The sequence below is a fragment of the Pelodiscus sinensis genome, chromosome 15 (assembly GCF_049634645.1).
Source record: "Pelodiscus sinensis isolate JC-2024 chromosome 15, ASM4963464v1, whole genome shotgun sequence".
Classification (NCBI taxonomy): domain Eukaryota; kingdom Metazoa; phylum Chordata; order Testudines; family Trionychidae; genus Pelodiscus; species Pelodiscus sinensis.
The window spans coordinates 33,082,763-33,305,110 of NC_134725.1; the positions used below are offsets into that span (position 1 = coordinate 33,082,763).

The 222,348-nt window shown below is 42.9% G+C and overlaps 4 protein-coding genes and 1 non-coding gene across 11 annotated transcripts; 2 read left to right on the plus strand and 3 right to left on the minus strand.

Moving 5' to 3' along the window:
• Nucleotides 1-237: 237 nt before the first annotated feature.
• Nucleotides 238-48,513, plus strand: TMEM120B (transmembrane protein 120B). Of its 2 annotated transcripts, XM_075898635.1 has the most exons (13): nucleotides 238-438; nucleotides 19,159-19,277; nucleotides 21,338-21,454; nucleotides 23,258-23,317; nucleotides 26,204-26,299; nucleotides 27,381-27,470; nucleotides 37,787-37,852; nucleotides 38,899-38,960; nucleotides 39,701-39,793; nucleotides 41,216-41,280; nucleotides 44,654-44,722; nucleotides 46,536-46,592; nucleotides 47,689-47,750. In XM_075898635.1, the coding sequence occupies exons 1-12, from the start codon at nucleotides 370-372 to the stop codon at nucleotides 46,545-46,547; spliced, it is 918 nt and encodes a 305-aa protein (XP_075754750.1). In that variant the 5' UTR covers nucleotides 238-369; the 3' UTR covers nucleotides 46,548-46,592; nucleotides 47,689-47,750. The 2 variants fall into 2 exon arrangements, with proteins under 2 accessions (XP_075754750.1, XP_075754749.1); XM_075898634.1 differs by lacking the exon at nucleotides 46,536-46,592 and having other exon boundaries at nucleotides 240-438; nucleotides 47,689-48,513.
• A 14,470-nt stretch (nucleotides 48,514-62,983) lies between these two features.
• On the minus strand, nucleotides 62,984-120,100 carry RHOF (ras homolog family member F, filopodia associated). Of its 3 annotated transcripts, XM_075898638.1 has the most exons (6): nucleotides 119,801-120,100; nucleotides 119,008-119,057; nucleotides 83,651-83,738; nucleotides 68,583-68,692; nucleotides 65,421-65,555; nucleotides 62,984-63,951 (listed from the first exon to the last, which is right to left on the minus strand). In XM_075898638.1, the coding sequence occupies exons 1-6, from the start codon at nucleotides 119,883-119,885 to the stop codon at nucleotides 63,787-63,789; spliced, it is 633 nt and encodes a 210-aa protein (XP_075754753.1). In that variant the 5' UTR covers nucleotides 119,886-120,100; the 3' UTR covers nucleotides 62,984-63,786. The 3 variants fall into 3 exon arrangements, with proteins under 3 accessions (XP_075754753.1, XP_075754752.1, XP_075754751.1); XM_075898637.1 differs by lacking the exons at nucleotides 119,008-119,057; nucleotides 119,801-120,100 and adding an exon at nucleotides 118,231-118,666; XM_075898636.1 differs by lacking the exons at nucleotides 119,008-119,057; nucleotides 119,801-120,100 and adding an exon at nucleotides 84,648-86,009.
• SETD1B (SET domain containing 1B, histone lysine methyltransferase) lies at nucleotides 70,564-188,101 on the plus strand. Of its 4 annotated transcripts, XM_075898630.1 has the most exons (20): nucleotides 70,564-70,728; nucleotides 88,653-88,770; nucleotides 103,087-103,147; nucleotides 121,273-121,427; nucleotides 121,832-121,930; nucleotides 122,329-122,599; nucleotides 126,244-126,356; nucleotides 129,547-130,722; nucleotides 159,536-160,303; nucleotides 162,679-162,852; nucleotides 164,578-164,665; nucleotides 170,140-170,357; nucleotides 170,791-170,899; nucleotides 171,834-172,277; nucleotides 177,303-178,856; nucleotides 182,165-182,331; nucleotides 183,722-183,853; nucleotides 185,126-185,245; nucleotides 186,926-187,063; nucleotides 187,820-188,101. In XM_075898630.1, exons 4-20 carry the CDS (start codon nucleotides 121,287-121,289, stop codon nucleotides 187,991-187,993), a joined length of 5,886 nt encoding a protein of 1,961 aa, XP_075754745.1. In that variant the 5' UTR covers nucleotides 70,564-70,728; nucleotides 88,653-88,770; nucleotides 103,087-103,147; nucleotides 121,273-121,286; the 3' UTR covers nucleotides 187,994-188,101. The 4 variants fall into 4 exon arrangements, with proteins under 4 accessions (XP_075754745.1, XP_075754746.1, XP_075754747.1 ...); XM_075898631.1 differs by lacking the exon at nucleotides 103,087-103,147; XM_075898632.1 differs by lacking the exons at nucleotides 70,564-70,728; nucleotides 88,653-88,770; nucleotides 103,087-103,147 and adding an exon at nucleotides 120,501-120,625.
• LOC112545834 (U2 spliceosomal RNA) lies at nucleotides 166,619-166,813 on the minus strand. Its single transcript, XR_003089384.2, has one exon. It is a non-coding gene; the product is annotated as a U2 spliceosomal RNA (small nuclear RNA).
• An 8,245-nt stretch (nucleotides 188,102-196,346) lies between the features above and the next one.
• Nucleotides 196,347-219,174, minus strand: HPD (4-hydroxyphenylpyruvate dioxygenase). The gene is made up of 14 exons (XM_006123311.4): nucleotides 219,097-219,174; nucleotides 218,832-218,858; nucleotides 217,126-217,188; nucleotides 214,463-214,567; nucleotides 213,589-213,631; nucleotides 212,344-212,426; nucleotides 211,648-211,737; nucleotides 210,806-210,909; nucleotides 209,323-209,400; nucleotides 204,498-204,660; nucleotides 203,905-203,976; nucleotides 201,676-201,798; nucleotides 200,771-200,887; nucleotides 196,347-199,533 (listed from the first exon to the last, which is right to left on the minus strand). The coding sequence occupies exons 1-14, from the start codon at nucleotides 219,097-219,099 to the stop codon at nucleotides 199,423-199,425; spliced, it is 1,182 nt and encodes a 393-aa protein (XP_006123373.1). The 5' UTR covers nucleotides 219,100-219,174; the 3' UTR covers nucleotides 196,347-199,422.
• Between the last annotated feature and the right edge of the window lie 3,174 nt (nucleotides 219,175-222,348).

The window sequence follows — 222,348 nt, forward strand, 5'->3', positions numbered from 1 at the left end:
GAGGCAGAGGTTCTGCATGAGGGGAGCCCTGGGTCTGCAGGTTGGGGGCTGAGTGCATTGGCCAGGGCAGCCGCAGGATGACAGTCCCTGCTGCCCCAGAGACTCACGCACAAGGCGGCAGCAGCACCACGCAGCTAGCTATTCCTTCGCATAGGGGGACGCTGGGAAGCAGAACCTGGGCTCGCGCGTGCTCAGTAGCACACACCCCCAGCCCCTGGATTCGCATGATGACGTCAGGCCCGGGTGTGCACGTGGCTCTGACCAGCTGGAAGCTCGCGCGGTGACTGCTGCAGCAGCTAGAAAATTGCTTTCGCTCTCGGGAGCCTCCTTGAGGGGCTGAGCGCGGCGGGGGCTGGCTGCGCTTGCACCATGTTACGGCCGTTGGAGAGGTGTCAGCGGGAGTGGCAAGAGCTGGAAGAGGAGTTTCAGCAGCTCCAGGTAACGGGGAGCGACCGGGTTTTGCAAAGAGGTCACTGCTTCGGTTTGGGATTGGGGTGGGAGGGTCTGTTTGCTGTGTTGTGTACCTCCAGCACTGTGTGTTTCTGCGCTGTGCTTTAAATGGGCTGGGACCGAGCCCCATCATAGAGAATCGGCTTCCGATCTGCAGGACTCTCTCAAGCTGGGTTATACTCATTGAGACGAGATTTGAAAAACCTCTCCTTTAAAAAAAACGCAGCCACTTCATCACCGAGAGAACGGTGTGTGTTTGGGTGGGGGCGTCCTTTTAAAAATGTCTAAAAAGGAATGATCTTCTCTCGGCCTTCCAGGAGAGACCTGCTCTGCAGCTGGAGGGAGACCTGGCAGTTTTGATTGTCTCTAGTATCAGATAAACCTACCCTTGCATTAGTGGAAGTCTGTGATTGGTAACTGAAGAGGGAAAGCCCTGGGATTTGCCATGCATGGAAGGATTTATGCTGTGTATCCGCTAGCTGTATAGCCCTCCTTTCGCTCCCTGTGCCTAATAACTTTCTGGAGAAAGTAAGGCGTAGATTCCGTAGACGGTTGCATTGGTTCATGGATGCAGTACTTGGCGACGAGAGAAACTACTTGCATAAGGATTATTCTTTTTTAGAGAAAGCTACTTTGTTTACAGTAAAGATGATTCTGAGCTTTCATTCAGCAGTTTCTGAGAAGCTCTTGGATTTATTCCTTTTGGCATATTTTCACTCTTCATTGGATGAAATAACTTGCAGCAATATTTTAAAAAGCCTACAAACACTTTAGTGATAGGTAATATCCTTACACTTTTTAAGCGTCCTTACTCAGCCTCTCTCTTTCTAATGATATCTGGTCCTATCGGAGTTTAGAGTATATAATTTTATTTGTGTATTGGAATGGTAGGTGAGAGAATAATTCATTTTATTATGAATAATGAAAATACAATGCAACAGCCAAATTAATGCTCCTTTTGGCACTTCCTGGATTCACCTATAAATCTCAATAGCAGTACTTTATATCTGTATTTGCTGGGGAAGGGGAATTTACATTGTAAGATATAAGAAAAGATGTTCACCTGATGATTACTTATTCAGATGCTTGTTTATATGCTGTCATATTAAGCTTTTAATTAATCTGATTCACTCCTATTAGTACATTTTGGTTCCCAGGGGATCAGACTCTATCAGCTTGTGGTTTCTGTTGCTGTTTAGGGGATCTACTATAGTTTTGAGTCTTGGCATTGAAGATTTTTATTGGGAGGTAAGGTGACTGAGGTCTTTTCTTGCACCTACTTCTGTTGCTGAGACAAGCTTTCAAGCTACACAGGAACATTCACTTTAGCATAGTGGTTCCCAACCTTTTTTTATACCATGGACTGGCAAATCCATTCACAAACTTTTGGCAGACAAGTAATATTTTATTTTTGTATGTTCATACTCATTATGCAAATATGTAAATAAAATGTTACCATAACCAGTTGAGTTTTACTAATATTGGTAGGTTGGTTTGTTTGCGTGTGTGTAGTTTTTTTTTTTTTTAAGTGGCCCATGAAAGGGGAAATTTGGAAATATTTGCAGATATGCGGTTTGTTGTTGGTTTTTTTTTTTTTTTAAATTATTTGGCTTTTCATAGATAAAGGATGTTCAGAAGTCTGTCTAAAAGGATTCAGAATGCCACCTTGTACCAACCCCCCCAAAAATACAACAACGAGGACAAGAATGTGCATAGCATCTTATTAGTGGTCTAAGATATTCCCCTTCCATGGTGGCTTGTGTGTCTCGGCCTTCAGGGTGCACTGTGAGGGCCTCCGCTGGGAGCATGATCTGCCTGGGACATGCTGTTGAAAGGGTCTGAGTCCTGGGGCGGAGGAGGAATGTGAGCTGTAGCTCTGGTGTCAGCAGGGGAAAGCCTCACTTACTCTTCAGCCCCCTGTGCAGTCCCCTTTGCAAACCTCAGTAAACAACACTGGTCCTGGGGCAGCAGCAGCCCTCTTGGTTTCCTTGCTATCCATGGACAAATGTCACTAGAGCTGGCATCGGGCAGGAGTTCCACTTCCGCTGTGCCTCCTGCTATCAGCCGGCGAGAGGGGAATAAGCAAATCTGCTTGTTTGGTTTACAGGTGTTTCCTCTGGCTCTGCTGTGATGTGCTGGATGCAGGGGCTCCCCCTGCTGACCTGAGCCACCTTGCCATGGCCTGGTACCTCATTCCCGCACTGACTCAGCTGGGAGCTCCAATGGCCTGCTTTGATAAAAGTTTAAAGCGCCTGAGAGCAGACTTGAACTGCTCAGTCCATGGGTGTTCTCAGTTCCTTTGGCATGGTGCTGTGCAAGGAACATCACCAGCTACTACTGCCTTATAACTGCATCATGAGCCAGTGCACTTCTAGTTCTCTATCTGCTTTCCTGTTAAGTGTGTTCCACATCACGGCTCACTGCTCTGAGAGCTTCATGTTTTACTGTGGCTGGTCCAAGAGAGTGGCTGTGTCCTTCTGCCTGGCACTGGCTGCATTTTGTGCGTGTCTCACGGTTCTCCCCCTGCATGCTCCCTCCTCCTTCACACCCCCTTCCTCCCCAAGTGCATCTCCTGCCCCCATGGGTAAAGGTGGGGTGAGGGGAAGTGCAGAGCTCTGGCTGGTTCACCATCTTACCTGGGTGGGAAGGAGTGAGGCGCCTCCTGCTCCGCCACCTCCTGCCGCTGCCTCAGCCCCAGCACCTCTGCTGGGGAAAATCAACCCTGCAGGCAGGGGGAGCAGCTGTTGGTGTGTGCACGCACTCCCTCCTCCTCTGCACTCTCTCGCTCCACAAGTGCATCTCTGCCCCTATGGGTAGAGGCCGAAGGGTGGGGGGAGGTGCAGAGCCCCAGCTGGGCTGCCGTCTTACCTAGGTAGGAGGAAAGGAGCCTGCTCCTGCCTCAGCCTCAGTGCTGCAACCGGGCAAAATCCGCCACCACAGCTGTTGAAACTGAGCCGCCATGAACAGCCAGCTTCAGCTCCAGCAGCCTGGCAGTCGGCAGTTCGTGGACTGGACCTGTAGTTGGGAACTGCTGCCTTAGCACATCCTTACCAGTGACTTTATGGTTGTGATATTATATCTTAAATTGCAGAAAACCTGTTCCTTCTGACTACTATTGCTGTATTCGTATGGAGAAAAGCTGAGAGCGCATTTCATGCAGATGTAAGAATGGAGCTGCTGTAGCACTTCAACACAAGTGATTAGTCTTGGGGGGATGTGTGTGAGTAATGCTGGAGAAGCACCATTACTAAACCCGTTACTGAACGCTTATTACAATGATGAAACATTAATGCACGATTGTGTGTGAAATGGGTGAAGGGAAGGCAATGAGGAAGGAATCTCAATACATTGCCTGGCGTTTAAGGGCAATTCAATAGCAAGTCTGGATAGGCAAATGTTATATGTAATATGCATGTTATGTTCATGTGATGCTGCTGTGCAGTGCGTAATACTAGGAAAGTAGTATGGAATATGTCAATTCTGTAGCACCTTTTGTGTGCAGGATGAATTACAAATTGTGTCCTATCTATGGTATGGATATCTGTATGTCTGTGTATAAATGCAGCTACATACATGGTGAAAATTAGGCTCATTATTTACCATTTCCAAAATACTACACAGTAGTGTAGAGAAGGAACTGAGGTCTGTGTCTGGTATGAAGAGGCATGGGAAGTATGTATGTAAAGGTGCTGTATTTATATCTGGTGAGGAGGCAGGTTGAATGTTCTCTCTTGTGTGTGTTTGGGTTTTTTTGGGGGGGGTTTCTGGGTTGGGGTGTTTTGTTTTTGCTTCAGATACAGAGGCAGCAAGGGGATGGGGGGGAAATGTGTGCAGTTGACAAGATTAACCAATAAGCCCAGTCTTATCAGTTAATTGTGTAGTCATCTACATGCTGACATCCCTACTCTAAACCAGCTATAATAGAATAATTATGTATTCAGTACTGTGAATTGTAAGAGATGATTTGACACATTTGAATTTTGGTGGAGCACTGGGGCTTATACACTCGTGCAAGTAGTGGTGCAGGGACCTTAATCATCTCAGTAGCTTAGGGCGTTACCTTGATATTGCAACTAAATACCTTTTCATTTAAAACAAAAAATCAGAGGCAGCAGTTCAGGTCGGCAGGCAGTTCTGCATGGGGAGCTGGTTTTTAAACTGGCTCCCCGGATAGACTGGCTTCCACCTGTTGCCCTGCTCTAATGTTTCTGATACAGAGGCAGCAGCACCAGCACCGGGTGGCAGGGGGCTCCCCAGAAGTGGGACCAGGAGTGCGTTGGCTGTCAGCCACCTCTAGGGACTATTGAATAGTCGTGTAACTGAGATTTCATGCAGTTAAACAACTATTCAGTTGCGCAAGCTTAGAATTGTTAGGAATATGGTTTGTTAGGAATATGGTTTATAGAGGCTTACTTGGGCTCAGTAATAACTAGAGCATACTCCCTTCAGACAGATTGGTGTGTCTTGTCAGGTTTGGTAGAGACAATTTGGGGAAACCCTCAGACATCTGTAGGAAACTGTCTTCAACCCCTTGGCCATATAGCAGGGTGCACCTTTGTGACCAGTCATGCTAGGCTATACCTCTGCTTCTTCAAAAGTTGGTTGAGAACTACCTATTCTCTGACTCCGGGAAACCTTGGACAGGCAGATTCTGGTCCCCTAAAAAGGTGAAAGGGCATCCCTTTTTGCTGCCCTACCCCATCAATGATGGCCACATGCCTGTTAGGGTGGAGAGTCTACCCTAACACCCTCATTTTTCAGGGCCAAAAGATAGTCCACGAAACCAGTCTCCACATCAGTCTAGTGGCACTCTAGGCTATCAGGAACACATACCTCAATGTCTTGCCCTTCATCGGGGCAAAGCAGTCATGGTCATGATGGATAACACATCTTGAATGTTTTAAATCAACCAGCAGGGAGAAGCAAGATTTTTTTTTTTCCCCTCCTTGAGCGCAGAAGCTATAAAGCTCTGGAAGTAGTGCATAATTAACCATATCCAGATTTCAGCAGCTTCCCTGCTTGGCATCCAGTACACAGAAACTTCTCCTAAATCTAAAAATGGGAACTGGACATTTAGGCCCTCCCCAATGTATTCCAGACATAGGGATGGTCAGACTTTGATCTTTTTGCCACCGCATATTCTCATAGACTTTAAGGTCAGAAGGGACCATTATGATCATCTAGTCTGACCCCCTGCACAGTGAAGGCCACAGAATCTCACCCACCCACTGCTAGAATAATCCTCTCACCTATGTCTCAGATATTGAAGCCTTCAAATACTTTGAAGACCCCAAGATGCAGAGAATCCTCCAGCTGTGATCTGTACCCCATGCTACAGAGGAAGGCGGAAAAACCTCCAGGGCCTCTGCCAATCTACCCTGGAGGAAAATTCCTTCCCGACCCCAAATACGGCGATCAGCTAAACCCTGAGCATGTGGGCAAGACTCACCAGCCAGACACCCAGAAAGTTCTCTATAGTAACTCCTATCATCCCTCCATTGACCTATTTCCCACTGATAGTGAATGGTCAGTTAGTTACCAAGATCATGTTATCTCATCAAACCATCCCCTTCCTAAACCCATCTAGTTTAATCTTGAAACCAGATAGATCTTTTGCCCCCACTACTTCCCTTGGAAGGCCGTTCCAGAACCTCACTCCTCTAATGGTTAGAAACCTTCGTTTAATCTCAAGTCTAAACTTCCTACTAGCCAGCTTATATCCATTTGTTCTTGTGTCCACATTGGTATTAAACTTAAATAATTCCTCTCCCTCCCTGGTATTTATCCCTCTAATATATTTAAAAAGTGCAATCATGTCTCCCCTCAGCCTTCTTTTGGTTAAAGTAAACAAGCCAAGCTCCTTGAGTCTCCTTTCATAAGACAGGTTTTCCATTCCTCGGATCATCCTAGTGGCCCTTCTTTGTACCTGTTCCAGTTTGAATTCATCCTTCTTATACACGGGAGACCAGAACTGCACACAGTATTCCAAATGGGGTCTCACCAATACCTTGTATAATGGCACTAACCTCCTTATCGCTACTGGAAATACCTCGCCTAATACATCCCAAGACGGTATTAGCCTTTTTCACAGCCATGTCACAATGGCGGCTCATAGTCATTCTATAATCAACCAGGACTCCGAGGTCCTTCTCCTCCTCCATTACTTCCAACTGATGTGTCCCCAGCTTATAACTAAAATTCTTGTTATTAATCCCTAAATGCATAACCTTACACTTCTCACTATTAAATTTCATCCTATTGCTATCACTCCAATTTACAAGATCATCCAGATCTTTCTGTATGATATCCTGATCCTTTTCTGAATTGGCAATAGCTCCCAACTTTGTGTCATCCGCAAATTTTATTAGAACACTTCCACTTTTGGTGCCAAGATCAGCAATAAAAAGATTAAATAAAATTGGCCCCAAAACTGATCCCTGAGGAACTCCGCTAGTAACCTTCCTCCAACCTGACAGTTCACCTTTCAATATGACCCGCTGTAGTCTCCCCTTTAACTAGTTGCTTATCCACCTCTAAACTTTCATATTAATCCCTATCTTTTCCAATTTAACCAATAATTCCCCATGTGGTACTGTATCAAATGCCTTACTAAAGTCGAGGTAAATTAGATCCACTGCACTTCCTTTATCTAAAAAATCTGTTACTTTCTCAAAAAAGGAGATCAGGTTGGTTTGGCATGATCTACCTTTTGTAAAACCATGTTGTAATTTGTCCCAATTGCCATTAGCCTCAATGTCTCTAACTACTTTTTCCTTCAAAATTTTTTCCAGGATCTTACATACTACAGATGTCAAACTAACAGGCCTATAGTTACCCGGGTTGCTTTTTTTCCCTTTCTTAAAAATCGGAACTATATTAGCAATTCTCCAGTCAAATGGTACAACCCCTCTGAGAACAAGAATTGTCCCCCTTTCAGTTAGAGGGTAGTTTGGTTCAACTCTGCCTGGGGGATGGCTTCCTTTTACTATAGAGGGAGAGTCTCCTAATTCTATGGGTGATGACCAAGATCAGGTGGGACAAGTCCAGAATTATTCTCCTAGTCCCTGTCTGTCCAATACAAACTTGATACCCTTGCCTTTTTCAGCTCCATGTCCAGCCCAGATGAAGCTCCCGTCCCAGATAACTCCTCCTCTCCTGTCCCAGATTATAGGTCATGTGCTTCACTTTGTTCTGATGGTTCTTTGTCTCTGAACCTGGCTCCTGGATGCCTTTTGGGCATAGATGTTTCCTGCACTAGGGAGGTTCAGCAGAGGCTACCATTAGGGAGGTTAAAATGTGTTGTGTCAGAGGCAGCAGCGTGGAGAGAGGGGCAGGCGAGTCCACAGGATCCAGTGACCTGGGGGACGTGGTTTTTAAGATGATTTCCCAGGAGTACATGGAGGCAGCGAGGGGAGGGGGAGCTGCTTCTAACCACGAGAGTTAACTGATGAGCCCAGGCTCGTCGGTTAATCATGTACACGTTCACGTACCTATCTGGGACTTCAGTCTTTCTCAACCACTTCACAAAACCTGCATTTGAACCAATTGCTGCCTGCTTCTTTGTCTGCGAAGATGGCCTTTCTAGTTGCCAAACCATGTTGACCCACAGTTTTGGCAAGATTAATGCTTTTGATGACACATCCCGCATTTCCCATGTTCTTTCATAATCTGGTCTCTCTACGTTCTCGCCCCAGGTTCATACTGATTTTAATCTTGAGCATCTTATCCATCTATCCATACTTTTTCCAAAATCTCATGGTCCTCAGCAGGAATCCTATTTCCATACCCTGGGTGTTAGAAGGGCCTTAGTCTTCTACTTGGATAGGATTAGCAGGTTAAGAGAGTGCCTAGACTCTTCATATCCTTCAAGGAGAGGTCAAAGGGGACTCCCATTTCTGCCCAGAGATTTAGAAATGGATAGTGGGTTGTCTACTGCATCTGTTATGAGTCTGCAGGTGTTCAGTCACTGTCATGTCATGTCAACCAGATTGCAAACAACATATACTGCACTTTTGAATACTATCCCAGTTTCTGAGGGATGTAGCCCTGCTGCCTGATCTTCAATCTATTGGTGCCATCAAATCTGCAATAATTAAATGTATTATTTTTCAAATCCTCTAACTATGAAATTGACCAAAATGGATTGTGAATTTGGTAAGGCTCTATGCATAATATTTCTAAGACATAGGCTTTGCTACCTATTAACATTCTCATTTAGGGTTTCATCTTGTGCCTCTCTAATGTTGACAGGTGCAAATGAACCTGAGAGCTCTGCAGCTTAGTGCGTGAGCCTCTATGACATGAACTAAAAGCCTGCTGGCCCTCAGGTAAGGCTGTAGAGCAGATTCATTCTCTCTAAAGTGCCAGCATATAGGATAGTACACCGCACCCATTATGTGTGGATTACATCTTGATTACTGCAACACACTTTTCTCTAGCCTTCACAAATTGTGTCTGGAGGGATAACTGTTGTAGCCTGGTTTTTGAACCTCTCCTCTCTCTCTTTGCATCCCTCTCCTGGCTCCCCCCTCTTTGTTCCAATAAACAAGCTACTTTGTCTTCGAGGTCTTTCATGGACATCTTTCCTTCGCTATTGAGAGGATGACTTCCACCTCTCAAGTAGTCCACAATGCCAGCTTCCATCATTCTTGAGTTAGACTTTCAAACAAGCACCTTTTTGTCTTTCAGACAACCTCCTGTTTGGGAAGAGTTCCCTGTAAAACTCTGCCTCTTATGATGATCAAGACCATTTCATTGCATTTCACTGTCTGCATATGTCTTTATATTCAGACTTTAAGCTCTCTGGGGCAGGCACTGACTTTGTTCTGTTTGTATAATGGCTGGTCCATGGTCCTGGGCCTCCTTCATGCTATGGGAATACTGTACAAATAATAAGACTCCTGGATTTGGTTTACTCTGTCTCTGACTTGATGGGGGAACCTTGAGCAAGTAACTTACATGTTAATTTTCAAAAGCGAGCGTGTTTGTTTTGTTTTGTTTGTTTGAATTCTTGACTTCAGGCATCTTAAAGAGACTCTTCCTTTTCCATCCTCCTGAAGCACTTTCTTTAAAAATTAGGCCTCTTTAAGCTGTCTGAAGCTGTTCATGCTAAATTACTAGTTACTGTGCCTCAGTTTCCCAATCTGTGCATGTAACAGATGTTGTGAGACTGTTTTATAAAATATTTTTTGAGTTAATGGACTGGAAGGGAGGAGCTAATGGATATATATAGTTTAGGACCCCAAGCCACATATCTGCACTGGAACCTTGAGGAGCACAGGTCTGGTGCACAAGGAGAGCTGAACCACCTAGTACTCCTTCTGGCAATCTGCCTTATCCTTCCAACCCTGCATGGCACAGTTACTCCAGGTCTGCTGCTTAGTTGGGCTACAAACTTCAGTGCATCTGTGGGACCAAGTAAAGTATCTGTAAGTTGCATGCACACTTACAATTTATTTCTCCATACTAGGTGTGTTAACATATTATAGGTCTTCATATGTATCCTCTATAACCTTACAACAGGTTTGTAAGGTAAGTAGGCATATGTATCTGTGTATGCATATCATGGACAAATTTAACTAACCAGAAATACAGTACGTTCAGTAGGGATGTTAAATTTAGTTTAATCAACTAGTTGATAAGTGGGGGAACTGCAACCGGGTCTCTGCCTTTCTTTTAAAAAAATGTATAAAGAGCCAGCAGATTCTTGATACATTTAAAAGGCTGAAGTGCAACGTGGGGGGATCTGGCTCATGCCAATGCCCCTGCTGTGCTTCTGCATTTTAAAGGTATTAAAAGCCTGCTGGTTCTTAATACAGTTAAAAAACAGAGGCTCAGCATTTGAGACTGGATGCAAGCTGGGAATCAGCTGCTTTATCTCTCACGGAGACAGTGCTGTGAGGAACCGGCTTTTATGTTGGCTCTCCTCCCCCCCCGCCCCCCCCCCCCCCACGAACTTGCTGCCTTTGGGACAGCAAAGAGGGGAGGAAGCAACAAGTTGAGGGACTAGTCAAATATCCAATAAGCTTATGCTTATTGGATAGTCAAGAATTTGCTTACATCCCTAATGTGCAGTAGAAGAACAAATGTCAGTGCACCTATTTAAAAAAAAAAAAAGTGCTGTCATATTATGGTCACAAGTTACACTCAGGTGGCAACTTTGATCATGATTATAAATGAAGTCATGTTTCCCCTATTTATTTGGGAAATCAATCCTTGAGGCCATGACGCTGCAGAGCTTATGAACTCAAGGAAAGTTGCAGTATTTACAACTTTGCAGATCTTATCAACTTCACACAGGTGCCTTTCTCCTAAGAAGCTGAAGTCCTTAAAAAACTAAGTTTGCAACACTTTCTATGGGGAAAACTCTGTGCTGAAGTTAAACGTGGAGGGAAGTATTTGACCTTTGGATTAGAATTACGCTAGTTAACATAATAGGAGTCATGCACCCATTGAACTGCAAAATGGCACCCTTTGTAAATTTTCCCCAGATATTTCTTAATAAATAACTTTGTTGTCAAAATTCATGGGGGGGAGGGGGGCGGGTTCTGGATACTTATGTGGATTTATAACAATTGTCTGTTTTCATGCAACTGGAACTCAGTCTTATAAATCCTTGTGTTTTTAATTAAAGCTTTTTGAGGAAAGTTTAAAGCAGAGCCAGAGTACAATGTATTTCAGAATATTTTAACTCCCTTTGGAAATCAGCTTTTTGGTGGTTGTTGTTTTTTATCAGACAATGTAAACAGTCAAGAATTGTTGCACAAGCTCAAGAGGAGCAGCATTAGTTAATATTTAAACTGCCTTCCATTAAAGAACTGATTCTTAAAAATTAATTTGAGGGCCTGTGTCCAGTCCTGGAAATAGTTATTTTGATTATGGTTTTGCTGCCATGCACAATCTAGTATACTTTGTGTTGCATTCTTCTCATGTACAGTCAATATGATTATTATATCCTAATGGGAAGACAAGCAAATGTGTTTTGTGCCTATTTTGACTACTGTAAGTATTGCCAATTGGTGGTACAAAAACTGAAGAATGTTTAATTGAACTCCTCCTTATTAGGGATGTTAAAATGTGGTGGTGTTGGTTTTTGTTATACTGTATGTGAAACCACTGCTGCCTCTGTATAAAAGCTGGCTCCCATGGAGCCACCTGTCCTGCTCCTATCATGCTGCTGCTAAAAGTAGGGGTGGGGATGGGGGGAGAAGAAGAGGTTGTCCCACAGGAGCCAGTACATGTGGGGGAGCGGCATAAAAGCTGGCTCCATATGTGTACTGACTCCCTCCTGCTCCTCCCCATTTCCCCCCCATCCCGATGCTGCTGCCTCTGATACAGAGACAGAGGCAGCAATGCAGGAGAAGGGGGTTTGTGTGTAATCGTGAAGGTTAACCAATTAGCCCAGGTTAATTGGTTAGCCATTTAAACATGTACACTATCACATCCCTACCTCTGGTCTTTACTTGAGATCTGATTAGTGGATAGACCTGGAATGCAAATATAGAATCATAGAAATGTAGTTCTGTGATGGATCTTAAGAAGTCATCTAGTCTCCTGGTGTGAGGCAGGATTAAATATACTTAGGACATCCCTGGCAGATTTTGTCTAACTTGTTCTTAAAACTAGGGCTGTTGATTAATCGTAGTTAACTCGTGGTTTAACTTAAAAATTGTGATTAATCACACTGTTAAACAATAGAATGCCAATTGAAATATTCTACATTTTAAATATTGATTTTAATTATACCATAGAACACAGTGTACATTGCTCATTTCATTATTTTTTTACAAATATATGCACTGTAAAAATAGTACTTTTTAATTCACCTCATACAAGTACTGAAGTGCAATTTTTTTACCATAAATCTTTTAACATCTTTTTACAAATGTAGATTTTTGGTTACATCGCTGCCCTCAAAAGCAAAACAGTGTATACCATCAGAGCCTACAAGTCCATTTGCTGCTACGTATTGTTCTGCAAGTCACTAAAACAAGTTTGTTTACATTGATGGGAGATACTGCTGTCTGCTTCTTCTTTACAATGTCACCAGAAAATGAGACCACGCATTCACATGGCACTTCTGTAGCTGGCATTGCAAGGTATTTACTGCTAGATATGCTAAACATTTGTACGCCCCTTCATGCTTTGGGCACATTCCAGAAGACATGCTTTTCTGCTGCTGATGCTCGTTTAGAACTGAAATTTGTGACTGAACTCTTGAGGGAGAATTGTATGTCTGCTGCTTTATTTTACCTGCATTCTGCCATATAGTTTGTGTTGTATCAGTCTTGGATGATGACATTGGATATCTTCATTTTAAGAATACTTTCAAAGCACATTTGACAAAAGGCAAAGAAGGTACCCATGTGAGCTTTCTAAACATAATAACAATACTTAATCCAACTTTTAAGAATCAGAAGTAGGGGTGTGATTACGTTGCCAGATGGTTTGAACAAAAATACCGGACACACTTGATATTTCATCACGATCTACATTACATCTTATTTAGAAAATACCGGACAGTTCTATTCCCCCCCCCCCGAACAGAAAGGTCAAATACTGGACTATCAGGTTCAAACTGGACACCTGGCAACCCTAGATGTGAAAGGTTAACTAGTAAGCATCACTTGCTTGCCAGTTCCAGTTAACCATTAACTGGTGGGGGCTGAAGCAACTCCCCACCTCCCGCAAGTGGGTGCCTGGTCTGGTTACCCTGAAGTCAGGGGCTGCTCAGGACCAATGGGACTATATAGTGATTCCTCCCCCCTCCCTTCCCCCTGCAAATGTCCCCTTGTAATCAGTTAAACAAAATGTTTAACTGGTTAACCAATTAATTGGGATTTTGTATCTCAACTATGAAGGGCCACCCACAATCTGAGACACGAGGTATGAAGCATGCTTTCAGAAGTCTCACGAGGAACGCTCCAATGGTGACACTAGGGGTGTGATAGTGTACACTTGTCAATGGATAACCAGTGAGCCTGGAATCATTGGTTCATGGTTACACACAGATCGCTCCCCTCCCTCCCTCCTATGCTGCTGTCTCTGTCCGAGGCAGCAGCATGGAGGGAGGGGGGAAGGGCTGGTGGGAGCCGTTGCTCACAGGGAACTAGCTTTTATCAATATTTATCATGTGAATATCTTGCAGCACTGGCTACAACAGTGCAGTGTAAATGGCTGTATCAGAGGCAGGGGAGGAGGCAGGTAGGGCTCCCCCACAAGCACTGGCTCCTGCAGAGCCGCCTGTTTCAGCAGCAGCGGGTGGGTGGTTCCACAGGAGCTGGTGAGCACTGGCGTCTGCCTGCCCTTCCCTTTCCCCCCACAGAGATGGCTTGGATACAACCTCAGGCAGCAGCGATGGTGAGGACAGGCGGGCTCTGCATGAACATTGGCTCCCACCTGCTCCCCTCTCCTTGGGCTGCATGTAACCGTGAAGGTTAACCGATAAGCCCAGGCTCATCTGTTAACAGTTTACACTTTCACATCCTTAAACTATAGGTGAGGAAGTTTAGGCAAACACAAACTTTTTAAAATCTTGCACAATGTATTTGCCGTAACAGTGGGTATAATGAAGGCTCTGTCTAATCTAGTGATCTCCAACCTTTTTAGGCACAAGATCACTTTTTTAAATTTAAGTGCAATCCAGGATCTACTTCCCACCCAAATACCCTTGCCTGGCTTCCTTTGTGCTCCTTCTCCAAGGCCTCACCCCTGCTCACTCCATCCTCCCTCACTCTCCCATCCTTCCTCCCTTTCATCAAGCAAGGGCAGAGGGTTGAGTGCAGACTCTGGTCTTGAGTTAAGGGATTTGGAGTTGCTCTGATCTGAGCCTGGGGCAGGGAGTTGGGGTGTAGGAGGGGGTTCAATGTATAGCTTCTGTAAGGAAATTTGGTCCGGGGGAGCCTCAGGGCTTGGGCAGGGGCTTGGGGTCCAGGAAGGGGTTTATGACTAGGGCAGGGGTTCAGGATACAGGCTCCAGCTGGACACTGCTTACCACAGGTGGTGCAGTGGGGCTAAGGCAGGCTCACCTCTGCCCTGGCCTTGCACAACTCTCAAAAGCAGCCAGCAAACTCCCTCCATCCCAAGACCTGTTGTGCCCCCCTCCATTCTGTGGAGATAGACTACAGGGTAGGAGAGAGGGCACCCTGCCATTAGCACCCTCTCCTCTTCCTGCCCTGCCCAGCAAGTGCAGGAAGGCAGGGGCAGCTCTAAGGCAAAGGGAATGTGCAGCAGTGGAGGGGAGGGGCAGCTGAAGTGCCAGCACTTGATAGCCTCTTGGCCACACCAGTCAAGATCACCTGTCAGAGCCTCCAGGATCTACCAGTAGATCCCGATCGACTGGTTGGTGACCACTTTTCTAATCTGTTAAATTGGCTTTTGTGGGGTTAATTATGAATGTAGGGGGAACACCCTTCATATTGAATCGCCTCTGCCAGCTACAACAGCTATACTGAATGGCAATACAGAAATTTGTATGCAACGATGACACTGTTCAGAAAGAAATAAGTGATTATCCTTCCCTAGTATTAGAACACTTTCTATGTCCAGTGTGAGCAGGGATTTGTATTGCTTACAATTCTTAGACTTTCCTCAGCTAATTCATAGCATGGCTGCTAAAACCAGATGCAACTCGGCTTGTAATTGCACAGTGTATTGATTGAAAATGGCATCTGGCTAGAACTGTGTTTTGAAAAGGACTTCTGACCTAGTTTGAACAAGGATTTGGTTGTTGATACCATGAAATGAGTTGTGCTTGTCCATGGTGTCATGTCTTCAAGCTATGATGAAAACAGTTATCTCCCTGGTAGGGCTGCAGTCAACAAAGTTGACTATCTAACGTAACAAAGCATGCTGTCTAGCATCTACCAACATGTATCATAGTTTGACACGATTGATGTTAAGCTTGGTTTTCTGCCTTGTGTCGCTGGGATCAACCACTTTCACTCCAGGTTAGGAGGACCTGGGAGATGCCTGTTGTCAAACTTAACTGTTCTATATAAGTTCTTATACTGCACTGATCACCATAGAACCTGAATAATAAGCAAGGTGACTACATCTGTCATGAGGAAGATCCCATTCTATCCCCAGGGGAGAAGTGTGTTGCTGTAATGTCGTCTTATACACAAATACATGTTGCCATATGTATGCTAGAAAAGGCAAAGTTTAAAGAAGTAGACCTTGTGCTTGGAGTGGAAGCTGGTGAAGTTTGTGATGAATTTTAGTTCCTTTTTAGGTTTTCACTTCTCAATCTGGGACTGCCCTGGAGAAAGTTCTGTCTTCTGCACCATGGAACTTCATCCTTAATCCAATTTTCTACAGTGTGCTAGAAGAGTTAAGCTTTCACTTGTGGTTTTCATCTCAGAGGTTTAATTGATCTTTTAGTTACTCAGTGACCTGGGCCCATGTGACTTGAAGATCAGGACAGAGACCTTGACTTTGATTCAGTGTTCTATGGGAAGCCAGCTGTGAAGGCTGTTCCCCATTCTGGCACTCTGAGTGCAGAAAGTGGAGGCCTGCAAGAGACTTTAAAATACCTTGCCACTAAGAGCTTGTGTTTAAAAACTCCCCAAGGGTACAGATTCCCTGGCTTTGGATTGGTATCGCTGCTACCACCCAAATGCAAAAATACCTTTGGAAAACCAGGAAGGTGCATTTGGGAATTCCTTCCTGTGAGGTACCCTCAACCTCTTTTAACCATTCTTTTTGGAGAGAGCTTAAACTTTAACTTCTTCTCTTAGTAACTTGTCTTTTCTGTCTTAGACACATGCACACAGAATCTCCCACCTTCTAGAACCCAGGAATCAGATCATGATCTTAAAAGGGTGGTTTTTATTTAAAAAAAAAAAAAAACTTGAGATAACATTGCATGGTTGCTAGGTGTTACAGAACAACTGAAAGGATTAAAATCAGAGAACTGATTTCCTGGGATTGAGTTTGAAAAGTTACACTTTAAGGGAGTAGTTGTTATAGATGCTCAATAGAGAGAAGTCCAACAAGCCCGAAACATAAAGGAAATAACCTAATTGCATCTGACTAACCAACCATCTCCTGTTTTACTCACATCTGCAACTTCATATCTATGCTTATCAGGTAGTTGAATAGGAATTCAACTAATTGTTTCCCAAGCCTTTGCTGCCTCTCTCTGATAGTCAGCAAAGGGAGAGGGGAGCAGGAGCTGGTGCTGAGGGGAGCCAACTTCAAAGCCAGTTTCCCCTGTCCTCCCCAGCACTGTCTCCACGTGGAACAGAGGAGGTAGAAGGCAGCAGGGAAACAGCACAAGCAGTGATTAAAACAATCCCTCTCACACCAGTCCCAACTGCTGTTCCTCTTCCTTTGAAATGTATACGAGCTGCCTGTGACTCTTGTACATTTCAAAGGAAGAGGCGTAGAGGGGAAACGGTGAGAGCAGGGACTGCTTTGGTTTCCCCTGGCGCAGGTTCCCGCTGCCCCTCTCACTTTTAAATATATAGGAGCTGTGGGTGACTCTTGTACATTTCAAAGAAATGTAGCAGGATAGCAAGGCCCCTCCCCCCCCCCCCGCCATTGATTGATCTGGTAGTCAATGGAAATTCCATCAACTGCTCGATTAGCTGACTAATCAAAATTTAACATCCCTATTCAATACTTAGTCCTTCCCTAGACATGGATGTTGCTGGGTTCTCTGTGCCTGGCTTCATGGCTTATTTCATGTCCTCCCAGGCTCTGCTTTGGCCACACAATAGGAACAGGAAGACCACTATTTCCAATTCAGAAACCCACACTCTGTGTTCATTGGCTCTCCTGACAACTCACTTCTTGCTTCCCTAGTATCCCTGGGGACTCTCTATAACCCACTGTCTATGATTTTAATTCTTATAGGCAAGGCAATTAGCCTTAGATTTAAAGAGTTAACCACAACAGTGAGAAGACTTTAGCAAACTGAATGACTGGAAAATCCAGAAAATGGTGTTACCCCCAATTCACCACTCTGTACTGAGGAGAGGACAGGTTTGATGTGTTTGCAGTAGCTAGTGTTGATAAGGAAGTACTGCAGCATTCCCAAGAGGCTTCATGCCCAGATATATGTCATTGTTTTAGTGGGAATGAAGATATGAATAAGTCCAGGTCATCCTTCATCAGGATTGGATGGTGTTTCCTAGCTATCTGAGCTGGTAGAAAGCGTTATTCATGGATGCTGCAATGTGAGAACTCGGTGCCAGTAGGAGTAGCTGCAGACTGAAGTGACCAATCATGGCTGTATACTATCAACCAAACAAAACTAGATTGTAGCTGCAAACTCTTCAGAATACTTGATTTTGCCCCACCAGCATAACTTTGGTCTTTCTTGGGTGTAGATCCAGCTAGCCATATGGTGTGGCCATAATGGGGTAAAAATGATAGTGCTGAAGCAGCATTAATGTGTACTTCTGTCCCCAATGCAATAAAACCAGCATAAAGAATGAAGAAATAACCAAGTTAGACAGCAAGCTAAAATGAGGGATGTGCATAGGTGTGAGGAACATGTAGCAGTGCTAACCACCAGTGGAAAAATCAGTCGTCACATGATTTATAGGTTAGAAAGTGAAAACATAAGTTGTGATGATGAGGCTCCTCTTTAAAGGGGCCCTGTGAGGTTGCCGGGAGTGGCAGACTGTTACTCAGAATATAGTACTAGTTATTCAGTTAACTTAATAAGCAAAAGTGCTAAAGAGGGTTTTACTTTTAAACTAGGGATGTTAAAAGTAGGTTAAATAGTAACCACATAACTGCTGAAAATCATAGCTTTTATACTGAATAAGCTTTATACTGCAGAGCCTGCAGTGAAGCCTCTTCAGGAACGGGGCTGCCAGCCCCTGTTGGCCCAGTTCCCTGCCTTGGAGAAGCCTCCTCCCCCAGCGTGGAGCGGGTAGTTCTTGCCCACTTGGCTCCCAGGGAGGAGGCTTCATTGAGTGTAACCAGCACCATTCACTGATAAGCATCTGCTTCTTGCTTAAACTGTTTGTTGTTTACACTCTAACATTCCTAGTTTAAACAAGATCAGTTTTCCTCTTTTCTTCCTAGTTCTTGATCTCCCATTTTATTGTACAGTGTAACTGAAGCTCTTGATCTGGGATTTAACCAGCCATTTCGTAGAAACAGATTCGGAGGGAATGTAGAATTTGGACTTTACGATAGGCTGAAACAGGAGCGGATTTCTTGAGTGGGAAAGCTCCTTATGAAGTATAAACAACATCCTCAGTAACAGCAAGGGAAATCAAGAGCCATTCATCATCCTCTTTAGACTTCTTAATTTTTTTAAGGGAAACTTTACAATCACTTGCCCTGGTCATTTGTGCCATGGGTATCCTGAGAACCTTGCACAGAATGAAAACAATTTATGACAAAGGGAGCAGCTGGCCCTATTCCAGCAGCAGATTTCTTCCCCCACCAGGAGTGGCATCAAAATGATGCAACTGACTTTTGTTTTTGTTTATAGTGTTGAGCATCCTTGACTCCAGTTGCAGTCAATGACAGATGCAGATGTTAATCATTTCAAAACTAGGTTGCATGGTGAAAATGGCACCCACAATTACAAGCAAACTTGTTCTGTAGGCAGGAGCAATCTAGGGAAGCAGCCTGAGCATCTATTCTCCCAGGAAAAACAGGCATGGTTTTGTTTTTATTTTTCTCCAAAGGTCTTTTTGGGCAGATTACATCGTCTTTCTACCTATTTTCTCTGCTCTCTTGCAGGAAACTCATAAGGTATATAGACAGAAACTTGAAGAACTCAATAACTTGCAGGATGCTTGCAGCAGCTCCATTCGAAAACAAAAAAGGAAGTTAAAAGACCTGAAATACAGCCTCCAACGGTAATGGGACAGTCGTGAGTGGGTGGGTTCCTCTTGAGTGACTGAAATATAGGCTATAAATACTATTTCGCTATCTGTCCAGTCTCCTAAAAAGGGAGCAACCTCACATTGACAGCAGTGTTAATTTTGATATAATAAACAGGATTTAATAGATCACCCAGTGTGTGCCTCATGAGCCAGTATGGAATTGCTCCCTACAATATATTTTGTTGTAGGAATTTTTTTATATAGCAAGACTACATTGCAAAATTAGCCTGTTATCTGTAGTTTTATTAAGATAAAACTCCGTTTCTTCTATTTATGGAAAAGCCACAAGAGTTTGCTGGTAGCCATCTGGTAGCATCTGAAGGTGGATTTTAATTTTCAGTAACATTCTCCTGTTGTGGTGCTTGAATATTCAACTCCCACCAACAAGAGGAGCTGTATGCTTAATTCTGTGGGCACTAGGCTAAAAATATTGCCTTTATGGTCTCCATGTTAATTGTAGCTTTTTCCCTAAGTCATAGATTGTGAGAAATCATATGTGACCTAGGAATATTTTAAGCCCCAAAACCTGCAACAACAAAGCTACATTCTTGTTCAATCTACAGAAAAAACTATAATGACTTTACATATAGAGATAGATGTATGGGGCATCTCTTCTGGTTTATATTTCCACAAGCAAAGTATTTTTGATAATTTGAGATTTAAAGATTACATTATAATGTTAACTTTTGCTTCTGAGCTCATCAAATTATTTATCTTTTAGCGTTTACGGTCAGTCTTAGATCATATGTAGCTGATTAACAGACAGACTAAGCTACACTTTTATAGTCGCTCCCACACACACACTTTGCTGCCTCTATCATATAGAGGCAGGTAGGGGGGGAAGGGACAGAAAAGAAGGGGGTACTTCAAAGCAGCAGCACCATGTGGAGCCTGGGGTGAGACCTCAGGCTCCATGTGACGCTGCTTTGAAACACTGTGTGCAGCCCCAGGGCCAGCTGGGGTGTCCCCGGGCTGCACACCGTATTTCAAAGCGGCAGCAGACGCTGCGCTCCACATGGTGCTTTTGACTTTGAAGTGAAGCAACAGCCCTAGGGGAGGTGCCCTATCGACTAATCGAATAGTCGATGCAAAAATACATCAGCTATTCAATTAGTCAGTTACTCGCAATTTAACATCCCTACTCCCTTCCCCTGGATTTTCTCTTTTGGTACAAAATGATGATCTTTATATGACTGATTAAAAAAGCAGTTCATCCGAAGCCCTCCTGTTGCTCTAATATTTGTCTGTTTTCAGCAATGCTTAAATTGACACCACCTACTGTCCCCAGAATGACTGATTTCATTAGAAGTGGTGCAGTAGAAAGAGCTGATCAGAAAGTTCTTTTTCCCCTGCCTTTGCCCATGTAACATACCATTAATTGTGTTAGAGACCTAATCGATCTCTTAGATTTAAATTAGTTTAATGTCCTTTCACTAGGAGCTTTGTAGGATGTCTGTTGTCACTCTGAAAGAGTCTATAGTATTGGGTTTGTTTTGTATTTGTCTTCAGATTACCCCTTATGAAGTTTATGGTCAGGATGGAGGTTTTTTTAATGATAAAACACAAATCAGTTTAGAATTTGTAAAAACCAAGCTTTTGTAATGCATCTGCTGAACTGTTTTAAAAAATTAAGGATAATGACAAGGTGTGCTGCTTTTTTTTTTTTTTTTTTTTTTTTTTAAGGGATTCTTAATGTTACTTAGGATCTCCCAAACTGCTAACATATAGTCTCCTGCTAATGAACTGAGAGACAAAGTGAAATTGATTTAAAATGTTCATTTTAGGTTATAGTCCTTGACTAGTCTTTCTGTAGCTCAAGTTGAACATACAGTGAAAATAGAGAAACAGCATAAACAGAAGAAAGTAAACTGGAACTGTTAAAACTGAAAAAAATCTTAGCTAGGTTTTTGCTGTTAGAAGTGCAGATAAGGAACCTTTCTATTTTTTTAAAAAACTTGCCAAGTTTAAACTGACTTTTATCCTCTCTTAAAATACGGTTGTAAAAAGGATCTGTGCTTTCACCATCCTCACAGGTGCAAATACACATCTAGTCCCGAAGAATGTGATCTCATACAGCAAATTAACATCCAGATCAAAGAAAGGCAAAATGTTTTCTTTGACATGGAAGCCTATTTACCAAAGCGAAATGGGTATGTATTTATGTATTACATTAATTTTGCCAAGATAAAGCTGTTACAAATACTTTATTTCGTTGAGTCTTTTCTGAAATAATTAAACAGTTGCCTTTTAAAATCTGCCATGAATGCCACATCACGTGTTAAGGATAGAATTCTCTGAAATACACAGATGCTCAGGGTCACCTCACTACTTGCAGAAAATAGTGAGGGAAAGGTGGACCGGAAGTAAATTTCACTTAAAAACAAAACTATATAGGCTGTGAGGCTTGGCTAACCAGGAACTTTATTGTTCAAAATATTCACGTAAACACTCTTGTATTGCAGCGTAATCTTATCTGCTTTTGCTCTTTGGTACCAAGGGAGCACTCATCTGTGGTACTGTCTTAACACTGAGATACCATTCATGGGCTGCTTCTTGCCGATGTTGCTATCTTACTGTAAAAACACTAATCCAGTTTCTCTGACCCTGATTCTTTTAATAGTCGAGTCCATAATTTCTCTTGATCCCTAACACTAATAAGCCAGGGGTCAGCAACCTTTCAGAAGTGGTGTGTGGAGATTTAACTTACTCACCTGTATGTTTGGGTCTGAGAGCCGGTGATACTTTTCAAGTCAATAATAGTCCTACATACAGCAGCTAATAAATGAATAAAGATGCAGATATTACCGGTTAGTGTGATCCTTGGCCTTGCTTTGCCTTGCTGAGTTCTCTGATCTCAGGCTCGTAGGTTGATACCTTAAGCAGCGCACAAGCCTGATTTTTTTTTCAGTTAGACACCCCAAATAAACCATCCCCTGCTTGCCTCTCACCACACAGATGCCAGCACATCCCCCTTTTATCCACCCCACCCCTAATAGAGCTCCCCCCAGCTCAGGTGGGGGCTGGGATAAAATCCTGCTTCTCAAAGTAGCAGGCACCAGCGGTCTGTCCTGCCCTAACTCCCAGCTAAAGCACAGACATGTTATCGTCCCCTCCCCCACCTTGCAGAACAACTACCTCCCTGCCTCCACCTTGCCCCAAAGCCAGCACCCACCCTCCCACACGTTCCCCCACCCACCCCCTGCAGTCACACACGTGCTGGCCCCATCCCCAGCTGGGCTGCCTCTGCCCCACTACTGCGGCTCCATTACTGAAGAAGCAGCCATGAGGCCCAAGCCCCTGTCCCAGCTGCCCAGGAGCAACTCCCCGCCCCAGTCTCAGTCCTGCTCCTGAAGGAGCAGCCCACATGGCCCAACCCCTGGCCCCTGGAGCTTGCCCAGCTGAGCCTCTCCTCCCAGCAGCTCAGCTGCTTCCACAGGATCATTTCTCTGCTGGAGAAGGGGGGAGAGCACCAGCCGCTAGCTGGCTGGCACACCGCCCAATCTGCAGCCGCCCCCCCAGAGCTGGTTCTGTGGCTGCGCACTCATCGCAAGGCTCAGGCTCTTGCTGTTTGGGGGTGGATGGGCGGGGCTGAGCTCTCGCCCTGCGAGCCAGTAAACATCGGCTTGTGTGCTGCCTGTGGCACGTGTGCTGGGGGTGGCCGACCCCTGCGATAAGCAGTAAAGATGCCTCTAACCAGAAACTTTTTCTGTCTGACTCATTAAAATGTTGATTTTAAAAAAGCTGACGGATCACCAGCTAATATAGAGGGCCCATTTGGAGGAGAGTACTGAGGTGTAGTTCTAGTGCACCTGCTACATTTCAAACTTTATTAAAAACCTAGACTAAAATACACAGTACTGCTTACTGCCCTTGGATCGTTTGTCTAGCTTATGGTGCAGTGAATCTTTGTAGTAAATGGACTGACTAGTCTTTGGATGGTTTTTGTCTTTCAGTTTATACTTAAATCTGGTGCTGGGAAATGTGAATGTAACTCTTCTGAGTAATCAGGCAAAGTAAGTGGGCTTTTCACTTCCTTTTTACTATTCCTTCTAGTTAGAAGACAGATGTTGAAGATTACAACATAGATAACTGTTTTCAGTAGCAGAGCAGGGTACTGGCTCAGCAAGATCACACAGTGGAACTATGTACTACAGGTTGGACCTCCCTGGGCTGGCATCCTTGGGACTTGAGCAGTCCTGACCCAGGGTGTTTGCTGGACCAGGGGTTTGCCATCCCTGCTGGGGCTCCCAGTCTGCTGCTGCTTGCTGATGCCAGAGTTCCCCAGGTTCTGGACAGGACCACCTGGCTGCTGTTGGTCCCGCTGTCACTGGGGTTCCTAGGGCTCCGTTCTGCAGCCACCCAACTGCTATCGGCCCCGTTCAGAAGCCCCACTGCTGCTGGGGATTCCCTGGCCAAGACTCCCCTGCTGCCATTTGGCTCCACTGCTGCCGGGGATTCTCTGGCTGGAGCTCCCCAGCCACCCCTGTGCCTACCATTGGGAATTCCCCGGGTTCTCCTGGTGGGGCTCCCTGGCCCCACTGATGCCAGGAGCTCCCTGGTCCCGCCTGGCCTAAATAACACTGGCGAGTTCCCTGGCCAGGGCTGCCATGCCAGCTACTGCTGAGAGTTTGTGGTTCCCCCAGCTAGGGCTGCCTGGCCACCACCATCCCCACTGACAGAGCACGTCTTGCTCCCACCGGGGCTTTCCCAGGGTTCCCTGGCTTGGAGCTGCCTGGTCCTGCTGCTGTTGGGGGTTCCACAGCTGGGGTTAGGAGCTCCGCATTCGTCTCCTGGCCCTGCTGATGCCTGTCTCTAGCCAAGGCAGGGCTCTTCACCTCCATCTGATGCCGGGAGTTCCTCAGCCAGACTGGGGTTCCCCAGCTCTGTGTTCTCCGGCTGACTCCCACCTCCAGGGATCTTTGGTCCAGCAACATCTGGGCCTTATCATACCACAGATGTTGCTGCACCAGAGAGTCCCAGATTTGGGAGGTTCAGCTAGCACTGTTTGTTCAAAATACTGAGCCAAATTTATCCATGGTATAAATCCACTGAATACAATCTGATCACTTGTTTTTAAACAACTTGTGTAATATTTGGGGCCACACACATGGACTTATTAGTGCAGAGGAACACAAATAGTTTTGAGTTTTTTTGTATCTGTAAAAGGATTCCAGCTGCATTGGGTGTCAATGGCTTCCAGAGAAAATTCGATCCACTTAAAAATAAAAAAGGAGAAATATCCTGCAACTAGCTCTTCTAATTTGAATTAAGATGGATTCTCTCTGGCTTGTAACTAATTGATGGTGGTAAAAGAATCTGCAGACGAGACTATGACCTCCAGTTAAACATCTGTAACACCATTGTCTTCAAGATACTCTCTGTGTGAATCCAGGTTGTATGACCATGTTAAGGTCCGGTGTTACTGAGGACAGACTATGTCTGGGCTTAGAATTAGAACTATAGGTTATAGTTTTGAGTAGAAATGTGGTGTCTTGGCAGTTGGGGAACCTAAGGTCTGGATCTTGCCTCACCAATATCTTTTTAAACCTAGATTAATCTCCAACGGTATATCCACTTCATTCCTCCCTCGAGAGAGGAATGCAAATGCAGACACCCGAAATTGCAAATGAAGCGAGGATTTAAATATCCCGTGCTTCATTTGCATAATTGCGTTATGGCGCTCTTTCGCCATATGTGGTCCTTTCCACAGAGGAATATTGTGCTCTAGCTTGGCACCGAAGCCCATGCACCATTTTAATGAACACTGCCGTTAATGCTTCCTTTTGCATAATCAGCAGCATCCTGGGGTCAATGGCTCTTCCATGCCATTGGCTAGCATTGTGCCAGCAAATATCGGGCGATGCTGTGATGGTGTACATAAAAATCATGGCAAATACGACACTACAGGAAACCCTTGCCACCACGAAGTCACCATTTGTGAATATTAAGAGCTGTGGCTCCTGGCCTCCGTGGTGAACTCCCTGCAGCTCCCAAACTCACTCTGGGGGGGCTAGGAGCCACAGGGCACACTCAGCAGCTACGGTGAGTTCCCTTTGACTCCCAGTTACTGCCACTTCCTCCCCAAGCCTGGGCAGAAGACCCAGAAATAGCGATTCCACGAATTGCAAAGGTCATGATAAGAGGAGACCTGTCTTGCCACCGACTAATATCAAGAAAGCTCTTCTCGTGCCACTGTCCCCCTCGCAGAAGATAAGGACGGTCACTGAACATGGTCTAAGGCTGGCGCAGCTGCCAACATAACAAACAAAAATCTAATCAATGACCCAACTGTGCCAAGGCAGGGCTCCTCCTCCCACTGGGTGCATATGGACCCAACATGGAAGATATGCATACTTACTCCATGGAAGGAAACTGAGAGAATTGCTGAACTAGGACTGTGGCATAGTGCAAACTATGAACCACATCCCAGATAATAGCTTATCCGGGAGGTGTCACAGCCATTCACATGGCAACCCTGTCTGCTCTGAATTAAATAAGAGATCTGATGATTCAGCTATAGTCACGCTGCTTTCACTTTTCTCCTATTGCCATGTGAAAGAAGTAGTCTAATATTTACTTAACTTGCAGGATGTTGAGACTAATAAAGCTCTTCACTGACATGGATTTAATTCTAAGTGAGGACTCTTGCAGTGGTGCTGTACAAGTACAAAGGTCTTACTTCTATTACACCATGCTTGCATTCTCTCAGTAGGGAGAAAATTGTGGTTTTGTGTTTGTGTTTTTTTGTCTTTGGATAAATAGGGTGTTCTACATATGTGTAGAATAAGAAATCTACTTTTTAGAATATAAATCAGCTTAGAAATCGCAAATCGTTTGGTGTGTGTTACATGTTTTAATGGTAGAAATATTAATCCTTTTTCTTTTTTCTGTCATCCCAGGTTTGCCTACAAAGATGAATATGAAAAATTCAAACTTTATTTGACAATAATCTTGTTACTTGGTGCAGTAGCATGCAGGTTTATTCTTCATTACAGGTAAGGCAGTACTTTTATTTCTGATTAAACAGTCTGACATCTAGTGGATTCTAACTAAACATTCAGCACTAACTTCTTTACATTTTAATATCAGAAGTTAATAAAACTGTTAACTCCATTATGATTAGTGCAGAATTTACTGTTAAGAGGTACTGTCCAGTTAGTGCTGTTCCTGAAAATACTTAGTTCCACTTTCTTCAGTGGAGGTAAGGATGTGCATAAAGTTATTCAAATATGGAAATATTTAAAGATCAGGCACCATATCTTTTAAAACTAATTTTCTTTCCTTTGCTGCTAGTGGCAGCACCATATATTATTACAGCTAAAAACTTTTTGGTTGTTCTACTTGTTTGTTTACATTATGTATATAGCTCAGCTTGGACAATCGTAGGCTATTTGATTTTTTTTTTCTTGTTAATATGTTCTTACCATTGTAGTGTTGGGTCTGCAAACATTTCAGGGGAATATGCAAATCAAAGCCAACACTGTCATCTATAAGCATAAATTTTAAAAAAAGACAATTTCTGTGCAATATACGTGCTCAGGGTCATCTAGACTTCATACTTTAGGATGTCAAAATAGAATACACTTTCAGGTCTTGAAAACAGAGTGCAGTGCTCTACTGTGTTATTAGTTGATTGGATTTATATAGATCTAATAGCATCTTCTCATTGAATTACCCTGAAAATGCCTGTGTAAATTGGATCATCTGCCGCTTCTTTGGGGCACTCCCTCCTTCAAATGGAATCAATGTCATCTCTAAGCACCTGCTCATTAGCCTAGGATCCCAAGTCATTTATCACATGGCACTTTTCTAGTCCAAAGAAGTCACTATCCCATCCCCAATTTGCATTGTTGTTGAAGAAACAACACAGTATGGGTTTATCGGGATTAGTCATGTATACCATTAGGTATGTACCAAAGGGCTTTCAAGATCAGGGAATTAATGTCTGTCGTTTCACACAAGCTATTTTCACATATACTTTTCTTGGGGTAGGGAGGAGAATAATCTTGAAATGGATATTTATTATAACAAAGGTGTGGGATTGGTGTTTTTTTTAATTCTTCTTCTTTTTAATAGGGTGACAGATGAAGTGTTTAACTTCCTACTGGTGTGGTATTACTGCACATTAACAATAAGGGAAAGCATTCTCATCAGCAATGGATCAAGGTACTGTATGCTGTTCAAAGCACAGAAGTCACTTAAAACAAAAAGGCAAAAATAGTATGTTGTTGAGTCCCAGGGAGGTTGGGGATAAAAATCCTGCTGGACAGTTTATTTTTCTTTGACTCTTTTGAACATCTGTTTCCAAACACATACCTCCACTTCAGTGAGAAAAACGATGGCAAGTTATGAGGACACTGTGCTTTGATCCCTTACACCAGGGTGCTGATTGTACTTTTATTAGTTTTAGTGAGTTAGAAATAGAATTATTTTATAGAAATTGAATTGTCAGTATTTCCTGCAAATGCAGAAAAGTGGCTGTCTAATTCTCCACTGTCTTTGACTACTTCCCCCCACCTTTAACTCAGTGTAAGGTTACACTATCGTAAACGTAAGAGATAGCTGGAGGTGGATGAGGGGGAGGGGAATCAGTTGTTAATGTGGACGTAATTTAATAGAGGTAAAAATAGTATACCCCATTAAAAATAAAAGATCCCAATCACCACTTCTTTAAATAATCTCATTATTTAAATTGTTTTTATCTAATGTTTCCCCTTTAAAACTTTTTGCTTGCAGTATAAATGTCCTAAATTATTTGCAGGTTTATTTATAGCTGGAGTTGCTCTTTAGAAGTTTCCAGTATTGTCAATTAAAGTTCTCTCATCAACATGAAAACTGATAGTGTTGCCAAACAATATACTTAGGAGTGACTAATTATAATGCTAGATGATATTAATAACCAGAGCATTACGATAACAGAAAGAAACTAGCATGAAAACTTTTTCTCTCTTTTTCCATTTGCTTCTTTTATGTATTTCACAGTACTCTGTGCATAGCCAATTTCACTGTTCCTTTCTCTCGTAGCCAGTCAGTTTCTCTTACCGAAGAGACTTTTTTTTCCTAAACATCCATGGAGCAAAAAAAATCTCTTGAATCTTGCTTCAAAGAAATTTTACAAAAATTAAAAAATTAATAAATAAATGGTGGTATTTAAAACAGTGAATTTAAAAAACAGAACCTAATTCCCTGCTCCCATGAAAACTCGCACAGAACAGGTGATGGTAAGTCAATTTAAGAGACAATAAAGTGACCCTGTCCTTGTATGTCTACTGACCTGAATTCATATCCTGAATACTCTGCCATGTCCCCCTTCCCCCCCAAATCTTCCTAGTCTAAAGTTTTGTCTACACTTTGCTCTGGTTGCGCTTTAAGCAGTTGTGCTTTACACTGAAAATGTGGCCACAGCATGAGTGCTGGGAGAGCTCTATGTAAAACATCTCTGCGACGGGAGTAGCTAACAGGACTGGGAGTGAGGCCCTTATCACTATAGCTTGGTTCACACTGGCATTTTACACTGTTACTTCTGCACTTGGGGCAAAGAAGAGGAGGGAGAGAATGATTTGTTTTGTTTGTTGTTGTTGTTTTGGTTTTTTTCACACCCCTGAGCCAGAAAGTTAGAGGGCTGTCAAGTGTCAGTATAGACTTGGGATGAGGAGTGGAAATTGTTGCATCCTCAGAGTCCTACAACATTCCAAAGAAGGACTACTAATAATGGATTTCACCAAAGGATATCCTGCATTCCCCTTCTTATGGAAGGAGATGCAGCAATTAAAAACCCCATGAGACATGCAACACTTTTTCAAAGTAACTTTTTGCCTGACATTTGTTGTTTTAAGCCCTGTGCAAATTCCACAACTCTGCTGTAATAAACCAGCGCAAATAGCGAGATATGCTCTGCAGTGGCCATGCTGAGTGCCATTTCAGGATCTTGTCCATGACCTCGTAGCCACCCAAGTCACATTCCTGGCCGGCTAGAAAGGACAAAATAATCGGGCCTTGTTCTTCTCACATCAGTGTCTGTCAGAAATAATGAAGTCAGCAGAGTGTAAAAGTGATGTGACAGACACACAAATTGGGCCTGTTTGTGAAGTGAGATCTTATGGCCCCCTTCTGAGTTGCTACTCATCCATTTTAGATTGGCCTTCATTAAGAAAAGGGAAAATAGCAATAATTAAACCCACACTACTGATCATGAATACACACGCACTCACAACACAAGCTCCTTGTGTATTAATTAATTCTCTAATTTGTTTGGTTGGCCACACTTTGAATAAGTAAACCCACTATACTTCAACTTTACTTGTGTATTATTGAATTTATGACATGCGTAAAATAACTAAAATGGTGGTGGTAGAAGACTTGTGCTGACAGCTGAGTATACATATAATTAAGCTGTAATGAATGGGGGTGCTGAATATTTACTAGGGTTTAATGACCATCTGGATGGAATTTATGGCCATATATCTCAATCAATCACTTAACCAAAGCTTTGTATTAAAATAATTTATCCTATGACATCCTAAAAAGGAAGAAGCTGGGAATTTCCATATATAGTGGTGGATAGCGTCTGTGTGCGCGCACGGGTACAAAATCTTTCTGGGGAAACTCATGCCTAATTTGCTAATACGATTGAACACCGCAAGCAGAGATGAAGTTAAACTATATTACAGGCGAAACTACAATATAATCATAAGATTGAGGCAACAATTACTTTAATGCCAGTAAGTAATTGTAGCCACAGAACTATATTTAAAAAATCCCCCTCATGTAAACTAGAAATATGCTTCTAGTTTGATTTCAAGACAGTATTGGTCTCTAATGGTCTCTAGACCACTAATGATATCAAATGGCTTGTGGCTGACATTGAACGCTTTAAGACGAGCTGTGCAGATGATGATTGAGGAAATGGGCCATGTCCTCTTTTGCTTTTTAATAATTTCACAAAGGTTTTCCATGGGTGGTATTTGTATTTCTGCTTGCATTTCGTCTTTAGAAACTTCAGGAATGTCCAGGTGGGTGTTTCCTGGTTGGGTAGGGAATCACACGAGATCTCAGATTTGGATTGTGACTTTTACCTGCCTTTTATGAAGCAGAGAGGTTTCTCATCTTGCCTTCCAAGACTGTTTTAAATGGAGCTAAACAATCTGAATAAACAGTGCTTAACTTCTCTAGCTGTCTGTAAAGTCTTCTAGGAAGAACAAGGTAGACCGGACCTGGATTTCTACTGTTTGAAACAAAAATCACCCACAATCATTTTATGCTGCTGTTATGCACTGTAAAGAAGCAGACAAGGACACAACCGGATTGCTTTGTGTCCTTACACACCTCCCATCTTCCCCTGCTTGTAGGCCATGTTTAAAACAGCAGTTGAATGTCTGGGAATGAATGTTGTGAGGACTGGCCTGTGTTTGAAGAAGTTGCCATCCTTACGTAAAGCCACTGTCAGTCTCCCTGTGAGGCTCCTGCATCTGTGCAATGTGCTTAGTTGAGAAGCTCCACCACAGCTCTCTTCCATTCTTGCCCCTTCCCTCCTCACCACTGAGCATGCTTGTCCTTAGGCCTTGTAACTGTTGTTACTTAAGGGCTGGCAAGCAGTTGAGAGAGGATCAGTCAGTACCTCCAGATTGCTATACTAATAGCTCTTAACCTATAATAATTAACGAGGCATCAAACACCTTTCCTAGGCAGGATAACTGTCTGAATGCACTACAGTATGTTGTTTCTGGAGCATGTCCAGGGCTGTTTTCACTCATAATACAACACTCAAACCTTCATAATTTGGCCCAGATGTCTTACATAGGAAGTGTGTTTTAAGGAAGCTGAGGGTACCGGCAACTTCCTCTGAAGCACCACTCTAAAACCGAGTGGTCAGGAGGTGGACATTGGGTCAAATCCTTGAATAAATTCCCGAGTCATCTGATTTACTTATTCTGGTTGTGGTATATTTTATTTTTTGCTGGAAGCTGGACTTTGACTCTATCTTCACCATGACATTTGGACATAGGCAAAACATTAGCTGCCCTTGCTCTAGAAAATGTAAACTGTCCATCTCCATGATCACAACCTGCACTTCACTCTGGAACAGACACTAGCGTGAGTTGTAATGCCTTGAAGAGGGGATATGTTGTTTGCTGTAGGTTTAATAACATCCACTGTCATCCTTCAGTCTCTCTTAGCATGAGGGATTTAATAGCAAACTCAGGTAACTGTGGATTTGGCTGTTGAATACTTTGCTACTCCACATCTCCATCTGAGACCTGGGCTACAATAAAATTAGATCGAGCCACCAGTCTCTCAGGGGTGTGAAAAAACCAACACCCCTGAGTGATGTAGGTAAGCTGGCTTATGCCCCCACATAGACATCACTAGGTTGGTGAAAGAATTCTTCCATCAGCCTAGCTATTGCCTCTTGGAGGTGGATTTCCTATGTGGATGAGAGAACCCTCCTGTCAGCTTATACAGTACCTGCACTGAAACACAGCAGCTATGGGGCTGCAGCTGAGTCATTGTAGTGTTTCAAGTGTAGACAAGCTATAACACACATGTGAATTAAGCTTTGCAAAGCCTCTTTGAAGTAAAGGAAGTAGCATGTGCCCATATTTTACAACTAGGGAAAGTGACGCACAGAGACATTAAGTAACCTGAAGCCACACTCAACCAGGACTTGTTCTAGTCTTGCATGTCAGCCACAACACCAACAATTGCATCATTGAGCTAATGCTTCTGAAACTAACTTATCCTGTTGCGATATTTGCATTTTTCTTGATTACGTCTCAGTAAAGTCTGGTGACATTCTTCTCTTTTTTTTAAATTTCGAAGCTTTCTCTGTTTTGATGTTGTAAAACTCATTAACATCTCGACTGAAGTTTCATTTATTTGTATAGCATTATAGGAAGCCACATAATTGGTAGCTTGCTGCTAATTCCTTCATTCCTAAAGATGGTCTGGTAATGAGCTGTTTTCTACAGTGTTCAAGTAGTCAGACTAACACACTATGTTGCTTCTTTTTGGCTTGGTTTACTCTATAAAGTTAGGTCAATGTAAATTCCCTTGCGTTGATCTAGGGGGTCTGTGTGTGTGTATCTTCACTTAAATTTGTCTTCCACTGATAGCCAACTCTCCATTATGTCCATTCAGTAACACTACCTCTCTGGTGTTGAGCTGTGTGGTCAGCATATTGAGATGGATGCAGTGCAAATGTATACCCAGTAATCCCTACTTTGACCCTAACAGTCCTCCAGCAGCTATCTCACAATGCCAGATACTGAGCTTTCCTGGTCACAGTTGTGATCTCTGCTGCACAGGGACTATGGAGACCAGAAGACCTCTCTGGCATTTTACAGCCCTGTGAAGCTTTGAAATTCCTTTGCGAGCATGTGAAGATGGAGGGCTGCAAGATGAGCAGCTGACCGTAACAGCTATATTCTCCCACATGGAATAGACAGGTGATATTGGATCTCCTGGGCCTCTGGGGAGAAGAGGCTGTGCATTCATGACTGAGTCAGCCATAGAAACATGGCTATCTATGAGCAGATTGAAGGGGGGAGGGTGTAGCAGAAGGGGTACGAGAGGGATCAGCAGCAGGGCTGTACGAAAGCAAAGGAGCAGCAGGCATGCCAGAAGGCCAAGGACGCCAACAGTCTCCCCAGCGCTGATCAACAGATTTGCCACGTTTACAACAAACCATGTGACTTACTTGGAAGAAACCACACCAGAGTCTTGCATGCTGCCAGAGAGCCTGAGTCCTTGGCCCCTGGGTTGAACAGTGAGGAGGAGGACAGAGAACATGCCATTGGTGGCAGGGAGACTGAGCCATGCTGTGAGCCAGGACCTTTTTGAGACTCCACACTCTAGACCATGATGGCAGTCAGGCACAGATGAATCTGATACTAGGAAAAGAACCTTGGGTAAGTGTGTAAGTGTATTTCTCATTTCAGAAATGGTGCCCCCAATTTATCTGGACATGACTATCAACTTTCCTTTAATTCATGGAGGGGGAACCTCAGCCCAGGGGCCAGATGTGGCCCCTGGCGTACCTGGATCTGGCCCTTGATTCAGCTCCCCCCCCCCAGCACTGGGGACCCCGCAAGGCTAGAGCACACAATCTATTAGCGTGGGCCCCACGATGCTGTGGTGTATGAGGGGAATGTGGGCAGTCTCTCTCTCCTTCTCAGTCAGAGGCAAGGCCAGTGTGGATTTGGGGGAGGGTGTTTTTTTTTTGGGGGGGGGTTGCTTCTTTCTTTTGTGTGTGGGCCTCAGACTGATTTTTTTTTTTTCTATGGGTCAGCCGCCCCCAACCCAAAAAAGGTTCCACACCCCTGAATTTATCTGTACTAGAAGAGCTGGTGATGTAACAGGTAACATCTACTTTTCATTCCCTTGTGGAGATAGGCAGGGGACTCCTTATGGAGCATTTTATGTACATAAGGTTGACCCCTTGAAGTCTTCCAAGAGATTCCTAGGGATGGCATCCTAATTTCTTCCTCTGAAGTAGGACTCTTTAAGATGCCAGTCAGCAATAACTTTGGCAGGGACCATTTCATTGAACATTTTGTTAGCAGTATATGGGGGACAGGAAGCTTTGGAAGGCGAGCAACAATTGTGAGATCAGCCAAAATCGTTTCCGCTTGTGGAAAGTGGAGACAGGCTTCAGTGCCACTGCCATATATTTTTATGCAAGTGAACAATTTGTACCTTGTCTCCCTCACCCCTGGCAGGCCAAATGCCCCATGTGTAACCTGCCAGCCAGTCTGGGGCACCACTGGGAGGGCTAAAAGAGAGCAAACTGCTCAGGACCAGGGCGACTTACTATCCAAGACTGGAGACCTCTTCCTATAAGGCACCAAACCAGTCACACACCACACTTCAGCTGCCACTCTGACCAGCAAGAAGTTGCAGAAGCAAATCCCCACAGACATTCCAGCTTTACCTGTGCCACAACCCGCACCACACCTTGCAAAGGTGGGAGGTTATAAAAACGAATCTCCTCAACACCAAACAGGCTCTTCGGGTGCCAAAGGACCAGCCACAGTCCCAGGTCAATGTATATGTCAGATCTGACCCAAAAGAGCACGCGGTGCCAGTGCTTTATAAAAATAAAATGGGTTATTTAATGAAAGAGAGAAAAGGTTGAAAGAAGCACTTATAAAGGAAGCACATGACATACATCAATCACAGAGTTCTTGAAGCAGGCTCTTAGCTGAGATGTAATAAACTGCTCGCTTAAAAGTCTCTGAGGTACATCCAATGTTAGAATGAGTCAACAAATCCTTCCGAGCCATCTGTCCATAGCAAGGATGCTTCTGAAGTCGAGAGCAGGATTGAAGACAAAGATGGAGGAACTCTCATGATCCTTTTATAACCTTGTCCATGCAGAGGGAATTCCATTCATCTCCTGAGTGATGGTATTTCCCAAAATGGAGACGATCACATAATCAACTAACCTGCCCATGTTCTTCCAGCAAGCAGCCAGTGGATCCCAGTGGAATTCCCCAGATGTTTATTGGAAACACTTAAGAGCCATTGTCCATGCAGCATTGAGTAACCAACCCCTCATAATAGGTGGTTGATGCCTACTTCTGTCTCCCAGACAGAAAACATTTAAAATACAAGTACAGAGACCATATTCATAACTTTACATACAAAAATCTTACATGCATACGACTAGCACAGATAGAATCAGCACAGCATAAGCTTTTATTAGATGCCACGTTGCACAGAATTTGGGGCAAACACACAACGGGGGGGGGGGCAACAATGATCTGCATTTTCCTAGTAAAACCCAATCAAATGACACCATGACTGGTGCTGTGAGTGGGGTTGTGCACAAGCACTCTGACATGCCAGTAAGCAAGCCTTGTTTTAAACTTTAGGAGAGCCGAGGAAGGGAGTACTGAGCATTAATTTTTAATTTCTTTTGCACTGTGGTCCATATAGTCACCTCCATCATTTTATCTGCAGCTGCTTGAGGGTCTCGTAGACCAGGAGGAGAAAGAAGAGAAACTTGGGATGACATGTTCGGTGAGATCTGGGAAGCCAGAGCTGCACAGACCATGAGCAGAGGCCCTGGAGGATGAATATTGCAGACTCTAGGGAGAGGAAAGGAGAGAACAGGAGACAGGTCCAGGAACTGGAGAAATTGGTGCACTAGGACATAATGGAGCTTCTCCAACTGCAGACATAGATGCTGCAGACACTTCGGTTCACAACCTGAACTCATCTCCCTTGGCAGTCCATGGCAGCAATTTTCTATATTCCCACTCAGCATTCCACGTGACATCAGGGATACATCCCTACCTCTCCACGCTGGGCAGCATCTCAGACAACTGCAACTTCAGCTACGGTTGCTGTATGTCTAGCTACTGTGGACATGAATGTGCCATCCTTTTCATGCTCTGTTCCACAAACTTATTTAGGTGTTAATGTATTTGCTTTTTACTTTCACAGATTTTTTTTCTGAAGTGTTCTTGTTACTCAATAAAACTATGATTTAGAAAATAATTTTTCTTTACCAATTCCAGGGAAAAATGGCTGACAACACTTAAAACACCCAATTACTCATGATTAGGGAAGATTAAAATGGTTAAAAGATAGTGCTTAAACAGTTAACTCTTTTAACATTGGTTCTTCTACATAGCCACACTATGGCCAGGACTGTTCCCACCCAGCACAGCTGCCCATGGAAGGAGTTAACAGCCCTTCTTGTAATTGTGCCACTACAGTTTGGGAACCTCATTGCTGAAAATCCATTTTGTCCAGATTTTCCAACTCTCATAAGATTTCTTATGTCAACAATCCAGCATTGCAAATTACCACAATGCAGTTGCCACTTAGTTCTCCATTATCAGTGCAGTTCTCATTTTGCACATCATCCCAATTCTTCATTATGATGCAATTCTATTGGGCAGGGCTCATTTGTCAGGCTCAGAAGTGGTGGTCTGTCATTTGCAGATGTTCCATAAATCTTGAATTAATTCTTGCTGTGTCCTACAGTGTTCCCTCTAATCTTTTCTATCCATGTGAAGGCTTTTTTATCCATGTGCGAAATAAATTTTATGTGCATCGAGACGTGTGAATGTGAACAACAAATCTATCTGTGGGTGCTCTGCTAATCAACTGGGTGACATTTGAATCTCTCCTGAGTAGCTGGACAAGTGCCTCGCTTACAGGGAACACTGGTCCTACAGCAATCTGACATACAGGAAATTGTGTTTTCTGCTGCTCTTCTTGCCGCTTTGAAGATATGTAGAGGATTGTGTATCTTGTGCTTGTATTGCTTGTTTATGGTAGTGCAGAACTGTGCAGGCATGGAACACATGGCAGACAATGTCCTGTCCTGTGGGTGTTCGTAGGATTTCCAAAAGAAGCATAAATAATATGATAGTGATGATGTTAAGGGGTGGAGAAAGTCAGATGCTTGGAAGTTGACCTCTTCCTCCTAGTCCCCTTTGCATCTCATTTCTGCCCTGCCATGCATTACCAAAACTTCTCAAAAGACAATACAGTGGATGTTGGTGAGTTGTACACTGGGATACTTACTCATGGTGTACTGAGCTATGCATCACTCCCCCACCTCATGCATTCCCTGATGCAGATTGTATAGTAATGGTTAGAAAAATAAGGCATGTGTAGGCTCTTCCTGTGTTTGTGTTCAGCGGAACATTACTCCATTTCCTGCTGCTCGGTTACTTCTGTCACATCTTCTAAAGGATAGTAGCTTGAAGGCCCAGGACTTCCTGGATGTTGCTGGTGAAGTGAGTGGTACACAAAAGGGGTCGTTCCTCCTCTAGGCTGGTAGAAGTTGGGCTCAGGTCCTGGAGCTTACTTGGACTTCAGATGACTTTCTCTCTGCTATTGTTACATAATTAAAATTTGACTAGTGGCGGGGTTTAATGAGCTCTCAGTGCATCATTGACAAAATATGCCTGTTAAGTATGCTGAAGAAAATGGAGAGGCCAGTGGTCTGAACCCAGAATTCAGAGCCATGAGAACCATATTCCTGATGGGATCTGGTTGTGGAGGATTAAGTCTGCTACTCACTGATGTTCTTTTTGTGACTGAGAATAGATGGGAACTGTGGGCTTTTGTGGTATTTCTTTCAGTGTGTGCTGCAATTGTGAACTATAGAAATAACACAGTGGCTACTTTTGCCCCTCAGTAGCATTGAATAGATGATGTATTTAATCTTGTAGTGATAGATTTTGACCAGCACTGTAGGATCCTGTTTTTCTGGGGGTTTTTAAACACCACTTATTTTATTCTGATTTTTTTCTTTTAGTCCTAGTCCAAAAATGACTGGTATTAACCTGACCAAACTAGGCTAGCACATTCTGCTCAGACTGACAACTTTCTCCAGTTTATGCTAATCACTTTCCATTTCAGAATTGAAAGACTGGATTTAAATTTCGATTGCATGTTTGTGACCTTCCTCCCCACTCTCCTTCTTAACTACCTGTTTTTGTTTTTGTTTTTTTTCCTTTAAGGATTAAGGGCTGGTGGGTATCACATCATTATGTCTCTACATTTCTATCTGGAGTAATGTTAACATGGTAAGTTAAGTTCTCTCTTTACTCTGCTGAGGAATTTTCTCATTAACTGTTTTTAAACCCTTGTGAGACCTCTAGAGTGAGCTGGTATAAATGTGTCTGCACAGGCACTTGCTGCAGCTTTATATCTTACATGTTTTCTCTGGAGTGACATTTGGAAAGATAAATATAGCACTACAATCCTGGAGAGTTCACAGTTACAGCTCCATTAAAACACCTCTGTTTCGGTAATGGGGACAGCAAAATATCTGAATCTCCCTGATTTGCTGCTCTAATATAAATACCCTCCCTCTCTACGTAAAGAACAGATAGGTCTCTCTATGGAGACAATAAATTATGTGAACTCGATTCAATAAATGTTTGGGGTATTTTACCTGTTTAAAATCTGGGTTCAGCAAAAGGAAAATAACATCCAAACTTGTGATTTTTTTTTTGTGTGTTTTTGGTTTAATTTTTATCCCTCAGATGATTTGCGCAAAACATTTAACCATTGTTTTATGTAATGAACAAAACCTTGATCTAAATTGTCTCACTTTTTAAAATATTTTCTTATATATGCTGGATATAAAAATCCTACTTTGGTCATCATTTAACTTCTTTATTAAAACCACAGGAACAGAAATAGTTATTATTGAAACAATTGAAAAATTACTTCCTACCAAAAGAGCGCACACTTGTTTTGTTTTGTCTTTTGTTTTTTGCAAATATTGTTGAATGATTTCATCGTTTGCTATAGAAGATTGCCATTTAATGAACAAGAAGAAAAGGCTACAATCTGTGTTAGAGAAAAGAACCCAGGGAAACCCCATGAAATAAGTTGACGACAACCTAGTGTTGTGATGTTTAGAGATTTACTGACATCATAAGCTTTCTAATATGCTTTGCAACAATCTGAGATCTGCAGCTTGGTAGATTGTCCCACTGGATAACAAAAACAATTGCTTATATTGTTCACTGATGGGATCAAACTTGACTGAAATAAGGAAAATGCTATTTTAATGTTAAACTAAAAGTGTGAATCTCTTCTTTTTTGCACCCCTCTGTATCAGGCCAGATGGACTCATGTATCAAATGTTTCGCAATCAATTTTTAGCGTTTTCAATTTTTCAGAGTAAGTATGTCTTACCTTGCTAATTCTTGTATAAAATATGAATCCTCTATGCTTCTGCTTCGTGAATACTGAAGTTCCTAGAAAATCATTCATATAACCTACAGGCTTGTCTGCAGTTGAAACATTTTTAGGGCAGGGGTAGACAATAAGTGGCCTGTGGGCCAGATGTGTTTGCCAGAGTTTGTGCTGGCGAGGCTCCAGATGCTTTGTTTACCTGCATGTACACATGTATGGCCACTTGCAGCTCCTAGTAGCCACTGTTCACCATTCCTGTCCAATGGGAGATGTAGGTGGCAGTAACTGAAGATGAGCGGGTAAACAAAGTACTGTATCTGGTGCCCCTCTTCTCCCCCACACCCCGTGGTTCACCATGTCCCATCCAGAAGCCACTTATATCCCACCTCTGCTTTAGGGACACTATTTTAGCTCTTTACTGTAGATGCTAGATGTGCCAGCAAGAGTTGGGAGCTAGGTGGTTGGAAGAATTCTTCTATTGACCTAGCACTGTGTAAATCAAGGGGTTGTATCAGCTTAGCTACATTGGACAGGAGTATGGATTTTTCTCCTCTTTTGAGTCAAGTGGCTGGGTCAACATGACTTTTTAGTTTGAAGCTGGCCTGAGTTAGCTGTTAGCAATTAATTAACTCTTCTTAATGTTTGTGCTAGAGTAGACAGTGCAACATGATTTTGTTTTCTCCTCCTCAGTCCCAGCTAAAATGAATAATTCCCTTGTATTCCAGGCTGTGTACAGTTCCTACAATATTATTATCAAAGTGGCTGCCTTTACAGACTCCGTGCATTAGGGAAAAGAAACCACTTGGATCTTACAGTAGGTACGTGTTTTTGTAAACCCTAATCTAGTTTTACAAAAACCATTTAAGTTGCATTCAGCAGCTAAATGACTTCAAATGTGATTTCTCAAAAACCCTTCCATCAAATATAGTTTCAGCCTTCCAGATTTGGGACACTCTGGTTTGGCCACATCCACGGACCAAAGAGTCCCAGGGATTGTGGCTGGGGATCCCTGGCAGGGTCAGCAGCAGTGGGCCTGGGGCGGCTGGGGATCCCTGCCCAGGCTGGCAGCAGGGAGGAGAAGCAAGCTGGGAAGCCAGTGGCAGAGGACCTCTCCTGGTCCAGCAAAATCCTTTGTTCAGAACTGGTCAGGTCCTGAGGGTGCTGCACCAGGGAGGTTCATCCTGTATCTCCCAGCCAGGGCAGCCAGCGCGTGGGCAGGCACTGGGCAGTGCAGGGCCCAAAGCAACCGCCTTGCTCTGTTTGTCCTAAGGGCAGGCCTGCCTATCCCGACCCCCACCTCCTTCCTCCATTCCTACACCCCCATCCTTCCCTAACCGCTACTCACTCACCCCCACACTGCCCACCCCTGCCTCCATTCCTATATCCCCCTCACCCCACCATCCCCCTTCACTGCACTACCCATCCCCACATGCACCCTGCCCCCTCCCACGAATTCGTTGAGCTGCACACCTCTCTCCCCCCCCCTCCCACCGGAGCTCTGAAGGGCCAGGCAGCACCGCTCCGGCCCAGCCTTTCCGCATGGGTCTGTTGGGGCAGCTTTGCTCCATGGGGAGCCCAGGTTGCCCAGAGTGCAGAGCGGCCACTCTGGAGAGCTGGGGAAGCAGCTGGGGTGCAAGAGCTGCCCAGCTCACAGTGGGCCCGGGAGAACTTGGCCCTCATGCTCTTTGGCTGGGCCACACAGAGCCAAGCCGCACAGCAGCTGCCGATAGTGGGGCCCAGAGGCAGGTGGATGCTGCTCCAGGGGGCACGCCTGAGCAAGGGGCCTGGCCCAGGTCACCAGCAAACAGTGGAGCCTCTTGCTCGGGGAGACCTGCAGTGCAGCCCCCAAGCGCTGTGGCAGGGGCCGAGCTGCGCAGCTTTGCTCTGTATGGCCAGGTGGGTGGGCCAGGCAGGTTGCGGGTGGAGCCCAAAGGCAGGTGGACACTGGTCCATGGGACCCATGGAGATGGAGTCACTTCCCCCCTCCTCTTCCTTTCAATGGAGTGGTTATGTGGTCATCCCGCAGGAAAAGTTATATATGGGGGGGAGAGAGGCCGTAAGATAGTTGGGGAGAGAGAGGCATCCAGAGTGTTTTACCCAAAATGCAGAGCTTCTTGTCTTGGACATCATATTTGAAGACCTAGAAATTAATAACAGATGGTGATGGTGCAGGAGAGTGGTGGGACTAAGTTGGTCTGTAGGTGCTAATTTACTTGTTTCCTCATGTTCTGGACTTGCAGAAGGATTTCAGTCTTGGATGTGGCGAGGGCTGACCTTCCTTCTTCCCTTCCTGTTCTTTGGGCATGTAAGTTGGAGAACCTAGCTTCTATACATTTCACTGATTTGTTTAGTTTGCCCACAAAAAGCAGGGACTGTTAGAGGAGTTAGTCCTGTAATTGTAGCAAGTTGTCATTTGGATCACAGTCTGCATATGGTGACTGTGTTCCAGAGGTGCAAATTGACAATTTTTTAGAGATGTGATTTAATAATCTTCAGCAGCACACCAATGAAATAGTTTTAAAGCTTATCTGCATAATTAAAGGGGCAGAGGAGCTGGTGCCAATTGTAACCTAAGATCCTGTAGACTAACACAGAAAATTCAGAAACTGAGGGGATGTACCTGGGGTTGGCAAACGCCCATTAAGTGGCTCCATTACCACTTGAATGGCACTTTCACAGGTTCCGTGTTCTGCTAATTGCCCTGGCAGGTTTTTTCGCTTTCAGGTTAAGTAGATCCTGAGGATGTGCCAACTCCTCTTTCCCTTTAATAGTGCCTGCAAACAGTGGTGATGGCAGAATGCCCCCGAAATGGATAGTTGCCTCCTCACAAGCAGCAACTATGGATCTACTACCATCAGTGATGAGATAAAGATCCTCTTCTGGCACTATCCTGTACAGAATGAATAAGTGACCATCCTGTTTACAGCTCAAGACTCTAAGGTTACAACTGCTCTGCAGGGTTTTGACGCAAAAAGTCTTTTGTGGAAGAGTTCTTGTGCAAAAACTTCTTGCACAAAAACGCATCCACACCTCAAAGCACATCACTTTTGCAATGATCTGTTGCGCAAGAAAGCTCTGATTTGCCATTCACAGAATGACCATCAGTGTACCTGTGCTTTTTCGGATAAGCTCTTTTTGCACAAGAAACCCCTGCGGAGCGTCCACATGTGCCTTTTTGCACAAGAGCTGTAGCGCAAAAACAAGTTATTCCTCGTAGGAGGAGGAGGCATATCTACACTGTAAAAAGTCCTCTGTTCTGCTGATTGACTGTAGATTTTCTTGCACTTGAGGTGTGGAAGCTCCACAGGTTTTTGCGCAAAAATGGCTGTTTTTGCACAAAAACCTTGAAGTGTAGACATAGCCTAAAAGGATCCTGCCTAAAGTATCTTGCCCAAAAGCTAGAAGGGCATTCAACCAGAGCATACTTGGATCCCGTGACGTTTGTGGTGTTTGTTATGAGCATCAATGCATGCACTAGATGCTATGTAATTATGGTGGCATCCAGGGAAGATATCAGTGTGGGGAAAAGCGATCTTCCAATCCCTTTACTGACGGGATTTCCAGCTTCACCTCCATTGATAACTGGGAAGTACATACAGTGTAATGGACACATGCACTTACAAGAAAATTAGGTATTGTTTTTCTTTTTTAACTCTTCTTCCAGATGTGTTACCTACATCCATTTTACAACCCACCCTTCTTCCCTTAATAATGCATGACTTTCACTGGAAGCCTAGTGAGGAGGAAGGTGAAACAGTTGTGCCCTTTATATTGTGAGATTAAATATAGCTTATACCAGGGCAAATACAGGGTTTGCCCCATGTGTACTACTAAGGAAAACTCTCTCACCTGTGCACAAGACCTGCACGCACCTAAAGTGTAAGGTGGGTTTTGCCCACAGAAGCTCGTATTATGTATATCTCCACCACACACACACACACACACACACACACACACACACACACACACACACACACACACACACACACACACACACACACACACAGTTGTAGACTAACAGAGCTACTCTCTAAGATTTATTTTTATCAAGCACTTTTAGCTCTCAAATTTACTCATTCTTCCAGTCTCCCTTAATCCACTTTATGACTTTCTGAGTATAAATTTCCATCTTCCCCACCCCGGCTTCATGTTAAGTTGGTGGTTAGGAGTATTTAGAGTACGTCTACACTACAGAACAAAGTCGGATTAAGATATGCAACTTCAGCTACATTCATTGTGTAGCTGAAGTCAAAGTACTTTAACTTGGCTTTTGGCACTGTCTGTACTGCAGGAAGTTGAAGGAGAACACTCTTCCTTTGACTTCCCTTAATCCTCGTGGAAGCAGGGCTACTGGCATCGACCAGAGTGCCCCTCTCAGTTCGAATTAGACTATCTTTACTAGTACTGCTAATTTGAACCCTGGAAGAATCGACAGTGGTAGCTTTGATCTTCCTCTGTGGTGTAGATGTACCCATAATGCCTGTGGGTCATAGAGACAAGAGGATATTTGATCTATGCCAGCTACTAGCAAACTTTAAAAACCTGTATAACATACATAACAATATAATAGTTCATGCACCTCATTTTCAAAGCCCTGTTTGACACCACACGTAGATTTCTGCCCATGTTCTTTCCTCCTCTCTCTACAACTGCTTGTGTTCCTCCTAAATGTGTTTTTTTGTAACCTCCTGCTCAGAGCTATATCCTCTTCTATGCTGCTCTTCATGCTTTGTTCCTTCCAGTTTTTGTACACCATGTGACCACACTGCTTTGCTGAAATTTCACCTTCTAAAGAGATTTTTCCATGGAGCATTTCAACAGTAATTCACTGACATAAGTGTGTAATTGAAAATAGTAGATACGAACTACACTTCCGTTTGTGACTGGACCTTCATGTAGTTATCCACTATATTACAGATTTGTCTTGTACTGTCTGTGTCCAATTAAAGCAGCAATCCTTCATCCTTTACTTGAGCAACCTCTGAAGTCCCCTAAAGAATTCAGACTCAGGCTCTTAGACTCTCTGGGACAGGATCATATCTTCCTTTGTACTGCAAAGTTCATTGTATGTGACATGAACACATACACAATGACCTGGTGTTACTGGGTGCAATATAATATTTTAAATTAATTTTAAAAAAGAGATTAATGTACAAGTATTCCTTCCCTCTTGCACACACAGCTATAACTGGAAAATCTTCCTAAGAAGAACTAATTATTCCTGATTTGTTTTAAAAGGGGTGTTCGGTGTTGCTCTGCCACTGTGATTTACTTAAGACTAATTTCTACAACAAAATCAAACACTTGAAAATATTTTAATTTTGCTGAAAAATTAAATCTTACTGATTTTATTTTTGATCAGCCCTGTCACCTACAAGGAATGCACCAGTAAACGAACATCATATAATAGAATGCATATGTGCATAAAAAGCCTGAGTCACATTAATGTGCTGATTTGTTGAAGATCCAGACTTAAATATAAATGTCTATGCAATGTTATACTCCTTTATGCTCAGTAACAGAAGTTTTACCTGCACCTCATACATAGTAGTGGCTTCCAAAATTTAATTGATTTTTTTTTTTCCTCTTGCCCAAGGACACAGTGCATCCCAAATTGGTTTAAACGCTGTTAAATTTCAAACACTGTTTTTATTATATTTATTTCTCTCTACTCTTAGTTTTGGCAGCTCTATAATGCAATCACACTTTTTGGACTGTCTAGGCATAAGGAATGTAAAGAATGGCAGGTAAGTAACATCAGAATTCTTGTTTTCTTGCAAATAAAGTTCAGATATTGATCCAAATGCCTTAGTCTGAAAACGGGCCTAGAATTTGTCAGAATAAAGTGAGTTGTATCTGTTGAATATAATACCAAACAGTTGGTAGGTATAAATAATATGACCGTGTACACTTTGTTAGCATATCTTTAAGGTTCTTAACACTTTTCTGCTTAGCATTCCTCATTGTCAACAACACGTACACATCTAGAATTCAATTGTTTTTGTATTGATCTTGATATAGAATGTGAATTGCTTAGTAAGCTGGACTCAGGCAAACAATATGCATTGTGCTATAGCTAAGTAGAAATGTATACATCCAGGAACAAAGCATGTAGGCCATGCTTAAGTACAGGGACACTTTATCCTGGGAAGCAGTGACTCTGGAAAAACATGAGGATAGTGGTGGACAGTCCTTTGAACATGAGCTTCCAATGTGACTCTGTGGCCGAAAAAAGCTAATGCAGTCCTGAGAGAATAAGTAGTGGAATCTTGAGTAGGTGTAGAGTAGGTTTTTTTCCTACCTCTGTTTTGACCCGGGTGTATCCGCTGCAGGAGCACTGTGCCTAGTTCTGGTGCCCATAGTTCAAGAAGGCCGTTGATAAATTGAAGCAGGTTCAGAGAAGAACCAAAAGAACAATTAAAGGGTTAGAAAACTTGCCTTATGGTGATAGACTGAAGGAGCTCAATCTGTAGTTTAATGAAGGGGACATGACTTGATTAGAGTCTAAAAGTACTTACATAGGGAACAAATATTTGATAATGGGCTCTTCAGACTAGCAGTGAAAGGTCTAATGTGAGCCACTGGCTAGAAGTTTGAAACTAAACAAATTCAGGCACGATTTTTTTTTAACAGTGATTAACAGCTGGAACAAATTTTCAAGATCATGGTGGATTCTCTACCATTAGCAATCTTTAAATCAAGATTGGGCATTTTTTCTAAGAGATATACTCTTGTTCAAAAGGAATTATATGTGGGGAGTTCTTTGGGCTGTGATACACAGAGAGGTTAGACCTTTTGATATATTCTGACCTTTGAATCCAAATTAAATCTGAAGGAGTGATAGATGAAACTCCATTACACACCCGAAAGGGCAGGAAATTTCATGTGTATGTATGTTTTTAATTCAGCAGACTTTATGCCTTAGCTCTCATCATACAATCGAGCAATCAGCTTTCCTTCTTCATACAAAAGCAGGGATGCACCCTCCAGTGTTAGCTTAATATCTCCTCGTTATGCATGTAGTTCCTCTCATATAAATGAATGTTCCTACATGCCGAAACTTGGGACCAAATATAGCCCTGGCATAAGCATGAGCAACCCCACTTAATTCAGCGTAGTTAAACTGGCCCATGACATCTCCAATACACTAAAATAATGTAAAATAATTTTTGTATGAATGTAATAAACTGCCTGATGTTAAAGGCAGTAAAATCCCATTTAAATGATCATGATAGAAGTATATACCTGTTATTGAACACCTTTTAACCCTGAAGCCACTTGTTATTGTTCTGTATATTGGCTAGGATCTTCTCCCTGAATGTGTCCATCGCCTCTACTACTGCTGACAGATTCTTTAAGATTTGCTATGGCGATGTGGCAGAGACGAGGACAGTCCTGCACAATCAGTGCACAATCTGACCCATGAGATTTGGTTGCCTCTTTAAATGTACTTACTGAAGGACAAATACTGTTGGATCTAAAATAGGACAATAGAAGTCAGCCAATATATCAATCAGACTTTGTCCTATTGCGTGGAAAGACTATAAACCTTTTTCATAGACTCCATGCTGAAGAGAAGACCTGTCATTTTGCATACAGCTTTCATATATAGCAAAGGTAGGGAACCTTTTTTGGGTTGGGGGCTGCTGAACCACAGAAAAATAAGTTGGGGGGAGCCACACACCAGTGAGAGGAGGGGGGGAAACTAATCCCAAACCCTCACTGATGTGGCCCCCTACTGAGAAGGATAAAGACACTCCCCACATTCCCCTCACACACCAGAACCTAGGGGGGCCCAGTCAGTACATTTTGTGTGGTCTAACCCCACAGGGGAGAGTGGCGAGGGGGCTGGAGCACCAGGACAGGCTCCCCAATCCTGTGAGGAGCCTTCAGCTGTGAGGGACCACACCCAGCCCCTGGCCTTAGATTCTTCCTCCCCCTTCCCCCCCACATATATTGTCATTTAAGTTTTAAGTAAAGAGTTTGCCTAGTGCAGGGATGGGCAAGACAGCCTCTGTGGACCGGATCCAATCTGCCAGGCTGGTGGTTTCAGCCTGTGACCTCAGCCCCTAGGCCATTAGAGACCTGGGGGGCTAGGGAGACCTCAAAGTCTCCCCACCACCACCACCACCAGGTGTGCAGGGCACCAGAGTGGATCCACTGGCTGCCTTTAAACAGCCAGAGATTCTCTGTAGGTGCTGCAAACCTTTGACAGGCTGGAGGCAGGGGGTGAGGGACTTCATATGCTCCCTCCCCCACCCCCAAGTCCTGATTAGCCTGGGGGCAGGGAGAGTGCATGAAATCTGTCTCCTGCTGCTGTGCCTAGAGGGAACTGCCAGCTGTTTTAAAAACAGCTAATGATTCTGTGGGTATGGAGGCAAAGACTTCACAAAGTTCCCTACCCCCAGGCCAATTGGGGTCTGTGGGCAGGAGAGCACGAGAAGTCTCCTGGTGCTGCCCCTTCCGCCCAAGGCCCAATCCCTTCTGGGATGGCCAGCCACTTCAGAAATGTATGAAGTGGCCCCCTTTTAAAAATGATTGCCCACCCCTGGCCTAATGGGATGTTTGTGCATGTATGTGTTGCGTATGGCTAGGAGCCCCTTATTTGAAAAAAAAAAAAAAAACAACCTCCAAATCTAACTGCTGTCATAAAAGGAATACTTCTATCAAATAAATCATCATTTTTCTATTTTGTTTTTCTTCCCCCTCCCAGGTTTTTGTACTGGCTCTCACATTTCTGCTGCTCTTCCTTGGAAATTTTCTTACTACTTTAAAAGTGGTGCACACTAAGCTACAGAAAAACAAAGATGAAATGAAGAAACTGTAAAACTGGATTACTGTGGTGGACACTAAAATGAGGGATCTGTCATCTTCTCACTCGTAGCAGATAATTTATCAAACTGAACCTGGTAAACAGCAGCTATATTGCAAACAAACCCTGGAAGAAATCCCTGTTCATGTTATGCTAAGAATGTGAACTCTCCTGGCACAGACTGCTGTACAGTATTATGCAAGCACTGCTCTTCAGCATGCAGCCCTATTATTTAAGTATATTTAATACAAAACACAGTTGGTGTTTTTCCTTTGTATAGACAGCAGTCATATGGCATGCACCTGCCGGAACAAACACTAGTCTTGGGAGAAAGTGGTATTTTATTTGTTGTTGGGCTGGGTTTTTTTGGTCCATCACTATTTTATTTCTGAAATTCCTGGTACTACATTAGTAAAACTCTAAAAATTCTTTAGGTCAACTGGTAATGAAGACCTAATGTCTATCTCTAAAACTGTTAATTAAAATACTATATTTTCAGTGGCCTATGCTAACCTGTGTGTACTGTGAAACTTGCCCATATTTGTACCATGCTGCTATGCACACTTTTTAAAAACCTATTTAAAGAACAAACTTTTTTAAGTTAATGGTTTAACTGGTTATGTTTTGTTATTGGCTTTGTTTGCGGGAAGCCTGGTAATACTCAGCTAGAGATCAGATAATCTGGTCAGCCCTGAAAAACGCACAAAATAAATAGTACAACACAAAGCAGTTTGAAGACCTTCTTTTAAATACTGTCTTTAAGATTGTTTTCCAAAACTGTTTTCTTTCTGAAAATAGCTCTGACTGACAGTTGTAATTGTGGTACTTGTGCATTTAGTTACTTTAATTTTCTCATTTCTAGTTTCCAATGCTATGTTTATGGAAACAGATCAATAGGCATGATTAATACTTTCTAATTAATAATACTGTACTAGTTTGGTTACCCGAATTATCAAGCTGCCTGCTAGATTTAAGTGAAACTGAAATTTTCCTCCAGCAAGCAGAACTGAGCCCAGATGTTGACTCTCCTTTCACTTACCATTCTTTTACTTCTTGTCATTCTGATTTTAAATTTGCTTATCCAATGTAGCTAATTCATTTGTCTTCCATTAATGCCCATATATCCTAACATGGTGTATAAACACTATAGGCAGAATTCTGCTGTCTTGCACACTGTTCAAACTCAATAACCTCACTTGTGTTGCATGAGACATGAATGGTGGCTGTGTTTGGCCTAGTGTGATTATTTTAAAATTGTACCCGGTCACAAATTTAATATGCTTACACACGCATTGCAGCTTCTGAAATAGTTCATTAAAGTGTATTTTGGTGCTTCTGCTTTTCAGGAGGAGTAACTGTACACTTGACCTTGCATGGTCGACTTTAGTGTAGTGCAGATGGAGTGCTAAGAGAGCCAATGTACTGGGACTGCAGGAAGTGTCCCACTGTGACCACTCTGGCTAGGACTTTCAACTCTGCTTCTCTCCAGGTGAACAGGAACAGCCCTGGGAAAATTTGAATTTCATTTTCTATGTGGCCAGCATGGCGTGCAAACCTGAGAGCAGGCAGGCAGCACAGGTGACCATGAATGCCCAGACTGAAAACAAGCACCAGCATGGAGTGTGCAGGAGATCCTGGACCTCATTGCTGTGTGGGGAGAGGAATCCATTCAGGCAGAACCATGAACCAACAAAAGAAATGCTGATATCTATGCTAGGATTGCAAAGGCCATGGTGGAGAAAGGATACACCAGAGATGCCCAGCAGTGTTGCATGAAAATAAAGGAGCTCAGGCAAGCATACCAGGAGATGAAGGAAGCAAATGGATGTTCTGGGTCATTGCTGCAAACATGCAGCTTCTTTGAGTAGCTGCGTGGGATTCTAGTTTCCCAAGCCAGTCTGTGGATTCCTCCCAAGACACTTCTCGGACAGGCTCAGGCAGCAGCATGGAGGACGAGGAGACCGGTCAGCAGGCAAGTGCAACATCAGATCTCACTAACAGCCAGAAACTTGAACTTTGGGGACAATCCCTTCCTCCCAAGATGTTTCTTGCTGGGCTCTGAGGGCAGGGAGGACACTTCTAGTGAGTTCACATTTTTAATCCATGCTACAATTGGGAGTGATCTGTGGTGGCCGTTCTGCCCACACTGCAGAGGCTCCACAGACCAGCTCCTTAACCTCCCTGCACAAAGCTCTCCTAGTGTAACTCTTTTATCCTTTTCACAAGATTTCTTCAGAGGCCTGTCTTATTCCATCCTCCCATGGTAGGCCACCTTTCCACTCCTAGATGTCAGTAAGTGCAGCATCAGGTTTGGGCTTCTGGCCACATTGACACAGCATCCACTCCTTATCAGTCTTCTCCAAATTAGACTGATATCACATGTGATGACCTGGATGGAGTAGGGGTGTTACCCGCACAAATTTCTCTATCCCTTCCGCACTGTAGGGACACCCACCTTTACGTAGTGCCTAGGGCTCAAGGTGCAACCCTATTAATTTATACACCCACCCTTACCCAATTCCTAGGGCTCAGGGTATAACAACACAGGTTGGCAGGATCTGTAGCCACTGAAAGAGATTCACACAGTAATATCCTTATCCCCTATTTATTGACAATTCCCAAACAAGCAGAATACACATGCTAAGCCCACAGTGTCATGCTCACCAATCCTGATAAAGGCAGGCAGACTTCCCCTGTTGGCCAGGCAAGGTCAGTCTCTCTGGTCTTAGGCTGTGTCCTTGAGGTCAGTTCTTCTTTTCCAGGTCTTCTCCCACCCCCACCTCCCTTAGGTATACCGTAGCTAATTATTTTAGTATAATTGTACTAACCAATACTAATAAAATTACCTAACCAATCATACCCCATCACCTTAACTGATTTTACACCTAGCAAAATTAATTATACAGCAGACAAACAGTTACAAACCTGACAGAGATCACACAGACAAACAATAGGGAAGTGTAGTGACAATGATCATAGGATGAGGATTCCACAACATCCTCTATTGATAAGCAGTTTCTTGCCAGACAGAAGGGTAAAGAAATCTTAAGTATCACCAACCTTGAGATCTATTTCTTTATCTGGTGACAGTGGGGGAGCTATCAAGGGCAAAGTCCACTCTTCACAGCCTTAATGTGATGCTTTGTAATACAATTTAGATGAAACTGTGAGTATGTGTCTCCAGGCCTTACAGTAATGGCTGTTACTCTTCAGTCTGGCTGCAGAAGATGGCTTTGGTTCAGGCCTAGCACAGGCCTTCCAATGTGGCTACAGAAAAGCCATATTGTTACAGGGGTAGCTGTTGTAAGTGACACCATGGCTGTATAGTTCTCCACTTATCCCCAATCCCACTTCTGCCTTGCCACCACACCCAGACCTCCTCAGATCCCCTGCCTGTAGGCTCCCATAGGAAGGAAAAGTTGTACTTTTCCAGCAACAGTCATTGTGTGAGTCCCTGCCCCTGCAGTAGTGTTTTCCTCTACTCACTTAATCCCTTGTCCAAGTGGGCAGATTGCACTTGGTCTTTGAACATGTCAGCCCTGGTAGGTTTCGTTTCCCAGTGCCACCTGGAGGCTTGAGTCCTGACCTGCCCCTTACTATGCCTGCCACCAGAATCCAGTTGCTCCCACAAGATCTGTGGTGTACTTGCTGCATAGTAGGTACTTACAAACCTTGGACAAGCCTTCCTTTATGCTAAGAGATGAGGTTTTATTTTCCACAGTTCATCTCTTGTGAAGTCTGCCCTTCACTTTTTGTTACAGGGGGCCTGCTGCACACTCCCCTAGGTCAAGCTCCTCCAGCTGTTTGGCTAGCACAGATGTGAAAATGAAAACCTATTAGGGCTGACTTTATTCAAGGACCAAGTGCAATCTGCCCACTTCGACAGGGAGGGATTAAGTGAGTAGAGGAAAATAGCTGCTGCAGGAGGTGAGAGTGGAGCCTGAGGACAGGAGCATGTGCAGGGAATGTGAAGTGAAAATGCAGGGGAAAGTCTTGGCAGTCATGACAGAGATGATGACAAACATGGTGGACTTCTAGGAGAGCCAAATGCACAGGCACCCCTTCCTACCTTTGTGAACCCACATTCCTTCCTCTCCAAGTTCCATAGTCAAGGAGCAGTGAGTCTCAGCCAGTAAGGGCCCTGTCCTCAGCAAGGAGCTGCTGCTGCAGCTGAGGAAGAAGTGCTTCTCTCCAGCCAGGCAGTGCTATGTGGGGAGCCTTGAGCCTCTGTCTGGGTGAGGCTCATTAAGCAGCTGCAGGGCCCTGCTGCCACACAGCTTAGAGGGAACTTTGCTCCCACCCTGAACTCCTGTCCATGTTTCTTTGTGCTCCCTAAGTAAAAATGGATGATTTCTCAACAACAGTTGCTTTATTGCTTGTGCTGCGTGAGGGGAGGCAGTTACAGACAAGTACACCTTGTTTAGAGCAACACACACGACTGGCCATTCACAACACTTTTTTTCAAAGCTTATCTGATTTGCAGTGCACTTCAGTAAACTCTCCTTACTGCCCTGGTGTCTGGCTCCTGATTATTAGTGGCTCCCTCAGCCCTCCATTCTAGCAACCAATTTCTCCCTTTCACAGATATTATGGAGCATACAACAAGCTGTCACAGCTTGGGAATGTTGCTTTTAAGCTCTAACCTCAATAAACTGCAAAACCTCCCCTTTGAATATCCAAGAGCAAATTCTACCACCATTCTATACTTGCTCAGCCTGTAGTTGAACTGCTCCTTATTACAGTCCAGGCTGTCTGTTGACGGCTTCATGAGGCATGGGAGCAAGAGGTAGGTTGGGTCTCCAAGGATCTTTATTGGCATTTCAACACCTACGATGTTAATTTTCCTGTCTGGGGAAAAATGTTCCATTTTGCAGCTTTCTGAAGAGGCAGGAGTTCTTAAAGATGGTCACATCATGCACCCTTTCCAACCTTCCTATGCTGATGTCTGTGAAATGCCCCTGTGATCTAAGGGCACCTAGAACACCATCAAAAAGTGCTCCTTGCTATTTGTTCTCTTTGGCCGTCCCTCTGTCGCACCACCACAGTTAAGAAACTCTATCGTGGCAAAGTTCTCCACTGTATCCTGCGCATCAGAGGTTGGCAACCAACAGCGCACAAGCCAATTTTCCGTGGCACATGGGGTTGGAGCTCAGTTCCCCCCCCCACCTCCACCCCACTCCCAGTGCAGCAGTGAGACCATGCTGTGGCTTTAGCCTCAGCCAGGTAGTTGCAGGCTGGTACTCCCTGCTGGGCGGGGAGGTAGGAGATGTGTGTGCACGTCCCTGGGGCTGCCCCTGCCTGGCCTGGGTGTGCATCTCCCAGGAGTTAAGTGGTTAACACATGTACACATGAGCTACAGGCTCTGCTCTTTGCTCTAGGAGGGGCCAGGGGCTGGGCCAGCTCCATAGATTGGGGCTGGGTGGCTGGTCACACATGGGCACTGAGGTGGGGGGGGAGCAGGGAGCCCCTTCGCCAGTGACCCACTACACACAGACTCACAGGCTGCAGGTGAGGTGTGAGCCCTGGGCAAAATGGCTAGGCTGGGCAGAGAAGTGAGTCTGCCTCTTTCCTCAATCTGCTTATTAAGTTTGCAGATGATACCAAACTGGGAGGGGTTGTGACTGCTGTGGAGGATAGGGTCAGAATTCAAAATGATCTGGACAAATTGGAGAAATGGTCTGAGGAAAACAGGATGAAGTTTAATAAAGACAAATGCAAAGTGCTCCACTTAGGAAGGAACAATCAGTTTCACATACAGAGTGGGAAGTGACTGTCTAGGAAGGAGTTTGGCAGAAAGGGATCTAGGGGTCATAGTGGACCACGAGCTGAATATGAGTCAGCAATGTGATGCTGTTGCAAAGAAAGCAAACATGATTCTGGGATGCATTAACAGGTGTGTTGTGAGCAAGACACAAGAAGCCATTCTTCCGCTTTTCTCTGCGCTGGTTAGGCCTCAATTGGAGTACGGTGTCCAGTTCTGGGCACCATATTTCAAGAAAGAGGTGGAGAAATTGGAGAGGGTCCAGAGAAGAGCAACAAGAATGATTAAAGGTCTAGAGAACATGACCTATGAGGGAAGGCTGAAATAATTGGGTTTGTTTAGTTCAGAAGAGAGAAGACTGAGGAGGGACATGATAGCCGTTTTCAGGTATCTAAAAGGGTGTCACAAGGAGGAGGGAGAAAACGTGTTCATCTTGGCCTCTGAGGCTAGAACAAGCAGCAATGGGCTTAAACTGCAACAAGGGAGGTTTAGGTTGGACATTAGGAAAACGGTCCTAACTTTCAGGGTAGTCAAACACTGGAATAAATGGCCCTGGGAGGTTGTGGAATCTCCATCTGTGGAGATATTTAAGAGTAGGTTAGATAAATGTCTATCAGGGATGATCTAGACAGTATTTGGTCCTGCCATGAGGGCAGGGGACTGGACTCGACCTCTCGAGGTCCCTTCCAGTCCTAGTATTCTATGATTCCTCCTGGCCCCAACTTGCCCCAGTGCTGCTTCCAGGGGATGCGAGTCCCAGCACTGCAGTGAGTATGCTGAGGGGAAGAGGGATGTGGGAGGAGAAGCAGTGTGAAGGAGGGGGCAAGGGCTGCACTGAGGGGGGAAATGTTTCCTTTGGAGAAGCTGCACTTTACTCCCTACTCTTTTGCCTCCCTTCCCCCCATCACAGCAGGATCTTCTTTTCACCTTGTCAATGTGTGAATGAGAATTTCAACCCATTTGCACAATAATCAACCAGCCACAAGGGTTGTGATGTGCAGCTCTTTGGCTGCACTCCCACCCTCTCACCTTTTCTGCAGTACTCCCCTCACATCCTCAAACTCCCTCTGGTATCCCCACCCTACACCCTCTCCTGCCACCAAACTTGCTTCCAGATCCTACTCTTCTCACCCCCTTGTGCATCCCATCTCCTGCCCAGATTCAGCATCCCTAGCCCATGTGCTGGCAGCCCTGTCCCCCACACTGAACCTAAGGAGGTCCCCAAAATCCACTAACCCTGGAATCCCAGAAGAGTAAATCTGGCCTATGGGAAGTCCTGAACCTCAGTCCTCCCAGTCCCTTTCCCTCACCCCATGGGGCCGGAATGCCAGAAGAGTGAAGTGTCTCAGTTGGGGGCCACATCAGTGAAGACTGGAGGTTTTTGGAGTTTTTTTGCTTTTTGCTTGTGTGTTCCTCAACTGATTTTTCTGTGGGTCAGTGGCCCTGTCCCAAAAAAGGGTTCCACCCCCCTGCTGTAAATAAAGGAAACACCAAAACCTTTTCTATCGGACATAAATTAATATTTTACTTTATTTAAAATGAGGTTTGATCAACTAACCCGAGAAAGATAAAATGCGTAGTCTGTTTCATAATTTAAATTAAACCATTCTCCCTTGCTGCAGTACTAGCAAAATGGCTCAGGTGTAATTATGTAATTAATGGTGAATTTCTATTCGCAACTGGTGGGCTGCAGAAAAGTTTAATTGAGTCAGGTGGTCCACTGGGTGTGCGGTGGAGAGAACCGTTCTCCCCCTCCTGGGAGAGCAGCATAACCCAGCGCAGGAGGGTTAAATGTTGGCACAACACTTCAGAAAGGTTGCTGCCCCCTGCTGCACATTTCTCAGAGTCACTATCTTTCCTAGCAAAAGGATATTCACTGGCTACTTGCATCACAACATCTCTTCCCCATAGATTGCTATACAATAATTCCTTATTTAACACTATAGGTGCGTTTCTGAAAACATTTGTGCTAAGCAAAAATGTGCGATGTGGGGGTCAATTTTCCCATTAAAAATAATGGAAAAGGTGGGGTAGCGTTTCAGGTAGTGGTGGCAAAGTCAATTTTTTGTTGTTGCTGAGTCATCAACAGCAACATTAGATATCTAGCAACACAAGGTATCTAGCAACGCAAGTCACCGCAGTTCGTTAAAACACAAAGGTAAACACGTGAGTGAGCGGAGGAGCGCTGTGACTACATGTATTCATCCACTCATGCATATTACCACTGTTTTTACCAACTTATACCGCTGCACAAAGTAGTCTGCCACTTGATAATTTTTGTGTTTTTTCAGGACGGTCATGTTATTCGAAAAACGTTCCCTAAAAGAAATCATGCTGTTGTGAAAACATGTTACACAGGCATGTGTTAAAATGAGTACTTACTGTGCTCCAAATAGATTCCCAACTGACTGGCAGCTGTCTGGCATTGCAAACTTCCACAGGGCTATTGCCACTTGCTTCTCAACTATAAGAGCAGGTCTCATTCTGGTATTCTTGTGCTTCAGGGTGGAGGAAAGCAATTTGCAAACTTCCATGAAAGTGGCCTTAGGCATGTGAAAGTTGTACAGCTGCTGCTGCTGATCATCCCATACCTGCATAACTATGTGGTCCCACCAGTCTGTGTTTGTCCTATGACACCAGAACTAGTGTTCTTGTGTCAGTAGGATAAAATTCTGCCATCATCTGCCATTGGTCATCTCAAATGCTTCACAAAAGAATCTGACTATGGCCTGCCAAAGTTCTTCCTCATTCCAGTGGGCCCTGAATATGCTCTGGATATATAATATACAGTATATGATGCAAGCTGGTCAGTATGATTGCCATAGTATTTTGCTGCTGAACAGGTTCCATGCCTATCCTGCTATGGCATCTACATGCATAACCAGGGAAAAAAGGGTGCAAAAATATTGTTTCCTTTTGCTTTCAAGCAGGGTGGGAGAGAGGAGTGAATTATGGGACACAAACATGCAGCCAGAACTACACACAGCACTGGGTGCATAACCCAGAATGCAATGGGGCGACAGGAACTGTTAGTATGTCCCCAATAGGATGGCTATGTTGAACGCTTGCCCACAATGGGGACATGCACCTTCAATTTTACAAAATTGGTGCTAGAAAATTGACCTTAATAAATTCAACCTTGTCTCTCAGTGTAGACTAAGCCTCGGACATTACTCATAGAAGAAAAATTAGATTTTCATTTAAGAGTGATGCTGAAACCTGTTGGATCTGACCAATAAATACATTGTCAGCTAAAGTAAAAACGAATGTTAGTTTTAATGTTTAGCTACATTTATCTTGATTTCCCCTATAATAGCAAAATGTCATTCCATAGAATGGTAAGATGGGTAATATATTTTATTGGAACAACTTCCTCGACCACGGAATGCTATTTCAGGAAGGACTGCTAGGCCGAGATAGCGTTCACCTTTTGAGGAGGGGGAAGACCCTATTTGGATACAGACTGGCTAACCTAGTGAGGAGGGCTTTAAACTAGGTTCGACAGGGACAGGTAAGCAAAGCCCACAGGTAAGTGGAGAACATGGAGACCTGGGAGATGGGTCAGAAATGGGAGGGAGCATGGGTTATAATGGCAGAGAGAAAGGAGAGTCAGGGCAAAACGGGAAGGCAAGGTCAAATCAGGATCTTAGATGCCTATATAAAAATGTGAGAATTATGGGTAATAAGCAGGAAGAACTGGAAGTGCTAATCAAGAAGTATAATAATGACATTGTTGGCATCACAGAAACTTGGTGGGATAATACACACGATTGGAATATTTGTATGGAAGGGTACAGCTTGCTCAGGAAGGATAGACAGGGGAAAAAGGGAGGAGGTGTTGCCTTATACATTAAAAATGAACACACTTGGAGTCAGGTGGAGATGGACATAGGAGACGGAAGTGTTGAGAGTCTCTGGGTTAGGCTAAAAGGGGTTAAAAACAAGGGTGATGTCATGCCAGGAGTCTACTACAGGCCACCTACCCAGGTGGAAGAAGTGGATGAGGCTTTTTTTAAACAACTAACAAAATCGTCCAAAGCCCAAGATTTGGTGGTGATGGGGGACTTCAACTATCCAGATATATATTGGGAAAATAACACAGAGAGGCACAGACTATCCAATAAGTTCTTGGACTGCATTGGAGACTTTATTTCAGAAGGTTGAAAAAGCTACTAAGGGGGAAGCTGTTCTAGATTTGATCCTAACAAATAGGGAGGAACTGGTTGAGAATTTGAAAGTGGAAGGCAGCTTGGGTGAAAGTGATCATGAAATCATCACGTTCACAATTCTAAGGAAGGGTAGAAGGGAGAACAGCAAAATAGAGACAATGGATTTCAGGAAGGTGGATTTTGGTAAGCTCAGAGAGGAATTCCATGGGAATCAAGACTGAGGGGAAAAACAACTGAGGACACTTGGCAATTTTTCAAAGGGACATTGTTAAGGACTCAAAAGCAAGCTATTCCGCTGCATCGGAAAGAGAGAAAATATGGCAAAAGACCGCCTTGGCTTAACAATGAGATCTTGCATCATCTAAAAATAAAAAAGGAGTCATATAAAAAATGGAAAGTAGGACAAATTACAAAGAATGAATATAGGCAAACAGCACAGGAATGCAGGGGCAAGATTAGAAAGGAAAAGGCACAAAATGAGCACAAACTAGCTATGGGAATAAAGGGAAACAAGAAGACATTTTATAAATACATTTGAAGTAAGAGGAAGACTAAGGAAAGGGTAGACCCACTGGTCAGTGAGGAGCAAGAAACAGTAACAGGAAACATGGAAATGGCAGAGATTCTTAATGGCTTCTTTGTTTCAGTCTTCATCGAGAAGTCTGAAGGAATGCCTAACATAGTGAATGCTAGTGGGAAGGGGGGAGGTTTGGAAGATAAAATAAAAAAAGAACAAGTTAAAAATCACCTAGAAAAGTTAGATGCCTGCAAGTCACCAGGGCCTGATGAAATGCATCCTAGAATACTCAAGGAGCTGATAGAGGAGGTATCTGAGCCTCTAGCTATCCTTCTTGGAAAACCATGGGAGACAGGAGAGATTCCAGAAGACTGGAAAAGGGCAAATATAGTGCCCATTTATAAAAAGGGAAATAAGAACAACCCAGGAAACTACAGACCAGTTAGTTTAACTTCTGTGCCAGGGAAGATAATGGAGCAAGTAATTAAGGCAATCATCTGTAAACACTTGGAATGTGGCAAGGTGATAGAGAACAACCAGCATGGATTTGTAAAGAATAAATCATGTCAAACCAATCTGATAGCTTTCTTTGATAGGATAATGAGTCTTGTGGATAAGGGAGAAGCGGTGGATGTGGTATACCTAGACTTTAGTAAGGCGTTTGATACGGTCTCGCATTATATTCTTATCAATAAACTAGGCAAATACAACTTAGATGGGGCTACTATAAGGTGGGTGCATAACTGGCTGGATAACCATACTCAGAGAGTAGTTATTAATGGTTCACAATCCTGCTGGAAAGGTATAACAAGTGGGGTTCCGCAGGGGTCTGTTTTGGGACCAGTTCTGTTCAATATCTTCATCAACGATTTAGATATTGGCATAGAAAGTATGCTTATTAAGTTTGCAGATGACACCAAACTGGGAGAGGTTGTGACTGCTCTGGAGGATAGGGTCATAATTCAAAATCAACTGGGCAAACTGGAGAAATGGTCTAAGGTAAACAGGATGAAGTTTAATAAAGACAAATGCAAAGTGCTCCACTTAGGAAGGAACAATCAGTTTCACACATACAGAATGGGAAGCAACTGTCTAGGAAGGAGTACGGCAGAAAGAGATCTAGGGGTTATAGTGGACACCAAACTGAATCAGAGTCAGCAGTGTGATGCTGTTGCAAAAAAAGCAAACATGATTCTGGAATGCATTAACAGGTATGTTGTGAGCAAGACGCGAGAAGTCATTCTTCCGCTTTAATCTGCACTGGTTAGGCCTCAGTTGGAGTATTGTGTTCAGTTCTGGGCACTGTATTTCAAGAAAGATGTGGAGAAATTGGAGAGGGTCCAGAGAAGAGCAACAAGAATGATTAAAGGTCTAGAGAACATGACCTATGAAAGAAGGCTGAAAGAACTGGATTTGTTTAGTTTAGAAAAGAGAAGACTGAGGAGGGACATGATAGCCGTTTTCAGGTATCTAAAAGGGTGTCATAGCGAGAATCACAGGTCCGATGATGCATACCCAAGGGGGGAAGGACAGAACCAGCTGGACAGTTTTAGCAAATAAAGGATATTTATTTATGACAGTGATGAATTTATAGTATTTATTATTTATTCTATGATTTCTAGTTAAACGTGTCAGAGGTATAAGGATGGGAATGGCAAGGGTAATAGTCTCTATTCTAACAATATCCAGCTACACTAATTAAGTAAGAGTGATAACTACAAACTCTATGTACTACCCAAAACAACTCGAACACTAAGCTTATACAACAAAGAAAATCAAATCATAAATACCAACTTACACAGCACACGGAACATTTCACAGATATCGGTTCTGTTGTGAAGGCCTTGGTTACGCCCAAGAGTCGGGGGAGGTGGCTGGTCGGTTGATCAGGCCAGCAGCGCTTTGAAGTATACGGGAAGGCATATGCACGGTGGTACGTGTGTTGCGAAGACCTCCTAGAGCGAACTGTGCGATGGGTATTTATCCCCAAATCTGCACATCGCTTTCCCGTGCTTGCATATTACCATATATGGCCCAATGGTCACCAAGTGGGGGGTCTGTGTCCCAGGGGTTGGGCCGAAACTGTGCAGGTTTCATGAGACCAGGTAAGCCCCGCAGTTCTCATGCCAAGGTGACGGGTGGGAGAGTCTGAGGCTATTTTCCCCTTTTCACATCTTCCCTTTTTCTAAAGGCAATGGTATGCAGGAAGGGTATGGCCGGTTTCTCCCAAGGAGTACTGCAGCCTACTATAGCAAGAGCAGCCTGGCCAAACTTTTTTACTGGGGGAGTAGGCTTTTTTCTAACAGTGTGTTGTGAGCAAGACACGAGAAGTCATTCTTCTGCTTTACTCTGCACTGGTTAGGCCTCAGTTGAAGTATTGTGTCCAGTTCTGGGCACCGTATTTCAAGAAAGATGTGGAGAAATCTGAGAGGGTTCAGAGAAGAGCAACAAAAATGATTAAAGGTCTAGAAAACATGATCTATGAAGGAAGGCTGAAAGAATTGGGTTTGTTTAGTTTAGAAAAGAGAAGACTGAGGAGGGACATGATAGCCGTTTTCAGGTATCTAAAAGGGTGTCATAAGGAGGAGGGAGAAAATGTGTTCGTCTTGGCCTCTGAGGCTCGAACAAGAAGCAATGGACTTAAACTGCAGCAAGGGAGGTTTAGGTTGGACATTAGGAAAAATTCCTAACTGTCAGGGTAGTCAAACACTGGAATAAGTTTCCCAGGGAGGTTGTAGAATCCCCATCTGTGGAGATATTTAAGAGTAGGTTAGATAAATGTCTATCAGGGATGGTCTAGACAGCATTTGGTCCTGCCATGGGGGCAGGGGACTGCACTCGATGACCTCTCCAAGTCCCTTCCAGTCCTAGTATTCTATGATTATACTATGATTATAACTTCTGTTGGTGTGAGAGAGAAGCATTTGGGCTCTGGTAAACATACCCATCAAAAGTTTCAGAAGGGTGCCTGTGTTAGTCTGTAACTGGAAAAACTTAAAAAACAACAAATAATCTTGCAGCATCTTAAAGACTAACAAATAAAATAAGTGGTGTCATGAGCTTTTGTGGGCACAGCCCACTTCTTCAGATGAATGAAGTTTAAGGGGTCTAGTTTTCAAATAAATAGCACAGAGAGGGAATGGGGAGGGAGAGAAGAGGGAAAAAAGGGGAAAGAAATTGTCAAAGTGTCCATGCTAAATGAAGCTGATAAGAATACTTAATACCCACTCTAAGAACCCTTTGTTTGTTTTTTAAGTCATTAAGGTGTGAAATGTAGCGGACCATGTAAGAGACTTTTGTAGTAGGAATCAAACTTGTAAATGAGATTAAGTTCTGTAGGTTCTGTGTGGATTTGGCTTCTGAACTGAGTTTGAAATAATACAATGACTTTGAGATCCATTAATAAGTGCCCAGGCAAGTTTGCTGAGGTCTGTGGGCAGGCCTAGCACCAGAGTGGCAGTGCTGAAGGCTGGCTGTCCCTGACCCCACCCTTTCTACTTTAGACCCTGCTCTTTTAGAGGCATAGAGCCAGCCTCCCCTTCACACACCTTGCTCAGGAGCCTGCAGAAGCTGCCCCCTCCCTGATAATAAACCATAAATTCAGTGTGTCTGTCTATTCCATGATTTTTACTGTCAAGCAAAGTTACAAATTTAAGCTACTAGGCTCATCTTTTGAAAATGTTGAGCAGGTTTGTTTTGAGGATGAGGACTGATAAGGCAGGAGAGTGATCACTTTGAAACGTGTTCACCCACAGGTGATAGCGGGTGCTTTTGATCTTACTATTTTCATATGACAGCATAGCAACTGTCTGGTTTCATCCCCATATTTGTTAGTGGGGGCCCTTTGTGCACTGTATGCAATAAACAGAATTAGTATTACCATATTAGGTATTGCTTTTTTTAGAGTATTACTGAATTTTTGCCTATATGCTACAGTTTAAACTGTATTAAAACTTGTTTTATCCCTCACTGCTAGGAAAACATCCCTTCACATCATACTGTTTTTCTACCTGATAAAGGCTGTGTAGCTCCTGATCAAAGTTGTGGCTTTTTTTATACAGCTATGAATGTTTTCCCTCCTTCCCTTCATGTTCAGACTGAGCATACTGCCTCTAGAGATGAATAGAATGTCCAAGGCTTGTTTTGCCTCCCATTAGCATCCAACACAAGGGTAACAGAAGAATCCATGTTGGAGCAATCCAGCATCTATCTGCTGTGTCCACAACCAAATTAAGCTTAAATTGGAAACGTAAATTCCAAAGGCCAGGTTATTTTCAGGCTAAGCTTTAATTTACAAGTGTTTAGCAGGAATCCTGACAAAAACTGCTCATGTAAGCCTGTCAAAGAGAAAGAACTTGCTGACATGCTATGAACACAACCTAATCTCCCCTAGAAAGTACATTACAGCCCAAACTATAGAATATTTTGGAAACACCACATCTACTGCAAAATATCTTTTTAAAACATGCTATTTCTGTAGTGCAATATGAGTGAGGAAAAGATCTTCAGCTGTAGCCATCTCCTGTATGTGAAATTTCTCACAGATTTTTTGAAGTCTTGGGGTATATAGATGCTAATTTGAGTGGACGATTCCTCTTGCTTAAATGGGAAGAAATTGAGATGCATGCATTTTTAACTAGATGTCCCTGAAGGTAAAACAGTCATTGTGAGGCAGCAGAGATGATTCATCACGTAATTCTCAACACGGATGAGCTACTTAGACTTGCCACATGTGACACAAACACTTGGTATTAAATAAATTGCACTTTTATTTTAAAATAAGTATTGCTTGTATTGCACATAAGAGGCTCCCATAGGGTTTCTAAAAAGTGGCTGCATTAACCTGCTAGAGAGAAACTGTTCAGCAAGATGCATCATATCTGCACTGAATACCTTGAGTAGACTATAATAAATGATGCAAAAAATTTTCCATGATCATAAATCCAATCGGGGGAGACCACACAATGGGTTTCCAAACAGCTGCTTTACACAGTGGTCATTCTAATAAAGGAGCAGCAGAATAATATATGTACATAGTTGCTTGAAGCTACTCAGAGAGGAATGGTTAATAGAGCTGTTGATTTGTAATTATAATTACAACTCATCAATATGGAACTTTGATTTTTATCCTGTGTGAATCTGCTAGTCTGTTCTGATTTAACTTCACTCTGCCTTTGAGAGAAGTAACCATTTCTATCTTTTCCATGTTAATTCAGTAGTGAACAAGGCCAATAAATCAGAGCCGACAGTACAGCATTTAGGTGCTAGAATAAAACTATGAGCAATAAAAACTGTCAGTGTATGGACAGGAATTTGGCTGAGATTTACGATCAGGAACAAAACTTACACAACCATCTACCACAAACTAATATTGATAAAGCACTTTGAAATCTTCATATGAAGGGCATCAAAAGCATACAAAGGCATTAAATCAATTATTAAGAATAAAATCAATGCAGGAATAAAAATGTACTATTTTTTTTTAAATAAACTATTGGTAATAAGTGTAAAGATTTTAATAAGCTCTTCTACAGTCTCAGTGGTCTAGATTGTCATAATATCACACAGCGTTTCCTCTTTTTTCGGCGCTTAGCTTTTTTCATGGCACTCAGTGCAATGTTTGTTGCTTCTTTAAAAACATCCTCTACGTTTTCTCGATATTTGGCTGAGCACTCCAGATAAGCTTCTCCCTTTATCTGCTGACAAGTTGCTTCACCCTAGAAGAAAGGAATGTAGTAAATGTAAGTATTATTGGAGTTTAAAATGGGAAAAAGGGAATAATTCTGAAGAGGCCTCATACAGTGGACTCAGCCAAAAGATGCCAGATGCTTTTGTTTGTAGAATTAAGGAATAGGTGGTATTACTCCAAAGCCTTACTGTAATACAAATATTTAATAAGGGTAAATAGAAGGGCTCCACTTAGAACTTTTCTGATTTTTAAAAATTAATCTAAGAGCTAGCTTGGATGCGCAATGCAGCGGAGACTCTTAGGTGTGTAGGTTTTACCCACCTTGTTGTGTTAAAGCCCACATTTTTTCAAGTTTAGCTTCTAAACAGAACTTCCAAAACCCATACTTGAACATTGACATTAGCAATAAGGTATGTATCCAGTCTGTCAGGACCCATATTTGAAAGTTGGGTCCATAGTATGATCTTCCTACAGTATAATCAAATTGACCTGACCACAATTATACATGTAATTTCTCTACTTTTCAGAAGCAAGCAGGCTCCCGTGGTGGAAGATCAGTGTTTGAATCTCAAATTCAGGTCTTGGCATTGGAAACTTCTTATGTAGCATGAGTGGCCTCTTCTGCATGAGCCAAGAATAGTGTGGGTGATTTCAGAAGATGACTCAACCAGACAGATGAGTCAGTTTAAGGTATGGCATTTAATAAAGAAGTGGAAATGGATCATAATACACAAGGCATCTTGAAGTGCACTGCTCTTAGGAGTGATTTTCTTAGGAGTTTTCATAAATGTCTACAATATCTTATGGGCATAACAGTTTCAAGGCTGTTGGCAGCACCTAAGCTGAACTTATTAATAAAATGTTACAGTCTTATGCCTGACATTGTCAAACAGAATCATTACATGCAATCTGAGACAATATGCAGAATTTCACAAAGTCACACAGATATTTTTGTTTCTGACTTACTGGAAATAACATCATAATTTCTGACACTGATGCAGCAATAGTACTCTTTCATAGTCTATAACATTCATTAGTTCTCCTTTTTTAATATTGCAAAATTTGGTACACATGAAGCTGTTGTTGCCTAAAGCTGTATACAGAATACTCAAATTTTGCTGCTGTGTCAATGACCTGTAATGGGAGGGATGACTACATGTTACAGGAAAGAACAAGGAGGCAGCAGAAGGCTCCAGCTTCATTTCTATAGAAGCTTCCTGTACAAAAAGGAACAAGTCACTCCATTTTTGACTAACTTTCCCCATCTGTAAAGTGTGAGCCTTGGTTAATTGCGTAAAGTATTGCCTGCTAGGTAAATTTTGCATCACTAAGCAACAGTAACGTTTGAGGTGAGATGTTCCTTTTTGAGTCAAAATTTCATATCCCCTTAGATTAGTCATGGCAGCGCTTACTAGTCATGAGTAATAATACCACATTACAGGAAATTTGCTTATCGTTCATGCAAAGGACAAAACTCTCAAATGCAATCCTCTGTACCTGGTTATATGTGATTGGTTCCTGCTGAGAAGACCTGAGCTTACGTAAATATTCTTTGTCTTTTCGAAGGTCTGTTTTGCAGCCAATAAGTATTAGAGGGACTCCCCGGCAAAAGTGACTTACTTCAGGGTACCACTGATGGTGGAAAACAAAACATTTAGGTAAACTTTTTTAAAAAATCAAAATGACAATGCCTAGGAAAAAATGATCATTCAATTTACAACAAAACTGTAGAAAGTATCCAATGACTGGATCAGAGTAGGATATTCTTTGAGTATTTCTAGATATGCCATAACCTAATCTGTAAATGCACGAGGCCCCTCTTTTTCTTAAAGTATTCAGAGGTAAACTGTTCTCTGCTCATGGAGGGCTAACTCTGCATGGATCTTCCTATATCTCCTTCACATACAGGCTACGTCTAGACTGGCATGATTTTCCGCAAATGCTTTTAATGCTTTTAATGCTTTTTAAAAGCATTTTCGGAAAAGAGCGTCTAGATTGGCACGGATGCTTTTCCGCAAAAGTCCTTTTTGCGAAAAAGCGTCTCTGGCCAATCTAGACGCACTTTTGCGCAAAAAAGCCCCAATTGCCATTTTCGTGATCGGGGCTTTTTTGCGGAAAACAAATCTCAGCTGTCTACACTGGCCCTTTTGCGCAAAAGTTTTGCGCAAAAGGGACTTTTGCCCGAATGGGAGCAGCATAGTATTTCCGCAAAAAGCACTGATTTCTTACAGTAGGAAGTCAGTGCTTTTGCGGAAATTCAAGCAGCCAGTGTAGACAGCTGGCAAGTTTTTCCGGAAAAGCAGCTGATTTTCCGGAAAAACTGGCCAGTCTAGACACAGCCACATTGTGTTTTAATACATGAATGCAGGTTTGAGACAGAGCAGTTTAGAAAAATGGCAGTTTCTTCAGGGGATGATCTTGCATTCCTTAATCACCCCCAGATTGTTCACTGACCCTAGTGTAATCCAGAATAAATCCTCTGAAGTCAGATTCAAGATCAGAATCCAGACTAGTCTTACTTAGGGCAGGTCTACTATACTAGGAGATTAGTTCAAATTTAGATTCGCAACTCCAGCTAGGTTAATTGCATAGCTGGAATCCATGTGTCTTGATTCAAACTTTGGCACTGCCCCCACAGTAAGAAGTGGATAGGAGAAATGCTCCCGCTGACTTCCCTTATTCCTTGTGATGACTAGAAGTACTGGCACCAATGGTGTGCCCTCAGCATTTGATTTAGTGGATCTTTACTAGATTCACTAAATTGAGCACCAGAAGATTGACCTCTGAAGCATCAATCTGTGGGTGAGTATAGATGTGGCCTTAGTTTATTTTTATCTGGTTTTAGTCTTAAACTTTTACTTTATAGTATCACAAAGACTGAGCAGAAATACTACATTCAAAGATGTAAAGAGGTGCCTACACTTACATGTCACTTATACCCAGGGCTCGACAAACCGCTGAATCTACTCGCCCGTGGCGAGCAGATTTCAGCAGGTTGCTCCGTGCGCCCCATTCGCTGGTGCTTTGCGCATGCACAGTGCCAATCTGGTGCATGCACGGTGCAGGACTGGCGAGTAGCTCTCGCCGGGGTTTGTCAAGCCCTGCTGATACCTAAAACCATACAACACTAATTTTAGAATCAAATTCACCTCCTTCATACACAAACCTGGTGTTATTTCACTATTTATTAATGATTTCAGAACTGCTTAGAAAACAAGTTGTAAAAAAATCAAACCCTTTAAAGGAGTGAAAGGGCTAGATCATCATATATTCTAAAACAGATGGGCTGTGTCTACACTGGCATGAATTTCCAGAAATGCTTAAAACGGAATACTATTCCATTTTCAGTTTTTCCGGAAAAGGAGCATCTACATTGGCAGGCTGCTTTTCCGGAAAAGCCCCTTTTCCGGAAAAGCATCTGTGGCCAATGTAGACGCGCTTTTCCGGAAAAGAGCCCCGATTGCCATTTTCACCATCAGGGCTTTTTTCCGGAAAAGACTACTGGGCTGTCTACACTGGCCCTTTTCCAGAACAGTGTTCTGGAATAAGGACTTATGCCCGAGCAGGAGCAGAATAGTTTTTCTGGAATAGCGGCTGATTTTATACAGTAGAGCATCGTTGCTTTTCCGGAAATTCAAGGGCCAGTGTAGACAGCTCGCAGCTTATTCCGGAAAAGCGGCTGATTTTCCGGAATAAATGGCCCAGTGTAGACACAGCCATGGAGTGGATTGCTGCTTAGAGAGATTAGACAGACACTGATAGTTATTTCACCAAGAGGGGGTTTTTTTTGTTTGTTTAATAATGTTTAATATCTTTTAAAAATAGGAATTTTGTTCTAGTTTATACATATTGTGGCAGCAGGAACAGCTGCATACATTAACAATGTTGCTGAAGTCAACAAAGTGAACAGGAAGAGTGTGGAACTCTTAGAGAAATAGAGAAAATTGGTTTTTACAGAATTTATAGAAGTCAGTGATGGAATTATGGATTTTAACTAACAAAGGAAGATTTATGATCAGGAGGAAATTCACTGTTGGAGTACAATCACTTTCAGGTGCTATAGGTCTCATTTTGAGCCTTAAGAACACAAAAGTGGTGTTTCTTTACTATCTTTAGGCCAACATGTCTATCAATCACAGAACTGAAACTAAATTATAGTAAAAAATTTCTTAGTAACTCGAGCAATGGAATTGAATTTAAAATTTCTGCTTTCCTGATTTGTGTCCTAGTCAGCCTTGCAGCAGGGAGTCATGAATAGGACTACTTGTTGTTAAAAGCCAAGTGTAGGAGTTCTTTGGGAAAACAACAGCAGAACAAATATATATGAATAAAAAGATGCAGAGAAGATAAGCTTTACATGAAGTACTCATGGAGAATTAGATTAAACTCTTCTGGTTTCTCAGTATTTTTTATACTGAAACAAAGAGGACCATAAACCCAGTCCCAAAATCTGAACACCCATAAATATTGGAGAAACTCTTATTCAGATCGCTGTCTGTCTTAGGCCCATTGCTAGATGAGTGATATATGAACAGTGCATATATTAATTATAATCTTGGGGAGTGGAGATGCTAAAAGCTTTGTTCCAAATCAGTCATGTCAGCCATATAGCCAAGTAATTTAACATGAATGAGTCACGTGATTTTGAAGGTCTCTTACCTTAATTAAAACATTGTCATAGCTAGTAGGGTTCATAACATCATAACAAATTAAGACCAAGTTTGTATTCTGGTATGAAAGTGGTCGTAGCCGATCATAATCTTCCTGCCCTGGAAAAGAAGATAAATGCTTTGAATAAAAGAAACCTCATTCTTTACAGTATTACAATATAGATATTTTAAAATGCATTCCCATTGACCATGGTATCAATTTTGTCTTAAAAACACTAATTATATAGCTTGCAAATGTTGTATATAAATCATTGGCCTTAATAAGATGAGCTCCTTGTTTGAAAACGGACAAGACGATATATTTAAGAGCAACAAGTTGATAATAAAAAGGTCTATAAAAATGGAATCCTTGTGAAATCTCAATATAGAAGAAAAAGATTTTTCCCAAAATGTTTAATATTTTGAAAATTGATATGAAGTGGGAAACAAATATGCTGCAGGATCTGAAACATGAAGACTGGATTGTCTTTATTAGTAGAAACACAAACACCATGAGTCTAGGCTGGTAACCAATTACTGATTAAAAAGTATCACAGAATCCTGGAACTGGAAGAGACCTTGAGAGTCCAGTCCCCTGGCCTCACAGCAGGACCAAGCACCGTCCAGATCATCCCTGTCAGGTGTCTGTTTAATCTACTCTTAAATATCTCCAGCGATGGAGATTCCACAACCCCTCTAGGCAATTTATTCCAGTGTTTTAACCACCCTGACAGGTAGGAAGTTTTTGCTGATGTCCAACCTAAACCTCCCTTGCTGCAGTTTAAGCCCATTGCTTCTTGTTCTGTCATCAGAGGCCAAGGAGAAAAATCCCTCTCCCCTCCATGACAGCCTGTTGGGCATTTCTCTCTCTCTCTCTCACCCCCCTTCCCTCCCCAGCCTGTGCCAAGCTGGGGCTTTCCAGGTCCCCACCATGGAGCTCCGGGGAGGGGGGGAAAGAGGGAGAGATGACAAAGGGGGAGACGAGCATGGTGGGCACAGAGCAGGGCTGGGCTGTGCTTGGGTTGGACCCCGGCCCCTCCCACAATGCACCAGGACAGCGGAACTGGCCTGTCTTGCTGACATACAAGGTTCAACAGAGGACAGATAACAGGCCCACTTTTTGCAAGATGTGAATACAGCATTATGAAAAGGCCTAAATAACAAACTAATTTCTTTCTGATAACAGTGAACAGAGGTCATGAGGATGACAATTGCCATCCCTCAGATGGATTGTGATTCATTAATAAGCAGATAGCCTCAAAAGCTACACAGTGCAGCATGCCCACTTCTAAACAGTATTATCATCAGCTGACAGCTGATTTTACAAGACACACAGCAACATGTGCCAGTCTTAACTGATCTCTGAAATGGGCCTTAACAGAGCTGTTGATGCCACCTGGAATATTTTTTAAAATGTCCTTTTAGGAATTCGACACGTAGGGTACGTCTACACTTTGTTCCTCTCTTTCTCTCTCTCTTGGAATGCAAACGCAGACACCTGAAATTGCAAATGAAGCTGGGATTTAAATATCCTGTGCTTCATTTGCATAATTGTGTTATGGTGCTATATCGAAATAGTGCTATTTTGAGAGAAAAAATGGGTTTATTTTGAGTTAATACCTTACCTCGAAATAACCCTTACTCTTCAAAAAATGAGGTTTAAGGGTTATTTTGAGGGAAGGGTTTTATCTTGAAATAATCCCGTTTTTCTCTCGAAATAGCATTATTTCGAAATAGTGCCATAATGGGATTATGCAAATGAAGTGCAGATATTTAAATGCCCGCTTCATTTGCAATTTCAGGTGTCTGCATTTGCATTCTTCTCTCTCTCTCTCTCGAGAGAGGAATGAAGTGTAAACATAGCTGTAGGGAATTCATTTTACTATTCACACACATTCACATGAGAAATCTGGTCTGCTTGTATTTATGATATATTCATCACCTTTAAATCAGAGCACTGTGATGTCACAACGAGCAAGTGGCTTGAGGTGGCCAATCAGCATCAGAGGCAGTTGCACCAAGAAATCAAAGATACTGTTTCATCAAAGGCCAGTGTTTCAATGGGATGTTTTTTAGTGTTTTCCAGAAGGCATCAGCAGATGTTTAAGCAGACAGCAAAGACTTGGGTGACTGCTTGAGTGCTGTCCATGTGTCAGGTATGTCAGCAGGAAGTTCTTACTTCCCAAATAGTGATCCAGGAATGTTAATTCTTTTTGGATTATCATTTTCATATATTTACTGAACACCATGGGTGTCTGATACCTCTATATTTTTGTATAATAATTCCTGCCCAAATAAGATCACAAATAAAATCTTTGCATCAGTATTATATATACAGTATTCCTTTGCTAACAGTTGCAATATAATAACTGTTGATTGTGAAGATGAAGCCATATATAATATACGGCTGTTGTATCACAATATTCCAAACAATGCTTTTGCACTATTGTACTCAAAATGCTTGACTTCAAAGTATGGTGCTATAACAAAGAGCATAGGTACAAAAAGAATAATATTGCTTTCAAATCTCTCTGAATATTTAACTCATGCTGGTAACAGGATTCCTTAGTAAATAACCTATTATTCAGGTTACCACAACTATTTGCATAAAGGATGATTGGTCAGGACCCAATTCTGTGTGGTGCCAAGAGCCTTTTATTTCAGTGGATGTAAGAGCAATTAGTGTTTCAAAAGAGACACTAAACACAGTACAGAATTGGGCCCTTAAATTATTAATCCCAAAATAAGATAATTAAGGAATTTTTTTGTGCTCATCAGTGTGTATACAACATTCAGTAACTATTTCTAATCCTTCTCATTTTCTGAAATCCACCTAGTTGTTTGCATCAGATTTTCCAGTTTTTTTGATAATGTAATACTTTACTTAAGTGATCATCTAAAATTGTATTAAACGTCAGGAGAGGGGCAAAAAGTAAAACAGTTCTAAAGCAATATGGCTAGGATGTGTTTGTACATGTGCTCATGTGCTTTTTTCACTCATATGTTATTGTTTTTAGAATCCACAAAGGCAACTGTATGCAATCAAGTAATCCTCTAGCATCCATTTACAAAATTATCAAGCCTAACCACTACAGCATCTCAATTAGTTTGCTGCTACTTTGCCATAATAGTGGTAATTTGTGAAATAGATTAATGGATGTTCCATTTTACTAAGTCATGATGACCTGGTCCAAGTTGGAACAGAGCAGAAATACTTAGTCTGATGACATGCTAGAGATCTCAAAAGAGCTTCTTTTGATGGGAGTAAGTCTACACTGGTTGAAATAAGCTTCGCAATTTGAGCAACATAAATTGCATATCTTATTTCAATGTTATTTTGAAATTTTGACGTTGTCTACACAGCACATATTTTGAAATAAATCACTATTCCAGAACATCCCTTACTCCTCATTGAATGAGGTTTACAGGGACGTCGGAATAGCAAGCCCAATATATTTCAAAATAATGGGTGAGCTCAAAAGACGTGGAATAGTTGCACTGCTGTGTAGACATAGCCATGATGTAAAAGAAACAGATGTGCCATAATGAGAAACAAAATGGATAGATGTGACATCACATGGTTTCATCTTCACAATCAAAGTTGTGGATGATGGGTTGGGGAGAACCGGGCATTTATTTTTAGAAATAAAAATAGAAAACAACATGGTTTATGGAAATGTAGCATGATCTGATTCTGGGGAGTGCATATTTGTTATTCATCTGTACAGAAATTAACAGCTACAGAGTTGGTTATTAAAAATCATTCTGGGTTATAATTTTAGCCAGCTCAAGTTGATCTTTTTAAACACTGGAGGATGGACACTTTCAAGCTCTCTCTGTTGCAAACAGACACTTGCTTTGTGGCAGATGTATAAATAGAATAGTGCAACAGGAAATGGTTGCCTGTATATGAAGTCCTATTGTCTGAGTTAATGTACATTATCTTTTCTTGTAAAAAACAAACAACAAAACCTGTGTGAAGGCAGGCATGCTGGAACAAAAGGTTTGTTTATTCTGCAATTGCAGGACCATATCTGAGCTAGCTTTAATTGAGCTGCTAGATAAAGACAAGTCCTGGAGTAGTGAAGATATAGCAGTACGTGCTTCAGCACACAGTAGCGCTACAAACAGTTGATCAGGATTCTCAGTAGGCTTGTACAGGTTTATCTTAGGTATGTCTACTTAATCTGAAATTACATGATATATCCCAAATGTTTTTGCAATTAATTGCCAGAAAGTAGTTGGGGGTAGAGGCCAGAGATGTGCATATTGTAACTACACTGCTGGATGATTTCCATCCCCTCCAGCCAGAATAAGAGTGAAGGAAAAGATTGGGCCATAGAGGACTCTGGGAAGAACAGCAACCCAAATCAATACCTAGCTAATAGAGAGCACTGATACACAGAGTGACCAATCAAAACAATCTACATTGGGGAAGTAGAGTGGATCAGGCTTAGGAAAGATCCAGCATGTACAGAAAGATAAAGCAAATCATGAAATTTTTTCTAGACAGGATTCATTTCAACCCTTCCCTGGCATCACCAGCTCCTTGGTTTAGTTGGTTACTATAGCATCAGACCGCCCAGGGCTGGACGGAGGCATGGGCAAGCTGGGCAGCTGCCCAGGGCACTAACTGATGGGGGGGGGTGCCTGATAGCAGCTGTAAGGGGTGCGTGGCTGCGGGGCCCTACGTGGCCTGGCGCATGTGCCAGCAGCAACAGCCAGGCCGGACTGAACCGCACTTGCACCGTGCGCCCTAGGGGCGGGCACGGGCTGCACGTCAGCAGCTGTAGCCAGGCCGCACATGCACCATGAGCACTGGGGGTGGGCCCTGGCTGCGTGCCAGCGGCTGTAGCTGGGCTGTGCATGCGCCGTGCGCAGACCTGCGCACCCTCGGGGGGTGGGCCTGCTCTCCATGGGCAGGCCCGCGCATGCGTCGTGCACCCAGGGGCGGTGCTGCACGCCTGTGCCACCAGAATACCTCGGGCTGGCCCTGAGATCGCCTGGTGTTGCAAAGCCCAGTAATTTCATAATTTAAATCTTGTCAGACAAAAATATGAGATTGCAACCTAACTAACATTTTAAAATATTATGGAAATGTTATTTAACAAAACTTTTAAAAACCTGACATTTGCGGAACAGGGAAAGAACTTCCAATGTGCTTCATCCAACTCTGGATGGCAGCTTCCACTTGCATAACCAATCCCCTTTCATTCCTGGGTCCCCCTAATGAGATGGTCAACAAAAGGGCTAATTACATGTCAGTTGCGGTGGCAGTCTATGTAACACGGACAACTGTCTACTAGGAAGTGATATAAAATCTCTTAATCAGGCTAATGAATACCTATCAGATGATTATGAATTTCAATTTGTTTGCTATGCCTCAGGTTTGACAGGAAGCTATTACAGTAAATAACATTTTGAGAGGCTGGACCATTGTACCTTTAATTAATCTGGGTCCAGTTAGATCCAAAAAGTAAGCCTTTTTTCTTTCTCTCAAACATAGTACTAAAATTGTCAAAATGGTAGAGGCATCAAGTTTTCATCATTCTGTCTCTCTCAAAAAAATCCAAAACCTTCTCAAAGATGTACCCTTTCATAGCTTTCACCCTGATGATGACATGCAAGATTAGATGTGTGAGAACACCCTAGTCTCAGTAAGGTTACCCAGGCTGTGGTCAGAATTTCCTCACTGTGGATTTAAAACTAAAATTGCACAAGATGAGATAGAACTGAAGGGGCCATTGAGCTCAGACACAAAACCTTTGATTTTCTGTTTTCAGTCTGTTTTGATTCTCCTCTCTCTATTATGTCAAAAGTGTTGTATGAACAGTTCATTAAGGTTCTTTTTAAATATTTAATTTTTTTCTTTCAAAATTTTCGAACTCTCTTCCCACAGTATGGTAAAATAACTGCTACTTAGCAGTATTTTCCTTCCGCTTTGTGCCCAGAACAAGTTGCCTGCACATTCCTTCATTCCTTGCCATGCTTGCCTCTGTCACAATCTGGCCTTAAGAAAAGGTGCAGCTTCCATCTGATGGGGAACAGGAAAAGAGGAAGGAGTTAGGCCATGAGTTGCCTAAGTCTCCCCCAGTCTCACTTCCAGAAGGAAAAACAGAGTGCGTCTCAGCCTTTATGAGGCCCTATGCAAGTTGGATTGCTTGCATATAATACTCACTCTGCACAGGGACATAATTACAATTTTCTCTTACATCCAAGAAACTTGGGCATATATCCTATCCTGACTGTTGTACTTTGTAGGAATCTACTGAATAAATATGAGTGAACTGTTTCTCTATTTTATAACATACTGCCCATGTAACGAGAATCAGCACATAAGAATGCTTAGACCAAGTCTCAGAGAATTTGACTTTAAAGAGGGATAGGGAATCTAAAGACCAGGATGCAGCCCCTGGCTTGCCTAGATCTGGCTCAGGCCCTTTCCCCCCAGCACTGGGAAACCTATGCTGGTGCTCCAGCCCCCTTGCCACCTTCTTGTGGAGCTGAAGTATATAAAATCTATTAGCCTTGGCTCCACTAGGTTCTGGTGTGCGAGGGGAATATGGGCAATGTCTTTATCCTTCTCAGGGGCCGTGTCGGTGAGGATGTGTTTAGAGATGTTTTGCTTCTCACCTGTGTGTGGCCCCAGACTGATTTTTCTGTGGGTAAGCAGCCAATGACCAAAAAAATGTTTTCCACCCCTGCTTTAAAGGAAGCATTTTAAATCCCTGTAACAATAACCATACACATAGCAGATGTTTCTTCCTACCCCTTGTCAACTTGTATCTAGATTCTGTTTTGCAGCATGAAAGTTTGTATCCCTTGTACACTGTAATCCTAGCTAGTGTTACTGTAACTATTTAAAAAAATAGGATTTTTTTTTTGGTCTAAGGTCACTTCTTCATTACTTTCTGTGGCAGTGAGTTCCATGAATTATGCAGTGTAATACATCAGATGATCAGTTTTAAATGTATTGCCTGTGCACTTCATAACGATGTTGAAAAAGTGTAACCTATCAATGTAATGGACTTTACACCCTTTTTTAAAGATTTATTTCATTTTAATTAGTAGCATCTTACATATTTTGCCTGGAGGGGTTGTGAAATTTCCATAATTGTAGATATTTAAGAGCAAGTTAGACAGGCACCTGCCAAGGTTGATCTAGACAGTACGGCTGTGTCTAGATTACATCCCTTTTCTCAAAAAAGGTATGTAAATTAGACACTTAGAAATTGCAAATGAAGCCAGGATTTAAATTTCCCGTGCTTCATTTACATAAAGGCAGCTGTGGGATTTTTTAGAAATAGGGCTTTTCGATAGAAAAATGGCAGTTTAGATGGGGATCAATCGAAAATAAAACTTTTTTTTTTTAAAGATCGTGTACTACTGAAAAAACGAGGAAATTTAAATTCCAGCTTCATTTGCAATTTTGAAGTGTCTAATTTACATACCTTTTTTGAGAAAAGGGATGTAATCTAGATACAGCCTACCTGGTCCTGCCCTGAGGGCAGGGGACTAGACTCAATGACCTCTTGAGATCCCTTCCAGTTCTAGTGTTCTATGATTCTATTTACTACTTGAATATATTCTGTGGATAGAAAAGATCCCCTGGGACTACAACTGACAAACAAGGGAAGGATATTTATTTAAAGTTAAATATCAATGGAATCCTATGAACTGACCAGCAAGAATGATTCTCACATTAACTAAAAAATAGCAATGAAGATGAGACTGTACAGGTTGTACAAGCTCACCTGGAACTCTGGGTACACACTTCCATTGCAAGCACATGTCTTCACTGCTGTATTTAGTGGTATGCCTAGCTGAGCTGCAATCTCACTTCTGAATGCAGTGTAGACCTTAGTATTATAGTTAGCACTGCCAACTGCCACCAGCTGCGAGGCTGGGAGATTTTCAATCTACATGTCATTAGGATCCTGCATACTACTTCAAAGGTCATGCCAACTAGGTACTTTAAGTAGGTATATCTCCTATTAAAATGGACTTTACAGTCACATAACTAGACTTTATACCTAGACTTTAGTAAGGCATTTGATACGGTCTCACATGATATTCTTATCAATAAACTAGGCAAATACAACTTAGATGAATCTACTATAAAGTGGGTGCATAATTGGCTGGATAACCGTACTCAGAGAGTAGTTATTAATGGTTCACAATCCTGCTGGAAAGGTATAACAAGTAGGGTTCCGCAGAGGTCTGTTTTGGGACTGGCTCTCTTCAATATCTTCATCGACGATTTAGCTATTGGCATAGAAGTATGCTTATTATGTTTGCAGATGATACCAAGCTGGGAGAGGCTGCAACTGCTCTGGAGGATAGGGTCATAATTCAAAATCATGTGGGCAAACTGGAGAAATGGTCTGAGGTAAACAGGATTAAGTTTAATAAAGACAAATGCAAAGTGCTCCACTTAGGAAGGAACAATCTGTTTCACACATACAGAATGGGAAGTGACTGTCTAGGAAGGAGTACAGCAGAAAAGAATCTAGGGGTTATAGTGGACCACAAGCTGAATATGAGTCAGCAATGTGATGCTGTTGCAAAAAAAGCAAACATGATTCTGGGATGCATTAACAGGTGTGTTGTTAGCAAGACACGATAAGTCATTCTTCCGCTCTGCTCTGGTTAGGCCTCAGTTGGAGTATTGGGTCCAGTTCTGGGCACCGTATTTCAAGAAAGATGTGGAGAAATTGAAGAGGGTCCAGAGAAGAGCATCAAGAATGATTAAAGGTCTAGAGAACATGACCTATGAAGGAAGGCTGAAAGAACTGGGTTTGTTTAGTTTAGAAAAGAGAAGACTGAGGAGGGACATGATAGCCGTTTTCAGGTATCTAAAAGGGTATCATAAGGAGAAAGGAGAAAACGTGTTCATCTTGGCCTCTGAGGCTAGAACAAGCAGCAATGGGTTTAAACTGCAGCAAGGGAGGTTTAGGTTGGACATTAGGAAAAAGTTCTTAACTGTCAGGGTAGTTAAACACTGGAATAAATTGCCCAGGGAGGTTGTGGAATCCTCATCTCTGGTGATATTTAAGAGTAGGTTAGATAAATGTCTATCAGGGATGGTCTAGACAGTATTTGGTCCTACCGTGGGGGCAGGGGAGTGGACTTGATGACCTCTCGAGGTCCCTTCCAGTCCTAGTATTCTATGATTCTATAACCAAGAACCCCTATAAGTTAAAGAAAAATTCTGAATTCTCTTTTGTTTTAGTTAGTGGCATGTTAACTAAGGCTGTACTTTCAGTATTCACTTTAGAAAATTTGGGGAAACTTTTTATCCTGGCAGAGATGAATAAAAAGTGAAATATGATATACTATTTCCAGACATATTTTCCCAGGAGGGCCCTGTGGTGGTTTTCAGGGTACCAAGGACCATGAATCATTTTGTTACCCTGTCTCCAGCATGCGAGAATCTTATTTGCCCTTGGCTGGAAGTCAGCTCCCAGCTCCACCAACATGTGAGCCACTTAGACATTCTCCTCTCCTCTGTATAGTCTGTAGTGCCATCCCTTATTTTGTCTTGCAGGATGTGCACTCAATTTATCATTAAAAACTAAAAATTTGGGAGATAGCGATCCAGGATATTGAAAACAAATGGTTTCATATTAAACAAAACCATAATGTGCTTTTTAATGACTAAACTTCATTAGAAAGGACATTAACCTGACAGTTAAGTTTCTCCCCCCCCCTCCAAAAAAAATTGTACATCTTCAACAAAGGTTGGTTGAGATCCCATTTATACATGTAAATGCACTGCTTACTTACTTCCTAGGATAATGAAGTGTCTTTTTGTCTCATAAATATGCCCCCAAAGTTCACTGGCTTTGTACACAGCCAGGAATACCAACCAAAACTTAACTTTTTTCAGTGTGCTGCTTCCCTATTGACTTTATAATCTCCTTGCTAACTAGGCATCTGTTGTATTAGCCTACAATGCTTAATTTACATCCTGATGGGGGGGGACACACACTTTACTCCTGTCTGGAAGAAACTTTGTTTTAATTTCTACTTTGTTGCAAACTTAGAAAACATATTTTCAGTATATATACACATAACTCCTTATATGCCATCTATACACATTTCACAATGATATTGATGACCAGTATGACATGCTTGTAAGACCCCACGTAAATTATAATATACTGCCAGATTCAAGATACTCTTGTAACTCTTGTAACCCTGTTGCCAATTGCCCTTAAGGAGTTCTTGGGTCATGGGTCCCCTTCCTACGTTCCCTGAGGAATCTTAAAAATCATTTTCTCACATGCACTTTTTAAAACTCCTTATTAGAAGGTTTAGGATCTTAGTGGCAACCATCTTTGTGGTCATACGAGACTGGAAAGACTCCATATAAATCAGACACAGTGAGCAGTCTGTGTGACAAAAGACATCATCTCCCCTCCCACCAGTCCCTCTGCAGCAGAATACACTTTTATCTATCCTCCTGAGATGGCATTGGAGGGAGAGATCAGCATGAGAAATTAAATCCACATCTCCTGAATTACAACATAAAGTTTCACCACCAGTGAATTTTAATTCTTTATTACAAGCTAAGTGAATGGAGTTAATTTATCTTTCAATTTCTTTACCTTATTTTTCAGTGAAGCATTTTAACTGAATAGCTGATGCAAAATGTATTTGTAGGCAAAACAACAGATATTGCAAACTCCTTGTGGTTTGCAGCGCACAGACCACCAACTTCCTGCTAGAGCAAAAGATGCTTCTGATAAAATTATAGAGAAAGTAGCACAAAGTAATACAAAAGATCCACTGTGAAAAATCTTTATTCAATTCACTTTTTATTCCAATGCATGATTTTCAGTTGTTCTTAAAATGATTATCTATAATGAAACTTCTTTCCCAAACTGAATTAGAAATATATTAAAATTCTCTTCCAATTTTATTTTCATTTTCTCACAAAATAGGAAAAAATGGCTTAGAAACCTAGACAAATTTGAAAGAGAAGAGTTCTTGAAACTACAGGTTAAATCTCTCTAATTATGGCATCCTCAGAACCTGATGGGTGCTGAAACAGAGAATTTGCTGAACTATGGGAGGTCAAGCTAGCTAGCAGCATTACCAACAATTCCATTGCTTACTGGGCTCTTAGAAGACATTTACTGTGTATATTAGAACTAAATAACAGCACACAACACTGAGAACCAGGACTGGTGGCTGTAAACAAACTTTATGGGAAATTTAGCCACACCACAAGTGGACATGCCGGACCACAGATGTTTCTGAATCAGAGAGTGCCAGACTAGAGAGATTCATCCAGTATACAGGCTTACACATGGCAGAACCAACTCATCACTTCATCCCACTGAGGTAATACACTGAATTATATAAGTGTTAATATGTGGGAAGTGTCTTGGACAAGATCTTAAACAATTAGAAATCCTATTTACTCTATGTGGATACTGAATACGCAATAGAACTTTCTGGAAGAACAGAGATTTGACTCAATATCCCATGCCAAAGTTTCTTCCAAGTCCTCTGACAATGTTAATGTCTGTACCAGTTGGTTGATGCCCTTTACCATGGAAATGGCTGCTTTTCAGTAGTACTGTAGACTTACGGTTTGTTAAGCATTTTGTCATCATTCAGAACAAAAAGCACTATAGGGCTACGTCTACACTGGCCCCTTCTTCGGAATAGCCTTGATAATTTAGAACTTTGGAATAGGGAAATGCGAGGGGGATTTAAATATCCCCCGCGGGATTTAAATAAACATGGCTGCCGCTTTTTTTCCGGCTTGGGGAAAAGCCAGAAAAGAGCGTCAAGTAGGAATAAGAGATCCTCTGGAACAGGGCTTTATTCCGGAGGATCGGGCCAGTCTGGACGCTTTTTTCCGGCTTTTCCCCAAACCGGAAAAAAGCGGCGGACATCTTTATTTAAATCCCGCGGGGGATATTTAAATCCCCCGCGGATTTCCCTATTCCGAAGTTTAAAATTAGCATGCCCCTTTCGAAAAAGGGGCCAGTGTAGACGTAGCCCCGGTTTACACTGATGTAACAGAACAGAATTCAACACAGTATATCTTAATTTTAGGGTTCTCTTTCAAAACACAGTTGGACAACTGAGAATCAATCATTGCTTCTGCAGGGATCTGTTTTGGAACTGGTTCTGTCCAATATTTTCATCAATGATTTAGATATTGGCATAGAGAGTATGCTTATTACCAGGGCTTGCCGAACCGCGGCGAGCGTCGCTCGCCAGCCACGCTGTCCGGCGATCTGCGCATGCGCACATCGTTCTGCGCATGTGCAGATCGCCCGAACCTGGCACTTCTGGGTTGCAATCTACTCGCCACGGGCAAGCAGATTGTATTATTTGTCGAGCCCTGCTTATTCTGTTTGCAAATTATACCAAAATGGAAGGAGTCATGCTTTGGAGGATAGGATCAAAGTTCAAAATTATCGGCACAAATGGACTGAGGTAAATAGGATGAGGTTTAATAAGGAGAAATGCAATGTATTCCGCGTAGGAAGGAACAACCTACGTTTCATACATACAGAATGAGAAGCTACTGTCTAGGAAGGAGTACTGTAGAAAAAATCTAGGAGTCATAGTGGACCACAAGCTAAATATGAGTCAACTGTTGCAAAAAAAGCAAATATGATTCTGGGATGCATTAACAAGAGTGCTGTGAGCAAGACACAAGAAGTTATTCTTACGCTCTACTCTGCACTGATTAGGCCTCATTTGGAGTATTGTGTCCAGTTCTGGGCACCACATTTCAAAAAAGATGTGGAAAAATTGGAGAAGATCCAGAGAAGAGCAACAAAAATTATTAAAGGTCTAGAAAACAGGAGCTATGAGGGAAGATTGAAAGAATTAGGTTTGTTTAAGTTTAGAGAAGAGAAGATTGAGAGGGGACACAATAACGGTTTTCAAGTACCTAAATGGGTGATACAAGGAGGAGGGAGAAAAATTGTTCTCCTTGGCCTCTAATGACAGGCGAAGAAGTAATGGGCTTAAATTGCAACAAGGAAGGTTTAGGTTGGACATTAGGAAAAACAACTTAACTGTCAAGGTGGTTAAACACTGGAATAAGTTGCCTAGGGAGGTGTTGGAATCTCCATCACTGGACACATTTAAGAGCAGATTGGGTAGATGTAGATCAGGGATGATCTAGACCACAAGGGGGGAAAGGGGCCTCCATGGGCCGGATTCAGCCCACCAAATGTGTTGATCCGGCCTGTGGCTGACCTGCTCCTCACTCACCCCGACTGGAACCGTGCACCGCTGGCAGGGTGGAGTGGGGAGTGAGAAAATGTGCACGCTTTCCCGTCCACAGAGTCTTCACAGCAGCTGGGAAGTGTGGCACTGGGAGGAGGGGGGGGCGCCTCCCAAACTATGGGGAAAGCCTCTCTTCAGCCCCGCTCCTGATGCTGCTGCATTCTTTTCTTTTCTTTTCTTGGGGGGGGGAAGTGCACCCCCTTATTGGCCTGGGGCAGAGGTAGCACAGCAAGGGAGCCTCACATTGCCAGGGGCGTGCAGCACCTACAGGGAACTGCCAGCTGTTCAAAACAGCTGGCAGTTATCTCTAAGCACCAGGCACCCTTACCAGGACAGGGGATAAAGACTTCACACACTCCCCTACCCCCAGGCCAATTAGGGTCTGTGGGTGGGGAAGCATTCAAAGTCTCCTGGCCTGGCCATTTCTGCCCAAAGCCTCGCCCCTTCTGGGGCAGCCTGCGACCATTTTAGAAATTTGCAAAGTGGCCCCCTTTCAAAAATTATCACCCACCCCAATCTAGACAGTGCTTGGTCCTGTAAGGGTAAGGGATTGGACTCAAAGACCCTTTCAGTTATAGTATTCTATGATTCTTTGATTGTTATAGAACAGTGGTCACCAACCAGTAGATGGGATCTACCAATAGATCTTGGATCCTCTGTCAGGTGATCCTGAATGGTTTGGCTGGGAAGCTATCAAGTGCTGGCATTTCAGTTGCCCCTCCACCCACTGTCATGCTTTCCCTGCCCTATGTCTTGGAGCTGCCCTTAGGAGCCAACTGCTTGCTGTGCATGTTGATGGAGGGAGAAGAGGAGGGGGCTTTGATATCCAGGTGTCCTTCCCCACCCCACTCTCGTACTCCACAGAGAGAGAAGGGGATGCGGGGAGCTTGGCAATACAAATCTCTGTCACTCTCACACTGTGCAGGTTTCTGTCACTCTCACAAACACACACTGCCCTTCCCCCTCATTTCCTGACCCAACATGTATATGGGGAGGGTTGTTACTACTTTTACTGCTTGCAAAGTGGCTTATTTTTAATTTTTAAATGGTCTGTGTATTTCATAACTTTCATTTCTCTCTTATGCTTAAATTTAATTCTTTGAGTGGTGAGTTCTTAAATGCCTAACCTTTGAATCTGGAGTAATTATCCCTGTGGCAATTGTGCTCCTGAAAGTGGCTGGCATGTCCGTGCAGACCCAGAGAAAGTCAGAGCAGGGGATCTCCACATATTGTCCTTGCCTGCGGACACCACTCCTGCATTGATCAATAATGGAGAACCTTAGCCAGTAGAAGCTGTGGGGTTGGTGACTGTAGATGAGGGGCAGCGCGTGGAGCCACTGCTGTACACGTCAGCTGCTTTCAGGGGTGGAAGAGGGCCAGGGCAGGAATAAGCCTGCCTTAGCTCCGCTGCTCCATTTCTGGGGCAGCTGTCAGGCCACTCCCAAGGTGGGTGTGATTCAAGCCAACAACCCTGCCCTCCCCAAGCAAATGTGCTATCCTCTACACCACAAGAATAATCTAGTTTAGTGAATCTCTAGTATTTTTCTGGTAAAAGGGGTCACATAAATAACATTCCATCAAAAGTTTGAAATATTAAAGAATAGTTGATATATCGATAAAAAAGTACAAGCAACTAAATCATTACTGCAGTGCAAAAACTGATGTGTAATGTTATTAATACTAAAAAACCCTTGAAGACAGTTTCCTGCCTGCCTAAGGCAAATCATCTGTTCCTGGATACTGCAGGAGAATTTGCTGTGCTAATTTTTTTTACTTATTTTTCAAATAAAGAAGATCTTGTTTAAAGTGGTTTACCTGCAGTGTCATACAAATTCAGAATTACTTCTTTATTGCCAACTGTAATACTGGTAGTATACTTCTCAAATACAGAAGGTGCATATTTCTGTCAAAAAAGGAAATACAATTCTAGTTACATGGTATTGTACTATTTTGCACTTCCCTAATCCCTCCCCACCAGGGATCACAAAATTCTTTATAAGCATGAATGAAAAAGACTTGCATGAAATCTGTTAGACAGATTTTACTCCATTTTACTTATGAAGAAGATTAAGCAGTCAGATTTAAATGACTGGTCTGCTGTCACATGGCAAAGAACGGAAGGGTTAGAAACAGCTCTGACATCTCCTGGAGGCCGAGAGCCAAGAGTACATATCCCAAATAGAACAAGTTTAATTCTCTGAAATACAAAAAGAAAGGACGGGTTTGCCTGTGACAGATTCCCCGTTTTATCTGACTCTCACCATCACTTCTCTGGCTCTTTAACTGCCGTTACCCAAAAGCCCCCATTACTGGTTTCAATGCCGAGGCTTATCCGAAAGTTAAGGCGGTTTTACAAACGCCTTTGACCAAAAATGACTTCAACACCTGAAGGCAGCACAAAGCGTCTGCGACAGCAGCCCCCCGCCCGCCAAGCCCAACTCTCCAAATGACTAACAGCGTCTGGCAGATGCTGCTTCTTGCGCATCCTGCCACCGGCTCGTTTCTCTCCGCCCCACCGCCTGGAAAGCCCCTTCGCCCCCTGCCAAACCTCCCCAGCCCGCGGGGGGCCCAGCAGCACCTGCCCTGCCTCGAGCGGGCCCCGCCTTGGCTCTCCCAGCCCTGGCCAGCCGGGAATTCCCCCTCAGCTCTCCCGCCGCCCAGGAGCGGGCCCCTGGGAGACTGAAGGGGGGGGGGCAGCCCGGGCTAGGGGGAGCTGGACGTGCCCGCGGCGGGGCGCGCTCCCGGAGACGGCCCCCTGCAGCGGCTGGCGGGAGCGCGCCCTGAGGGGGAGACTGGCCTCCCCGGCGCTCACCTCAGGGAAGGCGCCCTTCGCGTACACCATGAGCAGAGAGGTTTTCCCGCAGCCTCCGTCCCCCACGATCACGATCTTCAGCTCCCTCTGCCCCGAGGGGGCGGGCGGGCTCCCGCTCTCCTGGGGGGCCCCGCGCGGGCCGGGGCCGGAGCCGTTCTCTACCGCCATGCGCGGGTGCGGGGCGATGGGCCCCGGCGTGCGGAGGGGGGACGGGCCCGCCCGGAGCTAGGGCAGCAGCAGCAGCCCGAGAGCAGTCGGCATGTCTGTCAGCGCGGCTGCCTGCGCAGCCGGGGGCTCGCCGCGAGCTCCGGGCTGAGGAGGGCGGGGAAGGGGGCGAGCTGGCCCGGCTCCCGGCTCAGCCGGGGATTGGCTGAGGGGAACCCGGCTCCGAGCAGGTGCCCCACACGCGGGAGACCCGGAGCCCGCCCCGAGGTGGCGCCATTGCCCGTAGACCCGGCCCCCTCGCTTCGTTTCCCGCACGCCTATCTCGCTTCGGGAGCGTTCAGCGCACACGCTGACATCCCTCCATCCGCATGCTCACAGGGGCCCCGTGGGCAGAGATCCTCCTACACACAAAGGCCCTGTGCAAACTGAGACACCCCCAAACGCAGGTCAGATAGTCCACCAGAGGCCTTCTGAACACTGAGACCCATTTCTAAACAGGAGACCAGAGGACAGTGAAATCCTTGTCCCACACAGGGGGAAGGAGAGGAGACTATGGACACTAATAGGGTGCCTCTACACAGCACCCTAAACTTGAACTAAGATACAGAATTTGTGCTATGCAAACTACATCTTATTTTGAGACTATTTTGAAATATTGCGAAATGTGATGTAGCTACAGTACATAGCGCCAAATTTCAAAATAATGCACTATTTCGAGCCATCCCTTATTCCCTCATGCAACGAGGTTTACTGAGATCGTGAAATAGCATGCCTATTATTTTGAAAAATATTTCAAATAACAGGTGGCTTGTGTAGATGTGGGGTAGCTATTTTGGGATACCTCCAATTTTCCAAAATAGTTATGCACTGTAGACAAACCCTAAAAACCCATTACGTACACAGAAATCCCATGGGCACTGAGACACCCCTGACCCCCAACTCCACATGAACGTCTTTCTGAAAACTTTCAGGTACACCCTTTACATTGCACTCTGAGATCAAACCCATTTACACAGGAACTTTCAACCTCTTACACCCAGAAGCTCCTGGGCTGTGTCTACACTGGCACCTTTTTCCAGAAATGCTTAAAACGGAACAGTTTTCCGTTATAAGTATTTCCGGAAAAAGAGCATCTACATTGGCAGGATGCTTTTCCGGAAAAGCCCTTTTTCCGGAAAAGCGTCCGTGGCCAATGTAGATGTGCTTTTCCGGAAAAAAGCCCCGATCATCATTTTCACAATCGGGGCTTTTTTGCGGAAAAGACTACTGTGCTGTCTACACTGGCCCTTTTCTGGAACAGTTTTCCGGAAAAAGGACTTTTGCCCAAGCAGGAGCAGCATAGTTTTTCCGGAAAAGCAGCTGATTTCTTACAGTAAATCGTCACTGCTTTTCTGGAAATTCAAGGGGCCAGTGTAGACAGCTCACAGCTTATTCCAGAAAAGCGGCTGCTTTTCCGGAATAAGTGGCCCAGTGTAGACACAGCCCTGGTGAATTAAAATGCCCCCTCTCAGATCTTCCTCTCTAGGGAGTGTACTGTTCCTAAGTCCTGCCCTTTCCCTACTTTTCTGGCATCCTTATCACCTTTTTTTCAGGAGCATTTATTTGAACTTAAAACATGTATTTTATTTATTTTAAGTCCCTGGCATCAGCAGGAAACATTTGGTGGAGGAGCAACATCATTTTTACTTTCTTCAGAAATAAAAGCAGACAAAAATAATCTTTGTGTCTGACAAACCACACCTCTTCAAGGTGTTAATGATGCGGTATCAGGAAAAGAACAGCTGTTAGGACAACTAAGGTAAAGTACTGACTCAAGTTCATTCTTACTGAAGCTCCAGATTACTTCAGTATGCCACCAGAGATTAATGTGGATCACTTTTATTAATTTCTAATGCATTTGCCATGTTCGTACTTATGTGCTCTATTCTTAAATAAGGAAACATCAACTGAGTTCAGAATTATTGGTATCATACTAACCTTACTGTCATAAAATTCAGCTTTAATATTGTGTTCATTTCAGTTACATATATCCAAATCCTGTAAACTTTTATGTACAGACTTATTTATGCATAGGTAAGTAGCATCGCTTCAAAGATAAGAACCAGAGGGGTAAGATGACAAGTATCATCTTGATCTTGCATTTCATTGGAATTACTCTGCATTTACAATCTGATAACTAGATCAAAATTGGCCCCCATTCTCTAAAGGGACTAAGTCCTATGCCTCGCAAAGATAGACCATTTCCTTCCTCTTCCGTGAAGAGTATCTCAACTTTTCTCCCATTTGGTATGCAAATCTAAATTCATTAGGCAATCTGGCTCACCCCTAAAACTTTCTGAAATATTATCTCTGTAAAGGTTAAAAATCCACCAATGGAACTGTTGAGTTTATTATTCCCTAATTTTACCTAGTTTTTTTAAATTTGAGTTCACATAGGGTCTGACATTTCTTCTTGCACAGTTGTGTCACTAGATGGCCTTCGAGACTACATGCAAAAAAAAAAACAGTTACAAACTGAATTGTCCAATGCCTTTGAAATCAGAGATGTTTCAAGGAAAACATTAATTGATATACAGAGGACTGAATAGAAAAAGGAGACCGTATTACAGTGGTAGGAGGGGCATATAAGAACCCAGATAGAAGCTCTAAAATCAAAACAAAAGGCATCTGAGTTCACTCCTATATGATGTTAATGTTTTATTTTAGAGAAAAAGTTACATAAGCATTTAGAGTATATAGATTTGTCAAAAGATAATACAAAACCTTATGAACATTCCAGACCTAAACATAAACATATTCTTAGAGTCTGGTCCTGCAAGATGATGGGAGCCCTCACCTGCTACGTCTACACTGGCCCCTTTTCCGAAAGGGGCATGCTAATTTTCAACTTCAGAATAGGGAAATCCGTGGGGGATTTAAATATCTCCCACGGGATTTAAATAAAGATGTCCACCGCTTTTTTCCGGCTTGGGGAAAAGCTGGAAAAAAGCGTCTAGACTGGCCCGATCCTCCGGAATAAAGCCCTATTCAAAGTAGGAATAAGAGATCCTCCGGAATAGGGCTTTATTCAGGAGGATCGGGCCAGTCTAGATGCTTTTTTCCGGCTTTTCCCCAAGCCGGAAAAAAGTGGCGGACATCTTTATTTAAATCCCCCGCGGATTTCCCTATTCTGAAGTTGAAAATTAGCATGCCCCTTTCGGAAAAGGGGCCAGTGTAGACGTAGCCACCTTGTATGGATTTCAGTGGCAATTAAGGGCATTCAGCACTGTCCAGAGATGGCATAGCACTTTGCTGGATTAGGCCATTATCCCAATCTTAAAATCATGTTATAATCAATAAATATACTTCATCATGTCACTTGAATAAATTACTGTAATTTATGGGGGGTTAATTTAATAATTAATTCAAGGTAGGGTTTGTTTGATTCTTTACCAATAATAAAATAATAATAATCTGCAAACTTTCTCTTTATACTTAGCATTAGGAGAAGCATTTAGATTCAGGACTCATCATAAAACAAAAGAGCAATTTAGTCTATTCTAAACATTATATAGGTAGATATAGTATTTTAAAATAATAGACATTCAAACTAACATTTGAAAATTGGAATAGTTAAGTATTTTGTTTCATTATTTTAAATTAATGTTTGTACAATGCTTTGCACATAAAGTAGTATACAAATGCGAAGTATTTTTCCTTGTTGTGATAAATGCACACACCTTTATTATAAGCCTGATCCTGACTTAAATGGGAGCAGAACCTGGTCCTTTAGTAACAAATTGCAAATATGATTCTTAAAACCTGTAAAAGTGTTTTATCCCATTTATTTGTTTATTGCAGCTAAAACAAGTACAAGTACACCAGTACATTACATCTCTTATCCATTGGAGACTGTGAAGTACTAAACATATAAAGACTTGCAGTGACTCCAGCAAAATCAAGAACCTGCATTACGGAGGTATGTAAATATTTTGTGCATATTGCATTTTTGTTACCACCAATATTGGTTACCAAATTAACTTACACTGCTCATCACTTCACCAATTGATACTTGAGGTTTATGTTTATCATAAGATTACAAATGAAATTGATTGTACACTAAATTTGGGCCCTGTTTACATTGGAAGCAAAATGATGCTAGATATATGAATTAATCTAGCAAAATGATGCTAGATATATTAACTAATATAGAAGAGGGGGTCTTTAATCAAAGTGGAGAAGAATTTTTGGCTTGATACTAGTGTCATAAAATCATAAATCTTTAAAAACAACTAATAGACCTGAAGTACCTTAGAGACTAACAAAAATGTAGATACAGGCAGTCCCCGGGTTACGTACAAGATAGGGACTGTAGGTTTGTTCTTAAGTTGAATCTGTATGTAAGTCGGAACTGGCATCCAGATTCATCCGCTGAATCTGGACACCAGTTCTGACTTACATACAGATTCAACTTAAGAACTCCAGGCTTCCCCAAGTCAGCTGCTGCTGAAACTGATCAGCAGCTGATTCCAGGAAGCCCGGGGCAGAGCAACTCTGCCTCGGGCTTCCTGTAGTCAGCCGCTGGTCAGTTTCAGCAGCGGCTAACTTGGGGACGCCTGGGGCAGAGCAGCTCTGGTGCTGCTAGGTTGGTCCAGTAGCGCGGCCGCTCCTCGGCGCTACTGGACCAACCCAGCAGCACCCCAGCTGCTCTGCCCCAAGCGTCCTGATTCAGCCACTGCTGAAACTGATCAGCAGCAGCTGAATCAGGACTCCTGGGGCAGAGTAGCTGGGGTGCTGCCGGGTTGGTCCAGTAGCGCCAAGGAGCAGTGCTGAGGGACCAACCGGCAGCGCCCCACCTGCTCTACCACAGGCCCCAGGCTTTGCTCCACATCTCCCTGGTATGCTGAGGGGGGCACTAGCTGCGTCCCCCCCAGCAGACCAGAGACGCAGAGCAAAGCGGCGGAGGACCCGGGCCGGACCCCCGGCGCTTCCAGCTGATCTGGAAGCGCCGCAGTCCGGCCCCGGTCCTGCGCCGCTTTGCTCAGCGTCTCCCTGGTCTGCAGACCAGGGAGACGCTGAACAAAGACGCGCAGGACCCAGGGCCGGACCCGCGGCCGCTTCCAGATCAGCTGGAAGCGCCGGGGGTCCGGCCCCGGGACCTGCGCGGCTTTGCTCCCCGTCTCCCTGGTCTGCTGGCTCCCGCAGCAGACCAGGGAAATGGGGAGCAGCTTTTCTCGCCCCGGAGGAGGCGGGTGGCGGGACCAGGCGTCCCGCCGCTCCAGTCCTCCGGGGCAAGAAAATCCCCGTTCGTATCTGCGGATCCGCCATAAGTCGGATCCGCGTAACTCGGGGACTGCCTGTAGTGTCATTATCATGATGAGCTTTTGTAAGAAGTGAGTTGTGCCCATGAAAGCACGATACCATCTACATTTTTGTTAGTCTCTAAGGTGCTGCAGGACTATTAATTGTTTTTAAAGATTTTTCAATTACAGACTATTACGGCTAGCCCCCTGGAACTATAAAACCATAAAGTAGCATACTTAGTATTAGGGAACTGTCCACTGTGATTTTGCATCATAGAGTATGTCTAGACTACAGGCTTTTGTCAACAGAGGCTTTATCGACAGATACTGTCGACAAAGCTTCTGTCGACAAAGAGAATCTAGATTACATCCAGTTTTGTCGACAAAGTAAGCCGCTTTGTCAACATGAGAGTGTAGATGCAAAGGACAGCGTAGATGCAATAACGCCTTCTGTCGACAGAACTCTGTCGACAAAAGGCATTATTCCTCATAGAATGAGGTTTACCGCTATCGACAAAACTGCCAAGTTCTGTCGACGTTATGTTGACAGAACTCGGCAGTAGTATAGACGCAGGAATAATTTTGTCGACAAAAGTCCAATTTTGGGGTGTGTTTAGACTACAGGGTTTTGTTGACAAAAGTGGACTTTCGTCGACAAAACTATACCTGCATCTACATACCACTGTGTTCTGTCGACATAATGTTGACAGAACTCGGCAGTTTTGTCGATGGCGGTAAACCTCATTCTACGAGGAAAAACACCTTTTGTCAACAGAGTTGTTGACAGAAGGCGTTATTGATCTACATTGTCCTTTGCATCTACACTCTCAGGTCAACAAAATGACTTCCTTTGTCGACAGAACTGGATGCAGTCTAGATGCTATTTGTCGACAAAGCCTCTGTTGACAAAAGCCAGTAGTCTAGACGTACCCTTGTTGACAAAACTCTGTAGTCTAGACACGCCCTTAGTTGTTAGGAAAAAAAGAAAAAAACACATTGTCCACACTTCCAAGAAAACCATGCTAGAACCCTATCATCAAAAATTTTTACATATCAATTTGTTTTCATCCTTATTTGGCGAAAGTGTTCTCCCTCTGAAGAATTCCTTACTTCTCCCCTCATATCCATTTACCTACAACAGTGCCCTTCTAATTCATTAATTAGCTGTTAGTATGTAATCATTTAAAAAACTTACATTAAAATTTCAGATAGCATGTTGGTGGATACTTTATAAAATAATTTAGATTGGTGTTTTTGGAACAGTAACAAATTAAAGTATTCCCTTTAAGAAATACTGCTTTTCTGTTTGTAGGAACTTTGAAAGCTATTTTAACGCCAGCCATTTAAAGCTTTATTTCTGTAGACTTACATTAGTTAATAAGTATCAATTACAATAAGATTTCTAAGGGAAAGTCTGTCTCTTTAATTAAGAAGAAGGTGGTGCACATGTGCATGCTTCTCTTGTACATATTTTATGGGGAGATTCAATAGCCAACGGATGCCATCTGCAGTACAGTCATCATGATGTTTAGACTTTAATCAAAGTGAAAAGACAACAAACATTTAACTTTTATTTCTAAATAAACTTTAAAACTTTTATTGTTTAATGTATCCAATAGTTTTTCTTTTGATGAACGCATATATTTTTAGATCCTACAAGACTTAGGCATGTTTAAAAATAAGAACTAGTCACATTGAAGTCAATAGAATTACTCAGCTGTCTAAACTTAACTATGTTCATGTCTTTGAAAACTCAAGACCACCAGGACCTTATTTTTAATCAAAATATTCCAATTACATTATTATTATTTGTATTACTGTAGTGCAGTGGTCTCCAATCTTTTTACACCCAAGATCACTTTTTAAGTCTCAGAACAGGCGAAGAACTACTGCCCCACCCCTTCCTTGAAGCCCCGCCTACATTACATGAGGAAATCTAATGTAAATGTACTGTACAGGTGCGCAGTTCAGAGAGGGCTCAAGAGCTACTCTTAGAGCCCCTGAGATCTACCAGTAGATCGCGATCTACTGGCTGGTGACCACGGCTGTAGTGGATAGAGGTCCTATTGAAGTTGGGAATGTACACAGTAAGAGACAGTTTCTGCCTTGAAGAGCTTGTATTCTAAATAGACAAGATGACAAAGGGAATGTAACATACAGGCAGAAGAAATGTGATGGCTTGCAAACATGTTAGTTCTGCAGTGTTGGGTGGTTGCTGGTTTTTGGGTGGGATTAGCCAAACAAAAAGCCAAATGAAGGAAGAGCAGATACTATAGGAACTGGAGGGGAAATGGAGCAAAGCAAATAAAACATTGAGGGAGGGGGCAGAGGAAGTTAGAATGTACATGCCAAACACATGATTAATCAATAAAGGTTAGTATTGCAAGCACTCAGTCCCAGCTTATGCTTGGTCCCAGGAGCTACCCCCACTGCAGCTCTGCATTCAAAGTAATTTAGGAGCTGGGAGCAGGCAGCTTAGCTCAGTCTCAGCTCATGCCAAGTCCCAGGAGTTACCCCTGCCGCAACTCTGCATGCATAGTAATTAACAAGCCCGCAGGCAGGCAGCCTGGTTCAGTTGTGGGAGCTACATGCATATTATTGCAGAGCTGCTGTGGTAGTAGCTCCTACAACTCGGCACAAGCTGGTACTGATCCAGGTTGCTGGCCACCCCACTAATAAATTTACTGGCAGAGCCATGGGAAGGATGGGTGTTGTATGTAGTCAAAAGCATTAACTGATAAACAACCGCTTATCGGTTTATCATTTAACTGGCTACACTATTACATCCCTAGTCTGAATGTTCTAAAGCTCCCAGTTGCAGCTAGTTTTGCTCTAGGTCCAATATGAGCTGGAATGGGGTAAGTGTCTCCAGACCAGCTGGCTCTCATAAATCTATGCTCCTTCCCCAACATGCAGCTGCACCTGCTGCAACTATTTTTGCACCTTCATTATACTTTGAATTATTATTTATTTATATTTCAGTAGTGTCTAGAAATTCCAACCGAGATTAGGCCCCCATTCTGTTAGGTATACACTAGAGATTTAAATGTGTAGTACTCAACTCAACTACTCGCTTCACCCTGCCTTGCTGCCTCTGAGGCAGCAAAGGGAGGGAGGGGGAAGGCTACCACAAAGCAGCCTCTGCCTGCAGCAGGCTAAGGCTCCCCGTGGGCAGAGGCTGCTCTGGCAGAAGCCCCTGTCCAAGACAAGTCCCAGCTTCCTGCTGGGACCCCCTATGAACAGGGGCTGCTGGACCCAGTGCTAGCCAGGACGGAACCAGCCACTCAGTCCTGGCTTTCACCCAGTCCAGGACCTCTGCAGCTCTGCCTTTTAAATGTAGTAAGAGCCATACAGCTCTTACTATATTTAAAAGGCAGAGCCGCAGCAGTCCAGGACCCAAGTGCTTGCTGGAACTGCTGAGTCCCACCTCACACTGGGGCCTGGACTGAGCTGTGGCTCTGCACTTTAAATGTAGTAAGAGTTAAGTTGCCTATGCACCCAGCTCCTACCACATTTAAACAGCAGAGCCACAGTAGAGTCTCTTATTGACTAATTGTGTACTTGATATAAATTGTATTGAGTACACCATTAGTCAGTTACCTGCTTCTTAACATCCTTACTATCCTCCTTAACATCTTTATTACAGACACAGCCTAAGAGTTCATTCCCCAAAGAGCTTACAGTCTAACCTGACAAAGCAGACAAAGTGTGTAAAAAGAAACAAGATGGTGTGCCATCCCTCTAACAGCTAAAAAGAGCCAGAAATAGAACCTACGTGTCTTAGTCACTGAATTATGCTGCCTCTCATTTTAAATGTTTTTGTACTTTACAAAATGCAGCTAAAGTCAGTCAGTTAAGCAGCTATTATTGCATAGCAATCTACCTTAAATTATTTTGTTTTTCCCTTGGAAACAAAAATCAGCATATTTTGTTAGGTAGATAATGTGAAATGATTAAATGAAAACAGTGGCAGCAAAGAAATTTTGTGTATTACCATTCTGATTGAGGAGGGGATACTGGGATTGCATTAAAATACTGATGTGATTTATATACAAAAGGCAATAAGCAGGGATTTTTGCTTTTAAAATATATTTGATTCTATACATTGGGATATAGGGCCTTCCAAAGATGGATTGCCATTTCAAATCTAGCCCATACTGGTAGATTCTGGGAGTTGTTATATAATCTTGGGTACCTAATGACAGATGTGTTTGGTCTTCGTAGAGCAATATTCAGTGATTGTGTGTCCTCATTAGCACTAACTGACAGTTTCAGTGCAGAATAGGGACTGAAGGGGCACAAAGATTGAACTCCTCTGCCCTCTAGAGGTAGTAAAAGCACACCATGTTATGGCTGAGGCAAATGTGGGGAAGTTTGTAATGTACTATATTCAGTGCCAAAGATATTTTTCTTTGGTGGATCAATGAGAAAACTCAGTGGTCAAGAGCTGTCAATCTCATACTATTCACCAGTACTGAAGTGACTAAAAAAAATTAAAGTATATCAACAAAAATCTACTAGTTAGTAGGAGTGATTTTCAAAAAATAAAAAGTTACACAAGAGACTGCAGTTTTCTTCTTTTTTAATTCAAAGTTTGCATGTTTGATTTGTCAGCCACTGGATTGTATTGTATGACAGACCTTGGGTTTTCATGCACCTAAATTCACACTCAGTGGACAAAATAGGAATTCGATAGAAATATATTTTAAATTAATTTTAAATGTGCTGTATTATATCAAGAAAAAATAAGTTTATAAAAACAAGTTTGATAAATCAGATTTTAATGCAAAACAATGGAAGAATGAATAGTAATTATTTAACTGATTGTTTTGTGTCACCATAGATATTTGGGTAACCAAAGATCCAGCTATTTGCTTTGTGGGATTTTAAGAAGTTTAGATACAACTGAAACTAAAATAACTAACACTGTAAAGACTGAAAGCAATATATTACACACACACACACACACACACACACACACACACACACACACACACACACACACACACACACACACACACAAAAACTCCATTAGTCCGGCATCTAATGCTCCTGGACTCCTGATGGTCCAGCACCATCAGGAACCCGGAAGAGCTGGGGCAGCCGGACAGGCTTCTTCCCCCATTCAGCTGCTGCTGAAACTGACCAGCAGCAGCTGAATCAGGGACGCCTGGGGCAGAGCCGGACTATCGTAAGGGGGGGCTATAAGGGGTCTGGAGTGGCATCCCCTCCCACCCCACTCCAGACCCCTCATAGCCCCCCCTTCTGATAGTCGGGCATATCTGATAATCCGGCACCCCCTGGGTCCTAAAGGTGCCGGATTATCGGAAGTTTACTGTGTATACACACACACACACACACACACACACACACACACACACACACACACACTTCATGTGATATATGATATAGTGACATTTATAAAGCCTGAGTTGACCTCAGAAGTTAAAGATGCTTCCCCCTACACCTGTATATAATTTACAAAATAGCAAGCTTTAATTTATAAAAATTCAAAGAGAAATCACTGATATAACTTTTAACATTTTATTTCAATAGATCACAGTAAGTTTAGACTTTAGTCAATTTCACATTTAGTCAATTTCACATTGAAGAGAAATTGACTAAGGACAAGTTTAGTCAATTTCACATTTAAGTTTAAGTGGGTTTATATTTTAAAATAAAATTTAAATAAAAAAACATCTGATTAAAAGAATGTATCTTATCCACTTCATTCTGAAGGTCAAAGTGGGAGAATTTAAGTTAAAATTAACATGAATAACCTGTAAATACCACGCTGGAACACCTGAAATTATTTTTTACAAATATTGTAGGTATCAAGCCAAGGCAGAGGAAACTGGAAGCATTCTGTTCCAGAAATTAGATGCCAAATAATGATTTTTTTAATATTCAAGGACATTTTTTAATAGTATGATATGTATCACAATGTAGCATATAGTTTCTATACATGGTAGTATGCCGTGATGTGAGGTGATCTCTCAGTGCAGAGCCCCACTGAAATCTGCTAGCACCATAAGAACGGCCATACAGCCATACTGGGTCAGACCAAAGGTCCATCTAGTCCAGTATGCTGTCTGCTGATAGTGGCCAATACCAAATGCCCCAGAGGAAAGGGATCACAACAGGTAATCCTCATATGATCCCTCCCCTATCACCCCCCTCCAGAGAAACAGACTAGGGATACCATTCCTACCCATCCTGGCTCATTAGATTCATGAAGGTTAGGTCCATCAATGGCTATCTAGCTCTTTTTTGAACCCTGTTGAAGTTCTAGCCTTCACTGCATCCTTTGGCAAGCAGTTCCACAGATTGACTGTGTGCTGTGTGAAGAACTTCCTTTTGTTTCAAACCTACTGCCCATTAATTTCATTTGGTGGGCCCTAGTTCATATATTATGGGAGCAAGTAAATAACTTTTCCTTATTCACTTTCTCCACATCACTCATGATTTTATAGACCTCTTTTATATCCCCTCTTAGTCTCTTCTTTTCTAAGCTGAAAAGCCCACATTTTTTTAATCTCTTTGGCTGTGTCTACACTGGGCCACTTATTCCGGAAAATCAGCCGCTTTTCCGGAATAAGCTGCGAGCTGTCTACACTGGCCCTTGATTTCCGGAAAAGCAACGATGCTCTACTGTACAAAATCAGCCACTATTCCGGAAAAACTATTCTGCTCCCGCTCAGGCATAAGTCCTTATTCCGGAACACTGTTCCGGAAAAGGGCCAGTGTAGACAGCCCAGTAGTCTTTTCCGGAAAAAAGCCCCAATCGCGAAAATGACGATTGGGGCTCTTTTCCGGAAAAGCACGTCTACATTGGCCACAGATGCTTTTCCAGAAAAAGGGCTTTTCCGGAAAAGCAGCCTGCCAATGTAGACGCTCTTTTTCCGGAAATACTTATAACGAAAACTATTCTGTTTTAAGCATTTCCAGAAATTCATGCCAGTGTAGACACAGCCTTAATGTGGGACCCGTTCCAAACCCCTAATAATTTTTGTTGGCCTTTTCTGAACCTTTTCCAATGCCAATATATCTTTGAGATGAAGCAACCATCTGTACGCAGTATTCAAGATGTGGGTATACCATGATTTTATATAGAAGCAATAAGATTTTCTGTCTTATTCGCTATCCCTTTTTAATGGCTTCTAATATTCTATTTGCTTTTTTGACTGCCACTGCCCACTGATAGTTCAGAGAACTATCCACAATGACTACAAAATCTCTCCTTTGAGTAGCTGTAGCTAAATTTGTCCCCATCATATTGTATATATAATTGGAATTATTTTTTCCAATGTGCATTACTTTATCAACGTTAAATTTAATTTGCCATTTTGTTGTCCAATCACTTAGTTTGATGAGATTTTTTTGAAGCTCTTCACAGTCTGCTTTGGTCTTAACTATCTTGAGCTGTTTGGTATCATCTGCAAATTTTGCCACCTCACTGTTTACTCCTTTTTCTAGATCATTTATAAATAAGTTGAATAGGATGGGTCCCCGGACAGACCCTTGGGGGACACCACTAGTTACCTCTCTCCACTCGGAAAACTTACCATTTATTCCTACCCTTTGTTTGCTGTCTTTTAACTAGTTATCAATCCACAAAAGGACCTTCTCTCTTATCCCATGACAACTTACTTTATTTAAAAACCTTTGGTGAGGGACCTTGTTAAAGGCTTTCTGGAAATCAAAGTATACTGTATCCACTGGAACCCGCTTGTCCACATGTTTGTTGACCCCCTCAAAGAACTCTAGCATATTAGTAAGGCATGATTTCTCTTTACAGAAACCATGTTGATTTTCCCCCAACAAATTATATTCATCTATGTGTCTGACAATTTTATTCTTTACTATAGTTTCAACTAATTTTCCCAGTACTGATGTTAAACTTATAGGTGTGTAATTGCCAGGATCACCTCTCCCTTTTTAAATATTGGTATCACATTTGCTATCTTCCAATCATTAGGTACGGAAGCTATTTAAAGGATAGGTTACAAACCACAGTTAATAGTTTGGCAATTTCCCATTTGAGTTTTTGAGAACTCTTAAATGAATACCATCCGGTCCCGGTGACTTGTTACTGTTAAGTTTATCAATTTGTTCCAAAACCTCCTCTAATGACACCTCAATCTGGGACAATTCCTCATATTTGTTACCTAAAAAGAATGACTCAGGATAATCTCCCCAATATCCTCAGCCGTGAAGACTGAAGCAAAGAATTAATTTAACTTCTCTGCTATGACTTTATCATCTTTGAGTACTCCTTTAGCATCTTGATCATCCAAGGGCCCCACTGGTTGTTTAACCAGCTTCCTACTTCTGATGTACTTTAAAAACATATTACTATTACTTTGAGTTTTTGGCTAGCTGTTCTTCAAACTCCTTTTTGGCCTTTCTTATTATATTTTTACACATAATTTGACAGACTTTATGCTCCTTTCTGTTTTCCTCACTATGATTTGACTTCCACTTTTTAAAATATGTCTTTTTATCCGTCATTGTTTCTTTTACCTGGTTGTAAAGCTACGGTGTCACTTTTTTTGGTTCTTTTACTGTGTTTTTTAATTTGGGGGATACCTTTAAGTTGGGCCTCTATTATGGTGTCTTTGAAAAGCTTCCATGCAGCTTGCAGAGATTTTACTTTTGTCACTGTACCTTTTCATTTCTGTTTAACTTCCTCATTTTTGTGTAGTTCCCCTTTCTGAAATTAAATACCACAGTGTTGGGCTGCTGAGGTTGTTTTCCCCCACCACAAGGATGTTAAATTTTAAAACATTATGATCACTATTTCCAAGCACTCCAGTTATATTTACCTTTTGAACAGATCCTGTGCTCCACTTAGGAGTAAATAAAAAATAGCCTTTCCCCTTGTATGTTCCAAAACCAGCTGCTCCAAGAAGCAGTCATTTAAGGTATCACAACATTTTATCTCTGCATCCCGTCCTGAGGTGATGTGTACCAGTCAGCATTGGGATAGCTGAAATCCCCCATTATTATCAAGTTTTTTAATTTGACAGCTTCTCTAATCTCCCTTTGCATTTCCTGGTCGCTATCCCTGTCCTGATCAGGTGGTTGATAATATATCTCTACTACTATATTCTTATTATTGGAGCATGGAATTACTAGCCATAGAGATTCTATGGAACATTTTGGGTCATTTAAGATTTTTACTTCATTTGAGTCTACATTTTCTTTCACGTATCATGCCACTCTTCTACCAGCATGACCTGTTGTGTCCTTCCAATATATTTTGTGCCCTGGTATGACTGTCTCATTGATTGCCCTCATTCCATCAAGTTTCTGTGATGCCTATTATATCAATATCCTCCTTTAAAACTAGGCATTCTAGTTCATTTTATTATTTAGACGTCTAGCATTTCATTACTGTTCAAATTTCATTACTGTTGAACTAAGAAGGGCTACACCTACACTACAAAGAAAAAAGACACGCAAACTGCAGTTCACAATTTGCGTATCTTTTTCTGCTTTTCTTTCAAAAGAGGATTTTCCGAAATGTGGCAGCTACACAGCTCCAAATGTCAGAAAAACCTTCTCTTTCAGGCCATCCCTTCTTCCTCATGAAATGAGGTTTATGGGGATGGCAAAAGAATGCACCTGTTTTTTCAGAAAATTTTCCAAAAAAGCGGACACATTCCTTAGATGTGGCATAGCTTTTCCGGGATACATTTGGTATCCCAGAAAAGAGCTGCAGTCTAGACATAGCCAAAGTGAACAGAAACAGTAAGCTTTCATAAGACTCACTTCAAACAGTCCTGAGGCAAAAGTAACAAAGTTCTACAATTGTATAGCTCGACGCTTGGCTAGACACAGAGGACCCCTTGCGACTATCACTCAGTGTCTTAAATCATACAAAGGAGCTCACCTACGTATCTTGGGTGCCCCACCACTCTCTCCTGTTGGGTCAGAAGCTCTGGTCTCCACTACCAAAGGAGTTGGGGTAAAAGCCCCCAAGCACAGTAACACAGGTGCTGACAATTGCTTAGCTCTGGGAGGGCTCAACCACAGTGACTGACAGCACCCAGGAGCACAGCCCCAAACAGAACCAAAACCCCACAATAAATAAATCAAGTCTCATTCCGTATAAAAGTTTTGCACAGAGATATCTTATAAGTTTGCTTTCTATCAATATGAGAGAGATGTGCACAGATATTGTTCTTCCCCTCCCCCACACACTTCAGATAATTATTTACACTGGGTTTGATAATAAACAAAAGTTTTTATTAAGTATGAAAAAGTAGGAGGTAAGTGATTACAAGTGAAAAAACAGATCAAAGTTACTAAGCAAAAACAAAACAAAACATGCCAGCTAAACCTAATACACAAAGAGAAGTTATTACAAATAGTTCCCACTCTAGTTCTTATTTCATGTTCAGTTTTTCACAAGCCAGAATTGATCTTTTTCTCTGACCTGAATTCAGCAGTGCTCCTTCACTCCTCTTGTTATGGTTCTCTTCTACCTCCACCCTCCCCAGACTCCAAGTTTTCTTGTGTATCTTCAGGGTGGGGAGGCAGTTTCAAGAGCCAGCTGAAGACACTCATTGTTTGCTACCTATCCCTTAAACAGAGTTTCCCCAAGTGGGAAGTTTTTGTTCTATCCTTCCTATCCCAATGGAAAAATACGAAATTCATGATAGATTCCAAAACCAGATGGTATGGTCATCTGTCTTTGTAGAACTAACTATAGTTTAGGACTACAGGAAAAACAAAATCATTTATAGATTGTTGCCTTGAGCATTGGGTCATTAAGTTCCTTAAGCACCATTAATAGCTTTCACTAGAAGACCTAGATTAGTAAGTAGGTATACATTTCATATTTCTAACTTCATATAAAAAAATACATGAAGACAAACAGAACATATACAAATCAGAGGATCACATGGTCCTGAATGATAGATTACTTGCCTTGTTTTGCAGGAAGCATATTTGAATAATTCATATTCAAAACCATATTTCCATAAGATATGAGGGGAGATTCATAATCTTCCAATTTAAAAAATTACGATCCAGTAAACAAGCTCACCTTGTTTTAATTGGAATAGCTAATTTAATCCTGAAGCTTCTGCACCAGGACAACAAATTCATTTTTCAGATTTTTTGCATTGTCTAAAAAAATATAATCATGGAATATATTAATATTGTATTAATTGATGACTCAGTTATTAAGCAACACTAAGAACGCAACAGTTTCTTAATGTTTCCCTCAAATTCTGAACTTCAAAAGAAATGACAAGTTGATATGCTTTCTACCAATGAGTAGCTAAGCATAGAATGTTTTTACATCAAGGTAGGCTACATTGTCACATTAATTTTAAGAAGGAAGCCTGGGTAGGAAAGATAATAGTGCACTATATTTAATACCTTTACCAGCTGCCATACAGGAAGTGTGAGCAAGTGTTTAGAGTGGGGAATCAGAAGACTGGACAAATGAATTCATTTCTTTCGTCAGCTGATGTTATTATGACCATAGCATGCAAGAGCCCTCGTTATGGACCAGGATCCCATTATGTAATGTGCTGCCCCAAGAAGCTTACGATTTAAATATAAGATAAGAGACAACAGATGCCTATATAGACAGAAGGGGGGGGGGGACACAAACAATAAGATATTATTGTAGGCTGGGATGTTTGCAAAGAAGCAGTCAGTTTTTTGTCAGCATCACCATTGATTCTCTAGAAAAACTAGAAAGATTTTCCCAAGATAGTTGTACCAAACCATATAGCTAAACTAGCAAAACCCTCCTAAGCTGTGTCTACACTAAGCACTTATTGATATGGGAATATCAGGATACTGTTCCAGCAAAGTGTTCCTAATGTGGCTGCAGCTACCATGGCAAAACTGTCTTTGTACTAAGGATGTTAACCACAATTTAATTGACTAGTTGAGTAGTTGGACTGTCCACCTGGGTCAACTTCTACTCAAGACCCGACTTATACCTACATTTGGGTAGTAGTTCTATTATTTTAGCTCTCTGCAGGGATTAAAGTAACAAATTTTTACAGGTACTGTCATATTGCACTCCTCTTGGGAGGGCTCTCAAGGCAGAAGGTTGGGGGGTATGACAACGGTATTTGTAAGAAATTTAAGTATGGGGTGGAGTCTGGGGGGCACAGGCCTGAGGGTGAGAGATGTGGGGGATACAGGAGTAAGGGCAGGGGTTGGGAAATACATGGGGACTCAGGGCAAAGGGTGGAGATTGGGTGGTGCACAACTGGGCAGAGAGTTGGTATGTATGGGGGGCTCAGGGCAGGGGGTACAGGAGTCAGAGCAGAGTGTAGGGGGCTCAGGGCAGAAGTATGAGGGATGCAGCAGTCAGTAGAAGGCTGGATGTGTGCAGGTCTCAGTGCAGGAGATTGGAGTGTGGGGGCTCGGGGGAGGGGTGGGAGGCTCAAGGCTGGGGCATCCCCAGGGCTGGCTGGGATACTGGGGACCAAGCTCCTAGGCTGGAGTCTGGGTACACCGTGGCCATGCCACCCAAGGGCTTTGCACAATGCTGAGTTGGAACCACCAAGGCTATGGCCTCACCTCTTCACCACCATCTGTTTGGTGCTAGGTCCAAGGGCCATAGTAGGAGAGTGTTTTGGGCTGCTGTGGGTGTGAAGGACCGGAATGGGAGGAATGGGCTGCCCATGCCCAGCACTGGCGCAGGAACCTTTCCTGTGTATAGTGGCTGGCAACATCCAGAGCCTTTCCTCCAACCAGCTTACCTTTGGCTGTCTAGTTTATAAAGGGCTCAGTTGCTTTGTTACACTTATCCAGAATGAAAAGTGTCTGTTATACCCATCAGCTTAAATAAAAGTTAGCCCAAACCATAACATTATTAAATTGTTACTTGGCTGAAATACACTGTTCCACTCTTTTCAGTTGAAGAAGCTGCTAGAACCATTTTCTAGAATATTAAGTAATGTGGAAAAAGGAAATTTCAATGAGAAAATACTCTTATCTGCTTTTCCATGTCTTAGACACCGAGTTCCTGTTTAATTTGGCTCAAACTGGATCATGCACTAATCCAGTGCAGAAAACGTAAGCAAGCTTATGCATATAAACCATCCAAATGCTACCATAATGTTCAAAGGCTAAAAAAGAAAAAACTATCCGTGGAAGGAAAATGGAACTGGCAGTCAAACTAGAAGCACAACTCAGCAAAACCAGGAAGGGACTGTTCAGCCCCTATTATATAGGGAAATCCATCAACTTCACAAAGAAACTCGCACTGAACAACTGGGCTGTGCCCAAGAAAGCTCATGATACCATCTACATATTTTGTTAGTCTATAGAGTGCTACCAGACCATTTGTTGTTTAAGTTTACCCTACTATATAGTTGGGAGAGAGCTAGCTCAAACTGCAGATTGTCTTCTACCTAGAAAGCAACTATTTAAAGGGAATGCACACTGTTCCTCTTCAGGATATTTTCTCTGGTATCCCTTAAATCAGGGGATGTCAGTCACATGGGCCAGATGCATATGTGTTAGGAATATAAAAACCTGTTTAAAATGTTAACTAGTTAAACTATATGTTTAATCAGTTAATTGACCTGCTGCATTGCACTGCAGGCTGGGCTGGGCGTTCATCCACCCCACGGCATGGTGCAATAGGCCTGGCCAGTCAGAAGCAGCCCCTGCCTATAGCTCACTGGGCTAGGCCGGACTGATCTGGCTGAAGTGGGTGCCAATTAATCAGTTACCAGTAAGCATCGCCTTGCAAGGTTGATGCTTACTAGGTAACCATTTACATCCCTAATATATGTGGTTCACATGACTTTCAGAATCTCAGCATTGAGTGAATTTAGCACTGGTGAACACTGTGTTGCTCACAACTGTAGAACCTGAAGAGCACTGAGCAGGCAAATTGTAGGCAGCAGTGTGAAAGCTTCTCCTTCCACTCACCCAGAATACAAATCAACTCTGCTCTGAGGGGTTGAACACAGGAAAGTACAAACTACCTCTCCCTTGTGTCCTTGACTTCCCTGTCAACAAGTGCCAGTTGTAGTGGTGTTTTCTATGACAACTACACACTGACTAGATGATGGACTCAGATCATCAGCTTATTTAATATGGATAACTGAACAGCTGTCAGATGGAATAATTTTTGGGCACTACAGACCTTTGTGGCTCTAGTTTCCTCCTGTAGTCCAATACCTGGTCCTTGAGAGCATCTCCCTCATGAAGCTGGAGACTAGAGACTCCTGAGGAAAAAGATATGGAATGGGAAGAGCACAGGCAATAATGCATGCAGATATAGCCACTAAGAATGTTAGGAGTAAGGATGTTAAAATGCAATTATCTGGCTAATCATATAGTCAATACAATCTATATCGACTTACAATTAGTCAATAAGCACCACTGTGCAGAGCCGCAGCGGGGTAGCTTCAGGAGCTGACTCCAGCCAGGAATGAGCAGTCCTGGCTCATGCAGGCTCTGAAGCCACCCAGGCTGCAGCTCTGTATTATAACTTAGGGTACGTCTAGACTACATGCCTCTGTCGCCAGAGGCATGTAGATTAGGCTACCAGATATAGGAAAATGAAGCGGCGATTTAAATAATCCCGCTTCATTTAAATTTACATGGCTGCCGCGCTGAGCCGACAAACAGCTAATCAGCAGCGATCAGCGCTAGCCGGGACTGCTTAATCCCAGCTTGTGCTGAGTCCAGCAGCCCGTTTGTGGTATACAGCTCTGTCCACCATGAACATGCTGGTGCCAGAGCAGCCTCTGTTTGCAGCAGCTAGGGCTGGCTCTATCCAACTCCCCAGTGGGACCCCTCTGGACAGGGGCTGCTTCGCAGCAGCCCTCTCCCATTGCCCCCCACTGCCTCTGATAGAGGAAGCAGAGGGGGCAGGTGGCAACCCAGAAATGGTGCTGGGGGAAGGAAGGGAACTGGTTTTTAAGACAGCTCCTCCCAGCACTGGCTCCTGTCCCCCCTTGCTGCCTCTCATAGAGGCTGCGGGGGAGGGGTGCTGCACAGAGTATGGTGCAAGGTGGACTGCTTCAGTTCCCGCTTGCCCTGTACTCCCTGCAGCACTTCTGCTTTTTGAACCCTAGAGTGTTCTTGTACATTTCAAAAGCAGAAGCACCCACAGTGATAACAGCGTGAGTTAGGACTGCTTCAGTCCCTGCTCACATTGTTTCCCTGCTGTGCCTCTGCCTCCCCTGCGAAGAGACAGGTTCCCCCCAGCACTAGCTCCTGTTCCCCCACCTTGCTGCCTCTCTCTGACAGAGGCAGCAAGGAGGGGTAGGAAAGCGATTAGTTGCTTATTGGATAGTGAACTAGTCACTAACATCCCTAGTTAAAAGGCAGGTAATTGGCTAATCATGTGGTCAATACAATTTATGTTGACTACATGATTAGATAAGGGGAGACACTCTGTCCTGTCTGGTCCTGGGTCCAGGAGCTACCCCCCACATTTAAAATGCAGAGCTGTAGGGATTCTGGATCCAGCACAAGCAAGGACTGCTCAGTCCAGGCTTGTGCGAGGTATGGGATCTACTCCTGCTGCAGCTTTGCATTTTAAATGTTGTAATAATCAGGTGGCTCTTACTAAATTTAAAAAGCAGAGATCAGTAGTCCTGGATGGGCATGATCAGTCCTTGCTTGTGCTGGGTCCAGCAGCCCCTGTATGCAGGGGGAACTGGGACCCCTACCCAGACAGGGGCTGCAGCTGGAACAGCCCAAGTTCACTGCCAGTCTGAGCTGCTGCGGACAGGGACTGCTTTGTGGCAGCAGCCCATCTGCAATGGACTAGGCTGGCTGCAAACACAGGTTGCTCCAGCAGCAGCCCGTTCTCAGGATACAGAGCAGCCTTCCCTGGTCCCCCACCCCCATAGAGAGGGGCAGGCATCACCATGGAGAATGCTAGTGGGAATTGGCTTCTTCTCCCCTCCTTGCTGTTTCTGATACAGAGGCAACCGCGGGGGAGGAGGAGGAAGAAGAGATAATGCAAGAGTCAACTTTTGACTACCCAATAAGCCTAGGCTTATCAGGTAGCTGACTACTCGACTAGTCGCTCACATCCCTAGTAGTCACCCTATCTCAAAAAACAAAAAAACAAAACAAAAAAAATATATTGTTGAACTGGAAGAGATTCAGAAAAGGGCAACAAAAATTATCATGGTTATGAAATGACTTCCACATAAGAAGAGATAAATAAGACTGGGGCTTTTCAGCTTTCAAAAGGGATGACTGGGGGGATATAATAGAGGTCTATACAATCATGACTGATGTGGAGAAAGTAAATAAGAAAGCATTAGTGTTACACAAGAACCAAATGAAATTAATGGACATCAGGTTTAAAATAAACAAAATCAAGTATTTTTTCCACACAACACAGTGAACCTGTGGAACTCCTTGCCAGAGATTATAACAGGGTTCAAACAAGAACTAGATATGGCCATGGAGAACAGGTTCATCAATAGCTATAGGACAGGGATAGTATCCTTACTCTGTCAGAAGCTGGGCATGGGTGATGGGTTGGATCACTTGGCGATTACCTATTCTGTCTATTCTCTCTGGGAGACCTGGCACTGGCCACTGTCAGAAGAGAGGAGACTAGGCTATATGGATCTTTAATTTGACCAAGTATGGCTGTTCTTATAGAATACTTTCCCTGTCCCAGGAACCTGTTCTCACCCCTAATAGCCACTAGGCTTACCTCAGCATACTACAGTAAAACTCCAGTGGTCTGGCACCATCTGGAACCCGGAAGTGCTCCAGGCAGCCGGACAATTGGAGCTGCTGTGATGGACCGGGCCGGGTCTGGGCACAGCTGAGGACATCCGCTCAGGGCGAATTGTTCAAACTAGGGGCTCCTTACAGCCCCCAGACTGGTGACCTCTCCAAACAGGCCACAAACCAGTCCCACAAAGCGCTTCAGCTGCCTGCCTGAAGCCTCACGAGCAAAACCCCTCCGACACCCCAGCAATATCCGTGCCCCAGATGGCCCCAGGCCTCATACACCGGTGGGGGGTCCTAGCACCCAATCCCACCTACCCCGAACAAGTTCTGTCCGGTTCCAAGAAACCAGCCACAGATCCCTGGTCAATTTACCCTCTGGATCTTACCCACAAATCACGCTGGGCCAATCCTTTAGGATCTAACATCTAAAGGTCTATTACCACAATAAAGAAAAGCATGAGAGTAAGGTTGTTAAAGGATAGTACATTACGTGCATCGAATCTCCCAGTTCTCGATGCAGGCTTTAGCAGAGATGTTACAGCTGCTGGTTTAAAAGTCCTTGTTGCGCATCGTAGGATCAGGATGGGTCCACAGTTCTTCCTGGCTCTTCGATCCCTGCACTGTTGCCTCTGGGATGAAGTGCTGAGCTGAAGACCAAGATGGAGTCAACCACATGGCCTATTTATCCCTCCTTCCTGGTCTCTTCTTGGCTATAGCAGGTCACCTGGCCCACGGCTTATTCCTGTGTTCTCTGCTGGTAGCCTTACGTATGAGTCACCACTCATTCTTGAGGTGTGTCCTTGACCCATTGAGTGCCATTGTCCCACAGGGCCTCGCTGATTAGCATGTCCATAGGCCTGGCTCTGCCCAATGCTCAACCACATGCAGGGAAATATTCAGTATCCACACAGATTACAGATTCCTAACTACACACACAGACATTATACAATAACATGACTAGCGTACATAGGATTAGCAGACAGTGAGCTTCTATTCAACACCCCCCATAGCCCGCTTTTATACCATTTTTGGGGCCAACACCCCCACCTATTGGTGCAGCAGTGATCTGGCTGCTTCCCTCAAATTCAGTAATGTGACAGCTGCTCTGCCCCCAGCTTCCCCGAATCAGCCACTGCTGAAACTGACCAGCGGCTGACTCCGGGAAGCGGGGGGCAGAGCAGCTGGGGTACTGCCGGGTTGGTCCTGTAGCGTAGCCCCTCAGCGCTGCGGGACCAACCCGACAGCATCCCAGCTACTCTGCCCCAGACTTCCCCAAGTCAGCTGCTGCTGAAACTGACCAGCAGATGACTCCAGGAAGCCCGGGGCAGAGCACCCCAGGGCTTCCCAGAGTCAGCAGAGCACCCCAGGGCTTCCCGGAGTCAGCCGCTGGTCAGTTTCAGCAGCAGCTGACTTGGATTCCCCCCCACTCCACCCCAGACCCCTGAGAGCCCCTCCTTCCTATAGTCCAGTTTATCTGATAATCCAGCACCCCCTGGGTCCTAAAGGTGCCGGATTATCAGAAGTTTACTTTATTTGTCTATTGACAGAGGAGTTGCACTGTTTGAAAACAGCAAGAATGGTGTAGAGAAGTAAAGTGTACTCTACCCATCATCACTGACACCTCCAGGAGAGAGTGGAGTAAATGGGAAAGCAACGGCTGTCTGGAATCCTGGAGAAAGGTCACTTGAGTTGGAGAATTAGAGATGCCATTAAATCTAAAAGCAATCTTCAAAGGTTAAAATAAATGAAAATATTTGGAACTAGGCTTGGGTCAAAAATGTGAAAAGAGAGCAGTTATTAAGAAAATATATTAGAATTATAGAAATGTGATTAGGATTATTTAATTTAAAGAAACAGAACATATGATGGTCAATTCTAAAGGCAAGGGCTATAATAAACTAAAAAAAAAATTAATGATGAGAGTTAACACTAAGTAGGATTAAGCATATAACGTGCCAGGAACCATTCTAGCATGGTTGCATTTTTCACCCACTCTGCACTTGGATGATGTGCAGGTGAAGTAAGGTTGGTTTTCCTCTTCCTGTTTTTCCATCACATCATTTGAATAACTTTTTAGTTCTTGTCTTATTTCTTGCTCCTTGTGTGTATTAGTCATTCCTGTTTTTCTTCTCCTCTGTTTTGTTCTTGGCCTTCCTCCTATTTTTCCCCCCTCACTGTGTTCTCTTGCTCTGTGTAATATTTGCTGTTTTTATAATCTACGTTGTGCACACATACTAGTTCTCCCTCATTCCTGCCACAATGTCTCTTTCCTTAGCACTCCCTTCCTCTGCTCCATAAAATGTACCTTCATTCTCAAGCATTTTTGCCAGGGGCCCTACAAGCCAACCAGAAAAGGAAGAGTTTTGCCAAAGCCATTGTTCATGCTGCTTATGCCTCTTAACCCATCAAAGGGAACTGAGGTTTCTTCCATTGAACAGTTGATTGGTAACAAAAGCAAAGAAGAATGTGCAGCTGCTTAGCAACTGTAAGCTGCTGTGCTATGCAGTAGAGGAGTGGACCTGCCAATATTAGGCAGACCACATATCCAAGCCAGTTCTGCTGAAAAACCCTAGCTTAATAAACCAGCAGGAGCACTAAAACTGCCTTGTCCAAAAAAAACCCAACCAAACAAACAAACAACACCATCACAGAACAAGAATATCATCAATAACAGCCATAACACAAGGGACAGAAAGAACTCAGCTTGATTTCCTACCACAAGTGGAGTTTGCTATGCAGTAGTTTAGAAAGGAAGCTGTTTGTAAGCTGAATATATGTGAAAGTCTTGAAAAAAGAAAAAGAGATGATAGTTCACAAATTTAAAGTAATTCAACAGCCTTTTCTATCAGCCAGTTATAGTTATCATACTTTCACGGTGCACATTTGATAAAACTAGGGATGTCAAGTAATTAAAAAATAAACATGATTAATTGTGTTGTTAAATGATGATAAAATACTATTTATTCAAATATTTTGGATGTTTTCTACATTTTTAAATATATTGATTTCAATGACAACACCACAAAGTGGACAGTGCTCACTTTATATTTTATTAACACAAGTACTTGCACTGTAAAAATAGCATTCTTCAAGTCACCTTATACAAGTACTGCAGTGCAATCACCAGGGCTCGACAAATAATGCAATCTACTTATGTAAAAAAGCTGCATTAAAAATTGTAAAACTTTAGAGCTTACAAGTCCATTCAGTCCTACTTCTTGTTCAAACAAGTTTGGTACAATTTGCAGGAGAGAATACTGCCTAATTCTTGTTTACTACATCACCTGAAAGTAAAAACACATGGCACTTTTGTAGCCAGCGTTGCAAGAAATTTACGTGCCAGATGTGCTAAAGATTCATGTGTCTTTTCATATGCTTTGGTCACCATTTCAGAGGACATATGATCATGCTGATGATGAGCTCTGCTTTAAAACAATCCAAAGCAGAGCAGACCAATGCATGTTCATTTTCATTATCTGAGTCAGAGTCAGATGCCACCAGAAGGTGGTCAATTTTTTTTGTTTTCTTTTTAGCCGAGAGTGGTTCAGGTGCTGAAGTTTTCACATTGGAGTGTAGTTCTTTTAAGACTTCTGGAAGCATGTTCCACATCTTGCTACTCTCATTTCGGACACTTCAGATTAATAAACCTTGGGTCAAGTACAATATCTATCTTTAGAAATCTCACATTGGTACCTTCTTTGTCAAATTTGCCGTGAAACTGTTCTTAAAACAAACGTGCTTGATCATCATCTGAGACTGCTATAAAATCAAATATGTAGCAGAAGGTTGGTAAAAGAGAACAGGAGGCATATAATTCCATCCAAAGGAGTATGGTCACAATTTTAATTAAACACATTATTTAAAGAGTATTAGCAGCATGGAACCATGTCCTCTGGAATGGTGGCTAAAGCACAAAGGGGCATACAAACATTTAACTTATCTGGCACAAATACCTTGCAACACTGGCTACGAAAGTGCCATGTGAATGCCTATTTTCACTTTTAGGTGACTTTATTAACAAGAAGTAGGCAGCATTAATCTCCCGTAAATGTAAACAAACTTGTTTGTCTTAGTGATTATCTGAACAAGGAAAAGGACTGAGTGGACTTATAGGTTCCAAAATTTTAGATTTTTTTAAATTTGTGTACAGTTATTTAACAAAAACTTAACATATGCAGATAATACGAAGCTGGAAGGGGTTGCAACTGCTTTGGAGGATAGGGTCATAATTCAAAATAATCTGGACAAACCGGAGAAATGGTCTGAGGTAAACAGGATGACGTTTAATAAGGACAAATGCAAAGTGTTCCACTTAGGAAGGAACAATCAGTTTCACACATACAGAATGGGAAGCGACTGTCTAGGAAAGAGTGCTGCAGAAAGGGATCTAGGGGTCACAGTTGACCCACAAGCTAAACATGAATCAGTGTGATGCTGTTGCAAAAAAAAGCAAACATGATTCTGGGATGCACTAGCAGGAATATTGTGAGCAAGACATGAGAAGTCATTCTTCCACTCTACTCTGCGCTGATTAGACCTCAGTTGGAGTACTGCGTCCAGTTCTGGGCACCACATTTCGAGAAAGATGTGGAACAACTGAAAAAGGTCCAGAGCAGAGGTCCAGAGCAGAGCAACAAGAGTGAATAAAGGTCTAGAGAACATGACCTATGAAGGAAGACAAAGAATTGGGCTTATTTAGTTTGGAAAGGAGAAGACTGAGAGGGGACATGATAGTAGTTTTCAGGTATCTAAAAAATTGTCACAAGGGGGAGGGAGAAAAATTGTTCTCCTTGATCTCTGAGGATAAGACCAGAAGCAAGGGGTTTACACTGCAGCAAGGGAGGTTTAGATTGGACATTAGGAAAAACTTCCTAATTATCAGGGTGGTTAAACACTGGAATAAGCTGCCTAGAGAAATTGTGGAATTGTCATCCCTGGAGATATTTAAGAGCATGTTTGATAGACATATATCAGGAATGTCCTAGACCAGTGTTTCTTAAACTATGTTCCACGGAACTCTGGTGTTCCATGAACAACACGCAGGTGTGCCGTGACCACCTCTTTGTTTTTGTCTGACAATTCTTTTGAAGAAAATTTTCATAGGTGTTCCGAATAAAAAATATTATTGTTTGGTATTCCATGGTCTCTCAAAAAGTTTAAGAAACACTGGTCTAGACAGTATTGGGTCCTGCCAAGAGGGCAGGGGACTGAACTCTATGACCTCTTGAGATCCCTTCCAGTTCTAGTGTTCTAGGACTATGATTCTATATGTAAGTTACATTTTTACAATAAAGTGATTGCATTATAGTACAATTTCTTGCTTTTATAATTTTTACAGTGAAGATATTTATAATATTGAGTACTGTACATTTTATATCCTATGTTATAATAGAAATTTATATTTAAAAATGTAAACAAATAAATTTCAGTCCGTACTCTGTTTAGCATTGTGATCATCACAATTAATTTTTTGTGAGTTAACTGCGATTAATCGACAGCACTATTAAAACCAGCTCAAGTACAATATTGTCTCAACTCTTTTAGTGATCAAAGTCTCAATGCCCAAGTATTCTGATCCAGATATGTTTATAGTTTACCAGGTATAGTGTATGCTTTCATTTCCTATCAATAATACAAGAAACAACAAATAGTCCTGCAGCACCTTAGAGACTAACAAAAAATGTAGATGGTATCATGAGCTTTCGTGCGCACAACCCACTTCTTCAGATGAATGGACTTAAGAGGTCCAGGTTGCAAAATAAATAGCAGAGGAAGAGAGAGGACGGGGAGGGAAAGAGAAGGGAAAAAATGGGGAAAAAATTGTCAATTAGCATGTCCATGCTAAATGAAGCTGGACATTTAGCTTTCATTTTATTTCATTCAGCATGAATAAATTTCATAGTCTCTGCTCTGCCACCTGCCCCCATCCCACTGCCTCTGTCAGAGGCAGCAGTGGTGAGGAGGTAGGGTAGGCTGCCATGAAGCAGCCTCTGCCAGTGGTGGGCCAAGGCTTGCTGTGGACAGAAGCTGTTTCGGTAGCAGCTGCTGTGCCTCTGCATTTTAATATATTAAGCACTGCCTGGCTCTAACTACATTTAAAATGCAGAGGCGCAGTGGTTCCGGAGCTGGCACAATCCAGAACTGGTTAGTCCCGGCTCTTGCCGGCTCCGGGAACCACCTGCGCTGCAGCTTTGCAGAGCTGCTCACCTTATGAGCTAATCGTGTAGTCGATACAAATTGTCTTGACTACACGACTGGCCAAAGAACAACTCTGGCCCTCTCTACTCCCGCCCTAGCTGGCCCGTCTGTCCTGCTGCCCTGCCTGTCCCTTCCCTCGTCCCGTTCTGGCTCCATGCTGTCATGGACTGGGGTTCTCTGGACTCCAGCACTGGCCTTGCACTGCTGTGGACAGTCAGGTTTCCCTGGCTCTGCTCTGTTGTGGGTGGCTGGGCTTCTCCTACCACTGGCTCTATGCTGCCAAAGGCAGATGGGGTTCTCCAACCCCCAGCTCTGTGCTGCTGTAGACAGCCCTGCACTGCTGTGGGCTGCTGGGTGTCTATAGACCTGGCCCCAGCCCTGCTTTGGGGCTCCTTCAGCCCCACTGCCCCCAGCCCTGGCTGGGCTGCTGGCCCTCCAGCCATTAGGGTCCCAGGCTCTCTGGTCCAGGAGGCACTTATAGCCAGACCAAAATGTGCCAGATTTCAGAGGTGGAACCTGGAATAGTGCTGATGTAATAAACTTCTATAAGGCATCTGATTTTTTGATTAAGAAACTAATACAATATAAAAATCAACATGCATTCAAAACTGTCTGATAGGTCTCACAATGTAAACTATAAACAGGAAATCAATGATTGAGAATGTTTCTAGTGAGATCTTGCACGGATTGTTTCCTCACTCTATATTCATAAACATTTTTCAATTACCTGGAATAATATAAAATTGTTACTGATAAAATATAAAGACAACAAAGAGTGGGGTAGTAAGTAAATAATGTAGAAGACATACTGACAAGAGTGATCTGGATTACTTGGTAAACTGGTCTTATATATTTACTATGGCAAGTGTTGCATTATGGCTAAATTTAAAGATGTACATCTGGAAACAAAAAAAAAAAACAAAAAAAAAAATGGAGGCCAGGCCCAGAGGATGGGAGACTCTGAGAAGCAATAACGCTGAAGACGATTTTGGGGGTCATTGCTGATAATCAGCTGAACATGAGCTTGCAGTGCAATGCTGTTGCCAATAGGAGCTAATATAATCCTTAATTTATAAACATGGAAATACTGAGTAGGAGTAGAGAAGTCATATTACCTCTGTATTTGACACTGCTGTGACTGTTCCTGGAACACTGTAAGCATTTTGTGCATGTATATTTCAAGGATGTTGAAAAATTGGAGAAGGTTCAGAGAAAAACCTTGAGACTGATTAAAAGATTGGTAAGTATCTGTTATAGAGAGAGACTTAAGGAACTCAATCCATTTATATTACCCTTTTTTTTAATAAGGGGTAATTTGATCAGACTAGATGTACTTCAACGAAGAACATTTGGGTATTAAATCTAGCAGACAAAAGTTATAACAAGATTGAATGGTTGGAAGTTGAAGCCAGACCCTCCTCTCCCTCCAAAAATATCAGACTAGAAATAAATTTAAAACTCACTGAAACAATTTAAAGGATTATGATGATTTTCCATCCTAAATTTTAAATCCAAGACTTGATGTTTTTCTAAAAGATATACTCTAGTTCAACTACAGCTATTGGGACTTGAAGCAGCAATTAACTACAGGAAGTCCCAGGCCCTGTGTTAGGCAGGAAGTCAGACTAGATTACAATGATACAGTCTGTCCTTCTATTAATCTATCATCCAAAGCAGCATAAGAGTTGCTGAACATGACTGCACAGATGCTGCAGTACTAATTTCTAGTTTATTATTGTAAAATAACAGGTACAGGATCCTCAGTATAAAAGATTTGTAAGACTGAATAGAGTCAAAATTAATCACAATGGTCGCTACAAAACTTATATAAATACCTGCTTCTAGAGTGTCAAATATAACACTGTCACAAAAATGCAGCCACCTCTTGGGTAGAGATGACAGTCATTTAAACAACTGGCAAAGAACATGCTGCTCAACAATGAAAACAATGGGATACTTTGAGCAAGATCAAATCCTGTTCCTTTTGGAAGGAGCATTCTTGAATCATCAGTGAGCATACAGAACAGAAATTTGCTTTTAAAAAAGTGTCTCTCTAAAGATTCCCAGGTACTAAAACTGAGTCAGTTTTAACTCAGAGAAAGACTGAGTTGACCTTTCTGGGATTTAAAGTGCAATACTAGATAGTCCAGTGTTTCAGACCTGGATGCCAAACAATCCATTCTACATAGTATAATTGTTCTCAGAGTGCCCTAGCAACTTTTAGGCTACAATTAAAATATGAATTAAACTTTTACAAAAGCAAGGAAATTCCAAGTTCAAATATATATGATATGATGTGATTTTCAGGGTATTTAGGGGCTTAGCACTTCTGAAAAATAGGCCCCTAATCTCTGCCCTAAACTCAGACTGCAGCATACATGGGCCAATTTTCACTTGCATATATGTGCAGCTCTCAAACCACACTTTTCTAGTGTTAACACTTGCTAGGGCAATTCATAGAATGTAAAGACATAGGTGATAGTTTTACACACTGCAAAGTGGTTAATTGCACACAAAAATCAGCACTGGAAAAGTAACGGCAGTGCAAACACACAAAAGTAGGACCTTGATCACTGGCTATTTGGAAACTATAATCAGAGTTGGGTATAACTAGTTAAGAAAAGAATTTCAGTCTTAAACCATGTTTTTGGTAGAAGAGGAAGAGGAGATGGTAATTTGAACATTAACATTTGTTAAAATATCTCAATACTTACTGTTTAATATTTATTTAAAAATGAAAAACAAGCACCACAAAGTTAAAAAGTGTTGCTTAAATTGACCACTTCCTCATTTATCACATGTTCAGCTTGCACAATGTAGTGTAAGATCTACAACGGTTTTGCCATAGTAAAAAACAATCTCCAATACTGCTTTGATTTGGCTGCTGTTAGTTTTGTTGCCTTTCAGTAAATTAAAAAAGGTTTTGACTTCTAATCTAATAAAAATAATCATGGAATAATTTTACAAGGATTTATGGTAATGAAAGGCTCTACAGGCTATATCCATGCAGATATCTTTAATTATTATGTAAAGTGTCAAGCATGAGTTAAGATCCATGCACATGAGGATAGGAAACTCCAGGGATTTTTACATGTTGCTAACAGAGAGATATTATTGAATGCAAACATGCACGCCACTTTCCGAAATTAGCCTAGAAACAGAGTTTCCTCTTTCACTATACAACGTTAAAGAGTGCATAATGGCTCTGAAGAGATTTCAGAAAAGCAGGGAAGGGGGGGAAAAAAACCAACAGTTTTTGAACCATTGTATCCCACTTAAGAGAGTTAGTTGGTCAAAGGTATCAGTATTAGGGGAGGGAACTCAGGGAAGGCAGGGGAGCCAATTTTCTCATTTTAAAAGACTTGTGTTTTAGAGGGATTTTCACATGGGAGTTTGTGCATCAAATACAGGCACACAGATTCCTTGCTTGTTCTACTAAAACAAAATGATTCGGGTTATGGAAGGATTATGGATGAAAATATGGTCAAATGTTAAGAGTAAAATACACCATATTTATTGTGAAAATGCAATGCCTTATTGGCACAATCCTACCTTCATTCTCTCAGCACATACCACAGGAAACCATTTACAAAAAACAAGAATGGCTAGTCAAACTCAAACTGGTATAGCAAACCCTGCACTATGCATCTCACCTCCAAGAGGCAATCATCCTTAAGTAGCCACTTACTCCCTTCCAATGGAGGTTCACTGTATGATTTTCTTCTACCCTAAAGAGAAGGCCACTTCTATAACTGAGTTTTGCTGACCCTTTGGATGGTTGCTTATGGCAGATTTCAATATTGGATCTAATTTTAGCATGGAATGTAGTGGAACAAACAACTCTCCCTAGAGCAAAATAAACTCTGAAACAACCACAATATACATGCAAGCCACAATATATATACTCTCATACTTAGACAGTTGTAGGAAAATCTATTTCATCTGATATATGGCATATCAAACCCACCCATAATGGCTTTAATTGCACAGAATACAGACATCTGTTAATTCTGGTTGTGAGTGAACCTCCTAAACTAGTGTGAGTCTTGACCTAGATTTATTAAAATGGAAATACAGAATAGCAAGCTGGCCTCTTGCGTTGATCTTTTCTGTAAATGAATCAGAGGACTGACCCACCATTTACTAACATTTGTGGCCGACAATAGTCGAGAAGTGAGGGAGAGAGATCTCTCAAACTCACTTTGGAAAGGCGAGGATCTCCCTGCATTTACACAGAGTGGTGCAGAAGCTATATAATGGCGGCAGAATCAACAATGAACAGACAGATCCCTGCAGTCAGAGGAGAAACCGGGGCAGCCAGCAACCTGACTTGACACAGGCCATGCACTCTGTCAGCTGCTCCTCCCTCCCAATCTCACTGTTGGAATCACCTTGTCTGTGGCCCGAAAAAGGCAGCGAAACCTACTTCGAAAAACAATCGGTTAAGAAAAGCTGTTTTAAAAAAAATATCACAAAGGACCCATCCTGCTTTCTACATAGCTTTACACATTTCCACCAACTTAAGCCCCATTACATTCATCTGAACTCCAGACTGCAAGTAGTCGTCTGATTTGTTTAAAGAAACCACCACCTTCTGGGGATATGAGTACCTCATGACATTTCCTGCCCATCTGGATATTTTTGTACTGCACTCTATTTTCAAATATCTGTGCTCTCACAGTAATTGGTTTAAGTTTCAAAAAAGTGATTAGGAAGATCTTCACACGATCGTTTTTATTTATAGGCACGTAGGTCTTTGCCTCGACGCTGTCTTTTGTCTTCCCCAAGCTAGGGTCCTGTTTCTTTAAGAGAGCTGCCAGCCTAGCCCTGGCCTCCCCTCCTCTCTCCCTTCCCCCCATCCGATTCCCCAGCCCCCCTGGGAGTGCCTAGCAGAACAGCAGGCAATACCTGGAGCCCTGCCAGGATCTCCGATTACACTCAGCCCCTGCTCGCTTCCTTCTGCTGATGCAAAGTGCTTTCACGAAATGGCAACCATTTCCCCCCGAGCCTTTAAAACAAAACAAAACAAAAAAAGCCTCTTCTTCACTTTCCACGAACCTCACAAGGGGGGGGGGGCAGTCACCTCCCTGAAATGATCGGAACTAGAAACAACGCTAGACACTGGGAGACACAGACGTGCTGCTGCCCCCAAACCTGACAAGAATACAGCATTGCAAAGAAGAAGCCATTACGAAGCACTACCCCACCCCCTCTCATAAAACAATATGGAGTACAACCTGGAGCTGCATGCTGAAATGCCAGACAGCCTCCCTGTTTTTCTCTGGGCACTGGGCAGCAAAGGCATTACACGCTTGGTGCGTTAGCAGATTTTGAAATAAAAAGCAGCTGGGAGTTAGTGGCATGGGCTCAGTAGCTGCATCAAAGCACAGAACTGCTGTGAACATCAACTGCGTCACGTCTTCCCGACTGTAACAATCCTGGCTGCAAAAGTGTCCCTCCTTTGGAGGCAGCCTCCCTCATTTTGGATCTATTTTCAGACCGTTTCTAAACTAGCTGCCTCTCGTGGGGAAGAATTTTGCAGCGCAATTTAATGAAACCTTTACAGTTTCGTTTGCCACTGTTCTGAAAACAGTCCCTTTTTGTTTTTCGCCAGCCAGATTCTTCAGTAATTAGATGGATAAACACGTAAGGGCGTTCCCTTTCGTCTGTTCGTCTTTTAAAATCCTCCTTAGTAATCTTTTACTGTTTGGAGGTAGATTTTGCGAGTGTGGGTTGAAGGAAGAGGAACAATTTAACAGCCATGTAATGCCAGCATGGATTCGCAGTCTCCCTCCACAAAAAGCAGCCTTTCTTTAACAAGCGCTTTGTGGAGAGAAAAAGAAATCACCCTCTGAAAAGATATATTAATATAGCCTGTATTATGTATCTATGACACAAGAACAAGTTAGCTACCGTTTTACAAAAGATAATGAGGCTCTCTGTCCAGAACAATAACATTTGTCGAACAGGCCTGGGCTATCTCTTTCTCTGCAAGGGCAAAAGGGTTTACTTACCCGCACACCACTGATGAATGCAGTTCTGAAGGTGAAGTTGTGTTGTTTAGCTTTTAAAAAACATTTATAAATATATAGCTATATAATCTGTATCCCCACTTCTCTGGTAAATTTGCAAATCAAACGTATCTTGTTAAGACATTTAGAGATATTTATATGGCAATTGTGTAGCATCAAAAAAAGCTATAGAAAAATGTTGTCTAGCTACGTGGTCCAGTTAGGACTTTTACTCGAGACTTAAATCTATTTTCCTGTGACAGATTTACTCTGTATATTAAAAGGACAGCCAAGGGCTTTCCACAGACGACACAAACTCAAAAAGGTTTTCCCCAAATATTTTTAGTCTGTACATGTTAGTGTGAAAACACCTAGTTAACATTTACTGTATGTAAACATTTTAAAAACATCTCTCGCTATTTTGCTTTATAAGTAAAATATTTTAAAAGCATAAGTTGTTTTAGCTAAACAGACAAAAAACATAAGACATGCAAATGAAGGCTCAGAAATAAGGACAACTCCAGTAACATTAACATGAAAACTACACTTAGTAAGGACAGAATGGATTGGGTACTTACAATGTAAAAGAAACAAAAAGTTTATCATAGTAAATTTTATGCCAGAATTCACTATTCCTAAGTCTATATTTAAAACGTTACCTTATAAGCACCAAAGGAGTTAATAAAAAAAATGGCCAGGAATTAAGTGTTTAATACAGGAACTATTTTTTAAATTTATTGTTCAGTCATAATAGAGTTATAAAGCTTAAAAACCCCAGACAAAAATATGTATTTACTTATTTTTGAATTCAAAATTGTTACTGCTGACATAAGGGTGTGCCATGACCTAGTTATACAAGACAAAGATGGATTCCAAATCATAATGAAAAATCCAAATCTTTTTTATCTTCCTTCTTCATTGAGTCCTTTAAAATGTTGTCAGACATTAATACAACACTGAGAAGTCCTGAAATGGATGGTGTGGATTCAAATAAAGTATCCCCTTTTGGAACAAAGGAAAACCCAGTTGGCCATTTAATTCCATTGCAGAAAAATGGCTGCCTGATCTGTTGGCCTCTCCTTAGCTGTCTGGTGAAGGATGTTTTTAGATCAGCGTCTAATAACTCAAGCCAAATGGAAGCTGCGCGCTGATTGGCTGCGGGCTCCTGGTGCCTTTAACCAGCCAATTACCTAACCACGGCCAAATTACAAACCAAAAGCACAAGATGAGCTAAAACAACATGAAGCCCAAATCCAGGCGAGACGCTCCTCGCCCAGGAAAAGAGGCGAGAAGAGCGATCCCCAGCTGCCTTTCACCGCTCAAACAAAATGGAAGCTCCAAGCTGATTGGCTGCTGCAACCCCAGGACCTTTAATAAGCAAAACTGCTACTTTCTCCCCCCCGGCTCCCAGGCTGGGCCATGGACACTTTGTAACGCGGCGGCTCGCGGGGCCCGGGCGCGCTGTGGGGGAGCACAGTGGCGGGGGGGGGGAGCAGAGACAGCACGTCGCCCCGTGCCCTGGGCTGCTCCCCAGAGGCCCCTCCACGGCTCCATTAGTCGCTCCCCCCCCCAAACTTGTCCCACCTAGGTCCATCTTGTTTAGAAACAGTTTGCGCTTAAGGTAAACGCAGCCCGCAGATTCCAAGCAATCTCCTGCATGCAATTAACCCGGGGGGGAGTCCCCAGCCGAGGCTAGGTCGGCTGGGGAAAATGCATGGCCCTTTATTTGGGGTGGGGAGGTGCCACGGCGCGGCGAGGCTGGGGGCTTCGCGGCGCGCTGCAGCTGCTGTGAATGTGCCTTCGGTTGAGGGCGGTTAGCCATTAGCCGAGCTCCATAGTGGTGTATTGTGGGATGCCTGAGAAGCAAGCAGAAAGCACACACACAATATGTGTTGGCTCGCAAAAAAAGGAGGCAGGAGCCTTTCAAAAGCAATGTAATGTAACCAGCCAAATGTGAAAAGGAGCTCGCCTTTCGCTGCAAGGAGACGATCGGCCACCTCACACAATGTCTTTCAAGGAGATCAAGGCAGGGGAAAAAGCCAAGCACCCAGAAGATCATGGCAAAAAACAGAGTTCAAGTGAGATTGGGTCTTTTTTCCCCCCTCTTTCTGCCTCTTATCTCACGGGGGAGGGGGCTGTCTAAGAATTTTCCCTATTTTAGAGTCTTCCCGTTTGTGTATTTGTACCCAGTTTTGATGTGTTTCATGAGTGGTTGTTAAAATGGGATCTTTATTACATTTTTTTTAAACTTTGTGGGGGTTTTTCCAGGTTGGATCAACGGAATGGAGAACAGCTCGCAAGCCAGCACTTCTGTCGAGAAAAGAAATCACCACTGGAGAAGTTACAAATTGATTATTGACCCAGCTTTGAAAAAAGGACAGCATAAACTCTATCGTTATGATGGGCAAAATTTTAGCATGCCGGTAAGTGTTTGTTTTTTAAATACACTATATACCCCTTCCACACACTCTTAACTTCCTCCCCCTCCTGAATAGCCCTTGTTTAGGGGAGGAGGGCAAGGCTTTCTTAAATACTATAATAATTCATGTTGTAGCAAAAGGGAGGGGGGAGCCATGAAAGTTACTGCCACCTGACACAATGTATTCAACTGTCAGGATTCCAAAAAGGAGCTAAAACCTAGAGCTTTATTTTTCTATGTTTCCAATCTGTGTCTATTTCTCAGAGGTATTGCAATTTGACATGTATGTATATGTATGTGTGCTTTTTCTCTTCCCCTGATGCTTCCTTGCCCTGTGTGTGTCCCCCTGAAATTTCTAGCAATATTATTGATGGTTCTTGAGTGTTCTGTTCCCCCTCCCTTTTGCAGAACTCCGGAATTGCACCAGTGGATTGTGTCAGAGATCCCAGGATAGGACGAATATGGACCAAAACCAAGGAGTTGGAGCTTTCTGTTCCCAAATTCAAGGTACCTTACCTACCTTATGTTTGGGTTCTTGTCATTTGTCAATTGAGTTTGAGTTCAAAATAACATAATGAACTGTTAAAATGAAAGATTCTTATTATCTGGCAATCTGTCTAACAATAGTAATAGTCCATAAATAAATCAATACATCTGATTTGAGTTATAACACTGATGCTTAATAAAGCTGCTTAAAATTTGTTATTAAGATGGAAAAAATAACCATTTCCATATAAATTATTTAGAGTGTAGAGACAGGGTTTCCCTTGACTTAGATTGGTGTGAGTGACATTGTAGACTGTTTCTTTCCCCAGAGTTCTAAGACAACTCTAACTTTGTTCCAAACAAGTTAACTTTCTGCTGCCAATCTCCTTCCCATTTTTTGTGTTTGTATAAATCTTCAGATTGATGAGTTTTACGTGGGGCCGGTGCCTCCCAAGCAGGTAACCTTTGCCAAGTTGAATGACAACATCCGTGAAAACTTTCTCACTGACATGTGCAAGAAATATGGTGAAGTGGAAGAGGTAGAGATTCTCTATAACCCCAAGAACAAGAAGCACCTGGGCATTGCCAAAGTGATCTTTGCCACAGTGAAGGGGGCCAGGGAAGCAGTCCAGCACCTTCACAACACATCTGTCATGGGCAACATCATCCACGTGGAACTGGATACAAAAGGTGGGAAGCAGATTTTAGCTTCATACTCAGTCTAGTTGCAACCCCCAGACCTTGCATCCCCTCTCCTCTCCTAAAATGATAGGCTTTTCCAGGCTGGAGGAGATGGATGATTAAAAATACTAATAAATGAATGTTGCTCCTTCTCCCCTCTGTCTTTCCTTTTCTCTGGGCCATTGGAAGTCACGTGGAGCTGAATGTGTTGTCTGTTGCTAGGAGACAGTCCTGTAATTTACAAAATGCTGCCATCCTGTTCATTTCAATCACTTACACTGGCACCCAGTTGGCAGATTCTGCCCTTACCCTCACCCCTTTTCAGAATCTCTTTACAAATTTCTTGGTCTAAACTGGTGATAGTCTCGAGGTTTACAAATGCATTTTGAAATATGGTTATAAAGCTTTTTTCCTGTATTAGAAACTACTATAACTTTAAAAAATGCCACTAACTGCATCAGGATCCTGTTTTCAGAGCTCCTGGTGTTTCACTGGTACTTGGTATAACAAACCCAAGTTTGGCAGTAAAAAGTGCACAGCACTTGACACTGTGAGAGCGAGCAAGTATGTATGCATGTGTTTCTGTCCTGTCTTTCTTAAAGGGACAGTAACACTTGTAATCCTAATTGTAACTGAACCACAGTAGAGCTACTATAGGAATTAACAGTGCAGTACTTATTCAAATACTGAAAATATTAAAATTCTACATCTTATTGTGGTTTTTATGTGTTTGTTTTCCCCCCAAGCATGTTAGTGAAGGGTTTTTCTAAACATTTGGCTAAAAGCTAAAGTAATGAAGTGTGCAAAACATTACAGGCATTTATATATTATTATTATTTATTATTAATTATTATTTATTGGCATTGTAAACAAGATCATTCTAGTTTGAAGCATAACTTGATTGCTTTTCTTTTTAAGAAAGAGGAAGAGCTCATACTCTTAAAGAAAAACAGTTTTATGTTTGTCTTAGTTAACCATACATAGTATAAAAATGTTTCAATAACCTTCAAGTTCAAAGTGTATATTACATTTAGTATGTGAAACACATATAACATAATTTCTCACATTAGTGCCTGAATATTAAAAGAATACCCTTATAAATAAACTTTGACCCTGGGATTTAATATTTTTAGCATTCTTTAACTTAACTTGGTATTACCCTGTTTAATTCCAAATTTGAGGAAAATTAATATGTACATTTAAACTGGAGCAACAGTCACTTTCATTTTTAATAATGCAAGTTAAAGTGGATTCACAGTGGTGAGAGTAGATGTTAAGAGACCTTTTTGAGCAAGTTGATTGGAGAGTTTTACTCTTGTTTTTTTTTTTTATATTTCACTTTTGTAATCCTAGAACAGTGGTTGGTCTAGGAAGTATAACTTCATGTCAAGAAGGTGGTGGTTTAGAATATTTTAATTATTTAGTGAAAACACTAAGATCTCTTAATTTTAAATTGCACTTTTTTACATATAACTCATAAGCTATCTGTATTCCTCTACTTTTAATCTTTTATAAACTTGTGGCTATTTTGTTTTGTTCTTTTAAAAGATGCAGTAATACCAGAAATGTTTTGTGGTCTGGAAAGATCAGTTAAACTATAATGCTAAAAATAGTGGTTGCAACCTCTGACATCTTTGGGTACACAGTCTATAATTTTTATTTTACATATCCATTTATTCCTAATATTCATTTTTCAAAAACATAGTTAAATGTATTTTTATAAAAATCAATACTGGATTACAAATTTTAACAAAATGGGTATAAAAAGGAGTGCAAGAAGTTTCATCCGTGTACTTAATCATGATGTGGTCAGAGCACAGGACTAGGAGTTTGGAATTCATGTGTTCAGTTCACATTTCTGAGATGGACTTACTTTATCGCATAAGGCAATTCTTATCTTCTTCCATTTCTCCATTTATAGATTAGATATACTACTTAATTACCTACCTGCATGGCGGTAATTCAAAGCTGCTTGAAAAGGAAAATATAAATGCTAACTATTATTATTTTACTGAATAAAAAGGAGAATGAGGAAGCTAAGGTATTTATACTCATTTGTGCAATTTAAAAACATTTTAAAACTTGCTTCTGTATCACAACATTCATGGCAAGTGCTATCATCTCACATGAATTCAATATTTCAAATACTGTAGGATAGATCTCCAGTGGTCAAATTATCATAGCTCCATTCACTTGAATTGGGCGATGATTGTTGACACGAGGAGGATCTGGTCCAATAGTATGTATGAGAAGCTGTGTACTAAAACCAAGTTAATGAAGCCTGAGAGGTGGCATTTATTTATGCAAATTTGAATTTAATGTGTGTTTTACCTGAATAATGCAGTATCAAGCTTCTAATCTGGAACAGATTCTTTGGACAAGTGCATTAGTAGATACTAGTTACTCACAACTGTGTATGAGAATTGGGTATTTGATCCTGTAGCACTTACTCATGTAGATCTGTTAAGTGGGAGTACTCACTCTCATGAGTACATGTGTGAGAGTGGCTGCAGGTTCAGGGATTGGATTTGTGCCTTTTTACGATATTCTTTCTCAGTTATACATTACTTATTTTTTTTTATTTGTAGCTTAAAAGAAAAAGATGATAACCCTAGATAAGAAACAACTCTGCTGTATTGACTCAAATCAAATTTTCAATGTTCAAAAATATTATCACATTTTAAAAAACAAAGAACCTACCCCTCATGTAAGCAAAATTGGAAATATCTCAAAAGGTCTGATCCAGCTTCTCTTGAATGCAGTGATAAACTTTCTGACTGCAAAATGAGTAGGCTCAGGCTCAAAGTAGACATTTGTCTAACATTAATAAACTATGTCTTCATTAGAATTCAGCAGCCTGAAAATGAGTGTTAAACATTGATAGCAATGTTGTATAAGGGTCTGCATTCTTTAGAATGCTCATGCTAGGAAAGTACTACATACACATTACATAGAAAAACAGGTTAGCCAGTACCTTGGAAAAGAAGAAACAATTAGTTTGACCCTTGGATTCAATTGCATCTCATTTGTATTGATAACAGCTCAAATCTTTCCACTAGCATATATGTGGAAAAGGCTTCTAAACTGGTAGAAGCAGTTGTTGCATTTAGTGGGAAGAAGCTTTTATCAAAGTTACAGTTCTGATACATTTGACACTTGTGAGGAGAGATTTCAGCACTCTAGAAAGCATTGTGCAGGAATAGAGCAGCCAAATAGAATTGGGGGAGGGGAGGTGCTACATAGAAATCTCTCTCTTGAGGGAGCACATTAACAGAAGCTAGTGTATCCTTAATATACATCAAGTTTCAAGGGTAACTACTTTTGTTGGATTTGCCACAGTTAAGTTTGCTTTCCAGTATCCTTTCCCATTAATTTCAAAGAGGTATGGCTCATTGTTAATGCATTTTTTTCAGATACCGTGGTTGAAGATGTGGTCACTAAGGGACCACCTTGCATCACTCATTTGGCAGATTTTTAAGAAACAGTGTTGCTTATCTTAACTGCTGTCCTGGCTTCCTTTTTTGGAAAGATGTTGGCTGAAATGGAGGCTATTAAGAGAGATGTCTGGGTCTGGGGAAAGCTTAATAAAGAGACTTATGATGTATGGTGTATGGCTTTTTTTTTTTAAAATAAACTTTCATTGTGGTTTGCAGGTGAAACTCGTATGCGGTTCTATGAATTGCTGGTTAATGGTCTTTACACTCCGCAGACCCTTCCTGTAGGCAATGAGCAAGAAGTCTCACCAACTGTGAATGAAACTCAGCAGGTATGGCTTACTTAGGTGTATTTTAATAGTACATATCTAAAAACTTACAAGCAGACAGTGGTTCATTCAAATAAATTCTCTTGTATTATAACAAGTGATGTGTGGGATTGCTTTGTTCTGTCCTCGGGTAGTTTTGTCAATACATTTTAAAAATTACCTTAAAATTAATTATTTGTACTTAGATTCAGTTATTAAATTCAGTAACAGTATCCTATACAAATTCATGCTGTGCCTAAGTGTCTGAATATTGCGGTGAGTGATTTATGTCCTGTTACAAGTGTAAAGATTTTATAGAACCAACCAAATGCTATTTAGTAACTGTAGGAATTTCTGTAATTAAAGATGCAGGGCCAGATCCATCCATGGGGTCCTTCTATTGAAGTCGGTGGAGCAGCATGCAAGGATAAACTTGGCCTATATTCCTTCCCATTAAAGGTTATTCAAGGTTTTTGCTAGGAGACAGGAACGATGTATGTTTTTTGAATTTTAAAGGTTGGGATATCTTTTATGCCCTTTTTCCCTCCTCTTAAAATGTCAGAAATGCCCATCTTCTGTAGTTTTTCAGGAGGTTGTCTCAGGGTTCTGAGTTGTTTTTTGTTTTTCTCCCACATTTTTTAAAATGACAAGTGGAAGTGTTGTCTTTCAATGACTTCAGTTCTTCAGAAAGGTCATTGGAATCAGTTATTTAACACAGAGGCCAAAAGTTCCAAATACGGGTTTCTGAAGTTATGCTTGTAAATAGTCCTCTTGATCTTGAATTGACTGAAGAGGTCACCTGCTTCTTCACAGATCTCCATTTAAATCGAGAGACTCTTCATGGGCCTATGTCATGTGGAATCACTTTCTTGATTGCCATATATACTCAAATAAAAGTGACCTAACTTTTCAGTGATCTTGAGCTCCTATGGATGTCTAACTGGTTTTATGTAGGATTCAGATTATGAATTTAGGAGTCTGAATTTAAGGCATCCAGGTTTAGAAGTTTTGCCTTAAAGAGTTTTGAACATTATAACTATACATCTTTCCCCTCTCAGTTGTTCACTTTTTTGTTTTAATCCTTACAATGTCCTCATCTCACTAGCTTTCCAGAAAGACAAGACTTGAATACTGAATGTGAAAATCAAACTGAAAAAAGCCCCCCTCCAAACACAATCCTTCAGTCATCTTTCTCCATCATAAAGAGGCCTCATTTCTTCCTCAGCAGGTCAGCCTTAAATGGGGGAGAGTAGGTAGCCTGGATGCTTAGGTAGCAGCTTAGTTTTGCCATGTGCTGAGCATCCCCTGTTGGGCACCTACCGCTCTCAGCGACTTCAGGAGTGAATGGTGCTCAGTGTTTCACAGGAAAGTACTTACTGTCTCATCACAGATGATCCAAAATGAACATGTAGACCCCTGCTATTAAGAGTTGTTTTTCACAGTTATTAATGAGACTAACTGCTCCATCATTTTCTGTTTATACAAGTCTCCAACATGATTGTAGATTAAAAGTCTTGCAATTTATTATACAAAATTTACTGTATGTTGAATTTTTTGGGTTACTCACAGAACACTAATTCTGGTGATTCCTTCAGTTAATGTCCACCAGATTCTGCCAAGATGCTTCTAATATGCTATAGTAATTTCAGTAGAGTAGCTTGAAATTTCTTCATTTGCCTCCTCTCCTCCTGTTTCAGCAGTAAAGATCAGCTGATTTGCCTGCTCCCTTCTGAGCGCCTGCTCCACTGCTCAACCTGATCCAAAGCCTGTTGAAGTCCATAGAAAAAGCTGGATCTGGCTTTTAAGTTGCCCATGGCTAGGAGTGTTCCCTTGGCCCTCACCTGCAGGCAATCAAACATCCAGGGAATTGATACACAAATTGATAATAGGAGGAATAACTATAACCTAAGTTGCCTTTGTAACTTTTGGAAGAGGTTGGGGGCAGGGCAGAGTAGGGGTGGGAGGAGGGATGGAAGAGCAAGCTTAGATGCCAAATCTTTTATGGTCTGCAGCAGCTGTACCATCCAAAAAATAATGAAATATGTAAGCATGTTAGTATCACTGAATCAGTTGTGTGCTGTATGAAACCTGACAGTGCTGATAATTCTGCAGAGCCATTGGCATGTGATCTTTTTACATTAAAAAAAAAGATAGTTGTAAAAGATCCTATTCAAATGTTATGTCACTGTGGCCTCCATAAAGTCTCTGCTTTTTGGTTGGTGGTTTCTGTTTTTTTGTTACTGTTCTAGAGCTCAGTACAGCTCCTGCTAATGTGCAGGGAATTTGGATTGGGTCACACTCTACTGCCTATCTACATTACTGAACATTGATTTTTGTGTGATATTGATGTGACTCATCATTGTTTGAGGGTTTCTTTTTTCTTTCTGTTTTGTTATTGGTGTCAAACTCTAATTGTATTGTTTGGATAAACTCCTGAATGGGCTTTTGAAGTAAATTGCATTGAGATGGATCATTTGGCTGTTCTTCTAGGTTCATGTTTTTTAGTTTTAAGATTCCACCGCTGGAAACATTCCACTTGATCATATGTCTTTGTGAAGTTTGTTTAATTTTTACTTGTTTGTTTGCAGTCCAGCTACATCCTCTTTACATAAAGGAGAAAGATTTTTTTCATCTGTTAGAACTTAACATGTGACTTGTGGGGATATAGAGAGTTTGAGCTGACCGATCAGGACAAAGCCCCATCGACTTCCACAAGTTCTATACTTGCATTTGGGTTCTGTGTGAAACTGACTGCAGGTGTGGAGCCAGTTGGTGTGTTGTGTATGGTCTGAAGTGTAAATTAGCTACTTGGGTCTGTTTGACACCGTATGAAGAATCTGAAGCTTTTGGTTTTAGTGATAGTCTTTCATAATCTTTATAGTTGCATTCAAAACCAGTTGGCAGAATTTTTTTATTTTCAGTATTCTTGATGTCTCGAGGATTCTGATCCTCTTGACGTTTGCTTCTAAAGAATAAAAGAACTTGCCTATTTCCTTCACTTGCTCTCTTACCGACTATTTTAAAAGCAAAATAACTGCCTACATATTTTAATGGATAATTGTGGTAACTTGGTTTTCAGTGTTGCAAATACCTGCTCCTACCATAGCATGTCTTGGTGCTCAACTTTTCAGATAAGCAGACATCGTTTTGGAAAGAGTGTCTGTATGTGCATAGGTACCTACTATTTACTTTTATTTATTTATTTTTTTTATAGTTGACTGATTCTGTAAAACGTCTGAAAGACAGCAACCTTTCATCTGCGGGATCGTCCATTACCCCAAACAGCAGTACTCCATTTTCCCACGATACTGCCTATTCCAGCTGTCGGCAAGACACCCCAAACTCATATAGCCAGTATACCCCACAGTCCCAAGGAACCCCACTCACCCCACGACTGGGGACTCCGTTTTCCCAAGATTCAGCCTATTCCAGTCGTCAAACAACACCAGCTTACCATTATGGACAGGACTCAGGGTATAAACCCAGGAGACATGAAACAAAATTTACAGATGCCTACAACAGGCGACCAGGACATCACTATGTCCATAATTCGGCAAATGTTTACAGAGGGTCAGAACATCAGTTTAGCACATACAAGTCTCATCAGCAAGAGCCAGTACAATATTCTCACACTCCTCCCTTGAGCCACTCTGGTTCTTCAACTTATAAATCTGCCTTCTCTCCATACCAAGCACCAGCTGTGTTTCCTCCTTCTGATGAGCAGCAATATTCCCAAACTTCCAGAGATGCTGAGTACCGGAGACCTGTACCACCTCTAGCCGAGATCTTAATAGAAGGTAATGCTGCCACTAATATTGACTTTGTTCCTGTGAAAGAAAAACAGGAGGAACTCCCACCTCTGCCACAGCCAAACTGTGTTACTGAACAAAGTACTGCATCCTTCTCTCAGACGCCAGAAAGGAGTGAAACACCTGGCACCCCAACCATGGAGTCTGAAATGCAGCATAACAGTTTAGACTCAAGGATTGAGATGCTCTTGAAAGAGCAGAGAACAAAGTTACCTTTTCTCAACGAGCATGATTCGGACAATGAGATCCGAATGGAAGGTAGCCCTATCTCTTCCTCCTCCTCCCAACTTTCTCCTATCCCATTGTATAGCTCGAATGCTCAGCCCAGTTATAGAGGTCAAACCCCATCCTCACGTCCCTCCAGCACTGGCTTAGAGGACATTAGTCCAACACCGTTACCAGATTCTGATGACGACGAGCCAATCCCTGGGACACTTCCTCTGAGCCAGAATTCAAGAGGGACATCAGAGGCTGGTATGATTCCTATTGATCAGCTAAGTAGCACATCCAAAGCAGAGACTTCTGAGACTAAAGAAATGCTACCTGGTGACCAGACACCAACATCAGAAAAAATGGATGAGGTAAGATCAAGAGAGAATTTAGAAACTCTATATGTACGTGACTAGAACAAGGTAGATCATGTACTCCTATTTAAAAAGTTGTCTTTAGAAACTGAGGGGTGTGTGTGTGTGTGTGTTAGCATGCATGGTTTTAGCTAGGTTTGGCTCAGGGAGTTGGTAATGGGGTTGATGTGATATGAGCTGATAAGGATGTGAAAGGTTAACCAGTTCAGTCAGTAATCATCACCCTTAATGGGTAATGGTAACTGTAGGGTAAACTGAGGCAGTCCACTGGTTCTGGTTAACAGGGGGCTGTAGCAGCACCCCCCTTACCATGGGCAGGACATTGCTCAAGCCCTGTGGGAGGTCTGGGCACTCCACAGGCAGGGGCTGCTCTGGCTGGGCTGGAGAAGTCCTGGCCTCAGCAGGGGGCCACTCCAGCCTACTGGGGCAGGAGCAGTCTCCCCCCCCCCCCCCTTGCATCCTCTTTATTCAGTTAATGTTTAACTGGTTACATCCCTACCTGATGGTCTTAGTCCAGTTCCTGGTTAACAGACATTCCCTATGTCAAGAGCAACCCTGAAATTGGTAGTTTCAGGTAGTGATCTCTAGGACTGAACTCCCCTTTTAAATTGCTCCTTCCAGTTTAGGATTCACCCTTATTGGTGAGACTGAAGAGAAATTTGCATTACTACTGCTAGGGATGTATGTGACTAGTCGAGTAGTCAACTACCCGATAAACCTAGACTTATCAGGTATTCTAGTCATACTTGACTACTTGCTTGCCTCCCCCCTTGCTGCTTCTGTATCAGAGGCTGTGGGGTGAGGGGGAGCAGAAGCCAGTGCTGAGGGGAGCCAGATTAAAAGCTGTTTCCCCTCCTATCCCCCTCCATACCATCTCTATGGTGCAGGGGAGGCGGAAGTGTAGTGGTCTGGGACCTGGCCTAAGCTAGGGCTGCTCAGTCCCTGACCATGCTGAGTCCTGGACCTACCCCTGCTGCAATTCTGCAGTTTAAATGTAGGAGGAGCCAAGCTGCATGCATGCCCCACTCCTCCTACATTTAAATTGCAAAGCCACAGTAGAGGTAGTTCCTGGACTCTGATTCCCCTTCTCAACTAATAGTGTAGTTGATGCAAATTGTATCGACTACACTATTAGTCAGTTACCTGCTTTTTAACATCCCTAATAGGATGATCATGCAATTACTGTTGTATGGAACAACAGACTTTTGAGTCACCACGGCAGCCAGTTCAGTACTGCATACCAGCTCTGATTCCTGTTTTTAAAATACATCTATTTTAGTAATTGTCAGATGATTTATTACATCAAGAACGATCAGGAAACAGTTGTTGGGTTCTAACATACTCTTCCCTTAAGTGATTTAGACCAGAAGTAGCTGACTAACTGGGAATATTGTTGGAAGATTCAGTGAAACACAGAGCATAGTCTGCTGCCTCTAATGGAGCATTTGGGAATGAAAGACATTAGCAGCTCAAGTTGGGCAACTAAAATTATTAGGGTTTTGGAACAGCAGATATAAGAGGAGAGATTAAACAGATTGGGACTTTTCAGCTCAGAAAAGAGAGGACTAAGGGGGAATATGATAGAAATTTATAAAATCATGACTGGTGTGGAGAAAATTAATAAAGAAAAGTTATTTACTTGTTCCTGTAACACACAAACTAGGGATCACCAAATGAAATTAATGGGTAGGAGGCTTAAAACAAAAGGAAGTATTTCTTCACGCAACATACAGTCAACCTGTGGAACTCCTTGCCAGAGGATGTATTGAAGTCCAAGATTTTAACAGGGCTCAAAAAAGAACTAGATAAATTCATGGATAAAAGATCCATCAATGTCTGTTAGCTGGATGGGTAGGAATAGTGTCCCTAGCCTCTTTTTGCCAGAAGCTGGGAATATGTGAGAGGAGAGATCACTTGATTACTAGGGATGAGTTAGTATACATGTTTAAATGGTTAACCAGTGAGCTTAGGTTAACCTTCACAGTTACATGCAAGCCCTTCCTCTCTTCCCCTCCCCTTCATGCTACTGCCTCTGTATTAGAGGCAACAGCATGGGGAAGGGGGGAAGCAGACAGGAGTTGATGCTTGTGGGGAACCAGCTTTTAAGGAGGCTTCCCATGAGCACTGTCACCTGCTTCCCTCTCCCCCATGTTGCTGTGCAGGGGGGTGCAGTCAGCTCTACAGGAGCTGGTTCTCGTGGACAGCTGGCTTTAAAGCTGGCACTAGCTCCCATGGAGCCAGCTCCCTGCTGCCCCATGTGTAACCGCTGAACATTTCAGCGGTTACATGTTTACCAAAACCCTCTGCTTTTTAATATCCCTAATGATTACCTGTTCTGTTCATTCCTTCTGGGGCACCTGGCATTGGCTACTATTGGAGGACAGGATATTGGGCTAGATGAACCTTTGGTCTGACTGTGGATGGCCATTCCTGTGTTTATATGTTGCTAGCAGACAGAGAATGCATTACAATGGGTGATTATTTAGTATTTCAATTGAACTGTAGTGTACACTTGCATCCCAGTTTTTATACCTAAATATGACACATTTTATGTGTTGTGTTATTTTGTAAATATATCTTGATGTTTTTTGAAATTTGGATGTGCCAATCCAACTTTACAAAAAATTTATCTGGTGTACCCCCATTCTTTTTATAAGCTTGATGCAATGTCCACAGGACTGGAAAGGAGGAAAAAACTGTTTCCTTTGGGGCCCCTGGCTTGGTTGAGGATCCTTTTGTTGTCCAGCATTTTTAAGCTAGAAAACTGGCGCTGTAGGATTGAGGATTTTTTTGAAAACTCCACAGCACTTTGTGACTAGCTTATTCACAGACTGAAACTGCATGATCTGTTGGGCTTATGCGCTTGAATATGTTTTCTTGACAAGCGTTCCAGCACATATTAAAATTTGGATGAAAGTCAGTGTTATAGGTTGGGGTCAGGGACTTCCTATAATTGAAATGTTAACATCCCTTACTTGCCTCAGAAGGGTTCCCAATATGTTGTATTGACATTGCAATATAGGACAACAGCCTGCAGAAGTTGAAGACTATAACAAATCTTAGTCTCCCCTTAATGAGTTACTAGTGTCAGAAGTTCATCTTCACAGATCTTTTGCACAAATGGAGTACGTTGTAAAAGCCAATTTAAAAGTTATTAACTGTATCTTGAAACCTCCACACCCTGCTGTTGTAGTAGTCTTACAAAAAGTATGCTTTTTTTCTTTTGTTTGTTCATAAGCTCCTATTATTTACAAATCACCCTAAAACTATTCCAGTGCATGTGCCTTTGATTGCTCCTTTATGTGTGCTTTGGGTTCATTTTTGCTTCTTTTCCTGCCCCCCCACCCTCTTTCCCAATTTTCCATATTTGCTTTATTAGGTCTTGGCTACCCTCTATTTTGCTGAAGGGGGTCTCTGAATGGCTGGAATTGAATAGCGACCCCACCAGAGGCTGAAATTTGAGCTGTAGCTTTCCAAACTTTGAGTTAGAAAAGAGTACAGAATATTGGGCTGGGAAAGCTGCAGCCTAGGCATCAGCCTATTGTGATGTCACTGCTCAGTTCCAGCCCTTCAAAGAATCCTTTGGCAAACAGGGAAGCCAGGACCTAATATTCTTAATGTGTGTGTGGGGGGGGGGACGGGGGGGGAGGGGGGGTTGAGAGGAAGTGGAACTGCAGTTAACATTTGGGTGGGGAGGCGTCCATGATAGCCATCTTGTGTCTTAAAGAAGCAATAAAGGGTATCTACTTGGCACCACTGTTTCCTTCATAATTCACTTTTAAAGTGTCGTAATATGTATTGATATGTAGTCGAAGAGTGCACACTCTCTCTGTACCTAGTTATGGTTGTAATAATACCCCTGAAAAGCAGGAAAGTTTTTGTTTGAGGTGGCAGCAGCTTCTCAAAGGCCTAATTCTTTTGCCAAAATGGGAATTTTGTCAGTGGGAGCGGGTTTGGGCTCTCCATCAGAAACAGAGCTTAGAATGGAGAGGAAACGGGCTGGCGGGGAAGAAAAAAAAATGGATCCATTACAAAGAGCATATGCAAGAATTTTAGAGAGTCTGTAGAGCTCATTCAAAATAGTATTGAATACTGGAGAGTGAAATTAGTTTAGAACACTTTACTTCAGCAAGATTCCATGGGTACCAATGTCTTTTGTCCTGCCTAATTGAGCGACAGTGAGGAAGGTGTAATCATAACAAGCTCTTTCAAAAATATTTTTTCTGTGCATGGGGTTTCAGAAGCTGAGGAGTTAAATATATAATGTTTGACGATTTGACATCCCATTTGAGCCAGGTCTTGTTTTTGCTTGGGGCCTGCTACAGGAAGAGGCCCTGCATATGTGTATTGGGGAGGGTGATAGGATCAGAACAAGTCATTTTGCTTTATATTAATGGTGCCTTTTGTATTTCAGCATATGAAGACTTTGGTTGGTTGGTTTTTTATAAGATTGTCATCTGAATATCACTTCATTTTTTAGGGAATACTTTTATGTTGGTGATCAACAACCTACCCACTATCCTTTTAAGCACATAGGTACCAGAGTGAGGGGTGCCTAAATAATAATGACAATAGGACTCCTCTTAAAAAATAATGATGCAGTTATTGTCTGTTTCTGTTACTTTACTTGCTGTGAGTTTCAGCAAAAGTTTTTGAGACAAATGGAGATTACACAATATGCAACTGTCCTGAGGACACCTAAAAACTGTTGGTGAAACCAACTCTAAGATCAAACTTTCTTTTTCTGTGTTAGCACATTTTAAATTTGTCACTTGATGTTGAGAGAGAGTATCACAGTACTGCAAGTCTTTATTTTATAATTTTTTAGGTAACTTTCTACATCTAAAATTGTAGCTCAGTATAAACCTTTAAATTAGCCGAGTTCATCCCTAGTTAAGCTCTACCGAAGTATTTAGAGTTACACTCGGGTGAATTTTCCCTATATATGTTTGAGCTTTTGTTTTTGCATGGTTGTGCCTAGATTCTGAATTTTTTTTTTCTGTGGACCTAACCTGAAGAAGAGTTGTGTGTGCTTGAAAGCTTGTCTCTTTCTCCTCACCCACCTTGTCTTTAGAAATATCGTATGGACCAGTTCCATTCTCCCTCTCTAATTCCCTTCCTCAGTTTTAACTGGACATGTCATTCTTCCTGCCTTCCTGTTCTAAAGTGCTGCAGAGAGTGGTGGACTATCAAACAGCAACTGCATTCACACCCTAGAGTTGTTTGCATTTCAGTAGTTTAGTGAATAGATTCCTATTAAACATAGATCTAAATTTGCCTTTAGCAATGGTGTCTGTGTGGGGGGAGCATAGCAATACCATCTCTGCTTCTAGTATTAGAACCACCATCATGCCAGTGAATGGGTCCACAGGACCACTTCTTGCTGCTCCTTTATTTTAAAAAAAAGATGTTTCTTGGTCTAGGGGTGTAGCCCATACTTCTTGGAATTATGCTGCACTGAGCAGGGAAAAGCAGTCCCTCTGCATAGGGTTCAAAGATGCAGATCCTTGAGTGTTACTGAGTATGGTAAGAGGCTTCCCCCATGTAATCTGTTCCCCATTCATATGCCTACTCAGCATGAGGCATGATTTGGCTCCTCACGTATTAACTGCTTGGAGATCCTTTAAATACACAGTGCTGTATAAAATAATATAAATTTGTGGAGGCTGGATATTTCTGCCTTTTCCTTTTCTGTAAAGCACAGAAGTTTTTACTTCAAGGCAAAAAACAATGTAAATGCATATTGAGGCTGAGAATTTAAAACCTAAGAGCCAGGAAATTCAGAACTATGGTTTACACAGTAGCAAGTGTTTCAGCCCTCATGACCATAAATAGCTGTGTTATATGTATGTACACCTGGGGAACCCATTTACAGTTAGAGGGAACCGTTCTCTCTGCATGGTATGGTTGTGGGGTTAAGTTGCACTGAATTTTCTTGTGTTAATTAAAAATGAAAAAAGCCTGAGAGCTGTGACTTACTGCCCAGTCTGACAAACACTTGTGTGATTCAAATAAAACAAAATTTTTCCTGAGCTCTGAGGTTTTCAGAATGCGATCATGTGTCACAGAACTTGCTCATAATTGCAATTTAAGAAATAGGTACACATTGTGACCATTAATTTCCATTTATGCAGCCAGCTAATGTCAGTATAGCAGAGTCTGGAATAGTAGCTCTGTTGTACATGTACCTTATGTCACTTATGCCAAGTTGTGCAGTGTAAGCAGTGAAATAACTACTTAAACTGTGGATTCCACGCTATCATTTTTACTCTAAGAAAGTCCCCTCATAGAAGATATTGTTACTAGAAGACCCTAAGGATACATTTACACAGCAACATTATTTTGGAATATTTCGAAATAACTTAGACTGCATCTACACAGCAGGCAGTTATTTTGAAATTGTCAAAATACCGTCAAACTGGAGGAATTATTACTCCCAATTCTTGTAACCCTCATTGTATGAGGAGTAAGGAAACTCAGAAGGGGAGTGCTCTACTTCGAAATTAGTGCTATGTAGACACTCCCAATTTCGAAATAAGCGATTTCAAAATAAGATATACAATTGATGTAGCTCAATTTGCATAGCTTATTTCAAGTTAAGCCCTGCTGTTTAGATGCACCCTACGAGTAAAAGGTTACACAAGGAAGGCAAATACCCAAATCCATTAAAAGATTATTTAAACAGAATATTACATTTGTCATTTTTAAATCCGCTGGGGCCTGTTCATTTCCAAATGTGGGTGTACTTTGAAAATAGAATATGCAAAATCATTTTATTTGAATATGCTCTCAGAGACGGGTTCTGCCGTTGTGTATATAGGGTGACCAGAAAGCAAGTGTGGCAAATTGGAACAATTTTTTGGGGGTTGTGTGTATAGTTGCCTGTGTAAGTCACGGACTCTACTATCAGGACATCTGATGACTGCAGCAGCATATAGGGACTATAAAGAACCCCCAGAAGAGTTAGGGGGAAATTCCTGCCTCCATCCTGCCACACTCCTATCCTAAGGTTTACAGCAGTGATCACCATCCAGTAGATCAGGATCTATTGGTAGATCTTGGAACCTGACAGGTGATCCTGGCAAGTTTGGCTGGGAGACTATCAAGTGCCGGCACTTCATCTGCCCCTCTCAGCACTGCTGTGCTGCTCCTGCCCTCTTTCTTGGAGGTGCCCTTCACCCCAGTGACGCTCCTGCTTGCTTTGCAGGGCATGGGAAGAAGAGGAAGGGGGGGGCTGATGTCAGGGTGCCCATCCCTCCACCCTGTACCCTATGTCCACAAAGTGGGGGTGGGGAGCACAGGAATAGAGAGAGTTTGCTGTCTGCTTTTGGGAGTTGTTCAGGTCCATGGTAGGGCTGAGCCTGCCTTAGCCTCCTGCCCCGCCACCCAGAAGCCACCTGTGGTAAGCAGTACCCAGCTGGATCCAGCATTCCGAACCCAGTCCTGAACCTCTTCTGAATCCCAAACCCCTGTCCCCTGCCTGATAAAAGTGAGTGAGCATGGAGGATGGAATGAGCAGGGGCGGGGTCTCGGAGAAGGGGCAGGAAGTAGGCGGGGCAAGGGTGTTTGGGTTTGAGGTAGATCCTGGATAGCACTTAAATTCAAACAATGATCTAGTGCTTAGAAACATTGGAGATCCCTGGTTTACAAGGTGAAAGGGTGCTAATGCATGCCAGGGCCAGGATCATATCCCCAAGTCCTAGGAGGGATGCAGGACTGCTCCCCAGGCTGCAGAGCATTCCAGAGCCTGCCCTCATGATGCTGTTGTAAGTAAGGGGTACAAAAGTGGCTTTAACAAAAGCCACCTTTTCCATCCCCTCTCCCTATGGGAGACCCAGTGTGGGATTTCAACTTTCAGGAGGATTTGATATCCTGTCTGCTGCCCTGGGTGAAGAAAGAACTGGTACTGGTTTATATACCTGCAGAGTCAGTAAAGTTAGGAGGGTGAAATGGATGGGCTCTCTTCCTTGTACAGTCCTGGATTTGGTTACTAACTTCCAGTTGGTCCCTTCTATGAAATCTCATTGTAGGCAAAGGAGTTGCACAACTGTTACCTTCAGTCATAAGCGTGTCTGTAGAATCCATATTATTGATGATGGTGCATGACTCATAAGAAAGAGACCACTTTGATTCTTACGTACCTGGTTGCATTTGCAAGGCTGTTAGGAAAATAGTAACTTGCTTATGAACAGGATACACTTGACATGGAGCTGGAGAAAAATGACAAACCTGGAATTAAAATTTTTAGTCACTTTTCAGAGTAGAACCGCTTAGGTTTGGTTATGTATTGTGTTGATACATATATGTATGGGTAATCCATGCATTTTTAAATGAAAAAAGTTTCCCTAGATTTTCATACACAGCTCTGTTAGTAAAACCAAAGAAAAAGGATCACGTGTCTTGTTAGTAGTAAAACTAGAAATAGTGAAATGCTTTTGAGCCTGACTGGAAATAGAAAGCATGTTGTGGTTGGGAGGTCCAGTGCTTTCGCTATCTGGTATCATGCTAGGACTTTGAGGCTTTTAAAGTTTGCATAGCTAATGTAAGCAACATTTTCATACCTTTTTATAAATCACTGTTGCTGGTTATATATCCTCTTCTCATTCAGTTTTCTCATGATTTTACCATATGTGGTTTTCATTCTTAAAGGACTGCAGTATTATTACAAGAAATATATTAGTCCTATGTAAAAAAACAAGTACTACTCAGATTTTGCATTCTGAATTCTGTAAAAGTTCTGATACTCTTGGGTTATGCTGCAGCTTTATTAAGAGTAGGTGAAAAAAGAAATGAAGATTACCCCATTCTACCAGGGCAAGTTCCCATCCACCAAGGGACGGCAACTCTGACACCCTTTCCCAGGGATGCAATATGTACTCCTTCACTGCCCAGCTATAGTTATTTGTTGGTGTAAAGTTGCGAGGCTATGGCCCTGCCACTTGTAAAATATCCAGGGCCCTGGGGGGATAATATTAGGAAGCAGTGACTGCTTCTTGAGGTGTTTGTGACCCACACAATAGACCGTGTGATCCCTGTTTATGTATGTCTAAATTCTGCTTTTCACAAATGTAACCATGTACAGAAGTAAAGCAGCATGGGCTGTGCACATCTGGTACTAGACCCATCCTGCCCATCAAGTGGGGCAGAGGAGGACTGTGCCCAGCACGCCTTACTACTCCTTGGGACCAACCTCCAATAGAAGAATATTAGGGATGAAACTTCTTGTTCCGCTTTCTCCTCTCTTTCCCCTTGTGCTCCTGTGCGGGGTTTGGGTATGTCTAAGCCCCAGAATATCGTAGGGGGTTTATTAAAAATGCTTGACTTTTTAATGGCATTTTAATTTCTGATCTTTGTAAACAGTTCTTTCTCTAGACCTTTGTTCCCTTCAGAGTTCAACAATTAATTATGATATTGGATGCTTGATTTTCATAAATGCAAGTGGTGAGGTTGCACATGATAGCAATAATACCTTCCCCAAGAATTCCTTCAGTTTCTCCAATATATTTTACACCAAATTCTCCTCAACAGTTAACTATGAAAAGTGACCAAATGAAAGCAAACAAATTACTTGGTAAAAGTGTGTGACAAAATGAATGGCATTAAAAAAAGCATGCCAGTGTATTCAGTAATCTGTAAAAATATTGAGAAAATAATTGACATTGACACATTGTGCTGTTCTGCCTGCTGCCAGCATTAATCTCTCGGTGATTTTTAAGAAAACCAGGAGGTCACTGTGTACTATGTTCAGAGAGCCCTGTGTGTGTCTGTCTGTCACAGATACAGCAATAGATTGGCTAATGCATATTTAAATGTTCAGTTGCTGTTTCCTTCCCTGATGTTCCCAAAAAGACAGTTAATGAGTAGGACTTACGCATGCATGTCAGTTGCATGTCCCTCATGACTGCACCCAGTTAATTTTGGTTTTCTGTTTGGGGCTTAGTTTGTACCTTGTATAGCAAAGGCAACACTCAAACTGAAACTAGTGATTTAAACTCTGTGTATCACATACCTGTGCACAAAAGCTTGTTTGATCCGGACTGACTCAGTTTTTGTTATAAAATTGCCAGTTGATCTTTGGTAAATGTTGTGCTCATCCAGAGACAAGATTTTGGTTTAGGTGTCAATAAAACATTGGGAGGGATTTAAAAAAAAGTGTCTTTGTTTAGCACTGGTAGTGTGATTGTGCTTTAAAACTTACAAAAATAAAGATGTGCACATTCTGAAATATTACATCGGGGCAGGAAATCTCTTTTGGGCCAGGCGCTGCTGACCCACATAAAAATCAGTTGAGGGCTACGCACAAGTGAGAAGCAAAGTCAGAGGCCTCTGATTCAGAAGAAGAAAGATACTCTACACATTCCCCTTGCACACCAGAACCTAGGGGAGCCCAGGCTAGTAGATTTTGTGTGCTCCAGCCCCATGGGTTGGGGGGCTGGAGCGCTTCACAGGCTCCCCAATGCTGAGCCATGGGGGCTGGATCCAGGCAAGCGGGGGGCTGCAACTGGCCTCTGGTCCTGAGGTTCCCCACCCCTGGATTACTTTACAGAACATGGTACATACAAATCAAGATGCACAAGGAAAACTGGAAATCATGAATTGGATTTTTCTAATGGCCTTCCTCCCACCCCCCAACTTACAATAAAATCACTTTTTTTAAATACTTTGCAAAAGTGCATTTTTAGGAGTGAATTTAGTTAAGGGAAGTTGATATCTTGGGATCCTGAGATTGTTCTGTGCATAAAGAACAGCATGAACAATGCACAGAGAGAAACGAGAGAAGGAAATGAAACCATTAGGTTTCATTTCATTGTTTGAACCTGAAGCTGGCAGTGTCTCATGAGTTGGCGAGTTGGTTGCAAAATGCTGTCATAAAATTGCCAGTTTCACATTTTGTGACACTGGTATTCTTACACGTTTAGTTGGTGGGATTTAGGTTTAATTTGGAGATTTTGGTGTGCTCATTGTGATGTAAAATATATTCTACTTCAGGTGGAAGTAATAAATGGGATAAATAACATTTATCACAACTCTTTAACCAGATCTCCTCATTTACCTTTTATTGACAAAGTAGGTCTGAATCCGAGTCTCTGTCTCAAATCCAGGCTACTAGTGAAAGCCACAGTCAGACACTTTATTATGTTAGAGCCTTCACCAGAAAGAAGTGTAATTCAGGGTAAGGTTAACATAATTGTGTTTATGTTCAAGAAATGTGTTCTTTTTGCATGACTCTATAGGATTGAAATGTAGAAGAAAGATTCCTTCTTTAGAACGAGCAGGCTGATTTTTTTTTTTTTTTTTTTTTTTTTTTTTTTTTTTGGTAACCAGATTCCTCACAGCCTCCTCATTTCCTAAAGTCTTTTGCAGAGAAGATTATTCTGGGTTCTTGTTATTTATTCCAACCACTGTGTTTTAATCCAGAGCACCACAGTGATATTAGTGCAGGCTTTCGACTTGCTAAAGACCAGGGTTAAGTCAATGTTTGCAAAACAGTTTGTAGGGTTGTGTGCCATTCATGTCCTATGGCCATGCAGTCACTAAATATATCCATTTCAGCTGGAGGACATTGTGGCTAGTGTTTCAGTGGAAGGGTGTAGGTAATATGAGCAAGAAACATAGAAATCTCATATTGTGATACAAGCTTTGAATTGTTGCCTAAAATATAAATAACTTTGATAATACAAAGATCTTTAGTACTGACCTAAAACCTTTAAATGTAAATGAAATGTAAGGAAAAGTTCAAAAAAGTCCTTCATTATAGTAATAAGAAAATTGTGGTTAAAATAATACGTTTTGATGAGGGATCCATCTTGGGATGAGTTCAAACATTATTTTCATTATTTTTAAGAAATATGTACAGTTAGATATGGCTATAAATTTAGATTTAAGTTTTAATACAAAAATCTTATGAAACCTAAGAGCATACTGTGTGAATGTATCACCTTTATGCGTGATCCTCTAATGAGCATCATGGAGGGCTCCATCACAGGACTGAGGTCTAACCAATTTTCTTCTTTTTAATTCCAGTTGAGACAGATTTTTTTATTTCAGTAAGCACCCTCTGCATGGTCTGCAATCCAAGCAGTGCAGCCTAGTGCAAGAGAACCAGAAAGTAAAATTTGTTGTAAACCAAAATGAGATTTCTCTCTACTAGATATTTGTTTTCCAGTCTTACCCAAAGTAAAGAGCTATTAACTGAAAGCCACTGGGTAAGTTACTTTTAAAGGGAACATACATGACTGGTCAATAAAGAGATCCAGGGTTTGGTGTCTTGGTAGTTGATGGACTAAATCAAGTATATGCATTATGATATACATTATGCTGAATACTTAAATCTGCTTCAGTGTGGATTTATGGTTTTCTCACAGTTGTGTTCATCTTGTTGCCTATAGTATTTAGGATGAATAATTTAGAGAGATTATTCATCCAAAATACTATAGCCAACTGATCTAATGGGAAAACTGGTGTAATAGAGAAGTGGCCTACTGCGTATATGCGCCACATGCTTAAAATTGATATATCGAACACACACAAGTATTATTCAGAGCTGTGGTGTCCAGCATGCAGGTCACTAGCCACATGTAGCTATTTGGCCAGTTGAGTGTGGCTAGTTTACTATAGCAGTAGCCACTATAGTGTTGTTGTTTCCATTTTTACAGAGGCCCAAAGTGTCTCAGCAGATTAGGAGAGGGAACCAGAGTTGATCAGAAACCAGAATCTAGATTTCCTGACTTTTTGTCTCTTGTTCTAACTAATAAACAACCTGCCTGCTTACAGCAGCTGGCTTATTTTCATGGTAGTACTTTCATGAAATATCCAAGGATTGTAACTTTCTGCATGAGAGAGTAAATGGTTAATCTGGGTTTATCCAAGCACAAATCAGCAAACAGAGGGCAAAGACTAGTTTATAGATGTTTTCAGCAGGTGAGAATAAGATGGCCTAGTTTGCCTTTTCCCTCTCTACATTTAATTAAAGTTTCCTTCTGTAACTGTTTTACAAATAAACTGCAGTGTTGTCCTTACAGATGCTTTTCATCAAATCAAAATGGCCATGAAAACACCAATCCAGTTGTGGGATGTATTGAAAACCATGTTAGTTTCTCTGGGCAGGTTTTGGAAAGGAAAAATGTTCTGAAGCTGCTTAGTGTCCCAACCATTCAGTATCAACCTAACGTTCAGTGAAGGTGCAGACAGCTCTTTGTGTAGATTTCTGTTAGGAAGGGTACTATCTATTGACTTTGATTCTTATCGGCTTTGTTTTAACTATCCAATCTTCAGGTGCTTACTGATCCCCCAGTTCTGTCTTTCTGTTTTTCCCTTTGATATTTCCATACCTTCTGCTCCTTGTTTCCCAACCCCCCCCTTTTTTTTCCCTCCCCTGCTTCCCCTTCTCCCCTATTTATTTTGGGTCTGCATATCCTAAACTCAAAACTCTGGTTATCTGAAGAAGTAGGCTGTGCCAACAAAAGCTCATGATACCATCTGCATGTTTTGATAGTCTATAAAGTGCTACCAGACCATTTGTTGTTTTTATGAATAACTATAGGCCAGGGGTTCTCAAACTTTGTGATACCGCTACCCCCCTCTAATTTGCTTGCGACCACAGTTTAAGAAATGCAGCTATAGGCATTGAAGGAGATATGAAGGAGAAAGCTACTTTATTTTTTATTAATATTATGTTTGCTAGTTTACTTGCTTGATATTATTATCCCTGACTTTGTGAAGTTGGAAAAATAAAGCAATGACAAAAATAAGATACCTCTGGAGAGAACACCAAGGCTCCTAATGAGAACCCTGAGGAATTGTTAATTGGGAAATGCCTGCTTGACCGGTATAAGTCTGGTTAACAAGTTTGATAAAAAGGATCATAAACTGTTAAAAAATGTCTGGGGAGAAAGGAATGGGGAACCAGGCAGCAGCTGCTTATGTAGACATGCTGAGAGGCAACGATAGAAACAGCTACTGGTCTGTCTATCCCTTCCAGGTCAGAAGTAAGCAACCTGGCTTGAGTGAAACGTACCAAAAACTTAATCATAGAACACTAGAACTGGAAGGGACCTTAAGAGGTCATCAAGTCCAGTCCCCCTGCCCTCATGGACCAAGCACCATCTAGAGAGCATCCTTGATAGATGTCTGTCTAGCCTGCTCTTAAATATCTCCAGAGATGGAGATTCCACAATCTCCCGAGGTAATTTATTCCAATGTTTAACCACACTGACAGTTAGGAACTTTTTCCTAATGTCCGACCTAAACCTCCCTTGCTCCAGTTTAATCCCATTGCTGCTTGTCCTATCCTCAGATGCCAAGATGAACAATTTTCTTCCCTCCTTCTTGTAACACATTTTTAGACACTTTAAAACTGCTGTCGTAACTTGCAAGGTAAAGAACAGTTTTAGGTAAAAGTCAGACATATAGGCCTTTTGTTGTTTTAACACTTTTATCTGCTTATGTATCTGTGGGTGAATAAACAGTACTTTTGTTTTCAGTCACTTTAACCATTTGCAGGTCAAACCTTTGGAGAGAAATTTCCTTGCAGGTGCCAAATACAGTTGATCCTATCATGTTTACACAATTGGGAAATGGGGGCTGCGAGCCGGAGTTCCAGTCAGAGTGCCTGAACTATGACATTCTATAAGAACATAAGAATGGCCATACTAGGTCAGACCAAAGGTCCATCTAGCCCAGTAGCCCATCTACTGACAGTGGCCGGCGCCAGATGCCTCGGAGGGGGTGGATCGAAGACAATGATCAAGCGATTTGTCTCGTGCCATCCATCTCCAGCCTCTGACAAACAGAGGCCAGGGACACCATTTCTATCCCTTAGCTAATAGATCATTTCATGGAGGTTAGATCCATAAAAGGCTAACTTCTCTTTAAACTCTGTTATAGTCCTAGCCTTCACAGCCTTCTCTGGCAAGAAGTTCCACAGGTTGACTACATGCTGTGTGAAGAAGAACTTTCTTTTATTAGTTTTAAACCTGCTACCCATTAATTTCATTGGGTGTCCTCTAGTTCTTCTGTTATGGGAACTAATAAATAACTTTTCTTTATTCACCCTCTCCACACCACACATGATTTTATATACCTCTATCATATCCCCCCTCAGTTTCTTCTTTTCTAAACTGAAAAGTCCTAGTCGCTTTAGCCTCTCTTCATATGGGACCCGTTCCAAACCCCTAATCATTTTAGTTGCCCTTTTCTGAACCCTTTCTAAGGCCAAAATCACTTTTTTGAAGTGAGGAGACCATCTGTACACAGTATTCAAGATGACTCACCTATAACTGACAGCTTCTGTGCTAAGAACTGATATGAAAAAAAGAGTATTAGAGTTTTTAAAAGGAGTGTAGAGTTGAAAAGTGACTTGACAAATACTACTTTTTGCCAACTGCCTCTCACCCTATTTTTTTATATATCTTTGCTGAGGAAACTCCATATTACAAGGGCTGCATTTCTCTTAGGGTATGTCTACACTACAGCGTTATTTCAAAATATCTAATTTCAAAATAGTTATTTCGAAATAACACCTCTACACACACACAATGCATTTCGAAATACCTTTTTGCTATTTTGAAATAGTGCGTCCACACTGATTGAGTGCTGAATTGCATTTAAGGCCGTCTGGAACTGGTTCCAGCAGGGCATCAGGTCAGAAGTTACCTTGTGGCCAGGACGGCCAGCAGGGTACCCTGGGAAGGGCTGCAGGCCTCCTATTTCAAAATAAGCATCTACACAGCGCTTATTTTGAAATTGAAATTGGTGCTATTCCTCATGGAATGAGGTTTAATTTTGAAAATTAATTTTGAAATAGCAGTTAACTTTCCTAGCATCTACACAAGCTATTTCAAAATAATAGCTGTTATTTCGAAATAATTTTGCTGTGTAGATATACCCACAGAGAAGTATTGTTACATATTGAGCTCCTTTTATTACTGACTGGGAAATCTGCAGAAATAACCAACTAGAACAAAGACAATGCATAGTTTTCTGCATTTATCACTCTGGGCCAGACCTGCCCTAGCTGGGGGACAGCATCCTTCCCTCACCTGTGCCTTCTGCAGCTGGAGTGGCCAGGAATAGGCAAATCTTCAGGTAGTTTTATGAGAGAAATTTCAAAGTTTGGGAAGTGGCTTTCTGAGCTGGTACTGTATGCTTCCTGGTTACCCTGTGACCTCTGTTAGGATATTGTGTCCTGATCTAATATAGTTAATTCCTTTCTTTAATTTTGATCCTAAGGTGCCATTATGAAACACTGAATGGATCTGTAACTGCACGTGAGAGGCAGTAGCACCAATCGGAACTATATAGTAGCTTTATTACTAAGGTCTTCAGGCCTCCCATTTGCCCCAAATTCCTTGGTCTTTCTCTGCCTCTTTAGAGAGGAAGATGCTTTCTCTTTCCATCCTGGAAAACTTTAGAATAAAATGCTTTGATAGTGTCTGAGATGGCAGAAAACTGTAAAGAGAGAGCCAATTAAACATTCTTTTTGCAGAAAGGTTCTTTAGGCCCTCTATCAGCTGGATTTGCCTTACCTGTTTCCAGAGTCTGGTGGACACAGATGAAAGATTGACCTGAATCTTTTATCCCCAACAGGTCTGGCTGATCTGCATAAGAGTCTTTCTGAAGAAGTATGTTGTGCCCACGAAAGCTCGTGATACTATAGATACACTTTTGTTAGTCTCTAAGGTGCAATAGCACTACTTGTTGTTTTCAAAGTTACAAATTAGCACAGCTACCCCTTTGAGTCTTTGGGAGAGGTAGAGAATATTCCTTGACTCTTTTATCAGAAGGAGTTGTTCTCTTGCAACTGCATCACTTATGCATGATTTATCTTCTTTATTGGCTCACACCTTTGAAATGAAGAGTGTAAATAGAACTCCTTTAAAATATTACTTCCACCACCCAAACCAGAACAGTATGTCTGCTGGGACTGGCTGCATTGTTAAATAGCTGCCACAGGGCAGGACACCCTCTGCACCTCCTCCTATTCCTACTAAGGCTGGCTTAAATCGACAGATCTCACAATCAACAGGTAATGGTTGGAGAAGATCTTTGGGCAAGACACTCTTTTCTTCTCCCATGAGACTCTCCTTGCAGACAGCTATGTCTGAAGACATTCTAGAGAAAGAGCTCCTACAAATTCTCCCTTCTAGAAAATGTGCCTGCAATACTATCACTCAGTCACTTAAAATTCAACCTCCAGTCAGCTATTGCTTTGGTGGAAATCCCCTGATTGTGAAGGAGGGAAAGATTTGACTAAATCATACTCTCACCTTGCATTTAACACAGTTGTTGACAACACATGGGGTAAAACTCCTTTCTCCCCATTTTCACTGCAAAGCATTGCCCTTTCTACCAACTGTGACATAGTGGGGGTGCTGTCTACTTTGTAACCCTGTGTTCCTGCCGGGTGTATTGTGTGATTCCCAATGACTCACTTCACTTGTGTATTGGCCATAGACATCTAAGTCCCAGCGTGAGCAGATGACAACCATGTTCCCAGACAGAGGCAAAAGAAGATAGGTGGGGACTATCCCCAGGCTGGGGATTAGAGCTGGGGAGTTGAGTTACTTGGCTGGGCTAGGGAGAGTGAGTATGTTTTGGACCAAGGAAAGGGCTGAAACTCCTTTCCCCCCTCCCCCCAAGAGGAATAAGGCTGTCTGCCTTGGCTCCTGTGTTAGCATCCATCCTATGCTACACTGTATCTCTGAGAAGCAATAAAAAGTACCTACTCTACTGGCTGGCTGTGAGTCACATTGGGCTGTGGTTGGGGGCATAGGGTCGGGGGCTCCCTGACACGTCGTCACAACAATCCAGCTTGGCTTGCCAGTTTTTCTTCAGTGAGAAACTTGGCGGGTGTCTTCTTCCAAATTTAATGTATAGCTCTGCCTCTGACTGAGAGCTGAACGCCCATCACACCTTTGAGACGCTCTTGAACAACTGGGATCTGATGTTGGCTAGTTATAAAGGATATCTTTGGGCTTTTCATTTGTTTAGAAACTGCACCTTTAATAACTCCAGTCATCTGAAGAAGTGGGCTGTGCCCACGAAAGCTCATGATACCATCTACATGTTCTGTAAGGTGCTGCTAGACTGTTGGTCGTGTGTTAATTTTTTTCAGTGCAAGTAGTTAGATCAATGTGGAGAACTAATGAAAATCTGAACGCACATATTTAATTTTTATAACTGACCTATCAATCTAAGTTTTAATGTTTTGTTTTCTATTTTATTGTTCTGGCAGTTAAGGAAAGTAACTTCTAGATTACATATTTCTTTGACTCTAGCCCTTTCTGAGAGGAAGGTCAAGTCTCCCTGTTGTCTTCTGGAGACACTGCTATAGACTATATACACCATTGAAAGAAAGATCTGTTTTATAATCTCCTATTAAAATGTAGGAGGAGTTTGTCATAGATATGCTCCTGAGTGTTTTGGCCTCATGCCTGACACAAGCACCCTCTCCCTTTCAACAGACCTGGGGTGGGGGGAATGCTAAGTGGCAGTCTTCTCACATTATTAGACCAGTGGTGATCTAATCACCTCAGACCACTGAACCCTCTGCAGCATCCCAGGTTTACAGTCTACATCTATCCCCTTTGCTCAGAACAGCATTTTCCCCCCAATGGCTACTTCTCTTCCTCAACAAACAGTCAGGGAATTAGCCATAGACACATACAAGCAATTTACGTGTTGTTGCATTTCCTCCTGAGGAAAGATTTTCTGGTATTGACTTCCCTGTCCCCAAGAGAACAAGCAGGGGGTTGTTTCATTTGGGGCTTAAAATAGTTAAACCAAGGTCACTTTGTGCCCCTAAAGGTTCACACATGGTCATCCCAGAGTTATCTGTGGACCCACAGGAAGCACATCTACGTGTGTCGTGTACCAGTAACATGATTCTGCCTCAAGTGCTTCTGGCTACAGTACGGTGACCTGCTTAGGTTCCTTCATCTTAATTTATTGGCTCTCACTCTGTAGAGAGGACCAAGTGTCCCTGATTCCAGATCCCACCCGGATGTGAAAACAGGAGCTGATTGACTGGTGTGCTAAGTGTTAAATGAAGCTGGCTGTGAATGAGAAAGGGGATCTTCCTTCCTCTTTACAAGTACTAGCCTTAGGCATTTCCCTGCTATGAGAGAGCTATTCTGCTGCTATTAAAATGCCCAGGTGAGCTGAGGTAGCTGACTTCCTCAGATAGTCTTAAATGCCCTTCTGTGGTTTCTCCCTGAATGAAGCACAATCTAATTAGGAGCCAACACCTGAGCCTGGCACATTGTGAGACACAAACATGCACCATAGTGGCATTTCTTTACACACCAGTTAGTCCTAAGAGGGAGCTGTGGTTTTCTGGGGAATTGTTCCCTCTATTCCTTTGTGTTTTGCAGTATCATCTTAAGGCTTTCTCTGAGCGTTTAATAGAGCAGCATAAATTAGGGTGGTGATGTTTGATTTTTTTTTCCATTCCAGATGCTCTTTGTTTTTGATAAACACTTTAATTTTATTATTGCTATCACCTCTTTATTTGTACAGCACTGTTGGTGTGTGCTGTTCTGAATGGCAGGTTATCTGTGCAAAAACAAATGGAGTCCTTCCTCCAAATTACTGCCAGTCTAACAACACAAGAAAAAACAGTCAAGAAACTGCATACAGTGAGTGAGGTGTATTGAGCAGTTGAATAAATGAACAGACAAAAGCTCTAGTGTATTTAAATCCTTCCTTCTGTAGCACATTACAGCATCTGCATTGGGGTTAGTTGTGAATTTAATTTACTTTATCTTTCTGTCTCTTTCTCTGCTTTTAGGATTTTCTTTTTGTAACTTTTGCCCAATGATTTGATTTAAAAGGCACCTTGTCAAAAGTGTAGATGTAAATTTGGCTATTTAGATTTGTTCATTTTTAAGTACTTTTTATGAGTATTCATTGTAGCTTAGTAGTTACATTATCCTGATGTTGTAATCTTATAACTTGCATGTAAATTTACATGGCACTTGACTGTCATCCTGGCTCCAAAGAGCTGACAATCTGAACACGCAGTGAGCCCATACAATCATTACAAATGGTGTGAGGTGAAGTTTTAGTCTGACATTGCACACTGGCTTAGCAAAACTATCTCTTTTGGGAGTGGCAAATGTTGATTAAGGAAACTGTTCTGTGAGTAAGTTGTGTCATGGCAGAATGGATGATGGGAGCAAATGAGGCAAAAGGATCTCCTGGAAAGAAGTTTAGTAGAGAATAGGGAGTCTGATATTAAATTCTGCATACACTGCAGTTGCATGCATGCTGCTGTTTGCTGCCTACACTAAGAAAGACATGACTACTTAATATGAAAGGTCTGGAGGAGATACAGTAAACAAACAATTTTAGCTTCAGTTTGCGTGTTTGGTCCCAGATATCCTCAAATGCAGTGGGTTTCAATCATTTTTTTTAATTCATCTGCAGACTCCTAAAGATTTTCTAGTGGATGTGTGAACCTGTTGAAAATCTTAAATATAGTTTGCTGACCTCTAGGATTCCATTGGCCACAGGCTGAAAGACACTTCTATAGAATATATTCATCTCTGAAAGAAAAATCTGTTTTATCATTTCAATTAAAAATGTACAAGGTGTTTGTCACAAATATTTTCTTCAGTATTTAGGCTTCATGCCTGACACCGTCACTCAAAAGATAATTATTAGTAGCACTTGCTCTTCCATGTCTTATTGCTTGATCATTCCACTTATGAAAGACAAAATGTATCGTGGGGAGCAATGTTCTTTTATGTATGCTTTGCAGTTCTTGAAAATGTTTGACTAAAAACAAAACACTCGTCACTAAAACCAGCCCTTCTGCCCTGGCAGCAAAATAATGATGTGTTGCACTGTGCCTTCTCAGGCTGGAGAAGTCTCCTTGCTGAGTTTGAATCTGTGCTTAAAGAAAAATGTACCTCAGTGGAAAATTGTTTTTTGGAAGTTTGGCATATGATTAGGTTACATTATCTTGGGTTGTTTGTTCTTTTTCTTTTGTTTTTTGTCTTTTGTCCTGGAAACTGTAGTAAGAAATTTAGTGACAAGTTAAAAATGTCCCATTCTCTTTCACATTTCCAGAAGAAGCAACACAGGAAATTGCTCAAGGAGAGTTATATGTATTAGAATCATAGTCCATTTGTTTTCTTCTAATCATGATCATATTGACCTTGAGCTATTTTCTTTGTAGAAAGACACCACACTGTCATGTTTGTAGTAGGGCGGAGCTCTACAATAACTGAACCAGGGTACTCCTAACCTTCCTATCCTTACCGGTGCAAAAAGGTCTTTGGTATCAAACCAAAGTATCTAGATAATTTACCTAGTTTTGCAATAGGCTACATAAATAGCACTAACAAAGTAAAAACAAAAAATTCATATAGACAAATACTTGTGTATGTTACTCTAGGCATTGTACACTAAAATATAAATTTAAGTTCCAGTTGGTTTATTTTATAACTATATGGGGAAAATGAGAACCATATTTCAGTAATAGTGAAGTTTGACACTGTATTTTTGTCTAATTTTATAAGCAAGTAGTTTTTAAGTAAAGTGAAACTTGAAGGGTACACAGGACATATCAGACTCCTAAAAGGGATACAATAATTTGGAAAGATTCAGAGCACACCTAGTCTAGTGGCTAGGAATTGGAGGGACTGGGGTTGTGTTCTTGACACTCACTGCCTTGCTGTGTACCTTTAAGTCAGCTATCTTCTCTGTGCTTCAGTTTCACAGGCAGTGGAGTGGTAGGTTGGTTGGGTTTTTATTATTATTTTTTAAGTGATGAATGATTCTTGCTCCTTTTTTGCAAACCTCTTTGAGCTCTTTGGATGTGCCTGATCAAAAAAGACAGTACTTTCTTTGAGAAGCAGGACTGACTTCTTTTCTACCTCTCTTGCAAAGATTCCTCTTAGTAATTTTAAATGTAAAGTCCATATTTAAATGTGGACTCAGATTTTTAGTTATAGATTTAAGAGCCAGATTCTATCTCCATCATTCCCATTTGCTGACTGGAGTAAAGGAGGGCACATTTGGGGCTTAAATATCTTACAGCAGAGCATTCAGGTTGGTTAATATAGCTTGAGTCAAATTGTTGTTTGTTTATATTTTACATGCACCTAGGTGCTGTGAGCACTTGGGATGTAAACAACTAGTCACTTCCTTCCCTCCCCCCCCTTTTGCTGCCTCTATCAGAGAGTGGTATTGGGGGGGGGGGATCTGTCTCTGGGGGGGTTGGGGAGGCAGAGGCACATCAGGAAATGGAATGAGTGAGGACTGCTTCAGTCCCCACTAGTGCCAATTCCCATTGCAGGTGCTTCTGCTTTTGAAATGTATAAGAGCCCTCTGGGGCTCTTGTACATTTCAAAAGCAGAAGTGATGCAGGGAGCATAGGGTGAGCAGGGAGTCAAGCAGTCCCTGCTGGTCCCATACTCTCTGCAGTACCTCCCCTTTACTGCAGTACCTCCCCTTTACTGCCTCTATGAGAAATGGGGGGGGGTAGGTGGGGCTCTTACTACATTTAAAATGCAGAGCTGCACCATGGGTGGCTCTGGAGCTGGCATGAGCTAGAACTGATCAGTCCCAGGTCAAGTCAGTTTCTCTGGAGCTACCCCAACTTCGGCTTTGCAGAGGCGCTTATAGACTAATTGATATACAGTTAGACAGATAATCGCATTTTCAGATCGTTAGCACTCTTTAAAATCAGAGAATCTGTTTTTTTTGGTCCCTTTTCCTGAGGCATCAACACAAAAGTAAAATGTAGCACTAAATTTTCTTTTCTGACTATGTATTTTGTTGTGGGGAGAAAGGAAAATAAATGTGTTCCCTCATCTTTGTGTTTTGAGTATTAGCTGGAATGGGCTACAGAATTTCTACCATTTTTAACTGATAATTTGTTTCTTCGTTATTATTAATGACATTCTTGTGCGTCATACTGACTGCTATTTAAACGGCATTTCATTATATTTATGCTTGATGGTTCAACTAGGATTGCTCATCCGGTGCTATTTATTGTAGTGCTATATTGGAGTAATCTTTCGTATTTGGTAGTACAGGCTGCCTAATACAAATATGTGACTTGATGATAAACCGAAGGTTTGAATGAAAGTGGCAGGCAGTTGTCAAATGCTGATAGCATCTAACTGAAATCTTGACACAAATATCTGATGTGACTTATTTATGTTAAAGTGCAATTTAGTGCTTTTGAAATTCTCCTGTGACAGGACAGATGTAACCTGGACAAAAACAATGAGGAGTCCTGTGGGGTACCTTAAAGCAGTGTTTCTCAAAGTGGGCCATGGGCCCATGCTGCTTTGTTTACCTAACAGCATTATAGCCATGGTGTCTCATGGCTCCCATTAGCTCTAGTTCGCTGTTCCCAGCCAAGGGGAGCTGTGCTAAGTGGTGTGGCCTGGACTGCCGCTTTGTGTGGCTTCTCTTGACTAGAAATGGTGAACTGGAGGGAAACAGCAAACAGCCAATCACTGTGGAGCCTTTAGGTAAACAAAGTAGCTCAAATCCAGTTGCCCTTTCCCAAAGGAGGCCCATGGCCCACTTTGAGAAACACTGCCTTAAACGCTAACCATTTATTTGGTCATAAGTGTTTGTGGATAAAAAACATTTAGATGCAATCTTTTACCCACAAAAATGTATTCCCAAATGAATTTGAGTCTTTAAGGTGCCACAGGACTTTTCTCTGTTTTTGCAGATACAGACTTACATGGCAATCTCTCTGACACAGCATGGACAGTTTTAATGCAGACTACCAAAGACAGACCTTGCCCCTTGTTTGTGAGATCACTCTTCTAGTTGAGAAGAGAAATCAGTCTCATTTGTTGCTTCATCTCTGTGCTTGAAATTACTGAAAAGGAATCCAATTGTAATGGTGAATTTTGTGATGTGGAATCTTTTTTTAACTGAAATGGGATTGAGATTAAAATCACCAATGATGACTAATTTTGGTTATGACAGATCTGGATTAGAACTGGTGCCTTAATCATGAGGGGCACCAAATTCCATTGCTATCCAGACTGGGCTCTGAGGATGTTGTCTTCTGTTTTCTTTGCTCTACAAGGCTCTGCACTGGCAACTCACTGTATCACACTCTTATGGGAGCACTTGGAGTTTTGGATTGGCAATAAATGAGGTCATTTGAAACCAGCTTTGCTGGTCTATCTAGCCAAACAGATTTGCATTCTAAAACACCTTTTAAAAATTTGGCATGCATATAATTAAATACCTGTATTGCCAACTTTTATAGGCATTAGTGCAATGAGAAGATGGTAGCATATATGACTCAGAAGTGCAACACAGATTAATAGTTAGAAATGTCTCTTCTTTTGGCAGGATTGGCTTTCTCTGAAGTTATTTGATAAACTGCCCTTTGAAATCTAGGACTCGTTAGTAAGTCTGCTTCTTTGAAAAGTTATGTTTCAGCAGCAGGCTAGTTAGCTAGCTGCAAGGCAGTGAAAAGTGATATTAACAAACATGTTAATTAAAACATTGCTTTTCCCAGGAGACTTAATAATCCTTGGATGGGGAGGCAGGCAGTGGGGTTAGATGCGATGGTGTGGACCTGGCCTCAAGCCCAGTAGCTAGAGCCAGAAGCCCAGTGACAGGAGCCCAAAGCCCAACAGTGGGGAGAGATAGAGTCCACTTCTCTATCTCCCCACTGAAACTTCAGGGTCAGAGCCCATGACTACAGCCTACCCTGTGCAGCTAGAGCCTGCTGTCACAAGGGTAAGCCAGAACCCTATGCCCCCTCACCCTGCTCCCTCTCCCCCCAGGAAGGCAGGGAATTTTTCTGCTTGTCTGCTCCTCTAGTGTTTATGGTTCAAGAAGAGGGCAAGGCCAAATCCCTCCCCCATCCCCAGTCACCACTCAGGAAACTACGGCCACTTTGGGAAACCCAGGCTTAGACAGACAGAGTGTTTAGGCTGTTGGGGAATTCTGGGTGGTGATCGGACAATGAGCAGGACTTGAATTTTAATGTAAATAAGCTACCTTCTTGGTGGTCGTATTCCAGTGGGGGATATTACTGATCTTGGTGCCTCAGCACTAGCTGTGCTCCAGAAAGAAGGTGCTGACTCAGGCAGGATCACTGAGGTTAGTGCAGTACATTAGAGGAGGAGAAGCTGTCTAACTTCTGTGGTAGGTTTAGGCTGTCTCCCTTGTGGAAACAGTGGCGGGCTGGGAAGACAGCCTGTGTAGAGCACACGGAAAATATAGGTAGCTCTAAGTCCCAAAGCTAGCCATGCATCTTCATATTCTGTCTGCCTTGTACTGTTACTCTTATGGGAGGCCATAAAGGTGACTTTCCCTACAGATCTCAGCAGGCTCAGCCAGCTGAATATAAAGTCACTTCTTGCTTTGCTCTGCAACTTGAACATACCAGATTCCCTTGGGTTTCATAAACAGTAATGGATATTTTACATTGAGCACCTCCTGCATTAGATTGGGTGCTTTTTAACAACACCTTTCATGCTTCACTTGTTGAAAAATGGGTCTAGTTTTCTTGCATCTTGTTGGTTCATTCCCCTCCTCTGCTCCCTTTCACTGGAGCATTGTTGGTTGAAGCTGCTGAGTTTTTCATTCATAGCATTCCTGGTCCATGAGACATTATATGCTGCTCCCTGAGCTTCCAGAATGGATCCGTGGGAAAGATTGGAAAGTGTATTAAACAAAATTAGAAATTTTAAATGGCAAGTTATGGGGTTTTCAGGATGAAAAGAGAAGAAATCATAATTATATTGAAAGTTTAATGTGTTGGGTAGTAGTTTTGGATCTCAGACATGCTTTATTTTTCATGTTGGGTACGTATATACTGCATGGCTATTTTGGGTTACAGAGGTATCCCAAAATAGCTACCCAACGTCTACACAAGCCACCTGTTTATTTTGAAATGTTTTTCGAAATAACAGCTGTGCTCTTTCACCATCATTGCATGAGGAATAAGGGATGTCTCAAAATGACACGTTACAAGCTCGAAATCTGGTGCTGTGTAGATGCAACACATTTCAAAATAGCCTATTTTGAACTAGATTTGAAATAAGATATGCAATTTGTGTAGCACCCTTAAGGATTTACAAAGTGCATTCAGCACAGAGTGCCTGTGTGAATGTAGAATTACTAACACAGGATGCTGAGCACTGAATTATTCCCATGTTACCTTTACTATGTAGAGCTCTGCTAACAGTTAGGGTTGCCAGTCCTCCAGGATTGGCCTGAGCCTGGAGTCTGTAGGGTTAAGAGTAATATCTAATTAAAGATTGTGTCATGCGATGAAATCTCCAGGAATACATCCAACCAAAATTAGCAACCCTACTAACAGTGGGTAGAGACAAAGCATTATTACTTGCATTTCAAAGTAGAGCTGGGCAAATTTCTTTTGGCTAGTAGCTTGTTTGTCAAAAAATGCATTTTTCCATCAGATAAATCTATTTGGGTGGAATGGGACAAATAATTTTAGCCAAATAAAAGGGGGAAGGGCCTTTTAAAAGTTTAAATGAAAAGGCAGTGTTTCATTTAAAAATTTAGCTGGATCACTTACATGAATAAAAGGGTAAAAAAAACAACTCAAAATCGGTTTTTAAAAAAAAAGAAATACTTAGCTCTCCCTCCAAAGGTTCCCCCTCCTCTTCCAAGTTTCTGGTGGAATTAAATGTTTTGTTCAAACGCAAACTTATTTTTTTGCTCAGCTGTTACAGGTGAGCCACTAGAAAAATCAGTTTGCTCTCTTTCTTAGGCACCCATCATAGCATTTAGGGTGTCTTTGGTACATGTATGTTGATTTTTTTTTTCCGGAGAAATGCTCAGGTTTTTTGCCTTTTTTTGTAAACCACTTTTTATTAATGGTTTGGTCTAGAGCAGTGGTGTCCAAAATGTGTGGCTATTTGGCCAGTTTAGCGTGGCTAGTTTATTATAGCAGTAACTACTTCTATGACGACTGCTTCAGAACTGGTTGGACACCTCGGATCTAGAGACACAAGGAGGGTGAGGCAGTCTCTTCTATTGGACCAGCTTCTTTTAGCGAGAGACACAAGATTTCAAGCAGCACAGAGCTCTTCTTTAGGTCTAAAGGTTGTCACTTGCTGATGTGACCATTTTGCAGTTTTATGAGTTAAGGGAAGGCCCTGACAAAAGAGGTACACAGTGATCTGAAGGCTTGAGAGCGTGCTGTTGTGAGTTTTGTGTTCAGCCTGCTCTCTGGTGGTAGTTGCTGGACCAGAAGTGTCCTTTTGATTCATGTTTATAGTGTGTGTTGGTGAGTTCTGTGTACTCACAATGCAATTGATTCAGCTGTTTTGCCAATATGTTCATCCTCCTGTATGCAAATATCCCCCCCCCTTTTTTTTTAAACAATCCCATAAAAATCACAAAACCTGTGAATCCCTTGACTGTTGTGGCAAAAATACAGCCACAACTACAGTGCATCAGCATGTTCTTCGTCTTTGCATTTGTGTGGTGGTTTCTGTATTTGTGTATATAGTCTATAGCTTGTGGCAGTGTAAAGCTGTTTGCTTAGCCTTTTTACGCATTGCTGCTGGGAAGAAGGAACTGCTTGAAAGAAATAAGGCGGAAGGTCCATTCGTGTTCAAGCAGTGGATGCGGAGGAGAAATAGGTGCGTGTGCGCACGCACACACGTTGGGATTAGGGACAAGATGCTGTCACTCTGCCCCTCAACTGAGGTCTGGTTAATAAACAGCTTTGCCCTGATTAAGTATTCTGGAAAACATCCTCTGAGGGTTGGGTACTCTTCCACCCCCTGTATTTTGCTGCTGGAATTTTTAATGTTTTTGTAACATCATGTATCCGAGTCCTGTGTGACTCCAAGCCGAAACTGCCTTTCCAGTATAATAGACAGTTGAGATCTTGTTTGCTAAGTGCAGATATATCTAGAGTGGATCTAGCAGATCAGTTGCTGTTGTGCTGAGTGTCTCTTCAGAAACTTGGGCTTTGTCTACACTTGGAAAAAGGGGTGGTGATTCTCTTCCCAAGCAGACATACTCGTGCTAGATCTCATTGAGCTAATGTGCTAAAAATAGTGTAGTCACAGTAGGACAGGCAGTGGCATGTACCCCTGAGACCTGGGCAGGTTTGCCATGGGGAAGCTACCCAGTGCCCACATTTGCTGCTGCCTTTTTGTGTGCAGCTACGCTACTATTTTTAGTGCACTAGTTCATTAAGTCTGCTCAAGCTGGGAGTCCACATTCTTAGCTCCATGTAGAGGTATACCCTGGATCGGTGCTTCTCCCCATTCCCCTATTTTGCTGAAAATTTTGGATTCAATCTGTGAGGATCAAAAACAATTGAAAATTGTTTAGATATGGAGCTCCTTTTCCAAACACTGTCATAAGACATAATTGTAGCAGTTGCAAACATTAATATGAAACTCATATCCCTTCTGACTGACTTGAGGTGAATATTTAGCTGCTAAGGTCTGGGGATTATGCTTTTAAAAAATGGAAAAACTGACTTGCTGAATAGCATAAGGTAGATTAGTTACTCTTTTCAATTTGATTCTGAGAACTTTCTGTCGGTAAAAGATTGTGCTTCCTACTGATGTGGGGTTATAGGTGCTTCACAAAATAGGGGGGCAGCAATTACTATGTTGCATAGAAGCAGGGGGCTAGTGCTATTTCATAATGAGAGCTTCTTCCTCACCTCTTCCAGGGGGCTGCCTGTGTAGTCTCACATGAAATAGAATGACTTTACTGTCCCATTGAGCACGTGGAATTTAGTTTGTGGCTATTGTTCTAAGCAGCCAAAGTGAAGGTAACTTATATTAAAGGAATGTGTTTCTCTTCCCCTTTCTTCCAGGGTCAGCATTCCTCAGGGGAGGACATGGAAATATCCGACGATGAAATGAATTCTTCACCGATCACCAGTGCAGAATGTGCCAAAACCATTGTGGTGAACTCCTCTGTTAGCAACTCTGCTGTGATGACACAATCGATACCCATGCCCCCTCCAGGGTTCCCTCCACTTCCACCCCCTCCACCACCCCAACCGGGTTTTCCAATGCCACCGCCTCTCCCACCACCACCTCCGCCAACTCATCCTGCCGTCACTGTCCCTCCACCTCCGCTTCCTGCGCCACCTGGGGTCCCACCGCCTCATATTTTGCCTCCACTTCCTCCATTCCATCCTGGCATGTTTCCTGTCATGCAAGTGGATATGATAAATGTCCTGGGCAACCAGTGGGGCGGCATGCCAATGTCCTTTCAGATGCAAACTCAGATGCTGAGCCGCATGATGCAGGGACAGAACACCTATCAGTACCCACCTTTTATGGGAAGTCGGATGCAGTTTGTGAACCTCCCTCCCTACCGCCCTTTTGTAATGGGGGCAGCTATTGGCCGGGGGCAACAATGGCCACCGCTGCCCAAGTTTGACCCTTCAGTCCCACCACCGGGTTACGTGCCGAAGAAGGAGGATCCGCACAAGGCTACGGTGGATGGTGTTCTCTTGGTGATTGTGAAGGAACTAAAAGCAATTATGAAAAGGGACTTGAACCGGAAAATGGTCGAGGTGGTAGCATTTAGAGCCTTTGATGACTGGTGGGACAAGAAAGAACGCCTAGCAAAGGTAGGAATTCTTATTGTTTCATGCATTTGCACAGATGGCTCTGGATTAGCGTTTAAGGTGTTCCAAAGCAGAGTGTGGGTAAGCAGAAATGAAGGGATCAAATTGGAAGAAATGTAAGGATAAATATAAGGAAATGGTCCTTGAGAGTAAGTAATAAGACTATGCAATACCTTTCCAAGGAAAGAGATGGATTTCCCATTAAAATAGGAGGGGATGAATCCTAGACTAAATTCTGACCCAGTGAAATTAATGGGAAAAAAGTCTTTGACTTGAATTGGAATTGGCTCTAGTTGACCTCAGAAGCCTGTTTCTTAACTTCTAGAATATCATAGATGGTGCATGAGCAAAGGGCATTTCCCTAGATATATCCAGCACCAGTGTTCCCTCTAAGCTGCTCTCCCTCCATGGGGCTGACTGACTGGGTGAGGCTGATTCATCACCTGTGAAGCTCTGCTGCCAAGCAACTTAGAGGGAACATTGTCCAGCACAGGTAAAAGAATGAACCTTTTCCAGGACTACTCGCTTGTGGAAATGTCTGAGTGTCTTGTCATCATGAATATTCTGTTTAAGGGTATTGTAATTCTATAAGCACAGCCCTCTACTGCCAAAGGGGTTACCTGTATTCTTTGGATTGTGGTTGGGATAGCTTCTCTTGAAGAGGAGAGCCAGGTGAAGAACATTTTATGTACATACATCTGTTCGATGCCTTCATTTTGGAAAGCCTTAGGAAAACTTTCAAGAAATAGAGAAAATCTCCTCCTGCTTTAGAAACCCAGGCTCATCATTATCCCTCCCTTTCTTTGCCCTTTCTCCCCAAGTGTAGCTGTTGCAAAGCCTACAAATTAAAGCTTTGGTATATTTTCCCATTAACTTATTCAAACTTGCTACAAGCACACGTTTAGTCCTGGACATTCCCAGCTTGCTCTAATAAGCGCTTGATAAGAGAGAGTCCTACTTTTAGATTAGCTAGACAAAGATTGAGAATTTTGTTATTTTAAAAGCTTAAAATTGGATCTTGGCTTCAAAACCAGAGCCAAACATTTGAAAGTTTTGCTCTGACAGTTCTACTACTTTCCTAATATCGAGCTTCCCTTCTGGGGAAGGTTACTTTTAGAGCAAATGTTTTTATTTCTATTTTGATAAAGATCTTTAGGTACCGGTATGCATTATTTTGTGCCAGGATTGTAACCCACTTATGGCAGTGTTATGCTTCCCAACTTCTCAACACAGGTGTCTGACTGCTGTTAACATGAAAGCTAAGTATTAGGGCTGTCAAGTGATTAAAAAATTAATGATGATTATATGCGCAGTTAAATGATAAGCTGGTAATCGATTAATTGGTCCCCTTAAAAGAAAAGCTAAAATATGAGCCTCCGAACTTAAATTCTTACGATCTGTTTGTTGCAGTGACCTTCAGTGAAATATTAGCAGATACATTCTGCAAATTAGACTTTCCAATGTAACATAGAACCAACATCCTCATAACCTTTTACTTGAGATCCCATGGCATTTTTTTTTTCTTAAAGTCAAGAGGCATTGACTCTGCCCCTGGAGAGTCGTCCTCCTCCACTTTGAGCTGGACAGGGTGGTCCTTTCCGACTGTCATGTTCCACCCCAGATATCTGATGCATTTTAGTGGTGGGTTAAATGTCTTGCACCCACAACCAACCCTCAAGAAATTCATGGCATCACTGTCACCGTGTTAACAAGGGAATTGAGTGCAACACAAAGACATTTGGTGGAAAATGGGATAATTTGAGAAGTTGATTTAAACAAGATCAAACATAAGCAACTGCTACAGAGCTTTTCAATGGCAATTTGATTATTATTTATACGCTTCTGGTACTGCTTGCTCTTGTGTTCTCTTTTCGCTTCTGGAACGTACCACCTGATTTAGCATAGGTTATAGAAAAGTTGACTAGTTTAGTAAGGACTTATCTGCATATGTAGTCTTGGTTGTCCTTAAGTTTCCCTTAGATGGATCCTGTTCACTGTTTTGATTCACTTTATGATGATTAGGGCATTGGCAAAGGTGTGGCCTATAGAACTTAATTCAGTTCTTATCCTTAAATTATCTGGGTCAAGCCTGATCAATGGAAACTTGAAGAAATATGTTCTGTATTTGTCCTTGATATGTCTCAGCATTGGCATGCCGGGGAGGAGTGAACCAAAGTTCAGACTTTCTAAAAGACTGCTTGCATACACCCCTTTAAGCACTTGTGACATAATGGCTTGTCTTTCAGAAGATGCTGTCTTTAGAGAAGTTAAAGTTCAGATAGGTGGTGGGCCTGCCCTGAAACATTTGAAGCATTTCCCATGTTTGCGTACCCACTACAGTTATTGTTGCCTGTTTAAATGTTGTTTCTTTTATGCAGGCATCGCTCACTCCAGTAAAGTCGGGAGAAAATAAAGATGAGGAAAAACCGAAGCCAAAGGATCGAATTACATCCTGCCTCCTGGAGAACTGGAACAAAGGAGAAGGGCTTGGCTATGAGGGAATTGGCTTGGGCATTGGTTTACGAGGGGCCATCCGGTTGCCATCTTTCAAGGTATGAGTTAGAAAACAAGAATAGTCTTCCTTAACTGAGCATTCAAAGTACAGAGGCTGTCTTCCTTTCTCCATCCAGATCCTTAGAATGTGGGACACACCCTGACACTCACTTTTCTACCATGTTTCTTGTCCAGCAACCCCCCTCACTTTTAACATCAGCTGTAATCTTTGGCGACGGGAATCCATACTCCTTAGTGTCAGTTTCTTCTAACCTTTTCATGCCACTTGTATGAATCAGATTAATGAGAGTCGCTCTGTGGCAGTGATGACCTATATTGGGAAATAAAGTTTCAGCAGTTTAGGAAAAAGCAGTTTCTGCTGGAGGAAATTATGCAGTTTTGAACAATGTTAGATCAGGAGCTGGACTTGGTACGGTGTTGAGAATGCAATTCTACATTCTTCAGTAGATTGTCTCCCATTTACACCAGAGTAGAATTTGAGACTAGGTCCCTTTTGTAACACGATTTAAGCATTTTTGCCAGGCAAAAAAAGGGCTTAATCCTTGTTAGCAGAAATAGTTCTGGATTGTACATGTGCTGAATTTTAAAATGTGGTTGGGATAGAGGAGTTGAGTTAGAAGACACGCTTGCCCCACTGTGTGTCTCAATAAGCACATCTGGATATTAAATGCGGCAAGCAATATGCAAACTATAAAAAATGCATAGCCCCTTTGCATAGCTAGAAAGAGTGCAGTCAAGCCAGTTATCTTATTAGATTTTTATTCCTGGAAGAAAGAGAGATCAGAGCAGTGGAGTGGAGCATTCCTACATTCCTGAAGTTTGAAACTGTAAATTTATTTTGAAGCTTTGTAATTGTGGTGGATGCACCTTGATACCTAAAAGGTTTTGCTGCCTCTCTTTGAGTTTACCATATTGGACTGGTGTCTTCCAGTCCTAATTTAATGCTAACCTTTCTTTACAGTTTCTTTAGCAGTCTCAGGCTTGGTCTACACTACCAACTTACGTCAGTGTATCTGTCATTCAAGGGTGTGGAAAATGCAACCCCTTGAGCGTCAGAGTTATATCAACTTAACCTGTGGTATGCACAGTGCTACATTGATAAGCGAGTATCAGAGGGGTAGCCGTGTTAGTCTGAATCTGCCAAAGCGGTGAGGAGTCCTGTGGTACCTTATAGACTAACTGAAGTGTAGGAGCATAAGCTTTAGTGGGCAAAGACCCACTTCGTCACATGCATCTGATGAAGTGGGTTTTTGCCCACGAAAGCTTATGCTCCTACACTTCAGTTAGTCTATAAGGTGCCACAGGACTCCTCGCCGCTTTTATTGATAAGAGAGTTTCTCCTGTTGACATAGCTACTCCCTCTCAGGAAGGTAGGGTACCCTCCATCTCAGGCTCTCATAGGTTTTCTCTCGTACATTTAAGTATCTAGAGATGGCAAGACAATCTGCTGGAATTGAGATTTAATACAAATTGGGAGGTAGAATTTGTGAGCAAAACAAATCAATGGCTCTTGAAGTCTTATGCTTTCTAGTGTCAGTCACCTAGCTATTGCCTATCATAGAGATGGATTTATTATGCTGACTGGAGAGTGCTCTTTCACTGGAGTGTCTTCACCACATGCGGTATAGCTGCACCGCTGTAGTGTCTCTAGGGCAGACCTGTCTTCAGTTACTTTAGCAAAGCATCAAGGATCTGCTTAGGAAATTGGTTTCTTCAGATTCTACCATACCTTTTTAGAAATGCTAATTTTATTCTTTGTTCAGGTGAAGAGAAAGGAACCACCTGAAGCTGCCTCAGCAGGAGATCAGAAGAGAATCAGACCCTCTACCTCTGTTGATGATGAAGATGAAGGTTTGCAATTCTCATTTAATTAATACATAAGTACAAATGCACATCATACAAAAACTGAATTCCTTTAAACTTCTCAGCAGCACTTTCACTCCCAGCTAAACACACAGTCAGGATTTGTGCCAAAATTCAGCCTTCCATATAACACTGATCAGCTGAGTGATATCTGACCTGGATTGTGCTCCCTTAAAATTATTCTGACTAGGAAGCGTAAGACCCACGGTTGTGCATAACACAACCATATTTTGTTCTGCTGCTGAAGAGCTGGTCAGCTAGCAGAGAGCTCAGATTAGGTTAGCAATCACACTCCAGAGCTGTGTGTATCTTACCATTATTAAGGCCAGTATGACGTAAATAAAGGAAAGCCAATTTGGGTTGGATTTCATTAAAAATAAAAGAAGTAATTTATTTGTTGAATGGGGGAAAGTCTATTTTAAAGTATTTTAACCTTTTAAAAAGTTTAAATAGTACAGTATTAAAGTAAGATTATAAATAGAGGTCAGCTGATGATCTCTTTAATGTGCAGTTTACTTATCCCATATAAACTTGATCCTTGATGCTAACAGCTGCTCAAGCAGCCAAAGAACAAAAGAATAAACCAAGCTTATTTAAATAGTTCAGAACATATAAGGACAAGATGTTGTCATCATGAGGACAGATTCTTAGGTTCAATAAACAAAGAATTCCATCACATAATCTAATGTTTAAACCAAACTCTCAGTTCCTGATGTATTCACACAAGTTAGCTGTGAGGGGCACAGGACTGACTTGCTCAAAATATTAATCCTTGGGTTCTTCCTTCCATATCTGATTAGTGAAGCAACATACAGTATATGTGCTGCTCCATAAACCAGGTACCTAAATGGCCAGAGGTCGAGTGCAACACGGTCCTTCAAGCATCATTGAAATTGCAGCCAGCAGCTAAAGAGCTAAATGTTTTAAGGTTTGCCAGTCCCAGGAAGCTTGCATTTAAGCCTAATATATTGGAAAGCAGGCCTAGCCTTAGGGCAAGGCGAGCAAGCAGTTGCCTTGGGCCCCGCACCTTCAGGGACCCATGCTGCCTGGTGCCCGCCCACTCAGTCTGACTCGGCTGGCAGGCTGGCGCTCATGTGCATAGCCCCCACCTCCTGCTCCGCCCCTCGCTCAGCATGTCACAACGGTCCTGCTGACTCTCCTGCCTGCCAGGATGAGACCCCGCCCCCTTGCTTGGCCTCTGGCTAGCTGTCTGCTGTTGTTTCCCTGCCTCTTCACCTCCTTTTGCATGCCACAGAACCCCGCCACTCTGCTTGCAGCTGCCTGGCTGCCTCCCCCTCTGCTCTCGTTCCATCTGCCTTGACACCTCGCCACTCTGTTTGCCCGCCTCTCTCTGCTGGGGAAAGGAGGAGGGGCTATGGCCCCCTGCCAGCCTTGGTCCAAAATGCAGATTTGCTGGCAGGGTGCAGGCAACGAAGGCTAAAGGCTTGCAAAGGAAAGAACGCTGAGCCAGGCCATGCACTGCCTGCTGCCGTGGAAGATGTGAGAGCCAGAGGCAATCAACAGAGAAGCGGGCCACTCAAGAACAAAGCAGCGGAGTCCCAGGTGCACTCCTCTTCGTACAGCATCCCACCTACCCCACTTGAGGGATTGTGTTTATTTTTTTTAAATTGAACCCGCCTGCTCCCCACACTCCCCACTTCTTTCTCTGACTCTACCTGGAGTTTTCCCAGGGAAGCAAGAACAGCAGCAGCAGCTGCCACCACCCAAGCACTCACTCCACTGCTTGTAGCCAGTCAACGTCTTGGGGAAGGCAGGGCACAGGCCAGCCCAGCACCATACAAACCTATACGTGGAGCCAAAACACTGCCACAATTTGCACTGGGGCTTGAGCTTAGAACAGAGAAACAAACGCACTCACACACACAGAGTTTTTCCCCCAGTATCTTGCTTCTTTTTTCAAAAAGCACTGTAGTCCCTGAGAGGAGGTGCACCACTCCTGGAGGTACTGCAGTACTGGACCGATTCATGGAGTGGACAGAGCAAGCTCCTTTTCCCAGCCCCTGCTGCAAAAAATTCATTTCACATCCAGTTCTCACATGGAGAACCTATCAGCAATTAAATTAATAAGAACAGATACTACACTTGATCTTAGTCTTCAAGAAGCTGAGAAGTGTTGCCTGGGTTTGGCTCCTGAGCACCAAGTCCCCCCTCAGCCTCGGCTCTTCACGGCACTCAGACTGCCCAGAAGTAGTGCGCCACGCCGCCCCTTGCTGCAGCGCTCCCATGGGCTGGCTCAGCTGGCACAGCCCTGCCTTCTGCTCTGCCCCTCACTCTGCATCTCACAGTGGCCTGCCTGCTGCTCCTTCTGCCTGCAAAGGACAGGCCAAGACCCTGCCTCCCCCCTTCCCCCGCTTGGCCCCTGGCTAGCTGTCTGTCTCCTGACTTTTTGCCTCCTTTTGCCCATCATGAAACCCCGCCCCTCTGCTTGCTGCTGCCTGCTGGGCCCAGGGTCCTGATCCCAGCATCCTGCCTTGGGCTTTATCTCCTTTACTTTTCCCTTGATATAGTTGACCCTATTTTTACCCCTTTTATTTAGCTCTGCTAGGTTTATTCTGAGGCATGCACCAAAATGTACTCCCTTTCTGAGACTGGTAGCATCTCTCAGGAGCAAACCTGATCAGAATTAGGCAAAATAAACCCACTAGCTCAAGTATGAGGGCCTTCCTATTAAATGGGAGCTTCAGGAAGACTCTGCCCCAGAGAGTGGAGTGACCTAGAAATCCTAAAAACACCACATCCCAAATACAGGTCCTGCTTTTTCTAGGCATCGTTTTCTCTCTTCGCTGAGTAGCAGGGACTTTGGATTTCAGGTGTTCTTCCAGTGCATGCCTGCAAATATTTGTGGTAAAAATATAAGGGACCCAGAGGATGAGGTTGCTGTTCCTGATGATAGCAGATTTCTACCCTCCTTTTACTGACCTTTCTGGCTTCTCTTATAGGGAAGCACAAACCCTGTGTGTGGCTATGAGCTGCATTTCGGCTACACCAGCATTTAACCCTGTTATTGTTGCCATTTTCCAAATTTCAGACCGAAGAAAGGATAGAATACTGGTAGTCGGTCTGTAGCCTTGTAACAATGATTAGGGGTTTGGAACAGGTCACATATGAAGAGAGGTTAAAGCAACTGGGACTTTTCAGTTTAGAAAAGATGAGACTGAGGGGGGATATGATAGAGGTCTATAAAATCATGAGTGGTGTGGAGAGGGTGAATAAAGAAAAGTTATTTATTAGTTCCCATAATAGAAGAACTAGAGGACACCAAATGAAATTAATGGGTAGCAGGTTTAAAACTAATAAAAGAAAGTTCTTCTTCTCACAGCGTGTAGTCAACCTGTGGAACTCCTTGCCAGAGGAGGCTGTGAAGGCTAGGACTATAACAGAGTTTAAAGAGAAGCTAGATCATTTCATGAAATGTACAAGAGCCCCAGTGGGTACATTTCAAAGGAGGAATGCAGAATACTGAGTGCAGCCCGGGGCCAGTGGGAGGTCATGCTGACTCCGGGCTGCACACAGGCGCCAGCTTTGAAATGTACAAGAATCCCCAGCGGGGGCTCTTGTGCATTTCAAAGTGGAAGCGCCCTCATAGAGCCAGGATCATCTAGGGACTCCCTAAGGGTATGTCTACACTACCCCCCTAGTTCGAACTAGGGGGGTTAATGTAGTCATACGGAGTTGCAAATGAAGCCTAATCCGAACTAGCTAGTTCATGCCGCGTGTAGCCGCGTGGCATGCAGTCCGAACTAGCCGGCATTTAAAAATGGCGCCGGCCGGGATCATGCAAATGGAGCCCGGGAAATTCAAATCCCGGGCTTCATTTGCAACTCCGTATGACTACATTAACCCCCCTAGTTCGAACTAGGGGGGTAGTGTAGACGTACAACTGATCCTGAGCTCTGTGTGGCATTTCAGCGGAACCAGAATCAGCTGGGGATCAGCTTTCCCTGTCCCCTCTATCTGATAGAGGCAGCAAGGAGAGGGAATCCGCTAGTCTTTAACATCCTTAAAATTATCAGGACCAAAACTGCTCTTGCATCCACTTGCCTTTTTCTCTCCCCTTCCTCTGACATGACAGCACCGCTGCCTTCCCTTATTCAACAAGCCTCTGACTTAGATGGTATCATTGACTTTGGCTTCTCTGAAATCCCGCCCTCCCACTTCTTATCCAGACTTTACCATTGCTTCCATCATGTTGCAGGATCCAGACTTTGTTTTGTATACACACTCCTAAAATGCTTGTCTAGGCTCTTGCAATCTCCTGTCTTCACTATTCCAGCTGCCTCCTCTCTGGCCTTTGTGCTCCACCTTGTCCCCTTTCAGTCCATTCAGATACCTGCTTGTGCATCACTCTGACCATGTCCTTCACCTCTTTGAATCCCTCTGCTGGCTTCTTCATATCCCTTTTTTGCCCCTTACTTTTAGGCCCTTTACAACACAGTCCTCTTTCTGCTTACTGCTGCTGTCTCTTATTTGTGTCACCTCATCCAGTCTGGGCAACCACCCACTTCTCCCACAGGTATCTTCACTGTCATCCACACAGCCACTTACACATGGAACATCCATCCCAAAGTAGTCCAGAAAGCCATAATCCTGTCTTCCATTAAATCGCTCCTCCACACATACTACTTTCTGATGGAAAGCCTATGATAAATTCCCAACTAATAATGGTTATGTAGAGGGACTCTAGGTATGACTGATATCCTTAATATTTCTTGTTTATTTGCATTGTAAAAACCAAAAGCTGATTTGACCTGCTAACTGAGCACGTAGCTAGCCTGTGTAAACACAGTCATTGGGCACTGTTAGTCTCTGTCCCCTCTTCCCCCCCAAATTGGCTTTACATTCAGAGTTCCCAGTAATCTGGGCGCTTGTGCAGCCATCCAGCAGAGATTCAAATGCTGCCTAGCTGATTAGCAGAGCGCTCGCAGTGCCTGCAGCTGACAGCTTGTGTTTCAACTGATGCTGCACATCCATGCCTGTTTTGGTGCACATAAAAAATGTATTGTGCACATGCATGCTAAAAATTAGAGAGAACATTGGTTACATCCTACTGTTGCGCCTTGCCTTAAATTAGACTCTTTAAACTTCTTGGGATAGGGACCACAGCACTTACTCTTTTTTGCCAGTAGCTGCTTTCTGCCTTTTGTGTATATGCTCCTGCCACCTACTGGCTCATAGGTGCAGCAGACTACACTTCTTATTGATTGGGTGAGTGCTTGAGCCCCTGAGCACCCACAGTGCCAGAACCTAAGGTAGAAACTATCTCTTGCAAATTACTGTGTGTTTGTGTGGGAGGGGGTCCTAATCCTGACTGGAAGCTTTGACCACTATGCTATGCATAATTATATTATGAGCTTACCCATGACATTTGAATCCCTTGACTTCATGATGTTTTGATTATAATTCTCTTTATTTCTCTTCCCCCTCTTCCCCCGCCCCCTCAGAGTCAGAAAGGGACAGAGATATGTCTGATATTACTTCAGATCTGTCTAAGAAAGATGCAGAAGCAGTAGGCCTCCGAAGGAGACCAGCAAGACCATTGGAGCTAGACAGTGAGGGGGAAGAGGGAGATGAGACTTCAGGTAAAGAAGAAGAATCCTGTTCTGAAAAGGAAGATGATCAGGAGGAAGAGGGAGCATTGGTGAAAGCAGCACCTGGCAAGGTATTTCCATCCACTCTTTCCCCTGATGCTTCACATAATTTAACTATGAAATGCTAATCACTGGATACAAGTGTAGTTAGAGAAGCATAGATAAAATTATATGGGCTACTTTTCCAGGTATTTGTTGGCATAATTTTCTCATCTGCTCAAAACAAATTCCTTTTCCCCTCCCCAATGTTTAATATTACAAACTTAGTGTCTGATAGAGGTTGACAAACACCATCTGTTCATTTAATCTACTTGGGACACAACTCTGGAGAGTCTCTACTAATACACACGAAATAGTGCACCCAGTATTATTGTCCATTTAGAATTGTATATTGCATTCAATGCTGTGCTATTTGATATTTTGATTTATTTATTAAAGCCAAGTACATAGTCAACCTATTTTTCTGAAGTTGTCATTAAAATATTAAAATATTTACTGCCAAAGGAGGAAGAGGATGAGGAGGAAGATGATGCTGATGACGAGGAGGAAGAGGATGAAGATGAAGAAACAGGAGTAGAAACAAGTGAAAAGGAAGATGAGCAGGACTCAGAAGGTATACAGTCTTACTAGAAACAAAGTGAATTTAGCTTCTGATTGAGGCTCCACATTTTGCTCTCCTTTAGGCAAATTCTTAAGCTTGTATTCATGCTTAAGCATATGCAGTAGGGTTGCTGTCATTGAACTGGTTCTATCTCTGGGCATATTTGAATTTACAGTTCTGGGTTAAAACAGTAACAACCCACCAGATCAAAAACTGAAAAGAAAATTCTTTTTTAAAATACACTGTAAATCTCCTTTCCCCAGCCTCAGTTGTCACTTCTAACATTGTTAGAAGAATGGTGGTCAAATCAGGGTTCTGCATGTGGCCATGAGACATTTTGTTACCCATTGCCCATGCACAGGGTAGCCAGATTCCATTGGTTTCCGTCCATGTAGGTTTTTTCATACCAGTTTGCTAAAATGACACACATGCAAAGCAAGGACAGGTGAAGTGAGATGTGTGCTGATTTGTACACCACACTGACTGAGAAAGCTGTGCGCTCCCTCTGCAGCCAATCAAAGCGCCGCTACGGCGCAGTCAGCTCATCCCACAAATTCTAGGTACGCAAATGCTGTTAGCAAACTATTCTGTCTCTGGAGACCATCTTGGTTATGACAATTTTGGGCTCTCTGAAATGGTGTAGGGAATAGTTTCTTCTCATTCACTAGCAGGCCACAAGCAAATACCAATATTTCCCATGCTTTCTAGAAGCTCTTCTCTGGAAGCACAGGACTTCAGAGAACTATTTCATTTTATATCATTCAAGAAAAAATATTTTCCCACGCTGACTTTTCTTTTAAAATGAGCCATATTTTTATCTGAAGGAAGCCTTGAAAATCAGGAGGAAACTCTCCAAAAACACAATCTAGGGAATTTAATTTCTGTGGTGTTACATGATTGTTTAATGAGGTCATAAAAGGTCAGTAATAATATCTTATCCTTGCAGAAGATGTAGCGAGTCCCACATCTTCCAAAGCTGAAGCTGAATCATCTGATGAAAGTGAGGACTCCTCAGAATTTGAGTCAAGTTCTGACTCCGAAGAGGAGGAGGAGGAAGATGAGGAGGAAGAGGAAGAGGAGCTGGTAGCTAATGTCCAAGATGGAGAAGCTATGGCTGCTGAAATAGAGCTTGAGTCTGCTAGTCATGATCTAGCAGATGAAGAAAAAGAGACCATACTGGAACTGTTTCCAGTGGAAGACTATATGGAAGCAACAAGCCTAGGAATAGAGACACCAGGTATGGCAGTAAGGGAGGAAGAGATGGAAGAAACCAAGCAACAAGAAGGTGACAGTTGTGCAGTGCCAGAAGAATCTATTGCTGCTGAAGGTTTGGTGGCCATGGAGAGACTCCAGGAAGTAAAGCTAATGCCATCTCCTATATATGTAGCAGGTACAGTGTGTTAATGTATTTGATAATCCGTCACTGCATTATCAAAGTATAATATTCTCAGAGCATCCACGTGTGCATATTTTGGGTACCCCTCTTGTCCTTTCCTCCTCATCTCTCCTCTAATGGATTGGAGATGTCCTCACTGAGCTCTTGATTTTCTGATAAGACAGGGGCAGGCAAAATATGGCCCATGGTCTGGATTCGACCCACCAAACCACTGGATCCAGCCCACCACCAGCCCATGGCCCAGTGGGAGCCTCAGGTGGACTCTTTGCTTGCCATGCCCCTATTCACTGCTCAAGGCAGCTGCAAGGGCTACATGCATCTCTGTGCAATGTTTGCCCCAGGAGGAGGCCTTTGTGTGGTGCTTCCACTTCCAGCACAGTCACGCACCTCCCATTGGCCAGAAACCAGCCAATAGGAGCTGCCTAGGCCATACTTGTGGCACAGGCAGTGCATGGAGGGTCGCTCCCGGGGTGCCTGTGCACAGATACACATGTGGCCCCCACAGCTGGCCACTTTGATTGGCATGCAAGCAGAGAGTCTGTTTGAGGGTCCAACTGCGCTGTTGGCTAGGAACTTCCTAGATAAATGCCTTCTGACCAGAGCCTGTACCTAGCACCCCACCTCTTCGTGCAACCTAACTCCCTGCCCTAGGTCACAGACCAAACCTCCTCACCTGGCACTCCTGCACCCATAACCCCTCCCAGATCCTGCACCTGACTCACCTGCTCCAGATCACAATCCCCTCTTGCCCTATATCCCAACCCAAACCTCTGAACCCCAGTCTGCTACCCCATGCTCCCTTCTGCACCCAACCTCCATCATAGCCCTCAAACTACCTCCATTAATATCATGGACAATAGGGATGTCAATGAGTAGTTGACTAGACGATTAACCAATAAGCCTAGGCTTATCTGTTAATCTAGTCAACTACTCACATTCTCCTCCTCTTCCCATTGCCTCTGTATTAGAGGCAGCAAGGGGTGGCAGCAAGAGTCAGTGTTGGGGGGAAGGGGAAGAGCTTAAAAGCCAGTTCCCCCCAGCATAGGCTCCGTGGTGCCGCCTGCTGCCTCTGCCTGCAGTGGGATGTGGAGCAGCTTCTGTCCATGGTGAGCCTGGACCCACCGCAAGCAGAGGCTCCTTTGCAGCAGCAATCTCTGTCTGCAGGGGGTCCAAGTTCCCCATGGACAGGGTCTGCTGCCTCTGTATTAGAGGCAGCAGCACAGCGCAGCAGGCAGCCGATCTGTGAGGGGAGCTGGTTTTTATAGAATCAGCAGTGTGGGATGGCAATGGATCCCTGGGAGAGCATCCAGATTGCACTGGCTGCCAGTCCTGCCTCTGGGGACTACAGAATAGCTAACGAACCACTAGGAATTCATGTGGATAGTTGACTGTTCTGTTACCCACTATCTAACATTGCTAATGGAAGTGTGCACCCCTTGACCACTTACCAAATTCTTGGAGTGGCCCTCATCAAAAATGATTGCTGCCTGCCCCTGCAGTTAGGTGTTCTGCAACTGGAGTTCTACTGCTGACAATGCTCCATGCATTGTTCTCATCTGTCTTGTCCTGTGCCCTGAATGATAGTGTTATGGAGCATAACTGTCTTAGGGAATGTCTCCACTCTAATAAAAAATCCATCTCAGAGACCAGATCAGTGGGTATGGGAAGCAGGGCTGTAAACTTGCAGTGCGGGAGTTCAGATTCAGACTAGAGCCTGTCTTTGAGATAGTGGGAAGGGCAGGTGTGTCTCAGAACAAAGACTCCAGTGGAATCCTCACTATATCAGCTGCTATTATTAGCCCCACACCATCAGCCTAAGTCACAGTGAGAACATACCCTTAAAGGTGTGTGAATGAATAAATGACCAAAGAGGTAGCAGATTTAATCTATGAAGTGCCTTGTCAATGAGCCATGGGATTCTAAATTTAGCAGCCCAGAGCTGGCTTCTTTAGTGCTTTGGTTCTAAAGGAGCTGTGTTACGGGATTGGAATGGAAGAGTTAACATGGTCTTGAGGGTGGTGGACTCTTAGAGCTACATCTCCACTAGGGATGTGATAGTGTAGTCGATTAACCGATAAGCAAAAGCATATAGGTTAATGTTACAGACTACATGCATTCCCCCACTCCTCACCCCCCAGTAAATTTTTTTAGCAGGCTGGCCAGCAACCTGGCTCAGTCCTGGCTGGTGGGTCCAGGACCTACCCCTGCTGTGGCCTGGCTCAGTTCTGGCTCATGTCAGGTCTGGGAGCTCAGACACACACCCCTGGACAGGGGCTGCTGCCACCCTACATGCAGTGGTTTGGGGTAATGGCAGGCAGCTGGTCTGCCAGGGAAGCTGATTTTTAAACTGGCTCCCCTCGCAGACCAGTTCCGCCTGGCACCCAACACTGCTGCCTCTGATACAGAGGTGTCAGCAAGGAGTGGTAGGGGGCTCCTCAGAAGTGGGGCCAGAGTGCACTGTCTGCCGGCCCCATCCCCAGGTTCCATAGAGTAGTTGACTAACCAATAAGAATTCATGAGCTTACGTGACTATTCAATTAACTGATATTTAATGTCCCTAGTCCACACTGCACAGTTATTTTTGAATAAACTATTCCAGAATAGTTATTCCAAAATAGCTTATTTCGAAATAGCACGCCTGCACTTCAGGGAAGCCTCAAACCTAGTCCAAGGCAGGCTTCCCTAATGTAGACAAACTATCCCCAGGAGGAATAACTTAAAATGGCCCTGGTAAGGGGCTATTTCAAAATAGCAGAAGTGAAACATCTATACATGCCTTATTTCGAAATAGGCGTTATTCTTCTTGAGGTTTACAGAAATTGGAATAAGCCATCCGTTATTTGAAATTATTTTGAAATAGCATCTACACAACAATCCTGTTAACATAGTTATTTTGGAATAACGCCTGTTGTTCTGAAATAACTTTGCTGTGTAGACACACCTTAGGTGTCCCAGCTACGTTACCTCTCGAGGTCCCTTCCAGTCCTAGTATTCTGTGATTAGGGGTTTTTCACTTATCTCCCTGCCATGGGGTAAACATTCACTGTTGCAGCGCCTCTGGCTGGTCACTCAAGGAATCAGCTGCCTGCCTCAGCACGCCATCTGTTGGTCAGTATCCTAGCCTCAATTGCAGGTTTTCTGCTGGTTCAGCCTGCCCTTTCCTCCTAGTACTGTCTTAGGTCAGTGCTCAGGCAGTGTGGGGTCCTTTCCTCCCAGGGAACCCCCAATTCCCCTATACCTATCTTGCCACTGCTCTGTCTCAGGAAGCCTCTAACTTCCCTGGCAGCAGAGTGAGTCTGTCTTCTCCCCTCGAGGAGCCCTTATTTATACAGCCCCAGCTGGGCCCTAATTGACAGTATCTGCCTCTGCTGCAGGCTCCACCATTTCAGCCCTCTCCCAGGGCTGGGTTTTAACTCTTATAGGGCCAATTTGGGGCCACTCCCTTGTAAATGAACATTTTTTCCCACCATTGCTAGGAGAAAGAAAATTAGGGTTCTGGAATGTTCGATAAATTCAGAGTCCTATGTTACTTGTGAAGACAACCTCAAGTTGATTTTAAAAACTTGTTAAAATAGGAATGAGGTGGGTAAAGCTTGATAGACTACAGCAGTGATGAGCAACCCACAGCCCATAGCAAGAGGGCCCACAGAGAGGTTCTGGCCACTGCTTCCCACAGCTCCCATTGGCTGGGCACAGAACCGCAGCCATTGGGAACTGCAGGCGGCAGTGTCTGCAAAATGTCTCGTGGCCTGCAACCAATTTAACTGCCCAGACTGAAGTTCTGGTCCCTCCTCAGCCAGCAATTCTCTTCTGGGCTGCCATGGGACCTGGAAGCTCTGTGTTGGCTATAGGCTTGTCTCATGGGAACAGAAAAGGAACTGCTTTCTAAAACAAGGTGGTGTCCTTGAAGGACTGAAGTAACGTCTCTGATGGATTCTGGAGACAGCTGAATTCCACTCTGGGAAGTGGCGCTGATGTGGGGAATCTTCATTTGAATGTGGCATATTAGAATGCAGAAGAAATCTTTAGCATTAGCATTGCTGCTTCCTGTTAAGATATCATAATGCAATTTCTCAAGAATGAAATGTCAGACCTCCCTACAAAGCTTAGGTATCCTTGTTCCACATTTGCTCCTTAGTATAGACCTGAGAGGACCTGCCAATTGACCAGACATTTCCACACACCATAATTTTTCCTCTTGAAAATGTTATTTCAAGATGCCTTAGAGATTGAGTGTTGGCGCCTTTTGGCCTTTGGTTCTATGGAGGTAAATAAAATATGAACAAATGAGTGTTATAGCTAGAGCAGCATATAAATTGCCTCAATGACACTAACCAAGTTTATCTGTGTTCATTAAAGCAGCCTCCCATTGCTTCCATGCTATATTTAAGAGCATTATTCTTCTCCTTTGCTCCATTGCCGTTCTTGTTGGCCCTACAGTTAATTTGACACCTCCTAGGAAAAAAAAAAGTAGGGACAGCTTGAGGTCATCACAGCCTGCTGACTAACAGTCTTTCCCAAAATATTTGCGAATTATTTTATGGCTGTAAGAAGCCAGCCAAGGTTTATGTAAGCAAAGCACTTTATAAGCAGGAAAACTTGGTTCTAGCCTCTAGAATAGCTAGTCCCCAAATTAATAGGGTTTTCTGGAGGTTCATTAGGGGTCTCTGTAGTTGCTTCAGGATTCTAATTACTTCCTCCTTTATGCTTCCAAAATGGGAAGTGGCAGAGTTTTTAAAATACAGATGTAAGAATTTAACCATCAGCTTATTGGTTCTGGTTGTGGTTAAACTTTTCTGGGCTGCCAGCCCCACTCCTGGGAGCTGGTTGCCACCCCAGCTTATACCCCGGCTTATACCACATTTTCAGCATGTGTAACCACTAAGATTTTTAACAGTGACTTGGTTGCTTTTTTAAAACCTTTTTTACATCCCCAGTGGGTATTAGCTGGTTCTGTAATGGCAGCACCTTGGGAACCGATTAGTAGCTGACTGGAGATTATTTTGTTTTTCTTCTCAGTGGACGAGTCTGAATCGGATATCAAGCCTAAGGTACTAGAGGGTCCAAAGCCTGAATCTCGCAATGAAGAAGAGAACCTCTGTCCCTCAGCACCAGTGGGGGTATTTGGAGAACCTCTGCTCAGTAAAAGCAGCTTCTTCAGTAAGTCTGATGATGGTGATTTAGATGCCCAAGTTACAGGAAAACTATCCGCCGCAGAGGAGGAGAGACTGCCTTGGACTCCTGGACGGGACACAGTGGTCCATTCGGATTCTGATACTCCCATACTTGCAGCTCACACGGTGCCACCTTCTACACTTTCCCTTCCATCAACATCTAGTAAAGAGGAATCTTTAATCTCTCCAGAAAATTTCCCTGAACAGTTAACTGTGACCAAAACAGCTCTGGATGAGGAACTTCCTAGGACTCCGGGGAGGGATATTATGGCCAAATCTTCACATGGCTTTGCAAAGTCACAGAGTACGGACACTGTTCCAGCCACCCCTAGCAGCGATGCTCCCCTTACAGGAAGTAGCTTGACTTTAAGTTCCCCTCAAGTCCCGGGTAGTCCGTTCTCATATCCATCTCAATCTCCTGGGATTAATAGTGGCATTCCTCGGACTCCTGGGAGGGATTTTAATTTCACACCTACTTTCCCAGAGCCTAGTGCGACCCTTCCTTGCCTTTTGACTGGCAAGAAACCATCAGAAGATGAGCTAGATGAGAAATGTTTTAAAGAACCTCTCAGTGCTTCCTTAAGGGTTAGCATGAATAGTATTCCCTCCCCAATTCCCTTTGCTAGCCCTCCTGAAGCTGCTTTCCACACAGACATAGATTTGCCTCCTGCTGAGCCAGTATCTATAGCAGCCCTGCCATGCTTGCCTGTGGATGTCAAGACATCCACAGACAGCATGGTAGCCATGAAATCTGTTTTGCTCTACCCAGAAGCACCTACTGTATCTCTTCCTCCTCCTGTTCCACATCCTCCTTCTCCTCCTCCTTCTATGCCCACCAAAAGAAAACCAGGTCGGCCAAAACGATCCCCTCCCTCAGTCCTTTCTTTGGAGGCCTATCCCAGCAAAATTTCAGAGCCTCCTCCTGTCCCTGTTGCCTTGACTGAATGTGCTGTGAGCAAAGAGTTATTGGGTGGGCATCCTGATGCTTTTTATGGACTGAAAGATCCCGAAGCAGTCACCCTAGACTTCAGGAACGACAGCTTCCACGAGAAGGTAACCCCGGAGGCTATTGCAGAAAAACTTCCATTTAAGGAATTAGAGAATCAATGGAATGAGGACTTCAAAGAAGAGGAGACTCATGTGAAACCTAAAAGACAGTGGCGAAGGCAGAAAAAGACATTCGAGGACATCCCAGTGATTCCTTCCCCTGAATATTCTCCACATCGGCCCCACTTCAGGCCCCGTTCTGAGTTCGAGGAGATGACCATTTTGTATGATATTTGGAATGGAGGAATAGATGAGGAAGATATCAAGTTTATGTGTATCACGTATGATCGGTTGTTGCAGCAAGATAATGGCATGGACTGGCTCAACGATACCCTTTGGGTATACCATCCTTATATCCTTTATGCTTCAAGTAAAATCCAGAACATGAATGAGGCCTTGGTTATTGGTTTGATCATTTTCTCCCCATACTGATACAATAGTTGGGGCAAAATATCCCATCTCTTCTAATTACATGTGGAACATAATCTTCATTTAAAAAAATATTAATATGACTCAGTAACAACAGGTAGTAGTTTCAGAGTTCAAGCTGACAGAGCATTTTTCATTCTTTGTTCTCTCCATTACAGAAGACATGATTTAAAGGGAGTGTATCTGCTTAAATATGAATGTTCTGCTTTCTTATGGTTCCTGTAATAGCATTTAAATGAATTTTTAAATGTTAGCTAAAACATCCAAAAAGGGGACAAAATTAAGGGCCTATTCCCTTTTGGTATGAAGTCTTTACAAAATCCACTTTATTGAATGCCCTTTGTTTTCCTCATCAGGAAATAAATGTTCTAAGATTTAAAAAATTGACATCTGCATTAACAGCACTTCATTTGCTAGCGTGAGATAGAGGGGAGAACTAGACAGTTGAGGGCAGTGGTGCAAGTGGAATCCATTTCTTACTGGTATAGGGCAACACAGCAGCTAATGGGGGGGGCACATGATCTCCTCATGTGACTCTCCACATGACTCCTCCCTGCCCTGCTCCCAACCTGGGGCCCCCATGCGGTCCCTGACCCCTCCCCATGATCCACTCTCCTTACTCTCGCTGTGCTGGAGACTTTGGCACCGCAGCAGCAAAATAAACAGAATGTAGAGCTGCTTGGCAGCCTCATGTCGGCAGCTCTTGCCGCACGGTTCTGCTGTCCCAACTTTCCATGCCAGCTTTCCTCCTTGTGCACAGCAGCCCCACCGGAGAATGGGGTTGGGAGCAGTACAGCCACACTAGAGGAGCTGCTGGCATTCTGCTCCTCCTGTGTCTTTCTGGTACACTGTACCAGCTTGAATGATCTGGCTGCTATGGGCCATATTGCCCTATTTGCACTGCTGAGGGCAGAAATGATGGTCCTGGAGAGGGGAGGAGAGAGATGTATTTGGCCAGTCACATAATGATATTTGAAGTAAATTCCTTCCATTAATACATTATTCTAGCACCATCCCTTAAGGTCACTTCCCATGAGTGCATCCAATCCCACTTCGTTATAAGGTGACATTATATGAAATCCAGCATTATTTTTATAACAAGGTATCAAATACAGGATTGAAGGGAACTTTCCAAGTTTTTTGTTTTTGTAATTACAGACCTTCTGCTTCAATCCTTTAATGTTAAAGGTAATATAAGTGTAGGGAGCATTCCTGGAAACGGCTAAAGGGTTGTGGGTTTCATGGATATGTTTATGGACATATGCTCCCAATCTGCTTCTACACAGATTCCTTCTTTCACAAGTGAACATAGTCATGTGTGTAATTACCACAATCTAAATACAGATGTATGTTAATGCTGCTTTTGAAGTACATTATAAATGTGTTCCCATTGGGAGAATGCTTCCTTTAACTGGTGGAGATTTTATTATAAGAAAAGTCATTTTCAAGGTTTGTCAAGAGAGTTATGTCTTGATGGGATATTAACAGGTTCTGTTTTTTTGAAAAAATATTCACCTATCTTAGTAATTGAAGCTGTAGATTATAAATGAACATTTTTTAATTTCATTTCATTTTGATTTTGCAGTCTTAGTGTGGATGATTAAACTATGCTAGTTAGTTTCACTTTTAGGATTTTTCACTTTCATTTTTCACTTTTTTTTGTACTAATCCAGTCTGCACATGCAGCATTTTTTGTTAAAAACAAAAAATACTTGTTTCTTTTACAATTTAAGGGGGGGAATCATAGGACACACAATAATAGACTCTAAAGCTGCTTAGACATAGTTGAGTGTACAGTAACCTGCCTGCAGTGGCTGTTTCAAATGCTTGCTAATAAATAAAGATTTACTGGACAGAAAAGTTTGTTTTCACCAGATGATCCTAAAACAAAGATTGGAGTAATAACTTAGTTTTGCAGTGTGATGTGATATTATAATGCTTTGTTCTCCTGTATTACTTCGTACTAAGACCTCAGAGCTCTTAACACTCATGAATCCTTGCCATACTCTTGTATGTGGGGGGCTGAGAACATTTGTGTGAAATTGTGCAGTTGTGGAAACTGAGTCAGAGAAGTGAATGTTGTCACCCAAAGTCAGATGGTATTGGTGGCAGAGTGGAGAATATATCATTTTGTTCCTATCCCCAACCCCAATCGCTGCACCCCAACCGCTGTTTTCTACCTAGGTCAATATCAGGGAGAGGAGTGGTTTAATATTCTAATTAGTCCAGATTTGAGTTTTACCAATGAGGAGTTCAGAATGGGGTTTGGAATATCTTCCTGGGCCTGATTTTGCTCCTGTGAAAGTTTGTCTGGCTGTGCTATTAGGGCCAAACAGGAGCAGGATTTGGGAGAGGGAGTGTCTGAGATGGTACAAGGAAGTTCTAGGAACACTGCATGTGGGTGGAAAATGTCATTAAATAATAAACTGTTTAGACAGGTATTCAGGGGGCTATTGTATCTTTATGTGGTCATGTGCTTCACAGAAATCATCTCCAGAACAGCCTTTTCTTGACAAGTGGACGTTCTCCCCCCCCTCTTCCGTTTCCTTGTATTTCTGTCCTTTAATGTATGTTGCTATCGCAGAGCTTTGTAGTTATAAATAAAGATGTGTCTGATTCTCATGTGGGGCATGAGGCTATTTTAGAGTTTTTGGGGAAAAAACCCTAAAACTATTTAACTTTCTGAGCTCGTGGAAGATACCCGATTGTTGGTCCTGGAAGCTGAAGTTCTCTCAGTAGCTGCTGATGGTTTATAGTATGGGAACGGCAACTTGTCCCACACCACTTTGCTCCATCCTCTATCTTAAGGTGCTGACTCTAGGGGTCAGCAATGAGTTTGATCTTTGTCCATACAGTCCCAGGCCTCTGTATTGAGACTATGAACTAGTGCCAACTGTGGTTGTGTCCTTTGTCTGCATGGAAATAGACTGATACACCCAAACTCACTTGACATTGTCACCTCAGAACCACAAGAGGGAAACCCATTTTCATTTGCCAGCTTCTAACACCTACAATAAAATATGCAAGGCTTTCCAGGATCCAGTTACCTGGTCGTTAGATTTTCACTTCTCTAGACACTTCTTTTGGCAAATGGTCTTAATTTTCTCATCCCCACCCCCCCTTTTTTTAAGCATTTAAATTTCCTAATGACTGTCTGCATCAAATACGAAGCAGAAGGGTTTGTTGTCTGATTTCCACATGTAGCTGGGTTTCTCCTTAACTTAGTTCCACCTACTAGCTTTTCTACACCGAAAAAGAAGAAGCGGGATGATGGGATGCGAGAACACATTACAGGTTGTGCCCGAAGCGAAGGCTATTACAAAATTGATAAGAAGGACAAACTTAAATACCTCAACAATAGTCGTGCATTGGCAGAGGAGCCTCCGGCTGATACACAAGTAAGCGCACTCATTGTTGACTGCTTCCTTGAGTTAATTGGGTTTGTCTTGAAATGTAGTGTTTACTAACTCTCCTCTCTGAAATGTAATTAAGCCTGTGTCCTAATATGGTGTTCCCCTGTTGCAAGTATAGTCTTTCAGATAAGAAATAAAACAGAGATCTTGAAATTATTAAAGGTCCCAAGCTCTTTTCTATAAGCATAGGAGGATCTTCCCCCTATGTCCTGGTCAAATTCTAATCTGGGGAAATGCATTCTGCCTACTTAAATGTTCCTCTTGGTAGAAACGTAAATGTTTCCCTTTCTCCTCAGAAACAACAGTTTTGTTGTATTGTTGCTGCTGTTTTCACATTGGCATTGTACTCCATTTCTAAGGCATTTCCATGGTGGTTAAAGTGAAGTGACCCTTATATAAATGTATAGTTTGCCATTCTGAAAATAGTTTGAGGACTGAGAAATCTGTTTTTCTATATGTGAAAAAGACTAAAGACTTGTAGACTTTTAAGCTCAGAAGGGACCATCATGATCAACTAGTCTGACCTCCTGCACCACAGAACATAAGCTACCCACTCCTGTAACAGACCTATAACCTCAAAAGTGGGACTGTGTAGTTAGGGTACATGTGATATAGGTCATCAAATTAGCAAGTGAAGGCAAATCAAGTGCTTTATATATCTTTCCTCGTGATAAAAGAACAAGGGGATATTCTGTGAAATTGAAACGCATTGAATCTAAAACTGATTAAATGAAATATTATTTTGCAACAATGCATAACTAACTTTAATGGAAGTAATTTCCAGGAGGTGTTAAGAAAGAATTAGACTATACCTGGATAATGAGAATCTCCATAATCATATTAGATAGGATTAAAAATATAAGGGATATAAAACGTCATTCTGCAAGGGATGAGACAACTCCTGACTGACTAGGATTTGGAAGAAACTTACCTATAAGATCACGTTACCTAGTGTGCATCTCCTGTGAGGGTTTTGCACTTCCCTTCAAGCATCTGGTAATAGCCACTGTCAGAGACCAAATACTGAGCTACGTGGACCACTGGTTCTTGGATAGAATTGGAAGAACCACCCAGGATCCAAATTCCCTGAAACCTGGCTTACCTAGTAGACAAGGCTGCAAATGTACTGCAGGGAGTCTTTCACTAGCCTGGGCACTATATTAGCTAATCCAACAGTCGCTACACAGTTTCTTTTTGTTGTTTTTTGTTTTCTATTCTGATTCTGCAGTAAGATATGTACTGGCTGTGTGGAAATATTCATCATATTTTTACTGGCTCAGATTTGGTCTCGCATTTGTCTCTAGGAAATGTACAGCTGGATTGCCTCAGATCCTTTTTAAATTGCAGTTCCTGAACTGTTCTTCCTTGTTTGCAGGGAATGAGCATCCCTGCTCAGCCTCATGCTTCCACCCGGGCTGGCTCTGAGAGAAGATCAGAGCAACGAAGGCTTCTCTCATCTTTCACTGGTAGCTGTGACAGTGACCTACTCAAATTTAACCAACTCAAGGTAGGTAACACAACCAGAAGCTGCTCTGGCATCCCAATTGCCTTCCCTCTGCTGCTGCCTCTGATAGAGAGGCAGCAGCATTGGGGGAGGGGCAGGCAGCTCTGTGGGAGCTGACATGTGTGAGAAGCTGGCTTGAAAGCTGGCTTCCTGCGTGTATCGGCTCCTGCCTGCCCCCTCACCCTTTGCACTACTGCCTCTGTGAGGCAGCGGGGAAGTGGAGGCAGGGAGGCTCCTCAGGAACTGGCACGTGGGGAGCTGGCTTAAAAGCTGGCTCCCCACAGGCACTGGCTTCTACCTCCTTCAACCCCCAGCAGCTGCATTACAGATACAGAGGCAGCAAGGGAGGGTTGTGTGTAGTCATTAGGATTAACCAGTAAGAACAGGCTTATCCACTAATTGCTTAAACAGCTATGTGCTAACATCCCTAGTGTGGGGGGGGGGGGGTGCAGGGAGAGCAGCGAGCTCCGTCTGGGGCCTGAGGGGGGCAGCAAGTGCCACTTGCAGTGCCCTAGAAGAGGGGGGAGAGTGAGCTCCTCCCAGGGTTGGTTGGGGATGGTGAGCTACTCCTGGGGCTGGGAAGGAGGGACAGAAAACTTCTTGGTGCCCCCATAAGGGCTCTCAATACTGCTCTGACCCCTTAGCAATAATAGTGTCTCTTAGAACAGCTGGTAGTTTGAGGTGCTTTGGCCTGGGGCACTGGAGAACTTTCTCTATTGTCTGTGCTGTTCTAGGAGATGTTTCTGTCTTTGGGTCTCAGTGTGGCAGCTATTGAGATCACTAAATTCACTTGCCATTCCAAACAACACAACCACCAGATCTTTTTGATCTGCTGCTCAAATCCACGGGACAGAGGTCAGTGTATATACCTGTGGTGTTTAACTTGTGACCCAGCAGAGACAATGAGGCAGAAACTAGGCAATCAATGAACATAGTGGAGCTGAGTCCTAGAGTAAAACTGTGTGCTTACTCCAGCCATTAGACTCTTGGGCAAAGGAGATATAGCCCACAAGTTCTACCAACTTGCACAAGATCACTCAGTGAATCAGGGCAAGGTTAGGAGTAAAATCCAAGAATGGAGACTTCCCTTCTTTAACCATTAGACTGCACTTTCTTTCACAGCAAACATGAAGGCAATCAATTGACTGATTTAACTATAGAGTCAGGTGTCACATGCTGAAATGTCACACTTGTGACATGGCACATGCTGCAAATGCTTTGTAGTTTGCTGTTTCGCTTTTCGCTCATGGTGGTTTGGGATTGTTTTGTACACAGTTCCGGAAGAAAAAGCTAAAATTCTGCAAGAGTCACATTCATGACTGGGGTCTCTTTGCTATGGAACCCATTGCAGCTGACGAGATGGTGATCGAATACGTGGGTCAGAACATCAGACAGGTAAGCTAAATTCCCCCTGGGTGACCACAGGGTCTTTGCCATCACTCAGGTCCGTGTGGAAGACCTCTTCTTATCAAATGTGTATCTGACCCCCACTAGCATCTTTTTATACCTCACCTTGAATTTATTCATCTTCTCCATCCCACTTGTGAATAGGGGCATTAACAGTTAACCAATTACCCAGTAAGGAATCCTTTAATGGCCAATGCTTCATGGGTAATGGTTAACCAGTGGGAGAAGCCCTGCTTTGGGACATGGGCTTAACATCTAACCACTTAACTAATGAAATTGGATTTTACATCCCTACTTGTGAACTTTCAAACACTAAAGATTCCTTGAGGCTTTGAATACCGCACAAGAGCATACATTTTGAGTGTTTTTCTTCTGGGTGTGTGTGTTTTTGTTTTTTGTTGGGATTTTTTGTGTGTGTGTGTGCATGGCTCAGTTCTTTTGCTCTATTTCCGCCTGCCTGCCTCCTGTTCTCTGGAAACCATTTCAGAGAATAACATATGCACGGTGAAATTAGTGTGCAGAATCCCACTGATGTTATGTCACATCTGTGTGGTAATAAGGGTAAGATAAAGACTGCAATTCATGATTTTTTACAAGGCAAGTTTAAAATACTTTTGTTCACGTAATGGACTGGCCAGTTCCTTTAAAGCTGAGTAACGAAGCTTTGATGTGCTTAAGCCCCCCGGTACCCAAAAACCGTTGTTTAGAATCCCGTATCGATGTAAGCTGGAACAGGATTTCTTAAACAGGACTAAATCCATACATATTCTTAGCATTTCTGTCACTTTTTATAGTGTCCCATAAATTTACATGATCCTTTAGCTACCCAGTCGCTGTTCTGGAAGAAAATACAGTCTGTATAAGTCAAATAAGACATGGCTGAGAGTCACCTACTCTTTGGATAAGAGCCCTTAAAATAATCATCTTCCAAACTGGAGTTGTTTGAGTAGTGGGTTCCTGAGACACAGCTCCCCTTTACTTCCCCTGCCTAACTCAACTGCTACAAAAATCAACTGATGCTTCTAAAACGTTGTTGTCCACATCTGAAGCTCAGATTAATGCTCTGATCTTCCCCAAAATATGATCCCATGCGATTTTCTCCATTTGTGAACCTTTTTTCAGTATTGCTTCCCCTAAAATCCACATGCAGAGTCCGATTTTTTTTTTTTTTTTTTTTTTTTTATAAGTTTGAAAGTATTCTCAAGGAAAAAATTGAGGTGAATGTGACAAAAGGAATGCAAGTGACTGGAATATCTGGTCAAGGGTAGTGGATGCCCATTCCTTCTTACATGATCTGGTCGTAACATTTTCAGTCGTGCTGCTTTTTTCAGTGCAAAGCTAGGGGCCCTGTAGAGTGTTGTCTTCAATATAGGTTTCAGTGGTATATGGCTTTAAAGAATAAAGCAGAACTTTCCAGAGTCCAAGGGAATTAGGTGCTGAATCCTATTTGAAATTCAGGGCCTAATCTTTGAAAATCCCTTCCTAAATGTTTGTCCTTTGAATTCTAAGCCTGTTGTCTTGTGAATAATTTGGGGTCATAAATATCTTTTAAAATCCCAAATTATAGTTTCAGTTTGTGCCTTTTAAATTAGCTGCATTGTAAATTCCTTGTACTTTACTGCCCATGCCTATGGAACGCACTAACTTGACAACTGGTTTACCTGGTAGGTCATTGCTGACATGCGAGAGAAACGATATGAGGATGAAGGCATTGGGAGCAGTTACATGTTCAGGGTCGACCATGACACCATCATTGATGCCACAAAATGTGGAAACTTTGCCAGGTTTATTAATCATAGCTGCAATGTAAGTATTACTTGCTTGTACTTTCAAGAGTTGACCTTGACTTACAGATAAAACAGACAGAAACTCAATTATATTCGGAAGACCACATTGAGGTGGTGGTGATGTTGAATAGGATCTGTAGCTAACATTTTGATATGCAGATGTATGTCAGGACTAGCATCATGAAATGGCATGAAGGGACTAGAAGATGTAAGTTATGACAATTTACAATCAGCTCTAAATTTGGCCCCAGAAACCCGACTGTATCTAAGAGTTCTGGAGAGAGACTATTGAACAGTGTTTAGAGAACATGTGTTTAAAACAAAAGATAGCCTTAACCTTGCTATGGGAACACCCTATGTATGGTGTTCATGTAAGAACAGGGTTGTCTATCTCCTCCAGGCAGGGTCTGTGCCTTCGCTTGTGTTCTGTACATATTGGTCAGACTGCGTGCCCTCCATAAGCAGTAATAATTTGGGTGTCTGAATCACTACTGCCTCCCAACCGAAAGTCCAAAGGCATTAGTCCTGATTGTGCAAACTGCCATTATTTGTACCTTCAGAAAAGTGTGGTGAAGGAAGACCTTTGGTTTTAGGCTTAATTCCCCATTCTTCCGTGAGGAATTGAGTATGGCAGAAGAAAGTGAAAGCCCCATGCCTCAACCACAGGAAATGTACCTGTGGCCCCAACTCAGCCGATTTAGATAGCTAATAAAGAAACGAGAAAATCTAAAATTTTCAGAAAATTAACCCCTTTCCCAATCTGTCACCCTTTCAGCCAAATTGTTATGCTAAAGTAATTACCGTGGAGTCTCAGAAGAAGATTGTCATCTATTCAAAGCAGCACATCAACGTGAATGAGGAAATTACCTATGACTATAAGTTCCCAATCGAGGACGTAAAGATCCCGTGTCTGTGCGGCTCTGAGAACTGCAGAGGGACCCTGAACTAATCCCAAGGCTTCTTGTCACACTTGCACCTTTGGTCATGTCAAAACTGCAGTAACCAGGTGTGGTTGCACTTTGCCAAAAAAAAAAAAAAAAAAGAGAAGAAAAGAAAATTAAGCAAGTTTCGCACTTCTGTCAGGATCACAAGTGAAAGCAAAAAGCGCACATGCATACTAGGACTGTTCATGTTTCAGGTGCTCTTCCTCTTCAGATCCAACACACACAAAAGGTGATTACCACTTTGTGGCATAGTATATCCAAACACTAGCTTCTCTCTGTTCAGTCCCTATGTTGTTGCTCATTGTACAATAGTGGTACCTTTTGTTTGTTGTTTTTTGTTGTAAACTTTTGTCTTTCCATAAATGCTGCTACCTTTTTCTCATCAGTTTGTTGTTTGAAAAAGACATTCAACGTTTAAATGTGAAGCAGAGACTGAAAATGCCATAAAGGTTTGTTGGGAGCTTGACTGGCTGAAATTGCACAGACTTATCAGAGTAAATTGTAAATAAATGTTTGGTGGATGTTACAGAGCAAGCCAGAGGCTTGGGGGGGTGTGTGTGTGTGTGTGTGTGTATGCCTGAATGTGTCTACAGTGAGACTATAGATGAACTCTCCTGCCTTTCCATTAGAGATGAGCCTGGTCAATTCCTCTGACCCAAACATCCAGGAATGCTGTGGAACATTCAGATCTGTAATAGACCTGAACTAACACCTTAGGCTCGCCTCCAATTTTCACATGCCATGCTGGTATTTTGCGGGGATCAATAGTTCTATAACCCTACAAGAAAAAATATTTAATGCCACAATAAGTTTAATCAGTTATTTAGGCCTTTGTTGCAAAAGGTGAACTAGTCAATGGCCTTCTCTATATCTGTATTTCTGGTGAATCTATTCCTCCTTAATTCAAAACACTGAGGCTGAAATTAAATGATCAGTACAGTCATTGTTTATGCTGTTGAAATCTTACTGTCTGTGTAAGTATACACTACTAGAACATGGAAGATGGCACCGAGATTTCTTTCCCTGTAAGAAACCAATGGGCTTCTTCTGTTGGTTTTTCTCCAGCTTTGTCTCCTGATGTGCAGCTTAACCTCTCCTTCCTCATGCCTTTTCATTCAGACTGTTTGCTCTGCACAGTATGGGTGAGCTTCGCGGTTTACTGGTAATGGGCTATCTTCTGCCACTCTCACTCTCACTGAGTATTACCTGGAATTAGTCCCATTTATTTCAGAACTAATTATGGAGTTAAGGCACTAATCAAAGTGTGTGAGGGTAGCACAATCTGTCTCAAGCTCCGTACAGTATGAAAATTAGTTTAAGACATTGAACTTCCAAATAAAAACATTGTTTTCCTTTTAGAAAATATCATTATAATGAAATCCTTGGCATGACACCAGGGATTCCATTTGAAATGAGACAGAAGCCCAGGCAAATATTTCTTTTTATCTGAAATATATTTGACCTCTTGAAGATAAGCAGATCAGTCTTCAAACTGTATTTCATTCCTTCTGCTTATAAGTGGAACTTAGTTGTACTAAGCCATTAAAAATTATCTGCATATGGAAAATCATAATGTAACGTTATCTACACATTATCTCACCTACCAAATAATTTTTTCCCCTTTAAATTGGACAACTGAGTTCCGTACTCTTCCTATTAGTGATGATAACTACCTGATCATACTTCAATGATCAGACGTTGAATCTTGAAAATGAAGGTTTTAGAAGTTATTTAAACCACATATATATTTGCCAGTATGTAACATGGTAAAGACTTCTGTACTTCATGTCTTCTGGTTGAAAAAGAAATTGAGAAACATCTGACTTGTATAAGCTGCCTTAATATTACCTGTATTTCTAGCTGAGGGAAGTTACACTGTCCCTGAGATTAGACTTGCAGTAGCAGCTCCTTTTTAAAGTTTTGTTTTGTTCCCCTGCAGTAAATGCTTTCTGAAAATCTCAAATGTGGGTGGGTATTATAACCCAAAGACATAAATTTATCAGAAGCATAAGTGGCTTCTGTCTTTGAGAGCTGGTTATAACTACAGCTGTGTTGGGAGCATTTTGAAATTAAGTCCAGCTGCTCTTTTATTTGTTTTAATACGATTTTTCCTTTCATGCTGTATCTCCTGTTGCCATTGCTAATGCTTTGGAGAATGCACTAAAGCTTTGTTTCAGAACTAAAGTTGTGAATATCAAACCCATATTAATTTCTCTGCCTTCTTTCTTTCTGTCCTTTCAAACTAATGTATCAATATTGGTTTCTTACAAATATATTGTCCAGTTGCATGTACAATGTATTTCCTATGAGACTGATGACCTCTGTGGGATTGTGAGGGATGACAGGGTAACCACATGCAATTCCCTTCATCTTTATGATGCAGAAGCAGCCTATAGAGACTCTGGCCAAGATTTTAAAAAATAAGACTACAATTAGTTTCCTGGGGTAAAATTTCCAAAAGTGCTGAAGTACCATAAGTGTTTGTCACTCTGGCACATGTAAAAATTGTATCCCTATTTCCCTCTTTAGGCTCTTAGATAACTATCCTGACTCTTCCAAAGAGTGCAGCACCCAGCTGCTGCCCAGGGAGCAGCTAAGTGCTCAGCATCTTTGAAAAACCAGGTTGTGGATTTCAGAATCTAAATATGAGCTTAGACTTCATGCTTCTTTGTTTGTTTTTTTCTTCAGAATCTTGGCTTGCAGGCCTCTCTGTATGCAAAGCTTCCATCTTGAACTGAGCAGCCTCTGAATGGGCCAGGATGGAGCATTTGATGGTGGGGCTTGTAGTCTCCAAAGGATGTCTCAGCTAACATTAAATGAGCAGCAACATTGGCCTCCAGTTTATGCATATTAATTGTGGCTGCCTCATTCCTGGCAGGTCACCTGTATAGTCTTGGTTGGGCAATACCTGGGCATTCTGAAGATTCAGTTAGGTATTTGGGCTGCTGTACCAGTTACACATTTATGACTCTTCCTAGTTATGAAGGCCAGTACCCTACAAAACCTGAGATTGTAGAGCAAAATGGAGAGAATAATGTGTAGACACCAGCCCAAGGCAGGCACAGCCTCAGGCCCTGCTACTGGGTATTGTCCTAGCTATTTCCCCATTGTAAATGGATGGAAAGAATTGTAATGTGGGCAATTTTCAAGGTGGGGGAGAATAAACGTTAAAGCTTGCCAGGCATTCTTTTTGGAGATACTTGCAGAAATATTTTCTGCAAGTATCCTTAATTCTATTTGGGCATACATTAACAAGAAACAAAAGACTGAATGTGTTCCCTGCTAAATTTTAGCCCCTGAAATTGGATCACAGTAATGTGTCTATGTGAAACAATCCCAGAAAATAACACCGAAGTTGTGGAAATGTATTTTCAAGCCTTATTATTGTTCCCATGCGTGAATGAGCTGGCTTTAGTTGTGTTTATAAATGCTTTGGAAATTGGCATATATTAGTAAGCCCCTCTCTGCTTGAAAAACCTGCATGTCTGCCTGCTGTGTTCATTGTTCTGTCAATTTTATACCAATATTTTCCAATTCCAGAACTATGCTGGGTCCCAATAAATAATCTGTAACTATCAAGGGATGGGAAAGGGGTCATCTTGCAGATATTTATATTGTACAGAACAGCTTTATTTCTACAAGAAAAACATTTTTAAACTCTGACAGTGTAGACAATAGATTCAGTTCCAGTTTTTGTGACTTTTTTCAGGGATCATTTCCGTGCATTTCTATATAAAATAAACATTTAAGGAAAAAATAATTTTGAAGTTTAAAAAATGCATCTTCTGTACATAGGCAAATTTAAGAATCTTCTCTTCAGACACTGTTTCTTGTAGAAACATGTTGAATTTTTTTGCTGATTTCTTTGTACTTCAAGAGCATGTAAATAATTTATTAAAAGTGACTATTGTAATTTGGAGTTCTTTTTAAAAAGAAGATTCCAGCTCTAACTCATGTCAGGAAGACAGGAGAGAGAGAAGGAATGCATATAAAAAAGGAGCTGGTGGCATTTACAGCTTGTGTCAAGCTTTGTATAATGTAAATTCTGTATAAATTTTTTTGGTCAGATAAGTAGATGAAATTAGAAGCATTAAGAAACAAAAGAATGCCAAGTGGAGGCTTTTTTTTTGCCAGTCTGAAACCTAATGTGCAAAATCTATTTATTTCAAGCGAGGAAATATGTACAGTCTATTACTAGACACCCTAAAATGTATTTAAGAAAATCTGCAACTGGATTTTTTTTCAATTTAATGTTTTGTTGTTATAAATTTCTTCTTTAATTGCACTTGTAATATTTGTACAAGTGAAAAGAAACACATTGTAAAGGACACTCTAAATCCAATCAGCAGTTTTACAAAGAAACCCTAAAAACTGCCCTCGTTCCTTGCTATTTCATAGGTTCTGTAAACAGGTTGTTTTAATTCACAGTGTGGTGGTTAAGGGCCTCCTTTAAAAGGAGGCAGATAAAATGGTTTGCAATAAATGAAAAATCTGCTTTTTTTTAAAGTTATTTTTAAAAAAATCTCTGCTTTGAAGAGTTAAGATTTCTGCTTTCTCTTTTGTTAAGCAAATTTATAAATGTAGGGATGTTTTGTGCATATAGATTCTGTCATCAATATGTATCTTGTTTTGAAGAAAGTGTTTTGTTGTGGATGTGTCATGCTGTATATATTTGTTCATATTTTTGTGAATTGAATACTATGTACCATTGTATTATAGTAACTTTTATAAAGCAAACCATAAATATACTGACTTTTCTTACAGAAAACAACTATGCTGTGCTTATTATTCTATTACATATCTTCTACAGGCCTCTGAGATTGAGCGGCCCCATTGTACTAAACCCTGTCACTACTCTGTAGAACAGCAATGGGCAACCTAAGCTAGTCAGTGGGCTGTATGAATTGCCCTCTATCTCAGGGGGCCTCAAGATTGTCATAACTAAGACGTTCTCCTGGAATAAGATAGATTTGCTAACTGCACTTGTGTACCTAGAATTTGTGGGGTGTGACAACTGAACAGGAGCAGCACTTTGGTTGGCTGCAGTGGAAGCGCATGGTTCTCATAGTCAGTATTGTGTGCAAACGGTACACCTTGCATCCCGTGCCCCTGCATGATGTGTCACATTAATAAAACCGGTACAAAAAAACAGACTCAGATAGAAACCAGCAGAATCTGGCCACCCTGTATGTGAGCAACTGTAGACAAAATGCCTCACAGGCTGGACGTGGAAACCTGCTGAGCCACAGGTGGCCATCAGGCCGCAAGTTGCCCACCCCTGCTGCAGAGCCACAGACTCATATTAATCTTGTTGCAGGATCAGGGCCTACAAAAATAGTGACCCTTTTGACTTCAGGGTGGCTAGCTGCATGGGTAAGGATCATAAACTGGAAAAAGATTTGTGGGATTGGGCTCATGCTTTGTACAGTGGTAACTTTATTGCAGAATCACAAAAGGCACTAATTAAGACAATTCAGAGATTTTAAGGGCTGTTACGATGATCTATCCTGAATGTGTCTCAATGTCCCTTGGGAACACTGTTGCAGGAAGAGTTAGTATTATCTACAATGCTTTATTGCATATGGTGGACAGGAAAATAAGAGCTTTCTTAACATGCTTTCGCAAGGTCACGGGCATGAGATGTGTGTATCCCCTACTAGCCCAGCAACCAATTGGCAGTTTAACGGCAGCTGGGAAACAGAAGGGTGGGGTGACTAACGTAGAGAGAAGGGAACTTAATTCATCAGACTGGGAGATCCAGCAGGGACAACACCCTGAGGAGATGACAAAGTGACAGTCTGAGGTTCCGCCAGCAGCCCAAGGGAAGGCCAGAAAGAGTTTAGGGCACTATCAGGTCAGCAACCCTGACTCTTCTTTTCTAACCCGAGCACCAGGAGTGGAGCCCAGTAGAGTGGGCAGGTCTGGAATCTACTACAAGCCCCTTTGGGCTTTCCAGATTCCTGGCCACCAGGGTTAGACAGCCAGCTTTGTAGAGCTGAGGGAGTCAAAGCCCCTCTTTGGCCAGGGGAGCACTATGTCACACACAGGGAAGCCAACAGCCTCCACAGGCCCCTGGGAAAGAGGTGTGTGTGGAGGGGGAGGTGGCTGATTCCTTGCTCCCAGGTGGGGTGGGGTCAGGGTGGACAGCTGCCTAGAGTACAGAGCTCCCCACCCCAGACCTCAGAGCTGCACAGAGTGCATAACACTCTGGCAGTGACTAAAAGGACCCAGGGCTCTAGCTGCCACTGAAGCAGGAGCCCCAGGTAGGGTTGCCAGATGGATTCAACAAAAATACCAGATGCACTTGACATGACATCACAATAGACATTCCATCTTATTTAGAAAAGACCTGACATTTCTATTTTCTCAATTTGTTTCCTGAACAGAAAGCTCAAATACTGGACTGTCCGGTTCAAAACCGGACACCTGGCAACCCTAGCCCCAGGGCAAGTGTGCCCTCTTCCTTTTACTCCCTCCCTCACTGGCAGGCCTGGTCGCACATCAGAATGGTGGCAGACCTAAAGAGTCTTTACTATCAACCCCTTGTTCAGGCATTAAAATGCTACTCCCTGGAAGAATTATTTGCAGATTGTGGTAATGCCCCAGATGCAGGAAGAAACACTCTCTGCCTCCAGGAGCGTACAACTGAAAAAGGCAAAAACCCAGGCCCTGCATGTCAGAGAGGGATGCTGTGAATTATTGTTGGCTGTAGCAAATTTCATAATTTAAGGCAAGATGCTCTGTCTGTTCAAACCTCCCTCCCCATGGTCTGCAGCTAGTGAGAGTGGCCCAAAATTTCAAAAACTCCCAGGGGACAAAATGCAGCTTCAATGGACAAAAAGGATTTTCTTGGTTCCTGGGGCTGCATGAGGCCTTTTCAGAAGGAGCCTACTGCTTGGGCCCAAAAGTGGAACTGAATGCATGGATAAAACCATCTAAAGGTGTTCTAGGGTGGGGCAGGCTTGTGGATTTTCAAGATTGTCTAAAGTTGCCTCCCCTCCCCCAGTGATGTGCTTCTGTGAGAGTTGTAAGGCGGCACAGTGGGACATCCATCTGCCCATCATCTGTACTCCCCTCAGCCTCTCCTCCAGATCTCCCTGTTCCCCTACACGTGCTCCACCGTCCATAGCTGCCAAGTTGTGTGCAGCTCCCTGCCTGATGCTTCTCAGTCACTGACTGTCCCTCATGCCCAGCAGCTGGTGCAGATCTCCCCTGAACAATGGCAGAGCGTGAGGCAGAATCCTATTTCCACACCACCATCTCTCCCTTTCCCAGCCTGCAGCAAATTTGTGCCCTGCTTCAGCTGCTTTGGGAAGAATTCTTCCTTAGTGGGGAAGAGCCAGCCTGGAATGGCCCTGCCCTCCCCAAGGTACGAGTGGGCTTTTTCACCTCCTTCCCCACCCTTCTGGTAGAATAGAGTGGGGCCTCCAGCCTGCTGCCCTCCTCTCCATCTGCCCCCACCCCCTCACATGGGCACTTCTAAGGGCAGAAGGCTCTAGACTTGGCTGGGGGAGGGGAGGGGAGGAGAAAAGGTGGTGTGGGGAAGGAAGTGCATGACGCTCCCTTTAAAGGTAAAGGGAGGGTGCAGTAAAGTAAAAGCGGGGGGAGAAAGGAGAGAGCACGCTGCAGGAAATTGGAAGGGAGTGTGCTGCAAAAACTGGGAGGCCCTCCCCCCAGGCATTCACTTCTCTGCCCCTCAATCAAATGAGTTCAGGCCACCCCCATCTCTGATAACTGCTCTCTCTTCAGCCTGGCCACAGGATGCTTGTTTTAATTCTGCCCATTCTTGAGGGTTACTCCTTTCCCTCTTTGGCACAGGTGGGCCTGAGTGAGTCATGGCCCAGCTGCTTTGCATCCATGCCCATCCCTTACCAGCCTGCCCAGCTGGGGGGCTAGGTCACGGTGCTGGGGCTTACCCTGCTCCACCTGGTGCTGTAGCTGGGAAGTGGGATTGGGGGGCAGGACTTAAACCCTGCCTCCCCCATCACTGCCCACCCTCCCAGGTGGGCCCTGCTGGTTATGCCACTGTTCTGCTCTCAGCTGTTTATGCAGGGGGGGGTTTTCAACTCAAGCATTTTGGGGCTAAATGATGATGCAGTTGGGAGCTGCAGGTGCTTGTTGGCAGAAGTGCCTGCTTATTGTTCCAGTTATAAGGAATCGCTCTTGCCAAATAGGGCCACAGAGACCTGAGCTTGGAATCCCCTGCAGCAACTTTTCCTGTGCGTATCCATGGTGCCAGCCCAGGGGGCAGGAAGACCATGTCTCCTCCACTTGCTGGTGGCATTGCAGGAAAGCAGAACCAAATGTAACAGAGTAATGGGCATAGGGCTCATAGGGGAATGGGCAGTGAGGCCAGAGTGAGATAAACCAATGACAGATCCATTTTATTTCCAGATCAGGTGCTCACCGATGGAACTGGTTGGCATTTGTGTTGTAAGTAAAATCTGATATCCTGGCCCTTGAGTTTCTTCCACTGATGCTCTGGAGCAAATTAACTGCAGCCATAGATGGACACATCACCACTGAACTCAGGAGAGTTGTGTCAGTTTATACCAGGGCTGAATTTGGCCCTGGCTGTAATCACACATTGAACAATGTAAATGCAGGCTCTCCTGGTTATAGACTGACAATGGCTTAACCATCTCGGATGGAAACAATCTTAGCAAGTGGTATACAGTAGCTGCAGAGTGCTGTTTTCTTCCTCTGCTGAAGAAACTGATGCCGCCTCCTTCTAGTCAACCAATTTACCCATATCTGCCATTTCCTTAGACCTTTCTCCCTCTTGGACTATCTATCTCTTTCTGTAACCCATGTTTTAGGGATGGGATCTCCAAGAGAGGGGTGGGGGATAGGGTAGTACTTGACCAGATGTTTTCTCCTGCGTGGAGAGAACAGCCATAGTCAGGACTCTTACTCTGTTCTTGCCTCTACCTGGTTTGCCTGGAGTCAGGTATCACAATACAGGGAAAAATTTTCAAAAGCATCTCACTGAAGGTCAATGGGGCATCAGTTCCTAAGGCATCAGGGCCCTTTTGAAAATTTTACTTAGGGTCAGTCAGTCTTTCGCCCCTGCGGCAGACTGAGAACCCATCTCTCTTTCCCTTTGCTGCTTTTAAGTCTTTTTAGACTAGGAGCCTGCAGAACCACAAATATGCTGGGTATTTTTTTTTTATGTTTCATTAGCAAACAGCTGGAACCACGTAGGGCTTTGATCTGCTCTTTTCGCCATGTGTGGATCTTGCCACATGTGCCACTAGGCTGGTAGCCATCAGCAGGAGCAACAAGCTTCATGCCTCAGTAATTCTTGGATTGTGTGGGCTGGAAGCTTAGAAACTGGGGACATTAAGGTCTACGCTATGGGAGAAAGTTGACCTAAGATATGCAACTATAGCTACTCTCCCATCTGCTTCCCTTGTTCCTCACAACCTAGTGGAGTACCAGGATTGACAGGAGGGCCACCAGCAATTGATTTAATGGGTCTTTACTAGACCCACTAAATTGGGGTGAGCAATAATGGAGCGGCAGTTCACGAGGGTTAACTGCTGCCACTATATTTACCTGCACAGCCACTGGCTGGTGATCATAGCTCCTGTTGGCTGCAGCTCGCCATTCCCAGGCAATGACAGCAGCGGGAAGCAGTGTGGCCAAGACACTGTTTTCTGCAGCTCCCATTGGCTGGGAACAACAATCCCCAGCCAATAGGAGCTGCGATCACTAGTACCTGTGGCCATGCAGGTAAATATAGTGGTGGGGGCATACCATGAGCTAATCACGGTGGACTGGTATTTGCCCACCTGTGCTAAACCAACCCCTGGGAGAGCCATTTCCAGAGCATGAATATCAGGGTAAATGAACATAAACCCAAACTGTAGATCTGGTTACAGAGAGCCACTCTGAAGTCTAATTGCAGTCAGGAACTGATCGTCTTTTTTCCTGCCTCCACCAATCACTCCCTTTAATTCCTCCTCAACTTACTGCATTTACCCCTGGAGTACAGAACACATTTTCTGAGAACGTACATCTGTTAATTAACTTAGGAAGTAAAATTAATTAGACAATAATGATTTCAAAGTTGAATTAAGGCAGAGAGCATATATTGGCAGTTTAGGTTAAATCATATCATAGGAAGGATGTAATTAGCACAAAACCTAGTGTTAGAAACCCAGGAAATTCAAAAGTAGGATTAAATGTAAAAGAAGTCCTAACTTCTTAAGGTATGACATGCAAATAGGGCACCAAATCTTTTTTCTAACCTCTTTACACTTCTTGTACAGTTAACCTTTACTCAAATCTTGTGCCCACACAACATGCAAATAGTTCATTAGGCTTACTGATAGTTTCTCCCTGTTATTCTTCATAACTGAAATTTCTCCCACAGCAGAAACTGGTAACGATTAAGGCACTTAAGTATTTAGCTGCCCAGACTTACTTTAAAGACATCGGGGCTGTGTCTAGACTGGCCAGTTTTTCCGGAAAACCAGCCACTTTTCCGGAAAAACTTGCCAGCTGTCTACACTGGCCCCTTGAATTTCTGCAAAAGCACTGACTTCCTACTGTAAGAAATCAGTGCTTTTTGTGGAAATACTGTGCTGCTCCCGTTCGGGCAAAAGTCTTTTTCTGAAAGACTTTTGCGCAAAAGGGCCAGTGCAGACAGCAGAGATCTCTTTTCCGCAAAAAAGCCCCGATCGCAAAAATGGCAATCAGGGCTTTTTTTGTGGAAAAGCGCGTCTAGATTGGCCCCGGACGCTTTTCCGCAAAAAGTGCTTTTGCGGAAAGGCATCCTGCCAATCTAGATGCTCTTTTCCAAAAATGCTTTTAACGGAAAACTTTTCCATTCAAAGCATTTCCAGAAAATCATGCCAGTGTAGATGTAGCCCTGATGTTTTTTAAATTCCCTCCCCAATGTAGGCAGAGGGCAGAGTTAAGGTTATTATCCCATCTGAATTTATTTTAAAGTTTAAACTTAACAATATGGGCAGTGCATGAATCCTTCCCCACTTCGGGGAGCCTACTCCTCTTTTCCCACTCCTTCTGCCTTTTCACCCACCGGAGACACATTAGCCCTCACTGTGGCTGTAGGAACACTGGCCAAATTGCCCCAAGCACTAGCCTCATCACCACATCTGCTCCAACCTTCTGGCTGGCCTGGCCTAACCTGATGTGCCGGTCCAATGCACCCACCTGGCTCTGGCGGTGAGGTGGAGTGAAGTCAGAGCATCTATAGAGAAAGGCAGAGCCATGCCTAGGTTAGCGGAGACTTAGCCTCCTCTGGCCTATTATATCCACTACCCATGCCAAACTATGAATTTCTCTGATTTAAATGCTTGGTTTTGGGCTAATTACCCAAATTATTGGAGATTTTAAACAAAGATTATATAGGCACTTTCATATATGCCAGAAATTGTGTCTGCTGTCTATCTCTTGCAGAGAAGCTCTAGATGAAGTTAGTTTTTCCATTTGGCGTCAGTACGGTAAGGTTTCCTCTTGCTTCCTGATCAGCTTCTATAGCTTCAAACAAAGACTTGAAATTTCCAGCACCAAATCCCTACATAGAGGAAGAAAAGAACATTAGCTGGCATATGGACATGGCAAGTCAATTTGTTATTTCCAGAGTCTCAGGAGAAGACTAAGCATCAACAAGAGGTTTACATGCAGTAGGACTTCCTTCCCTGCAGACACAGAGCATTTCTGTGTGCCATGGTGCGGATCAGGATGGGGAATTAAAGCCAGGAACTTCTGAGTTCTAAATGTGTTTCTGCCATTGACAACTGCAGTGGTCACAGGCAAGTTATCTAACTGCCCCAGGCTTCCGATTCTCAGCTATAGATCAAGGATGCTATTGCTTATCTATTGTATCTCACAGGAATGTTGTGAGGATTAATTAACTGAAATTTTATGGTGGTACATGCTATATTGGCTTCTAAATATCATTTACAGTGTCAGACCCAGACCAGATTCCATCAAGAATGCAACTTTTTGACATCGATATTAAAATGCTTCCCCTTTTCCTCAGAATAACATTAATCACATCATTCTGGGGTGACAAGGGAGCAGAGCAGGCAAACTCAGGAGAGTCTCTTAGCTAGGTCAGGATCTGGTTCTATCTTTTTATTCCTGGTGTATCTCTCCAGCATGCATAGGCACCAAATAGAGCAATAAAGAGAATTCTCCCCTGAGGGTTAGAAACAGGCTGTTTTCTCCATTGGGAGGTAGCCTCACCAGGCTCTTTTTCAGAGGGAAGAACTTTGCCAAGAGCTATCTTACCCTGTGCTCTGAAGGGGTGAGACATGGATTGCTGGCTTAAGGAAGGAGGTTGGTAGGTAAATGACCTTTGCAACTGCAAACCCTTACAATGGAGATGGCCTGAGCAGGCCAAGGTGCCTTTAAGATGGGAGTTGTCAGTCAGTCAAGAGGAACTCGGAAGTTTAATGTTTCTATTGTTAAAAAAAACAAAAGGGGCTGAGGTGTGGTGGTGCAGCAATGGCATTTCTTACAAAGTGTGGCAGCTCACAAATCCCAGGGGAAGTCCCACGATGCTGCAGGCTGCTGCCATTTTGTGTTGGTTGATTTCTAAGGAACCATGTCTTTGCAGCAGCTTTTGTGTTTTTCCCTGAGCAAAACCACTGTGTGGTCAGAGAAACATGAAACAGAGCCAAAATGGTACTGGGCAAGAATTACTCCTGCCTACTCCAGTGCTTTTTGGCACAGCTGAAAAAAATCTTAATTTTTTTTGTTAAAATCAGCCAGGAAAGAAACTCTCAAGCTCTAAACACTCAACGAACCTGGTGGTTGTGACGCTGTATGACCTCCAAAAAGACAGTGGGTCTATCTTGAACAGGTTTAGTGAAGATCTGGAGCAGGTATCCTTTCTCATCAAAGTCAACTAAGATTTTCAGTTCCTTGGAAAGAAAATCAATAAAATCAGCAGTTTGGAGACTCATGAGAAACTGGAGCTAAATAACCCCTCCCCATCCACCTGAATTTCTCAGCAATATTGTGAAAAGTTTTTTTGATGTATGGTTTGCATGCAAACTAGTCAAGTTGGAATATCTGGAATTTCATTGATTAGGATATGACAAGAAAGGTCAAATGCCAGTCTATGGAGTCAGAGTGTGGTACCCAAATTCTGTCTGCGGTTTCAGGTTACTCTCCACTTCCTTCCTTCCCAAATGATTGTTATGTCATTGGGCTGTTAAAACAACAACCACAATCTGTCCCTGGAAGTGGCTGCATTCTAGTGGTGAAAACAGAAAACAAGGATTTGTTTTCATAAAAAACACAGAGGTTTTGGCCTTGGGCTTTATTTTGGGGAAGAGAAGGGAGGGAGAGGCAGAGTGTTTGAGACATTCCATATGCCAGAATAGCCTATGTCTTAGTGATTTAGGGTACCCACACGGGATCTGGGAGACTGTGCCTCAAGTCCCTGTTCCAAATGGGGTGGAATCGGTCTCTCCGTCCACCCATCCTGGACCTGAGAAATCTTTCTAACAAAATTATCATTGAAACTGATTCATTTTTGTGAACTGTTTCAATTTTGACACATTGGCATGTTCCAATAACAAAAATGTCATTGATAAAATCCTGCCCAGCTTGAGCATGGAAGGAAGAAATCGCAGTCTGCAGAGTGTTATTGAAATGCCAGAGATAACGTTGTTTTGTCCACACAGGCCTTGAGAACCAGACTGACCTCCAGTTTGTCAATGTTTTCCTTAACCTTGATTTTGGCAGATTTCAGCCTCTCTCGCAGTTGCTGGTAGTAGGTGGATGGAACCATCATAAACTCCATGCCTCGTTGTTTCAGGTTTGTGATCTGTAACACAGGAGCGAGATCCATTCAAGTGGTCTGGGTGATTTGCTCACGCCTTTCCCAATGCTGCTGGCTAACGTAGGGCTCCACTCAAAACAGCAAAGTCACTGCTGGACCAAAGCTTTGGTTCTAGAAATGCCAATGGCTGGGAGGAGAAGTTCTGAAGTAGGTCAAGTGGAGCCCATGCAGCCCTCTGAAGCAACGCCAGCATGCAACCTTCCTCGGTTAGCAATAAACAACCACCACATATCTGGCTGCCTGCATGGGTGCTGTAACAGAACCTGTCCATATAGCAGCATTTACATGTCATTAAGAAAAGAACCGGAACAGCTACAAAGATGTTGCAGGAGGAGGGGCTAATGGGTCACACGAGAAGTCTGCTGAATTAGTGGCAAAAAATATAGATTCACACAAGAAATTAGTTGCTGCTAAGACTCCTTTGCTCTAGCCCATCTGATCTGAGTTCTAGATGGACAGGATAGATAACACCAGGAGTTAGCGGCAGCGGAGGCAGGGAGGTGTCTCCCAACAAGAGGGCATATGAACTCTCAGTATCCCAACAACTCTGTGCGTGAGGGAGAGCTAGAGAGAACTTAGGGCTGGCGAAAGAGGTCAGGCTGACAGGCCTGGAGTTTCTAATCATATCAAGTGCAGCATGCACCGTGGTAACATGAGCATCCTCCTCAAAGCTCCCTGCCAATTTGTCTCAACCTTGACCTGGATGTACCACCGTGAAAGGCAAGTCCTTGTGGCCCAGTCTCTGGCCTGTCTGCTGTGACTGCTGACACCGGGGACAGAAAGCATCAATTAAGATGGGGCTTTTGTGATGTGGGATACTGAGCTGAGACCTTTCAGAGAGAGCTATCGAAGAGATGGGTGTGTCTCCGGTGCTGGCTGGGATAGGAGAATGCACAAAAGTCATGCAAAATAATTAGTGAGATGAGGTAGGGGAGGCAAATATCTTTTATTGGCCGCACTTTCTTTGGTGAAAGAGACATGCTACCAAGCTTACCCAGAGCTTTTCTTCAGGTCTGGGAAAGGTCCTCAGTGTTACAGCTACATGTAAGGTGGAACGGATTGTTAAGCATTAGGCGTTATCATGTGTTACAAGAGACCATACAAGGAGAAAGGGGGAGGGTTAACATAAAAATAAAGGTTAGTGGGTTGCGCTGTGAGCCACAATTGCAGAAGCAGTTAAGCAAACTCCTTGGAAACAGCTTTAAAACATTAGCAGTCCCAGATCAGTTCAGTGTTTTGCTCACTGTGCAGTAGCTCAGAGAAAGCCATAGAATCCTAGAACACTAGAACCAGGAGGGACCTTGAGAGGGCATTGAGTCCAGTCCCCTGCCCTCATAGCAGGGCCCCAGGGGTGGCCCATGCGTATAGGCAGTCGCCTAGGGTGCTGCGTTAAACAGGGTGCCCAATGATGATGTCACGCCATTGAGGGCTGTGGAGGCAGGGGCGCCCATCGCGCATTCAGCCTGGGGTGCCAGCTGCTAGCAGCCCACCTCAGGCCGCCCCTGCAGGGCCCAGTACCATCTAGCTCATCCCTAAAAGATGCCTATCTAACCTGCTCTGAAATATCTCCAGTGATGGAGATTCCACAACCTCCCTAGGCAATTTGTTCCAGAGTTTGACCACCATGACAGTTAGGAACTTTTTCCTAATGCCCAAGCTAATCCTCCCTCGCTGCAATTTAAGCCCATTGCTTCTTGTCCTATCATCAGAGGCCAAGGAGAACAATTTCCCCCGCTCCTTCTTGCAACACCCTTTTAGATACCTGAAAACGGCTCTCATGTCCCCTCTCAGTCTTCTCTTTTCCAAACTAAACAAACCCAATTCTTTCAATCTTCCTTCATAGGTCATGTTCTCTAAACCTTTAAACGTTCTTGTTGCTCTTCTCTGGACCATCTCCAGTTTCTCCACATCCTTCTTGAAATATGGTGCCCAGAAATGGAAACCAAACTCCAACTGAAGCCTCATCAGTGCAGAGAAAGCAGAGGATGAAGGGCACTGCTACCGACAGTGACTTGAAAAGCTTAGGCCACATATTGGATTTCTTTTAATTTTTATTTAGACTCATTAGCAGCATTAAATTGTCAAACTTACAGCAGTAATAATGTCGGAGGTATTCAGAGCAATGTGCTGGACCCCGGCTCCTCCATAGTATTCAACATATTCCTATAAAAAACCAGCACATGTAATTAGTGCAGAGGTTTCTGGGCTCTGGTTCAACCCTTGTGCATTTTTCTAAGTTGCTTTTATGCTTAAAAACAAACAAACAAACAAAAAAAGCAAAAGCAGTTGCTGCTCAAACCAGGGTCTTGCCCCTGGCCCATCCACAAAAATAAAAAATTTAACTCACAGGTGTTTTACTAGTGAAATATGAGAGCTAGACGATAACAGCAAAACCAGGCTGAGTGCAAGCAGCTTCCCTGTTTGTCTAACAGTTCTTTGCTCTGTTACAACAGATCTATTGAATAAGAAAAGGCAACTTTCACAAAGTCACTTTCTGGACCAACACTGCAGGTTTTCAGCCAGGTATAAGTTCAGTGGGACATTGCCATCTAGTGTAAAAAGCAGGCACAGACTCGCCAGAGCATCTTGTCACTGTCATTTCCGTGTGTAACGCTGTGCAGGACCACAGCCCCATGTGGAAATAATCACCTTCATGTCAAGACCCAAGTGTTATGAATACTGACCTGAATCTGGGACTTTTTCTTGCCCAATGCTGGCTCGTTTATGGGCATTTTTATGGTCTCTTCATAGTTGGCAACCACAATGGAACGGAGGGAGCTGAACTGTGTGTACAGTTGTTTATCATCCACAGACCAGAACCGATGAAACAGAAGGTTCTTCTGGTACCTGCCCGGGAAGAGAAAAGGCAGATTTCATTCCCCTGTGAGCCCACGCATAACTTCTGAGAACTCTGTTCTTCAACACTGGTGAGTTTCTGTCTCTAGATCAGTGTTTCCCAATTGGTGCTCTGGGGAACCCTGGGGTTCCATGAAGCAAAACTAGGGGTTCCATGAGAAGCCGGCGCTTCCCTGACTCCTCTGAAAGACAAAGAGCTGGCTAGCGAGCGGAGGCATGGGCAGCGAGCTGTATGGGCTCGCGGTGCCCATACTCCACCAATATTTGGAACTGGAGCGAGCCTCTGCTCCCCGCACACGTCCTCCCACCCCGATCCCAGAGCATCTCTCCCCTGTTCCCGTGCCCATCCCTGCCGTGCGCAACCTTCACTGAGCTTCCCCTTGCTGGCTGCTGCTGCCCTGCACAGCATGCTCAAACTGGTAGGCAGGGAGATGCCCGGGCATGACGTAATGTCACGGCCCAGGATTTTAAAACTGCTGGGCGCTGCATTGCGGGTTCAGAGTCCAGGGACGGAGCGCAGACTCCAGCCCCACAAAGTGGAAGGCAGAAGGTAGGGGAAGGGGAAGGGCTGGGAGAGGAAGGGGCTTGTGCGGAGGGGGAGGGGAGGGCACCAAAGGGACAGGGTAGAGGAGAAACAAATGCCAGGGGACCAAGTGCAGACAATGAGGAAAAAGGCAGGAGGGGAGATGTCAGTGGGAGGGGGACAGGGTGATGCTGGGAGGGAAGAGGATAAGGGCACTGGGGGCTAGAGAGGAGACGGGGAGGTGCTGGGAGAAGGTTTGAAAGAAGGGGTGGGCATGAGGGAGGCCAGGATGGAGCAAGTCATGTGTGAGGGCACAGGGGCATGAGGGGAACAGGGGCAGAGGGTGGTGAGGGGGTGGGCATCAGGGAAAAAGAGGACAAAGGAGGTAGGGGCAGTGAGGGAAGAGGAAGGCACCAGGAGGGTGCTGGGCTAAGGGAAGGTGCAGGTGCCAGGAGATTCTGGGGGTGAAGCAGAAGGGCAGACACCTGCAGGGGAGGGACCAGCACCAGAGGAGAGAGGCAGAGCAGGTTTGTAGAGGGAGGTGTTAGAAGAGGGGATGAGGAGGGGTAGCTCACATGATCAGAGTGGGGCTACTTGAGGAGTGGGCACAGGGAGGAGAGAATGGCTGGTGGAGGGGGCAGGTTGCAGGAGGGCTGAGGGCAGTAAGAAGGGCAGGAGTCAAGACAGCAGAGGAGGGTGAGGAATGGGGGGGCAGCAGGCACCAGGGGAGCTGATGGAGCAAGGGGAGGAGACATGGCAGCAGAGAGAAAAGGTAAAGGTTTAAAAATATTTATTAATAACTTTGGTGCCACAGTGGCACATCCAAACAAGCCACATGAACTCAGTACTGGTGCACAACACAAAATTCATTCTGCTTATGTGAGGAAACGCCAATCTACACTGGCGGTTTCTTGCACAAGAACATCTTGCACAAGAGTTCTTGTGCAAGAACACGTCCACACTGCCATGTACCAGCTGTGCTTTCGAACAAGAGCATCTATGGCAGTGTGGACGCTCTCTTGCCCGAGAAAGTGCTGATGGCCATTTTAACCACAGGGCTTTCTTGCGCAAGAAATTCATGTTGCCTGTCTACACTGGCCTCTTGCACAAGAACAGTTGCACAAAAGGGCTTATTCCTGTGCAGGAGCATCATAGTTCTTGTGCAAGAAGCCCTGATTTCATACATGAGAACTCTGTCCCCTGCTCCCACCAGTACATATGGGACCACATTAGTGAGGCTTGGGGGGGTCTTTGGAGGGTTGTTCGGTTTTTTTTGCATCTCTCTTGTGTGGCCCCAACAGACTTTTCTGTGGGTCAGTGACCCTTGACTCAAAACAGGTTCCTCACCACTCTCATAAATAGAGACAATGCTAAAACTTTTTGAGATTGACATAATATTGTATTTAAAACTGAAGCGTGGCCAACAAGCCCCCATCTCACTGCAGCATCATAACACTCCTGCACCACCTGACCCCAAATCTGTTTCCTGAGCCAGTCATACTCACAACCTTCTTGCCCTGAGTCCCTCACATATCCAGCCCAAACTCCTGCACCCTCACATCCACAAGCCCTGGCTTGCTCAGCACCCCAACCTTCCACCTGAACCCAACACTCCCCAGCCTACAGCCCCTTCCCTCAGCCAACATCCCCTTCTCCTGCAGCCAGATCCCCTCCCAGAGCTTGTACTTCTCACCCTTTCCCACACCCAAATCCCTCATTCCCACCCCAGACCTCCTGTCTCAACCTAGTGAGAGTGTATAAGGGCTGGGGATAGCAAGTGATGGAGAGGAGGGGAACAGAGCAGATGATGCCTCAAGGAAGCGGGGTGGGGGTCTTGGGGAAGGAATGTGATTTTCATGCATTTGTGGGATTTTCATGAATTGGTGGGTCCCTCTCCCCCGCCCCTCCCTTTTTTTTGCTTGACAAACCTAGGGGTTCCTTGAAATTCTGAAAAGCTGAAAAGGGTTCCTCAGCCAAATAAAATTGGGAAACACTGCTCTAGATTAATAGAGTAAAGAAGATAGTTTCACCCTCATTTGCCAGGGTTAACCCCTAAAACTTTTTGGCTTTCATAGGGCATGCCAGCATATTCACAGGACAACATTTCCTTGCCACGACGGCATCTCACCACTTGAAATCAATGAATAGTGCATCATCTTCTGGCAGGGCTGAATGGGACCCACTCCAAACAACTGTCATTTATACTCGCTCTGCCTTTGTCTGTTGTAATTCAGCAGCTTTCCATGTGACTGACAAAGCCCTCTGTCAAAGTCACCTGATAATGGTCTTTGCTGATTAAATAAACCCAAAACTTACTTTGCTTTAACTCTTTCAGGAATGTAGGGGGAAAGGGTATATTTATGATGGGTCTTTTGGTGACTTGCTGTGTTATGCTGAGAGTTACTTTTCATGGGCTTCCTCAGGCTACTGTCTTTCTTTGAGTCAATGGCTGTTGGTTCCCTTATGTGATTCAGATGTATAAAGGAGTTTTCCTTCATTTTGAATATAATTTACTTTTTTTCTTCAGAATTATCTTCTGATATATGCATCCAGATCAGAAATAAATGAGCCAATTACATGAGGACATTAGCCTAAAATATGACACACCCAGGTTCAATTCTCCACAGTGACATAGGTTTCCTATATGATCTCAGATAATTCCCTTTGGGTTTGTCTACACCAGTATTTCTTAAACTATGTTTCATGGAACACTGGTGTTCCATGAACAACTCACAGGTGTGCCACCACCTCTTCTTTGATTGTGTTACTTCTTTGTTTTTGTCTTTTTTTGTTTGACATCAATTTTTTTTTGAAGGAAATTTTCATAGGTGTTCCGCATAAAAAATTATTGTTTGGTGTTCCGTGGCCTCAAAAAGTTTAAGAAACACTGGTCTACACAGTGTGGCTGAGCACATCTGAAGGACATGATTTGTAAAGTGCATTAGCATGTTGCACTCTAAACACCCCACATAGAGCCTACTGTTATGCTGTAAAAAGTTACTGGTTCATGCATTAATGTAAGATTATGTGAACTGAGTTTCTTTTAGACCACACCAGCTGGCTCTACATGGTGCAGTCAGAGCACTTTACAAATCACACCTCTCAGCACTGGTTAGATCAGGCCCTTTAAGATCTTTATGTGTCACAGGCAATATCTACACTTCTGAGCAATGTCAACCTAAGGTACGCAACTCCAGCTACATGAATACCATAGTTGGAATCAATGTACCTTAGGTTAAATTGCTGTGAGGTCTCCACTGTGGGGCAGGAGGGGGATTGACGGGAGAAACTTTCCCATCATCCTTTACCTTTGTTGTTCCAGAGAAGTACTAGAGTCAATGACTGATCGGTGGTCAATTTAGCAGGTCTTCACTAGACTCAATAATTGACCCTGGGGGGACTGATTGCTGTCTAAGTAAGTATAGACATGCCTTCAGTTTCCCATCTGGACAATGGAGATAAAGGTTGGACCTCCCTGGTCTGGTACCCTTGGGACCTGACCTGTCCCAGATGAGGGATTTTAATGAACCAGGGGAGGTCATTTCTGGTCCCCCTGCCACTGGCCCCTTCCAGCCTTGGCCCAGCTCCCAGACCACTGGGAAACTGCATTGCCATGCACCGTATTCCTCGCCACACTGACAGCATGCTGCCCTGCCAGCCTGCAGGGGTCCCAGCTGCTAACCCTCCATTGGGATTCTCTGGTCCTAGAACAACTATGGTCTTGCCTGCTTGAGAGAGGTTCAACCTGTATTAGCACTTCCTTGCCTCACAGTGGTGTTGTGAGGATAAATACGTTAAAGATTGTGAAGCACTCTGGGATCGCCTCATAAAAAGCAAAGAAGTAGTATTCTGTGAGTCTAGCCAGTGCATTGCACTCCTCTTAATCCTGCAGCACCCTGGCTGGCCCTTGCACTCTTGAGAGCCATGTTGGAATACAGCCCTGCTCCCATGAAAACCAAGGTGTACTCCCCCCGCAAAAGAACTGAGTGATGTGTGAAGTGTCCATCACCAAAACAGCAGCGTTAATTAAATAAACAATGTTAAACAGCAACTGAACAGTGTTGTTAACTGAGAGAATTGCTCAAGTGGCTCTGTTTGGAATGTTGTTTTCTGAATGTTACCAATCTCACCATTCTGTTACAGGGACCATCTGCAGATCTGGCTGGTTCCCCACCACGTGGTCAATGAAATTCAGTTTGCCACTTGGTCTGGGAAAGAAAGACCAGGTCAGTTTTCATTTAAAAAGTGGCTGGCATAGATGCAGGTAGTAGAAGCTTATAAAATACAACCAGTGCCATCAAAACAGGTTCCAATGAGAAGGAACCAGGGTCCCACTAAGGTTTGCTCTTCTGTTCCTAACACGCAACTCCTACAACTCATACTTCATGCCAAAGAGATAAAACACAACTCAAACTCTTGGTAAAAAATCTCTGGGGGAAACTTCTTCCTGACCCTGGACTTGGGTTCAGACACAACTATTGGCAGTGTAATATTCTATCCTGTTGGCTGGTCGCTCACATGTGAGGTCATGTCACTCCCTAGAGTGTGAGTTTTGGGGGGAAGAGAGTCCAGCATCCAGACTGTGTTCTGAATTTTCCATCTTTTCTCTCTCTTCAGTGAGCTGAACCAAACCCCAGAATCCAGTCATCTTACACATTTGGGGTGGGGTAGCAATGCTGAGCCAGATGTCAATATTGTGATTCAGGCCTGCAATGCACACCTTGTACACACTAGGTTGCAGGTCAGGCTCCTCTACTGGATTTAGCTGGGCTACAGAGCCTTCTTCCCAGGAAGGTTCACTGGAGACGTGTCATAGGGAAGATTTTTTAACGTGCTGTCAGGAATGGCTGTAGTGAACTCAAGTTATGTTGCATGAGGCACCATCTAGTGGCTGAATCATAGAATGTAGCCTCAGAGAGGTAGCTGTGATAGGCTGAATCTATACTAGTCTGAGCAGCTCAGCTTATGGCATGCAACTCCAGTTACAGAGCAAACACTCCTGTCAGCTTCCCTTACGCCTCGCTAGAGCAGGAGTACCAGATGCCAGTGGGGACATCCTCTGAGTTCAATTTAGTGAGTCTTAGCTAGACTCGCTAAATTGAACTCCAGAAGATCAATCGCAGCAGGAGCAATCTTCCTTTTAGCGTAGACAAGGCTTTAGTCTGTATCTGCAAAAATGGAGTCCTGTGGCACCCTAGAGACTAACATTTATTAGGGCATAAGCTTTTGTGAGTAAAACCCCTTCATCAGATGAACTGGAGTTTACAGAGGCTTTCCATTACAAGGCTAATCTTAAATTTGACCAAGTTTCACTTTGAGTTTTCAAATGCATATGAGCCTGGAAGTCCAGACATAATTGGGAGGTGATAGGCTCCAGAGAGAAGACCTTTGCATGAGACCATGCAAAGCAGAATGCTCGTGTTTGGCTCAGCTCTCGCTCAAGCTCACATCTATTGCATTCGGACAGCCCAGCCTCTGAATTTTTCACTGGACCACACAGAAAGTAAAGCACTATGATTAAAGGACCTAACCTTGCATTCTTTATTCAGCGAAGCTAATGGGAGTTTTGTGTGAGTATGAACTGCTAGATCAGGCCCTGCACAATGTACTTACAGGTTTGGTAACTGTGGGTCTTTGAAGAGAGGAGTCTCAAAGCCAGGTAAGAAGAGTCCTTTGTAGTTGATATTTTCTATTAATGTGTGTGTTGTATCTCCATACTAGAAGTGGAGAAAATGGGTAACATTGCAAATATTGTTCCTCTCCAAAAATTGTGAGATAATCCAATAACTGTTCAATAAACACCTGACTTGTGCCTTGCAGTGGGTTTGAAGTGGTCCCACAAGCCTCTTTCCTTCCCAGCTCCCCACTGTTAGGAGCTCCTATTGCCAAGAGACTGGCGAGAGGCCAATTCGACACTGTTTCTGGCTAGGATTGGAAAGACGAGCTGGAAATCTGACAAGGCAGCTAGTTCCCAGATTGGCAGACCCAAGAAGTTCAGAGGTGCTTCCAAGCAACTGGATTCTTATCAAACCTAATCTGAATTTGGAACCCTTTCAGGTTCACCAGGTATGAACAGTGGCTAATTGCTGGGCGATGGAAGGGCCTCTGATGCCCAAGTGCTTCCTAGTACTGGGGATGTTAAAATGTGTGTAATTAAGTAACTGTAAGTAATCACTGAAAAATTCAGCAGTTACATGGTTACATTCAGGATGGCAGTCAGCTTGTTAGGAGCCAGCGTGTGCAAAGAGCCAGCTTTTAAGCAAATACCAGTGCGTACCCGCTACTGCCTGCCCCTACCCTTCACAGCCCTCAGTGTGGATAGGCCTGTGACTCCCTGGAAGCCAGTGTGCTGGCTCTCCACATGTACCAGGAGCCTGGGTGTAACCATAAAAATTAACCAATGGCCTAGCACATGTTGCTTTCAGGAACAGACACGACTCTTTCCTCATGCTTACCGTCTGGATGACTGCAAATTTCACTTTCCCATCTTTGTCTTCCTCTACCCAGGGCTCTTTCACTATCACTGCCCCACGCTCTTTTGCTTTCTGTGAAAGAGAACAGAAGACTTAAGAATTGTCATGCTAGAAAAGACCTGTCACCCCTGGTCATCTGTCTCAAGTGTTGGCCAATGGAATCTCCCAATCCCATCTCCATGGAGTCACTTTTCAGAGCAGAACTGCACCTCTGAACACTGTGAGGCAAATTCATGTCCTAGCAGATGGACACTCTGCTGCATCGTCTTCTGTTTTTCCAGTGTCAGCATCTGCTTCAGTACAGTAGCTGCAATTATGCACATGGCAAGAGAGCCCCTCAGACTTTTTAAATAGTTAAACTAACATTCTCTACATGGACAACAAGGAGTCTGGTAGCACTTAGACTAACACATTTATTAGGGTAATATTAGATCATAAGCTTACCCTAATACATGTGTTGGTCTTTAAAGTGGCACCAGATCCTTGTTTTTGCTGAAACAGACAAACAAAGCGCCCCCTCTGAAACAATCTACCTGGAGTACTTAACCCTGCAAGACCAAGAGATGTTAAACTGTGCTGGGTTGGCCATTTCAATACTGGTCTTGCCTCAGTGCATGGGGGCTTTCTGAGGTCCCTTCCAGACATTTTTTTTGTGATTCTTTGTTTTATATCATTTACCTTCACAATGAAGTCACAATCCTCGATTTCAAATGCAATGTCTTTCACTCCATCTCCATGCTTCACCAAGTGCTCTCCCATCTCTGTGCAAAGTGAAAGAGGATGTGTATGTGTGAGTGACTTGAGGGACTTTTCATTTGCTGTGCCTGACAGATCACGCACAGAGCACATTGACAGACAGCAAAAGTGGCTGGGCTGCTTGCCTATGGCTGGCTGCTTTGCCTTGCATGAATGGCTTCTTCCTCCGGATTAGCTGCAGGCGCCTGAGAGTTTTCAAAATGTTTAATATTTATTTGGCAGGTGTGAGAATTGCACATGACACAAAGCAAGTGACTTGGCACTAGATTGGCATGGGTTAGGTGAGAGCAGGATCAGCCACAGTTATAATTACTCCTTACTCACTTGAGAATTCAAAGTCCTCTGCTTACAGGGAAGCAACAATTTCAATTTATGGGACTCAGTTCCCTGAGTTTCAGGATGGGAATGACTGGCTGAGTAGCAACAGGAGCACACACTTTTGCCTGGGTGCCCCATATCATTTTACTGTAGCAATCCCTTGGCCTTTTTTCTCCCTGCCCCCACCCAATTGCCTTGTCTGCTTTGTTACTGAAAGTCACGTGTAAGCCTTTTGGGGCAGAGGCCTTGTCCTCTCTGCTGCACTGTCAGGTGCCAGCAGAGCTTTCGCTGTTGTAAAATAATCATGCACAATAACAGCCAACATTGTTCCCTTATTGTGGGTGTGCTGGGGAGGAGGGCGCGTGTTTTCCACAAGAGGATCAGCTTGGACTTCAGGGAGGGGATCAGAGCAGGTCAGAAGGCTAATGACCTTCTGTGCAACCCAGTAAAAGTATCAGCTGGCTTGATCCCAATTCACAGCCGTGGTGCCATCTGTAACCCACTGAGAAGAGACTGCTTTGTAAGGAAAGGATATCCAGCCACACATGTTAGAGAAAGAAGGGTTCTAAGAGCCTGGGTCTGCTCCAAAGACACCTACTGCTGCTGCTGGCAGCTGTGTAAACAGGGACTGGTAGAAAGTAGGCAGGAGGAAATAGCTCCTGCCCCTTTTTACTTCCCACAAGCAGCCCCTGCAGGGCAGGAAAATAAATGGGCCCAGTGAGAGCACAGTAGGAAAGACAGAGGAGGTCAAGTCGTGGAGCCTTCATGTGGGTTCCCTGTGCAGATTGCAGCCCAGAAGGTTCAGCTGCTCACAGGCCTTTATCATCTCTGATGAGTATTTTCATTTACCTCTGTTTTCAGGGTTGAGAGCAGATGAGAAGACAAATATGATCTGAGAATTAAGCAGAACATTAGAGATTATTTGCAGCCGGATACAGTTCGTGGGAAAGGAGGGTTTCATTTGTGCCTAAGAGGTACATCAAAAGCATGTATGTGTTTTTATTTACATAAATGCTAATGAACACTTATGCAATATTCAGCCATCTCCTATTTAAAATATCCCGGCACGCTTGGCATTGCTCTGTTACAGACTGAGATGAACTCCTGCTGACCTGATTCAAACAAAACTCCCACTGAAATCACCGGCTCTGCCGGCGGACAGGCAAGGAAAGACCACAGGACTGGCCTGCGAACCACTCGAGAGGAGAAGGGCTCTTTTGGGGCCAATAATCAGAAAACTGTAAAAATATCAGTCCTTGGGCTGGAAGCTGAGCCCTCAGCCTCAGTCCTAGCTGAGGAAGCAACTGTAACAGGTACACTGCCTCACAGGACAGCACCATGCTAATGGGCTATTCCAAATGGCTTCCAGGACTGAGGCAGTTTATTTTAATGTGACACACTGGAATTCAAAATGTGACCAGCCTGCCTTTGTCCAGACAAAAAGACCAAGCATCGCATGCAAATTAACTTGGGCATTCGCCCCCTCCCCTGACCGTGTGATGCCATTGGGCAAATTGAGGCACATGGGTTACATCATGTGGCCAAACTAATAGGGAGTCCGTCTCAAAGGCAGGGTTGGAGCTCCTGGTTCTTAGAACATCATCTCTTCTCTCACCTCATTTAAAACAACTGAAAACAACACTTTATTATTCCCCTCAAGCTGCTACCAGAGTAGGAGCATCACGCTTTTGATAGCGCTTAAAGTATTCTTCAGCGAGCTTACCTTGTCCTGCTTTATTACATGAGACACCACTTCTCTGCTGCCAGTTTCCAGGCCCCTGTAGGCCAGTTCTTCAAATCCCATTTTGTTACAATAAAATGAGGCAGCCTTTGAAATACATGAACACACATTAGGACCACTTCCTCATAACACTTTTTTCCATACCAGCACTCTCCAAAGGACAGCTTTACAGCATCACCCACGGGCCCCACCCTATAGCGAACAGCTAATGTGCACTGTCATCCAGCTGTTGAATGATTTGAAACATGCTTCTTAAAGTAACATCAAACTTCCCTTTCTATATGGGCCTGTAATATTGCACAAGAAAACCCTTGTTTGTGCATCTTAAGCAGATAACGACACATGGTGATGCTACAAGCATAGCACAGCTATTTTCAGTCTGTGGACCCCTACGGATCCACAGACCAGGTCTTAAGGGGTCCGTGAAAGGTTGTTGTTACCACAGAATAATGGTTTTCAACCTGGGATTTATGGAGCCCCCAAAAGGTCTGCAAACTACATCTAAGATTTCCAAAGAGGTCCACACCTCCATCTGAAATTTTTTAGGGACCTGCAAATTAACTTAGATCTTTTACAGGTTCAAATCAAGTATTTCTGTACTGTATTTCAAGTATTTCTATACTTTGCTATACACTGCTCTATTTAGCCTGCTGCTTTTTAGGCCCTGACTTAGGCTGTCCAAGTGTCAAGCTTTCCCCTTGTGGCTGGGTCTCTAACTGGATAATGTGATGGTCACAGGATGCAGCAACTGATGGGTGATTTGATGCCAGGAGCAGTCACATGACTAAAAGTTGATCCTCTAAACCCTTATGGGGCAGTAGGTGGTGCTGAGGTCCGAGAGAACCAACTCAGCTGGGCTTACACCACACACAACAGCAGAGATGGCAGCTACGGAGGGCTGTGTCACACTCAGCACAAGGCCAGCAGCCACGAGCAAGGACGGTGGATATGACTGGGGCAGTGGAGAACAATGTGCGTGCATAGCAGCTGTTTCTGTTCAGAACTGTGACCTCTCCTGCAGGGTGGGAGTAGGTCTAGTGCTGAGTCCCAGGGAGGCAGGAGCCACCAGCTAACTCACACACAGTTGAACAATTGTCCAGTCAGTGTTGAGTAACACTCTGGATAGCCTTAGGGATGCTCCTTCTGCACTCTCTTTGACACACGCACTGGCACAGACAGACTGGTAAAGGTCTCATGTTCCAGTCCGCCAATGGCCCCTTTGCATGCATACATTATTATTTAGCGGTCCCTTTGCACGTATAGCCCTGAGCATGACAGGCACTGCCTGGTCCCTAATAAATGAGGGATTCAGTCCAATTCAGTGTTCTACCCCCTTTGCACAGATGCTCAAGAAGGCTCTAAGAGATACTGCCTGAGACAGGCAGAATTCTGGGCTCCATAGGCAGGCGTCACAAGTCTCAGACTCAGTTGAACCCCAAGCTGGGAAGTTTGCAATTCTTTATCTGGGTATGTTCACTTGTTCTGTTGTCTTGTAACAATCCTCTCCTCTATGGGAAAGATCCTGTTGAAGGCAACTGTGGTTTTCAGTGGAGTCTTTCCAATCATTTGCAGTGATTCACACATTTTTAAATACGTTCCTGCACCTGCTAAGTGAGCTTAATCACTATGCTGGAGAAGAAAAGACTCAAGGCTATACTGCAAACCTTGCTGTAAATGGCATGGTAAGGAGTCTGGTAGCAAAAGGGCAGATCATAATGTGTTCTTACAAAGTCTAACAGCAAAAGAACAGGTTCTGTGATTTTTTTAAAAATGAAATGGCTTATTTTGAAACGAATGTTTTCCCTTTTAGTTACAAAGACTGCAATATCAGGCTTATGTAGGAGAATTAGAAAGTGGGAATAAATAGCTGGGAATAAATAGGATCGAAACTGACTACCCTTTTCCAGGCTGAATGTACGTTAATTCAATGAATACTGAAATATAAGTGAACTTTTTATTATCCTTTCCATGAACCTGAGATGTTACTAAGAAAAAGAATTGGGTTTCTAAACTGGAAGGATTTTTAACTTGCTAATGTCATTTTAACATGGAATGATACAGCTGCCGGGCCAATCAGCAAAGACTGATATCTTATCACTTTGCAAACAAGACTGTCACACAATGCCTCCATCTAATGGTCTCACAAAGGCCTGGAGATAGGGACTTGGCTGGGGAAGCAGCAGGAACTATGTTTTTGTGAGGGTTTTTTTTATATTAAACAGGTGCCACTGCAAATCTCTTGTGTGGTTTCATATAATGTATTTTGGATTTTCTAAATGCCCACGAATTTAGGAAGACAAATGTTTACATGCAAGTCCACACAATTTGGTGCCCTGTCTGCAATGTAAACAACACTGTTGCATAATGATGGTCCAAAGACCATGCTGGAAGAACATACTACTGAACAAAAGTGCTGTAACACCTCCATCTGCGCAAAATCACCAGAGCCAGCCTCTAAGGGAATGTTAATTGAATGCAGATCCCCAGGACAATCCAGAAATCACATGGCAGACCCTCCCCTCCTGACAGCCAATAGCAAAGGTGGATTACAGTATGCCCCTGTTCTTCAAACAGTGATAGCGTACAAAAAATGATCCAACTCCCATACTCACAAGCAGAGGCAGATGTGACTTTTACCTACATACCTGCTTAGCATTTCCAACCCAGAATGTGAGAGAGTGGAAGTGGAGAAATTTGCCTCCTTCAGGCTAAATGGAAGGAAGAAGAGTTAATATGAACCTACAGGGTTTTGGGTCTCACTTTAATGCTACACTTTTAAAATGACACTGTCTCTATTTTAGCAAGTAGTGGGTCAGACCTAGATTGGTATAGCTAGAGAAACTTGGTGTGATTGCACATTTATCATTTGAAATAATAAAACTGTGGAAAGCACAAATCTGAGACTAGGGTTTTATAAAAATATATACTCAAGATATCTGAAATAAACCACTTTTGAAGGCTGAAAATAATTCAAAGTATTCCTACATCACAGGTTTTCTGAGGAGTCCCTAGAGAGCTCTGATGTTTGCTGGGCACTGACCCCCAGAACACTGGACTTTGAAAAGGCCTGGGGGGAGGGGGGGGCTGTTATATATTCCAAGCAAAACAATTAGTTTGTCTTCTAACCATTCAATAGTAATTTATCTAAAAATAAAGCCACTAAAAACTTATGTATAATGACCAGGGTAAATATGGCCTAACTGGATCAAATCACAGCACCCTCCAAACATGCTCTGGAGGAAAAATACCAGTGTGGATGAGAGAGATGCTAGTAAAATATTCACAAGACAGGAAGGAGCAAAGTTGGACAAAACATTTCCACGGGTAATCTGCAGAGTGGTTCTTTCCTTCGGGATTCTGGAAAATAATCATTCAGGAGTCTCTGATGGAGAGAACACACAGCAGCCGATCTGCTCAGTCATAACTTTGTCACTGAACACAAAATACCTGATTCTGTTCTCCCAGCCTTGTAAAGTAGGAGTACTTTCACTCGTCAATTAAGTCACATGTAAAACCAGTTCAAGTGAGAACAGACACAAGCCAATGGATGAATTGTTCTCTTATTACACTGATTATAATGAGGATGAGTTACAGAGAATAATGGAAAATAGACTTTGTGCCACTGGACAAATAACCCACTCAACTGTATGGATCCAATATGAGTTTGTTAACCTTGTTACGTTAAAGATTAATTCTCATCAAGGAAAGCTCTTACTCAACTGCAAATGTGGGTCCAAGCCACAGTTGGGGAATTTAACAAACTTTTTTGAAGTATTTCATAACATTATTTGGTCAAACACTACTTTAATAAACAGCTTTTCTATCTTACTTATGATTTGATATCTACTTTCTCCTGTCTTCTCATTTGTAATCACTATTAATTATTTGTGCATATACTTTATATAAAAGATAATGCATTAAGTAAACTTATGTTATACGGGATAGCATTTAGCAATTAAACATCATTATGCTATACAGATCAATATTTTAAAAAAAGTTTGTTTGAAACAAGTTTTTAAAATATATTTACAGTTTTTATTGAGAAATAATAAATTGTGCTTATCTCTAGACTTGGAAGAGTTTGATCTTAACTGGTAATGTCAGTAATCTTACATTTCTCCTTCCCCCAAAAAAGCGAAGAAAAAAGATCTGCATCATTAACTGCAACTTACAGAAAAGGAGAACTCTAAATATAAACTGTGTTCCAACACTATAAAACTGGAGCCCCTTCAGACTTTTAATCCTACCTAACCATCAATGTAGAAGACATTTATAATATCAGTGTTGCACTAATAGTACCAGTCTTTCATTGGAGGGAACATAAACCCATTCCATGCAATTGTATTCTTACCTTTTCTCCTTTGTCTGTGTAAGTTGTCTAAAGAGATAAATTAAAAAAATGTACATTAATCACCAGAAAACTAGTCCATCAGGTCACTTTTTAGAAAATAAGTGTTCTGAACTGCTTTAAACAGATAAATTAAATAGCCCAGCTTTTCAAAGCACAAACAGTACCCTGAATAACTGAAGACAAACCTATACAAACACAGTGAGAGATTAGCTCATTTACCCCCAATAATGTGTTGCCAGCAAATTTTAAAAAATCTCAACCTCACCATTTTTGTAACCTGACAATGTGGTAGCCCCAAGAGACAGTCAGAGTCTTTCTATGTATTTAATATAGCAATGGGAAGAGAGAAAGCCCCTCCCTGACTCCACCCTTTCTATCTTGTAAACTAAATGATTTACTTGGTTTGAATCATTCTGCCATGGGCTCAGAAATGATAACATGGAGTTCATATTTATGTTGAAAGAAAGAAAAACTGTTTACAAATTCTGAGCCAAGGGTCCAGGTTACTTTAGCTGCAGCTTATCTGTGAATCAAATTATCTAAGGAAAGTCTAAAAAAAAGACCAGATTCTCATCAGAATGTAGTATTAACCCAAAGTAACTCTGTACTTTTGGGCTGTGTCGACACTGGCATGATCTTTCACCAAAGTGGCCACTTTTCCATAAACACATGCTGCCTGTCTACACTGGCGGGGAGTTCTTGCGCAAGAACACTGACGTTCTGATGTGTGAAGTCAGTGCTTCTTGCGTAAGAACTATGACACTCCCGCTCAGGAATAAGCCCTTTTGCGCAACTGTTCCTGCGCAAGAGGCCAGTGTAGACAGGCAACATGAATTTCTTGCACAAGAAAGCCTGATGGCTAAAATGGCCATTGGAGCTTTCTTGCGCAAGAGAGCATCTACACTGGCACGGATGCTCATGCACAAAAGCACATCTCTTGCGCAAAGGCACATGCCAGTGTAGACGCTCTCTTGCGCAAATACTTTAACAGAAGTCTTGCGTTAAATAGTTGCGCAAGATCATGCCAATGTAGACATAGCCTGGATTAACACCAGATTTCACTGATTTTAGCTTGTGGACCATCACATCCCATATCTTTGAAGCAGAACTCTGACAGTGCCAGCATTCACAGATGTTTGCTGCAGGGAGAATTTAAAACCAAAAAATTTACTTGAAGGTGTCTAGGCATTGCTCAGGGAATTGGCAATTGGAATGGGTGCTTTTCAGATCTAGATTACTGCTACAAATCTAGAATAGGAAAGCACTAACCAAAATGTATTATTTGATGGCTGTGCAGTGTACTTGTTTGGCTTCCACCACTATGTCTAATTGACAGCAATTAAGAGGAAAATCAGGCCTCTCATGGATCTGGGAAATCCAGTTATAGTATGGTTTCTTCTTCCCTGCCAGGAAAGAAACAAGCCTGTTATAATTTGTTGCAGGCAGTTAACTTTGGCAGTTAATAGCAGTGGAGCTTGCTTGGGAGACATGGAGAGATACTTTTGGCAAGGAGAGGGCTGGGATCAGAGGACTCAGCTGAACCCCAAGGGAGTTTTCTGTTTTCTCACTTCTGCTTGTTTGATTTGTTTGTAAGGGAAAGACCCAGTTGACTGCTGTGCTGTTTAGTTAAGTCTGCTGATCCTCCCACCATTTCACACACTGTTGTGTCCTCAGGAATAATTCAAGACCAAGATTGTCCAAGCTTTTCACACACTGTTGTGTCCTCAGGAATAATTCAAGACCAAGATTGTCCAAGATCTTCCACAGCTTTTTCTGAGCGCACGCTAGAGCTGGTGACTGCAACAGGCACCCTCCCAAGAAAACTTTTTTTTGTTTCCATTCCCCACTCTCCTTTAAACCACACTCACCAGCAGCCCAATGGGAGATGGAGGAGAGGCCTATTTGGCTACTAGTTTTCAAACTATGGGTTGCAACTGAGTACTGGGCCATGGAATGTCAAGCACTGGGTCTCATTGCTGCAGGGGGATCAGCTAGCTCCCTGCCTGACCTTGCAGCGCAGACTGCACCACAGGCCCAGCTCCTGGAGAGGAGGGGAGAGCATACAGCAAAGTCTGCAATGCCAGGAGGCAGGAAGCTGCCTTAGCACTCCCGCTGCACCTCTGAGAGCCATTCAAGGTCAGCCCCTCCTGCCCTAGCAATGACCCCCACTCAAGCCAGAGCCCCCTCCTACACCTCAAAGCTCTCATCTTCAGCCCCACCCTGGAACCCACAAACCAGTCAAATTATATGGGGTCACAGACATCAACAACTTTCTTCAACTGGGTCTTGAGAAAAAAAAGAGTCTGAAAACCACTGTTAGACTATGATTTAGCCAGCTGACTGCCAGAGTTTAAGTATCCTTCTTTAGTATAGTGTTTTCTGTCCAGCCAAGCAAGAAAACATTGTTTTCTCTGATTGTATTTATTATAATTGGGCAAAATCCCATTTCTTTCCAGTTCAAAGGCAAATCAATGCAAGCATTCTCTGCTCACCCCAACAAGGGTATATCTGAAGTGCCATTCATCCTCATTATGAAATTTCTTGCAAATAAAAACCTTGACAAAACAAAAACACATAACCTAAGAACTTCCACCATGCCTAAAACTAGAAGTAGATGTGCTGAACAGCCAGGCTACGTCTACACTGGCCCCTTTTCCGGAAGGGGCATGTTAATTTCAGCTATCGTAATAGGGAAATCCACGGGGGATTTAAATATCCCCCGCGGCATTTAAATAAAAATGTCCACCACTTTTTTCCGGCTTTTAGAAAAGCCGGAAAAGAGCGTCTACACTGGCCCCGATCCTCCAGAAAAAAGCGCCCTTTTCCGGAGGATCTTATTCCTACTTCAAAGTAGATTCCTACTTCAAAGAAGAAGATTAAAAAAAACAAACCCACTCATAAGCCCTCTCTCCCCGTCCCAGCCCTCCACATGGTCCATGGAAGCCAGCACTGCAGAACTCTTCAAAAGCCGCCAGCGACCATTCCCAGGACACAAAACCGGGACGGAACGATCAGCCTGGAAGCGGCTTCAGTGGAACGTGGCGGACACGTGGGAGCTCGAGAAGGACTTTGCCGCTCCACTTTGTACCCCGCGATGAGCGCTAGTAGCCCCCCCCCCCGGGCTGCCCTGAATGACGTTTCCACTAGAAGTCTCCCTGGCCAAGAGGATGCAGCGTCTGGCGGCGCCGGTCGAGAGGCTGAAATGCTGCAGCCGCTCCCAAGGGGCCAAGGCGCGGGGCGGCAGGTGCCGGGATGATACAGAGAGGGGCGGTGACCGGGGGGACGCTCCCGCGCTTAAAGTGCTTGCAAATCCCCTGCAAGGCCGCAGTGTCCCTCGCCACGTACAGGCGTGGGGGGAGGGGGGGTTGGTTAGTGACCCCTCCCCCCTCCCACGGTGCATTTTAACCCGTGCGCGCCTGACTGGCATTGCAGCCGCTCTCCGGGCCCTGCTGCCCCCTGGCCCCGCCCACGCGCGCCGGGCCCTGCTGCCCCCTGGCCCCGCCCACGCGCGCCGGGC

What these genes read in the sequence shown, in the direction of transcription:
- HPD (XM_006123311.4), bottom strand. An exon ending in ATTGTGACTTCATTGTGAAG is followed by an intron (nt 211,738 to 212,343) that starts GTAAATGATATA and finishes TCTCTTTCACAG; the next exon opens with AAAGCAAAAGAGCGTGGGGC. An exon ending in TACAGCGTCACAACCACCAG is followed by an intron (nt 199,534 to 200,770) that starts GTTCGTTGAGTG and finishes TCCTCTATGTAG; the next exon opens with GGATTTGGTGCTGGAAATTT.
- RHOF (XM_075898637.1), bottom strand. Translation starts at nt 118,398, where the DNA reads ATGTTCACAGCAGTTCTGTGCTTTGATGCAGCTACTGAGCCCATGCCA. An exon ending in ATTTCAGCATGCAGCTCCAG is followed by an intron (nt 83,739 to 118,230) that starts GTTGTACTCCAT and finishes CTTTTTTGACAG; the next exon opens with AAATATGCACCTTCTGTATT. An exon ending in GAATTTGTATGACACTGCAG is followed by an intron (nt 68,693 to 83,650) that starts GTAAACCACTTT and finishes CTTCTTTTCCAG; the next exon opens with GGCAGGAAGATTATGATCGG.
- TMEM120B (XM_075898634.1), top strand. Translation starts at nt 370, where the DNA reads ATGTTACGGCCGTTGGAGAGGTGTCAGCGGGAGTGGCAAGAGCTGGAA. An exon ending in TATTTACCAAAGCGAAATGG is followed by an intron (nt 21,455 to 23,257) that starts GTATGTATTTAT and finishes TTTGTCTTTCAG; the next exon opens with TTTATACTTAAATCTGGTGC. An exon ending in AGGAATGTAAAGAATGGCAG is followed by an intron (nt 44,723 to 47,688) that starts GTAAGTAACATC and finishes TCCCCCTCCCAG; the next exon opens with GTTTTTGTACTGGCTCTCAC.
- SETD1B (XM_014573738.2), top strand. Translation starts at nt 121,010, where the DNA reads ATGTCTTTCAAGGAGATCAAGGCAGGGGAAAAAGCCAAGCACCCAGAA. An exon ending in AGAAAGAACGCCTAGCAAAG is followed by an intron (nt 160,304 to 162,678) that starts GTAGGAATTCTT and finishes TCTTTTATGCAG; the next exon opens with GCATCGCTCACTCCAGTAAA. An exon ending in TCCGGTTGCCATCTTTCAAG is followed by an intron (nt 162,853 to 164,577) that starts GTATGAGTTAGA and finishes TTCTTTGTTCAG; the next exon opens with GTGAAGAGAAAGGAACCACC.